The sequence below is a fragment of the Panthera tigris genome, chromosome B2 (genome assembly GCF_018350195.1).
Source record: "Panthera tigris isolate Pti1 chromosome B2, P.tigris_Pti1_mat1.1, whole genome shotgun sequence".
Classification (NCBI taxonomy): domain Eukaryota; kingdom Metazoa; phylum Chordata; class Mammalia; order Carnivora; family Felidae; genus Panthera; species Panthera tigris.
Genome location: NC_056664.1, coordinates 121,232,741 through 121,521,098, shown reverse-complemented (window position 1 = coordinate 121,521,098; position 288,358 = coordinate 121,232,741). Strand labels below are relative to the sequence as shown.

At 37.6% G+C, this 288,358-nt stretch overlaps 2 protein-coding genes and 2 pseudogenes across 9 annotated transcripts; all 4 read left to right on the top strand.

The window, feature by feature from the left end:
* Positions 1–50,067: 50,067 nt before the first annotated feature.
* LOC122238860 lies at positions 50,068–51,885 on the top strand (annotated as a pseudogene).
* A 17,370-nt stretch (positions 51,886–69,255) lies between these two features.
* Positions 69,256–273,365, top strand: AHI1 (Abelson helper integration site 1). Of its 8 annotated transcripts, none has more exons than XM_042987189.1 (27): positions 69,257–69,428; positions 73,793–73,860; positions 75,692–75,816; positions 82,751–83,391; positions 83,861–83,908; positions 86,136–86,317; positions 95,502–95,721; positions 96,880–97,072; positions 98,868–98,963; positions 103,565–103,750; positions 105,112–105,264; positions 110,136–110,268; positions 114,008–114,131; positions 120,792–121,021; positions 123,104–123,210; positions 126,098–126,216; positions 128,985–129,115; positions 131,008–131,148; positions 144,638–144,834; positions 148,552–148,578; positions 163,082–163,199; positions 190,779–190,834; positions 227,496–227,658; positions 231,269–231,369; positions 252,608–252,666; positions 268,439–268,541; positions 273,157–273,365. In XM_042987189.1, the coding sequence occupies exons 2-27, from the start codon at positions 73,851–73,853 to the stop codon at positions 273,160–273,162; spliced, it is 3,669 nt and encodes a 1,222-aa protein (XP_042843123.1). In that variant the 5' UTR covers positions 69,257–69,428; positions 73,793–73,850; the 3' UTR covers positions 273,163–273,365. The 8 variants fall into 8 exon arrangements, 7 of the variants coding, with proteins under 7 accessions (XP_042843126.1, XP_042843123.1, XP_042843124.1 ...); XM_042987190.1 differs by having other exon boundaries at positions 273,152–273,365; XM_042987186.1 differs by having other exon boundaries at positions 273,127–273,365.
* On the top strand, positions 124,051–125,666 carry LOC102968350 (40S ribosomal protein S12-like). Its single transcript, XM_042987193.1, has one exon. The coding sequence runs from the start codon at positions 125,052–125,054 to the stop codon at positions 125,586–125,588; it is 537 nt and encodes a 178-aa protein (XP_042843127.1). The 5' UTR covers positions 124,051–125,051; the 3' UTR covers positions 125,589–125,666.
* LOC122238745 lies at positions 218,299–221,846 on the top strand (annotated as a pseudogene).
* Positions 273,366–288,358: the final 14,993 nt, after the last annotated feature.

The window sequence follows — 288,358 nt, the reverse complement described above, 5'->3', positions numbered from 1 at the left end:
TGCACTCTAACATTTTCTCTACTCAGCCATACTCCCAAAACTCTGAGGACTACGCTGTAGATTATGATGGGTTTCCAGTTGCTCTTCACAGAATATTTGATGATCACCTTTGGTGAGTTTGAAAAGACAGTCTACACAGTGATTAAGAATGCAGACTCTGGGGCGCCTGGGTGGCTCAGTTGGTTAAGCATCTGACTTAGTCTCAGGCCATGATCTCACAGTTTGTGAGTTCAAGCCCCGTGTTGGGCTCTGTGCTGACAGCTCAGAACCTGGAACCTGCTTCGGATTCTGTGTCTGCCCCTCTCTATGCCCACTCATGCTCTGTCTCTCTCAAAACTAAATGCACACTAAAGATTAAAAAAAAAAAGAATGCAGACTCTGGAGTCAGACATCTGGAGTCTGAATCCAGCCCTGCTAACAGTTTGCTGCAGGACTGTAAGTTTTCTGTGCTTCTGAACATCAGGTATCCAAATAAGGGAAATAACAGTACCTACCTCAAAGTGTTGTGAGAATCATACATACCAAGGCCTGTAAACTCTTCAGCACAATACCAGGCACATGCTCGAAAGAAAGAAATAATAACTGCTTTGTGGCCAATATTTTCCCAATTTGCAGCTTATCTTTTTAATCATATTGATTATATTGGTAATATACTGTAATCTTCATTTTGTGTCTTCCAAATCTGTACATATACTTCACAATTTCTCAGTCGTACTGGCCTCTAGATAACTATTAGTGCCAGCTGAGGGTTTAGTACTCATGTCATTTGGGTCCTTTCTGTGCATCCTACCCCTTGTTATTCTTGTCCCACTCTAATGCACTGTCTTGGGGTCTTTGTGCTCTTTCTCTCCATTTTAGTCTTTGAATGCTCACTTTCTGAATCATTAGATGGTGGGTCTGCATTAGCTGATTACAGGAGAAGGTTCTGAGTCCTGCCTATATGCTCTGCACCCAATAGCAGCACTAGCACTTCTCCATGATCAATCTGTCCTCTCACAGGGGACAGGCCCCTCTGCTTCATCCACTGCATGAACCTGGCTTTCCACATAACTGTGGAAATGGAAAGGGGGATTGGTAGAATGACACTTCTTTTGGTAGAAAGAGACATTTCCTGGTTGAAGTTAGAACTGACAATAGATTCTCCCTGCCCCCACTGCCCACAAAAGTGAATGTCATAACATTTCCTGCTCGACCTATTTAAGTATCTATCTGCCCACGATAACTTAGGATATTGCCATTGAACTGTCACTTGCTTAATGTCATGTGATCTATGTGATCACAGATTTGTTTACAAATAAGCATGGGCTCCTTCTACAACTACCGATGATATATATGGCCAAGAGGCAGGAATTCTGTTTCTCACTTTCAAGAGTTTGTAAAAAGACCAAGAATTCTCAGTTTCATAGTATGAAAGGGTATTATTTGCTGAGAATATGTCAACAAGACAAATTTAAGTGTTTTCATCAGTTATAATTTCTATTAGGATAAATTTAGTAATAACAATTATAGTGCAAGTTAATGCCATTCATGGATACAAAAGTAATACATATTTGTTGTAGAAAAATTTTACATATGTGAAGAAGTATATATAAGAAAATTTAAATAACCTGGGTTTCCTCTTTCCTCTTTCTTAGATCATGCTTCATCTGGACACTGTCAATACTTCTAATTATAAATTTGAATTGTCAAGCCACAAATTTGGGATTTTCTTCATTTTCTTAATTACTGAACTTATTTTCTGTCTTAAGCTTTTTCAGTGGTAGAAACATAATATTAGCCAAAACATGATACTCTTAGTTTATTCTAACTTTTTCCTTAGTGAAATTAGAATTTCCTTACCTATCTTCTTTTTTCTTTTTCAGGATTATAGTTTCATTCTAGAGGCCTATGTAAGAACAAGGCATCTGGAAGGATGTAGATGTGGTAGGTGTCTGTCACCTACCCAGTCACCATGCCCTGACAGATGCTGCATGCTTTTTACATGGCCATCACAGAAAACCACTACCAGCAATCAACCCTGAACTGCCCCCATCCAAAAGGAGAATAATTCTTAGAATATTTTTTCCCTAAAAAGAGTGTCTTAGTTTGAATTATTATGCCTGGAAAATAATAAGGGTACAGACTAAGATTAAGTGGAGTGAACCAGATTTCCATTTCAAGGGCTACAAGCGAAGAACCTGGAAGAATGAGACAAGGAAAGATAGAAAGCCAATACAGACTGGTGTTATCGAGATTAAGGCTGTGAACAGTGGCTCTTCAGAGAGAGAGAAACAGCCCCCAACAGACAGGATTGGCCTGGAACCATCAGCTAGACTTTGGTGAGACCTGACACTAACAGCTAGGTTCTCCTGTTGGGCAAGAATAATTTTACAGACCATCGACATCAGACAAGGCCAAGGCCACTCTGATTGCAATGGATTAGGACAAAAAAAATCACTTCATAATTATATCTAAAAACAGATAAAAGCATGAAATATTACCCTAACCATTAAAAATAACCAAGTATCTCCCTAACCTTGCTAATATGAGTGACTGCTATTTCTTTACCAGTTACAAATATAACCTCATTTTATTCCTTCCACTTATAGGTAAGATTTAAGATACCCAATCATAGAATTATCTTTGCTTCCAGATCACATCCAAACCAGAGCAAAACACCATTGTCTTCAACTCTCCCCCAAAATACCTAACACGGTTAACAATTTCTTAGTCCTTTCTAACTGCCTCTTACATAAATGTCCCACAGTTCCCTGTGTAGTACATTCTCTCTGTCTGCAACAAGCATTAACTCAACTTGTTCAACATCATATGTGTTCTTGGTGGTCTTTGGTTGTCGAGTATTGAGACACTCTATTATGCTAGTACCTCTTGATGAGTTTATAGAATGTATCATAAACTTGTCCAACAGAAGGAGAAAGGCAGAAGGAGCTGTGCATGAACTCAGACCAAGCAAGCTCCTGACAGCTTCCTTGGTGATGGGGGACCGTTAAGCAGAAAGTGAAGTGAGCCAAATTTCAATCCCAGCTACCTCTCAAATCAAAAGTATGAGTCTCCTCCTCAATTCTCTTATCACTGCCTGCCATAGCATTCTGATCTTCCATAGGCACTTTAAGCAAAATCAGATTCCCTCCTACACAAGAATTGAGAGTTTGAGATGCTTGCACCGCAGTCTGGGTCAAATGGAGCTATTCTCTTGCTCAGATCTTACTCAAAACTACCAGCTTTTTAGGTCACACAGTTAATAAAATGGGCAGTACTCCAAAATGTGGAATAAATTGCCTCTAAAATTTAAACAGGCCCATTAAACATTGAAGAGTTCATTGTTGCAAAGATATCTATCTTTTCACACCCAAGACTCCTGGATTCAAAAAAACTTACTGAGATGTCAGACCCCTCTGTTGTCAGAAGTACATGTAATCTAAAGCACCTACCATACTGATATTATCATCAATGTAACGAATGTGTATGATGTCCTATGAAATGGCCAGAGCTCCCAGGAACTAATTGATTCAGTGGAAAACTAATACTTTTGGTATCTTCTATATTTTAACATAGAAAAAAGAAAACATTTATAAGATACCAATATGAAGACCATATATGGAACAGTTGTTATAAATAGAGTAACTAGTTGATTAATCTGCCATCTTTCTCCAAGACAGCCATCTTTCATTCTGGCCAAACTACAGAATAAAATGGGAATGTGAGAAGAATCTCTATACTCAAAATCACTTATGATGGTACTAAGTCTCCGTGATTGTTTTTCACTTTCTATTTTGAGAAGAAGGGTAAACTTAACAAATTTTGTGTAAGATATGTATACTAAAAATTACAAACATCCTACAGAAAAATTAAATGATATTCATAAGTGGATAAGATATACATGTTTATAAATCCCAAAATTCAAATTGCCTAAATGTCAGCTCTACTCAAATTGATCTATAAATTCAATGCAATCTCAATTGATATTCTAACAAGTGTTTTTGGTATAAACTTTAAAGCTGATTCTAAAGTTTATGTAGAAATGCAAAGGCTCTAGAATAGCCAGAAAAAAAAATTGAAGAACTTACACTAGCTGATCTCAAGACTTACTATAAAGCTATGGTAATCAAGAAAATGTGGTATAAAGAGGGGGGCACCTGGGTGGCTCAGTCGGTTGAGCGTCCGACTTTGGCTTAGGTCGTGATCCCGCAGCTTGCAGGTTCAAGCCCCATGTTGGGCTCTGTGCTGACAGCTTAGAGCCTGGACCCTGTTTCAGATTCTGTGTCTCCCTCTCTCTCTGCTCCTCCCCTGCTTGCACTCTGTCTCCCTCTCTCTCAAAAATAAATAAAGGTTAAAAAAATTTTTTTAAAAAGCAGACACATATAGATTAATGGAATAAAATAGCATCCACAAATAATATCCACATATCTATAGTTAATTGAGTTTCAACAATAGCGTCAAGATAACTCAATAGAGGGAAAAGATAATTTCAATAAATGATGCTAGAACAACTAGTATTTGTATGGAGAAACAAGGGGGCTTTAATCATCGCATCTTTTACAAAATTAACTCAAATAGATCACAGATGTTAACATAATGCTAAAACTACAAAATCCCTAATTATTAGGGAAACGTAAGTTAAAAACACAATGAGATATCACCCCATACGTATTAGAGTGGCTATTCCCAAAAGACAAGAAATAATAGGTGTCAGGGAGGATGTAAAGAAAACCCTCATACACTGTTGATGGGAAGGCAAGTCAGTGCACACTATGGGAAACAATGTAAGATTCCTCAGAAAATTAAGAATAGTTCTGCCATATAATCCAATTATTCCACTTCTGGGTATCTACCCAAAGGATAAGAAAGCACTAATTCGAAAATATACATGTACCCCTATGTTCCTTACAGCATTAGTTACAATAGCCAAGATAGTGAAACAACCTAAGTGCTCACCAACAGATAAATGGATAAAAAGGTTGTGGTGTATATATACATACATACATATATATATATACGTATATATATATACATATATATATATATATATATATATAGTACACACACACACACACACACGCACACACAAATACTGGAGTACTACCCAGCCATAAGAAGAATGAAACCTTGCCATTTGTGACAACATAGATGGACCTTCAGGATATTAGGCTAAGTGAATTAAGTCAGACAGAGAAAGACAAATACTATATGATTTCATTCACATGTGGAATCTAAATAAACAAAACAAATGGACAAGAAACACACAAAATCCCATAGATATAGAGGACAGTTTGATGCTTATCAGAGGGGAAGGGCAAAATGGGTGAAAGAGGTCAATTATATGGTCACAGATGGTAACTAGACTTTTGGTGGTGATTACTATGTAACACAAACAGGATACTGAATTATAATGCTGTATACTTGGAAGTTATATAATATTACATACTAATTTTATTCCAGTTTTTTTAAAAAAAACTTCTACAATGACTAAACTCTTTTTTAACTGGTAATATCAAGTGAATCTTTTTTATACTTAGGGTCGAACTGTAAAATGACAATCACTTTGGCAAATAGTTTGTAGTCTCCTAAAAAATAAATGTAATGAAATAGCAAACATGAGTCTGTTCTCTCTGAGAATAGTAAAATATAGTAAATTACTCACATTACATTCAAAGTAGCAAATTCATTTTTTTGCTCTTGAAATTGAGAAACAGAGAAAAAGAAGAGATTCAAACATATTTTCAAATATGAAAGTGATCACTACTAGAATTAGTGATAAAGCATACAGATGGCATCCAATTCAGGAGGCAATATAAAAAGCAAAGAAAATGTCCACTTAGCAACAGCAGCACACAGGCATGCACATAAACCAATATTCCCTAAAACTTAGAACACAAAAGTACTGGCATAAAAAAATAAAGCTTCATAAAACATAAAACAAAATGATGAAAGACTCAATACATTTGTTATAACAACAAATTAAAATTGCCTGAAAGTCAACTCAGAAAAAGGCGAACACTCCAGAATCATCTACAGAGCAGGATTCAAACTATTGTCCTTGGGAAAAATATGCCTAAATAAATCTATTAGAAATATTAGAAATGAAAAGATGAGAGCAGCTAATTTTGCCAAGAATACAGTAAGTAAAAATGCAATATTGATTTCAGATAATATAAATTTTATGGTAAAATATATCAGATTAAAGGAAGAATGTCAACATTTATAAAGAGGTTTAATCAAAAACATAACAGTTATGAACCTTCTCACTGAAAAATTTAACATTTCTTGTTGTACAGGTCTACTGGTGACAAATTTTCTCAACTGTGTGTGTGTGTGTGTGTGTGTGTGTGTGTGTGTGTGTGTGAGACAGAGAGACAGAGAGACAGAGAGAGAAAAGATTTCATTTGCCTTCTTTTTGAAACAAACTGTCAATATTATAAAATTTGAAGTTTTTTCCTTTCAGAACATTAAGTTTACATTTTAGTTTGCATGGTTTCTGACAAAAAAATTGTGATAATTCTTCTCTTTGTCCCTGTACATTATTAGTCCTTTTTTCCTCTGATTTCCTTTTAAAATTTCTCTTTATATTCAAACTTGGAAACATAATTGGCCCTTTTTTGCTTAATATTTTTCTGTCCTCCCACCCACCTTCATCTAGCACTCCAATTACATGTATGTTAGACAGCTTGGTATCCCACAGGCAACTCTGTTCATTTGTTTCAGTCTTTTCTTCCTCTCTGTGCTCTTCATTTGGGACAGTTTCCGTGGCTGAGAGTTTGCTGATCTTTTCTACGCTAATCAGCCGATGACCCCATTCAACTGTATTTTCCATTTCCCTTATTGTACTTCTCAGCTCTAGAAGTTTCATTTGGGCTGTTTCTCTCTTCATCAGGTTCATGTTTTCCTCTACCTTCTGAACATATGGAGCACATTTATAATCATTGTTCTAACATCCTCATCTGCTAGTTTCATCATCTTTTAATTTCTGGGTCTATTTTCTAGGTCCATCTCTATTTTCATGTGATTATAATCACACTTTCTGCTTCTCTGCATGGCTGGTTAGTTTTGTGTTTGATGCCATTCACTCTGAGTTCTATGTTGTTCTTTGCTGGGTTTTGCTATATTCCTTTGAACAGCATGGGATTTTGTTCTGGCATGCAGTTAGGTTACTTGAAATGGGGTAAATCACTTTGAGGCTTAAAGCTGTTAAGTTTTATTAGGGTATGTTAAGAGCATCCATTAGCATAGAGCCGATTTATGCCCACAACTAAGCTGAAACTCTTTCGGCATCCTACCCAATGCCTTTTGTATAACAAATTATTTCCATTTGGATGGTGGAAACATGAACCAGCTAGTTGGAGCCCCAAAAATTGTTCAGCCTAGTCTCTTTGTACTGTGTTCCCCCTTCCCACATCAGATAGTTTCCTCTCCTGCATTATGGAGATCAGTATTCAACCAAAGACTTGTGGGAGGTCTCTCCATATCACCAGAGTTCTATCTCTGTGCTGCTCATTCCTCACTGGTACACTGTCCTACAAATTCTAGCTTAACTTGGCCTTTGTGGATTCAAACCTTTCTCTTCATCTTGGCAAGCCCCCCGGTCTCTGGTTGTACCCTCCACAAGCTAAGCAGTAAACTGATGCAATTGTAGACCTTACTTTGTTTCTTTTCTTTAGGAGACCACAGTCTTGTGTTCTCTTGTGTCCAATGTCTAAAATCCATTGTTTTATAAATACATTGCTTGGGTTTCTATTTGCTTTAAGCGACAAGTCCCTATTACTCCATCCTGGATGGAAGTAGAAGAAACACATAAAAAGCTTTAAAAATGTGTTCAAAAACATACTTGCGTTAATTTTATTTCAATGGTGAGATGCAGGAATGGTAACAGGTATAGTATTTGAAGGCCTGGGAAGAGAAATATATTGAGAAACAAAAGAATATATTATACTTGGTAAATCATCCCTTCAAACATCCCAGTGTCTAGCAAAAACATACAGGGTATGTTGAATCCAATTTAGTTTGAGAAAATGAGGATATTTCAAATTATTTTTTCCCTTTAGTCAAATGACATTTCCCCAAACTCTGAACACCTACTTATTAGAGAACTTTCTTTTTAAATCAAGAATAGCAACTAATTCAAAGAGACTTCAAATGAGTTATCCGACCTGATTAATTGTTCTCTTCCTAGAAGGAGAAAGACATTTTTAGGAAGTCACTTTTGTTCCATCTTCTTCATGGAATCAATGAACTGTTCCACCATGACAAAATGAAAGTCGTTAACATAATATTGCTATGCCCTGTCCAGTTTCCAGTGTTCCTCTCATATTAAAATTGCTTTCTAAAAGCAATGCATAAGTTCTGCCTTTTTAACTAGACTGCCAATTTCACACTTGTGAATTACCCAAATTTAGACCCCCAGAGACTTATAAGTGACTACATGTTCCCAAAGAGTCATTAAATTCACTAGCATTTTCTCATAGTAACTCATCTTTCTTGCCAAGCCCTTGATGAGTAATTCACTCTACTGCTCCATCTTTATATTTGTTCAAATATAAAAATTGCTTTGAGAGTGCTTAGCCCTATTGGTCTATTTGCCAAAATTGTGCCACAACTGAGGCCATAGCAGTAACCACTATGGGATGGCACTTACCCTCAAGGATGTATTGTTGCTTTTTAGTATGCTTTTAAATGTTCCATAGCATTTCACTTTTCCCACACAAGTCCCACATGTACAAGGTGGCCAATACAATTTGTTCCTCCAACTACAATCAATAGAAAAATATAAACAAAAGAAATCTTATCTCTCAAAAATAAAAGCTAGATGTGAATGTGAACAGAAAAACTGTATGAGTTACAAAAAAAGAAAACCCAGCAGAATGGAAATCTTAAATCATAGTTTTTTTCAAAACAAATTGAATACTGTAAATCTAATAGCATTGTGCAAGTAAATACCACTTGAGTGTGCTTCAATAAATGACTGAAGTTACTAACAAAGAAATAAACCATCAACAAAATAGCGTTTTAAAAAATGAGTTAAATGCAACCACCGTCACTCCTCCTTATAATTTTATGTAAGCTATTGCAATGATTATCACATTATTTCCTCAGAGTAAGTGCCCATGTTAACTTCAACTGAAGTGAAATATCCTAAATTATGAATTAGCAGTAATTTACTGGAAGAGTGTTAAAATCTTTGAAGATGTTGCTTTTTGAATATACAAGAAGGAAATTACATAAAAGGACAAGCTATTAATCCATCTTTCTAATTACAATAGAGAAATTAAGTTGGAGTTCAACTTCCAGACTTATCCTTGACAATTTGAATGGGCTTAAGTAGTTATGAAATAATTTATTTGCCCATGTTGTAAAAGCAGTAGTTCTCTGTCTCATTATAATGGTAAACCCAGTAGAGGCTCATTTGGCAAACATGCTTGCACTGTTGAGCCATTTTACTGACCTAAATTTTTGATTGTAAAGAAACTGGATTCTGAAGTGAGACTGTCCTTGGTTTGCATCACTGACAAATCTACTTACTATGCTGAGAATGATGCTTAGTATGCAATTAGAGTCACTAAATATACATAAAATGAGTAAAGGAATGTACCGGGCAATTAACATACCATCTCTTTCCCATGTAATAGAGAGAATATTAACTAATTGTCAAAGTAAATGTGATAGATTATAAATATTACAAATAATTCTTGAAGAGAGTTTAATACAATGCCTGCCACTATTAGTACTCACAAAATGGTTTCTAAAAACCCACTTATTATTGTTCAAATAACTAGTACCTACTAAATCCCATAGTCAACCTCTTTCTTTTCTCACTACTCTTTTTTACCAAATCCCCTTCACTCTAAGTAGACAGACTCGTTTCAAACTTCAAGTAGAAAATAGAGGCCATCATTAAATAGGAGGTAAGAGACCCAATATGGCTGGCTTGCCACCAAGTGGTTAGGTGGCTTCCTAAAATAATAATACTAGATCAGAAGCTCAGCATTGGTCTTCATTACTGACAAACTGGACATTCAGAGGCAGCAGTAAGTCCACAGGCCTTGGTAAATGGGAGACCTTCCTACTGGGTCCATGTATATCCCCCATCTCTTCCATCACGTTCCAGGGTGTTCATCTCCCTATCCTGTCAGTTCCAGGGTGACTGATCACAGAGACTATATAATATCAAATGGCCAAGTCATTTTGTCTACTTGGTTATTTAGTGCCTCTTCCATGGTATATGCTTTCTGGTAGACATTAACATCTGATAAAATGTCTTCCCTCCTTGTGAGGGACCACTTCCTTCAGCCTTTGTAGTCCTTCCTCTAAAGTCTGCCAATTCCATTCAACTCAAGTGATTGTTTTATCCAGGTTTCTAAGATCCACTCAAAAGTAAGTTGGTTCCATTGCCTCAGGTCCTTGCCAGGGTGTTAAATCCTACATCCCAGGAAAATACTTCCAGGTCAAAAAGGTTTTTTCAAACCAGTCTTACTACTGGGCCCTCTTGATTAAGTCTCATCAAAATCCAATTACAAGTGTATTCCTCTGGTTCCTGTCAGTACATGGTAAATAATTCTTGACACTCCTTTGGTGTGTTCTTTCTTTCCTCTCTTATCAGACTTAGCATAACCCCAGTGGGGATTTAGCTACCAGCTTCACAGCTAGGAGAGAGGGTGGGGAATTCCTGAAAGGGACACTTGTTGTCTCACAGGAGAGAGGCTTTTGCAGCATCTTCCAACAAGAAAAATAAATGGTCCTTGATAGGAAGAAGAGGACAATATCTATAAATTCTGAGAGTTTGGGGGACTTATAGAGCCAAAAATCTCTGGGAACATTCTCCCAGATGTTTCCATCCCATGCACTGGGGTCCCAGGACCTGCTTTGGCTGAGCATTTAAATGTCACTTAAGCAGCTCTGTAACTTTACAAATTCTTGTGTCTGTTCCTTGGCTGGGTATGTCCCTCCACTGAAGAAGATAAGGACTTATTAGTAATCTTCCAGAAAGTCCCTCTGGTGCTTAAAGTTAGCTCTTAACTATTTGTTAACCATCCCTCAGTTTTCTATTATCCCTTGTAGAACATCTATAGAACTTAGCAATTATCAGCCCTCTGGCTACTTGGTTCCCCAAATAATAAGTGAAATCTTAAATAATTAGGCCTCCAGCTATATCAGCACCCACATTCTTTTTAGGATGAGGTTCTCTTCACCATCTGGGCAAAGAGCAAGCCAGTCCCCAAATCCTATCTTAGTGCCTGTTTTCTCAGACCCCTCCCAGCTTCCCTGTGCCAATTTACGTCCTCCAAGAAGCAGGTGCCAAGATGAGATTAGACATGCAAGTATTAATTGGGGTTAATGTCTGTGGAGAATAAAGGGGGATGTAGCAGGATTAAGTAGGGATTAAGACTAGAATGCCAATCTGACACCTGTGAAAGAAGAGGGGGAAGGAAGGATTGTGTAAGAAATTCCCAGACCACAGCTCAGTTGTGAGAAAGTTTCAACCAGGCCAATAGGGTTGGGCAGTCCCAAGCAAAGGCTGCTGCTCATTTGTACTAGGACAGGAATAGGCCTGCCATGCTCAGTTATTGGCTGGGGGAAATCCAGGGGAAGCATGGCCTAAGCCTCCCACAGGACCAGCAACTGGAGGTGATCCCTATCCTCCCCATCGCTGACTCTCTCAAAGGATAGCTGACCAGTGCAGGTCTATGGCCACCACGGTATTTGAAGATAAGGACAGATGAGAGGATATCTGCATATTGAGCAAGGAGAAGGGATCTAGAGTTTGTTAATAAATTAATGATGAGTGTGCATAGACAACTAAACTTGACAAAAGGCAATTAGTAGAGAAAATGAAAAGTTGTACAAGAAAGAAAGATCATAATTCACTATGGTTCAGTGGTGAGTGACACTTTAATGATCATAACAAGCATGTAATTTAACCAAGTAAAACGTACCAAAATGATTTAATCAAAAACTACATGGTAAGGTGGCAAGAGTGTGGACAGAGAAGTGGAGGGGGGGGGGTGTGTGTGGAAGAGACCAGAATTAATAACTTCTATATAGGAAGTCATGGGACAATTTTTAAAAGTAAAGACTCAAGAAATAACAGTGCAAGCAGTTTAATTAAAAATATTAAAGTAAATGATAGAAGTAACAACAAAAATGATTGAAAGTGGTGTCTCTAGGCAGCAGAAATCTGGTGGAAAGAGGTTTAGCAGAGGACTTCTGTTTTTCTTTTTAAGCCTATGGTATTGACTTTTTAAACTCTGTCAATGTTGAACTTTGATTAAAATATTAACATTAAATTTTAAAAGGCAAATAAAGACTGTCCAATAGTTAATTATAAATTCTAATGAATGATTTATGCAATTTTCAGATATGATGCTGTTGAAAAGTACATTAAAACTTCTACTTAGCTCATACTCACTAAAGGGACATACTTTTACTCTCATTTCATATTTCACTAGAAGTGTTTTAGTATGCAAAATTAAAAAGATCATCTACTGTGTCATTAGGAGATTTTAAAAGGAATGTTTTTAAGTCAGTCAGTGGGGAATTTTATGGGGTTTTTAGCTCGTTTTCTGATAATATACACTTGGCTTAAGATCCACTTGTGTCAGCTGTTATCAGCTGCCTATGTGCGTCACTGAGTTCGCTTTGTGGTATTATCTGCAGCCAAAGGAAACACAGAGGAAATCATCACGGCAGCTCCACACATTTTAATCAGTTAAAGAAAAATCTGTTCCCCCACTGGTATTTTCACACATACCATCAGTAGCAAAGCCTACTATGTTATAGCAATAAAAAATGGAAAACAAAAAAATTGTATATGGATTCTGATAGCTGCTAATTCAGCCTCAAAAGCATAATTTATATAAAGTCAATAATTCTGAAAAACCCTCTAGTCCCAAAATTTGTATTGACATTTTCCACAACAGTGTCACTTGCATTTCTGCTTAGAGCTGTTTCCACAATCTTTCCTTCTTTCTCTCACACTTGATTCAGGGAAAGCCTCATCTTCCAGCAGGCAAAGTCAAATCCCCTCCCCCACACACAAAAAACAAGTCTTGTAAAAATCAATTTGGAATGGAAATTGTAAGCAATATCTATAATCATTTGTACCATGTATAAACTGTCCCATAACATGAGATGCTGGAATTGTTTATCTTCCATATCAAATTATTCCCAGATCTGAGCCCACACCCACCTAGGTAGGGAAGCAGCTAATCAAATATCAGTCATTAGTATTTACTTCCACACCCTTCAAGGGACTGTATGGAAGAAATGTGAAATTCTCAGGTTCTTACTTCATTGTGGTTGCCATTTTACTGTTTCTCCTTTGAGCACACATCCCACCATGGCACAATGATCCTTCCGCAACTTGGAGACCTGCTGATAGAATAGCCTACAGAGACTGACAAAGATATACCTTCTCAGTTCCTTCGGTGGGCATCACCTCAATCACAGGAACTCTGATGGCTGCCCACAAGCCTTCTAAGATTTTGCCTTAACAAATGCCTTCATGACAATCCTCCATGGGATCAGCAAGCTTCTATTTATTTTCCATTCTTTTTTCAATTAAGTCTTCTCTACCAGGGCAGAAAAGAAGCGGTGCATGGAGGAAGTTGCTCCACTAAATTATTAATACCTTGTCCTGCCACAGTTATTAAAATGTTTTCAGTTACTTGTCCAATTTTCCTTAAGGTAATGAAGAGTGAGTGTATAAATGCTTATTTTCATGCCTGAAATAATTATAGTAATTCCTTGCCAACCATGCTCTTGAAAAGCTCTGGATCTGGCAATAGTTTGTTGGCAATACTTTTTCATAGAAAATTAAAAGTTGGAAAGGGAAAAAAGAGCTCAAATAGCTATACTATATATACAGCTATATTATATATATTATATATTATATATGATACATAGAAGCAGAATAAATAAATATTATATATAATATATAAGAGTTCTGGAGAAAGAGGATAGTGATGGCTGCACAACAATGCAGATGTACTTAATGCCACTGAACTGTATAATTAAAAATGGTAAATTTTATTATGTGTATTTTACCACAATACCAAAAAGCACAGGGCCATGTATATAAAATTATATTGCATAAAATTAGAGTAATCTCTTGCCAATATTATGATATTTAGGTATTTATGATATGATATATGATATTTATATATATGATATTTAGAAGCAGAATAAATAAAAGTCTGGAAGACCTCTTGTCAAAAAAAAAAATCACACTTATCATTAAAACCTGTTCTCAAAGAAAATATTCCCTGAGCTCTTCTTTCAATTGTTCTACAACTATTGCTGTCTTGTGATCGATTTGTTGAAGCAGATGTACTCATAAGCCTGATTACCCAGTTAAAAGGATTGAAAACCATCACCTACTTGCTTGAAAATTAATGCCTTGCATTTGCATTCTTCCAATATATAAACCCAAAGGCCCTGCCCTACATAGGTATGAAGGCAATTGAAAGAAGAAATAGTTCATATACTATTGTGTATACACATACACATATGTGTATATATATCGTGTATACATATACACATATGTGTATATATATATGTATATACACATATACATATATATATGTATATATATATATATGGCTTCACAACATTGGAGGTGCTGTAACTATAAAACTTATTTATTTTTCTGAATCAAATAATGCCTGACTATGACTTGCCACTTACCAAGGATGGCAATAATTTCTACATTACTTATCATTGGTGCTCCCCTATTCCTTTTTACAAAATGCATTTGCTCTTTAATAAGCTATCAAGATGATTAAGAAGTTTTATTTTCCTATACTAGTCTTCTATGCTTCTCTCCTTGTTGACAGGATAAATTTTAAAGGATAAATTTTCTCTCTGCACACGTGCATAAACCTACCAGGTCTGAAAGAGAAAAGAGAAATCTGAAGATTTAGTATTCTTTTGCTGCATAAGGACCATTGAAGCACTTGTTAAGATACTATTTTTTGGCTGCCATTCCTTGAGATTATGATCTAATGGGTCTGGGGCAGGGCCCAGAAATTTGTATTTCGTGCATTTATGAACTTTAATAAGTGATTTTGATAGAACCAGATTTGGGAACACATGTAAAGAACTGAACTAAACTGGGGTGCCTGGGTGGTTCAGTCAGTTAAGCGTCCGACTCTCGATTTCCACTCAGGTCATGATCTCACAGAGCCAGAAGTGGGGCCACATCTGGCTCTGTGCTGACAGCATGGAGCCTACATGGGATTCCCTCTCTCCCATTCTCTCTGCCCCTCCCCCACTCATGCTGTCTCTCTCAAAATAAATAAATAAACTTAAAAAAAATATTTAAAAAAAAGAACTGAACTAAACTTACATATGTAAAAGATGTCAGACTTTTAAAATGTGTTATAAAATTTTAAATCACTATAAATTAACCCTAGAGTTCCAAAAGCGGTGGTTGGCAAGAGATTACTATAATTTTATGCAATATAATTTTATATATATGGCCCTGTGCTTTTTGGTATTGTGGTAAAATACACATAACAAAATTTACCATTTTTAACTATACAGTTCGGTGGTATTAAGTACATCTGCACTGCTGTGCAGCCATCACCATCCTCTCTCTCCAGATCTCTTCATCTTCTCCAACTGCAACTCTGTACCTTAAACACTAACTCTCTGCCCCTACACACCCCTGCCCTTGGCAACTACCATTTTGCTTTCTGTATCTATGAATTTGACCACTCTCAGTACTTTATATAACTAGAATTATACAGTATTTTTCCTTTTGTGACTGGCGTATTGCACTCAGCATCATGTCCTTAAGCACATGTCTGACGTGTTGTAGCACGTTAGAATTTCCTTCTTTTTTAAGGTAGGATAATATTCCATTGTATGTATATTGCACATTTTGTTTATCCATTCATCCATTGATAGACATTTGTGTTGCTTCCACCTTTTGGCTATTGTGAATAATACTGCTAATGAACATGAGTGTACAAATGTCTGCTCAGATCCTTGCTTTCAATTCTGTTAGATACATAGCCAAAAGTGGAGTTGCTGTAATTCTCGTGATACCTCTAATAAGACAGAGGAATGCCTGCATGTGTTTTAGCCTAAAATTTCTAAGATACCAATTTAATTGTGATTTTCTAAAGTGACAAATATAAGACTGACCTCACATTTATTTCTGAATTTTATCTCTACTTGTTCTCTCCTTTCAGGTCTCCACATCTAAGTATGTTTTCATTGTTTTCCATCTTCAACATGCTCTTTCATGACAAGTTCACTATTCCCAGGACTTCAGTTATTTTCTCTTGCTCTTAGCTTGCAAGTTCACCATCAAGCACTGGACTATCTTCCCCAGTTCCTATTGCCTGCTGAGCTGTATCTTTGTGAATGAATAAGCTATCTACCAGGAGCCTGTTCCATTAGCCATTCTCTCTGTCTCCTGGTCCTCATCCTCTCTGGTTCTACCAGCTCTTTCCACATAGGTTATAACCCTGCTTAAAGCAGAAAGTAAACTCCTTCAATCTCTAGAAACAAAAACACTCAAGCCCATGTCCCTGTTCGTGGTCCACCACACCTATTTCAAATGCTGAACACAGGCATACGCATGCACCCCACACAGAGACTGGGTCTTTGCTCTAATTAATGCAAAGGATGGCATGTTCACCTTATACTTTGCCCCAGTTAGTAGACTCAGTAACCAGGGAAACAGTCCTAGTTTTCAACCAACACAGAAAATAAGAGGTCTTCCAGCTAAAGATTAAAAGCAAAAAGCAGGGCTATATTGTTTGGCCAATATTACTTAGACAACAAATGGGATTCCAAACCCCATTACTTCCCTTGCCACTGTGTACACACACATGCACACCCACTTACACGCACACATACACACACGTACACCCCTTTCATAGGTGGCAGCTGGTCGCAGACTTTCCTTCATGCCCACAGTACGGTAAGTCCCTGGCCAGGCTGCTCTGTCTTCCCCACTGCCAACTGCAGAAGCAGTTGAATCACTTGCTCTAATTGACCAATGGCCAAATGGCCTAAGGCTGTTTGAAGTCTTAGGCCTTCCAAGTACCAAAAATTATAAAAAGTGCTTCAAAAAAAAAAAAAACAAAACCTCCTGGAGTTTCCAAAGCCAGACTTTCAATTCAAAAGTTGCCTCCTTACCAGAGAGTGCTAAGAATCACTTGCCGGGTTTCCCATGCTGGAGAGCTGTGGCTGCCAGAGATCACAGGTAAGTTCAGATTAAGTGCACATGAAACCTAATCTTCCATTACCATGCACAAAACAGTGATTGTGGGGACAAAAGTAATACATTTTTTATTAAAGTGGCAGGTGATAGAGATTGTTTTTTCACTTCCAACAAACCCATAATAAAAAAATCAAACAGGCCAAACTTTAAAACCAAAATCCAAAAAGTCAGAGAAAAACTCTGGGTTTTTTAATAGAAATGTTTTCACACTCCACTCCACACCCAGTTAAAAAACTTTGACCTCACACTTGCCTTGCCTTTTACTGCTAAACACCACCAGGAAAGCCTTGGATCTCTTGCTCCATTGTCTCTAACCACAACTGAATTTCTACAACAGCACTGGACCTACTCTGCAAAGGCCATCAGTTTAAAACAAAACACAGAAAAGTACTATTAAATCCATGGAATTGGTTTCTTTATTTTGGTGGTGGTACAGTGAAACTGGCAAATTCAGACATTGTTAATTGCACTCTAAAAATGCATAATCATTTTTTTGAGCAATTTCGCTATATAAGTCAAGAACCACAGAAAATATTACACATTTTAACTTGGTTACTATGCTTCCTAAAAATATAATTAAAAACGGGTAAAAACCTGATTATTTATATATATATTTATAAATATACATTTATACTAGTGATATTTTAATAGAAAAATGGGGGACTATTCAACAAATGAGCACTATTTAAGCAAGTTACAGTACAAACAGACTGTTGCTATGTCTATCACAAATAATGTCAAAATATAGCAAACGTAAAAATGCACTTGATAGACTACTAAATACAGGTAAATATTGCTATGTAAAAATCTGCATAAGACAAAAGTCCATGAGGATGGATAGTAAAATTTACACAATGGTATGTTAAGGTAGTGGCCCTGCACTCTTCTCTATATCTCAATAGTTTGTAACATTTTGCATTATGTTTATAATAAAAATGTGCCTGGCATTTTGAAATGGTTAGCCTCATGTGGCCACAAAATGATTATTAAAAGTTTTACAATGATTATGAATACATGTCCTCTAATACTTAGTAATTTTAGTTTGTTTTTAATGCATATGGATTTTTTTTTCATTTGGAATTCATCTAAGATGATTCCAAACAACCTAAAAACCCAATGCATTTACTCCATTTAGTCTGCTATACCAGCTACCTTATATTGACCAAATGGTTGTCTCAAACGTGTGCAAATGTTAACAGATTTCCAAGCTCTTTTGATTCCTATCCATATATCCTGAATGAGACCTGAAATTTATATCATTTTATCTCAGATACTAATGAAATTATTTTGACTGTGTAATTTTCAACAAGACCAAATGAGATCTTCACAAATTATATGGCTGTGATGCTTTTATCACTATATACATGCAAGAATAAGAACGAACCAGCAGTAGAAAACATGAAAAACAAAAGGAATCTAGAGCAGAGATGAAAGATTTGTTCCACTGATTATATTCTGGACAAAATAAATGCAAAATTCAAATTGGCTGAGAAGCACTTTTACTTATTTAAAGGTAAAAAGTTAGTACCATATCAGAACAAATGCATGCAATGTGTCATTCCTGTTTGCAGATAATGCTAATGAAAGATGCATCCTGATCATAGTATTGTATAGGACCACATAAATAAAAATAAGAAAAAGTTATGTGTGGTGGCAATTTAGAAAGAAAGAGAAAAAGTTGCAACAGCAGTGAACTCCTCTTTATTGCCCACTCCTTCCCCATCTTTTGCCTGAACTAAAGAGTGAGGAACGTTCCTTGCAGACTGTCAGTGAGTTTCAGAGCTCTCCAGTTACTTCATCTTTTGTAAATGAGTTGTCACTCTCAGAACAAAAAACAAGAAGAAAATGTTTGTGTTCAAAGCACAAACTCCACTACAGGTGGAGTTTTAGTAAGTTCCCATCTGTTTCCTCTTTGTCAGTGAAAAGCTTGGTTGAAACCAGTTTGCATGTCCCGGCCTCTATATGCCCTATCTGCCATTCCCACAATCACTGGATAACTAGACCACAGCCCAAAGGAGGACACGTCTTTTCCTTCCTCAGTGTCTTTTGAGCAGCAGTCAATTTAAATTATTGTATGAGTTTAATCAGCATGTTTTCAGATTTTATAATACTTAGTTTCATGGTTTGAATCTGAAATTTTTGTTGGTGGTGGATTCTAATATTTTTCCAAGAGCCAATTTAAATTTGTTGTCAAAAGCTTCCCATTACATTAAGTTGAAATTGATCAATGCACAGAATTGGAAGGAGCTTAACAGATATCAATTTGTAGATAACAAACCTAAAATCCAAAGCAATCAAGCAACTGGCTTAAATTCTATAACCATAACACTACTTTATGTTACCTGTAATCCATATGTTCTGGACTGCAATCCTGAATTCTTTCATCTGTGCCACCTGCACCCTATTCTTACTCCACAGTGGTTTCTTTTTTTCCTTTTTTTTTTTCTTTTCTTTTTTTTTTTTTTTTTTTTTTTTTTTGAGAGAGAGAGAGGGAGACAGTGGGGGAGGGACAGAGGAAGAGAGAGAGAGAAAGAGAGAGAGACTCCTAAGCAGTCTCCGCGCTGAGTATGGAGCTCAATCCCACAACCCTGGGATATTGACCTGAGCTGAAATCAGAGTTGGACATTTAACCGATTGAGCTACCCAGGCACCCCCACAGTGGTTTCTTTTATAACTTACAATCATAGGATCTGAGAGTTTAAATTATATTTAGATTAATCAATTTGATCACATAAAATTGTTAGATTTCTGTGTAGCAAAGCTTAAAAAAATACAGACAAAATCAAAAGACAAAAGCAATTTAGAGAAATAACCCACAAAATGACAAAAGGTTAATCTCCTTAATTAATTAAGACTTCTTTAAGTCAATATGAAAAGACCAACAGAAAAATGAATAAAAGATTTAATTTAGCAACTTGTCATTATACTGGGAATTCCCTTTGCTGCTTTTCTATGATAAATCCCCTGTTCTCCAGATCCTCTTTCTTGATTTATTCCCTCATTTTCAAGTATCATATCCTCCAGTGGGTTTCTGAGAAAGGGTATAAATATTTTGAGAGGTAAATATTTTGAGACTGTGGAAGTCTGAAATATGCTTATTCTATTACACATTTGATTGATGCATAAATTTCAGTGCTTGAAAAAATATACATACATAAATTGAAATAAATATTTTTATTTCACTCTTAATTACTATTAATGGGATGTGCTTGGTATTGGCAACTGCATACTTCTCAAACCTTAGAATCAGAGTGGACACTGTCACCCACAATTTCCTGTCTCACACTGATTTTCACAGAGTACTACATACTTTTAACTGCATCAACCCAGTTTTGCAAAAAAGATGTCATTACAAGGAATATAGCTCAGTCTAAAGTCAGACTTGTGAACTGCCTCAGTCTAGTACTTCATGATGTATACAGGACATATCATTACCCCTGCGTCCACCTTAAAAATAAAACAGCCAGTTATATTACCAGCAAAATGGGTCTATTCACGCATAGCACAGGAATTGCAATTCATCACATACAAGGTATGACAAACCTGGAGAAAAAAGAAGAATGTTACTTCACAGAAAAAAGGAGGAAATTCAGAGGGACTGCTTTGAATGAAAGTTCATTGGAGAAAAGAGTTCAGACAGTTTCTCATTGGCTGAGTTGTGGTATTTTCTTATTGGCTGACTTTGTTGCCAGAGAAGTAGACAAGGTAAATCTTTTTCTTTTGGGTCTGCAATTGATGGGGAGTGGTAGGGTGTGAGAGCTCCCCTTTCTGGCCTCCCAACTCCATTTTATATGAGTTTTCCTTTATTCGGTTCACAACTGCATTTTCCTTAAGAGTAAAAAAATTCCAGGGATACCCTGTGAGTTTGCTATAGTGTCCTAGAGAACTTTAGTGTATAGTTTGGGAACCTTGGGGCTAACCATTAGGGGAAAATAAAGTTAGATCCCTTTATTATATATTTACAGTATAAGTACACTTTTCTTTCTGTTTGTGTGTATATACACTAAATATACGTATTATGCCCTCACACACATACGTATATACACAAATGGGTACCATTTTTTCTGTGTATGTGTGTATATATGCTATATATAGCAACATATGTATGCTATATAAATTTAAATGCTTTAAAAATTATAAACTGATATACAACAAAATAATGATGATCTCTAAGTGGTGAAATTATAGGTGATTCTTACCTTCTTCTTTATGCTTCCTATGTTGTCTCATACTTCCTATGAGGTTCTATTTTATAACCAGAGAAAAGACTAAAGCTCCGTTCTGAACAAGAGAAATTAAACTAAAAACTAAAAACATAAATACAAGTTCTATCCAACTTCTTTTTCTTCTTTTCCTTTTCTTAAAGATTTAAAAAACAATTTCTTAAATTTATTTTGAGAGAGAGAGAGAGAAAGAGAGAGTGCAAGCGGGGAGCGGGTCAGAGAGATAGAGGGAGAGAGAGGATCCCAAGCAGGCTCCATGCCACCAATGCAGAGCCCAATGTGGGGCTTGATCCCACCAACTGTGAGATCATGACCTGAGCCAAAATCAAGAGTTGGACATTTAACCAACTGAGCCACCCAGGTGCCCCTATCCAGCTTGTTCTTTTAATGAAGAAAGTAAGTTTAGAACTCATTCAATGAAAGGATTTTCCTGTTGAGAATGCATGTAAACCATTGTAAATAATCAGAGAGATACTGGGGTGAAAGTAGTACCACTATTAATTGTTAATTGCTCAGGAGAAGAAACTTCCTCATTCATAAATCAGTCATAATACAAAAAAGGAGGAGAGACATGCATGGGGCTGAAGCAGTAACACTCTAAAAAAGATAAGAAAGATATATGACCCCCCAAAATAGACTTAAACCCACAACACACACCTCAGATATATTGCCACGAAGCTGGTGAAGACTTTGAATAGTCCTCCTGGGTATCAGTGAACTAAAAAGAAGACTATCACAAAAATGAACGACTATCACATTTGGAAGCAACAGAAAGGAGAATGGAGAAAACAAAATCCAGGTCATGAAGGGCAAGCTTGAGAACATGAGCAAAACCCAAAGAGTTTAAAAGGACTAGAGAGAAAATTAAAATGATAGACAACAAAGGAATTCAAATACATACTTATTTGGTGCCTCTGAAGAAGAAAACAGTAAGACACAAAAAAGTTTCAAAATATAATTCAAAAATCATTTTTTCAATACAGATTGGAATTCACCAATTCAAAGATGACATTATATTTCAGGAAATGAACATGCAACTAATCAAACTGGTGAATTCTGTTTCCTGGTAAAGGTATTAAACTTCAAAAATAAAGAATCTATGAGGAGGTGTCTATGAGGAGTATAAATCCAGCAGGCTTCAATTTTCCCACAGCCACAATACAATGCTGAAAGATGATGGAGAAATGTGCTGTCATCAGGAAAAAGATCATGCACTCCAGAGATTTTTATAGTCAGAGTGTTTTGCAGGCACAAAGAGACCAACATCAGACATTGCAAACATGGATGAATTAGGAAATACAGTCCTATAAAAACTTCTTAAAGAAACAAACTTTAGCCAATCAATGAAAGGAAGAAGAAGCTGTGGCAAAAGTTAACAGCCGTGAGCAATGAATGCATTTGAATGTAGAACTGAGATTGAACTACTGTGGCAATGGTGGTCACAGGTCAGCTCATGGACTTTACTGACCATGACAAGGTTCAAAGGGGTATGGCCCATCCAGTAGGAAGGTTGGTGTGAGAGAGCATGAAGGCCCGGGGGGATGAACTGATAAACATTGCTTAACATACACGACTCATTTACAGTCTAAATAATACTCTGTGTATACTATTTTATTGTATAAAAGGACCCACTAATAATCAAAGAATGTACATCCTTTTAAAAAAATAAAAGGAAAGGTAAAAAAAGAATCAGACAGGATCTCATAATAAGACATGCTGTACTGAAAAGCAAAGTTTGAAACAAAGTGAGTAACTCAGTAAAGTTGAAAACAGAAGACTCAACAGACTTATCTGGCAAATATAAATGAAAAGAAAGCAGGGTCATGATAGCAGCATCAGACAATGTTGAATGCAAGTCAGAAGCACCACATGTAGCAAAGAAAGGCAGTACAATACACAATACAGACCTGACAGTCAGGAATATTTATGCACCAAGTAATAACACAATATTCTTAAAACAAGAACAAGAAACACAAATGACCTTATCAGTTAAGTTTCTTTGGCTACAAGCAACAAAAACCAATTGTAGCTAATACAAGATTAAAAAGAATATATTGAATCACATAGCTGAAGATTCCAGAGCTAGAATAGTTTCAGACAAACTTGATTAGGACCTCATCCTTAGGGACTTGCTTGATGGTTCCTCACATCCTCAGAGGCAGCAGAGGGGGTAGCCATCTTCCTCAAAAGCTCAAACTAAGGTCCAGATGTTTAATTCTGGGTTTTATGCTGAAATAGACACTGCAATCATGGGAATAGAATCATACACTGATAGTCTAGGTTAGGGTCAGCAAACTTTTTCTGTAGAGTCAGAGAGTAAATATTTTTGACTTTATAGGACACATTACCTCTGTCACAACCACTCACAACTATTCGGCCATTGTAGCACAAAAGTAGCCACATATAAATGAATGAGTATGGCAGCATTACCATAAAACTTTATTTATGAACACTGAATTTGAAATTTTGTATAATTTTCACATATCATGAAATATTATTCTTCTTTGGATTTCTTGCAACCATTTAATAACGTAAATACCATTCTTAGTGCACATTTTATAAAATGGGCAGCATGTAGGATTTGGCCCATGGGCAACAGTTTGCCAACCTCTGCTGTAGGGTATGCACAAGACTTGAGCACGTGGACTGAGAGTAAGGGAAAAGTCAGTCCCTCAAAGCAAATTAGGGTAGTGAGTGCTGAGCAACAAACACAATAAATGTCCACCCTGGTACCAGGATGCTTTATGATTTTAGACCCCAAGGGCTTAAAGGGGTGCTGCACACTGAACTCAAATAACTCATCCTGATGCTAGAAGCATAACAAATTGCCCACCTCCAACTCCTAACCCCTTTCACCCACCACTAGAGTTGCCAGGAGGCAGTGCCCAAATGACTCTATTTCCTGTGGCATCAACAAGAAAAGCAAGTCACCAGTCAGGGTAGCTCTACACATTTGGAATATGGACCACACAGTCAGTGCCCGGTTCCCAGTGTTACTGACACCAACAAATCATATGGTTTGGGGGTAGCCCATATGTCCTTTCATTTATTCAACAAGGAGCTAGTTATTGTTCACCACCCATTCTTCTAGGCTCTTGGGAAAAAGAACAAAAAGAAGAGGAAAAAATGGGGAAAAAAAAACTTGCTTTCCTAGATCTTATTAATTAATTAAAAATAAATAGAGAAAACAGAAAAATAAAACAGGGAAAAGAGGGAATGTTGGTGGTCGTTTTAAAAAAATTTTTAACGTTTTTTTTTTTTTTCATTTATTTTTGAGACAGGGAGAAACAGAGCATGAACAAGGGAGGGTCAGAGAAAGAGACACACAGAATCCAAAACAGGCTCCAGGCTCTGAGCTGTCAGCACAGAGCCTGACGTGGGGCTCGAACTCACAGACTGCGAGATTACAACCTGAGCAGAATTCAGTCGCTTAACCAACTGAGCCACCCAGGTGCCCCTGTTGGTGGCTGTTTTAAATAGGTGGTCAAGGAAAGTGTACCATAAAGATGACATTCTGGCAAAGATTTGAAAGAGAAAAGGGAGTGAGCTCTCCAAAAATCCAGGGAAATAGCATTTTAAGGAAAAACGCTACCAAGTTCAGGGGCAGGAGTGTGACTAGCCTTTAAGGAGATTAGGTTGCCTGGAGTTGTGTGAATGAGGAGGCAAGTAAGAGGAGATGAAGTCAGAAAATGGTAGGAGAGGGAACAGAAATCACAAAGGGCCTTGGAGGCCCCAACTTTGATTTTTACTCTGAGTAAAGGGTGCCATTGAGGGTTTTGAGTAGAGAAAACATGATTTGACTCACTCTGTTAAGTGATCATTTTGACTATTGTATTGAGAATAGAATCTTGAGGGGCAAAGGCAGAGGCAGAGAGACCAATGAAGAGGCTGCTGTCGTAATCTAGGTGCCTCAGCCTCCACTCTCAAGCAAAGAACATTCCACCAGTTGGACTACAAAACTCTGGTCTTCAAGCAGGCAAGCCCAGCTTGTAACACAGTAAAGCATCACACAGCTTTGCAGAACAAAGGCAAGTACAGTTATAGCTCAGACACTCACTGCCCCAAGCTGGCTCCTGTGTGAGTAGACATTATCGGGGGAGCCCTGGCTGACACCCCCTGGCACTGCACACAAAGAATTGAGAGAACAGTGCTGTCTGAGACCTATTGCATAATGTTACCTTCAACTTCTGCAAACCCACCACTTCTTTTATTCTAGAACATGTTCCTACTACACTTTGGTTCAAATGTCTACTGCCAGCCTTGTGTACATTCACTTAAGCTCCCCATTCAGATGCCTTTCTCACTGCTGGGACTGAGCAAGGTTATTCGCTATGAATCATGTTTGTGTTAAGAGGTAGCAGAGATGCCACCAGTATACTCTCATCACGGATGAGTGTCCGCCTTCTTATCCAGTGTGCATACGCCTTCTTTGAGCTTAAATTCTCTGAACAAATACACGGACACCAACTTTAGGCTATTTTCTTTGACCTTGTAAGAGCCTTACACTCGGTGGAAAGAAAGGAAAAGACAGCACCACTGCCTCCAGCAGCATTTCCAAGGTGAAATATGACTAGCTCAGCAGCACCACCTTAATGGCTGCCCTGAAAAGTACATATCTGGGAGCCTGAAAGGGAAAGCTTTTACACCCCAAACACCCACATAATGCCAGAAAAGAGATCGGTTATCCTAGGGTTCCAAGATGTTCAAAGATGTTTGGTTACTCCTGAGGCTCACAAGATAATGGCAGAAAGTCAGCTTCAATTTCCCCTAAAGGGCAAAGGTTTGAATGATGCTTCACTTCCTTTGCAAACTTACGGTCCCTGAAGTTCATGTATATTGCTGACCAGCTGCTCCTCTAACCCAAACTCACTCTGACCCTAAGCCTGTGGTTTTAAGATAAGCTACCTAATAGTATCAAGGGGGGAGAGGGCAAAAAATGCCAATACTTACGCTCCTTCCCCAGGCAGTTAACTCAGAATTTCAGTGAGTGAGGTTCAGACATCATTGGAGTGATTAAAATATGCAGACAGGATTGAGAACCTCACCTCTAGCCATCAAAACTAATGTTCCATTCCTTAAATTCGGGCCAAACTCATTCAGGAAAATCCAAGGACAAAGCAACCTTTGTCCCTAAACCTAATTCAACGGAAAACTGACCCCAAGCAAGGTCCATTCTCCCTGTGGGAAAAGGAGTTGTAAGCTACCAAAACTACATTTGAAGTTCGGAGGTACTTACCTTTGCCTTTGCTCTGTAACACCGCAGCTAAGGCAAAGCTACAAATCCAGCAATCTCTGTCTGCTTCCCTGCCCCAGATAAAAACCTGGTTCCATTTCTCTATCTGCTTCTTGACAAGCTGCCTTGTTGCCTTGGAACACTCCCCTCTCTTCAGTGCACTTCACTCCATTCTCTTCTTTACCTGCCTAACTTTTGTTCAAGGCAATACACCTTCCTTGCTTATGAGAGAGATATGGTCTCCTGTTTGCTCCAAAGAATTCTCTGTTCCTTGCTATTATAGCACTTAGCACACTGTGTTATATGGCTTTTCATTAAGTCTAAGATACCATCAATTAGGAGATACATTATTTCACGGAACACTAAGGAACAAAACAAGCTGTCAATACAATTATAACAATGCTTTCTTATAACTTAGAATTTTCATTTCATACATATTGAAAGAATTCTTTTGGTGCAATTTTGAGATCAAAGAGCCCAGGGTTTTGTGAGCACTTCTTATTTAACCTACTAATAGTCTCAATTTTTCCTCCATTGACTTGCCACAGAAAGTTAAGCAGTTGCTGTTCAAACCCAGCAAAAGTTTCCGATATTGGTTTTTGACACTTGAATGACAGCCCTGCATGATGAATGGATTGATCACATCAACTCCTTGTTGTTTTAAAACTTCTTTCATCTTTTCAAAGGGATTTGGCAATTTCTCCTGCCTTCAGTTAAGTGCTTATCCTGTGATAGTGGTATTTCTCAGACTTTAATGTGCATATGAATCACCTGAAATTTTTCTTAAAATGCAGATTCTGACTTTGTAAGTCTGGATCGGGCCTGAGATTCTAAATTTCTCACAAGTTCCCAGGTGATGCTGATGGTCTTTGTCTGGAGACCACAAGTGTTATAGCAAAATGACAGACAATCAATCCTTTGCCTATATCTCAGTCACAACACCTTACACAATTTAAAAAACTTGTATTTTCCTTTCTTAGGATCCTTCAAGCATCTTATTAATTGGCAAGACAATAAGAAAGGGGGTCACCCCTCCAATGATAAATATCTTATTTTACTAATACCAAAAAGACACCCCACTGCACTGTTTCTAGCCTTTCTACCAAGGCTAGAACTTTTCAATCTAATGGTGAATTATAGTGTCATCTTTAAAAGCACTATAAAGGGTAATTAGCTCAACTCATGCTGTATCAACAATGTACATATCGGTGAAGGGAAGGCAATATGAACAGCTGTGATCCAGTTTGCACCCATACAAACCAAGACTACTTATGACTATCACCTCGCCAACAGCATTTGTAACATGCAACCTGATTTCAAAGATATAAAACTGTTAAAAAAACAATGCATGCCTTAGCATGGATGCAACTATATAGTGGTCCATATTCTTGTCCCTTTTTCTCAAATGTACTGTTACTTTTGTGTAAGAACTAGGAAAGCCTTTGTCCTAAGCACAGAATCCAATGTCAGGCATGAGGTAAAGTTCATGCAGTGCTGATGCAATCCTAATCCTCTCCTGACTGTGTCATTTCAGCTGGGCCAGGAGTTGGTGACTCACACTTATTTGTAACACACATATTTGAAATGTTCTCTAGCAGTGCCTACCTAGGGCTTACAGCTAGTAAATTGGGGACAACCAGTGCTAATCAGCTAACACTAGCCTAGGATGGAGAAATAGATAGCAGTGATACCAAAATGGCTTACTGTGTGATTCTTTGAGATTCTGATAACTATAATTTGCCTTTTCATATAGTAGGACTGGTTTACTCCTTCATTCCCACTCTCCTGACTAGCCTACATTTCATTTCTCCTTTTTTTGCTGAGTAATGACTCAAATCAAATAGAAATTCAGTGTCCTTATATTATTAGTCACTTGGGCCTTTTAGTTCATGAGCATCTCAGATACAAGAGTCTCCCACCTTCAAAAGAAAATGAACATGTTTAACATGTTAACATATTACAAAAGCATTTAATGAAACAGTATGTTCATTAACATGGAAGTTGAAAATATATATTAAATAAATATTGCTGAGGAAATCATGCAGAATCTCAGTAACTGTAGAAAATTAGATTTTCATGTTCTGATTTTTAGCTCCCAAACTATGAGGCATAAGATCACAATTCAAAAAAGAAAAGCCCTCCACCCAAAACATTCTCATTGGAGTAGAAATGGACATTTTATAGTCCAAAATGTGAGAATTTAAATAAAGTCCATACATTTTCAGACTTGAAAGGACCTTAGAAATCATCTTGTCTAAACCTCTTTATGTTGATAGGGTTGGGATCTTTACAGGTCTTTCCATCCTTACTATTCTAATATTCTTTGTAATTTTAATACTCTTTATTCATATGAAAGCATGAGAATGTGCAAACACTTGATTCATAACAATAAAACTTCTTTTTGTATATGTTTAAATCACAATATTTCAAGTTAAATATTCCCCATTTCAAGAAGAAAAGTGAAAAAATAAGAGAAGGTTCTGTCTGTACCCTCTGCCCCTATGTAATAGAACTCATTAAAAAATGCAACTAGAGGGGCGCCTGGGTGGCTCAGTCAGTTAAGCGTCCGACTTCAGCTCAGGTCACGATCTTGCAGTCCGTGAGTTCGAGCCCCGCATCGGGCTCTGGGCTGATGGCTCAGAGCCTGGAGCCTGCTTCCGATTCTGTGTCTCCCTCTCTCTCTGCCCCTCCCCCGTTCATGCTCTGTCTCTCTCTGTCTCAAAAATAAATAAACGTTAAAAAAATTTTTTTTTAAAAATGCAACTAGTGACCCCAGCTAAGTAGACATACAGCCAATAATTTTACTGCACAAGGCTTCTAAAAGTAACACTATTTATTCTAAGATCTAGGGAGTGGAGAAATCAAATAACACTATTTTTATGTTAAGGTAATGTGTTTATAAGGGTTGGGGGAATGCTTCTAAGAGTGGGGGAAAATATCCTCAAATTTAAAACTAACTTTGGGGCGCCTGGTAGCTCAGTCGGTTAAGTGTCTGACTTGGCTCAGGTCATGATCTCATGGTTTGTGGGTTTGAGCCCCATGTCAGGCTCTGTGCTGACAACTCAGCCTGGAGCATGCTTCGGATTCTGTGTCTCCCTCTCTCTCTGCCCCTCCCTGCTCATTCTCTCTCTCTCTCTCTCTCTCTCTCTCTCTCTCTCTCTCTCAAAAAATAAACATTTAAAAAAATTTTTAAAAACCTAACTTTTTCCTAATCCATAATTTCAAATTTCTTTTAATATTCATGTTTCCTATAGGGATGTCTGGGTGGCTCAGTCGGTTAAGCATCAGACTTTGGCTCAGGTCATGGTCTCACGGTTCATGGGTTCGAGCCCCGCGTCAGGCTCTGTGCTAACAGCTCAGAGCCTGGAGACAGCTTCAGATTCTGTGTCTCCCTCTCTCTCTGACCCTCCCCAACTCACATGTGCTAGTGCTCTCTCTCTCTCTTTCTCTCAAAAATAAATAAACATTAAAAAAATTAATATTCATGTTTGCTATAAAGAAAATTGAAGCTTTTCTTAAAGATTCTTCACAGAAATCTACTTACTTCTAAAAATCTTCCCAACAAGTAGTTAGATCTAGCAATTTTCCATCACTGAGAGTACTTCTAGTATTTCTTAATTCAATATTCCCCAAGCAGTTATTTATTGCAAGCAAGCCTCTTTTATTTTTTTTCTAATATTTATTTACTTTTTTTTGAGAGAGTATGCACACACAATCAAGCAGAGGAGGGGCAAAAAGAGAGACACAGAGAGAATCCCAAGCAGGTTTCACACTCGGCACTGAGTCACATACAGGGTTCGATCTCAGGACTGTGAGATCATGACCTGAGCTGAAATCAAGAGTGGGACACTTGGGGCGCCTGGGTGGCTCAGTCGGTTAAGCGTCCGACTTCGGCTCAGGTCATGATCTCGCAGTCTGTGAGTTCAAGCCCCACATCAGGCTCGGTGCTGACAGCTCAGAGCCTGAAGCCTGTTTCAGATTCTGTGTCTCTCTCTCTCTCTCTGACCCTCCCCTGTTCATGCTCTCTCTCTGTCTCAAAAATAAATAAATATTAAAAAAAAATTAAAAAAAAAAAAAGAGTGGGACACTTAATCGATGGAGCCACCCAGGCACCCTGTGCACAAGCCTCTTTTATATGATCTCTCTTCTATCATTCTGGTGTGTACAAGAATGTGGAATATAAACCAAAGGCCTAAAAGTGCTAATGTGTCTTTACGAGGGTCTAATTTATGGATAAAGGAGCTAAAGGAGTTTAGTTACTGAGGTTAGAAGGTGCCTGTGTTGTCTTTTCCTTTCTTCTCACATATAAATTATGTTAAGGAACCATTTTTCTAAAGTCCAAACTATGGATATCCTTATAATAGTTGGCCCATACAACAGATGGCTACAAATGTCCATAAATTGCTTTGGCCCTAACTAAGCCCTAATTCTGTTACTTACCTTCGTGTCTAGATGGAGTAGACTGACAGATCTGCCTACTGAGTAAGCAGAAAACCAGGGAACAAAATCTTTTTCAATTCTTTTGTGAGGCCAAAAAGTCATAAACTCATACTCCATAAAAAACTGGAGCTTTGGTGACCTCTTGTGGGGTAATTTATTAGTAGTTCATAATAAAGCAGTCCCAGAGTGGAATCTGAGACAAGTTTTCTTTGTAGGTCCTGTTGAGACCCAATAGGACCTGGAAATGCCCTGTCAATAACTGTATTCAGTTATATATTCAAGAGAGCTGATCTATATATAAATCACACACCAGGAGTGATTTAAATAAAGTAGTAAGTATTTTAAGACATCCTAGAATCTTCTATCCATTGGGTAGAAAGGAACCTTTCAACAGCCCATTCATTATTTGATGGTCCTCTACAAGGGATCTGATCACAAGGGAGTTTGAGAAGAGATTATGGATAATTAGAGCTAAACTACCAGGCATGAACTAATAGAAAAAATAAATTAAAGGAATCAACTTCATACTTAATAATTAACATTGATATGATTAGGCTTATTATAAGGTCACATAGCTGGCAACGAAGCATTGTAATTTTTAGCTCTACCCTACATCATTTATGTAGATTTGTATATTGCAATTTGGCGCCTAGTTAAAACTACAAAGAAATCCATAACATGTATTAACTGGTATGAATGAATGATTTTATAGAAAAAAATTTAACTGGATTTGCATTAAAAGAAATTTGTCTAGGGGTGCTTGGGTAGTTCAGTCGGTTAAGTGTCTGACTCTTGATTTCTGCTCATGTCATGGTCTCACAGTTCATGAGATCAAGTCCCATGTGGAGCTCTGCACTGACAGTGCAGACCATGCTTGGGATTCTCTCTGCCTCTCTCTCTCTCTCTCTCTGCCCCTTCTCTCTCTCTCTCAAAATAAATTAAAAAAAATAAATAAATTTTGTCAAAATTGGTCACCTTTGGGGGAATACATGTTCAGTAGGAAAAAATGCATCTTGATTGCTTGGGAATTTGTAGCAACATAAAGAGTGAACAGCAGAATAAGTAAGCTTGCTAAAAACATCAGAAAATAATGACTAAGAAAAACAGCCCCCTGTTTGGTTCTGTAGCATTAAAATAAAACATGCACATTTCATCAGTGCATCCCCTTATCACTTATATGATAAATCACTCCATTCATAGAGATCATTGTAACAAGGAGAAATAGGTTTCTGTGGCTCACTGCAATTAGAGATGCGTAATATTTATTAGTCACCTGGTCCAATGTCTACTAAAGTAAACCAGCATTCCTTCAACATCAAAGGTATGACAACTGGTGTTTGATGATTCCGGATACCTCATGAGTGACAACTGATGGAGAGGATAAACTCATTATCCCACACTTAGGAAAATATTAGAATATTACCCCCCAAAATATAATGCTGCACTTTGTTGTTGAATGAAAAGCAAAACAACTAAAAGTGAATTGAATTAAAACATCAAACAACCAGATCTAGGGTTGTGGTCATTGGAGCATAAGCACTTGGACTTTCAACACTGGCACTTCATCAGAATATATCTATTTTCCACATACTCTGGAATATCACTTTTCAGAATTCCCTCTTAAGAGTATTTCCTCAAGAATCAGATTTGTCTGTAAATTCTTGATTAAGAAATCTGAAATAAAGTTCCTTTTTAGTTTTTCCTTTTTAGTTTTTTTTTTAGTTTTTTCTCCTTGAAATCCAGTCAGATATCAGTCTTCAGACTCTGAATGTACTAAATGGAAATCTGAAATGTGAATATACTAGAAGATAGGTCAATAGAAATAAAGGCTGATGAACACACATTGAAAGACTAAGAACCAGGTTACCTAATATAGCTGTCTAGATGTTAACACGATTTCTTTTGTTTATAGTCAGTTCTAAAGCTGATTGTTTGAGGCGCTGGTGGCTCAGTCAGTTAAGCATCCAACTTCAGCTCAGGTCATGATCTCATAGTCTGTGAGCTTGAGCCCTGTATCTGGCTCTGTGCTGACAACTCAGAGCCTGAAGCCTGCTTCAGATTCTATGTCTCCCTCTCTCCCTGCCCCTCCCCTGCTCGTGCTCTCTCTCTCTCTCTCTCTCTTTCTCTCTCAAAAATAAATAAACATTTAAAAATTTACAAAAAATAAAGCAGATTGTTTGTTTGGGAGAGTGTGCCTTGATTACAAACCATTGGAAACTATACGTAAAATTAAATTTTCTATTTTACAAAAACTGTGTTTCAACCTTGCAAGTCCAGGTCTGTTAATAATTATAGCTAAGTTTTAGAATTAAAGTGTAAGAAAAATGACAACTGATACCACAGAAATTCAAAGAATCATAAGAGACTACTATAAACAACTATGAACAAACAAAATGGACAACTGAGAAGAAATGGAAAAATTCTTACAAACATACAATTTACCAAGACTGAATCAGGAATAAATAAAAAAAAAATCTGAATAGACCAATTACTAGTGAGAAGATTGAATCAGTAATCAAAATATCCCAACTAAGAAAAGCCCAGGACCAGATGGCTTCACTGGTGTATTTCACCAAATCATTTAGAGAAGAATTAATACCAATTCTTCTCAAACTCTTCCAAAAAGTAAAGAAGAGGGAATGCTCCCAAACTTATTTTACTAGGACAACATTATCCTGATACCAAAACCAGAAGAGGACACTAATAGAGAACAAAACAAAACAAAACAAAACAAAACAACAAAAAAAACCACCCACAACTCTAAGCCAATATTCCTGATAAATGTAGAGACAAAAAAAATTCCCAATAAAATACTAGCAAACAGAATTCAGCAGCGCATTAAAAGAATCATTCACTATGATCAAGTGGAATTTATCCCTGAGATGCAAGGCTGGTTCAACATATGCAAATCAATGCGTTATATCATGTTAATAGAATGACAGAAAAGAATATGATCACCTCCGTAAATGCAGAAAAAGTATCTGTAAAATTCAACATCTACTCATGATAAAAACTCTTAACGGATTAGGCATAGAAGGAACACATCTCAACGTGACGAAGTCCATATATGACAAGCCCACAGCTAACATCATATTCAATGGTGAAAGAATGAAAGTTTAGCCTCTAAGATCAGGAACAAGATAAGGGTGCCCACTATTGTTACTCCTATCTATCATAGTACTGGAAGTCTTAGCTAAGCAATTAAGCAAGCAAAAGAAAGAAAAGATACCAGAACTGGATAGGAGGAAGTAAAATTGTCTTTATTTGCAGATTATATGATTTTATGATATGATATAAAGAAAATCTTAAAGACTCAAACAAAAAACTGTTAGATCTAATCAATGATTTAGTAAAGTTGTAGAATACATAATATACAAAATCAGTACCATTTCTGTACACTACAACAAAATTTCTGAAGAAGAAATAAAGAGATTGATCCCATTTGTAATAGCATAAAAAAATAATAAAATTTGAGGGAATAAATTTAACTAAGGAGGTGGAAGATCTGTACACTGCAAAGTACAAGACATTGGTGAAACAAACTGAGAAAGACACAAATGACAAGGTATTTTGTATCTGTGGATTGGAAGAATTAATATTGTTAAAATGTCAACACTGCTAAAAGCTATCTATAGATTCAATTCAATCCTTATCAAGATTCCAATGGCATTTTTTACAAACGTAGAAAAAAAAAACACTTCTAAAATTTATATGGAACCCCAAAAGATCCCCGAAATAGCCAAAGAAATAGTGAAAAAGAAGAACAAAGCAGGAGGTAAGAAACTTCCTAATTTCAAGCTATTGTCATCAAAGCAGTATGGTACTGGCATAAAAACAAACAGACCAGTAGACCAGAACTGAGAGCACAGAAATAAACCCAAGCATACATGGTCAATGAATATTTGACAAGGCCACCAAGAATGCTCAATGAAGACAAGACAGTCTCTTCAATAACTGGATTTGGGATAATTGGATACTCACATGTAAAAGAATGAAACTGGACCCATATCTCACACTACTCACAAAAATTAATTCCAAAATGGACTAAATACAAATAGAAGACCTGAAACCATGAAACTCCCAGAAGAAAACATAAGAACAAAGCTCCTTGACATGGGTCTTCACCCCACCTCAAATACTCTGTTTTGTTTTTTTTTTTTCAAATACTCTGTTTCTGTTCCCACATTTTCTTCATAAGTCTCACTGTAGAGATGAATAATATTTTCTCATGTTAATGTAATCTCATTTGTTAATAATTTGTTTTATGGTTGTATGAGTTGTCTGTAATTTATTTGCTATTGAATGTAATGCTGTGATGCGCAATATAAAAGTTTTTGAAAGGCTTTATTTCCAACAGTTTGTGCTATATCTCTTTTGAAATAGTTCAGGAGCTCTCAGGAGCAAAAAAAAAAAAAAAAAAAAAAGAAGATGGTACATTCCAAAGCGTTTTTACTCCAGTGAGTTTAATGAAAGGGTTGTTTACCAATACGTGGGCAGGATTAAATGTACCAAGAAGGGTAGGTTAAGTACATAGAGGCTGGCAAAAGTGAGACACCATTACCAAGCCTTTAAACCTGAAGTGCAAAGATAGAGAGACTGGTAAGAGGTGCAACTCTAGATACAGATTGACCAGTGATAAGCTGTGGTGGTAAAGGAACACAGCCACTGCTAGAACTATGATGAAATTGGGAAGGGTGGGATAAATACTCCTACCTTTCTCTCCTCCTGCTTTCTTATCTCCTGCCATGTGGCCAATTGGCTGAGCCCAGCTGGAAGCCAGGGAGGGGAAGTGGTGGTGGAGAGGGTCCCTAGTGAAACATTCTACAGGGGTCAGCCTCCTGGGGCACAAGAAATATATCTCCATGGGGAGGTGGGATGGTAGACAGAAAATAGTGTAGAAGGCCTATATTTTATTAATTCAAAAATTGAAGAAATACAATATCCAAATATTTAAAATTCCAGTTGTTTCTAGCACTCTCTGCCCCCTTTCCTGCTTCATTCCACTCCATAGGACTTGTTACCCTTAAGCATATTTTGTAATGTAATACTTTATTTATTTTTCTCTCTCTCACATAAGAAATTAAGCTCCTTGGGGCGCCTGGGTGGCGCAGTCGGTTAAGCGTCCGACTTCAGCCAGGTCACGATCTCGCGGTCCGTGAGTTCGAGCCCCGCGTCAGGCTCTGGGCTGATGGCTCGGAGCCTGGAGCCTGTTTCCGATTCTGTGTCTCCCTCTCTCTCTGCCCCTCCCCCGTTCATGCTCTGTCTCTCTCTGTCCCAAAAATAAATAAAAAAAAAAAAAAAAAAAAAAAGAAATTAAGCTCCTTGAAGGCAATAGTTTTGCCTGTTTTCTCCACTGCTGTGACTTCATAATATATTTGTTGAATGAATGAATATATTAAAGGTACTTAGCAAACCAGAGAAGAAATCTTTATACAGGACTCTTTAAAAATATAAATAACTGGAGATAAGAGATTTACTCTGAATGTTTAATTTTGTAATGTGGTTTTTTTAAAGCAAAGAACTTATACTTAAGCTATTTTCAAATATTCCATAATATTCATAATAAATAAAACAAAGGAACTTACATTTAATACAGCATATAAAAATATCTTTAATAATGCATACTTACTAACGTGCATTAGTAAAATAAATATAGTGCTTTCTTATTTAAAACTAATAACATTAGTATAATGCCATAAAGACTTAATGGCAAAAATAAATGCTTTATGCAAGTTAATTGCCCTTTAAAAAAATTTTTTTAATGTTTATTTATTCTCGGGAGAGAGACAGAGATAGCGTGTGAGTGGGGGAGGGTCAGAGAGAGAGAGGGAGACACAGAATCCGAAGCAGACTCCAGGCTTTGAGCTGTCAGCACAGAGCCTGACGCAGGGCTTGAACTCACTAACTGTGAGGTCATGACCTGAGCTGAAGTCGGACGCTTAACCGACTAAGCCACCCAGGCACCCCAAATTGTCCTTTAAAATGGCATATCTCTGAACTGAAAGTCAGAACACGTAAGCCATATATTTTTTTAATGTTTATTTTTGTTTTTGAAAGAGAAGAGTGAAAGTGAGCAGGGGGAGGGCAGAGAGAGAGGGAGACAGAGGATCAAAACTGGCTCTGCGCTGACAGCAGGGCTTGAACTCATGAACCATCAGATCATGACCTGACCCGAAGTCAGATGCCTAACTGACAGAGCCATCCACGTGCCCCCATGAGCCACATTTTTAATTGGTGCTCTTCTGTGTAAACTTAGAGCTGCTGTTTACTCATGTTCTTCATTAAGGTTAAAATTTTGAGGGACTAATAGTCCCAGCATGAAGCAGATGTGTAATGCATGTCCAGACCCGACTATGTGACAATCACTGTAGTAGAATAACTTATGGCAGATTGACATTAACTGATGTGTTTCTCACTTTACCCCCTATTCACACCCTATCCCAGAAACCAGAATTTAAGCTGTATAAGAATAAAGACCTTGTTTTTCTGGTTCACCACTGTATCTCCAGCTACTGCAATAGAACTTGGCACAAAGTAGATGCTTAATAATAATTTTTGAATGAATGTTTGCACTCCTCAACAGCAAAGCTATATCAAGGAATTTATAAGACATTTTGTTTATAGCATAATAGCAACAGATAGTCTTTCCCTTCAATGGGCTTACAAGGAAGATAAGACATCCTTGTGTAAAAGACACTTACAAAATGTTATTGGAGCAAAGGAAGTTTAGTCCGATTACCCAGCCCAGGATTCCCAACACCCACCTGGTAGCTATCTGTCCTTAGGCACAAACTTTTCTTTGCAATATCAGATTCAGTGACATTAAAATAAAGTATAATGGCACATACTTCATAGGACTCTTGGGAGAATTAAATGAAATAAAGTATATAATGAGCATAGCAAAAGTATCAACATATAGCAAGCACTCACTAAATGCTTATTGTTAGTGCTTACAGCTCCTACTAAAAAATTCTGTGATGTAATTAACTGTTATAAAGTCTGTTTTACATAAAGTTGAAAAAATATTTGCTGGTATCACCTCTGATAATTACAACCCATTCTCATTCAACTAATTAGTTTTCTTGGACAAAGAGTAGCCTGCATCTGAACTTCATGGCACATGCCTCAACAAACAAGAAAATTATTCACAAATTAACATCACTAAATAAAAGTGATTATAGAGGAATGAGCAACTTTCTCAACTAACTTCTTATCCACAAAATCATGGGTAAAGCAGGGCATTTATTAAAAATGGAGAATTGTTAATGAAAGTAGGAACTGCTGCTAATCTGTGGCAGTTATCTTTAACCGTAAGAGTTTTAGTTCACTAATCTGTAAAAAGGTTTGTTGTGTAATACTATTTACCACTACTTGCTTCTGGCACTATTCAAGATATTTGCCTTCCTCCACAAGGTACCTATGTTTTGATCTGTAAAATATTATCTTTAACCACAAATGACGAGGTCAGAAAGTCTTACAGAGCAAAATACTGAAGAGAATATGTTGAAATAGTGAGAATTACATAAAACTTGGATCATTTATTAGTACTTGAGCAACAAGTACTAATTTTTCCTGGACAGTTAGTCCTGCAGGTTTTTAGGTTCACAGATGTATAAAATCAAAATAGTAATGATATTTCTAATTCAAACATGACACAGATATGCAAAATCATTAAAGAGACTTATCTGGAACATCCAACATTTCAATATGTTTTCTACTAATAAGTATTTCAAAACCAAAATCCCAAAGTCTTAATTGTTCAAGCATATAATTAAAATTCAACATTGGAAGCCTTCTGAAGGAAGTTTGTTAGTGACACAATTGGCCAAGCTTATATTTATACATACACAAAAATTCTGTCTCTGCATTTATCTCCTTAATAGTAAGGGTATTAGAAGATGTAAATATGTGTCACAGCTGCTAGAACTCTGGAACATCAATGGAATCTGAAAAGTCAGTGCTGATTTATTCCACACAGCATTTGACAGAAATCGTACATTAAAAAGAAATAAAATATTATGAGATTTTTATTGCAAGTAAGGTTCACATATACTTTCATAGAAAAAGAGTGGGGAAAAGAGAGCATCTTTAAATGTCTTTAAGATTAATGCCAAGACACTCTGAATTGGCCATGTCACAGAATAGCAGAAGAATGTTTAAGTTAACTACCACCTTCACATACATGTGCTATAGTTTTTAGAGGAAGTTTTCACTTGGTCTATTTATTCAGACAGTATTATATGCCCAACAATAATCATGTTTATGTCTTCATCCTGTTTAAATCAGGTTTAAGCACACAGCTGCAATATGTTCAATTTTTAAGAAACAAAGTCAGTCCAGTTTCATGAGTTTGGGCTTTTTAGTCCATATTTGAATTTATTTTTCCTGGAAAGGAAAAATAGTTATAGCAGCACTTGGTGTGGTGCCATGAACATAGTGGAGGTTTAATAAATATTTATCACTGTTGAAGTTAAAAGGAACACCGATCTGCACTCTGCATGATATGTTGGAATAGGACCATACTGCTTGCAAAAGGCATAAACATTTGGTGCAGCATCTGAATCTTAGACAATTTTTGAAAATGATTCTTTTCCAGGTGGCCTAATCTACTACAGAAAGTATAAGATGTTACCTATAACTATGATTAAGAGTCATTAAAGTCTAAAGCACTTTAGAAAAGCAGACTCAACAGAATGCTGAAAAGTCCCACTCTTTGTGTTGTGATCTGATCGGTCTTGGCAGCAGATTCAGAAGAGAACCCCAGCTATAGACCTATAAGAGAGAGGGAGGTAAACCAAGTAGGGACAGGGCCAGCCTGATAATAGGACAATAAAATTCCCCCCAATTTCAGCTTCTAAGGGGACACACAAAACCTGAGTCCAGTCCAGCTTAATGTTGATAGTCATCATCTCAAATATGCCAGGTGAGAGCATGACACCAGAAATTGGTTAAATGGGAAGTGTTATTATCCAATAAATGACAGTTTTATGTTTGGAGTGGGAAGGGTTGTCTCGGTTATAAGAGGGCCTTAGTCAGTGGACTGCAGACAGCAGAACATTGGGATAGGATCCAGATCCCCCAGAGAGAGGGGGCTGGCAAGACCAGTCAGCTTTCCAAGCCCAGACAATTTGGCCAGGGTTCGGGGCTGGAATCCATTACCAGCAGAGAGTGAAGTCCAAACACAGAACAGAGGCAAGAGTCTACGTATACAGTAGGGTTAGAATTGGGACCAAGGAGCTTAACATTGGTGGCCACACAGTCGTTTATACAGGCTCACTCTACAGCAGGCTTGGGGCAATAGATAAGTTCCAGACACTGTTTATTGATAGGAATGAAACTCCTGACAGCCTGCCAAGCTTGAGTCTCATTTGAGTAACAATTTGATGGTGTTGTGTCTATAAGTTTACGTTAAGTCGTATCTGCTTCTTAGGCATGGGTATGCAAGAAATGTCAGTTTGAAGTAGTAGGTTTTTATTTTGGAATAAACTTAAATAAACCCAAACCTCTATTGACCATTCGCTTATATACTAGAATGTCAGTTCCACAAAAAGCATCATTGTTTCTCTGTTCACTGAAGCATGCCATATGCCTAGCTGGAACACAGCTAACATTCAATAGGTATTTGTCAAATTAAAGAATGAATTAGCCAAATATTAAACACCACACAAATGACCTGAAAGCTTCAACGTATGTCCTGAAGGAGACCCTTATCTCCTGTAGCAGCAGGGCTGAAATTGCTGAAAATCAAACACAGAACTTTAGACTGCAATTGACTGAATAACAATGCAAGTTGAACTCCCAGCTTCATGGAGTGTCTAGCATTAAAGTGAGGGTATTGGCTTGGGAAGGGATGGGATCCTGAAAGTTGGAATGTGGGAACACTTTGATGATGCTGGGGCCATTGAGCCCCTAAATTCTGATGAAACTTCTTTGCTGGTGGAAGCAGCCCTTCCACCCATAAAGAATGAGGCCTCTCTACCCCCAATAGAAGAGAACTCTTTACCCCTGAGGGGATTAATCCTGACTGAGAAAACTGTAATGGCCTCTCTTGAGGCAATTGTCATACAAGACAATGTTTAGTCTCCTCAGGACCAACGGCTACAATCTCTCTTTGCTTCTAGACCTATAACTTGACTCAAACCTCAGAAGGCTCCTAAAAGTAAGGTACAAGTACGACTCATAAGAGGTGTGCTACACTTCCCCCTCCCAAATATTTAAACTTTCTAATTTATACAAACAGAAATCTAGAGAACATGTATGGAAATGGACGTTGAGGGTGTGGGATAATAGAGAAAGGAACATAAAACTATATCAGGTTGAATTTATTAATTTCTCAGTAAGCAGAAATTCTGTATTGAATTATGCAGCTTGGGGAGTTAGAAAGGGCTTGAACAGTTTCTTTGGCTGGTTGGCTGAAACATGGACCAAATGGTGGCCCACAGTGAGCAAGTTGGAAATGCTGGACATGCCTAGTTTAATGTAGAAGAAGGGCCTCAAAGACTTATGGAGATTGGAATGGACTTGTCTTTTAAGACATACTCACTCACTCTGGGAGTGTCCAGAATATGTACCTTTCATCAAGACTGTAAGAAATAAATTTGTGAGGGGAGCCCCAGCATCCTTTTTTTTTAAATTTTTAATGTTTATTTATTTTTGAGAGAGAGAGACAGAGTGTGAGTGGGGGAAGGGCAAAGAGAGAGTAAGACACAAAATCCAAAGCAGGCTCCAGGCTCTGAGCTGTCAGCACAGAGCCTGACGCACAGCTTGAACTCACGAACCTTGAAATCATGACTTGAGCCAAAATCGGACGCTTAATCAACTGAGCCACCCAGGCACCCCCCAGCATCCTTGAAGAGCTTCGATCATTATTCTCTGGAGGCCAGACCTTACAGTGGGGACTGCAGTCCTTGAATTGGGAAACCTAAATGTAATGAGAGTAAATGGATCATGGTGTGGCAGGGGTGAAATGAGGGCATTCAACTACCAAAGGCAAGGTGGGCAGGGTTACCATAATAGCAGAGTGAAAGCAACAGTCACAACAGTCCGACTCATACAGACCTATGATACTGGCTAGCTGAACATGGTGTTCCTATAAGTGAAATAAGCAGCACGTCTACTAAATTCTTACATGATCTGTATAAGCAAAAAAGTTCTAAGTTAAATGAAAAGTCTAACCTGAATCATAAAAACAGAGAGCCATGGCCTCTCCCAGACTTGAGCCAGTTTACAGACCCAGAACCCCTTGACTAAAGGGGAGGCCAAATCCCCTTGAGGAAGGGCCCCAGTACACTGCCAAAAATTTATACTATTAATCTTTCTCCCAGTCTTTCCCACAGGGACTTATGGCTCTTTACCAGAGGACCTGTACATTGGAGAAAAGAAAATAATCAGATCTCCCAGGGACTACCGGACACTGGCTCTGAACTGACACTAATTCCGAGAAATCCAAAATATCACTGTGGTCACCAGCTAGAGTAAAGGCTTATAAAAGTCAATGGAGTTTGAGCCCAGGTCCACCTCACTGTAGGCCTATCAGTTCCATCAAACCCAGTGGGTCGACCAAAATGACCCATAGTTATTTTTCAGTTTTGGAACTCATAATTAGATTAGACAGACTTAACAGCTGGCAGAACTCCCACATTAGTTTTCTGACTTGCGGAGTTAGGGTTATTATGGTGAGAAAGCCAAGTGGAAGCCACTAGAACTGCCTTTACCTAGGAAAATAGTAAAGCAAAAGCAATACACATTCCTAGAGGGATGGCAGAGATTAGTGCTACCATCAAAGATTTGAAAAATTGCAGAGATGATGGTTCCCACCACATCCCCATTCAACATGCCTATTTGGCTATACAAAAGACAGATGGATCTTAGAGAATAACAGTGGACTACTGTATGTTTAAGGATGTGGTGACTCCAGTTACAGCTACTATATCAGATGTGGTTTCATTGCTTGAGCAAATTAACACATCTCCTAGTACCTGATATCCAGCTATTGATCTTGCAAAAGCCTTTTTCTCCATCCCTGTCATTTAAAGCCCACTGGAAGCAGTTTGCTTTCAGTGGGCAAAGCCAGCAAGAGACCTTCACTGTTCTACCTCAGGAGTATATCAATTCTCTAGCCATGTCATAATTTAGTTCATAGAGATCTTGATCACCTTTCTCTCCACAAGATATCATACTGGTCTATTACACTGATGGCATTGAACTGATTGGATCTGGCAAGCAAGAAGTATCCTAACCTTGTTGGGAAGACATTTGTGTGTCAGTGGGTGAGAAATAAATAAAAAATTGTGAGGGGTCCAGTGGTGTGGGGCATGTCAAGATATCCCTTCCAACACGAAGGATAAGTTGCTGTATCCAGCACCCCCTCTCCAACCAGAAAAAAGGCACACCACTAAAAGGGCCTCTTTGTATTTTGGAGGTAACATATCCCTCATTTGGGTGTGCTACTCCAGACCATTCACCAAGTAACCTGTAAAGCTGCTAGTTTTGAGTGGGGCCCAGAATTTAAAGAGGCTTTGCAACATGTCCATGCAAGCTGCTCTGCTACTTGGGCCATATGATTTGGCAGGCAGATCCAAAGATGCTTGAAATATCAGTGGCAGACAGAAATCCTATTTAGAGCTTTTGGCGGACTCCTATAGGTAAATCACAGTGTAGGCTCTTGGATTTTGGGAAAAAGTCCTGCCATCTTCCACAGATAACTACTCTCCTTTTGAGACTTATACAGGGTCTTATTAGAAGCTGACTGCTTAATTGTTGGCCCACCAAGTTAGGAAGCAATCCCACTGCCCATCATGAGCTGGGTGCTATCTTACCCATCGAGCCATAGAGTTGGGCATACACAGCAGGACTCCATCATCAAATGGAACTGGTATATACATGGACTTCTATAAGATTGACCTGCCTATGGCCATTACTGAGTGTCCAACCTGTCAGCAGCAGAAACCAACACTGAGTCCCTAACATCACACTATTCCCTGAATTAATCATCCATCTATCTGGTAGCAGGTTGATTCCACTGGATCCCTTCCATTATAGAAGGGACAGAGTTTTATTTTTAGTGGAATAGACACTTACTCTGAATATTGATTTGCCTTCCTTTAATTCAATGCTTCTGCCAAAACTACCACTTAGACATATAGAATATCTTACGCACTGTCATGTATTCCATACAACATTGCTTCTGATAAAGGAATTCACTTCACAGCAAATGAGCTGTGATCATGGGCGTGGGCTCACAGAATTTCCTGGTCTTACTGTGTTACGCATCATCCTTAAGCAACTGACTTGATAGACCAGTAGAATGGTCTTTTGAAGACTCAGCTATAGCACAAGCTAGATGCTAATACCTTGCAGGACTGGAACAAGGTTTTCCAGATGGCTGTGTATGATCTGAATCAATGTTCAATATATGGAATTATTTCTGCAATAACTGGAATTCATGGGTCCAGGAATCAAAGGATGGAAACAGGAGTAGCAGCACTCACTATTACTCTTAATGACTCACTAGCAAAATTTTTGCTTCCTGTTCTTGCAACTTTCTGTCTGCTGGCTTAGAGGTCTTAGTTCCTAAGGAAGGAATGCTTTCACCCGGAGACACAACAATGATTCCATTGAACTAGAAGTTAAGCCTGCCACCTGACCACTTTGGACTCATTGTGTCTGAATCAACAGGCAAAGAAGGGAGTTACTGTGCTGTCTTGGGTGACTGATTCTGACTGCTAATGGGAAATTGGACTGCTACTCTACAATGCAGAGCAGGAAGAGTATGTCTGAAATATATCTCTTAGTATTCCCATACTTTGTGATTAAGGTCACTAGAAGACTAAAAAAAAAAAAAAACAAAAAAACAACAATCCAGGCAGAACTACTAATAGCCCAGACCCTTCAAGAATAAAGGTTTTGGTCACCTCATCAGGTAATCAACCATGACCAGCTAAGGTGCTTGATGAAGGCAGAGTGAATACAAAATGGGTAGTAAAAGAAGGTAGTGATAAATACTAGCTATGACCATGTAACCAGTTACAGAAATAAGCACTTAATTGTCATGAGTTTTTTCTTCTTATTTTTTTGTGAATATACTTACATGTATATTAGCTTATGTATATCTCTGTCTTATTTCCTCTCTTATTCCCCTGTTATGTAACATAAAATGTATTGACTTTGTATCATAATACTTAAGTATTGCTAATTTTACATCATAGTATTTAAGTTATAAGATATCAAGAAGAATAGCAAACATCACTCAAGGACTTTACCTCCTCTTCTAGAGAAGGGGCATTTTCAGTTGTATGCAAGATGGTTGTATGGTCCTAGATAAAATTATGACCTTGTTATTGTCTTCATTTGGAGAGTAATTATGGCTTAAAGAGATGCATATGGCTGACAAGTTGATAAGGGATCAATTGTAATGGTTAAGTTTAAGTGTCAACTTGACTGAGCCATGAGGTGCCCTGATATTTGTTAAAAAATTATTCTGGGTGTTTCTATGAAGTGTTTCTGGGTGTTTTTGGATGAGTTTAACATTTAAATAGAGAGACTGAGTAAAGTAGATTGCCCACTCTAATGTGGGTGGGTCTCATTCAACCCATCAAAGGCCTAAATAGAACTAAAAGGCTCAGTTGAGTAAGAGAGAATTCCTCCTGCCAGACTGCCATTGAGCTGGAACATCAGTGTTCTTCCATCAGACTCAAATTCAAACATCAACTCTTCTGGGTCTTGAGCTTGTCATGCTTCGGACTAGAACTACACCATTACCTCTTATGGTTCTTGGGCATTTAGACTCAAACTGGAACTGGAACTATACCATTAGCTCTCCTAGACCTCCAGCTTACTGACAGCAAATTTTGGAACTTGTTGGCCTCCATAATCACATGAGCTAATTCCTTATAAAAAATCAACAGAACATATATGTACTCAATTTATAATTTCATATATATCCCATCGATTCTGTTTCTCTGTAGCATCCTAATGCATGAAGTTTCAGGGTTGGTTAATTCAGTAGCACAGAAGTATTAAGGACCAGATTCTTGCCATCTTCTCATTCTGCCATCTTAATATCTTGCTTATCAGCTTATGCTGGTTCTTCTCATGGTGCATGTGACTGCAGCAGCTGTAGACTACTTCTTCATCCAGCTACATCCAGAGTCAGAATAATGTTAATGGTTTTTTAAAACATGTTTCTTTCTTAAAACAAGCCTTTCTGAGAAGTAACCAGCAGACATCCCCTCATCCAAAGATGAAATGAAAATTGGCCAGAAAGATGACATGCCTCTTCTTAATCCAGTCTCTGGAGAACAGAATCAAATTACAATGATTGGCTAAGAATAGTCAGATTTATCCTCTTGAAACAAAGGATCGGAGTCACTTTTCCCGAGCCAATGGCTACATAGCAGGTGAACAACTGGATAAGTTTTAACAGCAAGAAAGAAGAGGGAAATAAACTTGAAAGCAAACACCAGGATCTACTATAACTTTCCTACCCTAGGATAGCCCTCCATTTCCATGGAGATGGGAATCTGAATTTTCCTAATGGTTCTGAACCTCAAAATCAGATTTTCCCACTAAGTGACTACGAGCTGTAGGATAATAAGTGTTCACAGTGCAGATTTCTTCACTCACCTCCTCCCACCCCACCCCACGTGTAGATGCCAAGAGCCCTCCTCGATAAACCTCTCATATACAAATCTCAGGGTCCGTTTTCTGGAGAATCCAGCCTTCTCAGGAGTAGACAACAGAGGGGACTGGGCTACAGTTGATGGGATATTCAGGTGTGCTCTACTAGTGGAGACTATGTTCCGATGTCTTCTCCAGAGCAGGAATTGTATCTGTGGTGAAATGCATTACAACTTCTGTAACTTCTGTTTGTCTTAATTCGTATATAAAAGTTCAAATTTAAGATCAAAATTTCTCCTAACCTAGCTACGGAGACAGATACATTAAAAAAAAAAAAATAGTTGTCTAAAAAAGCACACAAGTAGATTTCTAAGGAAAAGCTTTAAGCAAAAGATTTGTAAATGTTATTCTTTTCTTCCTTTGTGCTGATATCTTTCATAAAAAGGGATGGCCACCTTTGCATAAATTGCTTTAAAAACAATGATCAAAGTATATTTGATTCATCTGTTCCCTCCCATCAGAAGGAAACATCATTACTAGGCAGTGTCTAGGATTTCATAACCCATTTGGAGATTTTTCAAAGGATCTCCCATAAACACCTATAAGATGCAAGGCACAGTCTTGGAGATACAGAAAGGAGTAGGATATATCGCCTTAAGGAGCTTATACCCTAGTGGAGTATAAAGAGAAGAGGAAAAATGAAATGTGATAAATGCATGAGGGGTGAGGGTATTATGAGATGACACATCATGTCACCTCATTCAGCCTACAGGATAGGAGAGGCTTATCAGAAGTAAATCAGAAGTGCACCTAGCAGAAAATAGGCTTGTAAGGAGGAAGGGAATTCCTGGAAGAGAGGAAGATATGCATAGAACTACATGTAAGACCAAACAGGAATCATTCTAAAAATTGGAAGTATTACTACTATACTCCCAACACCCAGATCAGCGCCCAACAGATGCTGAATCCTCAATTAGTATTCGCTAAGTAGATGAGCGAATAAATGAAATAGTTGTACTCAGTTGATACATAAGAGTGTAAGGAAGGAAAGGGGTAAACATGATGTTGGAAGAGTACATGAAGAGTCTTCCTAATATGTCAACCTTATTCTGAAAGATATGGAAAACTTAAAAATTCAAGCATGGTGGCTATGAGCAGAGCCATTGACAGCCATGCACAGAATAGATTTAGAGGCACAACTGAGGTGGGGAGTTTAGTAAAGAGACCATCACAGAATCCAGGCAAGAAATAGTGGGGACTTAATAAAAAGCAATAGAAACAGAGAAATTGTAAAAATCTATGAATCGTGGGGATAGTTTCAAAGTAGTATGAACAAGTCTTGGGTAACATTTTGGATGTGGGTCTTTGGTGAGATACAAACACCATTTGCTTTGAAAAACCTTGGGAATTTTATTGGCCATTTAGAGTACACCACATAATGTGAGTTAGTCAGTTGTCCAAACTGAACCTATCTCTGAAAGAGAAACCTTCACAAAGTCATTATAATCCCCAATGGTACCATATCTTCTCTAGTTTTCTCTGTTCTAACCCCTTCCATTTCCATGATAACCCATGTCATAAAGATAAAATAAAGAAATACTTCTGATATCTCTATTTTTCAGGGCTCTTGTTTTTCTTTGATGTTCAAAAAATTGTCCTTGACACCCAATTTTAATTACTCTGAAGAAATAACAAATCAACTAAACATTACCAAAGGGGGAAACATATATTTTGTACTTTTCTCAATCTATATTCTTTTTCCAGGGTAGCTGCAGCTAAGCCCCAAACTAAGATATTTACAGAACTTAATCATGTTCGCAAGAATAATAAGCTGGAACATACAAAAGCAACAGGAAGGCCTTGCTGGCCACTCTGTATTGTGCCACCTTGAAGACATGATCACAGATAGTAAAAACAATGGGGGAGAGAAAAAATTAAAAGTTCTATTCTCCTCCAAGTTCACTCTAGCTGTTCTGTTTCAGCATTAGATCTTTTCATGATTAACACCAGCCTTCTAGAGTCAGTCTCCAAAATCTGCCAACTTAATTTTTTTATATTCCTACATGGTGTAATTCATCAATAAGCTTGAGATGCAGCAGGAGGGTACTAATTTCAAATATGGCATGACATGAGCTAGAATAAAGTATCATCATCATTACGTGAGTCACGTATCACCCACTTTTCTCACAGATAGGTCCACTGTAAGATGAAGAGTAAAGGAGGAAGAATAAAAATTTTTCAACCCTAGTCCCAAGGCTAATATCATATATGTTAACATTTTCATTCCATGTGTTAAAAATTTGTTAAGTGAAAAATTTAACAAGTGAAATTTATGTTAAATGAAATCTGGGGTATCAGGCACCAGGTGGCATTATCAAGCAAAAGTGTGTCACATCCATTCAAAGCAGTGAGATCTGCCCACAGCATAACGTTGAACCACATAGCATGTCTTTCTTGTGGCCTGCTTCCAGTTGCCTTGTCTGTCTTGCTGATTCCTATTATGTGGATCCCATTTGGGGTTTCTAGTGTCTTTTCTATTTGACCCTTGGCATCGCCCCTTCAATAACAGTAATTGTCTCTGAAATCTACCACATTGACACTTTCCCCTTACATTAAGCTTGAGGACACCAGCAGATCTCCAGGTTTGCCCCATGTCTGGTGTTGCTATAGCTTGTACAGTACGTGCTTTTAGGACCCATCAGTGAGCCATGGAAAATATACACGTTAAGACTGGGCATTCAAAATTGGATTGTGATGAGGGTTACCCAACGTATAAATTTGCTAAAAATCATTAAACTGTACACTGGGAATAGGTGAATCTTCTGATCTGTAAATTATACCTCAGAAAAGCATAAAAGAAAAGGTTTGGTCAGATAATGAAAGTAGGTAGCACAAGTTTGGATCGACACTGAACCCAACAACAACAACAAGAGTAAATATAGACGGTGCTATCATCATGACAAGGACTGACCACACAGAAAATCAGCACATTGGGGCAAATCATAGGATCTGTTAGTTACATCAGTTCCCAATTACAGGAAGATTGGAGAACTATTAAAAACCCTATTATTAAAAACCCTTGTTGTTGGTGTTGGTGATTCAGCAGAGTTAACACTGGGATCTCAATGCTTCCCAGTTGCTGGGAAGAGCACTGCAGCAAGGAATTTGCGTTTGTCAATTGGGGCTTTAGTATGTAAACCAACACTGTTCAATGCAAGGACACAAAAAAATGATTTCTTACAAAGGTATGAGGTCATTTACAGAACCGAACAATAAAGCATTGGATAGAATATTGAAAGAAACAGGACAGGGCCAGCAGCCTCAGTTCAATGGTGAGACTGGGCCATGGTGCACATGTAAGGCCTCAGTTCCAGTACCTAAGGAAGCGCTCAGTGACCATGGGGCCCAACTCGTCCCAGGACTCAAAGGACATGAGTTTTGGTCGCTGGCCCCACCCTGCAGCACCACGTCCAGACCTTCATGTCCCCAGGCAGCAGTGGCCAGGGCAGAGCTGCCCGGAGCTGACCTCATAGCCCAGGCCCCAAGCCTGTGGTGATTTCCACCTGCGCTGCGTCCACCAGAAGCGCGCGTTCACGGACAGTGTTTCAGAGGCGTGGGAAGCCGCCGCTGCAGCTGCAGCGCGCGTGCACGTCCGGGTTCCCGAACACAAACATCAAAATCGTGATCGCTGCCTGTCCAGCGAGAAGAGGGAGAGACGGGAGGCGCCGGGTTCCCCGTGAAACCCGAGCAGCCCCACATCTCGCCCCTGGCCATCGACATTCCAGACACCACGGCCCACTTCATCAGCCCCCTCGCCTGCGGCTGCAGGAACCACCAGTGCTGCAAACTGGCCCATCCAGCCCCTGGGGGGTACAAAACCCGCTGTGGAATCCCATCTGACTTCAATTTAATGGCCCACAACTTACAGACAGAAAACGAACAGGAAGCTTCTGGGTAGAGACAGCCTAAAGGCTGATACGAAGCCACCTTATTCCTGCACACAATTAAATCATACAAGTAATTACGATGTTTCCTGATAAACCACTCACCCTAAATGGAATGTATGTGCACATCACTAAAAAATTATCCATACTACAAGGGCAAGCAGAATTCAATACGCCACAATGTCTCTCTGAATTGTTATTGCATCAAAGTACCAGGTTCCCAGGAAGAACCAGGTAAAGGTTCCTTCTGGAGGATAGATCCTGCCTCCGAAAGCAAATTAGTTGAGTAGGTTTTTAGGAAAGGAGGTCTAGGGTCTTGCTTCAGAACCCCTCTGGGACCGCTCTCGGAAGTGCCCGGCCTCTCCCAACCCCGCTGGAGCCTGTCTGCTCACGTCGGTGGCGCTCAGACCACCCCCCACCCCCCAACCCCCACCCCCCACCCCCCACCTCCCAGGGGTCGAGAGAAGATTTCAACATCCCTGGAGCCCAAGCCTGGCGCCTCACAGCCCCTACGGGCCTTCGTCCAGGAGGGCACCAGGCTCGCCTCCGTCTAGTCCACCCATCTTAACGGCCCGTCACCTCCACCGTCGCAGCCCCGGTGACCACCTCCACCTTCCAGCAGCCTGCCATGCAGATGGTTCGCGCCATGCACTGGATGCCTGTGGTGCCAGTCACCAGCGAGGCCCGCCTGGCCCCAGCGAACGCGTACGCTGTCGCCGGGCAGGTGGCCGGTCACTCAGGTGGCCGTGCCGGTCCCTCCTAAGCAAGAGCCTCAAGACGTGTGTGAAGACCAGGAAGAAGGAAAAGTGAAAGTAGAACCTATTCCTGCGGTTAGCCGTGCCACACGAGGCGCCGCTAGCGGGATCATTCAGATGTGACAGGCCACCCCGGTTCAGACGGTCACCTCCAGGTCGGCACCAGCTACCAATAAAAACTGTAAAGCAAAACGGGACTCACGTGGTGCCAATCCGCGCCGCGGGGCACGGCCGGGCGTCCGAGGCAGTGGCGAGTGGTCTGAAGCGGCTGGCGACACACACGTCGGGGTCGGCGTCTCTGCCCACAGAGCGCGGGAACCGTGACCCGTCCGAATGGCTGCCGCAGAAGCGGGTCCCGACCGCAGGCGGCCAGAGCTTCGTCTCGCGGCGAGCATGGGAAAGCTGCCGGCCGCCATGCGGGAGGACGGCGTCCAAGTCTGGCCACTAGGAGAGCTTTTCTTACTTTCCTGTCAACTCTGTGGTGCCAGAAGGGGACGCTGCCTCCCACCCACGTTGCCAGCGCATTCTCTCGGCAGGTAGAGGCCCCTGCGGTCTGACTTCTCCTCAGCGCTGGAAACAAAAATGCAGGCGGCCTTCAGTTAAAGACGGAAGTCACACCTGCACAAAGCCATACGCGGAAGGAAACCTCCTTCCGGCAGCGGGGTCCTTCCGAGAGGGCCCAAGGCTTGGGGCAAGCTGACCTGCCAGGGCGTCGCGGGGGCCACCTCGCCTCGCTCAGGGGACTTGAGGGCAGGGCACTGTGGGTAAGACAGTTTTTTGTTGTTCCCATGTGGAATTAGAATATTTCGACGTGTACTTTCTTTCTTTACCAAATGGGGGTGGGGAGGCGTTGACATTTCAAATCACTCCATTTCTACTCTGGAATCACACAGGACTTTTCGCGTGGATTTCGTTTGGGGAAAAGAAACTGCAGTTTTATTTCCAGCCTACGGATGATTTCCGTTTGTTTGTCCTGTTAAAGTTCAGATGGAACTGCTTGATAACATCTGCAAGTTTTCTGTGTTAGAGCAGGTGCCTCATGCATTTAATCCACCTCCATTTCAGTGTGTAAGGGTGGCCGTACAGACTGGACAGACAGATAACCTCTTGTTACATTGAGAAAAAAAAAAAACTGCTGGACTCACAGGAGCTGCACTTAACTGTTTTCTTTCCTGCTCTTTTTTGTAGTTTCTTTGTGTTGATTTCTCCCCCGCCCCACCCTCCCCCCCCCCCCGACTCCCCCAACACCGCCCAGGCATAATATTCCACTCTAAGTAGAACAAGTCTTCTAAGGAGTATGTAGGTTTCAAACAACAGAACTGTTACTACTTCGACTGGAAAAGAAAAGATTTGACCTTTTACAACACACCCTTTTCAAAATGTCACAGATCTCTCCATGGCTTGTTCGCCATTCAGTGTCATCGGTTCCAGGCATCATCAAGTCCAACCACTTGTCTACCTCATGATGTTGCTGTTCGCCCTGCTCACAGGTAGCTGGAGCTCAGGTGGAACAGAAGCTGCGTGTTGACAGGAGGGTCTTGGAAAAAGTGCCCTGAAGTTAAGCGTTGAAAACATCTAAGTTGTTTTCTCATTTGTAATAGGAAATTCCCCACAGCCTTTCATAACTGATCCAGTCCTAGGACTGACTTCTCTCCTACAAAAATTAAAATCCAGAGCAAAGGAAACAAAGGTAAGAGAGTGAGCACTATGGCCCCTCCCAGCTTCAGTTCAGACTATCCCAGAAGAAAACCCACAGGCCTGCCCAGAGTGTTCCACAGGGTCAGGGCTGAGCAGCCCTGCAAATAGAAGGCTTTGGCCTTATTGTGAATTTCTAAATGCCATCATCATAACATTATTTATTTAAGTATAGTTATTTTGGTATTTAATTTTTTTTAAAGAGAGGGGGAAAAAACCTGTATTTTCCTGGTGGAATGAAAAGATTCAGAATGGTATGTAGTTAAGCAATTTAAAAAGATTTATGATTTACCTACAGACCAAATATGATAAATCTGTTCTATCTATGTATTGTGTGTCAAACAAAAGTATGGAACTGTCATAATGTTATTGCAGATAATGCATATTATAAACTACGACATTACTGCAAAACAGATAATTCCAATAATCCAATAGTCAGGACTAATTTATAGTCTCTTTGGATTTCTGCCATCAGATTAATCATCAATAACTGTGTTACCCCATTCAAGATTTAATTTCCAGAGAGAGAGTTTATTGTCCTTGCTTAGTTCAAGTGTCCCTGTGTCCATGTCTTGGCCTTAGATAAGGCAAAAATAGGGCTTTTTCATTGACATCCCTTCCAAGACCACATATAATGGGAGAAGGATTATTTTCCACATGAAAATCTAAGTATTTTTACCAAAACAAGAAGGAAGAGGTGCTGGGTAGAAAACACACACACATACACACACACACACACTCACTATATTAAGATATACTGTCAATAAAATTTGAAGTTCCTTTTCCAGATAGTCTGCCCATTAAAAAAAGCAGCTGGGTTGAGATTAAGACAGTTTCAATACTTTCTCAGGAAAAGGACTAGAAAGAACATGGTAGAGCCTCAATTCTACAAAAGGACTGGAGTTACTATAAGAAAAACTAGAGACTGGGGATAAACTAGGGTGATAAGGCTCACAGAAAGAAGAATCAAATGCAGGGAACCCAAGAGAAAATAAAGGAATAAGTATGACTCAGAGAGCAAGGCCGGAATGTGGCAATCACTCTTGGGCAGCAAGGGCACTCTTGGTGTATTAGACCAGTGGTCAGCCCCGGTCAACCCCATTCACCCACTTCTGTCTTCCCTTGTTACTCTCTGCCTCCCAACTAAGCCCCACAGTGGGTTTAGGTCGGTTTGATCAGGTCTTTCTTTCATTAGGATTAGCTCAGTAATTAGAGATCAGTATCTATTGTAGAACCAAGTGTGTTTGTTCCAAGAAATTTTCAATTTCCCAAGAAATTTAATTTCTGAGAAGTATAGGTTAAAATAATCTAGTGGGAAAGGGGCTGTGAGTTTTTATGGCTTTGACATTTTCTAAGGAATCTCTACACCCATCATGGGGCTCAAACTCACAATCCCGAGATCAAGAGTTGCATGCTCCACGAACCGAATCAGTCAGGTGCCCCTGGCTTTGACATTTTCTGAGCGATGTTAAGAGAATGAAATTCAGTTAAAATATAGTTAGTGTCTACTATGTGCAGAGCAGTATGATAAATACTGGACAAAAAAAGGTGGACAGCCATCATCATTGCTCTCAAGGTGCTTGCTATAGACTAGAATGCCTTTGTTCCCCCCAAATTCATGTGTTATATCCGATGTGATGGTATTTGGAGGGGGGCCTTTTGAAAGATGACTAGCTCATGAGGATGCAGCTCTCATGAATGGGGTTAGTGCGCTTATCAAAGAGGTTCCAGAGAGCTCTCTTGCCCTGTCTTCCATGTGTAGACACAAAGAGAAGATGTCAGTCTAAAAGGAAGAAGGCTTTCACCAGACACCAAATCTGCCAGCTTCTGAATCTTGGACTTCCCAACCTCTAGACCTGTGAGAAATGAATTTATGTTGTTTATAAATCACTCAGTCTCTGGTATTTTTGTATGGCAGCCAGAACAGACTAAGACAGTACCTATCATACAGGAGGGGTATAGAAATACCAATGTTCATTGTATATATAAATGCAACCAATGTGTTTCAAAGGCATTGGAGCATGAATATCTACTCTACACTGGGGAATTGGGGGCCATGTGAAAGGAGAGGTGTCATTTGCAGGGAAATGGGACTTTGACAGATGGACAGAGTGGATGATAGTGTTCCAGCCAGAGAAAACAATATACAAAATTATGACTGATATGACATGTTTCTACTTTAAATATTGGAGAAACTGACATCTTCAAGAACTACATATAGTGTTTCTGGTCAGGGGATAGGAGAGTAATGGTGGGGCTGATATATGTGGCTCACTCTAGGCCATATATATCGAGTATTTGAGGCAAACCATTGAAAAATTCTGATCAGGGAAGTGAAATGCTAAAGAGCCTTGGAAAACTGTGAGGAGGATGGATTGAAGAAAGATGAGATGTTCTGCCCTAAGGGGCTTCTGTATCATCCAGGTAGAAGTAATGGGAGTAGATATGGAACGAATGGAATGGATCTTTAGTACATAAAATAAATAGCAATTGATATAATAAAGGTTAAGAGTTATAAAGCTCTATTTATCAGGCACTAGCATTGTGTAATGACTAAAAATCCAGATTCTGGAACACAGTCTTCTAAATTCAAACATTGTATTTCCGTCTATTTAGTAGCCATCATGGGCAAAGTGCTCAGCTTTCCTGCACCTTAGTTTCCTTATCTGTAAACTACAACCTACTTAATGGAACTGCGACGATTAATTACTATATGAAAAATACTCCAGTGCCTGAACAGCAAGTATTCACAAATCTTAGGAATTATTATATCATTTTACATATGAGTGAACTGTAATATACTTAGATTAAGGTTAGATAACTAATGTAGGAAATGCGTTTCAAATTCATGTTTGTCTAGTTCTAGAGCATGAGCATATAACTTCTGGCATTACTTCAAGTTGTCTGACCAACAGACTATGCTCAGTGATAGAAGCTTGAAAAGGAAAAAAGGCTTCAGAAAACTAAATGATCTGTGTTTGATTTAAATGTTTTATTTAAACTTTGGATTTCCTATAGTTTCAGGTTTGGGAGTTGCATAATCTTTAGCTCCAACGGTTCACTAGAGGTACTATCCTATTTTCTTTTAAGAGAAGGCTCTTTCTTCACTAATAGTCCTTGATGTTCCCAGTTACCATGATTTAAACTGGGGGTGGACAACAGACCTAGAGGCTGTGCTAAACCAATCAAATTCTCTTTCTTGAACATTTATACTGAGAAAATTGGTCCTGAATGATAACAGATCATGCATGCAACAGACAATTTAGGGGTATCTTGTTTCAGGTTAACGGGATTAAATCATAGGCAGAATATGGAAGAGTTTGAGTTACAGACTAAGAAATTCTGATTTTATCATACTAGCAGGGGAAAAATCACAAAAGATTTTGAGTAGGAGATTGCTTGTGAAAATAAATAAGAATATTGAATTTATAAGGTTATATAAAGTGAACTGAAAGTTAAAAAGGTCAAGTTTATTGGGAACATAGATTCTTAGTCTGCCTCAGACTAGTGACAGCTGTTATACAAAGTAATGGATAATGCAAAGGTTCTTCTGAGGAAGAATTTACAAGGCTTGGTAATGGATAAAATATAAAAGGTAAAGGAAAGAGAAGAATCAAAAGTTAAATAAAAGATTTTGAGATTAGAGTGTAAATTACCAAAAATACAGAATCTAAGAGGCAAAGATGTTTTCAAGGCATTGAATTAAAATTTTTAAAATGTTGAGTTTCAGGTAATGATAGACCATTTAAGTAAAAAATCTCTATATGGGTATTTGATATTAAAAGATTTCAGAGCTAGGAAGTATCTTAGAAATTATCATAGTCCAATTGTTTTATTGCTCAAGTGAGAAAACTGAGATCTATAAGGATAAATAATTTATCTAATATAACACAAGTAATTAATATAGAACTAGAACTCAAGCCTTTTGACCCCCAATCTTTTAATTGATTGGTTATAGCAGAAGATATATCAAAATGATAACATTGGAAGTCTACAGTATGTTGAACTCACGAGATTTTTCAAAATTTATTTTGAGAAAAATAGAATGAGCAGGGCAGGGGTAAAGAGAAAGGGAGAGAGAGAATCCCAAGCAGGTTCTGCACAATTAGCATGGAGCCAGACATAGGGCTCAAACTCACGATACGAGATCAGGACCTGAGTCAAACTCAAGAGTCAGATGCTTAACCAATTGAGTCACCCAGGTGCCTTGAAGTCATGAGATTCTTAAGGTAGAGAGATAGCAAACAATTTACAACATACATGCCAGCACCAATAAATTAGTAATAACTGCATGGATAAGTTGAAAGCAATTCTGGATCTGTGTGCAGGCTTATTGAGAAGGAATGATATGGCCATTAGTGATCCTGGCCAATAGCAAGATTGGAGAAGTGGGAAGCATATATGACACCTGCTGCCATTACTAGTCAGAAAGAATATTGCAGTCATAATCATGAGGAAGAACTGAAAATATTTGAAAAGGTAAAAGACCGGCAAAATTTCTTAATAGCTTTGCATCAAGTAATAACATCTCCTTTCTATTATTTGGTTCCTATCTTAAATACAAAGTGTTAGATAAACTGCTGAAGGCTTATTGGAAATATGAAATGTTTGAATATTTGGGAAGTCATGATGCAAGAAGTTGAAAAAGATTAAGAGGCAGAGAAAAAGAGGGAAACAGAGAGAGAAACAAACTATCAATTGAACTTTTTTAATAACTTGGTTTATTTGGTTTGTATATTCCCAGATTTAGCTTAATTTGTTTTATTCAGATACTACCTAGTAAAACTTCTTCTGAAATAAATTATATATGCTAAAGTCAAGATGTGAATTGACCACACACATATATCTCTTCCTCTTTTCAATAACCTAGAAAATGGTTATAAAGAAAACACACACCACCACACATACATATATGTGTGTATACATACCTATAATATATGTGAGTATATACACAAACTCAATAAAGAGAACAGAAAGTAGACCATCAGCAGAAAAGAAATGCCATCAATTTATTTTTTCTAATTTTTTATATGTTTATTCATTTTTGAGAGAGAGGGACACACAGAATATGAGTGGGGGAGGGACAGAGATAGAGGGAGACACAGAATCCAAAGCAGGCTCCAGGTTCCGAGCTGTCAGCACAGAGCCGGATGCGGGGCTTGAGCCCACAAACTGTGACATCATGACCTGAGCTGAAGTCAGACACTTAACCATCTGAGCCACCCAGGCGCCCCCCCCCCCCCCGCTTTTTTTATTGGTTTTTTTTTTTTTTTTGAACTGCTATCAATTCCTTAAAGAGAATAGCAGTTAGGAGACTAGGATAGTGAGTTGAATGGTGGTCTCCCAAAATATATGTCCATGTCCTAATCCCCAGAACCTGTAAATGTTACTTATTTGGAAAAGGGATCTTTTCATGTAATTAAGGATCTTGTGATAAGGAAATAAGGAGATTCTTGATTTTCTAGCTAAGTCTTAAATCCAATGACAAAAGTCCTTATAAGAGGGAGATTACACAGACAGAAGAGAAAGCCCTGTGAAGATGGAAGCAGAGACTGGAATGATGTGGTTACAAGCCAAGGAGTGCCAACAGCCACCAGAAGCTGGACACCCCAAGCACAGATTCTCCCCAGAGCCTCTGGAGGGAGTGTGGCCCTGCCAACGCTTTAGTTTTGGAGTTCTGGCCTCCAGAGCTGTGAAATAAATTCTCGCTGTTTTAAGCTCCCTAGTGACTGTAAATTTGTTATAATAACTGCTGGAAATTAATGCAAGTGGCTTCTAAAGAAACTGGGAAATTTGGCCTTGCAGAAATAAAGAGAAGCTCAGAAAACACTAATTGGAAGCAAGGGATGGAATGTAGAGTTAAATGGGGGAATTAATTGAAAGTGAGTATAAATTGGGGCGCCTGGGTGGCTCAAACAGTTACCCGTCCAACTTCAGCTCAGGTCACGATTTTGCGTTTCGTGGGTTCGAGCCCCGTGTGGGGCTGTGTGCTGACAGCTCAGAGCCTGGAGCCTGCTTCAGATTCTGTGTCGTCCTCTCTTTCTGCCCTCCCCACCTCTCCTTCAAAAATAAATATACATTAACAAAAAAAAGAAAAAAAAGAAAGTGAGTATAAGTTATAATTGTCCCTCATACTACTTCTCATCCCAATAAGCAGGATGTGCAGAAGCCAGGTATTCACCACTCTAGCAGAAAAGGAAATAAAAGAAAAGGGAGGGATCCTTCTCAATAGAAACTGCACTGTCAAGAGAAGTGGGGCAGCTGACATGGCTGTTCCCCAACCAAACATCCTAAAGCAAGGTTAATCAGCTGGCAAGCCCAGCCTACAACCTTGGAGCTCTCAATCAGCTTTTCATTGTGTTATTTTTAATAAATAAAAAAATAAGGAAGGAACCTCAAAATAAAGAAAGGCCAGAGATAAACAGGGAAATGGGGAGGAGAGAAGTATAGAAAAAGTTGAAATAATTCAAGGAACAGGAGAGAACCAGGAAAGGGAAGGCAGCCTATTTACTGAATAGACTCAGAGAAACATGCCAGTGAGTACTTTAGCGCCTCTCCGCTCCAATCTCATCCCTTTTTTCCATGGTAATACTGAAAGTGTGCTCTGCAGGTAACATTCAGCCTTGGCTCGCTGGCAGGATGCAGCCTCTGCCAATAGAGGGCACTGAGGAGCCACCACATCAGTGGAAGAGGAGGTATTGGCCCCCCTTTCTTTTTCTTTCAGGGTCTAGCAGAGGTCCTGCCTTTGCTAACCTTAGCAGAAGGGTTGGGTGCTCCAGTGCTCCAACCACACCCACTGGTCAGTGTCTGAATCTCCCCCCTTCAGGGCCACTTCTTCGGAGATTCCAAGTTCCTTCCTTATTCTCTTTGCCCTCAACCTTGGGAGTAGTAGCTGTTCTCTGCAGTTACTACCTCTATATACCTTCGAGTTCCCTTTCACCCCTTTTGGTAAATACGTCTTTTACTTAGTTCACAACTGTGGAATCGTATACAGTTTCTGGCCATGAGAGGCTCCATTTTCAAGTTCCATTTTTCCTTCCAACTGATGAACTTTCGAACTGAGCCATAGTGGTTATTGTTATACAAGCTGTTGCTCATAAATCCAACAGAACAACTGCATTTGAGCCATAAAACCATTGATATGAACTTTCTGAGGACAGAAAAATTAATTAATACATATCAGGAATAGTTTTGTTTGATAGCACCAATAAAATAATTAATTAGATAGTAATCAAAAGCGGCTCAACTGGTCAGCACCAAATTAGCAGGTTGTGGGGTTTTTTTCCCCCTCTTCTTTATCAAAATCGTGTAATCATCCCTTCCTTCTCATAAAAACCCCTTACTTCCCCTGTATGAGCTGGACACTTTGGTTACTTCAGAATCTGTGCTCTGCGAACGGCAATTCTGAGACTCTCAAAAGGCCTGTGTTTTCACTTTTGCCTCCTTTTCTCAATGGACACAATGTACTTAGTTCACAGTTATTTGCTCTATTCAAAGTATCGGTGTGGTAATTTTTGTTCCCTGACCGGATCCTGACTAACACAATAGTCAAGACGAGTTTGAATCTTTAAAATCCTGTAAAACTAATGATTAGGTAAAACTCTCAGATTGCTAAAGTAAAATTTTCAGTAGATGCTTAGAGGATCAAACTGAGAAAATCTCCCAGAAAATAGAACTAGTTAAAAGATGGAAAATACTTGGAGGTGAGATGGAGGTGTGGAAAGGGGGGAGAGAGTAAAAGAAGGGTAAGGTTGCCAATATCTTTATCTTAAAAAGTAGAGTGACAAGAGATATGATATGTAGTTGACCAAAAATGAAGGGGTAAGTATATTACTTAAACTTACAAAAATAACCAGGAGAGAAATTAAATATAGTAATATCAACACTTGGTTAGTGCTTTAGGTGTATTTTGACCGGTTTATCCTCATAATAATCCTCTGAGGAAGGACTATTATTATCCCCATTTTACAGATGAGGAAGAGGATTCAGAAGGACGGATTCACTTGCCTAAGTTCACACAGCTTGTAAGGGGCAGAAATGGGATTCCAGAGTGTGCTCTTCTCTACTGTAGTCTGCTTCCTCCTCACATGACTTTATTGGGAAAAGATGGGGAAGGAATATAGAAGGTGATACAAATGAGTTCATTCATCTCCTTTAGCAGTATATTAAGGCAATACTTAAAACTGATGAATTTAGCAATAATGTTAAGAGATACGGAGGTAAACACCAGAAGAAACAAAACCAGAAACTGTTTAAAGGGCTTTAAAAAGATTTTTTTTATGTTTTTATTTATTTTTGAGAGACAGAGCATGAGCGGGGGGGGGGGGGGGGGGGGGGGACAGAGAGAGAGGGAGACACAAAATCTGGAGCAGGCTCCAGGCTGTCAGTGCAGGGCCCAATGTGGAGCTGGAACTCACAAACTGTGAGATCGTGACCTGAGCTGAAGTCTGACAAATCAACCAACTAAATCACCCAGGCGCCCCTGCTTAAGGGGATTTAGTAGTCCTCCTTTATCCAAGGAGAATACGTTCCAAGGCCCTCCTCCCACCCCCCCCCCCAGGGGATGCCTGAAGCTGCAGCCAGTACCAAACCCAATATGTACTGTTTTTTCCTATACATACACACCTATGAAAAAGCTTAGGTTATAACTTAGGCACACTAAGAGATTAACAGCAGTAGAGAACAATAATATAGAACAATTATACTGTAATAAAAGCTATGTGACTGTGATCTCTCCAAATATCTATTGTACTGTACTCACCCTTTTTGTGATAATGTGAGATGATAAAATGCTTATGGGCAGAGATGACAGGAGGCAAATGACATTGTGACATAGAGCTAGGGTACTATTGACCTTCTGCTGATTCTCCTAAGGAGGATCATCTGCCTCCAAACCCTGGGTGCAGCGGGTAAATGAAACCCTGGATAGCGAAACTGCGGAGAAACGGGAATTGCGAATTGTCGTACTCTTCGGACCAGCACTTGGAGAAGGAAGTGGTGAACCACTTCCTTGTCATTTTCCCCTTCTTTCTGTATTATTAATGTCTTCCGTTAATAATAATTTATTCTAAACATTTCAAAAGACATAAAATTATAAATTATCTCAGGTATGGAGAGAAAAAATGGGCTCATGAAGCTAAATTATACACCCAAATTACATATTTTTTAATTTGACATGCTGATTATACAAAGATAACCTTAAATGTGAAAACAAGTAAAGTCCCTTCTCACTCATGGTAGAAATGTCTAACCTGAGTCCCTAGAGAAGAAGGCCTGGTAATTACTCATCATAAAGCTTGGGAAGCCTCTATTTTCACACTTTGTAAGAAACGTGAAGCTAGTTCTCAATCTAATAAACAGATATCATTTGAATGATAAGATGAAAATTTAAGCATTAATAGGCACAAGAGGCTTACAACACAGGAATAGGAATGAGTGTCTGACATGTACCTTTTGTCCAACCACAGGACCTCACATCATAGACAAAAGATGAGCTGTGTAGAGAGTGGTCTTGAGAGAGTGGATTCTTGGAAGTGTTGCTGGACAGACTTCTGATGGTACGGGCACCATTCTGTATACTATATTTATTAATCAAGAAACTACATTTTTCAGTCCAGGTGTCAAATATATCTTACTATTATAAATTCAAATTAGTAGATTAAACATCAGTAAATTAAATGGTTTGGATTACAAATGGATGCATAATAAGATGTAATAAGGCCAGGTCTTTAAACTGGGATCTTTCAGGCCCTGGTAATGACAAATGTTGATTTGCTGCCATCTAGTGTTCATTGCTTGAGAGACCTAAATTGAGCATTTGATGAATTTTTGTTGTTTTCCTTTATCTCTGCTGCAGTTCCTGTTATTCATGAGGCCTTATGAGACCTAAATCAAAACACTTTTCCTAACAAAACAATATTCATATATATAAAATAAATCTATAAATAGCTTTATACATTGTGGGAAGTTCCATGAATTCTGACCTAACCCACATCTACGGGCTCACCAAGTTTTATTAGCAAGTCTCTTCACAGAAAGTTTATAAAGAAAGCTCAATTATTTCAGTAATTAATCTAATCTAATTGCTGAATTTGAATGGCAATCACTATTACAAGGCAATCACTATTAACCCATACATACCCTGTAATATGTATTAAGAGTTGAGAGAGAAAGAATCCTTTTTTACCCAATATGTCAGAGATACTCGACAGAAAAAAAAAATTCTGAAAATCAGCTAGAAATGCCAACCAAATTGCCTCACTGAACTCTCTGAAAAGCAAAGGAAGTTTCTCAGGGGCCCAAAGAGAAAAAAAAGTGAAACAAAATGGTAGGCAGGAACTACTCACAGGTAATCCTACACTAGAGGTATTTGCTGATTCCCTAAATGTAGTCCCACAGTGGATTGGCCTACCAAAACATAGAATATGAGCTCTTGTTCAGTGTGGGCATTAAGACCTTTGACTAAAACTGTGACCCTCAAGAGACTACACCAACAAAGGAAGACCAGGAGGCTGGTCTGGGCTAAAGTTTGAGTAGAAGAAAACTTTCCCTTCCAAATTATAAATATAGCCTCTCTTATGTGGGATTTGGGTTCAAATCAATATTAATCTGATTGGTTGTATATGGGGTATAATAAAATGAGAAAAGTCAAGAGTACTCCAAGGTGTTTGATGTTTAGCGTCAGTAACTAGAAAAAAAAAATGGAGTTACCATTACACAAAATGGAGAAAGCCTCAAGGGAGGCATTGATATTCAAGTGGTGATTAGGAGTTTAGTAAGCGTGACATGTGCATTAGACATCTAAGTGGAGATATTCAGTACGCAGTTGGATGTATGAGTCTGAAGTTCAGGAGAGAGGAATGGGCTAGGGAGACATGTGTGGAAGACTGTATGACCAGGGGACGATAGAGACTGGAAGAGATCCCCAAGTGAGTACATGTGGATAGAGAAAAGGTTCAAGAGGTTAGTTCTGGGATATTCCAATACCAAGAGGTTAAGGAAATAAACAAAAACTAGCAAAAGAGACCTAGAAAAGAGGAAAAGTAGGAAAATGTGCAATCACCAGTTAGCAAATGAAGCGAGAGAAGTTAATGAATTCAAAATAATACCAAACATATATAAAATACTGAGGAATAAATTTAGTGATAATGTGAGACTCTTATATGAAAGCTCTTTTAATTCAAAAAAACCATTATATTTGGCATTCTTATTATAATTGATAAGGAAACACTGGAATAAAACTGATAGAGTATGAAGCCATTAAAATGAATGTATAGATGCATGTTACTGACATTTAAAAAAAGTCTTCTAGGATGGTGATACATGGTAAAGACTAAACAAGGCATCAGGACAAAGTTGATAGTATGAAGTTTTTTGTTTTTTTTTTTTAAACTTAGTATATTTAGTATATACATGAAGGAAAGGAGTAAGGTATAAAAGACTATTACCAGTGATTATCATATGACAGGGTTTCAGTTTCTGCATTATAAATGTCTGGATGATTGTTTGAATTGTTACTATGAGTACACACAAACATTGTTAACAAGCTTAAAAATTTTAATGAAGTTTAGATGGCATATACAATAGTATGGAAATGAAAGTATAACATACTGTTAATTCAAAAAACAGAAATAAGCATATTATATACAATATGACCAAAATTAAAATATGCATGGAAAGCAGACTGAAAACAAAATTGCCTTAAAAAGCTAACTGGGATTCTCTTTAAGTAGTACAGAATATTTTTTCCTTTTTCTCTGTGGTTCTATGTCTTTCAAATTCTCTATGAGTTTTCCTACTTTTGTTTTGACTGCGTATTACAAAAATTTCCAAACACACAAAGAAAAAGTATAATAAAATACCAGGTACCTACCAGCCAGCTTCAATGACCATCAAAATTTAGGTATATATGTGTTATCTTTCCCTTACCTGTTTTTTTTTTTCTGGAATATTTTAAAGCAAATTTTAGACATCTTGTCATTCTATTCTATTGACTTAAGAACAGCTTATTCTTACATAACTACACTGTCATTATTTCCTTTATAAAGACATAAAAATTCCTTAATATCATCTCAAACTCAGCCCATACTGAAAAATCTCTGATTGCCTGAAACATCTTTATCTAGACAGTTTGTTCTGAATGAGAATCCAAACAGGTCCCATCTTTGCATTCCGTTGTACTTCCAGCACAATAACACCCGCAGTGTTACAGGCTGAATTTTTGCCCCCAAAATGCATCCGTTGAAATCCTAAACCCTAGCACTTCAGAATGTCACTATATTTAGACATAGGATTTTTAAAGAAGTAATTACACTGAAATTAGGTCATTAGGGTGGGCCCTAATCCAATATAACTGACATCCTTCTAAGAGAAGATTAGGACTCAGGTACAGAGGGAAGACTATGGGAAGACAAAAGGACGAGGTAGGAGAGAGTCCTCTGAAGAAACTAACCCTGCCTACATCTTGATCTTGGACTTCTAACCTCCAGAATTGTGAGGAAATAAATTTCTGTTGCTTAGGCCAACCAGTCTATGGTACTTTGTATGGTAGACCTAGCAATGCAGCACAGGCAGTAACGCCAACATCTCTTTTGATTGGTTAATGGATATTTTGTAGAGGGGATAAACATTTTGTCTATCAGCCATACTTAGGTCTTATTCAATAAATTTGCTATTTTATATTTATTTAAATGTTTTGAATACCCTAAATCTATTTCATGAATAGTTGGCCAATTTTATTATGAGCGCTACTACTCTTGATTGCTTGCCTCTCCTAGTACCAGTAGGTACTCAGTCTGGTACTCTGAGCTAAGGAGGGAAAGCAACATATCTGCTTTCTCCAGTTTGAATGGGGCTCATTTTTATATTTACTATATATTCAATTGCCTACTGGATATATCCCACTGAAACTATCTTTTCCTTTATACCTGCTCTTCCTGCCTTTCCACTGTTAATTAATTAGCCATTTTCCATCCAGTTACCTAAGCCAGAAATCTCAGTACCTTTACAACATTTTTTATTTTAAGATACTTTCAAACGTACAGAAAATATTGCAGGAATAGTACAAAGAACTTCTATCTTTGCCCAAATCTTCCAATTGTTGACATATTACATTTGCTTTATCCTTCTCTGTCTCTACACATACTCATATTTTACTTATATATACTTTTTTCTGAACCATTTGAGTAAGTTACAGATATGAAGCTTCATTCCTTTTAAATAATTCAGTGTGCATTTTCTAGAAACAAAGTATCTCCTATATTACCAGACTGTAGTCATCAAAATCAGGAAATTAACATTGTTAAAATACTATCTAGTCCACAGATCCCATTCAAATTTTGTCAATTGTCCCAATAATATCCTTACAGAAAAAGGATACAATACAGAATCTTATGTTCCACTTAGTTGTCATGCCTCTTCAGTCTCCTACAACCTGAAAAAGTTCTTTAGTTCTTTTGTCTTTCATGACCTTGACAAACTTTTGGATAGTAAAGACCTATGATTTTGTAAAATGTTCCTCAATTTGTGGTTGTCTGATCTTCCCTCACGATTAGATTCAGGTTGTACATTTTTGGCAGGAATATCACAAAAGTGTGTTCTAAGTGTCTTTACCAGGTGGCTTACAATGCTGATCTGTCCTATTACTGGGGATAGTAACGTTGGTCACCGGTGCCAGATTTCTGTACTGTCAAGTTCCTATTTTTCCCTTTGTAATTAGTATTTGGTCAGAAGATACTTTAAGACTATAATGTTCCTCTTAAAATTCTCACCCTCTGGTATTAGCATACATTGATGATTCTTGGCTGAATCAGTTTTTACTATAATAGTTGCCAAATGATGATATATCTACCTACATCATTCCTTCTACATTTATTAGTTGGCGATCAAAGATAGGAAAGGACGTTTCTTTATGCCCATTTAAAAATATTCATGTACTTATTTCAGTATAGACTCAAGTATTCCTATTTTATTCAGCAGATCATAATCTATTAATATTAAAGTGGTGCTCAGATTGCCCCAGATGTTGCTGATGGGGGGCTCCTTCAAGCTGGTTTCTGAGTCCCTTTCATATGTTCCATTATTCTGTAAAAACTCTTTAATTTCTGGTGTAAAAAAATTTTCCAGGCTCGTGTTATACTTCCCTTGCTCCTGTTCTGAATAAGCCATTTCCCCAAGAGGCTCTAGTTCCTTTAAATAGAGAATGGTGTTTAAAAACCAAGATCTAGGCACTATGTGCTCATTGCTTCTAAGGTATCATTGTTCCTTACGTCTCTTTAGCAGAGGGAGCTAGGGGAAAAAATAGCTAAGTGGATTCAAAGTATGGACAACATTTGGGGTGAGATGTGGGGGAGTAGGAGTTTACAAGAAGAGATTTTTCAGGGAGAGAAGACAATATGTGCAAGAATGGGGACATGAGAGTATGGATTGTTTTGCATGGTACACATGAATTCAATATTGCTGAAACGTAACATTGAAAGAAGGCAATGAGAGAGGAAACTAGTCAGGCAAACAGAGTGTCTTATAGTTTAAGTTAAGCGACTACATTTTATCCTCCAGATAGTCCTTGAAGAATTTTCAGGACAGTGGCATTATCACAATTATAATTTTAGTGAGATCATTCTGGTAGCAGTATGGAGGATGGCGATCTGGAATCAAAACTGGAATCAGGGGACTGGTAAAGACGCCATCCCACAATAATCTCAGTGAGAAGTGATGAAGGCTGGCACAAAGCAGTGGGAGTCAGGATGGATAGGCTATACACTGGGAGTGTTAAAAAAGCAGAGAGGACATAATTTGGTGTAAGAGGCATTTAGGATGCTCTGCAGGTATTTGGAAAACTGGGAGGATAGTGGTGGTTGAAACCAAGATAGAAATCCAGAAAGGGTAATAGATTTTATTTACTTATTTATTTATTGGTGTTTATTTATTTTGAGAGAGACAGAGACGAATACGAGTGGGTGAGGGCAGAGAGAGAGGGAGACAGAATCTGAAGCAGGCTGCAGGCTCCAAGCTGTCAGCACAGAGCCTGATGTGGGCCTTGAACTCAAGAGCTGCGAGATCATGACCTGAGCCATAGTCGGAAGCTCAACCAACTGAGCCACCTAGGCGCCCCGAGGGTAATAGGTTTTCAATAGAAAGTTGAACAGTTCATTTTGAGATGCCTCAGATGGGAATTTTTTTCACTGCCTTCTCACAGCATTTGGGAGAAACAAATATGTGCTTTGTAAAGTGTGGTGGTTCTAATATAAATGGAAAAGCTGGCCTCCAAAGAAATATGCATAACACTCTCACTTTACAAACTAAGCAACAGGTTATAGCATAGAGCATGACTACAAACTGCAAAAAATTCAAGAGCTGGGGAGGGGCCTGACTAGTATTTTTCCATCCCTGGTGACTCGGAGCTAAAAATGGCGCCTCTGGCAGAAATTAGAAAGTGGGAGGGGGCACTTGGCGTGGAAAAAGAGGAGGGTTTTCTTTTTGTTCTGCTTTAAACACATGGCGACATAACACCGCGCCAGACGAATCATGGAAATTTGTTTCCTTAATATCTGGTCTGTAGCACAATTCTATTCTCCACGCTTAAAAGGATGTTTCATTTTGTGGGCGCGATCGCTAGGGCGGTGACGTGCCTGTTGCTTTCCTTCATTCACGCTTCTCGCCTTGGAGGGCTCCACGACTGCCTCCCTGTCTATCCCTGCCCCCTCTCGTTTTGCTCCAGCGATGGCTACGGTTTTGAGGGACAAAACGCTTTTTCAGGCGTGACGACCGAATGGGTTCAGACCCTTCCCTGGGCCCCTTAGGGCTTCTCGGCCGGGCATTTCTTTCTCTTCGAAGGGCCGCGGCCTCGCGCTTTCCGCACGGGCACGAGGAGTCCGGCGCGCGATCACCGGAGCGCGTGCCCGGCCGTAGTCTGAAGGCCCGCGGGCCGGCGCGCGCGCGCACCGCCTCCACAGGCGCCGCATTGCAGCAGCTCGGGGCCCCGGCGTAGGCGGCGCGGGGGCGGGGCCGCGGACCGGAGTCTAAGTTGGGCAGCGGTCCAGTCCCGGAGCTCGGGCCGCATCGGTTGTCGTGGGAACGGCGGCGTAGGCAGGCGCTGACGTCAGCAGGCGGCGCGCGGCCCGCACTGCGGCACCTAGTCGGCTCTCTGAGCCGGAGTGGCTGGCTGGTTGCTGGGTGGCTGCGGGGGCGTCCCGTGACTGCCCCGCCCCGCCCCGCCCGGCGCGGTAGGCAGCTTCGCACCGTCCCAGTGTCCGCCCGGGGGGAACGGGCCGTCGGCCGCTCTGAGCTCAGTTCTCTGTGAGTACGCTGCAGGCCTGCTGGTGGCGGGAGCCCGGGCCGGGCCCTGGGCCTGCCTCGGCCTTCTCCGGGGGCCGCGACTCGGGGGACTGCTTGAGTCCGAGAGCGCGGGGGCGGCACTGCGCCACCGCAGGCTGACCCGCCAAGTGCCGCGGAGCCTCGGGATGTAGTTTCTGATGAATACCTCTAAGTACTTTCCCGTTCCCTTCCCTGGGCTCCCATCCCGGGCCCGCCCAGTGTGGTGTCCTGATCCAGCGTGGAGGGAATACAATCTTTGGCTTTCCTACTCCGGATTCTGGCTTAAAAGCATTTAAGTCAGATGCGCACTAAGGATGTTTATTTCCTTTTAGGGTGTCTGTTTCCTTTTAGGGTGTCAGCTTGGTGCTGAGTCTCAAACCGGTGAAATGCCTTAATTACATCTAGAAAAGGTGATCAGTGTGTTACGTTTATAAGAAAAGGGTCGTTTTGATATATATGCGAAAAGTACACTCTTTAGAATCGCTACCAATGGTTGTGCTGCATTTCAGCATTACTGTGAGAACATCTACTCACTGGGGTATATGGCTTTCACGTTTTGAGAAAAGGATGCTAACAATTTTCTCACCTGTTGCTTTAACTATTGCTGTTACTGATTGGGCTTTCAGGAGGAAGATTGCTCGTTGTGAGAACTCTGGGAAGTTTTTAAAAAATATCTGAAAAATCCAAATACCAAACGTTTTTTAAAACGGTACTTGGTTTATTTGTTTATCTTGTTTATTTATTTAGGCTATCTTCATTTATTAGTTGAATTATGCATACAGGGTTTTTTTTTGGATTCTTTTTTTTTTCCTGTGCTATGAAATTCAGTTAAAGGGTAAATTATTCAAGCCTCTGCTTCTTCTCCCCATGGTTTTTACACATGTATTGGCCAATAATCAGATGTTTAGAGAAAAGGAAATATGAGATGAAATGTACTGCATCTCGTATATAAATAGCAAAATTTAGTATTTCTTAGCAGCTCCTATAAAGGGATTTGTGAGGGAGAAGCTTTAAAATAATGGTATATATGAGGGCCAGAGATACCATTTTAAATTTGTCCCTTAATTTTTTCCAGTGATGTTACTAATCAAATATCAGTCATTCATTCAAACACATTAATGTTTGGAGGTGATTATTTCTGTTATATATATGCTATATTAAGTAATATTAGTGTCTATGCAACTATACATTGTACTACTGATAGTAAATAATGTGAACTTGTAATTCACTTGATGTATTTTATTTATGGCACAATTACTTTTAGTACTATAATAATAGACATAATTTTATTGAGCACCTACAATGTGTCAGCCACTGTGCTGATCACTTTGCTTTTCACTATTTCCTTTTCTCCTTACAATAAAGTAGGTGTCATTTTAATTTCCTGGGTCATAGAACGTTTTACCAAGGTGGAAATAAAGGGATGAGGTAGAGAGGGAGGTATAAAGCTCAAAGCACTGTGGGATCACAGAGAAGTATTTAACTGCCCCTTTAGGTTAGAGAGCTCCCAGAAAAGATACCATTTGCATTTAGTGTTAAAGGATAGTTAGGAAGTTTCCTAGACAAAAGAAGAAGGTCATTTCTTAGGAGAGAGAGGTGTACATGTAATGGTACAAAGGCAAGAAGGAGTTTGGCATGATTGAAGGCTTGTAAGTAGTTGCACATGGCTAGAGTTCAAAATGTGTATGGAAATGTGGCTGGAGAAAGAGAGGTTTAAAAAAAAAAAAAAGGGCAGGGAGTCATCTTATAAGTAGCCTTGAACCCCGGTGGTAAGGACTTACTATTTTTTCCAGTGGGTGATTGGAATCTAGTGAAGAGATTTAAAAAAAAATTTTGTAATGTTTATTTTTTTTTAGAGAGAGACAGCACGAGTGGGGAAGGGGCAGAGAGAGAGGGAGACACAGAATCTGAAGCAGGCTCCAGGCTCTGAACTGTCAGCACAGATGCGGGGCCGAACTCACGAACCACGAGACCATGACCTGAGCTGAAGTTGGAGGCTCAACTGAGTGAGCCACCTAGGTGCCTCAGAATCTAGTGAAGATATTTAAACAGAAATGATGCCATCATATTTGTAGTTTAGAAAATTCCTCTGCTTGCGACGTGGAGGATGACTTATTTATTTATTTTTAAAAGGATAGGGTGATGGAAACATGGAAACAATCTTAAGAAAAAAAAGTAAAAACTTTCCACAGTCTTTTTGTCTCTCAAAGCTACTGCCTCATGTCACTGCCTTTGGGGGTGGGAGAAGACAGTTGGAAGCAGAATTATAGAAATAATTATCCACACGTTTCTATAGGTCTCACCTTCCATTCATCCCTCCACCTATGGCTGCCGGATTTCTGCCCATTCACAAACATTTTTGCAAACACGTGACTTCCAGACTGCAGATCCCGTGGACACTCTTCACAACCTGCTCAAATCTTCAGCCTGGCTCTCCTTGCTGGATTACTATATTCTGTTGCCTACCAAACAATCTGATTATACATACACAAACACAGATTTATATATACAGTGCTAATAGCTGTCATTTTCAAAGGGCTTGCCGTGTTCTAGGCATTGTGCTAAGTATTTTACATGCATATTCTTATTTCATTTTTACAAAAACCTTGTGAGTAATTTACAGTTATGATTCCCTTTCGAACGATTAGGAAGTTGAGGTCCAGAGATTAATTTACTGGCAGGTGGAACTGGGATTTGAATCCAGGGATCTGACAGTGGAGCCAGTGTTTGTAGCTGGTTAGTGCCCCAGCTCAACATGCCCCACCAAGCTCACCTGAGTGTTGTCCCGGTAGGAAATATCTGTTACAATCGTAACAGATGTTTATTAGTGCTTTTTTTTAAGGCATTGTTCTAAATCATCTAACCCTTACAACTACCTTTTGAATGTGCACCTTTAGATTGATTTTACAGATGAGGAAACAAACACCTAAGGTCACAATTAATTGTTTGTAAGACTAATCCCAAGACTTGGGTTTTAAAGTTCTCCGTTATGCTTGTACTGTATTCCAGTTAATAATACTACTAGCCTAATCATTCTACTTGCAGAAGCACGAGAATCATCCTTTACTCTTTGTCCTGCCTCTTCAGTCGTTTTTATTTTATCTTTCTGAAATGTCTAAAATACCATAAATTTTTTAAGGGAAAACAGGTTAAGCTGAATATAAGTAAGCCTTTTCTTAATGACTCAAAGTCATATATATAGTTCAGCTGTTTTCCTACGTATTGAATGACCAGGGAATATATAAATATTAGGTTCTTATTTGCTTTATGTTTCAGTTACTGATGCACTTGCCTTTGCGTCTTCTCTTTTTTCTAACTTAGGGTAGATTGGAAAGTGGATGACCAAACTTACTAGATCTGTATCTACTAGAAAGAGTACATTCGGGCTCCCATCAGTAAAGTGTAAGAGTCTTTACTGTGTGGATTTAGTGACATCTATTTTGTCTGTGTACCAGATAGTTGTTATATTTAAACTGCATAATTAGGTGTATGTGTGTAGTCATTGTTTCCTTTTTAGCGTTTCTTCTCAGACTTTTCTGTCCAGAATACCCTTAATATTAGAGGAACATGAATGTGGATCCCCAGGGATCTGGAGCCTCAACCAATAATTGCTGAGCCAATTCAAATTACATTTTTCTCTCTTTTTTTTTCCTTTAACAGTCTTCCACTTTATTCTTAAAAATGTGTGAATATTGTGCTGTAAGGTGGAAATTAATATGTTTTGGACACATACCTCCATCTTTGGAAATGCAGGAATATGTATACTGAGTTTATCCCTGGTTTTGATATGTAATAATACACACCCAGGTTTTTATTTGAGGAGAATGATATGAATGCTTGTGCTTAACCTTCTCTATTGTTGCAACATTTTCAGTGGCGGGTACAAAAAGGTTTAAATTCATTTTCTGTTAATATGGTACCCACAGTCATACTTTACCAATACAATAGTGTGTGCTCTTGGGAAAGTCCATTCTGGGGTGGAGTTTGGCTTCTTAAAAGTACATTGAAAAGCATATTTTTTACTTACAACACTTTTACTAAAAGTGCATTTATATACAAAGTATATATTTACTGGTTTCAAGATTCTTTTTAAATTTTTTGTTTCAAACATATAAATATTTTACCCAAATACGATCTAGTTTTCTTTACCTTTTTTCAGACCCTAAACTGATTTGAATGTATTTAAGTCATTTGCATAAGATTAAAGTAAGAGAAGAGAACTTAGCCTTATTGGTATAAATCTTATGAGGTAGTAGATAAATCATGACATAATCTTGTATGAAGAATGTTTTGTAATTTTTATTTGCAAATTCCGTATTACAAGTAAATTCTCGTTGTTTTGACAGGATGCTTATCGAGTCAGGGCTTTCCGTTACAACTTGGTGCTCTCCATATAGCTGAGATATGCCCACTGGTAAGACTTTTATGAAATTTATATATGCAATACATGTTATTTATTTATTTATAAGTTGGGATTATTTAAAGCGATTCTTTAACCAATTAATGAATAAAGTCAATGTCATTAACCAATATTATATTTAGATATAGTTTGGTTTTCAATTTCTATCTAATGTTAATACGTTTTAAGGTTAGTATGTATTCAATGGATGGCATTTTGGGACTCCACTGGACAAGGTAGATAATCATTACAACATATGGTTGGTTTTTATTTATTGTCATTAAAATGGGCATTTTACTCTAGAGAGAGTATCAGCAAACTTTTTCCTAAAGGACAAGCTAGTAAATATTTTAGGTTTATTCTCTGCTATAGCTACTCACCTCTGCCACTGAAGCATGAAAGCATCCATAAGAATTCTTGACAGAGTGGCCAGCTGTGTTTCAATAAAACTTTATGTATAAAAATAGGTGACCTACCTGCAAGCCGTAATTTGCGAATACCTGCTCTGGGGCGATCATTCATTCATTCAGCATTTATTCAGCATTAAAACATATTTATTGATTACTCTGTGCTAGATCTCATGCTAGTACTAGGGACGGTAGTTAAAAACTACGTAGTTTAGGGGCCCCTGGGTGACTCAGTCGGTTAAGTATCCGACTCTTGATTTCAGCTCAGGTCATGATCTCACAGTTCATGAGATTGAACCCTGAGTTGGGACCAACATTGGGACCAGTGTCGGGCACAGCACTGGGCTCTGCTGACCATGCAGAGCCTGCTTGGGATTCTCTCTCTCCCTCTCTCTCCCTCTCTCTCCCTCTCTCTCCCTCTCTCTCCCTCTCTCTCCCTCTCTCTCCCTCTCTCTCCCTCTCTCTCCCTCTCTCTCCACCCCTCCTCAGCTCACATGTGCTCTCCCTCTCTTTCTCTCAAAATAAATAAGTATAAAAAAAGTTGCATATTATAGTAAGAAAGAGACAATACATTTACGTGTTTAGATATACAAATAATTATACAATTTCAAGCTGGATTAAGTGCTGTGAAGGAAAAGAACAGTCTGTTCTGTGAGGAACAGTGAAATTTAGATGAGGTCATCAGGAAATGTTCTTCTTTAGAGGGGACATTTAAACAGGCAGCTGCACCAGGTAGCTGAGAAGTTAGAGGAAGCTTGCACCAGGTGGAAGCAGCTTCACAAGGGAAGGCGCTTATTCTGGCGGAGGAATGAGAAGGGCAGTATGGTGAGAACATAGGGATCTAAGGGGCTGTTTCTCTTGATTTGAAGCTATAGAGGTTGACAAGCCAAGAAGTGAGAACCCTGGAGGGCACGCGAACTTACTGTGTCCTGAGTGAAGTGGGGAACTCGCACACAGAGTCCTAAAGCAGAGTCCTAAAGTCCTAAAGTCCTAAACCTTTACATTTTAAAGGAAGAAACAACTTGCAACTTTTAGTGTTTGTCGAATTATTGACTAGGCAAGTGTTAACCATTTTCAGATAAATGATCTTTGACATAGGATTATTCTGATTTTACAGAAAACGAAGATGAAGTTTAGAGTTAAGTAACTTGGTTAAGACCACATAACTAACAGTGGTAGGTGTTACTGTGCATCATAAATAGAAAGTTAACTGAGTAAAGGAAACTTTTAGACGGAGTAACAGGTGAGGGATACAGGTGAGTGTGGTGACACCATAGCCAAAAGAAAAGTTTTTTAAGAAGAAAAGACTGGTCACTTCTTCTAAGGTAGCTAAAGAACTCAAGCAGTTGTCTAAAGACTGTGTTCTTTAACATAATAATAATGCAGATATGTGCTATAGTAATATTGTTCAGAAAATGATGAGTCTTTATCATTTGTAGTGGAGAGTGAAGCCAAACTGAAAACCAGAGTTCGCTTTGAGGAATTGCTTAAGACCCACCATGATGTTATACATGAACGAAAAAAACTGAAGAAAAAAACTGGCATATCTGGAGAAAAAATTGTAGTGAGTAATCAGTTATTTGGTAATGATGACTTATATTCTGCATGAAATTATGACTCTCATATTAAAACTCTGAGGAAATTTGGAAATTAAAAACAGTAAAGCTATGTCATGGTCAATAACGTGTGGTAAAATAAAGTTTACAGTAAAATCCACATCACTCTTGGGGTACTGAGTTCAGTCTTGAGTGCTATCCTATGAGAATAACGTAGACAGAGTGATGAGAGATTGGGCACATCAGGTGCCCACACATATTACACATTTTTAAAGAAAATGAAGATTTTTAACCCAGCATTGTGAAGGACTTAGGGAGTAATTATCTTACTTCAGCTATTCAGTGGCTTATCTAGACTTACCCAGTCTAGATAATTTGATTCTACCCAGCAGAAGCAAGAGGAATCAGTGGAACCTTAAGACCGTAATTATCCTTTTGTACTTGAGGTGCACTTTCAAATGATAGAATTTTTTTGGCAGTACGTTTGAAGAGATTAAAAATGCAGAACTCAAATAGTACTAAACAAATCAACAAATGACTGCAACCTGATTCCAGGGTATTATAAAGTGTCTGTAATAGTATCCACAATTAATGTAATAGTCACTCTTTAAACCTGTCTAGCTACTTCACTCCCACCTTTTATTCCTTTGACCATAATCTGTTTTGTGCACGAGCACACACACACACACACACACACAAATAACTTCATGCATGTTCTGGTAAATTGGTATATAGTGTTTCTTTGGCAGGAGTTTTAGAAGTTATATATATAACCTGTATTTTGTAGCAAATTTTACCCTATTCTGAATTTTGTCATGTGCTCTCTTCATTCTAATATTCTCTTTGGCAGTTATCAGTGTAATAGTATATATTCTCAAGTGAAGCAAAAGTAAGTACTGACATTGGCCAGAATCAGCTGCACACACATACGGGGTTCATAGTACACCTGCGTAGTACTGCACATCAGTTTAGAACTACTGACAGAATGGGGCAGGTTATGTCTCCCGTAGTGGATGCTGCCCTTAGATAGAACGTGCTTCTTCTGGTGGTACCAGTATGTAGTTTGGTAGGGAACAGAGGCATGTGGAGGATGGAACATTGCTTATTGGGATATGCCCTTTCCTTGAGCAAGTTGGTATGTACTCAAAAAAAGCAGAAAGAACCCTGGAAACAACTGAGGATATTTTTATGGACTTAGTCAAAGTGAAACCTCATATTTTCTCTCACTATTAGAACTGGGCTTTGTGAGTATGAACCAAATGCTGTTTAGGCCTGGAATGCTCAGTTAAGTGGACAGCCAGAAAATGGGCAGAAGGTACATCCATTTACCTATGGTCCAGTTTAGATATTGGGAACACACAAGTGTGAGGTGACTAAACATGACCTACCCAGCCTCTTTTAGTTCATAGGAGGCCATTTAAAATCTCTCTCTCTCTCTCTCTCTCTCTCTCTCTCTTTTTTTTTTTTTTTCAGAGATGAGTATACTAGGAAAAAATACTCAGGAAGAGATTGTTCAGCTCAAAAGAAGGGGGGATATTCCTGGAGGACTTAGAGGGAAACAAAATGTTTTTGAAATGATTTTTTTTTAGGAGTAGAGGAAGAATATCTGCTTCTATTTACTAGATAGCAGTGCTTTTCTATCTTTCAAGCACTTCTAAACATTTTATGCATATCCACTCATTTTTTTTTTAATTTTTTTTTTAACGTTTTATTTATTTTTGAGACAGAGAGAGACAGAGCATGAACGGGGGAGGGGCAGGGAGAGAGGGAGACACAGAATCGGAAGCAGGCTCCAGGCTCTGAGCCATCAGCCCAGAGCCCAACGCGGGGCTCGAACTCACGGACCGCGAGATCGTGACCTGAGCTGAAGTCGGACGCTTAACCGACTGAGCCACCCAGGCGCCCCATCCACTCATTTTTAATACAAACAACAAAATGATGTGGTTTATATCCATTTATAAATGAGGAAACTAGATCACAGAGGTTGAATAATTTGCCTAAATTTGCACAGTTAGTGGTAGAACCAGACAGAATTCACAGTCTTAACAGTCTGGCTGTGGAACCTCCTCTCCTAACCACAACCCAGTAGGATCTCTTTCACTAAGGTGCGAAGAGATGGGACCTCTTCACAACAAAAACAAGGAGTCTCGTGTACAGAGCAGGCTGACATGGGAAGGGAAGCTGGCTGAAATAAGAAAATGAAGCAAGGAAAAGGCTGTAATAATTTGTAATAATGGCAGATTCACCTTATTTTTCAGCAATCTATTAGGCCCTGTGATGAGAATTTTCCAAATGCTGTTTCTGATTCTCATGTTAATCATGGAACATAGGTATTGAGGCTCTTACTTTGCACATGAGAGATTTTATAGACATGACAGATTTTATGGACATCTGAACAGAAAAACCACTCAACAAAGGTGTTAAGTGGTTTGCCAGGGCCATATAACCAAAAGTAGAATAAGTGAGACTGAAAACCACCACCTCCCATGTTCTTTCTTTAGTTGTTTTTTTTTTAACTATATCTTAAGCCCAAAATAGTAGAATTGGTACCAATGAAAAATGTAGTTAGTGATGTGGAAGATAAATTTGAAGCATTCTTCCATGAGAAGAAGGGGCTAAAACACTTAAAATGAAAGAAATAAGTAGTGAGGACATATAGAACTATTGGTCCTACAAATAAACGTTCCTGGACATTTAATTTTTAAATTTTTTATTCCAGAGAGAGAGGGAGAGCATGTGTGTGAGCGTGAACAGGAGAGAGAGGCAGAGGGCGAGAGAGAATCTTAAGCAGGCTCCATGCTAAGCATGGAGCCTGATGTGGGACTCAATCCCATGACCCTGGGATCATGACCTGAGCAGAAATCAACAGCCAGATGCTCAACCAACTGAGCCACCCAGGCGACTCTAAACTTCCTATTTTTAAAAGTAGACTCTAAAATAGATGTTTTAAATGACAGGCATTTGACTTACAACATTGACAGATCAAAAACAATGACATAAAGTTTAAAAATAAAAATTTGCAGGGACGCCTGGGTGGCTCAGTCAGTTGAGTGTCTGACTGCATGGCCTCTAACCAGATCGATTAAGAAAAAGGGAAAACACAAGTTACCAATTAGGACTGTAAGAGGGTATTCACTGTAGATGTTACAGACCTGAAAAGAATAACATAATATTTCAAATAATTTTATGACAATAAATTTAGCAGTTTAGATGAAATGCATAAATTACTTCAAGGACACAGACTACCAAAGCTGACTCAAAGAGGCATAGATAACTTGTATATTGAACACCTTTAAAAAATGAAATCTGTGGTTAAAAACCTGCCCATAAAGAAAACTACCTACTTTTCTCAGGTGTCCACATTGGTAAATTTTACCAAACATTTGAGGAGAAGTAATAATGATTCTGTACACACTGTTACAGACTATACAAAATGAGCAACTGTTTCTCTACTCTTTGGGCAGGCAATCATTAATTATCCTGATACACAAAGACATTACAAGAAAACTATACCAGTATCCCTTTTGAACATAGAGCAGACATACTCCATAAAATATCAGAAAACCAATCTTAAGTTATATGGAAAGGATAATACCCCATGACCAGATATAGTTTGTCTCAAGAATACATCATTAACTCAGTATTAGAAAAATCAGTCAGTATAATTCATCACATTAAAAGATTAAATAAAAAACAATATGATTGTATGTATAAATGCAGTAAAAGGATTTGACGGAATTCATCACCCGTTCTGTTAACTCTTAAACAAAAAGAATAGAGAATTTCCTTAACTTAATAAGGGGAATCTATAAAAACCTATAGCTGACATCATACTTAAAAGTAAAACATTGAAGGCTTTTACCCTAAGTTTGAGCTTATGTCACCATGAGTATCCATGATTGTTCTGGTGACCCTGACCAATGCAATAATGCTATTTTAAAAGATGGCATAAAGATTGAAAAGGGAGTAAAAGTGTCTCTGTTTACAGGTGACAAAAACCTACAAAAAGTGCTACTAACTAGAACTATTAAGTGGGTTTATCAGAATATAAGGTCAAAGTTGGGGCGCCTGAGTGGCTTGGTTAAGCATCTGACTTCAGCTCAGATCATGATCTGACAGTTCATGAGTTCGAGCCCCACATCAGGCTCTGTGCTGACAGCTCAGAGCCTGGAGCCTGCTTCCAGTTCTGTGTCTCCCTCTCTCTCTGCCCCTCTCCTACTCACACTCTCTCTGTCTCTCAAAAATAAATACTAAAATAAATTTATCAAAAACTGTACAAGGTGTGTTATATCCTGATAACCCCCAAACTGCTAAAAACAAAGGTCAAATAGATACTCGTGTTCATGCATCAGAAGAATCATTGTTGTCAAATAATAACTGACAGAATATTATTATCCACTCTCTGAAAGTTGATTTATTGATTCAATTCAATTTTATCAAAATGCCAGTAGGTGTTTTTTTTTTTTTTTAAGAATTGAAAAACTAATTTTAAAATTTACTTGTAAATTTAAGCAGTGGACTTAGAATAGCTAAAAACGATTTTTAAAAAGAAGAACAAAGTTGAAAGAATTTGACTGTCTGATTCAAAGCTCATTGTAAAGCTGTAGTAACCAAGACAACCTGTTATTGTCATAAAGATAGACCTATGATTCAGTGCAACAGTATAGAGTCTAGAAGTAGACCCAAATGTGTATGGTTAATTGATTCTTGACAAAATTGCCAAGGTGTGCCAGAATTGCCAAGGAGTGAGAAAGATAACCTTTTCAAAAACTGGTGCTGGAACATATCTCCATATACAGTGTTATAAACTATGATCATATCATGTTCAGAAATTAAATAGAAGTGGAGCAAAGACAGCATAAGAGCTAAAATTACATATGTTATAGAAGAAACAGGATAAAACCATTGTAACCTTGAGTTATGAATAGATTTTCTCAGCATACAAAAGCATGAACATAAAAGAAAAAAATATGAATCGGGTTTGTGAAAATTCAAGACATTGCTAAGAAAATGAAAACATATGCTATAGATGGAGAAAAGTATTTTCAACATACTGATAAATTATGTGTAGAATATTTCAAAACTCTTAGAACTCAATGATTTGAAAATAACCCAATGAAAATGGGCAAAAAAATTTTAACACTTAATCAAAGAAGAGATCACGTGTAAAGATTTTCAATACCATTGCTAATTAGGGAAATACAATTTAAAACAGTAATGATAGGGTACTCTGCTGACAGTGCAGAGCCTGCTTGGGATTCTCTCTTTCCCTCTCTCCTTGCCCCTCCCCTGCTTGCGCACTCTCTGTCAAAAAACAAACAAACAAACAAACAAAAAACTTAAAATGTAAAACAATACTGAAATTCCATTACACACATATTTAAATAGCTAAAAAACAAAAATTGACAACGGTAAATGCTGATAAGGCCATTATGGAAATGGAACTCTTATGCATTTGAAACTACAAAATGTTACAGCCACTTTGGGAAGCAGTTTGGCAAGTTATTTAAGAAGTTAAACATCTAGGGGTGGCTGGGTGGCTCAGTTGGTTAAGCATCTGACTTTGGATCAGGTCATAATCTCACAGTTCATGAGATCAAGCCCCGAGTAGGGCTCTGTGCTTGTCAGAGCCTGGAGACTGCTTCGAATTCTGTGTCTCCCTCTCTCTCTGCCCCTCCCCCCTCAAAAATAAACATTAAAAAAAAAAAGTTAAACATCTACTTACTCTATAGCACAGTAATTCTTGGGTGCTTATACAAGAGAAACAAAAAACATGTAACAGTGCAAAACTGGAAATAACTCAAATGTACATTAATTAGTATATAGAGAAACAAAATATAGTATAGATCCATGCAATGAAATACTGCTGAGCAGTTAAAGGAATAAACTACTACAAATGCAACAACATGAATGAATTGCAAAGCTTTATGCTGAGTGAAGGAAACCAGTCACAAAAAGCTATATACTGTAAGATTCCATGTATGTATGGTGACAATTGTACCTACCTGAAGCATGCTCATGTCCCTCTCTCTGTTCACCTGCTTGTCCTCTGGGTGAAAGTCACCATCTAACACAAATGGAGGTGGGGGACAGAGCTGTCCTTCCCAGCTCCTCAGTTGGTCATCCTCAGGTTTAATCCCCTCCTTCTGCTGATGTTACTTGATTCAGGGCTTATGTGGCTTCTCCAGAATCACCCTTCCACGGAGAAGTCTTTTCCTGCGGGTTGTGGTTTTTGTCCGCTAATTTCCTCAAAGACCTAATCCTTTCTATTTTTTATCCTTGGGAAATTTCTCAGAATATTTATTCTATTACTAGTAACATTTCTTTTTGATTTCTAGCCCTTTTCTAGTAAAAATATCTCTTATTTTAAGTAATTTTAATTAGAAAGATATATAGGCATGTATTTAGTCTGTCATTTGATTTAACTTGATAATATTTAATATTTAGCAGGATTTTCAGTGATGTATTTGAATCAGTTGTAGGGTGATTCTAGAGCTATAGACTTCTGACTTTAGAATGTAATTATGAAGCAAGATAAATGACCTGTGTTTTCTGTAGGGGGAATCTGAATTGCTTTAACTCTGTGCCTCTTTTAGCAATTTCTCAAATACTTTATAATTAAAGTATGCATCATTCTGCCAAAGAGAAAAAAAACATTTGAGGTTTGAGCAATTTATTCACTTCTGAAAAGTCATTAACTACTTTTTCTCCCTGTTAATTACCTCATTTATCTGAAGTTACTCTCAGAAATTACTAATTGAATGCTGAGAGAATAAACTAGGATAGTGCTAATGAGATGGTCTAGAATGGTATCAGTGTGTCCAAGTGAAAAATGAAATAACTTTCCCAAGATTACACATTGAACAACGATCATTGTGCTTTCTCTTTACATTACTGAACTGTGGTCGGCTGAAACTTTGTTATTGTGTCTTCTTTTCCCAGCTTGACGCTGTTAGAAGCAGTCTTCAGAAAAGTAAAGAAACTAAAAGTGATGATGTAAGTGCCAGTAACACTAATAACCCAGAGAAGATCATGCCAGTCCCTAAAAGCAAACTACGGAATCTCCAGTCAGCCCCTGAAAATCCAGATGATGTCAGTGCAGAGGAAGACAAGCAAGGAAAGGCGAGTAAAAAGGTAAAAACAGCACTCCAGGTGACTGCACAAGGAATGGAACCGGCAACTCCCAGGAAGAAGGTGGATTCTGTGCATCGGAAAGCACAAACCAGGTCACAGCCAGGTGTTGCTCGTCAGAAAAGCGAGAAGGCAGGTGAAGAAAGAGAAAATAAGAATTTAGATGAGGAAGAAGAGCTGATGCAAGCATACCAACTTCAAGTAGCTGAAGAAATGGCAAAGGAGATTAAGAAGAAAATAAGAAAGAAACTCAAAGAGCAGCTGACTTACTTTCCTTCAGATACTTCACTGCATGATGGCAAATTGAACAGTGAGAAAAAAGATACTACATTACATGATGGCAAATTGAACAGTGAGAAAAAAGATACCTCATTGCATGATGGCAAATTGAACAGTGAAAAAAAAGTAAAGAAAAAGAAGAAAGTTCCAATCTCATCTAAAGCTGAGTCAAGGTACTTTGCATTGATAAATATGAAAGGTCCTCTTTAAAAAGCACTAGTGTTCTCAGCTTTTGAGTAATATCTGCAGTTATACTAAGGAAATTCTTAACCTTTCATGTGAACCCGTTGCCAGTACAATAATAACAGTTATGCTTTCCATAGCACCTTAGTATATGCTCAGTGCTTTGTAAGAATTAACTCCTTTATTCCTTGTGACAACCCTATGAGGAATAGTAATACTATCATCCTGTTTTCCAGATGAGGAAACTTGAAAGGGTGAAGTCACAGAACCAGTAGGAAGTTTAGCCAAAACCTTACCAGTCTTGTTCTGGAGTCTCTGACCCTTAACTACTTATCTATATCAGCTTATTTAATAACAGAAACCCAACTTCTCCCTCATTTTTGAGTTATGAATGCCTGTTCAGATATATGAATGTAGTGGTTTTTTCGTTATCATACAAGTAACATTTGCTTATTGTAGAGCATACCGACATAAAGAAGAAGCTAAAAGTAGTCCAGCCATCCAGAGGTAATCATTATAAGAAATTTTGTATTCTAGTTTTTTTTCCTGTATATGATACTTACACATATGTGTTTGCATGTACAGTGTGAGTTTCTGTGATCATACTTGTATTCTTATGTCTCTCTTTGGGGAAGACAAGATAAAAAATGTCTTTTAACTAATTACCTTCATTTTCTATAATCCACATTTACATAATCAACTTGAGGTGAGAACATTCTATATTTGATTATTCCCTGGCATTCAGGGACAGTTTGCCTTAGTGTCCTCACCTAAACATAATTCCCCTCTTACCAAAAGCTAGACAACCAGTGGTAACAAAGGGAAGGCAAATAGATTTGCTACATGAACACGTTACTATATGTATTGGTTATCTGTTGCTACATTAAAAAGCTACTCTAGGGGCTCCTGGGTGGCTCAGTCGGTTAAGCGTTTGACTTAGGCTCAGGTCATGATCTCATGGCTCATTAGTTTAAGCCCCGCTTTGGGCTCTGTGTTGACAGCTCAGAGCCTGGAGCCTGCTTTGGATTCTCTCTCTCTCTCTCTCTCTCTCTCTCTCTCTCTCTCTCTCTCTCTCTGCCCCTCCCCCGCTCATGCTTGTGTGTGCTCTCTCTCTCTCCCAAGGATAAACATTTAAAAAATTAAAAGAAAAAGCTACTCTAGAAGTTAGCAAAACAGCACTTACTGTCTCAAGTTTCTTTGGATCAAGAACCTGAGCCTAGCTTGACTGGGTGCCTCTGACTCAGGGTCTCTCATAGGCCACAATTAGGACGTCAGCTGGGGCTGCACTCATCTTAACGCTTGGCTGGGGGAACATGTGCCAGGTGACATCGTTGTTGGAAGGCTTGCGATATCCGTTTTTAAGTTTACTCGTGTGGTGCTTGGCAGGTCTCAGGTCCTGACTGACTTTTGGCCAGAGATATCAGTTCCTTGCCACATGGACCTCTCCATATGAGCTACTTGGAAAGGGAGATGGAGAGAAGTCATAGTCTTTGTGAAACCTGATTATGGTGTGGAAGTGACATCTATTACTTTTGTCCTATTTCGTCTATTAGAAGTGGGTCACTAGATTCAGCCCACAGTCAAGGGAAGGGGATTAGACAAAGATACTAATGGCAAGAGGTGAGGATCGAGAGCCAACTTAGAGCCTACCTGCCACAGTATACCACAAACCTTTCTTACAACTACCATGTCTGTTATGAACTGGTAAGCCATACTCACTATTAAATATTAGTTCATGAATTTTAAATAAAACCATGGGTTACATGACTGGCATGCAAAAGATAGCTCTCTTTAAATAAAAATACATGTATTTGGTGATGTGATAAAATGGCATGGCCTTCTGGAGTGATAGGCAGTTTTGAAATATTTTCCTAATCTTTTTATTTCTCAACGTGTTTTTTAAAAATATGACTATATATATTGCAGTCAGTTTTTTATTACTTAGATGCAGATTTTTTACTTGATAAATTACAAACTTTAATAGGCTGGTTTTTCTCCACAACTCAGTATGCTTTTAGGCTGCTACCCCTTACCATTTATTAGTTCATGTGATGCAGAACTTTAAAATTATTAATTTTAATAATAGCCTTCTGAAAATGTAGTGGCACACCAGCCACTGGAAAACACAAGCAATTAATCATTACCTAGAAGTCAAAAGTTGGGTATTTGAAGCCTCTTGAAAGCAGAACAAACTTAAAACATTTTTTTTTGTTTTTAAATAATTTAAAAATTCCTTCATTAGTCGTTTACTTGGCAACAGGGTGAGGATCCTTTCAACAGTCAGTGGAAAAACAGAGCCCCTTGTCGGGCTCTGTGCTGACAGCTCGGAGCCTGGATCCTGCTTCGGATTCTGTGTCTCCCTCTCTCTCTGCCCCTCCACTACTCCTACTTTGTCTCTCCTTCTCAAAAATAAACATTTTAAAAATTAAAAAAAAAAAAGAAAGATCTATTGCTCATAAGCATACAAATTCATTTTTTTTCTGGGAGTTTACAGCTTAAGTTTAATTTGGCTCATGGGTATGTAACTCATTACCAAATATGAAATATTACCCATTGATACCTAATTTGACAGTTCACCATTTTAGTGCATAATAAAATATATGTATCCCCTTAGCAGGAAATAATACTGATTTTAGGATTATCCTTGACTCTGTTCATTGTTCACTTTGCTGCACCATTAAGAAGAAAGTGAAGAATGCATTTGTAACAGCTTGTACTTGGGTTGTATTTGCAGTACATTAACCATCTCTGATGACACAGTTGAAGGTGAACAAAAGAAGAAATCTCCAGTTAGAACAGTTACTTCAGATTCTCATCAAGATGGTAAAATAAGCTCAATGGAAGAAAATGGAGAAGACAGCATGCAAGAGAACACAAAATCCAAACCAAAAAAAAAGAAAAAGAAGGCCAGATCAGGTTTGTTATCCAAATTAAGTGAAAAAATGTGTGCCTTGATAAAAAGAATTTGATTCTAAAACTTTGAGTCCTTAAAACTAAAGAATATCTGGTTCCAAAGACTATAATTGAAAAAAATCCAATATAACATACAGTCGACCCTTGAACAACATGGGTTTGAACTGTGCAGGCTCATTTAAACAGATTTTTTTCGATAAGTACAGTACTGTAAATGTATTTTCTTTTCCTTGTGATTTCCTTGTAACATTTTCTTTTCTCTGTCTTTATTGTAATAAGAGTATATATATTCTTGCCAAATATGTGCAACATGTGAAATACATGTTAATCGACTATTTATGTTATCATTAAGGCTTCTGGTCACCAATAGGCCATTAGTAAAGTTTTGGGGGGTCAGAGGTTAAACACAGGTTTGCAACTGCACAAGAGGTTGGCACCCCAACCCTGGCATTGTTCAAGAGGTAACTGTATTTGGCACTTGTTCTTGGGTTCATCTATATTAAAACATTGATTTATTTGTAACTGTGGGTCTCTGTGATGAGTTAATATTACTTGAGTCACCTCTAATTCTTAATTTAATTGAACCCTAGAATGACATTAACTTTGTAGTTCACTTTTGTGGCACAGAAGATTTCTTCTTTATACCATTGAGTTTTAGAACCCCTAAATAATCAAGACTCGTAGTTATTAAGAGCTGTAAATGGTCACAGCCAATAAACATTTCAGATGTTAAGGCTGTATCCCTCCGTCAAACACTGTTGTCTTCCCATGTCCTCAGCCTAATTCAGCTTCTGTTCTTTCTTCCCACTTTTCCTTTCCCCCCACTTTCTATTTTTCTCTTTACTCATTTCTTTCCTCTTATTTTTTTTTACTTGTTACTGCCTTTTTCCTACCTCTTATTTTTTTTTTTCCTTTTCAATTTCCATTTTATTGGCCAAAAAATGGGACCAAAATAGGCAATTTTTAAAAAATTTAATGTTTATTTTAGAGAGAGAGAGAGCAGGGGAACAGAGAGGGGACAGGGGATCTGAAGTGGGCTCTGCACTGACAGCAGGGAGCCCAACGTTGGGCTCCCTCTCAAGAACTGTGAGATCATGAAGATCTGAGCCCAAGTTGTATGCTCAACCTACTGAGCCACCCAAGTGCCCTCCAGAATAGGCAACTTTAGAATTTATGGTAGTTATTCATTGGATATGCAATTGATGATGCTTTGTGGTTCCCGTTACTACATTTTTAAAATGTTTGTTGCAGTGTGGTATACATATAGAAAAGTGTGCAGGTGTCGGGGACACTACTTAGTGAATTTTCACCAACTGAATGTGCCTATAAAATCATCATCCAAATCAAGAAACAACATCATTAGCACCCAGAAATCCCTTAAATACTCCTCCCGTTCATTGCCCTTCAGGAGTACACATCATCTTGACATGTAACACAGTTTATTTTTGTCAATTTTTCTACTTTAAATAGAATCAGAAATACCATGCTCTTTGTGTCTGGCTTCTTTCACTCAAAATTATTTTTGTGAGATTTATACTGTTGTTGCCCGTAGTGGAGCTTCTTCATTATCAGTTCTGCTTTTGCACCGTATATGTATCCACTGGGTGAATGTACCACAGTAATTTACCTGTTGTACTGATGGACATTTGAGTTGTTTCTAGTTTTAGGTGAGTACAGATAAAGCTATAATATTCTAGTCACATCTTCTGTCTGGGGAGCATAGATACACATTTTTCTTGGCCATCTTCTTAGGAGAGAGTCACTGTGTCATAGGTTGTGTATATTTTTCACTTTAATAAATATTTGCCATCTTCCAGAGCTGGTTTAGTATTGATGATACTAGCAATATTTGAGAGCTCCCAGTGCTTCACATCTTCACTAACATAGTGTCAGTATTTTAAAATTGTAGGCATTCTTAATATATAGTGATATTTCGTTTTTACTTTAAACTTTTGTAACTAGTGAAGTTGAACAACTTCTTCATGTTTATTGTCTACTTGGATTTCTTTATTTGTGAATTTGTTGAAGTCTTCTATGTGTGTTTTTTAAGAAATGGAATTGTCTGCCTTCTCTAATGTGAGAATATTTCATGTAGCTAGATGACAGTCTTTTCTCAGATAGGAACACGTATGTACATACACACGTGCATAGTGCAGCTATCTTCCCACTCTGACTTTTACTCTTCTATTACCGGTATTTTTTGAAAAGCAGAATTTGAAAATTTGATATAGCCCTATTTATCCACTTTGTTCCTTTGATGGCAAGTGCTTTCTGAGATTTGAGAAATATTTCCCAAGTCCTGAAGATGTTTTTGTATACATTATTTTCTGAAAGTTTTTTGTTTGCTTTTCGCATTTAGCTCTACAGTTCATCTGGAATTAATTTATTCTTGTGTACGGTGAGAGGTAGTGGTTAAGACCCGTTTTTTTCCCGTGTGAATGTATAATTGACCTAGTACCATTTATGGAAGAGAGCATTTTTTCCCCCTGTATTGCAGTGTCACCTTTATCATCAATAACATGACTATGTGAATGGATCAGTTTCCATTCTGTTACATTAGACTGTTTGTACCAATACAACTATGACTTAATTACCGTACCTTTATGATAGATCTTGCTGTTTAGTTGTGTAATTACTCCAGTAGTTTTTCTTCTTCAGCATTACCTGGGCTATTCTTGGCCCTTTGAATCCGGATGAATTTTAGAAGCACCTTCTCAATTCTCCCTCTTTTTTCCCCCACACCCACCATTATTTTGATCCAGAATTGAAAGATGTTTATAGTTTAACAACTTTCTAGATCGATTTGACATCTTTACCAAGTATTAATTCTTGCCACTTATGAAATTGGTATGCCCCTCCATTTATTTACATCTCCAGTTTATCTTGGTAATATTGTAAGTTTCGGGAGAGTCTGTCTTTAGATTTATTCCTAGGTATTTGATGTTTCTTAATGCTGCCATAAATGACATTGTTTTTTAAATTTTTTCTGTTTGCTGCTGGTTGTGTGTGTGTGTGTGTGTGTGTGTGTGTGTGTGTGTGTATACATGCTTCTAAATCTATGTAGATAGAAATAGAATTGATTTTTTAAAAATTAGCATTGTATCCAGTGGTTCTGCTAAATTAATTTAATTACTTCTACGACTGTATCCATAGCTTATTTTGAATTTTCTACATACACAGTCAATATCTTCTGTTAATAATGATTATTTCATTGCACTTTTTTTAGTCCTTGTATCTTACTCCTTTTTCTTGCCTTGATACGCTGGCTAGGACTTCCATTATAGTGTTAAATAGTAAGTGAAAATACCAGGTACCCTTTTCTTGTTTATCAGCCTTGGGGAAAAGCTTCCGTTAATTAATTCACCACTGAGTGTGGTGTTTGCTGTAGGTTTTTTTGTAAATACCCTGTATCAAGTTTATGAGTTATCTTCTATTCTAATTGGCTAATAGTTTTTTAAAATCATGAATAGATAGGGGCGCTTGGGTGGCTCAGTTGGTTAAGCGTCCAACTTCGGCTCAGGTCATGATCTCGCGGTCCGTGAGTTCGAGCCCCGCATTGGGCTCTGCTGACAGCTCAGAGCCTGGAGCCTGTTTTGGATTCTGTGTCTCCCTCTCTCTCTGACCCTCCCCGGTTCATGCTCTGTCTCTGTCTGTCTCAAAAATAAATAAACATTTAAAAAAAATTTAAATCATGAATAGATACTGAATTTTATCAGGTGCTTTTTCTGTATCTCTCAACTTGATCATATAAATTTTCACCATTTTTTTCTATTAATGTGATTAATTGTTATTTGAATATTAAGTCATCTGTGTGTTCCTGGAAGAGGTCCTCTTTCTCTACTTTTTAATCTGTTACTGGATTTGAATAACTGATACTTTGTTTAGGATTTTTGTATCTGGGGTCCTGAGAGAGAATGGTTTGTACTTTTCCTTTCTTGAAATACTGAGAGTTTTTGATACCAAGGTTTTGGTGATCTCAAAAATAGTTGGGAAATGTTTCATCTTTTTCACTTCTCTAGAAATATTTGTATTAATTGGTGTTTTTCCTTCCATAAATGTTTGGAGAATTTACTAATGAAGTCTTTTTGGTCAAGTTTTCTTTGTGGGAAGAATTTTACATCTGATGTAGTTTCTTTAATAAATATCACTCTTCATATTTTCTATTTCTTCTGTCAGGTTTGAGAGACTGTATTTCTTGAGAATTTTGTCTATTTAATCCAAATTTTCAAATTTTCTATGTCTACAGCGTCTGAAAGGGTGTCCCTTGATCTTGGTAATTCATTTTCTCGTGATATCTTAATAAGTCTCAGGATTTTCAAAGAATCACCCTTTAGCTTTGAATTTTATCTGTCGTACATTTGTGTACTATTTTGATTATTTTATTTATATTAGTTTTTTCATTCTGCTTTTATTTGCTATTTATTTCTAGCTTTGTAAGATAGATTTTAATAAGATTTCAGTCTTTGTGTGTATTTAAGACCTTAACTTTTCATCGAAGTATTACTTTAGTTGTATCCCACAAATTTTTGATGTATCTTCATTATCATTCAATAAAGACATTTTCTGATTTCCTTTTTAATTTCTCTTTCGATCGCCAGTTTTAGAAGTATATTGTCTAAGTCTCAGGCAGCAGGTTATCTTCTAGTTATCTTGTTTTCGTTTCTATCTGCCATTGTTTTCAGAGGACAAACTGTGAGTGATTTCAATCTTTTGAACTTATTGAGGCTTTCTTTATGACCAGCTTATAGTCAATTTGATAGATATTCCATGTGCACTTGAAAAGAATGTGAATTCTGATGCCATGGGGCGCAGTGTTCTATGTATGTCAGTTAGATTGGGCTTATTGTGTCCAGCTCATTTTCCTGATTTTTTTTGTCCTGCTTATTCTATCATTTGTTAAGTGTTAAAATTCACACTGTAATTTTGGGTTTTTCTTTTTCTTTTTATTTCTGTTTTTTTCTTTATATTTTTTGAAATTATGTTATTGAATTTATGCATGTTTAGTGTCATTATATCTTCCTGTCAGATTGATACTTGCACGTTGTCTTAATCGTTGAGGCTGCTGTAACGAAATATCATAGACTGGATGGCTTAAACAATGAAGTTATTTGCACATTTCTGGAGGCTGGGAAGTTCAAGATCAAGGCACCCACAAATTTGGTGTCTGGTGAGGACCCACTTCCTGGTTGTAGACTTTCATAAGGGCACTAATCCCATCCATGAGGGCTCCATGCTCATGACCTAATCACCTTCCAAACACTCCAACTCTTAGTACTGTCACATTGGAAGTTAGGATTTCAACATATGAATCTTGTGGGGACAGAACCATTCAGTCTATAAGAGCAATCATTATACAGTATCTTTTTTTATCTCTAATAATTTTTTTCCCTCAAAATCTACTTGTGTTTGAGTTTACATCATACAATTTTGCCCATCATCATTTCTCCATCATTACCCACAATACACTGCCAGGTGGTGCCAACTTGGTGAGGGAGGGGTAGCCTTCAGACCTATGCTTGGCCCATGGTCCCCAGGTCTAGATAAAGCTTGCCATTACTCTACTTCTCCTCCATGCCACCTCCTAGGTGTCCCACCTGTGCCTACTTTGCACCCCACCCCCTTTGCTTGGGCCATAGTGTCTCTTCATTTCCTTTTTGCCTTCACTTCTTTTCTTCCCCCACCCCAGAACATGTGGGGTCACAGCCCCCAGCCTGTGAGCATCTTGGGAACAGACCTTCAATAAAAGTGAAGGTAATTAAAAAAAAAACAAAAAGCCCCTTGTTTGCAATCTTTCTGTGTCTTTATATTTATTATCTCATTGTTTGCTTCTTGTATGATATACCTGTTTTATGTTCCTTTTCCTCCTTGTCTTCTTTTGAATTGTTCAAGTTATTTTAAAAATTTTCTCCTAGGGGCGCCTGGGTGGCTCAGTTGGTTAAGCGTCCAGTTTTGGCTCAGGTCATGATCTCATGGTTCGTGGATTCGAGCCCTGTGTCAGACTCTGTGCTGACAGCTTAGAGCCTGAAGCCTGCTTCAGATTCTGTGTCACCCTCTCTCTCTGCCCATCCCCTGCTCATGCTCTGTCTCTCTCTCAAAAACAAGTAAACATAAAAAAAAATTAGAAAAATTTTTCTTCTTATATTAACTTGTTAATTCTATATTCTCTTACAGTTTGTTACCCTCAAGAACATGAAGTTTATTCTTATTATAGTCTAATACAAATTAATTCCCTAACAAAATATGCTCCCCCAATACTGCTAGATTAGAATAATTTAATTCCATCCTAATTTTGCCAGGTGTTTTTTTTCTGCATCTCTCTCTCCTGCCTCATAGGTTTCTTATCATGTATTTTAGTTCTGCATGTATTTTAAACTTCACAGCTAATATATTGACCATTTTGTACCGCTGATCTTTATATTCACCCCCAAATTTACTTTTTCTTTAATCTCCATTTTTCCATTTTTCATCTGCTTGAGGAGTTCAGTTTAGTATTTCCCTTAGTACAGGCCTCCTAATCCCCTCAAATTTTATTGTGTTAAAATTCCTTTACTTTACCTTCATTTTTTTTTAAGTTTATTTATTTATTTTGAGTGAGTGAGAGAAAGAGAGCATGTGCAAGTAGATAAGGGGCAGAGAGAGAAGGAGAGACAATCTCAAGCAGGCTCTGTGCAATCAGCACAGAGTCCAGTGCAGGGCTCGAACTCACAAACCATGAGATCATGACCTGAGCCGAGGTGAAGAGTCCAATGCCTAACTGACTGAGCCACCCAGGCACCCCACTTTACCTTCATCTTTGAAGCCTATTTGCTAGTATAGAATTTTAGGTTGCAGGTTTTTGGGGTTTTTTTTTTAACACTTTAAAGAAATCATGCAGTTGTCTTCTGACTTCCATCATTTCTGTTTCCAGCAGCAGTCTTATTTACATCCCATTAGTGGGATTATTACTTTTTTTTCCCCTCTGACTCAGCTATAGATTTTCTTTTTCTATTTGATTTGAGTGTTTTATCACATTATACTTAAATATGGGTTTGTTGGAATTCACCCTGCTTAGAGTTTACTGGTAGATATTACTTAACAATTGTGGAAAATTCTTGGTCAGAATTTTTTAGAATATAGCTTCTTCACTATTCCCTCCTCTTTTTCTAGACTATAAATTTATATATATAAATATAAGTGTATCTACATATTTCTTATGTTTTTCCCCATATTCTTTTTAAATTTTTTCCATTATGCTCCAGTTTGAATATTGATATAGCTCTTTCTTCTGTTTCACTAATCATGTCTTTCTTTGTATCCAGTATGCTGTTAAACACATCTGTATATCCAGTTCTTAATTTCAGATGCTTTATTTTTCAGCACCAGAATGCCTGTTGGTTTTCTTAACGCATTCCAGTTCTCTGTAGAAAGTTTCCGTTTTTTAAAAATGTTTTTAATGCTTATTTATTTTTGAGAGAGGGAGAGAGAGAGCATGAGAAGGAGAGGGGCAGAGAGAGAGGGAGACACAGAATCCAAAACAGGCTCTAGGCTCTGAGCTGTCAGCACAGAGCCTTACGTGGGGCTAGAACTCAGGAATCTTGAGATTGTGACCTGAGCTGAAATAGGACACTTAACCAACTGAGCCACCCAGGTGCCCCAGGAAGTTTCCATTTTAACCCATCTTTCCCTTTATTTTCTTGAGCATATTAATCATAGTTATTTAAAGCTTTTGTGTGCTAACTCCAGTCTGGATCATCTGTGGGTCAGCTTCTGTTTTCTGTCTTTTCTCTTGGTTGTTGGTTATGTAGTCTTGCCTCTTTTATGTCTAGTAACTTTTTATTATATGCTGGATATTGTGTGTGGAATACTAGAGGCTCCAGCTGATTTTATCTCCTATTAGAGTTTTCTCTTTACTCTCTTAGGCAGATAGGGTTGAAAACTGATTTTAATCCATCAGAAATTGAGCTAGGTCAACACTGGGTTTTAGTTTTGGTAGACTGTATTTTTGATTTGCCCCATTCCTCGGATGTGGCCTTCCAGGAGTTTTGAACTGAGAATCTGACAAATATTTATCCCCTCAGCCTGAAAGACTGTGGGAGGTTCAGTTTTGCCCTTCTGAGGTTTTCAGCCTAGTCCTTTAGCCTTCCACCCCATGCAGCTTCAAAATTTAGCAGATACCTTGAGGGGGAGACTGGCCATGTGAGGCCCCTCAAGTCTTCAGTTTTGTTACTCCGGCCCCACGTGAATACCAGAATTTCTGCTGGCTTCTCTGTGCCCCCAGTCGGGGCCTTCTTCCAGGGGCCATGCCTGGATTCTCAACCTCTAGCTGCACCCAGAATTGGTAAGTGACCCCAGGTGAAAAGTGGTTATAGGTGGAAAATGACCATTCCCTCTAGGGCTTTATTTTGCCTGTTTTGTTTCAGGCCTCTTCCTCTGGTGGGTCATTGTTTCCTAGTACCACAAGACTGGGGAGATTTCGCTACCTCTTCAGTCTCTCAGTTCAGTTTTGCAGGGAAAAATTAGCCATGTGTTTGAGGCTCTTCAAATCTCCAGTATGATGGCTATAGCCCCATCAACCGCTAAAAGTTTACTGCTACTCTTTCTCCCAGTGGTGACCTTTTGCGGGGCTAAACCCTGATCCTCAGCGTACACCCTGAATCAACAAATGTCCCCAGAGACTAAAAGAGCTGTCAGTCCATCAGCTTATCACTGAATGATTCTCCTTCTCTGGAATTTTAGTCCATCTGCTATACATTGTCTCTGTACTGTTCTGATGCTTTTAAAAATAAGGTTTTTGTAATTCATTTGACTTTTTCAAGTTGCTGATGCCAGAAACATTGACCTGCTACCTCCTACCCAGAAGAAGAAATTACAGTTATAAATTAATTAAGTGATACATATTCTACTTAGAAAATACCTAAATAAAATCACTTTTTTGTCTTTAGTTCTCATTATTTTCTTTTTGTGTTCTTGGTTCTTGTTAGGGAAAAAAAAAAAGAAAGATTCCTCACCCTATTTTAATGCATTCGTAAACATAATATTTTATCTTAGAGTGTAATCTGCTATTGTCTGGCTTTTTCTTTATTTTCCTTTGAAGTTACTTTGTTACAAAGACAAATAATCATGGATTGTAAAGATTAGGTTGCTATATTGTTGCTATATTGTTATGGGAACAATTAATTGTAATGTAGATTTTCTTTCATGTATGTAGTTTCAGATGATGAAGAAGACACAGGTGGTGATGGTGTTCATGAAGTTACAAGCCGAGATAGTCCTGTCTATCCCAAATGTTTGCTTGATGATGATCTTGTCCTGGGAGTTTACATTCACCGAACTGATCGACTTAAATCTGATTTTATGATTTCTCACCCAATGGTAAAAATTCATGTGATTGATGAGCATACTGGTCAATATGTCAAGAAAGATGATAGGTAATGTTTTTAATTGCACAGCCAACCCTTGAATTTGAAACTGTCTGCAGTAGAAGTCCTATTTTCTATCATTGGAGATAAAGATTTGCATTAGAGAAGAGTTTACTAGTTGTCGGTGTTCGTCAACCATTGATACTGATCAGTATGTTTTATAGAAGAAATGGAGAACATATGTTAATTCAGTGATTATTTTTAAAAATTTTTTGTAACATTTATTTTTGGGAGACAGAGCGTGAGCTGGGGAGGGGCAGAGAGAGAGAGACACACACACAGAATCCGAAGTGGGCTCCAGGCTCTGGGGTGTCAGCACAAGAGCCCAGTGTGGGGCTCGAAATCACAAACTGCAAGATCATGACCTGAGTCAAAGTCAGATGCCCAACTGACTGAGCCAGCCAGGTGCCCCCAGGGATTGATTTTAAGTCGAGGGGAGTTGAGAGAGCTTCTCCCAAACTTCATGACTAATTTATGGCATGTAACTTGCAGTGTAAATCATTGCATGTTGCACTATAAGTGCTTTAATTGTCTAACTTCATGTTTTTCTTTTGAAGATAGTATGTTACCTGGGCCTCATATGAGGGAAATGAATCTTGAATTTAATCTTTTTTCTAATATTACTTCTGTAGCTCATACCTGCTTGAAGCTTACAAATGAAAAGCACAGTAAAATAAATGATTATACTAGAATTCAAAAAAAGTCATTTGGTTTGAAAAATGACAGGGATGAGAAACATGAAGATTATCAAAAAAGTCACTTATTCACTTGTCTTAGGGCATACAAAAAAAATATGACATACCTCAAAAGGTTTGCAATCCTGTTGTACTCATTTTCTTATTTAAATGTAGTGTACTATTTTATCATAGACTCATTTAAGATTCTAAAGGAGTTACTTTATTGTAGCTCTGTATGCCGAACTCTTGCTTTATATTTCTGTAATAAAATGATTCACTGAAACCAATCAATAGCATATAAATACAAGATGATAGGAGGATACTACCACTTGTAAGTCTCATAAAATTTGTAATTTTCTCAGTGGACAACCAAAATAATTTTTCATCATATATCACGACTATTTGTTATTTCTTTACCTCAAGCACTATATTTTTTTCTCTTCTCAAAATAATCTTAATTGTGTTATTGGACGTATCTGTTTTTGAACAGTGAACGGCCTGTTTCATCTTACTGTGAAAAAGAGAATGTGGATTACATTCTTCCTATTATGACCCAGCCATTTGATTTCAAACAGTTAAAATCAAGACTTCCAGAATGGGAAGAACAAATTATATTTCATGAAAACTTCCCCTATTTGCTTCGAGATTCTGATGAGAGCCCTAAAGTCATCTTGTTTTTTGAGGTATGATTGAATAGAGTGATTTAAACTATGTTTGGTTATTAATATTTTAATTGCATAAATATAAGCTGTTGTTTTTAGTAGTTTAATAATGCAACAAAGTAGTGTGAGGATTGAATCCCCAGGATTTAGTGTTTGTAATATGCTATGGAGATAACAAGTGAGAAATTCAAGTAATAGCAAGTTTCCTGAGCATTTACTAGTGCAAGTAATTAGCCATTTGATTCACTCTATTATTTAATTCTTACAGCAACACCATGACTGTAAACTGAGGTGATGAATGTAATCTGTATCTATATAGTCCTCTTTCTTAATCCGTTTTATAAAATGTAAACTCATTTAACCATATCGGACTCTCTAAGAGTTTATACACTATCAAGGGCAATAAAGAGGAATAGAGATCGCTTAGCTAAGACAGTGTAATATATAACCAAGAGGAAGTAGAACTTCTTCGATGTGGAGGGTTAGTGCAGAGTCAGAGCAGTCAGGGAAAGTTTTATGGAATAGATGGCCTTTGAGTTGACTTGTTATTCTGATTTTTTTCCAGCAAAGGAAATCAAGGTTCAGAGTGTAAAGGAAATATTTCCCCAAAGTTACTCCAATTTTAGGTGTAGGTAATTTGTTTTTGAAGGTGATTTAAACCTGAAATACACATTTCTCTTCTTCATGTCATCTCTCCATAAGCCCAGGGAAGTGGAGAAACCTCTCTTCCCATTTAAGCAAGATGCAGAATTTTAGCAGTGGAACGGCAAGATGTGACAAGCACCAATGACTGATTTTGTGGAATTACATGTTTTTCTGATCTTTAACTTTCATATGATCTATATATGTTTATTATATAAACACTATTTACATTCTGTGATTATGTTGTGTGATGTACACAAAGTTATGATTTTTTTAAAAAGTGATGTAACTTGTATGTCAAGGAACTTTTTCTTTGCCATAGAAATTTGTCATTTGTTATAATGCTCATTCACATGTATTTTAGTAAGATTAGTAGATTTAAGAAAGATTGTTGGATTATGACACTTTTTGTTGCTTCTTAAGTTTTAACATAATGTTATTGTCAAACAAAACTACTTTTTGACTTCAGCTTTTTAAGGGTTTATTGAGGACAATTTGGTATCTATTAAAAGTCTTTAAAATCATTTTTTAAGCAATCTGTAAAGACTTGTTATCTCAGCTGAGCTCTTGAAAAGTACCAGGTAGTTCTAAGTGATCGTCTCTGACAAGTACCTAGAGCACGGATAGTGTCTGTGGCAGCTTGGGTCCACATCCATGAGTCTGAACATCCAGACAGAATGGAGATATGAAAGAAATCCTCCTGAGAGCCTAATGACAACACGTATCCAAAGAGAAAAATCCCCAACTTCAGGAAAGTGATCCAAGGAAGGACCCAGAGATCAGATCTCAGGTTTTTTAAACAATCTTTTGAAGTTGCTCTCAGACATTAATCAATCAATCAATCAATCAATCAAAGCCTAAGAATTCTGTGCTTGGTGTATTTGTGCCTAGACTATATTTGAGATACTTAATATTTGGTCTTGGATGTGAAATAATTCTTAATAAATGATTTATTAATAAAAGATAAAAGTGGTCAAAAAAATGGACCCTCACTGACAGAATGAGTTAACTTAAAGGTGAATGAAATGAGATAAGAAATGCTTCTCTTCCATGTGAAGAAAACATCTGTGAAGTATACTAATTATTCTTTTAATCTCAATAATATTTTACTAGAAAATACTAAATTTCATGTAGGCTAGTATTCTCTGAAGTAATTTTTTGTACCTGTTTACAGATTCTTGATTTCTTAAGCATGGATGAAATTAAGAATAACTCTGAAATTCAAAGTCAAGAATGTGGCTTTCGGAAAATTGCCTGGGCATTTCTCAAGGTATGTTTTTCACCCATTTTAAATGCTTTAAAAATCATCTTCAAATCTGATTGGCTACATTTCCCCAAGTCACTTTGCTTTCATAAAGGGAGTTGTGATGTGAGGCAAGATTGCAGTGGAGAAGAATTGTTAATTCAAGCTTAGAGCATACTCATTCAGGTTCTTAAATATTCATTGAGCATGTAGTATGTGCCAGATACACTATTTGGTTCTGAGTATGTAGTATTGAAAAAGATACTGTCTGTGTGCCAGCAACTTTTCTAGTCAGTGAAAAAGAAGATAAACTCTTTGACCTTGTAGATTTCATTTTCTAGCAAGAAAAGGAGATATAAAATAATTGATTATACAATTTATCATTCCTTGCAATTTTTGTAAATACTGTGTGGAGGTCACAGAAAGGTTTCCTAAAGAAGAGAGGTTGAACCTGAGTATTAGCTAGATGGTGGCAGTGGGAGAGAGAGTTGTAGGTAGGTAGAAGGTACCATATATGCAGTGACCCTGATGTTGGGAGGAGCGGGATGTACTCAGATAACCAAAAGGCGCTGATTTTGGAGGACAGAGACTGAGGGTGGAAATGGTGTGAAAAGATTGCTGACGTGGACAGAGTCTTGACTATGCAAGGTCTTTGAAGCCATTATAGGAACAGAAAGCCATTGTGGAATTCTAAAGAGCAATGGGAAGCCATTATAGGATTTTAAACAAAGGGGTAAAATAATTTGATTTATGTTTTCGAAAGATTACTTTGCTTGGTGGAGGATGATTTGAGAGGGTGCAGATATATGTACTGGAAGATTAAGGTTAAAAATTGTTAACAGTAATCTAGGTAGGAAATGATGGTGTCTTTTGAGTGTTTCAGCAGACATAAAAGACATGGATAGGTTGGTTTTTACAAAAGGGGAATTTTATAATTTTATATTTTATGTAATTTATATATATTATATATAAATTCATGTAAATTTATATATTATATATAAATCATAATTTATATAATTTATAATTATAAGGTTAAAAATTCTTTTATTCCTGGTATCCTCTATTTCTGACTTCAAATATAAATGAGTTACAAAACATCTTGAAATTAACCTATTTTGTACACTTCATAAAACTTTTCCATTTTTGCATCCATCCATTCAATAAAGCTTTAAGTGTCTGTGAAATGCCAGGCACTCTGCTGAATACAGAGCATTCATAGATAAATCAGACATTGTCCTTACCCTCCAGTTCAGTTTCTGTATACACATATTACTTGGGCACCTGGGTGTCTCAGTTGGTTAAGTGTCCGCCTTCAGCTCAGGTCATGTCACGGTTTGTGGGTTTGAGCCCCACATCAGGCTCCGTGCTGACAGCTCAGAGCTGGAGCCTGCTTGAGATTCTGTGTCTCCCTGTCTCTCTGTCCCTCCCCTGCTTGTGCTCTGTCTCTTGGTCTCTCAGCAATAAATAAATGTTAAAAAAATTTTTTTAAAAACCATATTACTTATGTGATTATGTGCTATAGAGTGGATGGTGTGAAAACCCAGGTAAGGCACTTAATCCTCATTGGGGGTTATAGAGAGTCTTTAGAAGAGGTATAGTCTGACTGCCTGCTATAAGGCAGCCAGATTGGCTGTGGGAGGAAGTTATTCTAAAGTGGACTTAGGAATCAGTTGGTCCAATGCACCTTCTAAAATCACCCTTTTGTAACGTGTTAAAATTTTTTTATATCCCTCCCCACCCCCAAACTGATTTAGAGCGAAAAATAATGCAAAAGCCAGAACAAATAAAAAAAGGTTACTTTCACATAGTAAATACTGTCATTGTGTGGTCTTACTAGAAAGTACTTTCGTTCCTTTTATGCTAATTTTTGTGCAGAACTACAGTATTTACTACAAACTGCACTTGGGAAACAATAATGTCTCATAGCCTTTTCCCTTTAAATGTCACATAGGTTTTTATTTATCCATTTTATGCCATTGGCAGAAATGGCAAATCAGGAATTCTCTCCTCTCCACCCCCTATAAAGGGTAAAGTATTCTATGTATTTCCTGTATTATAACACTTATGTATTCCCTTCATTAGATTGTAAGTTTTTCAAAATCACCAGGAACTTCTTTTTGGCAAATTTGTTGAATATGCTTTAGTCCTTATTTTACCATATCTCTTTGCATTTGACATACTACTCTCTTGAAAATCTCTCTTGCATAATTACCACTAGCTCCCAGCCTATTAGTGGTACACAGAAAGTGTATGGTGAATGTTTATTGAGAAAATGAACAAATGTATGGAAACAGTGACTAGGAAAAATCCATCTTTGAAAGTAGCATGGATTAAGTTAAAATTTAAATGTGTTAATACCTATACCATTGGGTCCAGGAATGTCCTAGGATATTGTAAAGTTATACAGGGGTTCAAATAAACCCAAAGGACCCTTATCCAGATACAGATTCTCAGTTAAGGGTACTTTCAATTCATTTAGCACATATATATTACCATTCTTTTAAATTTAATAAAGCTTTATTTATCCAAGTTCTACTAATAGCAGGATGTTGGCTGGATTGTAGTCATTTACTCATGCTAATCATCATACTAGTGTAAACTAGATTGCCTGGTGGGTATTAAAACAACCTATAGGAAAGTTTGATTTAGAATCTGGGGAATAATATCTCCTTAAAATGTTATTCCCTTATGATAAGCTTAAGACAGGAGTAGGATTTATGAAGGGAGTCTTGAGAGCTTACTATTTAATTACTGACAACTCTATCACTCTATTGAAACTGTTGTTTACCCCTATATATCATAACATCAACTCTCAGCTTACGACCTCCATTGACTTTACATTCTTCCCTAGAAGGCTAGGGATGAGATAGGCTATATTTTTGTCAGCTCTGTTTCTTTATTGATGCTTCATTCCTGAACAGACTACAATCTGGATTTTGTTTCAGCTATGCAAACATCTCCAAATGAATCAGTGACTTCTATTTGCCACTTTATTGAGTGAACACTTTAGGTTTTTTTAATCACACCTATGTGTGTTTGATCCATCACTCTCTCGAACCTCTGTTTTCTTGGTTTCCTTCATTTTCCCTGTACTCATCCTTCAGTTTCTGGCATGCATGGTCTTCCACTTACCTCTTTAATGTCACTCCTACTCATAGTTTCAGCTTTGATCTGCCTTTCTTAGACCCACTTTTCCTGCTTCTGCCTCACATTTCAGACATTTCAACTTGGATGACCCATAAATATCTAGACTCCTATAGTCTGAACATTCTACCTATATTCTTTACCCCTTCTGTATCTGCTACTTCAGTTGATAGTGTTGCCATCAGCCCAGTCTCCCACGTTTACAGCCTTAGAGCCGCACTGTTCATTTTGGTAGCCACAAATCACGTGTGGCTATTAGAATTCAAATTAATTAATTAAAATTAAATATAATTAAAAATTGAGTTCCACAGTTGTGCTAGCCACACTTCAAGTGCTTGATAGCCATAGATGACTAGTGTATGTTGTATTGAGGACCACAAATGTAGAATAGTCCTATCATCACAGAAAGTTCTGTTGGACAGCACTACCTTTGAGTTTTTCTTGAATCTTCCCTTTTTCTCCTTTCCAAGTTGCAGCAGTCAGGAACAGCTACTCAGTATATTCCCTGCACCCAGTCCCTGTTCTCTTAGTTTGTCACCTTCATGTTCTGTCTGAACTGCTGCAAAAGCTCCAAACTGTTTCTACTCCTAATTTGTAGAGGACACAACGGCTAACAAAGACATTTTCTGGGGCGCCTGAGTGGCTCAATTGGTTCAGCGTCTGACTCTTGATTTTGGCTCAGGTCATGATCTCAGGGTTCATGAGATTGAGCCCTGTGTTGGGCTCTGCGCTGGCAGTGTGGAGCCTGCATGGGATTCTCTCCCCTGCTCAGGTTCTCTATCTCTGTCTCTCTCTCTCTCTCAAAATAAACAAACTTAAAAAAAAAAAAAGAAAACAGACATCTTCAACTTAGAGTCATGGTCTGATAAAAGAGGACCTATCTTGAGTTGGTAAGATTTTTATTTTTCTCATAAGCATCTCCATTTACTTAAGTATAAGTTGTTTTAATAAGTTTTTTTATTGAATAAACTTTTTTAAGAAGGTAGATTAAAATATTTTTTAATGTAATGAATGCCTTTATGTTAATTACTCTTTGAAAATGATTTTGACTTTTTGAAAATTAAAACATTAAAATGTTCCCATTAAAAAACTGATACAAACAAATGGAAAATTTGTTTCTGTGTTTAAATAATACACATTTTAATTTTATCATTGTTATTACAAACAAAGGTGTTTTGATCACCTCCTTTGTGCAAAGTAACATCTGGCACAGTAATGTAAGTGCTTTACCAACAGCCTGAATTTGTACATGCCAGATGGCTATCAAGAAAATATGTAAAAAGTTGTTTGGGTTACCTTTTGCTGAGATGATCTGGAATTGTGTTTAACCAATTCAGTATTCTTTGCTTTATATCTCTAAGGAATTTCATCATGCCATATTAATCTTTTTTTTTTCTTCAATGAGTTTTTGACTTGTACTATTGCTTTACTGGATATATTTATTTTCAGTGAAAGTAATATTTTATATGAATTTTTATTTTAAGCTTCTCGGAGCCAATGGAAATGTAAACATCAATTCAAAACTTCGTTTGCAGCTGTATTACCCACCTACTAAGCCTCGATACCAATTAAATGTTGTTGAGGTTTTTGAATGGTGGTCAAAACACCCAAGAAATTGGTACCCATCAACATTGTACGTAACTGTAAGAGGACTGAAAGTTCCAGAATGTGTAAGTTAATAGCACATATAAATATATGTTCTCCATTGTTGAAATTAAATGGTAACATTTTCCATTTCTAGAAAGATAAGGTCTCTAAAATTATTTTAATTGATTTCTGGAATATAAAAGTACTTTCAACAGCTATGTATTAAGCCTATGCTAGCTTATATTTTAAAAGATACTTAAATGGCGGTGCCTGGGTGGCTCAGTCAGTTGAGCATGCAACACTTGATTTTGGCTGAAGTCATGATCTCAGGGTCATAGGATCAAACCCCACATTGGGCTCTGTGTTGGGTATGGAACCTGCTTAAGATCCTCTCTCTTCCTCTAGACCTCTCCCTCTTCCCCCTCCCCAGTTTGTGTGCCCTCTCTTGCTCTCTCTCTCTCTCAAAAAAAAAAAAAAAAAAGACACTTAAACGAATTTTTTAGTACTAAATAAAAGTTTCAGTGTTAGGAGAATTTTTAAAAATAATACTCGTTTTTAAAAATTAAACATAAAAAATGATATGAAGTAGGAGTTGACCAATATTTTCTGTAAAGGACCAAATAGTTAATATTTTAGACTTTGTAGGTCATATAGTTTTTGTTGGAACTACTTTGTCTTTGTAGCGTAAAAGTAGGTACATAACACATATGTAGGCAGTGCTAACAGATGGGTATGGATATGTTCCAGTAAAACTTTATTGACAAAAACAGCAAGCTAGATTTGGTCCAGGCATTTGCAGTACCATGATTTATAGGCACACTTTTCACGATATTATTCAAATAATCAGTAAATGTTTCTGCTGCTGTTTTCCAAAGATTAAAACTATGAATGACTTTAGCAAAGAATTGGCTCTAAAACAAAATTTTTGTTTTTGTCTTATTTGCAATGAGACATTTCAGAACAGTTGGATATTTTGTAATTGATATTGTAAGTTGTGACCACAGGGTTGGTTTGCATTGATTTGAACGGAGTTAAGTCTCTTCTTAAGAAAAGCACAATTTAAAAACTTTAGGTCTTTAGGGTATCAGTTTTGCCATATTAAGGGGAGAGATACCATTGTATATCAGAGCTGTGAAATAACATCTGGTAGGTGTTGGTGAAGAGGCAAAAACAAAGGGATAGAATTATTAAAACCATTTCATGCAACCATCGGAATTGTTTTTTTCCTCCCAACTTCTAGGCTTTTTGGTTTTATAGAACTACAATTTCAAGTTCCCTTCATCTTATTCAGAATAATGTACATAAAAATAGAATGTTTTTCTGAATTACATTTTGAAAACATTTCCATATTGTTTGTTTCAATATTTAAAAAACCCTGTGTGCTAGAAAAGAGAAAAAGATTAAATCAATACTTAACATTTTCTCAACTTCTATACATATTTAGATAAAGCCGTCTTACCATTCTGTGGTGGCTCTTCAGGAGGAAAAAGGTAAACCAGTGCACTATGAACGACATCACGAGGCCAGTTCCTTAGATGCAGAACCTGGACTAGAAGATTCCAAGGAAGTGGTGAAGTGGAAACGACTACCTGGGCAGGTGAAGTGTTGAATTATTCTTGATTCATTTAGAGGTGTCCTTACTTACTTTTTTTTTTTTTTTTAATTTTTTTTTTTAACGTTTATTTATTTTTGAGACAGAGAGAGACAGAGCATGAACGGGGGAGGGTCAGAGAGAGAGGGAGACACAGAATCTGAAACAGGCTCCAGGCTCTGAGCAGTCAGCACAGAGCCCGACGCGGGGCTCAAACCCACAAGCTGTGAGATCATGACCTGAGCCGAAGTCGGACGCTCAACCGACTGAGCCACCCAGGCGCCCCGTCCTTACTTACTTTAAAAGCTCCAACAGTTCTGAGGGTAACTAGCTTGCTACTTAAAACTCTCAGATTATCCCTGTTTTTTTTTACCACAATCTTGTCTTTTCATTAATTCACTTGGCAACTAATAATAGAGAGTGCATATCATGTGCTTTATGAAAGCATTATCTTGGGGCTCCTGGGTGGCTTGGTTAAGCATCCAGCTTCAGCTCAGGTCATGATATTACTATGAGTTCCAGCCCCAGGTCCGGCTCCTTGCTGTCAGCACAGGGCCCGCTTCAGATCTTCTGTTCCCCTTTCTCTCTGTCCTTCCCCCTGCTCCTGCTCATGCCCTCTCTCTCAAAAATAAATAAAAGCATTTTAAAAAAATAAAAATAAAAGCACTATCTTAGGTTCTTTGTTAGGGACCTGGGTTTTTTCTATCAGTTGGCTGGAGCTGTGATAAAGAAATACCACAGACTGCGGGGGGGGTGGGGTGGGGGGCTTAAACAGCATAAGCTTACCTCCTCATAGTTCTGGAGGCTAAAGTCCCAGGGTTAAGGGTTGGTTTACTCTGAGGCCTTTCTCCTTGGCTGGCAAATGGCTGCCATCTTGCTGCCTTTTCATGATCTTTTCTCTGTGTGTGTTCATCCATGGTGTCTTTTCTTCTTGTGAGGACAGTAGTCTTAGTAGTTTAGGACCCCACCCTAAGAAAAACAAACAAAACCTTATTTTAATGTAATCAACTCTTTAGAGATTTTTATCTCCAAATATTATTATTAGAATATAAATATTCTGAGTTACTAGAGTTAGGGTTTCAACTATGAATTTTGGGAGACACAGTTCAACCCATAACAGCAATAAAACAACAGATTTCTGATGTTTATAAGAAGTAAATCTCATAATGGGTTTTCTTAGTAAAATGGATTTTATTAAAAAATGGATTTTTTAATGGGTTCATGAGATTTATTTTTTAATTCCCAGCTTCTTCTTGAATCACATTTTGATGGAGATATGTATACATGCATATTTTTCTACCACAAGTTGAGTAATATTTAAGCTTTTATTAATGTTTTCCTTTCTGGTCAGCATATTTTACAGTAGCAAGAAACATTGTTGATACAGTTTTGCAGATCTCTTACTTATTTCCACAAAGAGTGGAGTGGTTCATTCTGTACATCTGAGACATTGCCAGGTGCAGTTTATCCAAAATCTTAATTTATCCAAACATTCAATATACATATAAGAATAATTACCTTCATAGACTTTTTTACTTTCTGTATTTTGCATCACATTTGACTTTCTTTTTGAGTCCCATTTCACAGATACATCTTAAAGTCATTTTAAAATACTTTGAATATGGAACGAGTGGGTGGTCAGTCAGTTGAGTATCTGTCTCTTGATTTTGGCTCAGGTCATGATCCCAGAGTCATGGGGTTGAGCCCCATATCAGGCTCCACACTGAATGTAGAGCCTGCTTGAGATTCTCTCTCTCTCTCTCTCTCTCTCTCTCTCTCTCTCTCTCTCTCTCCCTCTCTCCCTCTCCCTCTCCCTCTCTCTCCCCCCCCCCTCTCTCTCTCTCTCTCTCTCCCTTCCTCCCTCTCTCCCTCTCTCTCTCTCCCTCTCTCCCTCTCTCTCTCTCTCTCTCTCCCTCCCTCCCTCTCCCTCTCCCTCTCCCTCTCCCTCTCCCTCTCCCTCTCCCTCTCCCTCTCCCTCTCCCTCTCTCTCTCTCTCTCTCTCCCTCCCTCCCTCCCTCTCCCCCTCCCTCCCTCCCTCTCCTCCTCCCTCTGCCCCTCTCCCTGGTTCACACTCTCTCTCTAAAGTAAAAAAAAAAATAAAATACTTTGAACATAATAATAATGATAGAGTAACATTAGACTGTGCTCTTGGAGACCTTCAGCATTCGTTGGGGAAGCAGGAGACAGTTGCCGTGTTGTTCGCTGTCATGTGTACTGCAGACAAGTCTTGAGGAAAGGCAGTTCTGATGATAATTGCAGAGTGCGATTTGGGAACTGCTGGAAGTCCTGAGACCCTTTCAGGGCGTCTACAAAGTCACCTAATTTTCATAATAGAATTGTAATGATTCTGATTACTTCATAATGATTTAGTTTATCTTCTTCACTTTTGTTCTCCCTTAAGTATACACTGGAGTTTTCCAGAGACTAAGTGATACGTGATAGCACAAGAGAGTGACAGCAGAAGCAATTATGAACATTTGGCTGTCTTTTATTAAGCAAGATATTAAAGAGTTTTTCAAAAGTGTGCAACAATTCATTTTATGTAGTTATTTTTCATAAAAGACTAACATCTTTATGTTGACATTTAATAGGTTAGCTATTTGTTATTTTTTTCAATGAATTAAGAAATGTTCTTTAAATTTCTCAATTGTAATTTCTAATATGATAAATATGGTTATATCCACATAGAAGTTTTTTGGGGTCTTCAAAATTCTTTAAAGACTCTGAAGCCATCCTGAAACTAAAACAATTTGAGAATTGCAGGTATGAAGAAGGTGAGCTGGAGTGGTGGAAGAAGGGTTCATTCCACAGGTTGGGGGAGCTTGAAATAGACTTTAAAGGCAGCCAAGTTAGGGGTGGGTGAAGAGGGACAGGGAAGGGTGTTTCAATATGGGGGCAAAGTTGTAAATAAATGGGAATGGACCTCTTGTATTCAGGCACTCAGAAATTTGGCAGGCTGGATTGGGCACCTGGGTTGCTCAGTTGGTTAAGCCTCTGACTCTTGATTTCTGTTCAGGTCATAATCTCGCAGTTCGTGGGTTTGAGCCCCACATCGGGCTCCGTGCTGACCAGAGCCTGCTTGGGCATCTTTCTCTCCCTATCTCTCTGCCCTTCCCCTGTGCTCTCTCTTCCTCTCTCTCTCAAAATAAGTAAATAAACATTTTTTTAAAAATGGCTGGCTGGAAACTAGAGTTTGCATAAGAGATAAAGTGGTATGATTGATTGGGCCCACGATGTAGAGTATCACTAATGGTAGCCCAATACTTGACTGTGTGGGATGTGAGAAGTAATGGAAAGTTTTTGGGTAGGAGACAAGCATAATAGTACTTCATAACCATATTTTAGAACAAATTAATTCTGGCATGGCATGTTGGAGATCTTGAGGTAGGATACATCAGAATGAGAGAGTCCCACTACAAGGCAGTTGTAGTCATTAATGTGTGAGGGGAAAAGGGTCTAACCTTGGGATAATGGTGACAAAAAGGAAAAATATGGGATGAATACAAGAGAAAGATAGAACAAAAACCAGCATAATTTAATGACTGACAGGTAGGAAAGAAGGGAGAAGAGTCAAAGATGTGCAAGACCTTTATTATTAATTGTTCATTGAGTGCCTCTTCTAGTACAGTGCCAAACCCTGGTCATACAAAGAAGATTGTAGTAGCTTCAGTGATTTTACTTTGGTGGTGTGGCAGAGTTTTCCTCAGCCGCATCTACTGCTGGCAGCAAATGCTTATAAAACCTCCTGATTTTTCCTTCAATTTTTATCCTTTTTTATCACCCCTCCTTTTCTAAAATGTGCGGATGGAGAATGGAGGGCAAAGATGGGTAGCGTGGTGTCCACTACCTTGTTGACACCTAAGAAATGTCTGTTGAATATTCCACTTTCCTAGTCGCTGCTTGTAATGTTGCCTGCTAATAATGCTGCTGAATCTTGGTGCTACTTGTGACGTACCTGGTACCTGTCCAGAAGGCAGACTCTTGAGCTAATAGTCTTTGACTGGGCCCGGCAAGTTGCACTTGACCCTCTGAATAATCCTTATTAACTGTATGTAGAAATAATGGTTACTTACAGGTGCTGTGATGAACATATTAAAAGACATTTGTGAGGTAGTACCACGTTCGTAGCATATAGTAAGGGTCCGATATATGTTTAATTGAACTTTCAGAATTAACAAGAACTAAGGCTCACGAAAGTTTGGAAGAAGTAGAACTAGGACAAATAAAAGTAGTATTTTCTACAGTAGATATTATACATGGAAAGTTTTGGGTTCGTCTGGTAATTCATAAAAATTAACGAAGAAATTTTAATAAAATTAATGAAGAAGAAACCAACAAGAGGTGATTGATTACTTTGAAAGTACCTTTCGGAAGGCAGCCACAAATGATGATGATTTTAGGAGAGAAAAAGAGAGAAAATGAGCATTCATACATTCTGGGCTTAAGCTAGACCCTGTAGGGCATTTATGGTCTCAGAATTAGTTGAGGTTCAGCAAATATCACTTATTAGGTGTCATGGAATAAAGATCTGATATGACATTTTTTTGTGCGTGGCTATATCTTTTGTGCAGTAGTGACAACTTTAGAGTACCAGATGATGGCATTAATGCTTCGTAGTTTAGGTGAATTAAGTGCTAGTACGCAATTTATTGAGTATAAATTGACTTTATTTTATGGAGAACTGATTCCCTCTTTAGGAAGTAAAATAATTTACTATAGTTTTCCATCATTCTGTTTACTTGCTTTTCTCTTTCTCTGCATCACAGTAGAGGGACTTAAAAAAATAAATAAATAAAGCTCTACCACTTAGTAATTGAATCAACAACTAGCCTTCATATTTTAATGTTTCTTATTTTTCTTAATATGTGTTTTCTTAGGCTTGCCGTATTCCAAACAAGCACCTCTTCTCACTAAATGCAGGAGAACGAGGATGTTTTTGTCTTGCTTTCTCTCACAACGGAAGAATATTAGCAGCAGCCTGTGCTAGCAGGGACGGATATCCGATTATTTGTGAGTAATAATTCTGCCTGTTTAATCTGATCGAAGTCTATGTGGAAGACATTGTTTAGTTTTTAAAATTCATTGAAATCTTAATTTGAGTAATCCTCCAGTTTTTTAACAATAATTTTACAGCTTTCTATAAAATTTATATTCAGGAGTAGAAAGAGAATGACCAAATGAAGGATGGTAAGTTTACTTTTAAAACATGCAGGAGGATTTTTGTAAGCATTTTCTATTTTAAAATAGAAATTTAGAAATGTGCAGGCATTAATAAATCTCATGAGGAATTCTAGTCCATTATGGTCAGTTGGTAACAGTGATAATTTAAATTATGAAAGCCTTTGAATTTCATATGCATTAGAAGGGTTACATCTGGCTCAGGAGTATCTAGAGAACGACTTCTCATTATGGTAGAGAAGTCAGCAGTGGCCCAAACCCACTCTCAAATTGCTTCTAAAAAAAATATAGAAAACCTTGTTGGGGTGCCTGAATAGCTCCATCAGTCAAGCCTCCAACACTTGATTTTTGCTTAGGTCACGATCTTATGGTTCATGAGTTCGAGCCCTATGTTGGGCTCTGCGCTGACAGTGAAGAGCCTGCTTGGGATTCCCTCTTCCTTTTTTCTGGAGGTGCATGCTTGTGTTCATGCACTGTCTCTATCCCTCAAAAATAAACATTTAAAAAATATAGAGAAAACCATATTAAAATTTTCTGTAACAGTAGAGATCTTTTTTAAGTGAGCATCTCTTCTAGACTTAAAGGCATTAAGTACTTTCCCTTACTTTTTTTTCCTTTTTAAATATTTATTTATTTATTTTTGAGAGAGACAGAGCGAGTGAGGGAGGGGCAGAGAGGGAGAGAGAGAATTCCAAGCAGGCTCCACATATCAGCAGAGACCCAGGTGGGGCTTGAACCCATGGACCACGAGATCATGACCTGAGCCAAAATCAAGAGTTGATGCTTAACCAACTGAGCCACTAGGTGCCCCTACTTTGCCTTATTTCTTGCATAATTATGAAAACCAGCTTCCTCAGCAGGAAGTAACCCACTCCCTATGGGCATCTGCCCAAAGCACTAGGTAGTGTTGAACTTCCCTCAGTCTCACACAGTTTATTTCTTAGCAGATTTATTCTTTCAGCAGGGACTTCTAATTGGCTTGATTAACATTTTTTAAATAAACATTAAATGTTAAATAAATCAAATAAATATTTTTTTCATGAAATGTTAGTTTAAAAAAAAACAGATTTTTTTGTGTAGTTTTATTATAGCCATGCTATTTTAAAAATTCATCAAAACCTATTCATGAAGGAGAAAAGATTCTTAAGAAACATACTCCAGAGTGTTAATAGTGTTAATAGTTAATAATAGTGTTAATAGTTAAAAAAAAATAGTTTATTTCTTTCAGGCAGTGAAGGAATTATTTTCATTCTCATTTATGTTTTCAACATTTCAGTGACAAATGTTACTTTATGCTTAAAAACAACTTGTGCAAAATGCTATATAAATTTAGACGTACTTATTGCTTAAGTCTCAAAAAACAGAAGAAGAATTTGGTCTTTGGTTTTTGATTGTTTGGTTATGATGTGTCTGCTTGAAATTTATTTAGCTTGTTAGATGTGTGGATTAATGTCTTCACAAAATTGGGAAGTTTTCAGTCTTTCTTTCTTCACATTGTTCTATCTGCTCCTTTCTATTTTTTCTCTTCTGAGACTCGTCATCTCTTTGTTGGTACACTTGGTGGTGTCCCACAGGTCCCTGCAGCTTTATTCTTTTATCTTCATTCTTTTTCTCTCTTTTCCTCAGACAGCATAATCTCAAATGACCTATCTTCAAGTTTGTTGATTTTTCTGCCAGTTCAGATTTGTTATTGAGCCCCTCTAGTGAATTGTTTATTTCCATTATTGTATTTTTCAACTCTAGAATTTTTTGGGTTTTTTATATATAATTTCTGTCCCTTTGTTGGTATTTTTTGGTGAAAATTATTCCTAATTTTTAAGGATAGTTTTCTTTATATCTTTGAGTATATTTGTAAAAGTGGGCTTAAAGTCTTTGTCTAGAAATACCAACATCTTGGCTTCCTCTTAGACAGTTTCTGTGGACTGCCTCATTTCTTTGTGTGGCCATAGTTGGCTGCTTGGTTTTTCATGTCTCCCCAATTTTGTGTTGAGAAGTAGATATTATTACAGTGTGGCTGTTCAGGAAATCAGATTCCTTTCCTTCCCCCTCCTATCTACCCACCCACCCAGGATTTGTTGTTGTCTCTGAAGTCTCTGCTCACTTAACTTGGTGGTCAGCCACGGTTAGAGATTTTTAAATGTCTTGACTGAACAGATCACCCAGCCTTTGCCAAGGGGATCTGTGTGTGCATTGGGATGTACTCTTAACATGTTGTGGTAGGCAGTTTGCAACTCTGCCATAGCCTTCACTTTATGTTTGCACAGAGCCTCCTGAGGTCAGCCAGAGTGAGAGAGGGCCTAGAGTCTTCCACTCACATGTACATGTCCTGCTAGATTCCCAGGAGTTTGTTGGGTCTTTTTGAAGTCCCCTATGGACATCTCATTCTCAGTGTTTTCCTTTTAAGTTTTTTGCTCAGCCTCTTCTTAGCCTCAGTTGGCATCACTGCCTCAGACAGCTATGCCACTGATTATTTCAGCGTGTACCCTAGGGTTAGGGCTGTTCTCACAGAGCATGCTCTGAGCCCAGTTAAATAAAGCCAAGCCCTGAGAATGGAGACTTTCAGGGAACTGCTAGACTGTGTTAATAGTAGTAAGTCTTGGGGATGGGGATTTGGGAGAGCTTCATACCTCTTCTGCCCCATCCTGTGGCTGCTATGCTGCTGGCTTTAAGTTGTGAGGCTATTGATTTTTAAAGCTCCTTTGGAGCTTGGGGGAAGAGAATGGGAACACGGCAAGTCAAAACACCACGAAGCTCAGGTTCTTACCAAGATTCAGCTGTTTTTCTTAAATAAATGCTCCTCATATTGTTGCAAACCTTTGTTTAATTTCTAGAGTTCTGAAAAGGTTAATTTGGATAATTTTGGCAGTGTTCTCTTTGTTTTTATCAGGGAGCAAATATTCGGAAGTCCTTCTGTTGCTATTCCGGAAGTAATTCTGTTCTGCTTAGTACTTTAAAGGGGATTTGGTTTTACCACTAGGTGGAAGTAGAGACTTGCACACTTTGTTGTTCTAAATTCAGTCATTGTCTTGGAAGATTTTATTGTGAACCTAACTTACAGGAAAACCACAATGCCTTTTAATCAGATTGGGTCTTTGTTAATTCTCTTACTAAATCATTTTAGTATTAGAAATTTTTTCTGACAATAGCACAGTTCACATTTTTTCTTCAAAGAATTAAAATTCTGTTGGAATTTAATTTTCAGTAAACTAATGCTTTATTCATGAAAGCCCAAATTATAGAATCTTTGGAGTTGCAATTTAAATGTTATTTATTATTTGATTAATAATTGTCAAAGATTATTAGAAAAATTGCTTTGAAGTGATGAGAATAAATGTTAATTGGAGCATATTGTAAAATTTTGTATGTGGAAATTCTTGTGTCTAAAGGAAATGAAAAACTGTTTTTAAGTAGACTTTGAAATTTTTTATGCTAAAATATATTTGGTGATAATATTCTTGGAGGCAGTGCTTACCTTATGTACATACAGATTATCATAAACTATGTATTTATGTATTACTGGATTGAGAGTCTCTGTCCTGGAAACCTACTAATTTTTGAATATTTTCATTAGTATACGAAATTCCTTCTGGACGTTTCATGAGAGAATTGTGTGGCCACCTCAATATTATTTATGATCTTTGCTGGTCACATGACGATCGCTATCTCCTTACTGCCTCATCTGATGGCACCGCCAGGTTAGTATCCTTGAGAAGTACTTCTTCTGTACGTTGCTTGCCGTCAAGGAAAGTAACTAATGCATCAGTTATGTTTGGATGATCAAGCGACTGTCAGAGATGCATCCTACAGACTGATTAGATGAGTCGTAGTGTAAAATTTTTTTCCTGAAGATGTTTTTGTTAAGTGTATTAGGTAATGTATAATACTTTTGGTCTCAGTGTCTTTCAGTGATCATTATATACACTGTTTGATTAATACTTTGACATAAGGTTATTAAACAATTGATCTTTTCCCCAAAATATAAGCTCTTAATGGTAGGGGTCTGTCTCCACTGTTAGCTCTATGCAGGGGCCAGGCCATAGTGCTGCACTATACGTGGTACAGGGCCAGTAAGGTTTCCTCTGCTCTCCAAAAGTATGGCATTTCTATGAAATTTTTCCTAGGACAAAAATGGCATAAAATGAAGAAGTAATTACTGTTAATGTATATGGAAAAGTTTTTGAGTGTTCCCAGACCTAAAAATAGCCTCTTGGACTTTTCTGATACCAAAGGACATGTCTTGCTAATGGATGCACACAATAAACTGGGATAAAGCAGAGATGCTCACAGATACAGTTCAGAGCTAGAGCAGCTCAATGTGGAGATGCTGAGTGTGGTTTCCAGGGAAGAGCTTGACGGTGCTACTCGCTGCTTGGGGTGTGTGCTGCCTCTGTAAGGGCTCACTGCAAAACAGATGCTGAACCCTAGTTTTGCTTTTCTCCTTTTTTCATCAAAGCAAAAATTCTCTTCAGCTGTCTTTGGGTTAGTGAAAACAAACCAAAAAGTACTAACACAGGTCTTAGGCAAAAGCAAAGTGGTATAATGCAGACTTTCGAAAAGCAGGGGAAACTTGTAAGTGAATATGCACCTCATGTTTTAAGAGTTTTCTAGATTGTCAGTATTTGCATTTTTCAGAATGTCAGTCATGAAATAATCTAACCCCTTCCAACCTAATAAGTATCACAGTAGCATTTTTAAAAACTACTTTGTGAAGTGCCATTGACACTGTTTTAGCTGCTTGCTCTACCTTGCGTGTAATAGAAATGTATTATTAGGCAGCTTTTCAGAATGCCTTTATAGATGTCATTTAATTTGATTCCAACAAATGTAGGTGGGTGCACATAAACATTTATTATTTCTTTTTTTTTCTTTTCTTTGGAATTGCAATGCACTTTCCAAACACCCTTCATTTTAATGGGACTCTGGCTGATAATCACTGAGGTTCTTTTTTTTTTTTTTTTTTTTTTTGCTGTTTTTTTTTTAATTTTTTTTATTTTTTAAATTTTACATCCAAATTAGTTAGCATATAGTGCAACAATGATTTCAGGAGTAGATTCCTTAGTGCCCCTTACCCATTTAGCCCATCCCCCCTCCCACAACTCCTCCAGTAACCCTCAGTTTGTTCTCCATATTTATGAGTCTCTTCTATTCTGTCCCCCTCCCTGTTTTTATATTATTTTTGTTTCCTTCCGTTATGTTCATCTGTTTTGTCTCTTAAAGTCCTCATATGAGTGAAGTCATATGATTTTTGTCTTTCTCTGAGTGACTAATTCCACTTAACATAATACCCTCCAGTTCCATCGACATAGTTGCAAATGGCAAGATTTCATTCTTTTTGATTGCCAAGTAATACTCCATTTTGTATATATACCACATCTTCTTTATCCATGCATCCATCGGTGGACATTTGGGCTCTTTCCATACTTTGGCTATTGTTGATAATGCTGCTATAAACATGGGGGTGCATGTGTCCCTTTGAAACAACACACCTGTATCCTGTGGATAAATGCCTAGCAGTGCAATTGCTGGGTCGTAGGGTAGTTCTGTTTTTTGTTTTTTGAGGAACCTCCATACTGTTTTCCAGAATGGCTGCACCAGCTTGCATTCCCAACACTTACTATTTCTATACACTAAGAAGCTGATACTTGGAGCAGTTCGCGATCCCCTCTGACTTCACTCTTCTGCTTCCTGCTTTTCTAACACACTTTGCAGCAGATACTCCTTGCGTCTGGATCCCTTCTTTTACTAGTCTTATCAGCTTCCTTTTTAATATAAGATGTCTAATTGATTAGGATGTTATCATTACCGTTTACTTTATATTTAAACGCAAAAGGTAGTAATTGGTGAGCATTGATTTCCTTCCCTGTGTAGCTGGGAACCTGCTATGCGTCCCTCCTTACGTTATCCTCCACAACCTGTGGTCTGCTTGTTTTCTCGGCATAGCCATTCTGTCTGATGCCAGGTTGTACTAGAGAACAGTTTATAACCCTGCCAAGGCCTGACTGGATTTGTAAGTCTTAAAATCACTTGAGCTCTCATCTCAGCTGCACAATCCTTTTCCTTATCAAAATTCAGCTGTTTCCCCCCATTTCTCATATCCAGGCCTCATGGCACTTCAGGTTCTGTACACTGAGTCACATCTTCCCACTTTCATTAGCTGAATGCCTTCAGCTTACAGTGAAATTAAGCCAGACACGCACTTCCTGTATTTCCCTCTGGTTTTCCACCCAGTGTCTATCATGTACCCATCTTTATCTCTGTCTGCTGCCTTAACAAAAATGTGAATAAAGACACTTTTTCCGGCCACTCTTTGATCTATGCTTTTAATCTCAGTCCTTCAGTCTGCAGCTCTGTTTCCTACCTCTTGTCTCTTCACTATCTTCCTGTTTATTGACTTTGTCCTGTCATCCTAAAAATACGTTCACATCTTCTTATCTTAAGAAATCTTTTTCTCAACTCTTTCTCCTTTCCAGACTACCACATTATTTTTCTTTCTACACCATCAAGGGCATTCTATGCACATTGTCTTTACTTCAACCCAGTTAGTCTGGCTTTCACTCCCATTCTGCTAGATAAACCTTCTTCAAGAGGTCAGCAGTCACTTGCTGATTTTCAGATCCCAGGGCCAGTTTTGGTCCTTATACTGTTTGCTTTCACTGCAGTACTTAATTATTGACCAGTCTTCAAATATTCTCAGTTAATGGTTTCCTTGACAACCTCTTCTGTTTCCTTTTTATTGTGACTCTGGCCAGTTCTCATTCCCTGCCTCCTGTTCCTCCTCCTCTGCCTATCCTCTGTAGATGTTTATTCCTGGAATCCTCTTCTTGTCATCTTCCCTGGTTTGGGGTGCTCGACCTGGTCTCTCTCATCTTTCCCGGTTTGGAGTCTCAGTCATAGGCTGTGACTTCTAGCGCCCACTTTTTTCTGAATTGCACTTTCTGTTACATACTTCTGTCTGGACTGTCCAGTGGCACCTCAGATCCGACTTGCTGATAATCACAAAACTTTGCTTTCCTCTTTTAGTCCTCTTGTGGATTTTTTTAATGGCATCCTTATCCACCTTGTCTCCTGAGCCAGGAACCCAGGGAGCCTCGTTTCTTTTTTTACTTCCCACCATTCCTCCCCGCAAGCAGCGCCACGGTCTGTCGGTTCACCCTTCTAAAAGGCTCACCATTCTGTCACACTCTTTCTGTCCTCACTGGTGTTACCATCATTCAGGCCCTTGCTATCTGCTCTTAAACTGTTGGTGCTGAACTTTCCCACTGTTCAGTCTTTTGTTCCTCCATCTTTCCAAAACCATCTTTCATAATGCCTTGATTTTCAGAAGTCTTTGATTACCACCACCCTTTTGAAAATGTTCCAGTTCCCGGGGCGCCTAGGTGGCTCAGTTGGTTGGACATCCAATTCTTGATTTCAGCTCAGGTCAGGTTGGTGGGATCGAGCCCCATGTCAGTCTCTGTACTGACAGCATGGAACCTGCTTGGGGTTCTCTCTCTCCCTCTCTCTCTGCCCCTCCCCTGCTCACATGAGGACATGCGAACACATTTTAAAAATTGTAAAAGAAAAAGGAAAGAAAGAAAGAAAGAAAGAAAGAAAGAAAGAAAGAGGAAGGAAGGAAGGAAGGAAGGAAGAAAGAAAGAAAGAAAGAAAGAAAGAAAGAAAGAAAAAGAAAATATTCCAGTTAAGAAAGAAAGAAAGAAAGAAAGAAAGAAAGAAAGAAAGAAAGAAAGAAAGAAAGAAAAAGAAAATATTCCAGTTCCTTAGCATGGCATAACAAGCATGTTTCTCATTGACCCTACACCCTTGTCCTGTGCACTTGCTATATGCCCTCGGCCTCACCCACACAGTCTTTTGAAATGCCCTTAGTATCTTACCCTCTTTGAAATCCCTGTGCCCTGTAGCCTTGCCTCCTCTTCCTGTGCTTAAATGCCCTTTTCCTAGCCTTCCTGCCCAACTCAGTGACTCAGCAAACATTTAAGTGCCCTTTATGAGCCACCATGGGCTCATAGTCATCATTTAAAACTCAGCTCAGATTTAACCATTTCTTGAAGACTCTTGGATTTTTCCACACCGCACATAATATGTTGCAGTACAGTATACTTTTTTCTTTTTGTAGCTTTGAAATTTATACTGATTGAGAGCTCTTGGCATCATAAAAATAATGTGTAAGATTAACTGAGTGAAGAGAGAAACATTGTGACTAGAACCAAAAAGAGTGAGGTTTTTGAAAGGGGTAAGGACTACTAAAAATGAATAAGCTAATGTCAAAAGGAAAAGAATTAGAGTTGGTAATGCCAAGAGTGGCAGAGGGATGAGTTTCTCTGGCTGTTTCTTTCATCTTCCTGGGGATCCACACCACATGTTAGTGTCTCCTGAGTACAACTGTTTCCCACTGGATAGCTCTCTGCCATGTAAGTTTAACCAAAATCTTTAGCTGTCATCCAGATAATTTGTATTTTTCTCTAACCGGCAACTCCTAAAATCATCCAGTTTTTCCCATGTGTAATGGCTCCAGTTAGGCACATAGGTCCCTATGCCACCCTTAATCCCACATACTGTTTAACTTCATGTTTTTTCTTACCCAGTTGTAATAATTTTTTTTTGTGCGCTCACCTAGTCATTACAAGTTTGAATATCTCCTTGTTCTTTGTGATTAGCCTATTTTTCCCCCAGACTCATTAATATGTTTCTTTTGTTCTTGGATTCAACCATTGCTTGCTTGATGAAAGCCATCATTCACACCAGTTAGGTCTTCACATAAAAAGCTTCATTTTTATTTTAAAATGCTGTGTCTGGATTTTTTTTTTTAATTTTTTTTAAACATTTATTTATTTTGAGAGACAGAGACAGAGCAGGAGCAGGGAAGGGGCAGGGAGAGAGAGGGAGGCAGAGAATCCAAAGCAGGCTCCAGGGTCTGAGCTGTCAGCACTGAGCCAGATGTAGGTCTCAAACCCTTGAACTGTGAGATCATGACCTAAGCCAAAGTCAGACGCTTAACCGACTGAGCCACCCAAGTGCCCCCAAAAATGCTGTGTCTGTTTTAATTTAGCTGTTTTTAAGGTATGATTGCTTCATTTCTATCTGCTATATAGTATTTCAGATTATACCACTGACATTTTTTAGCAAGCAACTGAAGTTTTCATCTTTTAAACAATCTTCACAATATTAATCACAAATTAATGATTTTGTTCTTTAAGTACTCTATTTCATGCAGCATTCATTCATTGAAAGTATTGCTATGGTAAAAATGTTTATGCAGTGACATACATGCTTTATTTTTACTTGAAAACCTGTTCTTTCACTTCCTTCATCATTAGTTTGGATTCCTAGTAATTGAAGATCATATCCTGTATTTGAAGCAGCTGCTGAAAAAATGCATAGAATGTTATTCTTAAATGGCAACCATATTTTTTCTTTCTCCAATAATTTTGAAAAGGACTTAATTTACTTTAGTTCTTAGGTAGTAATTAAAAGAATGAACTGTAAATCTCATTAAAAAATTAATATATTTTTCTAATTCTAGTAATTTAGTAAAAAAAAAACAGTGTTCTACACTCATTTAGTAGCTGTCTGTTGTTAGATTTTTCCAATTTTTACACATTGACTAGAATTGCAGAGTTTCTGACATAACAATTTTAACGCTTGAGATTTACTCTTTTGTCAAGACTGTAGCAGTGACAGTAACACTGCTTTTTAAAAATTGTCCATTATTTAGAGGAAGAGATAATGACAGTGTTGAACATAAGTTGATTATTTAGTGTAAGGTAGTCTGTTTTCTATCAAAAATCATAATTATTTTAATCTTATGCAAGTATTCATACAGTTATTTCATTATGGCTTTTAAGTCTTTGAGATCATGTTCTTTATCTATGCTATGAAATTACATATATAAGGTTAATGGAGTATCTTGTTCTCTAAACCTCTACAGTGAGCACTTTGCAAAAGCAATATACACAACCTAAGTGGGGAATAATTAAAGCTCTCTCTAGATTTTATTTTTTGTGTGTAATGTACTAAATGCAGTATTTTACCAACTATACAGTGTGTATTTAATCAATGACAAAAGTACGTATGTTTAAGAAAAACAGACCTATCCAAATATAATTTTTCATTTTACAGTATAGTTACAATTAGTAGACAAATTAACGTGGTTCATAATAACTAAGAAATAGCTTTGTCAAACTGTAAAGAACCCCAGCCATCAAATCTTTGATCATATTATTTTTGATTGTTAGGAAATTTAGTTTACCATTGGTTGTTATCATTGCTTACTTGAGTCCCATTGGCTGTGTTTTTAGAGAAAGTTTTAGAAACTTGTGCATTTCAGAAGCAATATATAACTTTTTATCCTTTTCCAGGATATGGAAAAATGAAATAAATAGTACCAGTACTTTCAGAGTTTTGCCTCATCCTTCTTTTGTTTACACGGCTAAATTCCATCCCGCTGTGAAAGAGGTGGTGGTTACAGGGTGCTATGATTCCGTGATACGGATATGGAAAGTTGATATGAGAGAGGATCCTGCCGTATTGATCCGACAGTTTGACACACACAGGAGTTTCATCAACTCTCTCTGTTTTGATGTTGAAGGTATGTCACAATATATTCCAAATGAAAGATAGTTGCATGAAGAATTTTTTTTAATTTTATTTCACCAAGATAATTTTGTAAGTTTGAGAGGGATTTTGTGTACTGATAATTGTACGTATTTGTATATATGTGCATTTTGCAGATCATGTGGTAGATGTAGGCACAGATTTAGCACTGACGGAGTTTTGTTTGTAATTTTAAGTTCATTAAATTCCTAAGCATTTATATTCAACTAATATTTACTGTGAGAACCAGTCATATATCATATCTCATAAATATATTTCATTGGATTGGTGATTATCCCCTCAGTAGGTTTTTTTGTTTTTTTTGTTTTTTTTTTAAGATTTATTTATTTATTTTGAGAGAGAAAAGTGTGAGTGGAAGAGGGGCAGGGAAAGAATCCCAAGCGGGCCCCACACTGTCAGTGCAGAGCCCAATGGGAGCTCAAACCCACAAACTGTGAGATCATGACCCGAGTGGAAGTCGGACACTTAACTGCGACTGAGCCACCAGGTGCCCCCTCAGTAGGTTTTTTTTTTTTTTAAGTGGCTTTTGAGTGAAAGGGTTAAAATGAGGAAGAACGGGAAATACCAAAAGAATATTAGATAGATAGTGGGAGAAACCTGTATTTTACACTGTGTACTGAGCACCACTGCATTCAGCTAACAGTTAATAGGTATATGTTATAGAGTCATCTAAATGTATCTGAAGAAATTTTCAAGAAAAAAACATTTTCTATTATCGGCAATGCTTGAAATGTTTTCAGCTTTCTCGTATCATGAACATGATTTCTATGAATACGAATTTTATTTATATATATGTGTGTGTGTGTGTTTATATATATATATGTATATATATACATATGTTTATATATGTGTATATATATATATAAAGCTTTGTTGCACTATTATTTTCTTAACATAAATTCCTAGATGTGAGGTTACTGAGTCAAACATTTCTAGAGTCCTTGCTATGTGGTTTAATGTTTTAAATACTTTACATGTGTAAACTAGTTTATTCCTCACAAAATCTGTATGATTATGGTATATACCTTCACAATATTTCAGACGCTGGATATACAGACTATAGCTATAATTAATTAGTATGGGATCCAGATCAAAATGACAATACTGCTAATATATTCATTTTAACTATAAGGATGTTAAAAAATTGGAACACATTTAGAAAAGTCAACCAAGGATAGAAAGGTGTCTGTAAACTTTGTCATAGTAGAAGTAACCCAGATTATGAAAAGAGGAAGGAATTTCTTCAAATATTTGACTAAGACCTCTATACATGAAACAAAGAAAGTCAGTCTGTGTTGCTTCCAGTAGGTAGAGATGGGACCAAAGCTGCAGAAGGCAGATATTCTTTGTTCAGAATTAGGAAGAACATTCTAGCGTACAGAGTAGTTCATCAGTTGAATAGCTGCTTTGTAAAATATTAAGTTCACAGTTGCTAGACAATTGTCTGTTCATTATGGTGTGGTAGACATTCCTGAGTGGGTGTGAAGTTGAATTCGATGGTCTCTGAGGTTCCATTCAACTATGAGAGGGTTTGACTCTAAGAATGTATGTTAAACTGAAGCACCTGTTACTTTTTATTTTATTCATTCCCTGATCATTTACTGAGTTTCTACTGGTATCAGGCACTTTGCTAAAAGTATGTATAAAATATAGGTGTTTTTCCAGGAATACAAAACAGATTATATAGGTTAATGAAAGTGAGCAATACAGACATATTGGATAATTCAAATAATTTGTTTATTTGCTTTATAATTTGAACCATATACAAATGCACTAAGATGCTCATTTCTTTTTGTATTCAAGTTCAAGTAAGTGACAAAGGGAAATAAGTCAAAAGTAATTCGGTAGAGTGAAGAATTCATTTAAAGATCATTGGGATTTGACTACAAATTGTGTTTTGGTTTTTGGCCTTTTTTTTTTTTTTTTTCCACTAAAACACCTTTTAATACCCCTCTGCTTCTTTGTTATACTGGGCTGTGTTTTACCCATTTCATATTATTTGTTTCTACCTGTGTGTAGCACTTATAAAAGAGTAATTTTACTTTTTTTTAAATAGGTCATCACATGTATTCAGGAGATTGCACAGGGGTGATTGTTGTTTGGAATACCTATGTCAGAGTTAATGATGTGCCACATTCAGTGCATCACTGGAGTGTAAATAAGGTATAAAATCATACTTCATATTTAGGGTTTAATTAAAGAAATTAGAAAAAATTGAACCACATGAATTTAAAAATATGATGTCAGGACACTCTGTTCTCTCTTCTCAAAAAAAAGTGAAGTTTTTCTCAGTCCCTGCAAGCTATCATTGATTAATTATCAAGTCTTCCTGATGGCTAATTGGTGATATAGCAACTTAGTGAAAATTTTCATTTTGGTCAGACTTCTCTTCCTTATTTTGAACCCTAATTTGTGATATGGCGTTCAGTGATCCACTACTGAAATTATGCTCAAATGAGGCATATGTTAATATTACCATCTCTAAGTCATAACTTCTGTTATCTGCTCTTCATATTCTTTCTTTTGACCCAATAACATCACTCTAAAAACAACATGCTCAACATTTTAACAGTCGTGTCTTTCACAATGATGTAATCAAAATTAAGTAATTATGAGTGGGGTCTACTATTCAATCACTATAATTGCTTTCATTTAAACTTTGCTAAGTAGGCAGAAACAAACGAATAATCTTTCATTTTTGGAGTGTTTTTAAGGTGGCTGGTATATTAAGCAATTTTGTTGGTGTGTATTCGGTACTTTTTAGTTAAAAATACAAAGTGAATTCTTAAACTTGAGTTTTGTATAAGTTGATATAGTTTCTAATATGCTATAATTTATTCTTAAGTTTTTGTTCTTCTATAACAGTTGTCCTCATTTGAAGTAAAGACGCTCTAAGTGAAAAAGAATTTTTATGAACTTTAGTTGAATCTATCAGATCTGTTTAAAAAACTGTCTATTCTATTTTTAGTCATTCTCATCTAGTCTCTCAGATTAATGATTGATGGCTTGGAATTCGTGTTGTAGATTAATTTCACACACTTTGAAAAGAACTTTCTAATTCTTATATACCTGAGGGATTGGCAAAACTCCAAAGTCGCCTATTCCAGTAATTTGCGTGTAGAATGCGAAGTCTATTATTTGTGTTAAATATCGTGTGTTTCTTTACCTCAGTATAGTAGCTAGCTAAAAGGCAAATTTATCTTCAAAATCGACAGCCTGGTAGTTACTTGAGACAGTCCAAAATAAAAAGTCAGGAAATGAACTGGAATGTCTTTCAGTAGCTAATGCCCTAGAACAAACTGTAGACTCTGATTTCTTATGTGGTTCTCTTCAGCCAGCAGTGAGACATGTGAGGTTATACTCAGCTGTCCCTTAAGATGAAGTGTCCGTGTGCTGTTGCACACACTCCTTGTTACAGGACACGGGCTTCAGAACTAGGGCGTTTTTAGTTTGAAGATGAGTACGATAAAGAAAACTATAAAGGAAATCATTAACAGATACTACAAACGCTAGACCTGCTAGCACTTTTGTCAAATTCATGCCTAACATAACTTGTTAGACAGCTCTGTGTTTTTGATTTTGCACCTTTGCATCTGTGTAAATGTTTCTCAGACCCCCAACAGTGCATCCCCGACCCCAAGTTGTTGTAGTTCAATTAGTATAACCCCCATCTGTGCTGTCAGTGTTTGGCTCTTTTCTGTAACTTTTAAAAAGGAGCTAGCGGCGGGTCTCAGTGTCAGACAGCGATAGCGTGGGCTCAGCTGCTGCTCCCGGAACTGTAGCCCTCTGTACTCCAGCTGGTGCCATACCGCCCCTGAAGAGGAGACCCCTCTAGGAACTGGCGACAAAACATAATGTCGGAGCCTCGAAGGACATGAAGGCTAATTCCAAATTCTGCCTGCAGTTAAAGCAGACTTTCTGTTGACTCTGTGGACTTTAGTCTGAGCAGTTTTGCTTTAGTAATTCTTCCTTGTGAGGCTTATCCAGGCAGATTTTCCTTCAGTATGTATGTCTTTCTTGACATCATTAGCCAGGAGTCTTCCATGGCTGCCTTAAATAACTATCAAAAAAAAAAAAAAAAAATCCTGGAGGCTCAGGTGCACTTTAGATTTGGCTCCACCATAACCCACCACCACAGGGAGGAAGGCATTGCTGCTGGAGGTGTAATGGACGTTAATACTGCTTTACAAGAGGTGCTGGAGACCACCCTCATCCACGGTGGCCTAGCACGTGGAATTCGCGAAGCTGTCAAAGCCTTAGACAAGCATCAAGCCCGTCTTTGTCTGCTTGCATCCAGCTGGGATGAGCCTCTCTCTGTATGTCAAGTTGGTGGGGAGGCCCTTTGTGCTGAACACCAAATCAACCTCATTAAGGTTGATGACGACAGGAAACTGGGGGAATGGGTCGGCCTCTGTAAAATTAACAGGGAGGGAAAATCCTATAAAGTGGTTGGTTGCAGTTGTGTAGTGGTTAAGACCATCTGTGGCAGAGAGTCTCAGGCCAAGGATGTCATTGAGGAATACTTCAAATGCAAGAATTGAACAAATAAAAATCTTGGTTCTTGTTCCTTAAAAAAAAAAAAATCCCTAAAACTACAATCTAAATTAAGTGAGCTCAGAATAAGATGCCAGTAACATACCTTTTTCAGGATAAAGTGGAAATAAGTACATGAAAAAATGATCTCATACTGAAATAGAATTTGAAAGTTAACTCCGTACTAACTTTTGAAGTTATAAAAATTAGAATCTTTCTTATATGATGGTAAGCAAGAAAATTCAATGTTAGAAGTTATGTTTTAAGAAGTGCTGTTTATTTGGGAATATACTACAATAATGCTAATTAAGTGTAGCCGTATATAACAGTCAAAAAATACATATTATCAGCTTTATTTTCAACCTTCATTGGGAATTCTTTGGCTAGCAATTTTAAAGGGCGCTTTAAATTATAATTGAAAATGACTTCTTCAAATTAGTTTTGTACTCTAAAAGAGGCTTCATATTCAGTAAACTGTTCAGTGCTAATATTTTATAATCTTTTTTAATCATTTCAGGAAATTAAAGAGAGTGAGTTTAAGGGGATTCCCATAAGTTATTTGGAGGTTCATCCCAATGGAAAACGCTTGTTAATCCATACCAAAGACAGTACTTTGAGAATTATGGATCTCCGAATGTAAGTATATTTCAGTATTGACAGATTAAGCACTCATAGAATAAGAAATGAATTAATTCATATTTATAAAATGCAGCTGTAGTTTTTAAATAGACAGTTTTTCCTCTAGAGGACATCTGACAGTGTCCGGAAGCATTTTTGAATGTTAGTATTTAGTGGATAGAGACCAGATAGTATATAGTGGATAGAGACCAGAAATACTGCTAAGCATCCTACAGTTTGTAAGACAGTGCCCCCACCTCACAACAAAGAGTTTTCTGGCTCAAATGTGAATAGTTCTGAAGTAGAAATATAGTCAGTTGCTCTTTGTTGTCACAATTAAAAAAAAAAAAAGAAGAAACTTCTGCCTTAGATATCTTTTACTTTTATGATACTGGTATAGCGTAGTGCTCTGATATACTACCATAACAGAATGAGATGGCTTTTGATTAACATGTCCTTGTTTTTCTTATTCTGTTTTATTTCTAAATAAGGAAAGGAAATATCCTTAATGTTAAAAGCAGAGAAGCGGGATTCTGGACAAACCAGCATGGTCTTCTGATGGTTCTTATTTGGTGTTAATAGTACTTGTAAAACAAACAAGAGAAGGCTAGTTCTGTTAGTTGTCACTATTGTATTTTGAAAGGAAAATGTGGTAGTCTACACTAGTTTATTCTGCAGTTATCTTTTAGGGCTAACTGTTAAGGCCTTCAGTGTTTATGTGGAGCTGTTCAGGGTACTGACATCAGTGCTATGAGAGAATGATTAGCAGAATTAGTTCATTAGGAGTTTATAATCTAGTTGAACTGCCTCCAAAATAACTCACAAAGCATTTAATGAGGCTAAATTGTGAGATCTTCTAGGATTGGAATCTGCTTATTCTTCTTACATACATAGTACCTATGTTATGCCTGGCTGATAGTAAGCACTTGATATGTATTTTTTTTTAATGAAGATAAATACATAATAAGAGGATTATATCCTTCATGGCAATAGTAAAGGTGATGATAGGTCTACTATAGTCTTCTATTAAAGGCTCTATGGAGAGGCTGGCCTTTGAGCTCGGTCTTGAAGGATGGATGGAATTTAGAGAAGATAGAAGTGTTGTCAGGAGGGTGGAAAACATGAAAAGCCTGGAATAAAATTCAGAGGTAGGTTAATAGAAGTTGTGTTCAAGGCAAGGTGGGTAAATCTGTAGAAGCATAAATTTCTTGATAAGGAGTGCTGAGAGAGAATTTCTTTGGTTTTAAAGGTTACTCATTTATTTTGAGAGAGGGTGCACATGCATGCAGGGGAAGGGCAGAGAGAGAGCGAGAGAGAGAATCATAAACAGGAGAGCATCCTAAACAGAATTGTACAGAGCCCAACGCGGAGCTCGATCCCACAAATTGTGAGATCATGACCTGAGCCGAAACCAAGAGCCGGACACTGAGCCAACTGAGTCACCTAGGAGCCCTGAGAGTTTTAGAAGTAGAGATTAGAGCCAGATTTTTAGAAGGTCAGGCCTTAGAAGTTTGGTTATTCTCTTTTTAAGTAGTATGTAGTATTCAGCATAGAATCATGCTTGAGCTCTAGAGGCAAACTGCTTAGAGTCAAATACTGCCTTTTCCATCCCTGACTAACTGATTAACCATCCTGTGCCTCTCTTTTCCTCCTCATTCAAATAGGGGAAATAATATACCATATTTGTAAGGGTTTTGCGGGGAATAAATTAGTTTACACATGCAAAGTGCTTAAAACATTACACCGTATAGCAAGGACTCTAGAAATGTTTGACCCAGTAACCTCAGGTCTGGGAATTTATGTAAAAATAGTTATAAAGCAGGGAAAAAGTACAATTACACAAGCTTGTTCATAGAAATCATGTTCATGGTAGGAGAAAGCTGGGAATATTCTGTTGTCTCATAGTAGAAGATTTCTTAAGGTACATTTAGACTTGATATAATACATACCTACTAAAATGATAATACCTAATTTATACACTCTGACACAGAGGGCCATTATTCATGAGTCATTGTTAAATCGGGGACAATTGTGTGTCTACCTGGCACACAGTGAGCACTAAGATAATGTTAGTTATTATTCACAAGCGAAAAAGTCTAGAAAGTTGTATACCATATTTAATAGATGATTTAATTATATTTTTATCTAATATTTCTGCAAGTGTCCCAAGTCTGCATTGTGTGATTTTAAAAATTTATCACATGGGGTGGTAAATGGGTGGCTCAGTCAGCTCAGGTCTTGATCTCACAGTTTGATTCATGCTATTGAGCCCTTTGTTGGGCTCTGGATTCTCTCTCTCCCTCTCTCTGCCCTCCCCTACTCGTGCACACTCTCTCTCTCTCAAAGTAAGTAAACTTTTTTTTTTAATTTATTACCTGGAAAAAATATGAGTATAAAAATTTTGTACATTTTTCAGTAACCAACTCAAATGCTACTTCTATAATATAGGCTCTCTCTGCATAGCTAGAAATAATCACTTTTATCCAAATCTGCAAAGTACTCTTTTTGTTCTTTTATGGCACTTTCTGTATCCATTTTCTGTTTTACATGGATGCATTCCTTCTCTGTCCTGCTAAATTAGAAACTCCCTGACCTCCGGGACTATCTCTTTCTTTATTCTACATCCGTCATAAAATGTCTCCCATGTAACAGAGTCTCAAAAATCGTTAAATGCAGGTGAAGTATTTAAGAGAAAAGGGTTTGTTTGTTTGTTTGTTTGTTTTTTAACCACCAGTCTTTTCCATGGTTAAGACAGGTTATATGTGTGAAATCTTTTTTGTTTATAGATTAGCAGCAAGGAAATTTGTAGGTGCAGCAAATTATCGGGAAAAGATTCATAGCACTTTGACACCATGTGGGACTTTTCTCTTTGCTGGAAGTGAGGATGGTATAGTACACGTTTGGAACCCAGAAACAGGTAAGTATTTCATTTATCTTAAAAATATTTTTTGGTTTGTTTTTATTTTGAATAAGGGTGAAAACTACCATTTTCTGGAATAGTTTTCAAGGAAATTCTGATTTCAGGTTCTCAATTATGTTTATCAAAATGGAAAATGGGAAAGCTGATAATGGAACTAAGCTGCAGTCTAAATTTGTATTAACATTCTGTTCTTTACTGTTTTGATATCTTTCACATTATAATTCAGTGTTTATAATGAGATATTATCAATCTGAAGAGAAGTATTTTTTATTGTGGTTGATATACAATATTATATTAGTTTAAGCTGTATGACAAACATAATGATTCAACAGTTACATAATTACAAAATGCTTGCAGTGATCAGTGTAGTTACCATGTGTCATCATACAAAATTATTATATTATTGACTATATTCCCTATCCTATATTAAGAGAAGTATTTAATTAAGATTGTAATGCAAAATACAAAATATTTATAAGCTGAATTTGGAATATAAGTGAGTATACAAATGGCTACATATCTATAATATATTTTGTTGGAAACAAACATATTCCTGTCGAAGTTTTGATGTCTGAAACTTAATAGCAACTTACCCGGGGCGGGGTGCCTGGCTGGCTCTGTTGGTAGAGCATGGAACTCTTGACCTCACGGTTGTAAATTCAAGCCCTACATTGGGTGTAGAGATTACTTAAGAATAAAATCTTTAAAACCGAAAAGAAAAAAAAAACACCATTTACTTCAATTACTGTAATTAATTATTCATTTGTGCCTCACCTTTGCTTTTCAAAAGAAAAGCTAAAACCACATAAACATTTCTTAGCACTAAATTGAGAGATTTTATAAAATTTAAAATATCTTTAATCAGTAGTATTTGGTTCACTGTGCTTATTCTCTTAATTTTTTTTCCAAGTGTTTATTTAAATTCCAGATAGTCAACATGCAGCGTAATATTAGTTTTAGATGTAGAATTTAGTGATTCAGCATTTACACGCAGCACCTGGTTCACATCACAAGTGCCCGTCCTTAATCCACAGTCTCTCCATCTTTTCTTTAACATGTTTGACTAGTCAGTTCACTTAGTGTTGTTTTTTTTTTTCTTACCGTGTTTTGATACTTTAGGATTGGTTTGGAAGTGTTAAATCTCTTTTCTCCTTCAATAAGTAGATCTAGATCCTTTGCTTTGTGAGTTCTGTTTTTCATAGGTTCCTTAGGCCTCTACTGTAGGTCTCTTTTAGCCATTAATAATCAGATATATCTTTAAAGCAGGTGGTATCTCAGTCTCTGGGGAAAAAAAAATAGAAAAATTTATTCCCCACCAGATCTCCCTCAGCCAGACAGTATCTTCAGTTTTAGAGCCTGCAAGTTCCTTATGAGTTCTCCCTGAGTTCTTTGTTAGTTGGCATTTGCTCAGCTCTGTCAGATTTCAGGGTCAGATACTTCTCTACTAGTAAGTTCTTTGTTTTTATTTTGTGCCTGGAAAACCTCATTGAAGAGGTTGAAGAGGCAGAGTAGAAAAGGTCCAACAGGATGAAAAATAGATATAAGAGTTACTTGGGCGATTAAGTGTCCGACTTCAGCTCAGGTCATGATCTCACAGTTCGTGAGTTTGAGCCCTGCATTAGGCTCTGTGCTGATAGCTCAGGGCCTGGAGCCCACTTCAGATTCTGTGTCTCCCTCTGTCTCTGCCCCTCCCCCCCCCTCGCCAAAATAAATAAACATTTTTTTAAAACTTAAGAGTTACTCAACTATTTTTAAGTATTTGAAGTTCTCATGTAAATAATATGAGCTTTATTATTACATACTGTAACTATTTTAGTAAGTTGCAGAATAATCTTCTAATGAGAGATATTTGAGATAGTACAAATGATTGAATGTCTTTTCTTATTTAGGAGAACAAGTTGCGATGTATTCTGACCTGCCATTCAAATCACCCATTCGAGACATTTCTTATCACCCACTTGAAAATATGGTTGCATTTTGTGCGTTTGGGCAGAATGAGCCAATTCTTCTGTATATTTATGATTTCCATGGTAAGTTCACTGCTGATAAGTAAAGAATATTTCGAGGAACGTTTACTTTTAGACTTGGAATCATAGAAAGGTAGTCATCACAAGTCAAATTCACCTAAAAATTATTTGAGAATGTATTAACTAAATTTCAAAGGTAAATAACATTTAGGAAATATGGATCTTTAATGTTTTCAGTTGAATATTTAATTTCTTATTCCATATTTCTGTTTTTCACCAGAGCACATAGTTGTAATAAGTTATAGTTTTAAGAATTTCTTAACCTAAAAGGAAGGCAAAAAAATCAAGTGTCAGTGAAACAAGATCTGGAATTGGAAATGTAATGTCTTTTTTTACTCTAAAATTACACTGCTCCGTCATTCTGAGAAAAAATAAAGAAATAAAGATTCTGGACACATTTTTCGGGAATAATATAGCATTCTTAGAATTACTTGGATTTATGCTGTATTTCATACATTTCCTTAATTTCTTTCCTGAAATTAGGATTTCATTGTTCTACATCACATTGATAGTGCTGTCACTCCCAAAATTACAGTTCCATTTTCTTTATATATTAAATCTTGTTCAAAAATAAATGGTCTTTATTAGTTTCTGATTTGATTAGGATGTCATATATCATCATTCACTGTTTTTGCTAAGCTAGGATGGCTTACATACAATGTCATAAATGCATAAATGTGCAAATACATCCATTATAGGTAACATGAATGTGGGATTTTTTGGCAAAGAGTTTTAAATGTAAATGAAATACAAGTGGTTACGTTTACTGTGTTCACGCAGATCACACAGAAATGTTAGCGTTAATTGGTTATTTGTTAATGGTTGTGATAAGTGCTAAATTATTAAACAGTTAAGTTCTAAGCCTGAAATTGTTGATCACTGAATGGGTATTATTATTATTATTATGCTATTCCAGGCAAATTATATTAGAAAATAATTTGTAAAATTGAAATTTATTTTTAAAAATCTTACCAAGATGTAACCAGTTTCTCTAATGCATATTCAAATCTGGTGACTGGTGCAAACATGTATCCAGAGACAGGTCTTTCTCTGTGCCAACTCTAAATCTTCCTGTGAAAGAGAGTTACACCTAGGCACTTATTCTTAACCTGGGACTGTTGTACAGAAATCAGCAGCGCAGTTATTTCCTCAGAACCTTTAGAGGTTTCACAACAGTCTTCATTTAATTCCTAATGTGCTTTTTTTTAGGCTTTGGAAATTTTCACTACACATGCAAGTGAAAGTCCCACTCTTCTCTTTTTTTATTCAGTAATTTTTGGTCATGGATCAAGGGTTTCCATCAGATTAGCCCAGTGGGTTTGCCAGTTTGGTTTTGAGGCAGTAGGCACATAGACTAAGAAGTCCGTTCTAGAAATGTCAGTAGAAAGAGCAGAGTGCTTTTAGGAATTCAAAAACAGAGGTTTTAGGTTCCTTTCTGTTGCTGTAGTGACCTGGTGCAAGCCTCTTGCCTTCCTGAAGCTCCATTTCCTGATCTGGTAAGTGGCACCACTACTGTTTAATACCTGTGCCACCTAAGAGAGCCATTTGTGGGGAATCTGTGAGTCGGGCACTGGGAAAGTACTTCATATATGGAAAAGGACTATATTAAAACAAGGAAAAAGGTAACATGGGTTGTTACCATGTTCATTTAACCCATATATACTTGACTTTGTGGTACTTTAGGTTTTAATATGCTGGTAAGCACCCCTCTATGAAAGGGAATTGAAAAAAAGGGTTTTTTCCCCTTTCATTCATTCTATTGACAGCCTTTATTAGAGTATGCACCTTTTGGGGTCAGTTGTATTAGAAAATAAATCATGAAGTTAAGAACATCATGTTATACCTATGCTATATTACTGTCAAAAGGAAGGAATTCAAAGTGTTTCAGAAATTAAAAAGTTCAGATAATACACATGGAATTTAAATGATTTTGTACCATGATTTTAGAACACAATTTTCAATATACTGATACATTTACAAACAAAACTCAAAATGTTTCAACACATTTTCCTAACTCTTTGTTGCTTATTTTTAAAATGAGGAAGCTTAGGAAGAAGTTACATAATCCTAGGCAGTCCAAGATTTAGCACAGTTCTTGTGAATGGTATATATTCATAAGAAAACAGAAAGTTGTTTTCGATCCAAAAATAAATTTTACTTATTAAATACAGGCCAGAATCATCAAGTGAAATAGTGTTTAGATTTTTTATTAAAACATATAGTATTTATTATTAATCTTTTACAGGTTTGCCTTATATTTTATTTATTTTTTAATACAGGAATATTTTGCCCAGACTTTCTTGTCTGAAAATAAAGTTTACATGTATCTTTATATAAATGTTTTAATGGTATAAAATTTGAAAGATATAGAATAGTTACATGATTTTAAAATAGTATTTATCAGAGCTGCTCATTCGTTTAGACATTTTTCAAGGAAAATGGAGCAAACTCATTTTTTTTTATAAGTTGAATAAGCTGTGAATGAGACCACAATGGTAGCTAAATGTATCATCTGTCTTTCAGTTCTAGCAAAATCTGTGAAGAGTCAGCAAGCATCTTTCCCTGCTAAGCATATGTTCAGGTTGTGGTCTTTTGGGTCTTTCATTCTACTGACTTTTTGCTGTTTTTGGTAAGGAACACAATTTTTACTTTCAGAAGGCAGTTTTATTTGCCTGGTGTTGAAAGGGTTAATCATCTAGTAATACAAAATTTAGTCACAGAGTACCACAAATAATGTACTTTTAGGATTCCCATAATAACAGAGTACTAGTCAGAAGAAAACAGCTTCCACTGAATTAAATTTATGAACCTAGGCTCTAGCAGTTAATGTTCTGTTATTAATATCTGTCTACCTCCATCTCTAGGATCCTGTTCTACATGTAATGATAATCATAACTAGTACTTACAAAGCACTTTCTTTGTTCCTGGTACCGTTTTAAGCATTTTATATATATTTACTTCATTTTTCACAATAATCTTAAAAGATAGGTACTGTAATTATCCTCATTTTACATGAGCCAGGAGTTGAATCCAAAAAAACTACCCTTGGAGACCATGCTCTTATTTGCTACACTAACTTGCCTCTTTAGGAAATTTCCTGAAGTACTAGCTTTTGATTGTCTAATAAGCAGACTTTTTTTTTTTTTCTGCAGTATCATTTACTTTATGCCTCTTGAGTATGTGATTTTTTTATATTATCTGTACTTCGTAGGAAGCAGAGATGGAGGCTTATTCATCTTTTTATTACCAGTACCTAGCCTGAATACTAACACACAGTGAATATACATGTAGTATTTTAAGCAGGATCAAGTCTTAAATTGGTAAATTGTCAGCATTACTTGATAATCCCAGGTAATGAGCCTGACGTTCCACTAGGTGGCAATCTTTTCTCTGAAACAGATTAACTCTGGAGTACTTTTTAGTCATAGTGGCTTTCTGAGGAAAGACAAATCTTTATTGAGCATCTATTGTGTGCCAAGTTGAATAGGGCTACAAAATCCAGGAACCAGACTGAGATTACCATGCTCCTTTCCAGTCTTTTGTGCTTTCCAAGTTGTCGATTAAACCTCTGGAAGAATTTTAGTTAAACTGAACAACAATCTCTAGCATTGACACTAAATGTGATTTTATTTCTAGGATTCATATTCATTAACAACCACCTACATTGTCATTGTTGATGGCTTTATTTTGCACACTGCAACATACTTTACCAGAGTTCAAGGCAATGTATACCTTTATGTTCCTATAAAAAATTTGTTGTATAAGTTGCTTATTGACCAAAAGTCCATGGTGTTTGCAATGCCTTATGTCTAACATAGTACCTGGTATATTACTGATGTGCAGTAAGTGTGTGAAATGAGAATTACAAATCCTATAGAATAGCATTTTTCCCTTAAATTTTATAAAAAACATAGAATGAGAGGCATGATCGGTGAGTAAATTGGGGGATAATAATAGTGGTAGTAGGAGCTAACATTTATCAAACATTGACTGTGTCCCCTACTCTTTTTTTTTTTTTTAAGTGTATTTATTTATTTATTTTGAGAGAGACAGAGAGTACAAGCAGAGGAGGGGCAGAGAGAGAGGGGGACAGAGGATCTGAAGCGGGCTCCTTGCTGACAGCAAAGAGCCTGATGCAGGGCTTGAACTCATGGATCGTGAGATCATGGCCTGAGCCGAAGTCAGACGCTTAACCAACTGTGTCCCCTACTCTTATGAGCATATTACATACATCTTCCCATATAGTCCTCTCAAAACCCCACAAGGTAGATGCTATTATTATCCTCACTTTGCATATGATGAAACTGAGGCACAGGGAGAATGAAGTAATTTACATCAGGTCACACATTTGATAAATGTTAAGGTTTACCCAGCTAAGTCCAGAGCCCATAGTTTTAAAACGCCAATCTGCTTACTTCAGTCTTGGCATTTCCTGTTTCATGAAGTAACTTAGTTAAGAAGGTAGCCAGATATTCCTGTAATAAAATGTATTGTTTGTTTTTAATTTTAATATTTCGAAAAAGCCCTTAAGACTAAAAGGAACTTTGGTTACTTAGTATTATTAATAGTTCATTCCTTTACAAATGTTGGGGATGATTATAATGCATTAAGCAGTTGTATTCTCAGTATAGTCCAAAATATGAATTATCTTTATTATGTAGCATTAAATTTTAATGTAACTAATTTTGTAATATTTTTGCAACAAGCTAATATGTAGTTGAGGTAAATTTAATATGCATAGTTGTCTGTATAAATTTAATAGTGTTCTTAAAGTACTAATGATGAATGCCTGAAAACAAGCTCGGTTATTACAATTCTCATACTTGGATAAGGTTATGCAGTAACATATATAACTGATGGTAGGTCCAAGTTTAAGTGTCTATTGTTAGCCTAGTAGGAGAATTAAGAGATAGAAATGCCATATTTGAAGATATGCTTAAACTACCTATTTCTTGGCTGTATCCTGAGGTGTCTATTTTAACATTCTGTGCAAAATGGATACTTTGATTTGGTTATGTCATTCATAGATTGAGGACATATGAAAAAGTAGCTTTGAGCATAAACCAGAGCTGTGAATTCCTCATTCAGGCATTTTTTTTATGTTTACATTGGTGCTTTTTAAAGTGCATCAAGAAGGAAGAATGGTACAGTGTGAAATAGCAGTATGGTAGGAAAGGCTGGAGTAGGAGTGAGCTCACTGGAATTCTAGACAAAGTGCCATCACTTTCTGCTTGACCCTGGTCAAGTAATTTAGCATTTTTGTATCTGTTTTTTTTTTTTTCACTGTAAAATTAAAATACCTATCCTGTTTTATCAAATACCTCTCTTAGTGTTTTATCAAAGGCAAAAATGCAACTACAAAGCATGGTATAGAGCATTCGTATATTAAGAATTCATGAACCAGGCTGCAGTAGAGAAATCCTAGCCTTTTTCTGTAGCGATACACACATCACACACTTTAGTTGAATAGCATGACATATGGAAATTGATGGATAATGGAATAGGAAATCAACAGAAAGACAATAGCATGTACTTCAGGGGACCTGGAGATAGTTTATTATATTTTGGTGTTCACCCAACAGATTTGCTGAATGTCGGTAGATGCTCTCCCATTTGGTTGGCTATGAGACATGGATCTACTACATTTTCTTGTATAGCTTTTTGGACAGTTTCTTTTTTTTTTTTTTTTCAACGTTTATCTTTGAGAGACACAAGAGACAGAATGCGAGTGGGTTAGGGGCAGAGAGAGAGGGAGACACAGAATCTGAAGCAGGCTCCAGGCTCCGAGCTGTCAGCACAGAGCCCGATATGGGGCTCGAACTCATGAACTGTGAGATCATGACCTGAGCCGAAGTTGGATGCTCAACTGACTGAGCCACCCAGGCGCCCCTGGACAGTTTCATTAGTAACACTTATAAGTTCTCTTTGACATATTAAATGTTAAATATAAAATTACTAATGGTCCTGAATACACCCAAGCTATTAGAATCAAAGTGTTACTCAATAGAACTTGTCTAGTGCATCCATACAGTTTCTTAAGATTAGCTGAAGCAGGAACAAGTCGGGCCCAGTAAAGTACAATTAAAAAAAAAACCATTATAAGCCCTTAAACATTCTTGTCCTGGCCCATTCAGACTGCTATAACAAAATACCAGAGACTACATGGCTTTGTAAACAACAGAAATTTATTTCTCACAATTCTGAATGCTGGGAAGTCCCAAGATCAAGGCATAGCAGACTCGATGTCTAGTGAGAGCTTACTTTCTGGTTCACAGACAGGATCCTCTAGCTGTAACCTCATGTGATAGAAGGGGTGAGGGAACTCTCTGAGACCTCATTTATAAGGGCACTAATCCCATTCATGAGGGCTCACCTCGCAAAGGCCCCACCTCCAAGTACCAGCACTTTGGGCATTAGAAAGAACTTCAACATGAGAATTCAGGAGGACACAAACACTCAGACCACAGGAATTCCCTACACATTGCAGATGTTAGAGGAAGAGAAGGAGGGTGCTGCCTACCTGCTGAATGCTGGGAAACTAGAAAAGCAGACCTGCCAGCTTACAGTAATACTATATTTAGAAATCGTTCATCTATAAGTAAAGAAATTAGGTATCCTGTAAAATGACTATACCCATTAACAGAGCTGTGTAAAATAATAGGTCTTGAACAAAGGAATTAAGTGTTGAACCAAAAGGAAATCTTAATGTAGTATAAGAGAAAAAATATTTTGTTTTTTTAGGTGCACTTTGTTATAAAGTCAATAACATAAGTAAATATAGGTTTTAATAATAACAAACATGTATTCACTCTGAATGCAAAAGGCTCTGGATTAAAATATCTTATTTCCTCTGTTCTTCCTCCTATAAAGATAAAAATCTCCTGAGAAAACCACGTTATTTTTTATAATTGTTTAAGGTCAGAACGTACACAACAGCACTGAACTTGTATAAATCAAAATTTGATTATCAGTTATGAAAACATTTTATGAATTTAAGTGTGTAAAATTTAAAATCCCCAATTATAGCCAATTGTAGGCAGGTTTAAAAGTAATTTGATGGGTATATCATTCCTTTAAGCAAATGTAGTTGCCACCTCTGTGTTCTTAACACCTTGTGGGTCCCTCTGCTACACGACTGAGCACACAGTAGTACTTACTTGTTGACCTCCAAGAGATTCAAGCCCCAAGACGGGCCTGTGTCTTTGCATTCCCAGAGCCTGCTCTCGTGCACTCCTAAAAAAGTGGTGGAAGGATGGAGATGAGACTTACAGTTTTGAGTTTTCTCAGGTTAAGTTAGTTTTAAATGTACAAAGTTAAATTAGCCAAAGAAGAGAAAATGACTAAGTGAAGAAATACAGGTATTTAATTGCAACATTGTACTCCAATCATGGCCTATGTGAAAATGGTATAGAAACCTTTGAAATGTTAGAAGCATAGAGCTCAAGGGAATTTCAGAAAGCTTCCATTATGACCTATTTTACAGTGAAATAATCTGTACAGCGCTATACAAATAAGTGTATGTATTTGTGGAGGGTGAGGGAGTGGAAGAATGCAAAGACTTGTAAGTAGCTTCTGTTTCTAGTATCTGAGAAACTAGGTCTTTGAATATTTCTGCAGACTTCTGTTTTTATGACTGCCTTCACAGCACTAGAAGTGTTAAATATAAAGTATGATGTCTGTGTGACTCCTGGAAACCCAGTGAAATGTCTTTTGCATAGAAAACTCTCCTTAGACAACAGAAACAAATATTCATAATTGTTTGGGCTTTGTTTTTGTTACCTGCATCTGTGTAGGCCATTGTAACCTTTTTGGAAAGGCATCTTTATACCACCAAAAATAAACAGGCAATGCTTTTTGTTATTTTTACTTGTTAAAAAACTCCTTTTTTAAAGAAAATATGATACATAATACTTAGTGTAGCATAATACTTAGGAAATACAGTTTGGCAAGAAGAATAAGATAAATATCAAAATCCTGCTATCCTGCATAACTGTTGCTTATATCAGCATTTATGTGCTTCTGTGCTCGATCACTCATAGCTTCAAGTTAAATTGTGGTGGGCTTATTAGGTAACTAGCAAGTACAGAAAAACAGAGAAATCAGAAAATGCCATTAAATACTTTAAGTCCAGCTCTACTTTCCACTCAACAACAACAAAAAAAAACAATGAAATGTTAAAAGAACAGTTTTGAAAAGCAAATAAGGCAAAGATGGTGAAACATCATTTTTATCTGTTGATTCATTCATCCCTGGCTCATCTACTAGTGTTAAGCCTTCAGTTTCCAATTCCAAGAGCACTTTTCTTTCACCTCCTCAAAGTTTCTGTTGTTCTTTAAACAATCTGAATATTTGAGAGTAAATTTTCAGTGTTAGGAAGGGAAGTTCAGAACGTGTACAGAAAAGTAGTGGGCAGACCCATGAAAATCTAAGCCTAGAAGCAGCTACGCTTCCATCTGCAAACAGTAGTTGGGTATAGAGGAAGGAGCATCCTCTGGGATGGTAGGTTGTAAGCAGGTCTTCTCCCTCAGTATTGTTCCCTGGTACTTTCATCATTAAGGTCTGCAGAAAGAGAGCACGCGTTAGAGTGTGTGCTGTATTTAGAGTGTGTAAATGAAGTAGGGCATGAATACAGTGGTCAAGGCCCTAAAATTTTTTATATGTGCTATCTCAGATTCATGGTTGATGAAACTCCAAGACCGGTGACAAAACAAAACAAAACAAAACCACGTGATTATTCTTTTGTATATCCATTATATTGCTTTATAAACTATTTTTCCTGCAATTAACATGTTAGTAATATTTCATCATGGCAGCTGTACTTCTGTACATAATTTTAGTTGCTGAATTCCCTTTCATTAAACAAATACACCATAATTTATTTAAAATATTATTGTACAATTCCACCGTTACATAGTTTTTCAATATTTTATTTTATTTTATTTTTTTAAACGTTTATTTATTTTTGAGACAGAGAGAAACAGAGCATGAACAGGGGAGGGTCAGAGAGAGAGGGAGACACAGAATCTGAAACAGGCTCCAGGCTCTGAGCTGTCAGCACAGAGCCCGACGCGGGGCTTGAACTCACGGACCGCGAGATCATGACCTGAGCCGAAGTTGGACGCCCAACCGACTGAGCCACCCAGGCGCCCCAGTTTTTCAATATTTTAAACACGACTTCAGTACTTGCCTGGTTACTCCATTTTGCTTCTTAGGAAAAAGGATCTTGAGGTGCAATGGGTCAGTTAAACAGGCCAAAAACAAACAAACAAACAAACAAAAAACATCATTTTCTAATTTGCCTTTTTTTCCGTTATTCCTTCTTACTGGTGAGGCTGAATATTTCTTTTATTGGCCACATAGTTATTCTTTTGTGAATTTTCTGGGGTGGTCCTTTGCCCATTTTCTGTTAGATTATTCATTTTTAATTCATTTTATGGGGACTCTTTGCATGTTAAGAATATTAACCCCTTTTATCACTAGTTTGTCATTTGCTTTTTTTTGTATGAGCAACATTATTAAGGTACATTGAAATACAGTAAACTGCATATATTTAAAATGTACATTTTGATAAATCTAAACATATTTAAACATGTGTGAAACCATCATCTCAATCAAGATAATGAACATATCCATCATCTCTAAGTTACTTTGTGCTTCTTTGAAATTTCTCCCTACCACATCCTTCCCCATGGCAATCACTATGAGTTAATTTCCATTTTCTAGAATTATGTATAAGTGAGACTGTTTATACCATGTACTCTTTTTTGTCTGACTTCTTTCACCCATAATTACTTTGAGATTTATCTCTATTTAGCTTTTATTAATAGTTTATCGTTCATCCTTACAATGAGTATTGTTTCATTTTATGATATATCACAGTCTGTCTGTTGATGGAAATGGGGGTTGTACCCAGTTTTTAGCTATTAGAAATAAAGCTGCTATGAACATTCATCTACAAGTCTTTGTCTGAACACATGCTTTCATTTCTCCTGAGTAAATTCCTAAGAGTAGGAAGGCTGCATCTAATTGCAGATGTCTGTTTAACTTAAGAAGCTGCCAGACTGTTTTTAAAGTGGTTATGCCATTTAACCTTTCTCCCAGTAGTGTGTGTTTCAGTTATCTCCATACCCTTGCTAAATTTCAAGTGGTCAGTCTTTCTAATTTTAGCCCCCTCTGATACTGGTGTGCAGTGCTATTTCATGCTGGTTTTAATTTGCTTATCTTTAATGACTAATGTTGTTGAGCCACCTTTTCATGTACATATTTGCCATCCATTTATCTTCTTCAGTGAAGTGTCTGTTCATGTCTTTTGCCCGTTTTTTAGTTAGCTTATTTTCTGACTATGAAGTTTTAAGTGTTATGTGTTCTCCGTAAAAGTGGTGCTCTATTAGATACATGATTTGCAAATATTTCTCCCAGTCTTTGTCTTCTAATTCTCTTCTTAACAGCGTTGAAGAACAAATGTTTGCAATTTTGATGAAGTTCTAAATTACCAATTTTTTTTTTATATGGAGTTTTGGTTTTGTGTCTAAGAATCTTTGCCCAATCCAAGCTCACAACAGTATCCTCCTGTGTGTTCTCTAGAGAAGTCTTACGGTTTTCGGTTTTAGATTCGTTTTGAGTTATTTTCTGTACATGGTGTGAAGTATGTATCAAAGTTCATTTGCTCACATACGAATATCCATTTGTTCTAGCACTATTTATTCAAAAGAACCGGCTTTACACCATGTCCGTACATGCTGAGCTCTATTCTGTTCTCTTATCTATTTGTTTATCTTTGTGCCAAAAACAAAGTGTCTTGATTATTACACTTAATTATAATAAGACTTGAAGTCAAGTTGTATAACTCCCCCCTTTTTTTTTCAGCTTGTTTTGACTCTTCTAGATCCTTTGTATTTCCATGTGAAGTTTAGAATTTGACAATTTCCCCAAAAGGGACCTGCTGGATTTTGAGTGAGATTACATTGAATGCACAGATCATTTGGGGAGAATTGGCATTTTGACAGTATTGATTATTCAAATCATGAACATAATCTATCTCTTTATTTAGGTTCTTCTTCAGTTTTATCTCAGCACTGTTTTGTAGTTTTCAGTGTACATGTCTTTCCCATCTTTCATCAGATGCTTCCCAAAATATGTCATGTTTTTTATATCATTCTAAATGATATATATTTTTTAAATTTAAATTTCTGACTCTTTGTTACTTGTCTATAGAAATAATGCTGATCTTGTCTAAAGTTGATTGTTAGTTCTAATGACTTATGTTTTTAGATTCCAGTCAGATTTTTTACACAAATGTGGGGCCAGGACCTGAGAGTGAGAACCTCCATAAATTTCCTTTGTACTGCTTTACTTGCCTTACCATCATCTTAGCTCTGGATAGACGATTCTGTTTATAAAGCCAATTTCATTTCTTCCTTTTATACATTTTATCTACTTTTTGGTAGTTCAAAGCAGGAGGGAAAATCTGGTCCCTTTTACTCTTATTCTGGCCAGAGATGGAATTCTCTTACCTTTCCTATGCTTTTTTATTTTTATTATGATAGCCTTATTTTTTTAATTTTAATAGAGACTCTTTAAATGTTCACATAGAAAAATATGTCCATCTTTTATGTTGACAATTCTTAACATTTTCTGACTCATGCAGTCCTTTGACAAATAATCTGATAAAAGTTATGGATCTGATTTCCATAAATATTTACACATTCATATTTCTATATGTAACTTCAATAGTCCACAGAAACCCTGGAGGCTGGTCTATTGATTGATTCCCTGTTATGAATCTTGATTGTATCACTTTCTTCTCATGTTATGTTTAGAAAGTCCTTCTATTAAAAATTATATAATTAAGGAAATACTTTTTAAGTGATTACTGTATACTTTTCTCCTTTGTGTATACAGACAGGTACTTACAAATTTTTAGATTCCTTTATTTTAAATGATCAAATGAGATAGTGTATATAAACGCATTCTAAACACCATAAAGTACAGTATTCATGCTGTTGTCCTTGTCATCGTCATCATCAAAAAAATTCACTCTTTTGGCCATCTATTCCAGTCTGGGGAGTTAAATCCAAAGAAAGAATTATTTCAAGAAATAATTTGAACTATGAAAAGTACTTGTTCATACATGGTCTGTAATGAGGGAAAACAAAACATTGTAAATATTTAGTAATAGGAGAATGCATAAATAAATAATAGTGCTTCATTGGATGAGATGTTGTAAAGCATTTAAAAGTGGTAATTACATAGTTATAAAAATACGAAAAATGTATTTAAATTGAAGAAAATTAAATTTTATTCACATTATGGTATCTTGTGTAAAGTGTCCATATGTATAAAGATTAAGAGGTGTATAGAAATATGAAAAGAGTTGTTTTGGGGAGATGGGTTTGCAAATAATTATTTTTATTGTTCTCTCCTTTCCTTTAATTCTATTCTTTTTTTTTTAATTTTTTTTTCAACGTTTTTTATTTATTTTTGGGACAGAGAGAGACAGAGCATGAACGGGGGAGAGGCAGAGAGAGAGGGAGACACAGAATCGGAAAGAGGCTCCAGGCTCCGAGCCATCAGCCCAGAGCCTGACGCGGGGCTCGAACTCACGGACCGCGAGATCGTGACCTAGCTGAAGTCGGACGCTTAACCGACTGCGCCACCCAGGCGCCCCTCCTTTAATTCTATTCTATTATACCTTTGATTTTTTTAAATATTTTTTTATGTTTATTTTTGAGAGCAAGAGAGACAATATGAGTGGGAGAGGGGCAGAGAGAAAGGGAGAAACAGAATCTGAAGCAGGCTCCAGGCTCCGAGCTGTCAGCACAGAGCCTGACGTGGAGCTCAAACTCACGGACCGCGAGATCATGGCCTGAAGTTGGCCACTCCACCGACTGAGCCACCCAGGCTCCCTAATGCCTTTGATTTTTTATATTACGTTTTCTGTATACATATATTTAAAGTTAGGTTCCGGGGTGCCTGGGTGGCTCAGTTGGTTAGGTGTCCGACTTCGGCTCAGGTCATGATCTCGCGATTTGTGAGTTTGAGCCCCGCGTCGGGCTCTGTGCTGACAGCTCAGAACCTGGAACCTGCTTCGGATTCTGTGTCTCGCTCTCTCTCTGCCCCTCCCCTGCTCACGCTCTGTCTTTCTCTGTCTCTCTCTGTCTCAAAAATAAATAAAACATAAAAAAATTTAAAGTTAGGTTCCCATTCCAACATGTTTTTTACCACACCAAGAGATGGCCTTCAAGGCTGATTTATAATACTGCCTGACATAAATCATCTGTGAAATTATTATTTTTCCTTTTTCATGCTTTTATATTATTGAATAATTCCACAATTTCACATTTTGCCAGTCATGTTGTCTTATTATCACCCAGTTTTTAAAATGTATTATGTAGTTTCTGATCGTTGGTTTAATGCTACAGTCTCATGGCTTAATTATTTCATTGTGCTTTTGCTATCATAACTTGAACTAATTATGGATGTATTTTTTCAGTTGCCCAGCAAGAGGCTGAAATGTTCAAACGCTACAATGGGACATTTCCATTACCTGGAATACACCAAAGTCAAGATGCTTTATGCACCTGTCCTAAACTGCCTCATCAAGGCTCTTTTCAGATAGATGACTACGTCCACACTGACAATTCTTCAATGAAGATGCAGCAAGTGAAACAGAGACTCGATTCTGTCACAGTATGTCTGATGATTTTATGCAGTTGAGAAGTTGGAAATTTTAAAACCATTTTGATTCCATTTTACATTGCCATGCCTATAAGTATTAATTCAAAAAAGTAAGTAGGTTACTTAAAAATAGGTTTTCTAATGCTTTTTTGGTTGCCTTCTGGTATTTGTTCTAACATCACCCACTGCAGTAAACAGACTGATATGGGATAGATAACCTATCATGCTTTCCCGACTTGATATTTCTGTAAAGACCAGCCCAAGATCTCTTTTGCTATTTAAAAATGGAAGTGCGTATGTGTGTGCATATGTACAACACACACAAACACAAAAGGCACCAACCTGGGAAATTATTCACATAAAATATATTAAAGGTACAACCTCCTTAATATGCCAAAGTTTAAATAATAAAGAAAAATAGACTTGAACAAAGAAATGGATAAAATAAATAAGCAGGAACTTCCAAAAAGAATAGATACAGATGTTCCTGAAGCATATTTAAAAGGACTGTTATCTCACTACAAGAAAAGTGCTGTCAAAATCAGGAATGGCCATAAAACTGGAAAATAGGTCATGAAAATGCAGAGGAGGATGCTTAATTAAAAATAGAGTGCTTTTTATTCTGTTCATTATAAATTATTACATTAACTTTCTCAAAGATAACTAATAAAATGTATTGGGAAGCTTAGATATCCTTAAAAATTCTTAATGCTCTTTGAACATAATAGTTCCTTTAGTTAGAATTAGCCTGGAGCTCCTTGAAGACAGGGACTGTGCAGACTTGTTCCTTGTCGTGTTGTCACCTTTTGGCACAGTGCCTGGCACTTAATAAATATAATCCCTTTCTCTCCTCCATTGATAGGAATCTTCACCAGTTTTAAGCCAAACATATGAGGAACTATATTGAGACACCTTTACTTATGACTATACTTACTTCCTCTCTACTTTTCTTTCTTTAGAAAATTGGAGTTTCAGGTATACCAGAATGCAGGTTTCGTTGGAATATAAGGGAAATATTTTTATTTTTATCAGTATAAATTTTAGAATATGTACTATAAATTAATAAATTTATTTCAAAGTTGTAATTCTGTGTATTTTACAATTTTAATTGAATAATGTATGATGTTCCAGATTTTAAAAGGAAGTATAAATAGATAAATGGAGTTTTAAAAACTAGAGAAAAATGTTTCTTCACTAGGGAAAAAAGTGTCCCTTGTGTAAAATCTTACATGGCAAAATGTCTTCACAGATTTAAGAGCAACTAACTCACTGATCAATAAAAAAACAAGTTTCCTACAATCTGTTGATCTTTACACTATAAAACTTAACGTGCTGGAATTACCTTAGCCTTGTAGCTTTTTTTTTGTCATCTTACATAGCTGTCCTCTTCAGATAAATGAAAGGACATAAGAACAAAAGAAAGTAGATGTAAAGGAAAAATCAGAAAAATATTTTTTGAGATATGAAATCAAAAGCAAGGGGGAAGTAGATTGATAATTTATTATAAGAGAAAAATTTCTTTCTCTTATTTATTTATTTCTTTTAAATTAGAGTATCTGTTTGCATTGGGATTGAGGTAGACCAAGGCTGCCTTTAGAAATGAAAACTTTGTATATAATGGCTGTGGTTTTGGAAAAGCCCTGTTTTTCCCATGTTGAAAGAATGCACCGAACTCTTTCAAATGTCATCTGCAATATATTTTCTTTTGGAATGTAGATAGTATGTTTGGGAATAAAAACAAAATGTCCTCTTTATTCCCTTGGCAGCTCTATTTTTATATTTTGCAAGCATTGACTGGATTGTTACCTTTTGTCACAAATCCTTTTTCTTGTTTCTTGTAATTTATTTTGGTAAAGCCCAATTTTTTGTTGTTAGGTTTTAGTCCATTGAAGACTCTAACAGTGGTCTTCTATAGAGAAGTGTAATAGGGAAGACTTGATTACTTCTATATTATGAGGACTGTATTACTAGAGATACTTCTTTCTTTGTAACCACAGTAGGAATTTTTTTAATAAAATATAGTGCAAGCTTAGGGTATGATGTGTGTGTGTGTGTGTGTGTGTGTGTGTGTGTGTGTGTGTGTGTGTGAATTGCATAACCAATCCAGTTCAGCAGGTGTTTACTCATTAATGAATAAAGGAAACAAAAATAGATAATTCTCTGTTCTCCATAGCCTTACCATTTAGTCATTTAGCTCTTTCCTCTTTCCTTTAACAGAGTTGACTGTATTTGCAGCTACAGCAATACCTGAAAGGCATACTGCAGCCCAGATAGATCTCTTAGGTAGACAGTATGTTAAGAGCATTGCCAAAAGTCACTCTGTTTTTAAAATTTGATCTTATCAGTGCATCCAAACTTGCTCAGAACCTGGGGTACCTACTGGGAGTAATCAGACTTACAAAAAGTTGATTTATTAAGTTAAAAAACTTACTTATAGGGAAAGGTATACCTTTCTAGCTGCCTGAACGCTCAAGACCACTCTCACTTTTAAAAATTAATCTGAAGCCCAGGCTAATGATGACAGAGTTGATTATAAGCAGAGTCATAGGAGTAGGGATTAGATAGATTTAAAAATGTTTTATGCCAGCTTTGCAAAAAGGTTAGTTTTCTCTACCTTTTGGAAGATTTCACCTAATAATGATTGATGATAACTAACATCTATTTAATTATGAATGATGACTAACATCATGAATTCCTGTGCTGAGTGCTTTACTTGTTCATTGTATTTAATCCTCAAAACCATCCTATAGTGTGAGTGCTAGTATTATCCCCATTTTACGGAAAGTGAAGTTGAGGCTTACAGAGCTCAAGCAATATCACCAGTGTCGCACAGTTGGCAAGTGCTGGAACTGGGATTCAGTCCAGACAGAATCTCATGCTCCGGCAGTGTCATTTTCTCCTTTTAGTGATCAAATTACTGATACCCTTCAGACATAGTCTCTGTCCCTTAGAAATTTCCGGATAAAAAACTGATACTCCTCTTTTAGTTCTCTTTTTTCCTAAACTCCACATTCATCGTTAGCATTTTTCTCTGTTTCTCTTGTAGTCTGATGATACATGCTGGCTGACCTTAATTGGACTTGGATATTTTTTGTGTCTCCATAGCAGCACATTTTCAAATCATTTATTATAATGTTGACTTTTACTAGTTTCTTTGTCAGAACTGATCTTCTTCTTCCCTTGTCCCATGAATTGTAGGTGGTTCCTTTCTGTAGCTCCTTCAATACTGATAACATACTTTGCCATTTAGTAGTGTTTGTTACTAGATTTCCTCAGAAGTAACTTATTAATATGGATATTATATTTATGGGCATTGTTATTTGTAGAGATAATTATATACAATAATTAATTATGGGTGCATCTTTGAGACATGTTAGTGCTCTGGTGTAGAATTTTGGCATTTACAAGTTTATTACTAGGTTTGTTTATGAAGTTTATTGAGGCCACATGGTTTTATTGAGGCAGACGTGCGTGGGCTCTCCATGCCTTTTGTTTCAGCAGGTTAGATTTACCAAGAACTCACTGAGTCTCTTTTTTTATTTCACACTCTTTCCAGCTCATTGGAAACAATGCAGAGTGACAGCTACAGGGTGATAGACAAAGAGGCTCTCCCAAATGTTGATTTTGGTTGTTAAAGGATTAATATCAGAATGTGTTGAAAAGAGTTGATAATTTTATTAAAATAAAATTATGAATATTTCCTTACTTGTTGTATTGTATTTCTTTTAGGAGGTGATACGAACCTGTACTGCAAAGGTAAGCAGTTTTTATCAGGAGGAAGATAACTTTAAGATCAGAGCTTTCATTGTGATGTACCAGAGAATTGAAATGTACCATTCGGAGTTTTTACTAGAACTTTTACAAAAGCTAGTCAGATGTGTATTTTCCTTATTTGAGCTCAAACCTATCAAAGAATTATATACGAGAATCTGAGACTTTAACAAATATCTTCATATTTTCGAAGATTTAAGAATATTAAGTAATTGGAATGTACTTTCAGTAAAGGACCAGCAAGATCATTTGATCCTCTGAGAAAAATATTATACGATACTTAATAGGTAAGAGACACCGGTACAGTTCCAGTGGATGTATGCTGAGTAAACTGTATAAGCCGTGAAATGCATGCAAGCTGCGCGTAAATAACAGTGATACACTGTGTGCTTATAATGCTCTTGATCATTTACTTATACCAGTGTCTCACACTTCTTTTTCCATTTAGCTGCATAGCAATCCTGACAGGCAAATTAGATATTATTGTTACTCCAGTTTTAGAAAGGAGGAATCTGAGGCTTATTGAAGTTAAGTGATTTGCTCAAGACCCCAAAGTTAGTGGAAAAATAGTAGCATACCTTTTGATTATTAAACAGTTTCAACTAAATTGTATCTAAGATGCTTCCAACACAGCAGCTTTCTTCTTTTTACAAGCAAAGCTATTTTATATACAATCTCTAACTCCATTGTCAAGAAAATAAATTTTAATTTAAAAGAGTTGGAATGGCACCATATGTTTGTCTTTCCCTCTCCTCTGTCCACTTCCCAAATTCAGTTGAATAATTAGACGTTCATTGATTTATCAAATGTAATTATATCTATCACAGAGTAAAAGGGTGAGACATTCAGAAGGGAATTAGCATGGTGTTGATATGTTCAAAGACTGCTTTGTGTCATATCAGTGCAGTGGAAGTATTTTTTTTATTCAGTAAACATATACTACCATGTGGCAGGCACTTGGAATACAGAAGTAGGTCCTAGGCTATTGCTTCTTTTCACATGAGGCATCTTATAGAGGAAACATGTGAGAAAACACTATACTTACCCCATCACTGAACTGTCCAGTATCAGTGAGGACCCATCACTTTTTTACCTAATTATCGCAAGTCAACAGGATATGGAATATAGACAAGGGGAAGGAAGATGAAGGGAAGAAGAGAACAAGCTATATTCTGACTTGGGCTGCAGATATTCAGGAAACTTGCTCCTGATAGCGGTGATTACTATAATGATTGTAGCTCCAAGATTACTACCTCTTCTTAAGTATACATAGTATATAAAACCAAAGTCGAAAAATAATTTTCTGGCTAGCAATTCACAGCTCTTTCTCTTTAACAAATAAATATATATATGCTTCTTTAGTTTAAAAAAAATTTTTTTAAATATTTTCTTTATTTTTGAGACAGAGAGAGACAGAGCATGAGCAGGGGAGGGTCAGAGAGAGAGGGAGACACAGAATCTGAAGCAGGCTCCAGGCTCTGAGCTGTCAGCACAGAGCCCGATGCGGGGCTCGAACTCACGGACCGTGAGATCATGACCTGAGCTGAAGTCAGACGCTTAACCGACTGAGCCACCCAGGCGCCCCCCCCCCTTTTTTTTTAATATATGCTTCTTTTGTAAAGCTCTCTGAATGTCCAAAAGTCAGGTGATCTGTACGTATTTGCCAAAGGCTGAGGAAACTGTCATCTGCTAATCTGGAACCTCTCTGCAGATGAAGGATCGTTATATTCATCTTTGTACCCCAAGTATTTCACAAAAGTAAAATAAATGCTCATTGAAAATATGATGATATATTTGGAAATTAAGTATTTGGAAAGATTAACCTTACTATTGTCTCTAGTTATTCTTTTTTGGTAAGTTTTATTGAGAGGTAATTCACATACCATCATAATTTGCCCTTTTGAAGTATATAGTTACTGGGTTTTACCTTACTCACAGGCTGTGCAAGCATCACTATTACCTGATTTTTAAACTTTTTTATTCCCTCCAAAAAGAAATCGTGTTTCTCTTAGCAGTCATTATTTCTATAGGTATATGCACATGCACACACACACACACACCCAAACTCCTGGCAACCACTAATGTACCTTCCGTCTCTATAGGTTTGCCTGTTCTGAACATTTTATATCAATTGAATCAAAGAATATGTGGTCATTTATAACTGGCTTCTTTCACTTAGAATAATGTTTTCACAGTTCCTCCGTTTGTAGCATGTTATCAATACTACTTTTTATCGCCAAATAAAATTCTGTTGTACAGATATATTACATTTTGTTTACCCATTCATCAGTTTATAGACTTTTGGATTGTTTCCATTTGGGGGCTATTATGAATAATGCTACTCCAATCATGTGTGTACCAGTTTTTGTTTAGGCGTATGTTTTCATTTCTTGAGACATATAGGAGTGGAATTGTTGGGTGATATGATAACTCTGCATTTAACATTTTGCACAACTACTAAACTTACCCAAAGTGGCTGCACCATTTTATTTTTTTTTTATTTTTTTTTTACATTTTTTTTTAATATATGAAATTTATTGTCAAATTGGTTTCCATAAAACACCCAGTGCTCATCCCAAAAGGTGCCCTCCTCAATACCCATCACCCACCCTTCCCTCCCTCCCACCCCCCATCAACCCTCAGTTTGTTCTCAGTTTTTAACAGTCTCTTATGCTTTGACTCTCTCCCACTTTAACCTCTTTTTTTTTTTTTTTTTCCTTCCCCTCCCCCATGGGTTTCTGTTAAGTTTCTCAGGATTCACATAAGAGTGAAACCATATGGTATCTGTGTTTCTCTGTATGGCTTATTTCACTTAGCATCACACTCTCCAGTTCCATCCACGTTGCCACAAAAGGCCATATTTCATTCTTTCTCATTGCCACGTAGTACTCCATTGTGTATATAAACCACAATTTCTTTATCCATTCATCAGTTGATGGACATTTAGGCTCTTTCCATAATTTGGCTATTGTTGAGAGTGCTGCTATGAACATTGGGGTACAAGTGCCCCTATGCATCAGTACTCCTGTATCCCTTGGATAAATTCCTAGCAGTGCTATTGCTGGGTCATAGGGTAGGTCTGTTTTTAATTTTCTGAGGAAACTCCACACTGCTTTCCAGAGCAGCTGGCTGCACCATTTTAGAATCCTGTGTGGTAATTCTGTATTTAACATTTTGAGGAAATTGTATATTTAACACTTTTCCAAAGTGGCTGTGCCATTTTATATTCCCACCAGGAATGTGTAAGGGTTCCAGTTTCTCCTCATTCTTACCAACACTTGTTATTTTCTGTCTTTCTTAGGATAGCTATCCTAGTTGGTGAGAAGTGGTATCTCATTGTGGCTTTTGATTTGCATTTCCCTAATGACTAACGACATTGAGCATGTTTGATGTGCCATTTGTATATCTTGCTTAGAGAAGTGTCTGGTCAAATCATTTGCCCATTTAAAAAAAAAATTGTCTTTTTAATATGCACTTTTTAAGAGTTCTGGATACAAGTCTCTTATCAGATAGATGATTTGCAAATGTTTTACCCCACTTTGTGAGTTGTCTTTCCACTTTCTTGATGATGGCCTTTAAAGCAAAAAGGTCTTAATTCTTGTGAAGTTCAGTTTATCTATTTTTTCTTCTGTCACTTTGCTTTTGGTATCATATCTAATAAACCATTGCCTAACCCGACACATCAAAGATGTACTTCTTCTTAAGATTTTAATATTTTTAACTCTAACACTTAGTCTGTGATTATTTTCTTTTTTTATGTGTATAAATGCTATGTGGAGGTATAACTTTATCCCATTGCATGTGGCCACCTAGTTGTCTCTGCACCAGTTGTTGAAAAGGCTGTTCGTGCCCCATTGAGTGGTCTGGGCGCCATTGTCAAAAGTCCTTAGTCTTAAAAGCAAAGTATATTTCTGCAGTTTCTCATTTGTTGCAACCAGGATAGTAAATTTTGCCAGGTATCTAAGTTTTTTCTTCCTTAAATCCCAGCCGAATTTTTATGTTGTTGAAGATTCATTCCTTTTTTCCATTAACATGCTTTAGTAAGTATTGTGTGTGTGTGTGTGTGTGTGTGTGTGTGTGTGTGTGTGCACGCGCGCACACACACGCACATGTGTGCTTGTGTTAGAACAGTGAATAGGCACATTTTGTCATAGGAAGATAAATGGTAAAAAAAAGGAAACAAGGTAATTTCAGACAATAAGTGACGTAACAATAAAAGTAGATTCCCGAGACAGAGAATGCCGGGGGAGTGGGGGACGGCTGCCCTCAAAGTGTGTTCATAAAAGGCCTCTCTGAGAGAAACATTTGACAAGGAGCTAGTCCTGTCCTGGAAAATCCTCATCTGGAAATATAACTGGCAGAAAGAAGAGCACTGTGTGTAAGTAGTAATCATGAGCAAGTAAGGAGAAACGGTGTTTCGTGACGAGGTTGGAGAGGTGATCAGGAGACCATGCATGCCTTTTAAAATGCCTGTAAGCATGGTAATGCAGGGGAGGAATGATTTCCCTTCTCTCCTAGGTTCTGTCCTTCTAGGTCTGATGGTTAAGTTGACATAAGAAAGATTAATAAAAGAAAAAAATCTAATTATGCACATATGGGAGCCCCACAAAGATATGAGACTACAAGCTGCAGGCAATTGAGGCTTTTATAAACCATCCTTAGTGTAGGAAAGGGAGGGATAGGGATATAGGGCTGCAAAGTGGGAAGGCAGCCGTTCCCAGGAAAGTGAGAGGAGGGACTGTTAGGTGAACAAAGCCTGCCCTGCCACGTAGTTAAGTCCCTCCAGTGAAAAAGGTCTCTCTGGGCATAGCTCTCTTCCTAGTAAAGGCCTCCTTTTTAAAGTACATTTCCTGGGGCACCTGGATGGCTCAGTCGGTTAAGCATCTGACTTTGGCCCAGGTCATGATCTCACGGTTTGTGGGTTTGAGTCCCGCATTGGGCTCTGTGCTGACAGCTCAGAGCCTGGACCCTGCTTTGGATTCTGTTGACTCCCTGTCTCTCTACTCCTCTCCCACTCATGCTCTGTCTCTCTCTCTCTCTCTCTCTCTCTCTCTCTCTCTCTCTCTCAAAAATAAAGAAACATTAAAAAAAATTTTTTAAGTACATTTCCCTCATTGAAGGGTAGCTTCTCTACCTGTTTTCAGAGCTTTTCCAGTGTCTGCAGTTTCTGAAAATAATCCTTATGCCAAAGAGGCGTATTCGAGGGTGACATATTCTGCTAAACCTTCAGTAAAGAGTTAGGTGTTGTTTTAATCAGAGAAGCTGTGATGGAGGTATTAAGCTGGGGAGAATGTGAGAATAGATTTTAAAGGGAGTAAGTCTTCAAGCAGATCAGTTAGCTGACTTTCATGGTTGTCCATGAGGAGATGGTACCTGGACTAAGGATGGTGTTAAAAGATAAACTGACACCTATTAAAATTTTTTTAGAGTTTATTTGAGCAAAAATTTATTTGAATGGCACAGCGTCAAACTGGACATGGTTAGAAGTGCTCCACTGGCAGGAACTGAGGAAAGACTTTTTATAGAGAAAAGGCTGAAGCAAAGCAAGGAAATTAGAGATTGATGATAGTTTAAAGCCCAGTTGGCCATTTGTGATTGGTTGTCCTTAGGTTTCAACTTTGTAACCTGGAGGTATTTACAGGCTTAGGTTGGGCTTTGCTTCCATAGCCTGTAAGGCCAGGCGCCATGGCATTAGAGCTGCTTGAGACTCATCGCCTCCTGTTTAATTAATTTCACAGTGGCAATAATGAATTTGCAGGCAGTGGACAGATTCGCAATATATTTTGGAAGCAGATTCAACACAGCTCAGCGATGGATTGGATGTGGTGTAAGTGAAGGAAAGAGGAAAGATGGCTTCTGTGTTGCTGCTTGCAGCAATTGTACGGATGCTAGTAGAGCTTTGAATGAGGTGAGGAATGCTGGCGTGGAGGGAGCAGATTTTAGGAGCAGAGTTTTGGATGTGGACGTAGTTGTGTGGTAGGTGTTTGGACTTCTGAGTCTTGAGTTCAGGAAAGAAGTTAGGGCTAAAGCTACATTTATGTAAGCTGTGAGATTGGATAAGATCTCCCGGGGAGAGGTAGCTAAAGATCTGAGGCACGGGTCCAGGAGAAGCGTATGTCAGAGAAGCCTAGAGGAGAGTATTCCAAGGAAGAGAGGTGATAAACTATCACGTGTGACTGAGAAAATGAGCAAAATGAGGATAGAACATTGAGGATTGTATTTGGCTGGATGGTGTCCTTTGGTTACCTTGATGGAAACTGTTTGAGTAAGTGGCAGAGACAAACGCACAATTGAAGTGAGTTGAGGACAGAATAGAAGTCCATAAATTTTGATTGGGAAGCAGAGAAACAGGAGCTGAAGAGGAATCGTCCGTGGACAACATTAAAGCATATTTATTTGCTGATTGGAATAATTCAGCAGTGATGGAGAAGTGGGTACTGTACCACAGAAGTGGTCATTGCTGCCCTCAAGTCCTTGAAAAAGTGAGAGGGGATGTAATCCTGAATACTAGTGGAGGAGCTGGCCTTAAGAGAAGGGATTTTTCATCCCGTCTGATAGGCCAGTAGGTGGAAACTGGGTAGATGCTTGGATACAAATTTGATGATGGGAGGTTGTAAGAGTGCTCATCTGATTGCTCCAAGACAGGAAATGGTATTAGAAGTCTTGCATTGCTCTGAATTGTGATAGCCCTAAAATATCGGTGTATGAGTTTACAATTTATGGATTTCCTTGCTCTTTTCCTTGGCTTAGAGTTGGATTGAAGCACATCAGAAATGGTGTTGCCTGGAGTCTGTGTCCATTCAGCTCTGTGTTATTCCTCACAAACGGAACTAAATCTGTTTTTCTCCTGTTTCCGGACATAATTATATCATACCTGGCATGTGTTAGAATTGGGCCTATTCTTCCTTAAATTATAATTCATATTGGCTGTCTTTTCCAGAATGAAATTATGAATTCCCTCAGAGAGAAACAACTCTCTTTCTGCCTTCTCCCGTTCGTTCGTTCCTTCCTTCCTTCCTTCCTTCCTTCCTTCCTTCCTTCCTTCCTTCCTTCCTTCCTTCCTTCTTCCCCCTCCTCCTTGTTCTCCCTCCCTTCTTTCCTTCTTTTTCAGCTTCACATAGTACTGCCTCCACCTCTAATCTTACATTTCTGAATCTCCACACTCCTCTGTGAGCTTCTCAAAGCTATTTGTTTTTTAAATTAGTAATATCACCTGTCCTAGATGAATATAAATGCAGCCAAGCTGAAGTTCATTGAATTATGTTTAGCAGAATAATGCTGTAAAGGTAAGGTCATAATTAAATTATAATCTAATATATCTTAGAACATAGTATTCACTAAATAAAAAGGTTTAAAAAACGGAGAATCCAGAGATGATAATTTTTATAAATCTCCTAAAAAAAAGTTTGGATATTTTCATCATGAAGAGATAAAAATTAAGTTGAGATTTTAATAGAATAGTTGTTTACGCTTATTTGGAGAGTTTCTTTCCCAAAGATTTGTTTTTAATGCTTAAAATTATTCCTTTATGGCATTCCAAAACTCGAGAAAAGCAAATTAAGTGTTGTTATTTTGACAGTATTTGGGAGACTGGCCTGACTGTAGGAGTGGTACAGGCCAAAATAGGCCACTAAAAGAAATTATGTAATTTTATTCCTGAAAGTTTTAGAAAACAAGAAAAACCCCTTGTTTTAGGAAAAGCCAGTTTTCCTCCCATGTGTCTCCTTTACTCTCGCTCTGCCACCAACCTTCACAACACTTCTGGTACCAGATGGGCTGTGGTTTTTTTCCCACACCAAGCAGTTCTCTGCGATACAGGATGTCCCACACTATAACTCAGTTGTAACATTGTCCACCTGAGGATAGCAGCAGATCGGCAGATTCCACAGGTTTAAGGACTCAGTCCCACAAGACTTCACGTGCCACCACACCTCTGACATTTCAGGTGCCAGTGTGGGTCCACATTGTTACCTGTGTTTCTGACCAATCAGCTGTAAATTGGAGGGTCCCAGGCCAATTTTCCTCAGGTTCAGTTAATTCCCTGGAGCAGCTAAGAACAATTTACTCGTTACTGTTTGCCAGTTTATTATAAAAGGATGAAGGATACAGGTGAACATCCAGATGGAAGAGATGCAGAGGGCAAGGTGTGTGGGAAGGAGCTGGAGCTTTCATGATCTCTCAGGCGCAGCACTCCCAGCACGTCCACGTGATCACCAGCCTGGAAGCTATCTGAACCCCATACTCTTGGCGTTTTAATGGAGGTTTCTTCAGGTAGGCATGATCAGTTACAATTCCATTTCTAGCCCCTCTCCCCTCCCTGGAAAATGGAGGGGGTGGGGATGGGCTAAAAATTCCAAGCTTCTAATCATGGCTTGATCTTTCTGGAGACCAGCCCTCATCCCAGAGAACACCAAAAGTGACTTCATTAGAACAAAAGACATTTCTGTCTCCCAGGAAATTCCAGGGTATATAGGAGCTCAGTGTCTGGAACCAGAGTCAAAGACCAAGTATTAGAACAAAAGATCCTCCTAGTACTTTTATCACTTAGGAAATGACAGGAGCTCTGTGCCAGGAACTGCAGCCAGAAACCAATATTTTTTTTCTGTTACTTCACATACCTATTTCTAGATTTAAATTGAGTATTAAACCATGAAATTTAATGTATTTTTTACTTTCAAGGCTTTCATTCTACCAATTTTTATCATTAAAAGGTTACATTTGAGAAGTCTTGAACACAGTTATTACCACCTTAGCTTTGGGTAGGTTTTTAAACATGCACTGCTTTCACATTTATATTACTTCATTTGACTTCTGTGCAATTCTTATTAGTTTTATAGGAGTTATTTATTAAAGAAAGATGAACAAAAACTGGTTCTTACCCTCAGGAAGATTACAGTCAGGTGGATAGTAATTAACCAAATAATTAAGCACACCAAAGTGTTACCACTGCTGTGATAATACAGTATGATAATAAGATATGAGACATGGTGGGGAGACAAAGGAGGGAGAGGTAAGTTCTCCTGGGAGAATCTGAAAGGCTTTTCACACATGATATAATACTCGAGCTAAAGCTTGAAAAAGGAGTTGGCATCCATCAGGAAAGTGGAGGCAAAAGGAAAGCCCCTTCCTGGAAATGGAACGGTATGAGCTAAGTGACAGGGACATGAAACAACTTGGCATGTCTGCAGAGTTATACACAGTTTGTCGTAGCCAACGTAGGAGAAGGAGTGATAAGGTTGAGGAACTAGGTAATTATTAGAATAGAAAGCTTTGTATGCCAGGATGAGAATTATGGACATTATCTAGTGGAACAACTGATGATAGGTTTTAACCAGAAATGTTAGTAAAATTAGCATTTCAGAAAGATTATCTTGTTAGTAGTCTAGAAGAAGAATTAGAGATACAGGAGATAGGGAGACAAAGCAGGAGACTATTGCAGTACTTTGCAAGCAGAGAAAAAGGCCTGAACCAGAGCCCTGACTGGAGACAAAGAGTGGGGTCAGATGTCCAAGCATCTAATTGACCTAGTGACCAACTCTGTGGAGTGCGAGATGGTCGTGTAGGATGATGTCCACCCTTGTGGCTGAGGCAACTAAGTGGATAGCAGTAGCTTTCCCTGAGAAAGTAAATAGTGGAGGGAGTTAGTTTAGCTTTGAACTTAATGTGTTTGGAAGAGTTTTGGATTTCAGAAACGTCGGCATAGAAGGTAGATGAGGTGATGAAAACAAATGTTACCGCCTAGGGTGACCTTGTGGTGTGAGGGAAGAAGAGGGCCCAGTGCGTCTAACAGGCAACGCTGATAAGCAGTGTTGGCAGGATAGCCCACAGAAAACAGTTTTCCAGAAACAGAGGAGAGTGACTGGCAGTGTTAGAGATCTCAGAGGCTTAAGTGAATCTGCTAAATCAGCCCAGTTGAAGTCTTGGGTGACTTTAACTTCAGATTTAGTCTTCTGGTAGAGAAAAGCTTCATTGTGCTTGGTTGAGATTGAATGGTTGAGTTATATGGATAGCAGTTATGTGCTATTTTTCATGGAGTTTGGCTTTCAGTGAAGCTTAAGGAAATTATGGAATCATTGTGAGAATTTTTCATTTTTTGCTATTTGTTTCTAGACTGAAGTAGAAAGATCTATGCTTTTTTTCCTATAGGGAAACAGCCAGTGGAGAATTTGAACGTAGAATTTGGAAGAGCTTGAAGTATCCCCAAGGGAGAGGCACCAGGGTGGTTCAGTCAGTTAAGTGTCGGACTCTTGATTTCAACTCAGGTCATGATCTCGAGGTTCTTAAGATCGAGCCCTGTGTTGGGCTCCACGCTGTTAGGGTGGATTGCGATTCTCTCTCCCTCTCTCTGCTACCACGCACGCACTCTCTCACTCTCTACCAAAATAAATAAACTTTAAAAAAAAAGGTATCCCCAAGGGAACAGATGGAGGGATTAATGTTCAACAGAGGGGCACTAGACGAAAAGAGGTGAAGGTGGATGTAAGAGCTGTATTCTTTGAGAGGTTTGAAAATGAGGGTTTCAGAGACTTGAAGACCAAATTTTCTCTGTGAAGTAAGGAAATACACTGAGAAAGGAGGTAAAGTTTGGAGAAAACCAAAGACATTGAGATAAATTGACTTTGACTAAGACGTGTTGGATAAATGGTTTGAACTAGCACTACATCTTAATTTTTAAGCTTTGCATGGAGGAATCATATCAGTTATCTTTGAACTACCAGTCCTTGGTGTGTGTGTGTGTGTGTATATATATATATATGTATATATATCAGAAGTTCAAAAAATCTTGATTAAATACTGCAAAATAAAACTTCGTTATGACTGATTCAAATTTGAATTCTGGTTTTAGTTCATGTAGCAGTGATGAACTGATTTGGGGGGAGACTTCCTGGCACCTTACCCTACTGTAGAAATTTCTCTTCTGCACGAACAGTGTTTCTTCCTGATCCCTCACTTTACTGTGGTAGCTTATATGGAAAATACCTAGGAACCTAGAGCTCATGTTTGAATTTCTCTTTATGACACCACAGGCTACTCATTTGTTAGGTTTTACTACCCTAGAAATCACAGGAACTTAAGCTGCTTTAGTTTATCATATGAGAATGTTAAGATACCGGACTGACTTCAGTTGCCTCGAGTCTCATTGTGGCTCAGGTTTTCTCTTTCACTTGTTCTTTAATACTGGGATTCTAATATTTATAACAGACATTCAGTTTGCAACAGAACATTTCCTGGGTATTGGGCGCTTTTTTTTTTTGCAACCAGAACTGTCTTCAAATGAAAGTATTATCTGCATTGTTGTTCCAGTGTAATGGAAAAAAATAGCCTTTTTAGAGGAAGGAGGGGACACATTTGCAAACATAAATGTATAGACCATATTATCATCTTTCAAGTTATAATTTAAAAGCAATTTGAAGTATCTCCACAACTTGAAATTTTAAAAACAATTCTACTTCATGTGTATGTACCATATAATCTAAAATCAGCTAAAATGATGAGGTCTGTAAATACATGTGAAAATGAGTGTTATGTATCTCCCAAAGGTTTCATAGTTTAGCTAATCACTAAACAAGAAACTAATTGTTAGCTTGTTCAGTGTTGTGCACTCAATTTGAGGTCAGGATAATGACTTTTTTAATATGAAAATTAACCTCCTCTAGCTAGAGAATTAGTATTTGCATATTTTGCCCAAAGCTGCTTACGTTCAGAAAGAGTTAAGCAAAAGCATTTTTGTGATTAACTTGGCCGAAGTTCAGGTGATATGTTTTCCTTTTTACTATTAAGAATTTCATTTAAGTTTTTATGTTTTTTAGTTCTCCCCAATTTGGAGGTATTAAACTGACTTTGGCAGACTGTGGTTTTTGCATGAAGCAAGCAGAAAAGTGTGTTGTGAAAAGAGGGTAGATTTGTGTAGGGTAGACTATCTTAGCCAACCTTTCTGTTGTTGTAAAACTATTAAGCAACTCTTTTCCACAGCATATATTTCAAAAATAGATATTGCTTCACTCTAGTTAATGGTTATTATTATTTTTCTCCCCTTAAGTAAAGTAGTGAATATGTATAGGCTAGCTTTGAAAATACTTGGAGTGCGAATTTCAAGTCACTATAATAATTAACACCTATCCAAAGCCTTGAAATCTGCTGTATGTTGCTACTTACCACCTCATAGGTATTAGATAGTCCCTAAAGAAATGTGTTGAGAAAGAACAGAATTTTTAAAATGCCTAGGAAGAATATGTGAAGTCTCTGTTTAGCAGAGACATTGAAGTATCCTATTCTAGCTTCCCCGGTGTTCTTTTTGGTTTTAGCACAAGTAAATATTTGAAGAGGAAGACTAAAGAAGCCTGTAGTGTGCGCGTGTGTGTGTGTGTGTGTGTGTGTGTGTGTGTGTGTGTGTCTGTTTGCGTGCGTGCGTGCGTGCGCGCGTGTGTGTGTGTCCCCAGCATACACTTGTTCCTTTGGACCAGATTTCAAAATGCATTGTTTGACATGTAGGAAAAAACTTTATAAGAACACAGAAGTAAAACTGAAAATGATTCTAAAAAGAGAAGTGGATTAAATAGTTAAGTGATAAATATATATCATTGTGTATAATATTTCCATTTAAAAGCATAGCACTATGAAAAATTTACTGTATCATTATAATAAATTACATATTCCTAATTACTCTTACTTCTAGTGATGTTAATAATAATAACTAATATTTCTATAGCACTTTATATTTGTATAGCACTTTATGGCTTCCTTTTGCCAACATACTCTATTTCATATATTTTTTATTTACTATGTTATCCAGTGCTTTATGTTTTGCATACATAAATAGCACTTTATAATACCAATTCATCTTTATTGTTCCTCCAGCACATTCCCAATGAAGCATGCATACTATTTTTATCATCTTCACTTAAAGATGGAAATAAAACTCAAAAATGTGAGATGATTTCGTTGACACTTTAGGTATTGTATTGATGTAAATAGTCACCATTAATGTTGCTCAACGTTTCATCATGGCTCCTGATAGAATTTTTAAAGCTGGATAATTTTTAGCACTGATGCAGTATTTGACCCTATTTTGAAAAATATTTTTGTTTTTTATAAAATGACATCATGACAGTTTACAAACTTTAGAGCTATACTATTATATGGTATAATATATAATTTTTTTTGCCAAATACGTAAAAGCCCTTTACTTTAGGAGAAAAGTTTGATACACCATTTACTATCACTATTTGAAAGAGAAGCATTTACAAACATTATATGAATGATGAGTCAGATAAAGGACATGCAGGAACCACAATCTACTGCTATGTAGAAAATCAAAAGGGAATTTTTTAATATTAGTACAATAGTTGTCCTCTGATTATTTTTTAAAAAGAGCAAGGGAAGGCAACTATTTTCATATATTAGTATTTATATGCCATAAACTATCATTTAACAGTTTGGCAATTCACAGATTATATTTTACAATAAATTAGAAATTCAAACTTTAAAATTTTTCAGAATTAGATCACATTTTATCATGATTTCTGAAAATGAAGTCATTTCAAAAATAATAAAGGTATAATGATTTATTAATAACCAACAAGAGACTAGATCATTGCTGAAATTAATTATAAGTTGCAAGATAAATTTACTAATATACATTTAACACATTTGGTGACCTGTTCTTTATTTTCCTGCATAAGCTGCTATTATCATGTACTTGTTACAGGTTTCATTTCTAGAAGACCATTGTATTCAGACAGTGGAAACTATTCCACTTGGCAGGTTAGGTTACAGCTGTGTTACCTGTGTCACCGTGATGTATGAAAACGTGAATATTAGAGGTGTTTTCTGTACAGTCTCTGAAAAGGAAGTACCTGCTATTTCACAGAATGTTAAAGAAGTGTGGCTGTGAAACATTCTCACTTTCTTAATTGAAAATTAAGGGGGCAGGTCATTTTTAATTTTTGCATGTCTTTGCATAACTTTTAAGACCACTCTGTTATTGGGGCACCTGGGTGGCTCAGTCAGTTGAGCATCCGACTTCGGCTCAGGTCATGATCTCACAGTCTGTGAATTCGAGCCCCACGTTGGGCTCTGTGCTGACAGCTTGGAGCCTGGAGCCTGCTTCAGATTCTGTGTCTCCCTCTCTCTCTGCCCCTGACCCACTTGCGTTCTGTCTCTGTCTGTCTCAAAAATAAGTAAACATTAAAAAAATTTTTTTAAATAAAAAAAAGACCACTCTGTTATTAATAATGTCAATTCCATGATAAGCACATTTGTTTTAGTAAGGCAGATTTACTTTATAGTTCTGCTTTCATTACCACTGTATTCCTTTCTTGATAAAAATTACTCTATAAACTTTAAAAACTAAGCATATAAATCGTTACCACTTGTTTTGACCAACATGTGTCCTGGTTTGCATTGTAAGCAAACATTTCTCATCCAGTTTTTGCATCAGCAACCCAGGAAATTACACTTTGGTTCTGATTTGCCTTTCCTATTACAGGTCAACAAAAATCTCTCATTTACTTCAATGCCAGCCTCCTCACAGCCGTCTAAGGTAAAGCAGTCAGACATGCTGGCCGCTCATCAGATTCTTCATCAGTTTGGTTTCACTCAGACCGGTGAGCCCCTTTTCTTATTTTGAGTACTCTTTTAAATGTTCAGATACTGTTTTTTTAGAAGATGCCATTTATTTCACTTGAGAACTGTAGCTCATAGCATTGTAATGGTCAGTTCTCATATTTGAGTTATGTTCTGGCATTTTTTTTTCTTTAAAATCACTGAAGTTATTTCAAAAGCAAATTTGAACCTGGTAAATTTAATAGTAGATAGCTCTCAAAGCTCTATTTTGTTGAACAGAAAATAATTTTAAAGTAGCAAAACATGCATTTTAAATGTGTGATATTAAATCTGATTCAGTTTCCCTTGGATAAAAGAACCATAGTTGATGGATAATCCCATTTTATAATTTCAAGGAAAGCCAAGGTAGAATACATTTGGGAAGAAACAGGATATAGAAATCTACATAAGTCACTGAGTTGAAACGAACTGTACAGTTGCAAATTTTTAGGTGAATGTTTTAAATTTATTTGAATAATATTTTCAAAGGATGTCAACGAAAAAGCATCAAGGTGAGAAATGTGTATTTTGGGTAATTAAAGAAGACTATTTCTGTTTGTTGAGCTGTATGTTTTGACAGTGTATTTTCTATTGAATTCTTTTAGAAAGATGAGACAGCTGGGAATAACAAAATGATTATCTTTGACAAAGAGATTATAATAAGAAACTTGAGCTTGAAAAGATTAACATTATTTACAAATCCAGGGACAATACTACTTTTCTACTTTAAAAGTATTCGGAGTTTACATATACAAGCTGTTTTAATATAGTTGCATTTTAATATTGCTGTATAAGTTACGCATTACAGTGTGAACATACTTAAATTAACAGTTCTTATATTCAGTCCTGGCTGTGCCTTTTATTACTCTTATTATATGAGAACTTTAAATCTTCATTTGAAAAGTGGAAGTGATGTTTACATTAGATATTGGTGAACTTCAAATCACATAGCACATATGAAAACACTTTGTAAGCATAGGTACCATATGAATATAACATACTTATTAACATGATGAATGTATATACACTAGCTGTGAAAATACTTTCAATTCTCATTGCAAATCACTATAATAATTAAGTTATCTCAAACCTTAGAAATTTTAAATTTCTAGTGTTTTAGATGTGTGCCAGAAGTTGGAACAATGGCATTAGTAATTTTTAGGCACAATAAAGGGCACACTATGTGCCACCCCTTTAGACTCTTAATCCCTACACCCTAAGTAGATACTTAGTTTGCCCTCAAATCAGGTCATTTTAATGACTAGGAAAGAAAGAACCTATCTCTACCACTTGATTCCTGTCATCCAGATGCTTCAGGATCAAATCTGGTTAAGTTAATGTATTGATTAAAACTCATTCAAGTAGTGTCAGCCAACAAAGTGAAGATGATAGATGAAGAATTCTTCCCTTTTCTATAAAGGGAAAAATAGGGATAGATAGGAAGCCTTTTGAAATGGGAAGAGGGATTGCCACTGAGACAAATAAAGGAAAAAGGAAAGCCAGATATGATAAAGGCCAGTCTTTCAGACTTCACCATTATACATAGGATTTGGTCCATTTACCTTCAGCTTTCCATGGCCTTGAGTGTAGCATTTGTATCCTGCATCTCTCTGTGTATACACTATCTTAGAAGCATTACCATTAAACCATATGATAGATGGTAACACTGCTTCACTTGATTGTTTCAGTTATTAATATGCCTGACCTCATTTTAAGGCATAGCCTTCCTATAAAATTTGTTGAGGTATCAATGTATGGAAAAATTATAAAAGCAGAATATGGAATCCATTGCAAAATGGCCAAATTAATCCATTTCATTCATTCAGAAGTGTATCTTTGTGGGAAAAAAACTATGCAGTAGGAAACAGGTGAACTAGTTTCTACATCTGGCTCCATTTCTAAATAACTGTAGAATCCCAAGAAATTTTTTCAGGCCTCAGTTTTCTCATCCCTACAGATAAATGAGGGCTCTGAATTTAAAGAGTTTCTGTCTTAAAAATTCTATGATGCTGTTCTGTATTCAAATGAGCCTTAAAAAGGGATAGTTAAGTGTTCCCCACTGTACAAAAAAACCATTAGAATCTAAAATATAAGACTATAAAAACAAATGTAGATAGAATGTTTAAAAATAAAAATCTTACTTGAAAACCTCTGTAAACATTCAAGTCATATCTGTAGACATTTGGCTTTGTACAGTATAAAGAAAAACTCCTTAACACACAGCTAATCAGGATGGACCCTCTAGCCCTCATGCTAGGAGGCTGAAGAGCACAGGTTGGTTTGATTTACGTTCTATAGGAGTTTCTGTGCTGGAAGGCTAGACTCCAAAGCAGGTTTATGGTCTGTAGTAATTTCTGTTAACTCTTATTCAGGGTAAGTTCTATGTAATGGAGACTGCTAGAAAAGTAACTTTTTCTTCTTTGATTTGCATTCCTCGGAGTTTCTAGAACAGTGCCTTTTTTCATTCTACAATCATTGTAAGTGGCTCCATTGTTGAAGATCCTTTCTTAAATGGACTAAATATTATAGTCTCCACTCTCAAGCAGCTTACAGTCTGATTGGAGACAGTAGTGAGTGTGGACCAAATTATGTCAGCATTGGATAGATTATAAAATCACAGTGTAAGCAAAGCAGGACTGGAATAGAGACAGACCGAGCAGCTAAGAGTTTTCTCAGATTTTTCTATGTCCAAATAGAATTTATGCCACAAACCCCGCCTTCCATCTCCACTTTCCCTCCTGCACACACACTGAGGCTTCCCAATCCCAGCGCTCCAGCCACATTCACCTAGTTGTTAGGTGAAACTAGGAGTAAATTTTTAGTCATCTTTTTTCCCACCACTTCCTACACCTCCACTCTTGTTTCTTAGCTTATTCTCCCTAGAGCAATGTGATTCTTTGAAAAATGAATTGGAAAAAAAAATGAATTGGAGCATGTTACTTTCCTGCTTAAAGCTCTTAAATGACTTCCTATCACAATTAGAATGATTCCCAGAGTTCCCACCCTGTCTTATGAAACCTTTCAGAATCATGCCCCTGTCTTCATGTTGGCCTCCTTAACAGCCGGGGGTTAAGGGACCATGCCAAGAGAGCCAAGAAGCGGGTAACCAGATCTTTGCTTTAAAGACAGCTTTGCTTGGCTAGGGGGGTTGACTCTTAGTTAGCTGGAAGAAATGCTCAGGTGAATGTACTTAAGAAGAACTGAGTCTGCGAAGGTAGGTGGGGGTCAATTTGTGTCCTACTGAAGAGTTCATATTTTATTTTCTAGGTAAAATAGAGCTGTCCAAAATGTGTTTTTAAAAAATACGTCTGGTAACTGAGTGAAGAATGGGTTAGACAGGAAAAAAGCTGGATACAACTCTTATGAGATCCTTATTTCAAGAAGTATTCATTAGGCTATTACTCTAGGTTCTTAGTTACAAAGGAATAAATCAGCTAATTCTATTAATCCTGTTAAAATTAAAACTATAAATCCCCCCAAAAAATCTCTTCCCAACTTTTATAAGAATGAAAATTTTATAATTTTGTCAATTACACTTTAATAAAGCTGGAGGGAACAGAACAAAAATGTAATCTTAACATTTTAGGTTAAACTGAAGGTTTATAGCTCATCATGCCTCACCATGTAGAGGACACGTTATACTGCATCTCAAAACTGTCTCCATACTTCTTTAGTATATAATGAAGAAAATCTCTAAAACAATAAGAGTAACTTGTGTTTATAAAAAAAAATTATGAAGTGCTTTCATATACATTCTCATTTGGTCTTCGATAAAACTTTCTTGGAAGTAGGGTAAACATTAAAATCATAGGGCATGAAATCCTTCTAGAGCATCTAGGACGTTAAAACTTTGGCTGCTCAGCCGTTTACAGTGAAAGGGAGAGGCAGAGAGGCTGGCTTGACAGAGTCCATGTAGCTGGTAGTGTCTTAAAACAGTATCTCCTCGCTCCTAGCTCCGTCCCTCTCATACTACCGTACCAAACTGCCTACTCCTAGAGGAAGGCACGAGTGTAGGAGGTGGAGCGGACTGCCTTCTCGATTCTGTCCGTGAGGCTGGCCCTGGAGCCACTCCTTCATTCCTGGTCCGTTGACCTCCCACTCTGCCACATGGTCCCTCTGGCTGCAGGTGTTCTCTTTTGTTACCAGCTTTGGGGGTCTGTAATCTGTAGAATAATAATCTGAACAGTACTAACTCTGTGCTAAAGCTGAGGTGAAATGAAGGTATTTCCTAAGGATTGACGAACTTTTACTTTGCTTTCTTTGACCTTTAAATATAATTCTGTGTTTGCTAGTTGTTAGATTTGTTTTTAAGGTTTAGTTTCAGTGATACTGTGGTATTTAAGTGTGCAGTCAAATCAACAGGTTCTCTGCAGAGAAATTTTGTTCTGTGATAGTTTGTCTCAATCCCAGATCCCATTCAGCCATCTCAAGAGTACTTATTATGGAAGTAAATTTTAAAATGTGGATTATTTAGTAAAAAATAGAATTAATTACTGTTATGGGCAGCAGAAATTAGCAGGAAGTGGCTCATTCTACTGGCAGTGGGATAGGTGGTGTATCATCTTTTCATGTTTATATTTGAAGGGCAGCATGCTTCATTTTTATGTATTTAGTGTTTCTTTTTTTAAGTGTATTTATCTTGAGATAGAGAGAGAATACAAGGTTATGTGGGGGAGGGACAGAGAGAGTGGGAGAGAAAGAATCTCAAGAAGCAGGCTCCACACTGTCAGCACAGAGCCTGATGTGGGGCTCAGACTCACGAACCATGAGATCATGACCCAAGGCAAAATCAAGAGTCGGATGCTCAACCTACTGAGCCACCCAGGCACCCCTTATTAGTGTATCTTTTCACAGCATTGCTTTAAGTTAAATTTATTTCATATTCAATAGGTAAGTTGAGTCATACAAAATAGGACATTTTTTAATGTGTTTATTAATATATCTCTTTTCATTGTAGACTTGGAGTTTGATAGGGAAGACCGTGTGACATGGTTTTTAAAAACAATCAATAATAGCTCTGTCTTGTCCATAATTTGGTTGCACTTTCCAATAGCCCATATAAACATATATTAAACTTTACAAACAACCATTTAATCTAAGTTTTTATCATATCCTAAACAGGCAAAGTATCTGATTTAGACATTATCATAAACTGATTCAGATGGCTTCAGTATTGGTTAAGAGATACCAAGTTAACTTTTGTGCATCTACATGTTTAATATTTGAAGAACTGGATTTTTTCCATTGATTTCGCATGCCTTTGACAAGTAGACACTTATTCCCTTGACCAGCTCTTAAAATTAGGAGCCACTTTCCAGTTAAAATTAATTTTTATTCTTTTCAAGATTTCAGTATTTCCTAAGGTTTTAATTATTTGCAGAAAAATGCAAAACTTATAATACCACTGAAATTTAAAATGAATCCTGGACCCTAGTTTCACCAGAGATTCTGTAATATCATTATATAACCCATCATAGAAGGTAGATTACATCCAAGTTGGAAACGTGACACTTGTATTTCAGAGGAAGGGAAAGAAAACATGTTGGCAAAAATCGAGAGTTACAATGACTCTGCGTAAACACAGCTGATGGTAGAAGGGGGTTTCCATTTTAAGGAAGGTAAAATGAGCTTCAAAGAACTCTCTCATGTTATCAGAATTGGCAGTTTTCTCATAGTATTACTTAATGAACTTTAAAGTGTTAATTGAAAGCATGTTTTATTGAATTCTGATAACAGACTTCCAGAATTCCAAGATTGCGATTTGGGTGGTGGGACAGGTGACAGGAATGAATTTGCCATCACAGATAAAGATGTCTGCAGAATTAACTGATTTTCTATAGACACATGTCCTTAAATGTGCTTTATGGTACTAAAAAGAATCAAAAATATTTTTATTATGCAATGTTTTTTTAAATTTTTTTACGTTTATTTATTTTTGAAAGAGAGAGAGCAAGCACGAGTGGGGTAGGGGTAGAGAGAGGAGAGAGAATTCCAAGCAGGCTCCATACTGTCAGTGAAGAGCCTGATGTGGGGCTCAAGATAACGAACTGTGAGATCATGACCTGAGCCGAAATTAATGAGTTAGCTGCTTAACCGACTGGGCTCTCCAGGCACCCCTATTATGCAGTTTTTAAAAGCAAGAATTTGTTTTCCAAAACAACCAGTTTTCTGAATTCAGTACATGTACCTTATGGTGCAAAAAGCACTGCACTAGACCTAGGGTCAGAAGGCCAGGGGAGCTGGGCCCAAGCCCTAATTGTGCCACTGCCCAGCTGTTTTCTTGGGTAACTGCCTTTATCTCTCCAGGTGTATTGTGTCTGTTTTCTACTTCATTGTGAGGATCAGAAAAATATTATTAATACTTTGAAATCCATAAGAAATTGTAAGAATAAACAATATGAGATTTTATAGGAGAGTCTTCTGATTTTTTTTTGTTTGTTTGTTTGGAATCATATAATCTGTATTGTGGCCAAAGGAATGGAGGAAATCTTATTTCAAGACATGTTTTAATAAAATGTGATAAGTGATGATTATAGAAAAAAAGAACACGTCAGAGAGGCAAATAATGGTTGTAGAATTTTTAGAAGCATGCCAAAAAAGACATTAAGATGAAGTAATTTTAAGAAGAAAGTTTTCAAACGAGCGTCTCAAACTTAAATAATCCACTGGAATCCACTTAACTTTGAAACTTTGGTTTTCCCCATAAGTACGAGTCAACACAAAACCCTGGAGGTGTGGGACTATGTTCATATTTGGATTTTTCTGGACACTGAGCAAATGACCTTGATTTCATGAATATTTTTTCTTTAACAAATCACTATTTTATATTTCCCTACCACAAAGAATGAGATTTTATTTGTTAGATTTTTTTTGTTGTTGCTTGTAATTGGAATATCTAACATTGATGTTTGATTGTTACATTAAAGAATTAAGGTGCCATTTTAGTAACCAATATCATTATTTTTACTAAGTAATTCTCCAGTGACCCAAGTCAAGCCCTTTGTTTTAAATTTTTTTTTTTTAACATTTATTTATTTTTGAGACAGAGACAGACAGAGCATGAACGGGGGAGGGTCAGAGAGAGAGAGGGAGACACAGAATCTGAAACAGGCTCCAGGCTCTGAGCTGTCAGCACAGAGTCCGAAGTGGGGCTCGAACTCATGGACCGCGAGATCATGACCTGAGCTGAAGTCGGCCGCTTAACTGACTGAGCCACCCAGGCGCCCCAAGCCCTTTGTTAAAAGAATAAAACTTATCCTTACTTGTAACAGAAGCCCTTATACTTCCTCAGTAATAAATATCATTTGAATTAGTAAAGTGTTTCTAATTGTGTTGATAACAAAGTATAATCTATATATTTATCATTTCCTAATTTAAAAATCATTTTATCAACTCTAGTAAATACTAATATACTTAATGAATGGTTCTTCGTTCACATGGATATGCATTTCGTATTAATGTCCCCATTGAGTTACTAAATTTTTCCTAATACCCTCTGAAGAGAGAATATGAATGCAAACATTTCTCCTCATTTAAATCTGTTGATTTGAATGAGCTTAAATTTGTCCATTAGATGCTAGCCAATTATTTTCTAAGAAGCTACTTTATATGGTATTTATATTGTGTATATGGTTCCAACCTTATAATTTTCAACCTTTCCCCCCATGTGTTAAAAATAAAAAAACTTTAAGCTTTCCTTTTATTTTTTTAACTCACATTTGTGTGTGTGCGCGCATGCGCATGTGTTTTGTTTAAGAGCCTATTAAATTTAGTTGTTGAAGTATATTGTAGTACTTACCCAGTGGATTCACTTTAAAGGTGAAATAATTATATTAACATTCACTGAAAAATAAAAAGAAAGCCACTAACTATAAGAAATTAAAATGAGATTCTACTGATTTAATAAATATGAGAACTACCTAATTTAATCCTAATGCAGCCCAAATACATGCCAGACCTTTGAATTTGCATTTTATAGATATTCTGATGTTTATCTTTTACAAAATTTTCCAATTGATGTATTAAGAACCTTTTTTTTTTATATTTTGAAGATTTATAGAAGATACTTGTGTATAGCATCCTTTTTTAAAAGATCACATGTAAATTTGAGAGCTTAGGCAAAGTTAAACAGCTACTGTAGTATGGATGGCTCTGAAATATGAAATTCAGAAGATACTTAGCCTCAAGCTTGTGTAGCAAGATATATATAAACTAACCACTTTGGTCATATATGTGACACACATGTAATCATTGCTATGCATGAGCTTTCATTTCCTGAAAAAAGCTTCTGTATTTTATTCTCCTGTCTCATTTTGGATGACAGCATTACCATTTTTCCAGTAGAAACTGTGGACCCATCTTTGAGTCCTGTCCTTTGGCTAGTTAGTCTCAGAGCCCTCTCTTGATTCTGAATCTTTCTTAATTCACCAACTGTCCTTCTGATCTTTATGGTCTCTTTCTTGTCCTGTTTGTCCCTTTTTTTCTGGTGTCAGAGTTTTGTGGATGTCATTACGTCTTCCTAATTCTAAATAAAGTTCTTTTCTCTGAATTGATGTTTTTCTCCTGTGCTCAGTTTTTTCATCTGTTTATGTATCCTATGTTTTTGTTTCATGCCAGTGGTTTTTCCTTTGTTTCTGATGATCATTGGTGTTTGTCTTTTTTTTATATGAAGGACTGGGTACAAATATGGTGTCCCTCTTCTGTGGTGTAAATAGCTCTATAATCTTGCTATTTTGTTCACTTTAGCAGAAAGTATTGAGGACTTTGTATATGTGGCTAAGACATATTAACTGGCAGCTTATATTCAGGGTAAGCAAGCAAGATAAATGAGTCCACTTGTCAGGCTGTCACACTCATTGCCAGAATGAGAAGTAGGGCAACAGTATTCACTGTAGAAGTCTTCACTCTTCCCAAGTGGTATGTTCAATAATATTTTTAGGGACAATTCCACTGATTTATTTTTACTTTTTAATCTTTTTTTGTCTATGGTTAATGCTCGGCAGCATCCATTTTATGTGGGATCGATCTGCGGCCTGTTTAGGCTAAATATTTTATATATGAACCTTCAATTATTTCTCCTGAGTTTTGTTTTGCCCCCTACGAAATATGCTTTTTCTGTGTCCACAGGTCCTCAGTTTCACTGTCAGATAATTCTGTATCTAGTGCAGCCCACCATAATGTTTTCAGATATTTCTAATCACTTTTCATCTTCTATAAATTTATTGAACTTTCTAACCTATTTTTTTTCAAGCTCACCAGTGACTTTCATGTTGCTCATACAAGTCGTCAATCCTGTTTATGTTACTTGACCTATAAGCAGCACTTGACACATTCGATCTCTTCTCAATATACTGGTTTCTGGGACACCACATTCTCCTTTTAACTTTTATCTCATTAGCCACTACCCTTCATTCTCTTTTTGCTAATTCTTCCTCTTTTCTTCCATGTCTTATCACATGGTTCCACAGCAATCTGATCCTCTTTTGTTTCCAGTATTTATGTTCATTTCCTTGGTGATCTCTTGACTAAATAAAACTTCTATACCAGTGTCTTATCTTCAGCCCAGACTGCTTTTCCAAACTGTAGATCTGCACAGTCCAGTACAGTAGCCTGTAACCTCATGTGACCATTGAATACTTAAAATGTAGCTAGGGTGATTTGGGAACTGTTTTTTATTCTATTTTATTTCAATTTCAATTTAGATAGGCACATACAGGGGTGCCTAGGTGGCTCAGTCAGTTGGGCATCCACCTCTTGATTTCGGCTCAGGTCCTGATCTCACAGTTTGTGAGTTCAAGCTGAACATTGGGCTTTGTGCTAACAGTGCATGAAGCCTGTTTGGTATTTTGTCTCCCTCTCTCTGTGCCCCTCCCCAGTTTGCTCTCTATATCTCTCTCAAAATAAATAAAAATAAACTTGAAATAAATAAATAAAATAAAATAAAATAAATAGACACATATGGCCAATGGCTGTTACGTCGGACAGTTCAGACTTACGAAATCTACTTCTATGTATATCTTCATTATCTGACACCAGACAAATCAATGTTACGATATAAAAAATAGATTACCACTTTTTAAAATATACATAATTCTTTTAATATTAAGACCTCCTTGAATATAATGTTGAAAATTTTATGGTGTTTTATCATCAGGATTGTAGAAATGTTATAAATAAGCAGCACTGATATTAATTTGAATAGGGGGTCGACAGGTTTCTTACTCTTCATATTTAAATCAATACATGACATTCTGCTTGCACTTAGCCGAGAAGTCACACACCCGAATTTAGATCCAGATTTTGTTAGTTATGCTATGACCTGCAGTAAGTTATTTCATCCTAGTGACTTATCATTTGAAAATAGAGGATGGGAAAGTGTTTACTGCAAGTGAAAGTTTTTAAATACCAACCCATGCTTGACTTAAAATGCACTAGGAGTTATAGATAGTATCTTTATGACTATATTCAGAGCTATTTTAATCAGTGAACTTTTTATTTTAAATTTACCTAACTTCCCACTAAATTTTAGAAAGAGAAATCACTATGTTCTTAGAATTAGACTTAGTGAATGTCGTGTGTTAAAATCCATATTCCTCTAGTACACTATATATTTTTTCAAAATACAATCTCTAGGCATACTGGTTAAAACATTTCCATGACAAAAGTGGTTTTTATCATGTAGTTCTAAAGTAGGAGAGCTGGAAATTTTCATCTTTATCAGAACATAATTTACATCATGATGAAAGTAGTGAATATTTCTGATTTACTGCTGTGCCTCCAGGGAAAAATGAAACTGTCAGTAATCAATTCACTCAAAAGTGAGGATTATTGAAAGAATTACAACTTTATATGGCTGCACCCAGCAAGGGGAAAAGGGCAGATTATAAAACAGATAAATTATTTTTGTCCAGGAGTAACTTTATTTTTTACATAGCTTGAGAATAAGACTACGTTTAATGTTATTTAACATCATAAGATGCATTTTAGTATATTTATAATCTCACACTGAAATTGACAGTTTTTTCCATTTCTGAGGCAGTAAGGCATACAAAATGATATTATTATAGGGTATATTTTCATGTATGTAGGTTTTAAAGTAGATTTTTTCATAACTTTTTTTTCTGATAATAAACTTAAGGCATGGTTTTGAAGGGAAAATGAGTATTCCACAGTTTTGACATCTTTCAATTGCTAGATACTATTTAGTTTTTCAGTATTCTAGTCAATACATGTATTTCAAGATGTTGACCACATCTCTGTTAAGGAAAAATATTTTTAATTCATGTTGAAAATAAAAAGTCAAATAATACTCCATGTTAATCCAGTTTACTCATTCCTTCCATTGATGTACCTGCACATATTTCACATCCCTTCATTTCAATCTTTATGTTCTGTGATTCTGTGAAAAGTGATGAAATTTAAAAATGAGTAATCATTTTTTATTTATGTATTTTGCTGAGGGTGGGCACTGCTTAGAACCAAGGAAGCAGTTCCCATGTTTACTCCCTTGGTCAAGGGGGGGGGAAATGAAATACCATTTAAAGCGTAAAAATAATAATTTTTGTTTCCTTTGTAAATTCCAGCATCCCAGAGTAACTTTTTAAAAAATTAAGTCTATGACAAGACATAATTCAGTTTTTAAATATTTTAGTTTCTGTCTACCAAAGGCTCTAGAAATTTAGAGGAAGACTCTGGAAATTTGGAGGAAGAGGACTATTTAAGTTTTCATTCACTCTTACTCAGTTAGGTTATGCTTTATAAGACTATATTCAGAATAGTCCTAAGGTTTCTCTCAGACTAGCCTAAGTGCATACTTTTGAATTTTGTGGTTTAGTCAGTTTGGTCTGGATAGTGAACATTCTATGATATCATAGAATTTACTGGTAATGTTTTCTGGAAATGAATATCCATCACTTATTGAAAATGTCAACTAACGATGGAAATTAGGTTTAGGAACTGGTCCTTCTGGTAATGATAGAGATGTCTAGATAATGTTGATTTGTATTTTCCAGAATTTTAAATGTGTGTTTTCAGGAAGCTTTTTCCTTGAATGAAAAGTGAATGAAAATGTAAAGAATCACTCTTTGTGTTGTTCTTAGTCAGCAACTTGCCTCCAAGTCTGAGAGCAAGGTTGATGACAAATATGGCAACTTAAGAAATGACTAGATGGAGTGACTGGTCATATTTTAAAAATAATTTAAGAGGCTTTTACATTGTAAACGTTCAGTAAGTAAAAAGTAGAACATTGTCCTAATGTTCTAATTTCAGGCAATTTACTTTTTTTCTCAACTTTCTCCTCTGAAAAATATTCAACTATAATTTCATAAAGAGTAAAAATTGAGAATGTTTTTTGACTAGTATCCATCTTTTTGGTTTTTTTTTTTTTTTAACTTTTATTTATTTCTGAGACAGAGAGAGACAGAGCATGAACGGGGGAGAGTCAGAGAGAGAGGGAGACTCAGAATCTGAAACAGGCCCAAGGCTCCGAGCAGTCAGCACAGAGCCCAATGTGGGGCTCGAACTCACAGACCGCGAGATCATGACCCGAGCCGAAGTCGGACGCTTAACCGACTGAGCCACCCAGGCGCCCCTAGTATCCATCTTTTTGAACAGAACCAGAAATACTGTATTTTAGTAGAAATACCCTAACAGAACCTGTTAGTTTAAAAAAATAAAAAACTTTTGTATACTTTATCAAAAATTAATTCATACAGTTCATCAACAGTTGTTTTTGGAGAACTTACTGTGTGACAGGGACTGTGCCAAACCCTGGGAGAACTGGAAGATAAAGGACTGCCCTCAAAGTCCTCAGAATAATGGGGTTAGGTTCAACAGCAGATAAGCATAAAACACTAAGGGAATACAGACATGAAACAGTCTGCTCAAACACATTATCCTTGTGAAATGCACTTAGTTTCATGGCTCTGCTTAGAATTGTGTGTCTTCTCTTCAATATAAAACAGTATTGTCTATTTAAAACTTCTCACAACAGTAGTTTAGAACTAGGAATTTGAATTTTGATGCTGACCTTTTATAAGGCCAGTGTATCACAAGTCATGTAATAACCTCCATTACTGTACTATATCCTTCAAATCTGCCTCCTAAGGGTGTTCTGGGAATAAATGAGTGAATATTTATAAAACACTCCAGTTTCTTTTCTTTCCTACGAATATGTGTGAGTGACTGTGTGTGTGCGTGTGTGTGTGTGTGTGTGTGTGTGTGTGTGTGGTCTACACCTGACTTCTTTTTGAAAAGAGTCAAGTCACATCTCACAGCTACTAAGCTCTGTCGAAGCAGTGTAGCAGATGTTTTATTTTGGCCAATTCAGAGCCAACCAAATGTGAAGTGTTTTTATTTGGTGCAGGGATAGGGGTCTCTTGTGTTTCTTTTTTTCCTTATTTCCACTTGTGTAGTAACGTTATGAGGCTTGATACTTAATGTCTTCTCAGTCTTTTAATTTGTATATTTTCAAGTGATGATTTAACATTAACAACTAATGTTAAAGGCAGTTATAAATGCACAGTATAACAGGCAAATTAATTTACTTAATATTCATTAAACTTTTATAGGGAAAAAGTTGATATAGCAACATCTTTTTTTTTAATAACATCTCTTTGCCTTGAGTTATGGAAAATGTCTTCTAAATCATCATGCTTGTGTTTGGAATCTTAGCATATTACCTCTCCCTAGTACTTAAATTGTTTGTTTTATAGATAGACCTGAAAATGTGACTTCTCACCTTCCTACATTCTCGATAGCATAACAGTGTAATAGATGAAAATACTTTTTCCATTAATTCTTTTCTCATTGTAACTTTTTTTTTTGGAGTCTTTTGTTCTTAATTCTAAAGGATGTTTAATTCTTTCACATGCAGATACTGGGAATGCAGCATTCATTCGTACATTCAGTAAATACCCCATGGGTACTTACTTTATCCCAGGCACTATTATAGGTGGTATGTGAATGTGTAAGTGAACAAAACAGGTAAAAATCCATATCCTTGTTCAGCTTACCTTCCAGTGAGAGAAGGAGACAGTAAGCAAATAAATACAGAATAAATAACAAGCAAAGGAGGGAAGGGGGCTAAAGTGAACTGGGAAGTGAGGTTATATTGCTGTTTTAAATAGGGTGGTCGAGAAAAAAAATGTCACAAGGAAGCTGACAGTTGAGCAACATTTTGAAGAAAGAAAGCCATGTCGTCTGGGAGAATAGCATCCCTAACCAAGGTCTCAAGTCAGAGATGTGTGTGGTGTGGTTCTTTTGAAGAACAAAGAGACCAGTATGGCTAGAGTAAAGGGAACGAGGGGAAAAGTAGAAGACGGTGAGGCCAGAGAGGTAGCAGGGGGCCATATTGCACAGAATCTTGTAAATGGAGTGCAGAACACTGCCTGTTCCCTGGTGCTGGCAGTATTCACAAGAGACATCTTTTTTTAGTTTCTTTTAATATTTATTTATTTTTGAGAGAGGGAGTGAGCACAGGTGAGGGAGAGAGAGGGACGCGGGACAGAGTATCTGAAGCGGGCTCCATTCTGACAGCAGAGAACCTGATGCAGGGCTCCAACTCACAAAGCAAACCATGAGATCGTGACCTGAGCTGAAGTAGGACGCTTAACCAACTGAGCCACACAGGCACCCGAGATATATTTTTAAATGGGAGAGGTACGTGGAATCTTACAGTTTGATACTCTCTAAATAAGAAAAATGAACAGAATGTACTGGAGTGTATATATGATGTAGTTACAAATCCTTAAGAGAAGGCACTATTTAATTGTTATCAGATGAGAAAACTAATAATCATAAAAGGTGTTAGTGCATTCCAGCTAGGAAAGTCAGTTAAAAGGTGATTTTTAATAATCGAGGTGGGAAAATGGGACTGAAGTAAGAAGATAAAGATGTTTAGGGGTGCCTGGGTGGCTCAGTGAGTTAAGTGTCCAACTTCAGCTCAGGTCTGATCTCACTATTCATGAGTTCGAACGCCACATCGGGCACTGTGCTGATAGGTCGAAGCCTGGAGCCTGCTTCAGATGATTTGCGTCTCCCTCTCTCTCTCTCTGACTCTCTCCCGCTCACACTCTGTGTGTGTGTCTCTCTCAAGAATAAACATTAAAAAAAAAAATTTTTTTTAAGAAAATAGAGATGTTTAAATCATTAAATGTTCGAGATTTGGAATGTGAGTGGTAAGGAATAGAGAATTTGAGGGTAACTATGACTTGTAATTTTGGTGAATAAGTAGATGGCAATCCATTAACAAAAATAGGGAGATCTCTAGAAATACTGGGGAGAAAGGTAATGAATTATGTTTCTGATATATTATTGAGTTTGTGATGCCTGGAAGACATTCAGAGCAAGGTATTAGTAGCTTGCTTATTCATTTGGACCGCATTTATTAAATATCCTTCTATGAGTCAGGCCCTGTCCTAGGAACTAGACTGCATACTTTGAAATGTGGGCTTGGAGGGGCACCTGGCTGGCTCAGTCGGTGGAGCGAGTGACTCTTGAACTCAGGGTTGTGGGTTCGAGTCCCACATTGGGTGTGGAGATTTCTTAAAAATAAAATCTTAAAAAATTTTTGAAATATGGGGTTGGAGCATAAGTAAAAATTAAGGAGTCAGTGGCCTATGTGTAGTCTTGATGTCCACAGGAGTTAATGAGATAAGCTGAAAGAGGCTATTAAATGAAAAGAGACCAAGAGACCAAGAGCCATTAGGATGATTCCGAAATAGATAGCTTGGATGTTCACTAACCAGAAGACAGAAAAGGAAAAAAATGAGGAAAGCAGGCAATTGCATGAAGCTTCTTTTGGTGCTGTATGTTTTTTTTTTTTTAATTCTTCACTGCAATAATAAATTTGAAAGAAAAAAATGCCTGAATTATGATAGTTTACATTTTATCCTTTTTGTTGCTGTACTTGTGGTTTTCAAGATTCTGTAGTATGACTGCTAAAATATTATTAGTCGTAAAGACTTACAGATACTAAATTATATTTAAAGGATTTTACACACACAGAATTGTAGTATTTTGGCTTTGTCTATATAATAAATATGTGACATAATTATATTAGAAATATATCCTTACTATTCTCAGATTGAATATGTAGAAATATGCATGTCACAAAGGGTATGATTTGAACAGACCTTAACCTCCTGTTAAGAGTTTACTGAGGATGTTTGTCAGATACTAAAAATTGTATGCAGTTTTTGGTAGTAAATAACTACTGTAGAATTTTAAGTGTTGGTTAGGACAGTTAAATTATTTGGGCATCAGTTTACACGTTAGAGATATGCTAACATTATATTCTCAGTGGATCAGTGAATTTAATTTTTTATTCGTAGTTGGGAATAAATAGCACAGATTATTAAAGACTGAAGGATCTTCCCAACAGGTGTAAGGCTTAAACTGAAGCACAGAAAGACTATGATGGCAGGGCTGTAACCAAGAGCCGTATTGTCTGGTTGATGCCATCCACACTGTAGAGTTACTCTCTTTTCCCTGCTTGCTTTGTACTTTTCCAGAAGCTTTACCAGTCTCAAATGTTAGGGACCCCTTACCCTCCTTTCCAGTGTTTTACCTACTCATTCGTGTTTACATACCCTTGATCATACCCTTGATGAGTAGGTCACTACCTATTTCCATAACTAACACAGGAAAAAGCCTACTGATTTGTGGTTTTGTGTATTCACTGTGCTTTACCTCTGTGGTCTGTGTAGATATCCAAACTTTGTAGACTCGGGGCCCTCAGCCTTTGACGTTTCTGAGTGTGGGACGGTTTTTTTCCTCTAATGTATGAAAAGTAAATTGTTCAAAGAATGTTCCCTTTCTGTAATCTGAAATATGTATCCAGTAAATAAAGGGCTTCCCATGCCATCCTGAAAAAGTCCAATATAAAAAATAAATGTTAACATTTTACTAGGCTAGATGAGGAAAAGTCATTTTAGGATTTGCATTTATTAAAAATTTATTTTAGATGAATATTTAGAAAAATATGGGATGACTGTACCAATGGAGAATCTGCAGCCTGTTTTGCTGCAAGATGTTTTTAACTCTCATTTTCTGTATATGTGTTTTCAGTCATTCAACAGGCATTTATTAAATATGAACTGTGTGACACATGGAACTAAGCAAGTTTTCATAAACATAGCGAGTTTATGTTATGATAGAGGATTGTACAGGCATGCTAAGGGAGGGAAGAGCTGGAGGGAGGTATATGAATCAGAGTGCGGTCTGAAGAAGAATATCACAGACCATTTCCTAGAGAACACAGTGTTTGACCTGAGCTTTAAAGGATGTCTAGGAAATAATTCAGCTTAGAAGGAGGTGTCAGAAATGGAGAAAGCTTAGGTACATTCTGCTTAAAGAGCAGCTGGGGGAATGGCAAGGGTGAATGACGGGGGATGGTTAGTGAGCCAGGCAGTAGCTACGTCCTGAATAGCCTTGTGTGCCATTTTTAGTTAAGCGGTTGAGTTAAACACTCGAGAAGCGTGATTTTTATCCTAAAGACTATGCTATAGAAGAAGAGGATAACAATTTTTCCTTAGTATAGCCACTCTGGCAGTGTGGGATGTCATTGGAAAGCCCAAGTCAGGGGGGTTGGTTAGGAATCTATTCCAGTTATCCAAATGAGGAGAAACAGTCCAAGTTAAGTAATGGGATAGAGAGGAGGGGGCAGGGTTTATATATATGTACATGGGTATGTATGCCATCTGAACCCACACACATGTATATGTATGTATGGGCATAGTTTTTAATAAAAATATTTTTATGGTATGATAAATTTAATTATTTTTTACCTCAGGTTATATGAAGCAAGCCATTAAGTTTTCTAAAGCAGAACTCATTATTAGACTATCTGACCCTTCATACAAATATTTAATTATAATGCTTACTTTAGTTCTACATGTATTTGAGGGCTATTGAAAAAATATACAAATATACGCTATTTTAAACATCAAAATAAACATTCTGATACTGTGTGTGTATGTGTGTGTGTGTGTGTGTATATATGTATGTGTGTATATATATATATATATATATTTCAAACATACATAGTATGCCAGATGCAATTTGAAGTATTTTTTCCTATAGTTAACTAATTCTCCCATCAACCTATGAGATACATATTGTTTTCCCTGTACTGAATGAGGAAATGGAGACACAGAGTGGAGAAATAATTTGCCCAAGGTCACATAGCTAATCACTGCCAGAGCTGGTCTTCCGAAACATACAGAGTAGTTCCAGAGTCAGGATTATTATGGATAAATATTATTATTTAAATTGTCCTTTGAAATGTTTTTTTTCTAATTGTAAAGGAGCAAAAACTAATAATAGAGAATTATAGATAACTGATACCTCTGATTTGGGACAGGGATTTGCCATGAAAATTATTTCTCAATAAACAGATTTATTGAGTGAAGCTACCAATATGTAAACTATAAATACATATTGTAGTAGCTTTTTATTCATTTGTGCATTCATTTTGGAGCTTTTTCTTATTTTTAGGAAGACACTCCATTAAATTCAGAGTTGGGAGAAGTGTTTTCATTGACTGTTTTTAAATAATGCTGAGAAATTTTTTCAGTGAGAACCTTAGCCCTGTTTACTTTGCTTACGTGGAAGATTTAGCAATATTCAAAACCATTGACTATTTGCTTGCCTGCTGTATGATCATTACATGTCTAATAAGGGTCTATAGTCCTTTCCCCAAGTGTATTTTGAAGTTGTTTAATACCACAAAAAAGTTGGAAACAAGATAAAATAAAACCAAATTTGCACCATTTGCATCTTCCCTTCAAAACCTTCATTCAAATATCTGTTAAGAATAAGGATATTCTCTATATAATCATGGTACCATTATCACAAGGAAAATTAACAATGATTCTATAATATCAAATAAACAGTTCATATTCACATTTTCTTAATTATATCTAAAGTATCTTAAGCAGTTTTTTGTTTGCATGCTTATTTGTCCAGCATCCAATCCAGAGTCACACTTATATTGGTTGCTATGTCATTTTAGTCTCATTTAATCTCTGTTAATCTACTCCTTTGTTGTTGTTGTTTTTCATGACATGGACTTTTTTGAAGAGTCTGACTGAGCCAGTTGTCCGGTAGAATATCCAGTGTTTTGTTTTTATCTATTTCACTGTGATTAGATTCAGGTTAAACTGTTTTGGCAAGAACACTATAATGTGTATTTTTCTGCATCACGTCAGAAGACATGGAATGTCAGGGTGTTCCATGACTTGTGTTGCTAAATTTAATCCTTGATTAACTTGGTGAACACTAGATCTCTCTGTTGTAAAGGTAAACTTTTCCCTTTGTAATTGCTGAGTGGGTATTCTGTGGGCTGATACTTTGAGACCATGTGAATACCCTGTTCCCCAACAGCCTTACTCAGCGGTTTCAGCAGCCACTGATGATCCTTACTTGAAATAACTATTAACAGTGGTTGGTTTCTAACATTATTATTGCTTCTACATTTATTGGCTGGTGTTCAGTCCAGAGGCGCATTTCCTTTTCTTCTTGCCTGTCTCTTTTGAGTATTGTGAATTTTTTTCATTCACTTTGTTATACTTCTTCACTGTCATTTTCTTTGTGTTGCTGAAACTGTTCCCTAATTTGGGAAAGAGGAGCCCCTTCATGTCCACTCCTGTGTCCTTTGATACGAACCAGGTAGCTCAGAGTACGTGCTGCTTGCAGTGTCCTAGGTTCATCCTGTATTTGCCCTGCCCCAAAGCTGGAATCAGCCAATTCTCCAAGGAGTCCTGGTACTAGTTTGTGGATAATGGAATTTAGAAACTAAAATTTGGGGCTGAGTACACTCATTGCTGTTGGGATATCATTGCTTCTAAGACTTTTTTTCACTGGACCTATCTAGGAAATCAAGTCTTAAAAGCTCAATGGATTCATACTGTGACTTCCAATTTAAATTTTAAATCACCTGTATTATATATTTGTATATTTTTGCTTTCCATAATAGGGAAACTTGTAATCTGTCAGTAATGTAGGTTGCAAATATTTTCTCCAAGTTTTATATTTGGCTTTTGATTTTGTAGCACAAAATTTGAAGAAAGCTTTTCTCACTGGGTTTGTAAAGAAATTCACTATGTTTTTTCTTCTGATATTGGTATAGCTTCATTTTTAGCATTTAAATATGACCCATTAAGAATTTCTTTTCCTGGTGTATGGTGTGAGGTATGGATCAGTTCTTTTTCAAAACGTACATTGCATCCCAACACCATGTATTAAAAAGTATCTCTTCCTCTTCACATGTAATTTCCATATGTAATTGGATCCTTTTCTGAACATTTTAATATATTCTACTGGTCTACAGGTCTATTCATGTGTCATTACCACATTGTTTTAATTGCAGAGACTTTTTATAATATATATTGATCTTTAGTAGTGTTTATTTCCCCTCGTTGCTCTTTTTATTCCCCAGGATTTTTCTAGGTGTTCTTGCATATACTTCTGTATGAATTTTAGAGTCAACTTGTACTGGGGCAAAAAACTTTTTTTATTGAAATCACACTAAATTCATATATTATGTTGGAGGGAATTGGCCTTTATATAATGTTACATGTTCTTGTTGCAGAATAAGGGGTGTCTGTTTGTTCAGGGCTACTTTTATGTCTTTTAGAAGTATTTTAACATTCATATTGTTTTGTACATTTCTTGTATTTATTCAGGTATTTTATCTTTTATTTTGCTCTTATAAATGAGGTATTCTTTGTCATATATCTTCTAACTAGTTTGAATATGTAAAGGATATTGATATATTGTGCTAACTTTCTGATGTATTGTTATTGATTATGTTACTTTTAGCAGTGATTCTTTTGAATTTTCTAGTTATAAAATTATATTATCTGAAAAACAGTTTTACTTCTTTTCTAGTTCTTAAGAATGTTTGCAAGCTCTGCACAACTTTTACGTTAAATTTGCCTTGAAAGAACACTACCTTCTAAAACTATTTTACTGGAATGTAATACATTTTATTTCATTTTTTCCTAGTCAAAAGTAATCAAAGCATAATTCTTTCTGCCTTATATAGAGATTCATGATTTCCAAAACTCAAAAAGGATGCATAGTTATATTGTTACATGAAGTGAATGGCTCCTAAAAAGGGGTCATGAAAGGGAGAATCAGGGTTCTCTTGTCCCTAGCACAGTGCCTTGTGCTTAGTGGGTAGCCCATAAACATTTGGTGATGATACATAATATTGCTGTATATATATTCTGACTTTAGAATTTGGCACATATTCCTGCCTTTTTTGCTTTTGCAAGAAATTTCATTATCTTGTTTTTTTTTTTTCCTTTGATCGTGGTCTTGAGTTGAAGGTGTGTGGACTTTAGGGAAACTATAAAATATATAATTCCGCTGTTTGAGTCAGTCAAGTACAGTGGGGTAAATGTCATGCTCTAGTTTTCTACAAAATAAAATACCTAACCATCTCCCAAAAAGCGTAAAATGTTTTCCATTATCTTCTCTAGAATGTGTAATATCTGGAAAATTAGGAAAATTTTAAAGTAACACACTTTAGTTTTATAGTAAGTTTAGATACATTACCAAAGAAAGTAGTAAATTAATATTTTTGAAAGCAGTCCTAGAAGATTAACTCAAACATTCTGATAACTAATGCACACAGGTAAATATGTATTATAGCACATGAACTCAGTGGATATGGCATAGTTTCCATTTATTCATTTCAAGAGTTGAGGGTCTTCTGGGTTTTAAGCATTTGGACTAGGCACTGTAGATGCAAAGATGAATAAACTCAGGGCCTTGCCACAGGAGTCAAACACGCCAATGGGTCTGAAGGGTTTGTGACTCATACACATAGGTTTCAGTCATGGTACTGCTGCTCATTGGTTGTGTGACTTTGGGAATGCTACCCATCTTCCGATTTACTTTCTAGAAGCCACTACTGTTCCCTTCCTTTAAAATAGAGTTATCTTTGTTGCTTGTTAATTAATATCTTAAAATTCTTAATAGTTGAGTTTTGTTTGTTTCGTTACGTTTTAATTTAAATTTTTTTTTTTTAACGTTTATTTATTTTTGAGACAGAGAGAGACAGAGCATGAATGGGGGAGGGTCAGAGAGAGAGGGAGACACAGAATCCGTAACAGGCTCCAGGCTCTGAGCGGTCAGCACAGAGCCCGACGTTACATTTTAATTTAAAAGACCCTCTCATTCTTCCTTTGTCATCAGTGGCACTACCAGTTCTAGAAAGTTATTTGGTCATGTTCAGGTTACTGAAACTCCTTATGAGAGTTGATAGTTTTCTTTGCATGCTCATGGTTTGTGGTCCCAACTATACTGATAGAGGTCTGAGCTATGGCAAAACACGAAAACACCCACCTGCTGAGGCACAGGGGTGAGCTCCTCCTCTCAAGTCTCATCAGTTGCAAGTTACAGCCCTCTCCCAGTGGCTGGGCCTGGAACCAGACTCCTCCAGCTGTGTAGGTCCCTTTGCATGTAGGCCCTTTTAGATCCACTGTGGTGCATAGGCTCTGCCAAGCTCTTGATACACTAAAAACATTAAACTGACAAATATAGCCAGTTACCCAGAGCATTTATTATAACTTCTGCAGGCTGAGAGACCTCAGTGAACTCTTTAAAAAAAACACTTTTTGCCTATACCTTTGGAAGAGACCGGCTTTCCCTGCACATGTCCTTGCTTAGTACCAAGGAGAACAGAGCCCTCCCGCACCTGCCCCTACCCCCATTCCTGACACATTGGCATTGAGATACCAGGAAAAAAACTTGATCTTCTGATATACTCTGTAGGGTTTGCCATCCTGTTTGCTTTCATCCTTTAGGCCTCTAGAAAGAAACTAAGCTAAACTGTATGATTTCAAGTTTTAAAAGCATTAGACAAAGTGAAAAGAAGATGCTTCCTTAGAAGATTAAGTACATTAGTTATCATAAAGATAAAAATTTTGAAGGTAAAATAAAGTGAACTGCTAAATTTACAGAAGTAACAAAATTTCTCTGAGCAGTTGATAAAACTCTGCCCATTAAAGGGCTTATCAAGTCCCAAGAAAGGTTAATTATAGCCAAGACACAATTTGTTATACCCTAGTGAAATTTCTGATTTTCCAGATACAGGGAAAATTTCACAAGCCTGTACATAAAGGAACAGGTTCTTTACCTTAGGAAGAGAGTTGAATGTAAAAGTCTCGAAATCTGGCTGATAGTGGAATAACCTGTTCAGACAACTAAGATAAAGGATTTCTTATCCAAAAATCCATTACTCAGATTTAGAGGGAGGAACTGATCTTATTTTTAGATATTTAATAAGTAGATGTACTGAGATTAAAGCAACAGCCCAAGTCCAACCCAGGCTAACTCCTGATTTGAATACAAAGATCCACCCTTCACCATAGCTTTCAAGAAGAAGAAAGAGTGAGCCCTTTCTGGGGAAGCATGCTTTCTGTCTCATTCTCTACCAATTAATATCTAATAGGTCTAACCTTCAGTCAGAAATATGAAGCATGTGAATAAGCAGGAATAGGTGACCCATAATCAAGAAAAAGAACAATCAGTAGAAGGATTGGAATTTGTAGACAAGAACTTTGAAATAACTTTTATACATATGTTAAATAATTTTTGAAGAAACATGGGTATGATGAATAATTTCAGCAGAGAAATGGAAACCATAAAAAAAGAAATAAGTGGAAATTCTACATCTAAAGAGTATAATAGATAAAATGAAAAGTTCATTAAGTGAGCCTAATTGCTGATAGTATACATTGAAAGAAAGGATCCTTGAACTCAAGGACATAACAATAAAAATCACCCAAATCGAAGCACGGGGTAGGGGAGGGAAATACAGAGCATCAGACCTGTGTGACTACATCAAATCATCTAAACATGTATAAATGGAATTCCAGAAGGAAAATAGAGAAATAGGGTGAAGAACTAATAGGCCAAGAATTTTCCACCTCTAATAAAAGAAAATAACGTAGAAGATATAAAAAGCTTAGCAAACCCCAAGAATATATATAAATGAAACCTCACCTAGGTACATTTTAAATAAACTGAAGAAAATGAAACCTAAAGAAAAGATCACAAAAGCAGCCAAAGGAAAAAATGCATGACATTCAGAGAATAATAGTAAGAATTGATGGCTTTGTTCTCGTAAGAAACAATGGTATAAAATCAGTAAAGTGCTAAAAGACAATGGCTATCAACCTAGATTTCAATATCCAGCAAAATTAGCCTTCGTACATGAATGCCTGCTAAAGTCTTTACAGAAAAAAAAAAAACAAAAAACAGTCATCCACAGATTTACACCATGAGAGATTCAACAAAGAGTTCATCAGTCTAAAGGGAAATGATCTCAGATGAAAACTTGGATCTGCAGGAAGGAATGAAAACACTGGAAAGGATCAGTGTATGTGTAAATATAAAAAGCTGATTTTTCGTTCTTAAATACTACTGACTGTTTAAAACAGTATCCAGACAAAATGTTGTGGGGTTTATAACATGTGGAGGTAAAATATAACAATAGCATAAAGGGTGGAAGGGTAGATGGAGTAATACTGCTTTGAGATATTTATATTGTTAGTAAAGTGTAAAATCATAATTCAGGGTACACTGTAATAAATTAGAGATATATATTGCAATCTCTAGCCACTAAAAAAAAAATAAAGATGTGTAGCCATTGGGGATATAAAATGGAATAGTCAAAGTATTTGATTATTTCAAAAGAGTATGGAGAAAAGAGAAAGGAACATAACTAGATGCAACAAAATAGCAAGATGGCAGACTTAAACACAGCCATATCAGTAATTGCATTAAATGTGAATAAACATCAAGAAGCAGAGATTGTCAGACTGGATAATCTAGTGGTAAATATCTGTTGACATACTGAGTTTTTTATTTGGTAGATTAATTTATTCAACAGATGTAATATTAAGTTCATTGTGAGGTATTTGGATTTTTAAAACCATAATAAGTTGGACCTTTTAACCGTATTACTGCATGATTAATATATTTAGTGAACAAAAATTTAATTTAGAATAAGTACAAACAAGTGTAGTTTCATTTTTTTAAATTGTTTCCCCAAAAGTTAAGTGCATTAGTTAGCCTCCAGAGAAACAGAACCAGTAGAATGTGTACATAGAGCGATTTATTTTGAGGAATTGGTTTACACGATTATGCAGGCCGGCTGGTACAAAACCTCCAAGGTCAGTTGATAGCCTGGAGACCCAGGGAAGAGTTATAGTTCAAGTCCAAAAGCAGTCTGTTGGCAAAATTTTTTCTCTTTCAGGGGAAGTCATTCTTTTTCTTAAGACCTTCGACCAACTGGATGAAACCCTCTCACATTATGGAGAGCAATCTCCTTTACTCAGAGCCTGTTGATTTAAGTGTTCATCTTATCTGAAACATACCTTCACAGAAACATCTGGAATGTTTGACCAGATATGCAGGACTGTGGCCTAGCCAAGCTGACACTCAAAAATAACCAGCACAGCAATCTATTTATTAGGAGCTTTCACTTATTATCATACCTTAATGAAAGTGAAATAACATACAAATGGAGACTTTTTTGGTAAAATGTACTTAAAATAGTAAGCTGTTTGGGAACATTTTTTCTTAAGCTTATTTTGTGTATATTCATTACTGAAAGCTTGAACAAACGTGTATTAATTGTATTTCCAAATCGTATTATTTCAATTGGCAATCTAAATTTAAAACTAAGGTTATATCTTTGGATAACCCACTTTAAAAATTTTTAGTTTCCACCACCTACTTATCCTGAAATTGAAACTGTAAAATACGTAGCTGTTGTTTCTTTGTAATTGTATAAGCTGAAGATGTAGATTTAGTTTTTATTTTCAACATCTTGAAGTTACTTTCTTATTGGATAAGAACTTTAAAATTAGTAATCAGCCTCGGTCAGTTTTATAGCTGTCAGGTTACAATAGTGAGACCACACATGTAAGATTTTGCTAACTCTTGATTAAAAGCCTGTGTCATGCCAGACAGTTCTCAGTGGATGCAGCCAGAGAGGGTTGTGGGGAGTGTGGGCGCTGGGGAAGTGGGGATTTCACCATTTGTTCTATATACTTCAGTATTACTAAAATCTACCAGTAAGAGTCAGCATTATCTGAACATTTTCTAATATGTTTACTTGGGGTTTTTAAAAATTTTTTATTCAAGACCAGTGTTACTCTATGAATAAAAAATGTCTTTGCATAAAAATTACTTTAAAGATTTTGTTATTATTCTTAAGACAAAACTGTTAATTTGCTCTGTAGTATTTTTTCAAATACAGAGTATTTGTATTTCAAATTTGTATTTCAAATACTCTGTATATGAAAAAATACTCTAGTATTTCTATATACTAGATAGAGTATTTTTTTAAATGCTCTGTTTTACTCGAGTCTTGAGGTCAGAAATTATAATTTAGCCTTTATAATTCATCTTTTATCCCTGATACCAAATAGCCACTCAGTAAATATTAGTTGATTGTATAAAGTAGTATACTGCTTTATACTTCATTGGCTAATTATAGCTGAATTTTTTAAATGAAACCAAAAAAAATTTTTAATCGTGTTTCATGGTACTTTGTTCATTTTTAAATATTATTTCACAGTGATAAAAAGTGATTGTTTTATGATGCTCTCACATAATCCCTTATCACACTTGAAGAAGAATGAGTTAAATGACTGTAAATGGGAGGAGCTATTGTTTCGATCAGAAATTGTGCTAATTGCTCCTAACAATACTTGTAGTTCTTACTTCTAAGCAGCCTTGCATGTGAAAGCCTGTATCATTATTTGAAGGAACTAGAACTATTCTAATGTCCTAACTCACCTGTTGGTTTGCTGATGGACAGAGATTATAAAGTAAATGAGACCCACACCTGTGTTCATTTTTAACCTGAGCTAGACTTTGAACCAGTATCTTTATAGATGAGATGCAATGTGTTATATCCTTAAAAGCTGTTTATTACAAAGAAATGCAGGAGAGGACATTCGGAACAAAAAGATAAATCCACACATGATAAAAGGATTTTTCTCAAGTTTAGCAGTCAATATTATCATTTTAAAGGAGAGAATCAGGGGGAACTTTTTTTTTCAGACACTCCATGGTGATTGAATAAATAGAATATGACATAGTAGGAAGTCAAGTGATCAAAGAGAAATTCAAGTACATTTATTTATTCTTTATGAGAAAATAAGGAAGTGATTCCTTTTATAGCCTTTGTGATATTTCTTTATGCAAACTTGATGACCTCAAGTCAGAAATAAAAATGTAATGGAAGAACTGCAGCAGAGTGGAGATAATGGTATAATTTTTGAGCCAAGAGCAGGATATGGACACATCTTAGACTATTGCTAAACACCTCTTGAATGGGAAAATTGGCTCAGCTCACTTTGAGTTGGGTCTCTTAGTTAGCTAAACTCTCCAACTGTTTCTGACCAAAGAATTCATGATAGAACTTTAAAGGATCCTGCCATTCAAATGAGACTTTTTTCCTTATGAGCTATAGGAGTCACCTCTTACTGAGATAAATGTTTTCACAATAAAATGGGTAGGTATAATCAAATATCTACCATCTTTTCTTTGCACAGGAATTATCAACATAGAAAGAAAGCCTTGTAACCATCATGTAGATACAGCACCAACGGTAAGACGGTCTATTTCTGCATTGTTAACACTGATAAGCTACAGAATGGTCCTGGTTATAGGACACAAAATGCCATTGTAGAAAAGTCTTGTGACCTCCCTTTTGCCAAAAATTACATCCCTTCAAGAAAATTAACCTCATGTTTTCTAACTTAATGAGGAAAACATACTAACTTTTGCCAATATTTGGGAAACTAAGATATGGTATCATTTTTGCAGATACTTGTTTATGTTACTATTATAAATAGAATGATTTTTAATTTAAAAATATTTTAGATTTTTAATAAGTTAATATAAATCTTCACACATTTATTTACACTTTTTAAAATGAGTTTTATTTCGTGCACTAGCATCATTATTTAGAGTGAATATTTTTTAATAGTAAAAGCAGGCCATCGTGTTTCGTTTCTCTTATGAATCACTATGCTTTATTATTAGAGAAGTGAAAACTTTTATCCCTCTTCCATTACTACCAGACAACAAAAGGCATTTAACAATTATAATACCTATTTACTATGTTAAAGATAACCGTATAAGATAATGTAGAAGGAAAACAATTAAATTTCCCTTCTATTCTCTAAATATAATATTTGAATGAAATATGTATCAGTGGCCAATTCCCACTTGAAAGATTCATAAAATAATACAGCCTAAAATATATCTTATTCTTCACTGAGCATAATCTTGTTTCTCTTATCGTTCCTGTGTATTAAGTCTTTTAGATACTCCATACAGTTCATCATTTCCTGTTAGAAAGATTTGGTAATGCCTTTTTTATGAAAATAAAGGCAATATTAAACTATGTTTGAATTTTATTGATAATATTTTCCTCACTGGCAGGTTGCCTCCATTTTCCATTTGTAATAAATTCATATGATTGAGCCAGCCTGTTTGATAACTTACTGTGTGGGGCTCTGGAAAAGTGGTGTTTGAGGAATTAAGCACCACTGTAATCCTAAAAGTACTAGGCTATTGTGTGTGTTGCAGTTAAACTTCAGTAAGTAGTCATAACATGTACACTGTGTTCTTTAATATTTAAAAAATGCAGACTAGCAATTATGGAAAATAATTTATTTTCTCTCAGGTGTAGGTCTTAAAAGTTGAGGTGTCTGAGGTGGGGTTTGAACCCTTTACTCCTTGAGGAGAAACTCCAGTTTTACTTTTTCTCCCGGTTGTGGGTCACTTCACTGGGGTGGGGGTTTATGGCAAGGTTGTATCTTAGGCTCTCCTACATGCTTCGATGTGGTTTTCTTCTTGTTTGCCTGTGGGGTAGTCCTCATTCAGCCAGCCTTTTGGTTTTTTAAGAGGAAATTATTACACATGTAGCTACAGACTTAGTGTGTCAGTGGGAGGAGGTAAGTTGAGGATCTTCCTGTGTTACCATCTTGAACTGGAACCCCTTAATGTATTTGAAAAAGATACTTACTGGATTATTTTACATACTTTTGAAATTCAGTTTATTCCTATAGGCTTTCCTACAGCACCTGTGTTTCCATTTCTGGTTTTGTTGGGGGGTTTTTTGGTACATTCTAGAACTCAGAAAAGTGTAACCTAACAGTTTTTTTGTTTTACTCTGTAGGCTGATTGTATATTTCCATCTTAACTAAATGATGAAATAATAGAACTGACTTCTCATGAAATCATGAGAAATAATGGCATTAATGTTTACAGTAATGCCCTAACAGTCTCAGAATGACTCCAAAGAACCAAACAAAATCTAATACATAAGGGTTTAGGTATTGTTGGTCTTTTTTTATGTTTTTTTCAGTTGGGTTATTAAATTATAGCTCCTAATATATTAATAACATTTCTGATCTATAAAGCTGTAAGTTTTAATATATTTGGTTTATACAGGCACACCCCAAACATGCATTGGTTCTCCAAGCCCTCACTTGAGCCAGGCTGCATTTTGGTATGTTTTTCTGAGCTCCTTCAGTCTCTTTACTACAAACTCCGTAGTTTACTAGTTTACTTAGTTTACTACTGCCCCCTCATTCCCAAAAAGTCCTCTACCTTGCTGACAGTTAACTTTGGCCTTTTGCCCATAACCTCTAAATAGAATCACAAGTCTGTTCATTACCCAGTGTCTTCTGGTCCCCAGGAGAGGGGACCATCCTTTGTATGTGTGTGCCCTTGTTTTCCTTAAAGGGTTTAAGAGAAGAAAATATTTAGAGATAAAAGAAATAGGAAAAAGTCTGTCTGAAAACTTTAAGAAAGTAGAGTATTTGTAAGTTCAAACCTGGTACTACTCTAGCCCAAAAAGGAGAGATACTCTGGGGTCCTGAGAAAAGATAAGAAGGCGGTGGACCAGGGTTTTAGAATGGCTGAGGCCAGGTCCCTTGAGTGACTTCCTGGACCTCATTCCTAACCACCAGCCTCCAGGTCACCTCTCTGTATGTTATCACCTCCACTTTCCTGTTGCTCCGAGAACCACCACAGATGGTTTGGGTCCCAGAGAGTGCTAGATGCTAATTACAGCAGTTCAGCAGGTGAGGGAAATGAGACTTTTTCAGGCCTCTATCAAAAACTGTGTTTCTTGACATTCCAAATCGGAATGAACTTTTCAGTAAATCTGTGGTTATGGAGGAGAGTTTGATCCTATAGTGTTCTAATGCGATGCGGTGTTCTTTAAGTATAGGTTAGCCTGAAAACAAAACCACCTCTTTGTTGTGTTCTCTCCCACTCTCTTTTGAACTGTCTTGTTTCTTTTTGTTGTTGTTGTTCATTTAACACATGAGCTTTAATTTTTTTGTTTGGAATTTTTTTCTTTCTGACATTAAATAACACCCTGTGTGTTTTTGAGATGCCTTCAATAGAAGTAAAACAGAATATCCCCACATGGCATGATCTCCTCCTTCAAAGAGAATCAAACCTCACTACTCACTTTTTTTTTTGCATTTTGAGCTCTTAATTTTGTTCGTATCCAACAGTATATTTTCAAGCTATTTTTTTCCAGAAATATAATGTGAGAGGTATATTATCTGAGTATCTGAGTCTGTGTATTTTAAAATATCTCAGTTGTCTTTGAATAAGAGTTTGCTAGGGTTTTTAATTATTTGGACATAAACTTTTCCCCTCAGAACATTATGGAAATTGATCCTCTTTTGCTTTCTGGTATTTAGTGTTTTGGGTGAGACATTGGACATCAGCCTAACAGTTCTTTTGTGAAGGTAGCCTGTTTTACCTACTCATGTATTCCAGATTTTCTTTTATTTTCTTTATACCTGATGTCCTAGTTCAGATTTGATGGTTAAATGTGTGGCTTTCTTTTTGTCCTGAATGGTAGTCACTCAAACACTTTACTATTATAGGAAAAGCAAATAAGACATTAGACAGTCATGATATTAGATTACATGAAGATAATTAGATCATGCCACTTTAAGAACGAGTTGCTGTTAAGGATAATATCAGACTCAGATTAATCAGAGGTCATTGTCTGAACCCTGAAAGGCAGGTGTAAAAGTTAGTTAATAGTTAAGTAAGCACAGGCTTGAGTCTCATATTCACTTTAAATGAAGGACTCATTTGTAAATCAGAGAAAAATCACAACTAGCATAAGGAAGTCTCTGTAAATCTTTGGTCTTATTGAGATTATTACAAACCTGCCCATAACCTGCCATATGCATAGAACTTCCCATAGCTTTGTATGTTTTCTTTTGGAATTAAAACACGATAAGCCATGCTGAATATGTACAGAATTTTTAGTGATTTGAGAAGAATTGTTTTTGAATCTCTTCTAGCGAAAACTGGTATGTTAAAAATTCAGACATCAGCATGGCCTATTGAATTGATTGCTGATTTTTATAAAGCTCCTGCATTCCAAACCTGTAACACTAGTTAATACTACTCCTTTCTTCCTCTTTTATTCAGTGATCCCACAATCCGCATTAATGAGAACAAATTTTCTTTTAACAAATGGATTTTCTGGCAGTGTATATAATTACAGCTTGCATCAGCCACAACGGGTTGAAACAAAATCCAGGCTATCTCATTAAGATTATACCAGTTATGGGATACTTTTGCCATCCATCTAAATATTTCATTAATTATTAGAAATTAAAATATCCTAGTCTGATTAGAAATTTATTCATTCATTATTCTTCATTTTGTAAGTTGAATTTAACAAACTTTTAATTTATCCATTCTGCAGTTATACCTCTAGGTTTTCTCAGGGCTTGATTGACAAGTTTTTGTCATGTAATGTTTCATCAGTAGTAAATTTTAATGTTTTACAGTATTTTACTATTCTGGAAAAATATCTGAGATGTTCATGATGTTGCTTGCCGTTTGCACTAAACTTATTCGTAAAGGTGTTGATGTGAATCCTACAAATTAAAATTTATTCTGAGACTCTTTTGGATTCTATGATAATCTGTCTTTATTCTACAACATTTTTTTTTAAGTTTATTCTGACAGAAGGAAAGAGAGCATGAGTGGGGGAGGGGCACAGAGAGAGGGAGAGAGAGACTTCCAAGGCTCCACACTGTCAGTGCAGAACCTGAGGCAGGGCTCAGTCTCATAAGCTATGAGATCATGACCTGAGCTGAAACCAGGAGTTGGATGCTCAACGAACTGAGCCACCCGGGTGCCCCTCTGTGACACTTTAAGTTGTCTTTGTTGTTAGGTTTGTGTCATTGTTTAGCCCACTGTGTAAGTTCACAAGATTGCTATCTATTCTATTATTACACACAAGTATACTATGCCTTATACATATATTTATGTAAAATTTGTCTTTCACATTTTAACATAGTATTTGGGGCTGTGTATTTATGGATAAATACAGAAGTTCAAGTGAAGTGCTTCTTTTGATCTGAAGAAAGCACTTTCTTTTTTTCCAATCTGTAGAATTTTCCAGGAATTCATAGTATGCAAACTGGGGTGAATGTGCCCCTATAAAACTCATAAAATAAAACCATGGCCAATCTCTTCCTGTAGGTAATTGCAGGGTGGAGAGGGAACCGATAAACTATAAGCATTTATAACTTGTCATAAAAGAATCTGTTTCACTTATCAATAAAGTAGCAATTCAGAGTAGTCCTGTTGAAGTTCGAATACAAATGCAAAATAGGTTTTCCTTTAAGATCACTTGTGAGTTGTCCATAATATAACAATTTTATTAAGTATTGTAGATGTTGTTTTTCCACATGTTGTAAATTATGATGCTTCGTGTAGTTTTTCCCATTAGCATACTCTTCTGACATTTACGTTTTTCTTAGACTTTTTTCCCTAATTCTCTTCTGACTTGATGATTTTTAGAGAATGTTAAATTTCAGGTAGCCAGAGGCCATGAACAAGTAGAAATGTTCAAAGAACTGAGAATATAGGCTTAGAACTCAGAAGAGAGGATGAGTTGGAAGGTCTAACTTTGCTGTGCTTCATAGAGCCAGACTCTACAGCTCTGAAGTCCAGACGGGAGAAGCAGTAGTCAGAAGGCCCGGGCAGAGGTTGTGGGAAGTCCTTCTGTCATCATGGGCAGGGAGCAAGCAGATTCTTGACAACAGTCATTCAAAAACCCCATGCAGGAAGGAGGCACATATCCAGTCTCTATAACAAGCTGAGTCAGAAACCAGTCTCCTCTTACTCACCTTCGAAATCCATTCTCCACAGAACTATTTATCCAAAAGATAAGAATGGCCATGCATTTAGGATCCTGTGGTGCACCCCATATCCTACCAGTTGAAAACTAAGCTATTTAGCATGCCATTTGATGTCCTATTACTACTTTTCTAAACTTATTTCCAGCTTTTCCCCAATACCCTGCACTACTTGCAGTTCCCTAAATGTGTCTGGGCCTCTCACATTAAGTAACAGTATCAGAAGAGCGGGATGAAGGGGCGCCTGGGTGGCTCAGTCGGTCTGACTTCGGCTTAGGTCATGATCTCGCAGTTTGTGAGTTCGAGCCCTGCTTCGGGCTCTGTGCTGACAACTCGGGATGAAGAACGCTTGAGTTCGGAACCATATTACCTGGCTTCATGTCCCATTTGGCTACTTTGCTGTACATGACTTTAGGCAAGCTTCTTTTGCTCTTTGTTCTTCAGTTTTCTCATCTGTAAGTAGGGACAATACCTACGTCAAGGATTATTATGAGGAATAAATGAGTTAAGATGCATTGCACCCCACTCAATATATTTTTGTATACCAGATACTGAATATTATTTCATCACAAGAGATGGCCAGATATTGAGGACAAGAACATAGCACAATCCTGAGAAGTAAAGCTAGGTCAGTAATCAAAGGGAGGACACCAGGGTCCCACCTAGGTCAGGGGCATCAGGGACAAGGGAATCTGATGAAGGTTGCCACAAAGCCTGCCTGTGTCTTGACCAACCTTCTTTGTTTTTCTGTGTTCATTTTTTAAAGTTTGCTTTAGTATGTATGTATTTACTACATATTCTGACTCAAAAGGAGTTGGTATAGAAGTCCAGTTACACCAGGACAATGGGCCTAAACTGGGACTATGTTGGGCAGCCCTCCATGTGTTGGTATTCATCAGTCTGAAAGTCATGACAGCCAGAGTGATCTTTTTAAAATCTAAGTCATAATGGCTTACCCTCTGGCTTAACACTCTTCAGTAACTTCTCCTTATGTTTAGAATAAAACCCAGGGCCTGTAGGGCCTTGCATGATCTGGTCTCTATCTACGTCTCCAGCATTACCCTATGATACTCTCTGCTCCGAGTTCCTCAAACACAGCCAAGCTCTCTCCCACTCACCTGTAGACCTTTGAGCATTTGGTCTCTCTGCCAGGAATATACACACCTTTTGCGTAACAGCCTTTTTCTTTAGATCCCAGTAAATGTCAACTTTTCAAAGGACTTTCCTTTACCGCTCTATCTGAAGTAGATACTGCCCGATTAGTCTTTATTATTGTACCTTGTTTTTTCCTTCTTAATACTTATCCCCATTTTTAATTTTTTATTTAGTTGTTTTCTTGTTTATCACCAGTCTTCCTCAATAGGATGTAAGTTCTATGAAAGCAGGGACCGTGTCTGTCATACCATTGCTTATAGACTGTCATTAGATAATGCTTAGCTGAATACATGAAAGTATGATGAAACTATAGGAATAAATAAGAGCAAAGAGACAGGCCGGACCTGAGGGATGTCCATATTCTAAAGGTTGGAAGAAGAACCTTCACAGAAGACGGATGAAATGAGAAGAATGTCAGAAGAGATCAGGAATAGTGTAGCATGTTGGAAGTCTGGGGAGGGTGGAAATGGAGGGAGTTTTGTTCTGTCATTCGTAGCCAGAAGCTTTGGGAGAGATGGGAACAGGGCCCTAGAAAGGAAGCTAGATGGTCACACTAGGAGGCATGAAGAACTGGATGAATTCAGGAAGCCTGTTACAAGAGGAGGATGGAAAATAGAATAGCAGTTGACTCAGCCTTCTGTGTTTGTCACTGACTTACTTCACAAAAGAAAGTAGCATTTAGCAAAAAGAGCTGTCATGAGATTAATCTATATAGAGTGCAAAGTAAATGTTCTTCCATGTTCTTCAAAAGTGAAAAATGAAATTTAGGTATTTACAATAGTATTACATTCAAAATGAATATTTCTCAGAAGAAAAGGTCTAGCAATATAAATGGGGCAGGAGAAAGATGCAGACCAGATTTTAGCATTTGGCAGAGGAGTAGGGTAGGGCATTTGTAGCAAGGTCCATTGCCAAGGGACTTACTTATCTAGTTGGTAAAATTAGGTTGAAGAAGTTGATCTTTCAAGTCCATTTCTGGATCTAAAGTTCTGTGTATCTTTTTCAGCTGCCCTTACTGTTAGGAAAGAACATACTAAAGCATAAAAATTAAGCAAATCTCTGATAGTCATCTCTTGAGTGCACAATCATCATTTCTCTCCTTCAGCTCGTCCTCAGGATTCAGTTAGAATTCACTTCCTTATGTTATAGACATGGCATTTATGTTCACCACGTCGTGTAACAAATGCCCATCACCATCATTGCTATTGGAAATTTTGTGCCACTTATGTGGTGGACACAGGCTAGCTGCCTTCAGTAGATCAAAAACTAAGTCCCTTCCTATAGGACTGAATCTCTCCACCTTCGTAAGCCCAGTACGTGGTGAAATGATGCCAAGCAATAGAATATGGTGTTCAGATATCTGTGCAAGTGAGCCAACAGATGGTTTAGACAGCATGTGTAGTAGAGTGGGGAAAAGGCACTGGCCAGGCTGCCTGATATTCTATTGAAGGAATGTCCCGCAATCTTTTTTTGTCCATTTTAAACTCTTTCACTATTTTTCCTAACACAGGAAATGGCACATCCGGTTACACAAATTGGTAGAACTTGAGGAATAGGCTAATCAAAACCATGACTCAAGAAGTCAAAAGAGCCTAAATATTTTTAAATAGCATATCTTAAGCATTTGAAAACAAAAATTAAAATCATTTTAGTTTCGACTCTAGGTGAGGTACTTTCTTAGGGAAGCCAACGAGATACCTACAAGTATGAACACATGGTTCCCATAGGTCCTTACTCCCGAGGAATCATTTTGGTCCTTTTCCCCCTGCAAGCAGCAAAAAGAACAAGTGCTAGAGGGTGTCTGCTCCCTTACAGACTTAAACTGGGAAGACAGGAGCCAGAAGGCGGGAGCCCCGTTTAATGCCATACAGGGGAAGTGCTGGTATGCCCTGCCCAAATCACCTGCTTAACCCCCTAACCTGTTTTCTTTGTAGTACTTACTGTTGTCATAAGTAAGTACAGTCTGTATTTCTGTGTGTTTCTATGGTTTCAGTTAGCTTGTGTGCATTAATAAATAAATGGATAATGTCAGTATGAAAGCAGAGGAATTTTTTCTGCATATTTTAACTGTGAAAGCAGTCAGAGGCCAGCTTTCTCAGTCTAATGGAAAGACCAAGCAATTTTTCTCTGTTTATTTTGAAAGAGAGAATCCCAAGCAGGCTCTGTGTTGTCAGCGTGGAGCCGAACGTGGGGCTCAATTTCATGAACCACGCGATCATGACTTGAGCCTAAATCAGGAGTCAGACTCTTAACCGACTGAGCCACTCAGGCACCCAAGACCGAGCAGTTTTTAAAAGCTAAAGTACCTTTTTGAGTGGCCATTTTAGTAGCTTTAGTAACTGCTAATACAAATGAAGAGGCAGCTAAGACATTTCTCCTAATTTCAAAAAAATTGGCATTTGATTGATGAAGTCTAAAACCTGAGTTGGCTTTTTAATTTTGATGAACTGGTCTCTATTGACAGTAAATCCTTTCAAGGACCTGCATTTCAGAAGAGGTCTCATGGATGCTGCTTACGGGCTGCAGTCTCAGGACGGACTGACAATAATGTTGAGTTCAAAGATTTAACACCAGCCAAGATTTAACGCCACATTAGTACATAGTTTAAGATTGTTACTGTGTCTGTCAGTGCCCTAGTTACAAAGCTCCATAGATTTTAAGTAGTCTGCAACAACCACATCTTTTCCACAAACCCTGTTATATTTAATTCACAAGTTTTACCCATTGTGAGGTCTTATAGCAGAAAAACATATAAAAAATAAAGGAATTTATCTCCATAGTAAAGTATGTAACACATCAAGAGAAGGAGTTTGGGTTTTATTTTTGTTTTTTGTTTTAACAACTCTACAATTTGGCATTTTATTTTATTTTTATTGAAGTGTAGTTAACACACAATGGTACACTAGTTTCAGGTGTACAGTATTGTGATTCAACAACTCTGTAGTTAATGCTGTGCTCACAAGTGTGCCTACCATCTGTCACCATACATCACTATCACAATACCATTGACTGTATTCCCTGTGCTGTACCTTTTGTCCCCGTGATTTATTCAGTACATAACTGGAAATCCATACCCCCCCCTTTCATCCATTTTGCCTGTCTGCCCCTCTGACAAGCACCAGTTTGTCAAAAGAGTGATTTTGCATGTTCTTGTTCAGCACTACAATCTGAGTGCAGTACACTGCACACATTATTACTACCTATTATTATATTACCGATACTCTTAATGATCCTGAAGCTCCAAGAATTTTATCAAATTACTATCATTGGGAGCTTCAGTGGCTCAGTCAGTTGAGCATCTCTCTTGATTTTGGCTTAAGTCATAATCTCACGGTTTGTGAGATTGAACTGATACACTTGATCTTAGCCAAAAGGCCGAGAAGCGATCACGGTTTGTGAGATTGAGCTCCACATGAGGCTCTGCGCTGACCACGTGGAGCCTGCTGGGGATTCTCTCTCTCCCTCTCTGGCAGCCCCTCTGCTCATGCGCACATGTGCACGCAGTCTCGCTCAAAACAAACATTTTTTTTTTTTTTTTTTTTTTTGGCCAGGATCTACAAGAGGTTTATTTTTTTAATTTACTTTTTTATTTTTTAAAATTTTCATCCAAATTAGCTGCAACAGTGATTGCAGGAGTAGATTCCTTTACCCATTTAGCCCATCTCCCCTCCCACAACCCCTCCAGTAACCCTCAGTTTGTTCTCCATATTTATGAGTCTCTTCTGTTTTGTCCCCCTCCCTGTTTTTATATTATTTTTGTTTCCCTTCCCTTCTGTTCATCTGTTTTGTCTCTTAAAGTCCTCATATGAGTGAAGTCATATGATTTTTGTCTTTCTGTGACTAATTTCACTTAGCATAATACCCTCCAGTTCCAGCCACGTGGTTGCAAATGGCAAGATTTCATTCTTTTTGATTGCTGAGTAATACTCCATTGTATATATATACCACATCTTCTTTATCCATGCATCCATTGATGGACATTTGGGCTCTTTCCATACTTTGGCTATTGTTGATGGTGCTGCTATAAACATGGGCGTGCATGTGTCCCTTCGAAACAGTACACCTGTATCCCGTGGATAAATGCTTAGTAATGCCATTGCTGGGTCATAGGGTAGTTCTATTTTTAGTTTTTTGAGGAACCTCCGTACTGTTTTCCAGAGTGGCTGCACCAGCTTGCATTGCCACCAACAATGCAAAAGAGATCCTCTTTCTCCGCATCCTCGCCGACATCTGTCGTTGCCTGAGTTGTTCATGTTAGCCATTCTGACAGGTGTAAGGTGGTATCTCATTGTGGTTTTGATTTGTATTTCCCTGGTGATGACCGATGTTGAGCATTTTTTCATGTGTCTGTTGGCCATCTGGATGTCTTCTTTGGAGAAGTGTCTATTCATGTCTTTTGCCCATTTCTTCACTGGATTATTTGTTTTTTGGGTGTTGAGTTTGATAAGTTCTTTATAGATTTTGGATACTAACCTTTTATCTGATATGTCATTTGCAAATATCTTGTCCCATTCTGTCGGTTGCCTTTTAGTTTTGCCGATTGTTTCCTTCACTGTGCAGAAGCTTTTTATTTATTTTGTGAGGTCACAATAGTTCATTTTTGCTTTTGTTTCCCTTGCCTCTGGAGACGTGTTGAGTAAGAAGTTGCTGCAGCCAAGATCAAAGACGTTTTTGCCTGCTTTCTCCTCGAGGATTTTGATGGCTTTTTGTCTTACATTGAGGTCTTTCATCCATTTTGAGTTTATTTTTGTGTATGATATGAGAAAGTGGTCCAGGTTCATTCTTCTGCATGTCACTGTCCAGTTTTCCCAGCACCACTTGCTGAAGAGACTGTCTTTATTCCATTGGATATTCTTTCCTGCTTTGTCAAAGATTAGTTGGCCATATGTTTATGGGACCATTTCTGGGTTCTCTATTCTGTTCCATTGATCTGAGTGTCTGTTCTTGTGCCAGTACCATACTGTCTTGATGATTACAGCTTTGTAGTATAGCTTGAAGCCTGGGAAAAACAAACTTTTTAAAAAATTATTTATTAATGTTTATTGTGAACATTAATGATATACATATATTGAATACTTACTGTGTTACCAGTGTTTCTTTATATCTACTCTCTCCATCTGTATAATTCTCAGGTAGGTATCATTATTCCAACTTTATAAATTAGGAAACTGAGGCACTGAAAAGTGAAGAGGTTCACCCAGCATCACAGATAGTAAATACAGAGCCAGGAAAGTCTTTTCCTTGTTAACATGTTACCGAGAAGCCTCAGAGTTTTTGCACCAAGACTTTTCAATAGACTACGTTATTTCTTAATAATGGGATATTGTGATAACAAGTGTTGAGGCATTTCTAGTCTCTACACATTTGTAGTTATTTAGCATCAACATATGAGAAAGATGTGTCACTGAGAAAGACAAAATCTTTTTACTTGTGGATACATTGTTTCCTGATAAGCAAAAACTGGTTCTACCTTGTAAGCATTGTGTTTTCATTAATTACCCAAGTTTGTGCTTTACTACAAGTAGTATCTTGGCTTCTAGACCATGGTAGACTAAATCAGGTTCTCTTTCTTTTTTTTTTTTTTTTTTTAAGTTTATTTACTTATTTATTTTGAGAGAGAGAAAGTGCACGGGAGGGGCAGAGAGAGAGGAAGAGAGAAAGAATCCCAAGCAGGGTCCACAGGTCAGTAAGGAGCCCAGGGTGGGGCTCAGACTCACAAAACGCGAGATTATGATCTGAGCCAAAATCGAGAGATGGACGCTTATCTGACTGAGCCACCCAGAGGCCCCAGATTCCTCTTCTGTAAATGCAGCTCTTAAGATGCTTGGAGCATCTATTTTATCTTGACCTTCTCTTTTTTAGGTTAAGTATACCCATTTTCTTCTATTCATCTTACTCTATGCTGATTCCATTCCAGTTTGTTTACATTCTTTGGAAAACTGATATCCAGCAGTGAACTTAATATTCCAATTGCAGTGAAAAATATAGTGATTACCATTGGTTTCTGTAATCTGGATATTGTGTTTGATATTGAATTGTGACCTACCATAACTCCTTAAAGTTTTAAGCTTGTGCTGTCAAAACGTATTTCCCATTATTTACAGATCTGTGCCTCAGCATCCTCTTATCTAGAATGGAGTTAATAATAGTACCTTCCTCATTAGTGTTGTTCTGTTGTTTTAAGTACTGAGTACAGTGTCCAGCACACAATGATCTTTCAGATATTAGCTTAATGCCATTTAACCCTAAGTGTATAGTTATTCATCCTTGTTGAATTTCATCAATTCATTTTGGGCTCAGTATCCAGCCTGTCAAAATTCTTTTGAATTCTGAATTTTTTTCTCAGGTATGATAATAGCTCTTCCCCAAACTCTTTAACACTGACAGATTTAATAATACCACTTACTAATTGTGTTTATGCAAAACATTAGAAAAATATTGAACAGTGAACAAAATAAAAATAACAATTTATTTATATATGGGCAATTTTGTTAGGGGGATGTTATTATTTCAAAGAAATTTCAGTCTTAATTGCATTATGTGCTTTAGCAAAGCATTTACTTGCCTGTCATTTAAAATAAGACTTGGTAAAAATAAATTGAATGAATGAATGAATGAATGAATAAATAAATAAAACAAGATTTGGTGATTACTTGAAATTTTCCTTACAATCGGTATAAAATTTGATTCTTTAAGGAAGTGTTAATATAGTCCATTGCAGAAACTAAAACTTTACTCGATCGTGCCATCAAATGAAGGAAGCAATCATTTAGAAAAGAAAAAACTCAACGTTCATCATCCCGGAATATTAGTTTCCATTTTGGGAGAAATGTAATCAAAAGTCCTCCAGCTAGTGCTCTGTTTCTCCTGCCCAGATGGACATGTGGCATCTGGCACTGTTAATGTTCCACAGATCCTTTTTTTTGTCTTGGTAAAAACATGCATGTTCCTCTTCCTGGATGCTCTTTACGCTGCCATTATCTCAGGATCCCCAGAGATCCGTCTTTGGCAGAAATAGCACAGCATTCAGTAATGCAGACACCTCCTGGTATAACCGCATAATTGGGTCACAGATTGGTTTGATGCATAAAGATTAAGTGAGATAAATCCCTGGAGGAAATGAAACTTCTTGTTCTGTGTTTTGAATGAAACTTCATGAAGTTTTCTTGTCACCATAGCTCTGCCTGGTGTGATATTTTATGGCACCATTAGCCGACTTCTCTGAGGGCCTTTTCTGGATTCAGAGCTTATTTGCCAAGCCTAGAAATAAATTTTTGTTTCTTGGAAATGGGGTTGGTGTTAGTAGATCTGTTTGGTTTAGAAAATATGGCCATGTTCATAGGTGTGGGTATTCTACAGAAATATTTTGCTATAAAACACCATTGCTCCATGATACCTTGAATAACTTTAGGGGTTATATAGTCATTATACCTAACATTTATTAGGCACTTACTGTTTGTCAAGCACTGTGCCAAGTGTTATTTCATTTGAATAAGTTGTTTCATTTGAATATCATAACAGTTGTATAAAATAAAAATGTCACTATTATCATCGTTTGCCAGTGGGGGAACTGAGACACAAAAGGTCTTTAAGCTTCTTCTAGAAATATTTAAATTGAATATGTTAATGAATTATGGTAGATGAACCAAAAATATTAACTCCCTTAAAAGCAGAATCAGCCAATGTGAATAAACCATTACATTCTAATGTTACTCAGTGGCACAAGGCAGATTCTGTGGAAATTGGGAACAGTTCTGGTAATGTTGACAGCAGTTAGCACTTATAAAAACAATTTGTGGTTTTAAGAGCCTGGCTTTATACTGTATATTGTCTCCTCTGATCTTTGTGTCATCACTGTAACTTGTAACAAGATTGGGCAGAGGTGGTCCTGAAGGGCAGCTAAGCACTACAGGAAAGGCTGACCACAGTAACAGCTAAAAAGGGTCATGAGGCCCTGGATTTGGGGGGGGGGGTGTACCACCAAATACAATTCTTCCCTCCTAATAAATCTAACATGGAAGTTATCTAAGAAAGCCAATTTCAAAAAATATTTTGGAAAATATCCCATCTACCCACCAAGAAGTTTTAATCAGATATGATTTGAGGTTAGTGGATAGAGTCTTAGTAGATTTCCTGGAAATAATTCAATTTTAATAGCAGTGGGTGAGTTAAAGTCATATAAGTGGCAGAGAGTAATCTGGATGTGAGAAGGGGATCTTGGGGTTTAGTGGGAAGAAAGGGGCCCAGAAGCTGTGGTTTATCGAGTGCACTGGCATAGTCACCTGTGACCTTGAGAAAGGAAATTACAAACACCTGCTGCACTTCAAACTATGCTACCCACATGCCACAGACAGCTGTTTGAAGAAGTGGAGTGAAGGAATGAGAAGGTAATTGTGACTATTACCCAAGAATGAGGTGATTGGGCTTATCCCTTCTTCCCTGGGACTTACTTGCAAAGCTCACTGTGTACACACAAGTTTCAGTTGATATGGAATGATTCCTCAGTGGATATTTCTGGTCTTACTCTTTCCTTTCTCCATTCTAATAGAAAAATCTTTATAATACGTACTTAGGCTGTTAACAGTTGTTAACTCAAAGAACCTAATTATTTTATTGAGTACAGCTCAATAAAATTCCTGTCTTCCCCAGGACTTTCATTGGGACTTTAATCTACTTTTTTTTTTTTTTTTGACGTTTATTTTTTTTTTTGAGACAGAGAGAGACAGAGCATGAACAGGGGAGGAGCAGAGAGAGAGGGAGACACAGAATTTGAAACAGGCTCCAGGCTCTGAGCTGTCAGCACAGAGCCCGACGTGGGGCTTGAACTCACGGACCGTGAGATCATGACCTGAGCTGAAGTCGGACGCTTAACCGACCAAGCCACCCAGGCGCCTCATTGGGACTTTAATTTTCTGTCCCCGGTGCTACCAGCTGTTTAGTTTTTACCAAAAATCCTTGGTAATATACATATTAAGCTTACTTATCTCTCTTAGGTCTCACGTGCATTTTTTTCTCTTCTATTATATTTCCACAGTCTAACCTCTCTTGTTCATTTCCAAAGCCAGAATCAAGCCTCTCCCCTCTGTCATGAAGAACTGTGGTTTCCATCTCTATATTTTTGCTTGCATCTGTTGTTTTATTCATCATAACCAGCTTCACCTCCCATAACCACAATTTCTATGCTCTCTTTTTATTTTTATTTATTTTTAATTTTTTTAATGTTTACTTGTTTTTGAGAGGGAGAGAGAGAGATAGAGCACAGAGGGGCAGAGGGGAAAAGAATCACAGAATGTGAAGCATGTCCAGGCTCTGAGCTGTCAGCACTGAGCCCAATGCGGGGCTCCAACTCACAGACCGCGAGATCATTACCTGAGCCGAAGTCAGACACTTAACTGACTGAGCCACCCAGGCGCCCCTAAGATCACAGATTTATTTGGGTATAATTCACATAGCATAAAATTTACCCTGTTAAAGTCTATAATTCAGTGGGGTTTAGTATGTTCACAGGGTTTTACAACCATCACCACTCTCCAATTTTAAAATGTATCTGTTACCTCAAAAAGAAATCCTATGCTCATTAGTAACCACCCCCCTTGCTTCCTTCTCTCTCTAGCCTCTGGCAAATACTAATCTACTTTCTGTCTCTATGTATTTGCCTATTCTTGACATTTTATATAAATATATAAATTTTATATATATATAAGTCATATCACTTATGACTTATTGTGTCTGACTTCTTTCACTTAGCATGATTGCAGAGTTCATCCATGTTGTAGCATGCGTTAGAATTTCATTCCTTTTTATGGCTGAATAATATTCTATTATATGGATATACCACTCTTTATCCATTAATCTATCGACCGTTTTGGGGTTGCTTCCATTTTTAGCTATTATAAACATTCAAGTGCAGGTCTTTGTATGAGCATGTTTTCAGTTCTCTCGGACATATATTTACCAGTGGAATTGCTGTGTCATATGGTAACTCTATGTTTAACATTTTTGGGGAACTGCCCAAATGTTCTCCAAAGTGTCTAAACCTTTAAAATCCCACCAGCCATGTACAAGGGTTTAAATTTCCCCACATCCTCACTAACACTTGTTATTGTCCTTTTTATTATATCCATTGTAGTCGTTGAGTAGTATCTTCTGACTTTGATTTGTGTTTCCTTAGTGACTAATGATAGAGCATCTTTTGAATTGATGTAAGTGTATCGTCTCTGGAAAAGTCTATTCACATCCTTTGCCTATTTCCTAATTGGCAAATTGCAATTATATTTTACTATATTACAAATTAGAAGTATTTTTAAGTGAATATATGTTATGCATATGTATATGTATATATTGGATTAAAAGCTTATTGTGCCAAATGTAGAAATGAATTGTTTTTAGAAATCGAGTTAAAGTTAGCAACTCTATATTTAATTTGAAAAATAGGACCACATTTATACCCTTGGGCATCCTACAGAAGTACTTTCTTACAAAATCCCTCTGTGATAACTCAAAGAACTTTAGGAGTTAAATAATAATAGTTCTACCTAACACTTACTGAGTACTTACCACGAGCCAGGCATATGATGTATAAATGTAAACATATTATATAAACATCAATTACATATTATATAAATTATATATAAATATAAACATGATGTAAATATATTTGTATTACTTATGTCTAATTAGGTTTATTTTTTTATTATTGACTTTAAGAGTTTTTTTATATATTCTGGATACAAGTCTTTTACCAAATATATGATTTTAGATATTTCTTGCATTCTTTAGGTTGTCTTTCTCTTGTGTCCTCTGAATCACAATATTTTTTTAAAAATTTTTATGAAGTCCATTTATCTACTCTCTGCTTTAGTCACTTGTGCTTTTGATGTCATATCTAAGAAACCACTGTCTGATCCAGGGTCACAAAGAATGACTCCAGTTTTCTTATTCATCTAGTTCTACCTTTAGTTCTGGAATCTATTTTGAGTTAATTTTTACGTATGGTGTGATTTAGGAATGCAACTTTATTTTTTTGGCATGTGGGTTATCCAGTTTTAGCAGCACCATTTATTGAAAAGACTAGTCCTTTGGCATGCCAGGGTGGCTCGGTCGGTTAAGCCTCTGACTTTGGTTCAGGTCATGAGCTAATGGTTTGTGAGGTCAGGCGCCATATCAGGCTCACTGCTGTCAGCGTGGAGCCCACTTCGGATCCTCTGTCCCCTTCTCTCTCTCAACAAATAAAATAAACATTTAAAAAAAAGAAAGAAAAGACTATTCCTGGGCACCTGGGTGGTTCAGTAGGTTAAACTTCAGACTCTTGATTTCGTCTCAGGTCTTGATCTCACAATCGTGAGACTGGGCTCCAGGCTGGGCATGGAACCTGCTTAAGATTCTCTTTCTCTGGCCTTCCCTCGCTCACACAGTATCTCTCAGAAAAACTTAAAAAGAGAAGAAGAAAAGAAAAAAAAAAGAATATTCCTCTCCCATTTAATGGTCTTGGCACCCTCGTCAAAAATCTCTTGACCATGAATGCAAGGACTTATATCTCTGCTCTTTGATTGTATTGTTTTGTTCCATATGCCTGTCTTAAATCAGTAATCTACTGTTTTAATTACTATAACTTTGTAGTAAGTTTTAAAATCAGGGCATGTCCTCCGACTTTATTCTTCTTCTAGATTGTTTTGGCAATACTAGGTTTATTGTGTACAGTCACCTTCTCAGTTTCTACAAATTTTTTGATAGGGATTTTATTGAATCTGTAGATCAAAATTGAAGAGTATTTTAATCTTACTAGTGTTAAGTCTTCCAATCTAGTAACATGGATCTTTCAGTTTATTTAAATACTCTTTAATTTCTTAATGGTTATTTTTGAGGGAGACAGAGCATGGGCAGGGGAGAGGCAGAAAGAGAGGAGGACAGAGGATCCAAAGTGGGCTCTGCTCTGACTGCAGGGAGCCCAATGTGGGTCTCAAACTCACAAACCCACAAACCGTGAGATCATGACCTGAGCCAAAGTTGGACGCTTAACCAACTGAGTCACGCAGGTGCCCCAGATAGTCTTTAACTTCTTTCAGTGGTATTTTGTGGCTTTCAGTGTAAAACTCTTAGACTTCTACTTGAAGTACTTCATTCTTTTTGGTGCTGTTGCAAATGGAATTGGTTTTGTATTCAGATTATTCATTCCTCGGCTTATATCATAGCAATATACTTGATTTTTTTATATTGATCTTGTATTCTGCAACCTTGCTGAATTTATTGTTCTAAAAGATGTTGGGGGGAGCGGATTATAGATTCCTTGAGATTATCTATATGAGATCATGTCATCTGCTAATACAGAAAGTTTTATTTCTTCCTTTCCATCTGAATGCCTTTTTATTCCTTGCCTAATTATTCTAGCTAGCATCTCTGGTGCAGTGTTGAAGTGGCAAGAGTGGATATCTTTGTCTTATTCCTAATCTTTGGGGGGAAGCTTTCAGTCTTTGACCATTAAGTGTGTTGTAAGTAGTGTGTTTTTTGCACATAGCCTTTATCAGGTTGAGGAAGTTTTCTTGTGTTCTTAATTTGTTGAGTGTTTTATCAGGGAAGGCTGTTGGACTTTGTTAAATGCTTTTCCAGTATCTATTGAGATAATTGTGTGGGTTTTGTCCTTAACACTATTAATAAGGTCTTTTACATTGACTGATTTTCATGTTAAACAGACCTGTCATTCCTAGGATAAATTTCATTTGGTCATGGTATATAATACTTTTTACGTGTGGATTCTGTTCACTGGTATTTTATTCATGCTTTTACATAAATATTCATAAGAGATCTTAGTCTGTAGTTTTCTTGTCTAGTTTTGGGATCACAGTAATACTGTCTCTATGGAATGAGTTGGAAAGTGTTGATTTCTCTTTTATTTTTTTGTGAAAGTTTGCAAAAGTTTGATGTTATTTTGTTTTTAAACATTTGGTACAATTCACCAATGATACATACTGTTTGGGGGCTTTTCTTTGTGGGAAGTTTTTTGATCGCTACTTCAGTCTCTTTACCCTTACAGGTCTATTCAGATTTTCTTTTTCTTCTTCAGTCAATGTTGTGTCTTTATAGGAATTTATTCCTTTCATCTAGGCTATTTAATTTGTTAGCATACAGTTGATAATAGCACTCCCTTAGGATCCTTTTTATTTATCTAAGGCTAGTACTGCTATTTCTCTTTCATATTTGATTTTATTTTTGAATGTTACCTCCAACCCATGGTGAACCTAGTTAAAGTTTTGTTAATTTTCGTGGTCTTTCAAAGAACTAATTTTAGTTTTATTAATTTTCTTTTTTCTTTTTTCCATTTGTTATTTCATTTACTTCCATGCTAGTGTTTATAGTATTCCCTTCCTTCTATTTATTCTGCGTTTAGTTTTATTTTTTTAAATATAAGATTAGCTGTTGATTTAATATCTCTCTTCTCAACAAAAGCATTTATAGCTACAAAATTTCCTCAGATCACTGCTTTTGCTGCATTCATAGATTTTTGGCACATTATGTTTACCTTTTCATGTATCTTTTCCTAATTTCTTTGGTGATGTCTTTTTGACCCATTGATTATTAAGAAGTGTGTTGTTTGATTTCCACACATCTATGAATTTCCCAAATTGTTCCTGTAACTGATTTCTATTTTCATTTCATTGTGGTTATAGAACATACTTTCTATTATTTCAGGGTTTTTTGTAAAGGCTAGGGGTGCCTGGGTGGCTTGGCCGGTTAAGCATCCAACTTCAGCTCAGGTCATGATCTCACTGTTTGTGAGTTCAAGCCCTGCATTGGGCTCTGTGCTGACAGCTCAAAGCCTGGAGCCTGCTTTGGGTTCGTATCTCCCTCTCTCTCTGCTCCTCCCCCGCTCGTGCTCTGTCTCTCTCTCTCTCTCAAAAATAGACATGAAAAAAATTAAAAACTTAAAAAAAAATAATAAAGGCTTATTTTGGGGTGTAGCATATTGTCTATCCTAGAGAATGTTCTGTGTGCTCATAAGAAAAATAAGTACTCTGCTTTTGTTGGGTGCAGCATTCTATAAATGTCTGTTAGATCTAATTGATTTGTAGTTTTGATCAAGTCATGTGTTTCTGGGTTGACACTGGGCCTAATTCTATTCACTATTAAAAGTGGGGTGTTGAAGTCTCCAGCTTCAGTTGTTGTTGAACTATTTCATCTTTTAGTTCTATCAGTTTGGCGTCATGTACTTAGAGGCTATATGAGGTGCATACATACTTATACTTACTTATGTCTTTCTGATTCACTTTTTATCGTTAAAATATTCTTGTCTCTACTGACAGTTTTTGTTTTAAATTCTATTTTGTCTGATATCAGAGATCTGATATGCAGCTCTCTTTTGTTTGTGTGGTGTATTTTTTTTCATACCCTTTTTTTTTTTTGTCTTTAAACCTAAAATATTTCTCTGATAGCATACAGTTGAATCATTTCTTTCCATTCTGGTAATCTCTATTTTCTGTTTGGAGCATTTAATTTATTTACCTTTAAAGTAATTATTGATGAGGGTAGAATTAAATCTACGATGTGGTTTTCTTTATGTCTGACATATCTTTTTGTTCCTTTATTCCTTTATTGCTCACTGTTTTGGGTTAAATTAATATTCTTTACTATACAATTTTAATTCCCTTTTTCTTTTTATATATATATTCTGTGAGTTGTTTTCTTAGTGGTTACACTGAGAAGTACAGTTAACATTTTGACTTAAAACAATGTAGTTTGGATTAGCTTCATTTAAGTAGTATGTAAAAACTTTAATACAGCTCTTTATCTTTTTGTCTCCTTTGTGCTACTATTATATAGATTCCATCTTTATACACTGTAAACCCATCAACACATTTTTGTAATTATTTCCTTAAGAAGTTGTCTTTCAAATCAAATGGAGAAGTTACAAAAAAACAGTCTTTTTATATTTGCCTATGTAGTTACTTTTTCTGCTGCTCTTTATTTCTTCATGTAGATTTGCGTTACTGTCAAATGACTTTTTGTTTCAACCTGAAGAACCTCCATTAGTTTTTCTTGAAGAGTGGATCTGCTAGTAATGATCTCTATTATCATTTATTTGGGAATATGTTAATTGCTGCATATTGAATAGTTTTGCTGCATATTGAATGATAGGTAGAGTCTTTCAACACAAAATGTTGAAAACATATTCCTACTAACTTTTGACCTCCAAGTTTTCTGATGAGAAGTCTGTTGTTAGTCTTATTGAGAATCCTTTCTACGTGATGTGTTTTTCTGTTGCTATTTTCAAGATTCTTGTCTTTGGTTTCAGCGATTTGATGATGTTATTCCTAGATCTGGAGCTTTTTGAGTTTATCCTGTTGGGGTTTGTTTAGCTTCTTGGATGTACAGATTAATGTTTTTCATCAAAATTGGGGACGTTAGGGCCATTATGTATTCAAATATTTTTTCTCCCTTTTCTCTCCTTCTGTGACTCCTATTATGCATATGATAGTACAGTTGGTGGCATCCCGTAGATCTCTGAGGCTCTGACATTTTTCTTCTTTTTTCTTTCTGTTCCTCAAACTAGATAATTCCAAAATACTTATCTTAGAAGTTCACTGACTCTTTCCCCTACTAGTTCAAATTTCTTGAGCACCTCTAGTTAATATTGTGCTTTTCAACTCCAGAATTTTTATTTTATTAATAATTTCTATTTTTCAATGACATTTTATTTTCTTATTTTTTAAATTTTTAAATGTTTATTTATTTATTTTTAAGAGAGAGACAGAGACAGAGTACAAGCATGGGAAGGGAAGAGAGAGAGGGAGACACAGAATCTGAGGCAGTCTCCAGGCTCTGAGCTGTCGGCACAGAGCCCAATGCAGGGCTCGAACTCAGACCAGGAAATCATGACCTGAGCCGAAGTCAGACACTTAACCAACTGAGCCACCCAGGTGCCCCCATTGACATTTTCTGTTTGCTGTAATTCTTACACTTTCTTTCTCTCTCTCTACATATATATATATATATATGTGTGTGTGTGTGTGTAATATATATATGTAATATATTTATTTTATATGTGTATATGTATGTAATGTGTATATGTATATGTAATATATATGTATGTATATGTGTATATGTATGTTATATATACATATATTTATTTTATATATGTATATGTATGTCTTTATTATATATATATCTTTATAAACATATGTATATGTATATATATATCTTTATAAACATATGTATATGTATATATATATCTTTATAAACATATATGTATGTGTGTATATATATATTAAATCTAATGTCTATTCCTCAGGGATAGTTTCTCTTAACTTCGATTCCTGTGTAGAGTGATACTTTACTGTCTCCTTATATTTATCATAATTTTTGGTTGATAACTGGACATTTGAAATGACATAATGTGGCAGACCTGGAAATTAGATTCTCTATACCCACTCCGCATGATTTGTCATTTTTTGTTATTGTTACTATTTTAGTTGGTGACTTTCCTGAAGTAATTATATAAAGTCTATATTTTTTTGGTTTTTTGATCACTGAAATGTCTGTTTGGTTAGCTTAGTAGTCAACTAATGGTTGGACAGAAATTTCCTTAAATGCCCGGAACCAAGTTCTGCACCCTTTTCCAAGGGGCTCTGTGTGTGTTGGGACTTGTTTTCATTGCTTCAATATGCTTTTTATAACTCTGTCTTAGTTAGATTCTACTTTCTGTTTGCACAGAGGTCAACCAGAGATGAAAATTAGAGCCTTCTCTGGTCTTTCTTAGGCATACACACAGTCCTGCACATGTGCATGGCCTTCTAGATTTCCAGGAATATGTGGGAGCTTTTCAGAGTATCCTGTAGACATATCATTTCCCAGTGTTGCCTTTTAATTTTTGGCCAGCCCCTTAACTTTTCCTAACTCATATCATCATCTGAGTTGCCACTGATGGTTTTAGATAAATATCCTCAGGATACAGCTATTCACTTCTGGCTCTGAGTCACATCAAATAAAGATGAGCCCAGAGAATGAAACTTTACAGACTTTTCAGGGGCTGCTATATAGGTCATATAATGACCCTTCTCTGGATATAGGGCTTTGGAGGCACTCTGAACCCATTTTGCCCTATCTGGTGACTGCTAGCCTCATGGTTTTCAGTTACCATTGTTGTGAGTCTGTTTTTTTTTTTTTTTTTTTTTTTTTTTTTTTTTTTAATTTTTTTTTTTTTCAACTTTTTTTTTTTTTTTTTTTTTTAATTTTTGGGACAGAGAGAGACAGAGCATGAACGGGGGAGGGGCAGAGAGAGAGGGAGACACAGAATCGGAAACAGGTTCCAGGCTCCGAGCCATCAGCCCAGAGCCTGACGCGGGGCTCGAACTCACGGACTGCGAGATCGTGACCTGGCTGAAGTCGGACGCTTAACCGACTGCGCCACCCAGGCGCCCCGTGAGTCTGTTTTTGAGGCTGCCATAGAGCTGGTAAGAGAGTGATGGGAACAGGACAGGTTAAAATTCCTCAAAGTTTGCAGTTTTTGCCAAAATTCAACTCTGTGTGTGTGTGTGTGTGTGTGTGTGTGTGTGTGCGCGCGCGCGCGCGCGTGAGAGAAAGAGGGAGAGAGAATACATGCTTTTTGAATTGTTGCAACCCTTTGGCTAATTTTCATACTTATTAAAAAGTTGGTTTTGACCATTTTTGCCAGTGTGCTTGCCTTTATGGAAGAGCCGGTTTTCATTACTCCCCTGTTCCAAAAGTGCTTCCACTTTACTCATTTGTTCTAAAGTTAAAATTTTCCATTTCCATCTTAAAAATTCCATTTGCTGATTCATGTTTTTCTATTTGAAATGGTAAGTTTCATATTCCTTAAGTGTGTACATCTCCATACATAACACAGTTAGAATTATATACTAACATAGGGACATTTTCCATTAAGCTTTTTCATCATCTTTCTGTTATTCTTCTTCCCCACCAAACCACATGTTCACATGAATGTACATGAGCTTTTTCTGGCATATTTGGATTGACATTAGAATTGGAAATAGGGAAGCATCGTGTTTAAGTAAGATGAGCAGTGAATTATTGATGTGTAGCTATCAGCAACCTAAAAAACTTTTCTTTGCATTTAAACTTATTACCCAAGATCCTTTTGCAAAGTTTTTCCTAATTAACTCTGCCTGTAGCATTTCAGTAATTCCCTCCACCCTTAAATATAAAGTGCCCTATATATATATATTAAGGGTCACACCCTTAAATATAAAGATCAGATGGGCACATATGTTAATATACATAAAAAGCTGTGACCTTGGCCCAGTGATGGTTTCCCTCATAACTTCCCAGTTTGGTGTCATCCATTAATTGTGAATAAGAAGCTAATATGAAGAAAATGCTTTGATGATCTTCTTTAGGTGCCTTCTTTAATAGAAATGCCAAGTGTTTAATACCCTCCTTTCAGCATATTCTTAAGGAAAGTCACAGTCAGTGAACCAAGCAGCTTCATATTTACTTGGTTCCATGACAGCCTCTAACTTCAAAATTAAATCTGTAAATTTAGTGACTAAAAGCATAGGCTTAGGAGAAAAGCAGACCTGTATGCACAGATACACACACACACACACATACACACACACACAGAATATGCTTGTATACTCTTTGTGCTTAGCACATGCCTGGCATATAGTAAACATTAAATAAATGGTAGATACATATATTTCTAGATATAACTACATGAATACACACATACCTATAGCATCACAAATTATTAAATACCAGTAGATGTATATTGATTCTGAGAAAAGACTCAAACAGATTCATACACTTGTTTTAGAATTAGTAAATGTAAAACCTTGGTTGATTAAAACTAAAACATCTAAATGAGATGTGTTTATATCAAATATCTCATAAAACAGATTATTGTAAATTTATTAACTTCTTCTAAACTTTAAAAATAAAGATTTTTTAGTGTACAGTATTTGAAACTATATTTTTCTTAATTTCATGCTAAGCATTTTCAGGTCAAGAACTGTAGGCTGCATTTCTCTGTATTTCCTATACTGTGTATATGGCCTTCTATATAGCACACACTTGAGATATTTATTACATGAATGAGATCTTAATTAATTCATCTTTTTAGAAATTGTTTATAATCTGTTAATAAATTTAACACGTTTTTAGAAGTGCTTTTTTTTTAATTTTTTTTTACGTTTATTTATTTTTGAGACAGAGAGACAGAGCATGAACAGGGGAGGGGCAGAGAGAGAGGGAGACACAGAATCTGAAACAGGCTCCAGGCTCTGAGCTGTCAGCACAGAGCCCGACGCGGGGCTCGAACTTACGGAGCGTGAGATCAAGGAGTGCTTTTAAGTAGATCTCAAAAGTTTCTGTAATAGATTGTCTTGAAATATTAGGGACTACAACTGTTTGCACTTAGAATTGGTGCTCAGGAAATCCTGAAGATGTCATTAAGCACCAAAAAGAGATTTAAATTTCATTCTCAAAAGACTTGTCTTCAGACCTTATGTTATTTTTAAGTAACAGGTGTTTTATGACTATTATGCATACTTAAGCAGAGAGGCATAAACCTGTACCTCACTCTAAAAGAAAACAATGGAAATTATTGCTTATTTCGACATTGGAGTCCCTACTAAGTGCCTTTTCAAGTTTCGAGAGGGTTTTTCCAAAGTAGTTTTACAGCAATACAGGTCTGTCTGTTTGAAGACCCTTTTATAACTTATTTATCTATTTATGTTTATTTTTAAGTTCTTTAACATTTATGTAGTTATGTACTTTTGAAATTTTTTTACTACCTCTCACAACCCTATGGCTATGGAAAGACCTGGCTAGGTAAGTATCATCTACAGGTAGGTAAAACCAGGTAATAAATACAATACAGTTAAAAAGAATATTCATTTATCATAAGGGATATATTTCTATATATAATCTCTATGAATTTCTGCTTTAAACTATAGAGTTTAAAATTTATAACTGCTAAAACTGTGTTTATAAATTGTGAGTAATATGTTATTTGCAAATACTTGAATTTATTCTTGTTTAAATATATTGTTTGCATCTAGCTCTTAATAATTTTTTATTTACTCATAGCTTATGGTTTATTATAAGAATTTAAAGAAATTTATTATACTTTCAGGAGTAATTCATAACTTAGGGAACCTGGGTGGCTCAGTTAAGCATCCAACTCTTGATTTCAGCTCAGGTCATGATCTCACAGTTTGTGGGTTCCAGCCCCACATCAGGCTCTGTGCTGACAGCATGGAGCCTGCTTCAGATTCTCTCTCTCCCTCTCTCTCTCTGCCCCCTCCCTGCTCATGCACATGTGCGCACTCTCTCTCTCTCAAAAGAAATTTAAAAAAAAAAAGAAATTCATAAATAATTATTTTAGAATTTAATATGAGCACACACCCTGGTACTGTGTATTAGCAACTTAAAAATAGATAAACAGAAGAGTAACTTGTACAAGTATTAAAAGTAGCCCTTTTTCTGAAAAGGCCTACCAGACCAAAAACAATAAAATATCCAGTAAAACAGAAGCTCTCTGGGGCGCCTGGGTGGCTCAGTCGGTTAAGTATCAGACTTTAGCTCAGGTCATGATCTCTTGGCTTGTGGGTTCAAGCCCCGCATCAGATCCTGTGCTGACAGCTCAGAACCTGGAGCCTGTTTCAGATTCTGTGTCTCCACCTCTCTCTGCCTCTGGTCCACTTGCGCGCTCTGTCTCAAAAATAAACAAGCATTTAAAAAAAATTAAAAAACAAAACAAAACAAAAACAGAAGCTCTCTTAGAGCAGGGATTGTTGTCTGTATTGTTCACTGCTATCTCCCCAGCCTGTCAGAATAGCTCAGGCACGGTAGGTACCTCATAATTGTTGCTCAATGAACAGATTCTATTTTTCAGTTCTGCTTGTTTTCCTGTTTTAAAGATCTCACTAATCCTTAAGAGGTTGTAGGGAAACTGAAGGAATGTTTGCCCTGACTCCTGGTTGCAGTTTGATCATGTGCTTATTGATAAAATGATGGAGTAGATGTTAAATTACTCAGATCTAGAGCTAGTCAGCATTTCAGTGAGACAAGAGGAAAACTAAGCAAGATAAGTAAAACTAATAGGAAAGGAAGAACAGATTTACTTTTTCTTTTTTTAAAGTTTTGCCAGTAACACTTTGTTTCAAGATTTGGCTTTATGTTTTATGCTTCTTACCCATTCAGTTGCATACTTTATATGTGCAAAAAAGAAGTGTGCATGTTTTATAAAGTAGATCATTGAAATAAAATACTAACTAAACTTTTAAGTATGTTAGAGTCACCTGGAAGGCTTGTTAAAACACAGATTGTTGGGCCCATCCCCAGAATAAATGATTTTAGTTGCTCTGGAATGGGGTCTAAGAATTTGCATTTTTAACAAATTTCCAGGTAATGTTGCTGCTGCTGGTCTGGAGAGCACACCATAAAAACCCTAATTTAAATCAATGATTCATAATTCTCTTTTTGCTATCCCTTCCAAGAAAGAAAAATTACACTGCCATTTTTCTTCACTAACAACAACAACAACAAAATCTGTACTCCAGTCTATAAAATAGCCTGCATCATTCACTTGATTTTTTTAGGAGATAACCAATAAAAGGTTACATTTGAGCTCCTTCTCAAATGAAGCACTAATGAGTCAGTGTAACAAAATGTGTGAATTACGATTTCTAACAGGAAAAGTTTTAAGTGATACCAATCATCAAATAAAATGAGTGGCTTTATGTGTGAAGTCCAAAGGTCAAGTCATTCCTATTTGTCAAAGAAGTAGTAATTTCTAAATGGTAATTCAGAAGAAATGCTGTATTGTTGTTGTTCTTTATTCAGTACCAGGAGGCTTTTCTGGTGTAGTGTTGTAGCAGTTAAACAAGCTTTTCCAATTTATGGATGATCACAAATAATATAACTACACTATTATCCAACAAATTACTATTTTGAATTTACCTTGAAATTTGTGAATGTTATTTTTTTGGAATAGTTAACTGAGTACATGTTATGATAGAATTTTGAAAGCTCAAGGGTATACCACATAGCATCTGGTCCAGACCTGTTCATTTACAGCCATCCAATCTGAGTGTTTTATGGTACATTTCAGCCTTGGAGGCCCAAACAGGACTGGTAACTAAACATGTTAATTCCTAGTTTGGTATTCTTTCCATTACCCTAGTTACTTTACCAGAAGATATTTGGAATTTAGTATTTTCAAATATTTGTTTGATAAAGTGTTTAAGGTTCACATATACTAACATTATATAGCAGGATAGGAACAGATAGTTTGTCTGGCACAGAGACAATAAACTTTGTGCAATTATTTACTTTTTTTAATCTCTGTTTTCTTAATTTATTATTATCCAGATAAGATCAGTTAAAAATAATAGGACCTTGGTTTCTTTTTTTATAAACCTCTGTGGGGTATCTTACATAGTACTTACGAAAATAATCATAAGAGACCATATATCTTCCTACCACATGATGCTTGAAATGGGCTGTATGCTTTTTATTCCTCTCATGAAATAAAATACAGTCCCAGTGTCACTTAGTAAAGTAGTCATTGGAATATTCAGTAATGTATTTCTGTGCGATTTAGAATTTTTTGTTAAATTTGGTTTTCTACTAGCATTTTTTAATCTGTTCTTTTTTTCTATTTTAGTAATAAAGACCAAATATTCTGTAATTGACATCATTGAGGAGTGAGACTTTCTTAAATCTTATTTTACTTGTTAAATGGTTGCTGGGGGCAGTGGGTGGGCATAGCCATGGCAGGAAAGGGGGGCCCACCCAGAGGCTGATGCTCAAGGGCATGGCGGTTGGCAAGACATACCTACTCATGAGCTGTGCCACCGACGCCTTCCTGGAGGAGTTGTGCCCACCATCTGCAGTGCAGTCAGCTACAGGGCGGAGGGCAAGCACCCCATCCTGAGACTCTGTGATACAGCAGAACAGGAAGATAGTCATCAGACAGGAACACTATGGTCATCTGAGGCCTGTATCTTATGCAGTGCCTGATGTCTTCCTTATATGCCCCTCTGTGACCTTATTTCGAAATGTGAAAGAGGAGTGGGCATCAGAACTTAGGGAACACACACTAAATGTGCCTCGTTTAGTAGGAACTCAGACTGATCTTCAAGGTGAGTCCCAAAACTTTAACAAAACTGAATAATATGAAAGAAAATCTTGTTTATATATAGAACAAGGACAGAAACTAGCAAGAGACAGGGGCCACCATGTGGAAAGTTCAACTTTAACCCAGAAGGGATTGAAGACAGTGTTTGATGAGGCTGGTGTAGCCATTATAATTCCAGAGAAAAACACTGTGCGAAAAAAAAAAAAAAAAAAAGGATCAGGATATATAAACTGCTGTTTGATTACATGAGAAGTTTCTTCATTGGCCAAGGAAACAGTTTCTTTCTCTCAGAAAGCATTTGAAATACTACAGCTGTACCCAGACTTCTTATAACTTCTTGTAAAAAAAAAAAAAAAAAAAAAAAAAAAAAAGCATTTACAGCTTGAGAGAAGAGGGTGGGGGAACCCTGTTGCCAATTCTACAAAATTAAGAATGTTTCCTCAATGTCCAAGAAGCAGAAAACAGCATTTGAAACACAAACTATTATAAATATTTCAGCTGGAAGGCACAGTCTCTCAGGGGTTTGCTAGTTTAAAAAGCTACAGACCCATCATGTTGTAACTACATAAAACCCAGTACATTTACACGTAAATGGAACTGCCTGGCTGAGACATACTCATTTCTGCACAGTCCTTATGGAGTCTGCAGAAAGAAGTATCTTCTCCCTTTGCTCCAGTTAATTGTTCTTGCATGTAAGTTGCTGTACCAGTATACCCAGAGTGATAAATCCAAGGCCAGCCACGTAGCCAGGGCTCACTTTAAGCATCTCCTGTATACGTGAGGAGAAAATATGTAAAATCAAAAAAGAACAATGTTTTATCATTTGAAACACAAGTGTAACCTGAATATATCTATATTAAAGCTTAATGCACTTTCTTAAAGAATGCCAAATGTGTAATAAAGTCATAAGTGCATTTACCTTGAGCACTAAAACTGTACACATTTTAGTTGATGTGCCTTAAATTGTAACAAGGCTTCTGGCAAAAAAAATAATAAACCTGAGATGTTACTTTTCGTTTCACTTTATGTTAATTGGTCATAATCCTGCCAATAACCATAAGGAGGACTTTTAATACGTCTTTGGCTGAGGGGCGCCTGGGTGGCTCATTTGGTTAAGCATCTGACTTTGGTTCAGGCCATGATCTCATGGTTTGTAAGTTCAAGCCCTGCATTGGACTCTGCACTGACAGTACGGAGCCTGTTTGGGATTCTCTTTCTCTCCTTCTCTCTACCTTTCCCCAACTCGCTCTCACTCTCTCTCTCAAAATAAATAAATGAACTTTTTAAAATAAGTCTTTGGCTGAGTACTAATGTGTCTGTGCTTGGGGTAAAACTCCATAAGGAAAGGACCATCAGAAATTAGCTACACAACAGAATGGGAACAATTCGCATTCCTGACAGCCATAATGGCAAAACCTCCTGAAGTGTGGGGCATCGAGGAAAATTAGCAGGAAGCAGTGGGGGTTATTGAGCCCTAGACTAAAATCCTCATGAATCTGTTCTAACAAAACTTAAAATCAAACCTGAAAAGGGTCAAACTAATCTCAATGACTACACACCAGTAAAAGATCCAATTCTCTTTAAGGGAATACAAGAAAATCCAGCATTCACCAAAGTAAAATTCACATGTATTAGTTCCCTAGGGCTGTAGTAACAAATTACCACAAACACAGTGTGGCTTAAAACAACGAAAGTTTATTCTTTTACTATTTCTAGAGGCCAGGAGTCTGAAATCAAGTTAAGCAAGGAGAAAGCGGAGGGAATGTGGTAGGATTCAGGTCCACGTTGTCTGCAGCCTGGCACAAAGAAGTTCCCGATGATTGTAGACCCAGCTGAAGCGGTCCTAAAGGAGAAAGTACTCAAGTTTATGAGTTTATTCAGCATAACTTTGCTTGTGGAATGACTTGGGACCATTATTAATATTGATTTTTAGATTATATTATAATTGAAGTTGCAAGAAACATCTGCTGCTCAGCAATACTGGTTAATGTTCCCTCCGTACACTGGTTTTGAGAGCCACTGAGAACTCTTCAGAGACAACTACAATAAAAATTTCTCAGAAGATAATACAAAGAGGAATTCACCTCAGTGTCTTACAACAGCCTGGCATACCCTGCTTACCAAGAAATAGTCTCTGACGAGCACTGCTTTGAAGACTAAAAAAGGAATGTCAGGAAAAAAAATAAATAAAAGCTTACCCTGGCACTCCCATCATGACTGCACCCAAGTAGTTTGGCCAGTTTGAAAAGAAGGAACTCTGTTTCAAGTATGTGAATTACGGACAAAATGTGATCGAGTGAATTTTGTTTAAAAAAAAAATCTCATTTCCCAGACCTGCCATTACCAACATGGGCACATGAACGAATTTTTTTTTTTTTAATAATTTTTTGAAGTTTATTTATTTATTTTGAGAGAGAGAGTGAGAGTGAGAGTGGTGGAGGGGCAGAAAGAGAAGGAAGGAGAGAAAAAGGAAATGAGAGAGAATCCCGAGCAGGCTAGCTGCTGTCAGTGCAGAGCCAGATGTGGGGCTCGATCTCAGGAACCGTGAGATCATGACCTGAGCCGAAACAAGAGTCGAACACTTAACCGACTGAGCCACCCAGGCGCCCCGTGAACGAATTTTTTAAACTTCTTTTGCAGAAATATTTCATAACTGCTCTGTCAGCTCAAAGATACTGCTGAGGGTGTTGTGTCGTTCCTGCATGCTCCAGCACTGTGTGCAAAGCAGTGGTGCCTTATAGAAGACACTCGTCACAAGAATGGTCGAGAAAATTTCCTGTGACAAGACCTACCAAAATAAAGAGGAAAGTAGACACGGTGTTAAGTTAAAAGAAACCTCCTGATGGGATTGCGTCTCTCAACTTTTTTATGGAGCTTTACGCTACCCTAAAATAGCGAGATAATAACAAAATGTAATTGGAGATGGGGGAGACAATTGACGCAGAATCCACTGCAAATTTTAAAAAGCAGAGAAGTTTATTGTGTATACGAAGATGCTCAGAAGAGAGTAAGTGATCCTCAGATGAGAAGATGACATACTGGATAAAAACACACACTGTAGCGTAAGCAGACTATATAGATTAGATAGCAGAATATAAGCCATGTGGCTTTAGTCCTGTACCTTCAGTACGATGAAGGAATGGCCGTAACTCCACTGCCAGGTTGTGGACTGTTGGCATGTGCAGCACACGGATTCCTCACTGTACAGCAGTTTTTCGCTTAAATGTCAGTAATGGTATGATGGTGACATGCTCCAAAGACGGTTTCTTTGCTTTGAGGGATGTAGCCTCCCTAATGATGTTGGTGATGGAGTTTGGTGATGAGGCCATCGTTTCTACACCAGGAGATATAATAATAGTGTTGAACACCGTACTGTAAGCTGGTAAGGCTCTAAAATGGGTAGAATTAAGTTGTCCATTTGCGGTGCCATGGCAGGTAGTAGTGAGTGATTCATCTGAATCAGGTTGTAGAACTGGGTCAATCTGCCAGGACTGCTGTAACAAAGTACCAGTAAACTAAGGGCTTAAAAATTTTTTGCTCACAGTTCTAGAAATTGGAAGTCCAGAATCAAGTAGCCAGCTGGGTTGGTTTCTCCTGAGACCTCCCTCCTTGACTTGCAGACAGCTGCTTTCTCACTGTGTCCTCATATGTCCTTTTTCTCTGTGCATGCATGTTCCTGCTGTTTCTTCCTCTTTTTTATAAGGACAGCAGTCCTGTTGGATTAGGGCCCCACCCATATGACTTTATTTAACCTAAATTACCTCCATAAGGCCTTATCTCCAAATACAGTCACATGGTAGTTAGGGCTCCAACCTATGAATTTGGGGGGCATACAGTTCAGTCCATAACAGGGTCAAAGAGGGTGGAACATAACTTACAAAGACTGGAGGGCCGTGTAACACTAGTGTTCTATAGGGGCACCTGAGTGGCTCAGCCAGTTGGGCATCAGACTCTTAATTTAGGCTCAGGTCATGATTTCACAGTCATGGGATCAAGCCCCACATTGGACTCTGCACGGACAGCCAGAACCTGCGTGGAATTCTCTCTTTCTCACCCTCTCCCTCTCTGTCTCTCTCTCTCTCTCTCTCTCAAGATAAATAAACATTAAAAAAAAAAAGTGCAATATTTGTGTAAGGAGGATAATCAGTGGATACTTTAACAGGCAAGTTGAAATGTAGGATCTTAGAGGTCTTTTGGACCCCTGTACCTCTAAAGAGACTCTTATCAAATACCATAGTGGAGAATTCAGGAAAGGTTTTCTGGCTCTAGGTTGATGGATTCCAGATTGTCAGTAATCCACCCAAGGACCCATGCCTGATACGGGACTTTATAAATGATTCTCTTGGCTGAGCCAAATCGCTCCTGCCCTTCTTCCGAGCAGCCAGCTCTGGCTCCTGATAAATAAGCACACACCAACCTCATCCTTCCATAAGATTCACCCACGTTGTGCCGTGTCGGTGCACCAGTGCCAGGGTGAGGAGCCCACTGTTTTCTGCGGCTGGAAATCAGGTGTCGTGAAAGAGCTGGCCTGCAGGCGGCCCAGGTCTTGATTCTCTCTGCAGAGCCAGCCACTTACATGGTGCCACCCAGAACTGCGTCTGCTCTTTCCTGAGGTTTGGGGAACTCCGTCCCTCGTCCCTTCTTCTCTCTGCTGCTTCCTCGTGTGTTTGATTCCAGACAAAGACGTCCTATAAATGTATTTAGTTTTGGAGGAAAAAAAAAAAAAGTAACCCCTTATAGTTTACTTTAGACAAGCTACTAAAGTTCTCGGTACATAAAATCCCTCAGTTATAAAACTGAAATGAGAATTCATACCATCACAGGATTGTCTAAGAACGTACATAAGCAGCTAGAATTGTACCTAGACCGTGGCAGGCATTCAGAACATTTTTATTAGCTTTCTTCTTCTGTGACAGTGCCAGGTAGAAGAATAAAGGAGAAAAGGTTTGGAGAAGACAGAAGGAAGGAAGAGTTAAAAGTTCCACTTTTACAGGACGCCTGGGTGGCTCAGTCGGTTAAGCGTCTGGCCTCGGCTCAGGTCATGATCTCACGGTCTGTGAGTTCAAGCCCTGCATGGGGCTCTGTGCTGACAGCTCGGAGCCTAGAGCTTGCTTTGGATTCTGTGTCTCCCTCTCTGTCTGCCCCTCCCCTGCTCTCTTTCTCTCTCTCTCTCTCAAAAATAAATAAACATTAAAAAAAATTTTTTTAAGTTCCACTTTTACATAAATAGTTTGGCATCAGTACACTAAAAGTTATAAAAGATTTGTAAACTTGAAACCACATCCTGTGTAGCATATTATTTATTACAGACTGTGCTAAGCAGTACAATAGGAATGGCATTTGTACCATTTGAATTAAATTATTTTTACTGCCCTTATACCATATAGTGACAGCAGGTAAGTCCACATTTATCCATTAAAATATCCTGGTTAATGTGTTAATAAATATTGTAAACTAAAAGGCACCACAAAGAGATTTGTAAACTGTTACGGAATCTCCTGCTTAAAACCCTTCTCTCTTCCCATGGCCTCTATTATGAGCATGAGCTCCTACAATGTGCATGATCTAGCCCCTACTTGTCCGTGTACCCTCTTTCCCCCACCTGGCTAGTTAGGCTCTTGCCGCTAATTCAGGCTCCCACCATATTGAATATTTTGGGTTTCTCTTCCCTGGACTCACACAAGCAATACAGTCTGCCCAAGACATGCTTTCTGTCTCTTCACCTGGTTAATTCCTGATTATCCTTTATTCTCCTGGAGAGCCAAAATGAGGTAGCCCTTCTAGAAAGGGTCCTATTTATTATTGTATATTTAGCCCCTAGCCTAGTAGCAGGTGCATTAGGATTTCAGTAAACACTTGTTAAGTGAATGAATCAGTATGTAACCTAAATGCACAAAGGATTGTAATGATAATTTTCCATTACTTATATAGTTGTATAACCTGTTAATTTTCAGATGCCATTTAAGTAGGAAAAGGAGTAGTTTCTTCTTTAGTGTACATATTATGTTCTGTGTTACACAATGCATGACATATAACATGGATTGAGATCTGCCTCATCCCTATAACTGCTCTAAGGGATTTGTTAAGTTTCTGTGCAAGTCATTCATTTTTATTGGGTTTTTTAAAAATAAAAAGATCGAATACAGTGACTACCGTACAGTATAGGAAAGAGTATTCTTGTAGAAAGACTTTTCTTCTTAAATTTGTATCTGGTGAAAATAACTTTATTAAGAGTATTTTTAAAGTAATCAAAAGACTTAGGTTGATATAAAATACCAAAAAAGCATGTGTTCACGGGAAAATATATTTTTAAAAGAGACATTAACAGTGATCAAGTGATCACAATGAAGTTATGTAATCAGGCTGTTTCATTACGTTTTGTTGTTTGTAAAATTGTTGACGTTCTGAGGAATTTTTTTTCAGTTACATCTGCTTAGCACAGAGCATGGGATCCAAAGGGAGTATAAGACAATTCTAAGAGAGTGAATGGTGTGTGAGCCTTCTTTTTATTTGCTTCACAAGTAATTCACTTAAAAAAAAATTAACATCTGCTATTTTGAAGCTAATCTTAGTGTATTGAATGCTCTTAACCATTTCTCAATCCCGCAGTCTTTTATCTTGCTTCTCCTGCTGTGTTCCCACCACCCCTGATCCCATTAGCAAACCTTGAGACAGCCTCAGACTTACCAAAGTACTGCTTTGGTTTCAGCTGCTCTTCTGCAAGAGGAAGTGAATGTTGGGGGTTTTCTCTGTGGTACAGTTGTGATAAAGCTGTGGTGGTCTTATCTCTCTCGTAGGTAGTGGCTCTTTATGACTACACAGCAAATCGATCAGATGAACTAAGCATCCATCGCGGAGACATTATCCGAGTGTTTTTCAAAGATAATGAGGACTGGTGGTATGGCAGCAGAGGAAAGGGACAGGAGGGTTATTTCCCAGCTAATCATGTGGCTAGTGAAAGTAAGTTTTATGCTCCCTTCCTGGCTTACTAATATGGTATAACTGATAGTCCAAGATTTTATCATCTGCTACCCTTTACTCTCTCTGTAACTTTTGCATACGTTTACCAATGGGTATTGCTTTTCATTCTCTTGATGCAAAAAATAAAAATAAAAAGGTGGCACTGATGCACTAGAAAGCTACTACATTCCGAGATTGGAATATTTCCTTCATGGACTTAGCCCAGGGGACCTGCCTCTCTAGCTACCAACATTCTTCAGCCCTACGTGCCGGCCACCTGCTTCATACACTCGTGTCGGCTCATCTCTTGCCGCAGCGACTTCTCAGTTGACAGGCCCTGTGAGAACCAGTCTCTTTTTCACTCTGTATACCTCAGTCCTGGCTGGTACCTGCTAGAACAGAACCACATCAGGTTGTTTCATTCTCGGGTGAATTAAATCCCCATTTGTGAGAGGCAAAGGAAATGAGCTGGAGAAGAAGTTCTAAATAGGAGTTTGTGAGAGCTGTAGATGTCCTAGCAGGCATTGGAGAGGTACAAATAGAACTAATAGAGAGAGCCTGAAGATAAAACAGTTTAAAGACTGAAGAAAGGAGAGAAGTGGGAGCAGTGCTTCTTGAGAAGAATGCTTCTTATCAGCAGTTCACTGGATGGGTTGGTGCAAAAGCACAATACTCAGGGGTCAGGAAAACTGACTTTCAATCCTTGCTTGACAGCTAATATCAATATGCCTCAGTTTCCTCCTATAAAATGAGGAAGTTCAGCTCCGTCACCTGTAAGCTTCCTTCCAGAAACACTAAAATTGTATAGTTCTGGTTTAAAATGTAGTACAGGCAGCCTTGAGAGCACACTTTTTTGAATCATTACTGTTAAGTCCTTTGTTTCTGCAAAAAAGAAAATATTATAAGTAACAGTTTGACTTTCAGGCTAGTCTGCAAAACCCCATTTAACCCAAACTGGCTGAACAAAATACTATTGATTCCTAATGTAAGTTCTGAATTTTGAGAGCAAAAGAGACGAAGGAAAAGAGGAAGAATCGTTTCTTCCATGAGAACTGGGTGCTAGGCTAGGCGCAGATGAATTTACTTCTCTTTCACCCCCTCTCATTACCGTGTCTGCACCCTGGTACTTCCCAGGGCCCCCTTCCCCAGTCTCCAGAGCTCCTGGTCTCTGCAGCTCTTTCCCTCAGCTAATCTGCTGCTTTCAGCAAAGTCCTCCCCTCAAAAGTGCGAAGTGTCTCAAAAATTACCCACTTCTCTCCCTCATAACAAATTCTTAATTTCCTCCATGCCACTGTTGTAATTCTTCTCTGAGCAATAAATGATTGATAGGTCTTAAAACTGCTTTTAATATTCAAAAGAGGATGCACAGTGGAGAAAAATTAAGAGTGTGGAAAGAAGAAATTTTGGGACAGGTTAATTCCCAGTCACTTTCATAAGCTCAGTACTTGTAACTTGCAGATCAGTTCAGATGTCCCAGTGATGGCTTTCCCTCTAGATCAACAGCCCCAGTTTGGCAGGAGTAACTCCCATTTTCAAGTCAAGAGAGCTGCCGGCCCAATGACAGTCACTCTGCAGTATGTCTGTAATTTTAACGAGGTATTATAATCCACTGTTTCTTCTAGACAAAGTGGAAACATTCAAACTATTTTTTTTTTTACTTGACAGTATAAAAAGATGATGTATTTATTTCCATGCAGGATGGTATTAAATGTTTTAACTTTAGAGTAGTTATTTTGTTTAGAACAGTTAGTTTGTAGAAATAACCTCTTAGGCTTATGAATCTTGAGAGGCTATAGGTATGTGATCTACAGTGGGTTAAAAATCCATGAAAATTGGTTTCTGTTCCATAATAACCAAAGTGAGACTTCTGAAGCATACTGCAGTGGTGGTTGATGGCTGCATGCAGAAATTAATTCCATGTTCCAAGGAGTGACCATCCTTCGACTGCCATAATTCCTTATTGTATCCCAGGGTAATTGGTATTTGCTTTTGGCCTCAGTCACTGCTTCTTGAAAAAGCCTTTTATCCAGAACACACAAAAAATTCTCAGAAAACCCGAGAATATAATGATTGAATTCTCCATCAGGGGTTATCTTCTTTTCCCCTTTATCCTACTTTATACCTGAATTTAACAAAAACGCACCTGCTCAGTTTTAACACTAGAGAATAAAGACCATCAGCGGCATATCCCACTCTAAAAATAGTAGGAGAAATTGTCCTTTATCTTCATCTGAAGCCCAATATGCAAAGCAAATGCTCTAAGGGAGTGTGTATATGTGAACAGACTCTGTACCAACCGTTCAGTTGAAAGCCATGTCCTCTAGGAGAACACAATAGAAGTACCCCATTATTATAAAGAACTTACTCCTTTTGTATCTTAAGCCACTGGAAAGAAAAACATGAACAGCTTCACTTAATGACATCTAACATCCTTTCCAATGAGAGATAAAGAAGCCTAATAATAAAATCAACCCATACACAAAGCCAATTAATATATCTTATAATTTAAGGATTTCAATCAGGTATATTTTACCAACGTCTCTCAATTCAGAGTTGCCCCGGATTTTCATTTAACTGAAACATGTTTTCTGTTTAGTCCTTTAAAATTCCCACATTGATCCTGAGAAACTTAACAGAAGACCGTGAGGGGAGGGGAAGGAAAAAAAAGAGAGAGGGAGGGAGCTAAACCATAAGAGACTCTTAAAAACTGAGAACAAACTGAAGGTTGATGGGGGATAGGAGAGAGGGGAGGGTGGGTGATAGGTATTGAAGAGGGCACCTGTTGGGATGAGCACTGGGTATTGTATAGAAAACAACTTGACAATAAATTTCATAATAAATTAAATAAATAAATAAATAAATAAATAAAAATAATAAATAATAAAATTCCCACATAAGCTTTTCAGAGTCAACACTGTATGTAAATAGATTATATAAATTATAATCTTAGACTATCAGAACCTTAGACTCAGACTGTGAACAGATTCAATATTGTATATAGCCCTAGCCCCATGCTCATTTATTTCATACCGTCTTCCCAAATTATTCTTTCTCCTTACCTCTGCCTGCAAAATCCTACCTATTCTTCAGAGTCTGACATACCTACCACTTCTTGCGTTGAGCATTTGCCATCCACATCAGAACTTGTCTTTATTGTCTCTCTTTTGAATAATGATATATTCTGTTTTATGTTACAATGGTGAACACATCTGTCCCTGACCAGATTGTAGGCTCCTTGAGAGCAAAGGCTGTCTTTTGATCCTCTTCCAACTCCTCTACCAGTACCTAGCGGGTAACCTTGCCTGTAGCAGGTTCCTGGTAAATGTGAGTTGAGAGAAAATGAGATAAGCATCTGCATGACCACATAAGAAGTGAAAATGACACCTTCTATGTTTTTCAAATCCTGCTGATCAAAACTTTCCAATCATTGATAACTACTGTGTGCAACTATGAATTGACTATAATATTAAGTGCCAGGTAGCTTATTGTTACACCAAGGAAGTGACTATCAATACCTTTAGTTTCATATCTGCCCCCCCCCTCACTGTTTCCCCCACCCCTGGCGTCAGTGCTCCTCAATTTGTGACGTGAATTCCTCATTCAATTCCAGCACTGTATCAAGAGCTGCCTCCAGAGATAAAGGAGCGATCCCCTCCTTTAACCACAAAGGAGAAAACCAAACTGGAAAAACCTTCTTCAGCTCTTCAAAAGGTAAATGTTTTCAAGAATATGGATTGCATATGAACTGTAATTTTTGCTCTCTGGATAAAATACAGCTTTATTTTTCATGCTTATATACTTCATTGCTTTCATTATGGTTTCTTTTAATATTGGCACCTATGTTATGAAATATATAAGGCAAATATTATTATCATTATTATCATAATATTAGTAGCCATAATAGCCATTTTCCAGATAAGGAAACTGAGGAGGCTCAGAGGGATGAAAATAGACCCCAGGTCACAGCCCAGGTGGTGGGGCAAGGACCCCAAGTGGAACCTGTGACTTTAAGTGTGATGCTGTTTCTGTGTTGATGCTGTGCTGACCCTGTCACCCACCTGCCTGAGGGTACACAGTTAGGCTAGAGGTCTTAGAGCCCACAGAATAAACATGTTCTATTTTCCTGGAGCACTCCTTTGACTTGCTAGGAATTCAGAATGTTTTAAGCTAAAAAGAAAATGGATAGGGGCGCCTGGGTGGCTCAGTTGGTTGAGTGACCGACTTCGGCTCAGGTCATGATCTCACGGTTTGTGAGTTCGAGCCCCGCGTTGGGCTCTGTGCTGACAGCTCAGAGCCTGGAACCCGCTTCGGATTCTGTGTCTCCCTCTCTCTCTGTCCCTCCCCTGTTCATGCTCTGTCTCTGTCTCAGAAACTAATAAATATTAAAAAAAAATTAAAAAATTTTAAAAAAGGAAGAAAAAAAGAAAATGGATATATTAGAGAAATGTCATGTTTTTTAGCCTGTGCCATCTGATCCCCCGGGGATATCAGTCTGTTCTTTTGATGTTAGTATTACTTCGATAGAAAAGTTTAATAAGCAGTGTACCATCATATATATTACTTATTAAACCTAAAACTTTATTTCTTGACTCCTTAAACTGACATGTATATTTTTTGTACAAATACCATGTCATGATAGGGTTGTTGTTGTTTTTTCCTGATAGAGTTTTTTGACAGTTGAACCTGTCCATGTGTCATTTAGTCATTCAGCCTGTGTTTATTGAGTGCTTATTTCCATTCTGGGCATTCTTTTCGTCCTCATGGAAACAGGATTGAGTAGGCAAAGCATATGCCCGTCAGGAGCCTGCAGGCTGGTGGGTGAGACACCAGCGGACTAGGGCAATTCCAGCGGACAATGGTGGGAACTATCATGAAGCTATGTGCACAGTGCCTTGGGAACACACAGGAAGAAACCCTCTGAATGTGCCCTGGGAGTCCAGGAAGAGTTCTCAGACAGGATCATTCTTGAGCTGAGGCTTATACGATGAAAAAGTATATGCTAGTTAGATGATCTTAGAAAAAAACATCTAGCAGAGGGAACAACTTGAGAAAACTGTGGTACGGTATGGTTATGTTTGAGGAACATGGGGTCTGATGGGGAGAAGGAGAGGAGAAATGCAAGAGCCAGGCCACGGAGAGCTTAGTGTGCCTGCTAAGATGCTTACATTGTAAATGCATCAGACAGAGGGGATCCCCTTAGAGGAGGTAATCCAGGGAGTGACATGGACAGATTTGTCTGTTAAAAATACATTCTAGTGGCAACACAGTGGTTGGATCAGAGATACCTAAGACCTGGGTCAGGGAAATTCATTAGGAAACCACTGAAACAAAATATAAAAGCCTGAACTAGTGGGGAAACAAGGGAGGATGGATGTAAGGTATCATTGATAGGATTTTTTGATTGATTGAATATGATTAGGGAAGTTGGAAATCTAGGATTGTGCTAAGGCCCTGGCTTATTATACAACTGATTGGAGGGTAGTACCACGGAAATAATAAAAGAATGAGGAATAGTTGGGGGCGTAGAGACTGACAGTGGTAAAGAGGAGCCTGTGATGAGTTCAGTTTTAGAGATCTTGATTTGTTAGTGGTGTCTGTAGTGCTCCCAGGTGGAAATAGTCCCTAGGAAGTCAGACATGCAGGATTGGAATTTGAGAGAAGGTAGGGGTTCAGATCACGTGGGGAGGAGTTAGTGTATGCATTGTATTCTATCAGAAGAGTTGAAGCTTGTAATGAAGGAGAAAGCCTGGGGGGGGGGGGGGGGATGTTGTAGAGTTTTGAGAGAAAAGCCAGGGACAGAATCCCAAGTGAACACTGGTATTTAAGGGAGAATCTGAGAAAGAGGAGACATTAAGAAAGAATAATCGAGTGGAAGGAAGGAACCAGAAAAAAAGAAGTGCCCTGGAAACCAGGAGAGAAGAAAGGTTCAAGGAGGGTATGGTCAGCAATGTCAGAAACAGCCAGTCAGTTCGGCAGTGGAAGCATTTGGTAATCCGGAAGCCCTGGCACCTGTGCAGAAGTATCAGTGATTGACAACTAGTATGGCCGGGATTGAAGAGTAGAATGGGGCCTCAGCAAGGGAACTCATAGAGGTCATTCCCAGAGCTTCACCTGAAAGGAAAAAAAGATTCCCACTGTGTCTGGAGGGCGACACGCTTCCACAAGTGACTGTGTAAATACTGGAGTGACGTGTCAAACTATATACTAAGGAGACAAAAGCAATGGGCAGGTTTAGGTTGCAAATAGATAAAGAAAGCACACATAGATCTTGGAGGAAGCAGGAGGTTTTTATCAGAAAGACAGGTTGATAGATTAGCCTTGGCTTAGAGCAGTGGTTCTCAACCTAAGGTGATTTGGCCTCCCGGGAGGCATTTGGCAGGCGTTTGGTCTGGAAATATTTTTACAAATACATGCATAGAGGGGGATACTGTTGTCATAGATACTGCTAAACATCTAGAATGTACAGGACAACTCCCCCACCACCAAAGGATCATCTGGCCAAAAATATCAGCAAGGCTGAACTTAGAGCAGTGCCCCTCTGAGACAGGTAAATGTCAGTGAAGATACAAATAAGTTGGTAGGGTGGAAGTCCAGAAATTAAGGTTGGCATTATGTTCTCCACCACAGAAAAGAGGTCCACTTCAAAAGTGAGGGCCAAAGGAGTTAGGAAGAATAGTGACCCTTAGAATGCCTGTAAAGAGAGCAGGCACGAGAGCTCATCTGAGACATCTAGAGAGGTTCCTGAGTGGTGCTGAGAGCTGCTGTTTGTGTCCTCTGAAAATGTAGGTGGCCTAATTCTGTGTAGTTGGATTTTTTCCTTCAGTTGTGTTCAGCATGCGGGCCATAGCAGTGGAGGAGGCATATTTGGTTCGATACGTAACCAGGGCAGTTGTGATAAAGCATGAGAGGATAAGAGACTTGATAGTGTTGTTAAGAGAGTCACCAGAGTGACAGACACACCGTGGGGGATCTGCCAGATTGAAAAGGATGTGGAATCAGGAGAAGACTGGCCCACTTAGGAAGCAGGGTTCCCTGCAAGGTTGCGGTAAGCCATGCCTGCCCACGTGGAGGCAGAGTGTCAGACCCTAAAGGAGGTGACAAGCTGGGGACGCCTGGCTGGCTCATTTGGTGGAGGATGCCACTCTTGACTTGGGTTTATGAGTTTGAGCCCCACATTGGGTATAGAGATTACTTAAAAATAAAGTCTTTAAGGGGCACCTGGATGGCTCAGTCAGTTAAGCATCCAACTTTGGCTCAGGTCATGATCTCGCAGTCCGGGAGTTCGAGCCCCACGTCAGGCTCTGTGCTGACAGCCTGGAGCCTGCTTCGGATACGGTGTCTCCCTCTCTCTCTGCTCCTCCGCAGCGTGCTCGTGCTCGCTCTCTCTCTCTCTCTCTCTCTCAAAAATAAACATTAAAAATATATAGTAATAAAATAAAATAAAATCTTAAAAAAAAAAAAAAAGTTGGAACTATGCCCTGTAAGCCCACGGACTCTTTTGCTTACTTGATATTTCAGATGTCAGGCAACTGAGGTTATAATAAATTCACAGAGCACGTATAAGAGCTGAAGTGAATAGAAGGACACATTGTAAAAATTGAGTTGGTCAAGGAACTGGACCCGGAGTGGTGAATAGGTTGTTCTCTTGGACTTTAAAATTCTATAATGGTTACAAGAGTTGGGATAAAGGGGACACTGGTGACCCAAGAGCTGATGTCCTTGATTCTTACATTAGAACAGATGTCTCACTCTTGGCTTCACATTGAAATCACCTAAGAAATTAAAAAAAAATAAACATCGATACCTGTCCCCACACCCAGAATGTGATTTAATTGCTCTGGAGTGGGATCTCAGCATGGGTAGATTTCAGAAGCTTTCCAGATTATTTCGATGTGCAGCCAACATTGAGAACCATTGTGTTAGAGTAACCACAGGTCTGAGGCAACAACTACAAAGACAAATAGGGAGTGGTGTAGTCAGGTGTCAAGGCATCCAAGGAAGAGTGTTTTGAAGGTATAAGCCTTTGGGGCACATGGCTGCCTCAGTTGGTAAAGCATGAAACTCTTATCCTGTGAGTTCGAGCCCCAAATTGAGTGTAGAGATTACTTTAAAAAAAAAAGTATTGGGGCGCCTGGATGGCTCAGTCGGTTGAGCGACCGACTTCGGCTCAGGTCATGATCTCACAGTCTGTGAGTTCGAGCCCCGTGTCGGGCTCTGTGCTGACAGCTCGGAGCCTGTGGAGCCTGCTTCCGATTCTGTGTCTCCCTCTCTCTCTGACCCTCCCCCGTTCATGCTCTGTCTCAAAAATAAATAAACGTTAAAAAAAATTCAAAAAAAAAAGTATTAATAGCCTAAAATTAACAACAGAGAGTTAAGAGGGGGCATGTGTTAACTCCAGGCCCCTGGGATTCATGGTTGGGTTATATAAGAATGAACAGCCTGTGCTACAAAGAACTGAAAAAAAAATGTTTCTAGGTAAAGTACCAGTTTCAAATACAGCAAGGACATATGACAGTGGTCACCTGTGACAGTATGGGGACAACAGGGGATACAGTTCAAAGGGTCGGTAAGGTATTTGAGCAAATGCTACATGTGCAATATTATCCATTGTTTGTAAATGAGCACCAGGGTTAAGAATTTAGGAAGATACTAATGTACATTTACAACCTAAAGACATTTAATGCAAAAAAGCATTTATAACATCAGCACAGGGAGTCATTGTAATAGCTCACAATATTCATAGTCTGTCAAGAACTGTTAGAGATGCTATGAAAGGCATAACCTTTACTTCTAGTGACTTCCTGGTATCCCTGATTCCACATCATGCTGACCTTTGAAATTGGGGTTACTCAACCCCCACGTCTGTGTGCAGTAGCCTTGAACTAATTCTGCTCTTACTGGCTGCCTGGGATGTTGGTATTGCCCTTACCTCTTCCTGATGCACCTGTGTTCCTATGGATACAGACCTCTTAACCTGCTTCTCAGAGTCCCCAGTTCTCACCTCTGCCCCTACTTCTCCACTTAGAATAACTCACTTCATCAAAAAATATTGTGTGCTTTTTCCTTTCACAGACTGATGTCCATGATTCATGTATATCTTTATATTTATAATCCAGCAGAGTAATTCTTCAGATATCCGTCTTGACCCTTGAGGTCTGCCTCAGGCTAATCCCACTACCGCCCAAAGTCTAGTTCTAACAGACCTCAAGGACCTTGCAGACATGCAAAGTAAAACATTTAAAAACATAAAAATAGGTAAAGCAAGGAAGTTGCAGAGGATAAGACTCCATGTGGGCAAGAGAGTAGAAGAGTCTTCATGTTGAGAGGGAACTCAAATGGCCTTTAACGTTTAAGATGCATAGATTTCTTTGGTTGAAGAACATCATTTTACTGCTCAGACTGGATTCTTGTGTTAGAATAGAGTCCTACATGTTTTTTCTCCTAGGAATATAACAGGTATATAGGTAGATAATGTTTTACTTTCCCTCTCTGAGAAGGTATCAGGAATGATATACGCTTATGTAAAAGAAGAAACAGTAATGTTGTCCCAGGTAATCAAAATGCTTTGGGTACACTTTGAGTCATGATGCAGACGGCCAGCCCTTGAGAAATGTGTAACCAGGCTTCCTTAGCACCTGGCATAGTTGCCTTTCTTCAGTTGAGTCCTTTATCAGAATATATATGGTTTGATTTTATCAAGATCCTGCCACAAATTCTATCAGATGTTTAATTTCATGTGCAAGTTTTATATTTATTATCATATAGAAGATATGTTTAAAAAGAAGAACATGAAAAGTAGTTCTGAGAAGTGCTTAGAATTGGGGAGGGGAGGGTCCTAAGTTCATAGAATTACAGAATTGATGACATGGAAGGAACCTTAGAGATCATCCATGGTGATTCTAGTCAATTCCTCCATTTTACAGATAAGGAAATCAAGATCCAGAAAGGTTGTAAGAGTTTTGTTCAGAATGACTCCTAATTAGGAGTTCGGACTTCATGTTCTCAGGCTAGTGCCCCTTTGTCCCCACCACCTAGTCAACAGCACAGACAGCTGTTACCTACACAGCTAGCCACGTTTCGTGTCACATTGGTTTTTACATTCCTGTTTTATGTTTGCTTCATGGGGCCCATCTCCATGTGGAAGTTTTTAGAATTGTATTCTCTGTACTTTTTAAGGAAAAAAGGAAACCACCTCAGTAGTTTTCTTTCTTCTTGAACTTATCTCTATTCAAACTATGGAATAAGAAGTAAAATTATACCTTTTAATAGCTTGGCAGCTGCTGAATCCTGTAAGTCCTTCCAAGTGGAGCACACCTGTTCTGTTGCTGAAAGCCCCGGGTACATTCCAGCATTTCATCTGGTTCACTGCAGTGTCAGTGGGTGATGGCAGCATTTGGCTCTCCCAGGGCAGGAGGCGGGCACAGGGCTTGAGGTGGTGACTCTCCATGATAGGCCAGAGAGTCCCAGACAGATCAGCCATTACCTATACCACAGGAGAGCGAGAGGAGGAGAATGTTTTCCTCAGGCTCACTCCAGAACATTTTTATCAGGATGTGCTGTGAATGTGCATCTAATAGAAGGAAGAATATTGGTGCTATCAGGGAGGAAAAAACTGAGAAGCTTGGGGAAAAAAATAGTGCTGACAACCTTGGTTTATTTTTGTTTGTATTTTAGACCTTATTGTTTTCTTAGGCTTTCTGTTTTTACTAGCCTAATTATTAACCTATGTCATCCATTTATTTGGGGAGAAAAGTTGCTGTTAAAATTCCTGTTTTAAAATTTTTTTAATAACTTTAAGTTGTCTGACTGTAAAAGTAGTATATGCTCATAGTTTTAAAAATTTAACCAATAAAGAATAGTGTAAGTGAAAAATAAAACCCCTCTGTCTGGCTAATATTTGTGTTCATTCCAACAGTTTCCTCCATATCCTGTTAAAAATGTTGTCTGCACATATGAGCATGCATATCTTTATTCATGTCTGTTCTTCTTTTCAATGAAACTAGGATCATACTTAATATTCTGATTTTTTTTCCCATCAGTATATCCTGGACATCTTTCCTTGTTAGCACAGATACTTCTGATTCTTTTTTAAGTTTCAAGGTACTGAAATGCCCAGTTTTCTTTTTTTTTTTTTAGTTCCTAAAATGCCCCCTTTTTTTAGATTTCAGAAAATGCTTATTTTTTTGCTAAGAATGAAACCCAAAGCAGAGAAGCATCTTCTACTTTATGAATGTTTCAACATTGATACAACCAAGTATGTTTTTGTGCAAATTCCAGGTGTATAGTAATAATTATGTATAGGAATGTCAGATTATTTTTGTGAGTATAAAGAAATTACTGTGATGTTTTTGTCTTTCTCTAAAAACTCATTAAAAGAATAATATTAGTTTTGCTATTTCAAGGTAATTCTAAAAATATCCGTTATAGCTCAGCTTCTCCCATGAGGAGAAGAGTGTTTTAATTCTGTTCAGTATTTTACTGAGCATCTGGAATTAGTGAGAGTAGGCTGGGTTTATTCAAAAGTGCTGACCCCTAAACCAAAGTGCATGATACTCCAGTTTTATTCAGGAACAACTCTCTTCTTGTCTAGTCCAAAGCAAAACAGAAAACCCAAAAGCATCAGGTAACTCCATAGTAGTACCTCTTCCAGCCAAGCATACAATGCACACAAAATCTTAAATTGATAATTCTGTCAACCTCTTAGAAAAACAGTAGGCAGTATATTAGCTGCCTTCAGTGTACATGTGTCTGTCTTCATCTACGGAATCTCTAATTTTCATTTACCCTCTTCATCCCAAAAGAAGACAGTTCATTAAGCCGGAATTAACTGGGCTATATGTCACTATTTTCAAAAATCACTTCCTATAGAAAAGAAAAATTTCCATTTACTGGTCCTTGTACCAGGAGTGCATCTGAATTATTTTTAACCACAGAAATAATATGATTTTATTATGTTTAATCCAACAACATGTTTATAATAGGCACTGGTTATTTTTGGTATGTTGAAGCAGATTTTTCAGATATCCAGAAGTTAATTAATGTATGCTAAATCATTGAAAATACAATCATAATATTGCCTCCTTCCTATTGCTAAAGAATAGTATCAATTTATGTCTTTTTTTAACTTTAGTAATTTGGTTTATCAAACAAAATACAGTTGATTTGTCCCTAATTTGTTATTTTAAGTAGGTAGAAAATTAATTTGTGTTTGGATCTGTTTTAAAATTTCAGGAATGTTTAGTTTTCTTCCTTCATCTGAAGAGCATGAAATCAAAATCTTAACTTACAAGTAAATCTAAAACCAAAGTACTTATCTGTGTCCTGTGAAGAATCTCAGTGCAGACGATACAGATGTGTATTTTTCTTTATAATTTGTTTCAATACCTTATAACTATTTTGAGAAAAATATTAACTTCAAAAACCATTGTCTACAACTGAAAATTTTCTGTTAGCCTAGAGAGAGAGCATGTTCTGCAAAGAAAGTAAGTGGACCCTGATGATGTGACAGCAAAGCGAGTATGAGTCACCTCACGCCCACAGACTCTGCTTTTTCAAAAGTAATGTTCCTAAATGTTCTACACGGAGAAACTCTAAAAGCCTCCGAGATCTCTCTTACCCTGAAAGGAAACCGTATGGCCTTGACCTTCTTAAAGATCTGGTGACCAGTTTCTCTACTCACTCTCCTTTTTACACCTTTGCCTCAGCCAGCGTGTTTGACACGCTTTGCCTTGTCTCTTCCCCTCAGCCCCTCAGCTGTGTTGCTTGCTATTGGGGCAGAGTCCCCCTCTGTGTTTCCAGGAGTCTCTTAACCCCGGCAGAGTGAGACACCGCTGACAGCCTGTCTTCTCAGCTTATCTAGCCTGGGTCCAGGACCTCCATCATTGCCAGTGGTTCCAAAATTAAAGGGGCTGTGAGAGAATCCCCCTGTAGCCTCCACCCCAAAACTTAGTTTGGGGAATGTGTCATATCCTTGATGTCTTCTTAACTCCCGTTACTTAAAATTTACACAAAATTACATAAGGGCAAGTTTGTTTTCCAGTTTAGCAACCCACTGATGATTCACCTGACTTGAGTCTCTGAGCCCATCCTCTATCACGTTTCGGTTTCTTATGTAGAGCTTCCATTGAAAACCCAGTTTAGAGAATAATATAAATTCAAGAAAGATTTCATAATTGTTCCAAGAAGCCATTGGTAAGAATTTGTAGGACATTCCCTCATGACTCTGAGAAGGCAGATGTAGCATTCAATCTTTGAATGGATGAGTATACATTAAAAATATAAAATAAGTGATATTGTACTCGGTCAAACCAATGTTTTGCTTGGCCCATTACTCACTCTTACTATGACAGTAAGTGTTGTTTGATAGAATAGTATGGTATTTCCTTTTGCTTTTCATGATGGTATCAGTAACATCCATCTAATAATATGTCACCGATCTAAAATGTGTAAGTTGTTGGGGTGCCTGGGTGGCTCAGTCAGTTAAGCATCAGAGTCTTGATTTCAGCTCAGGATATGATCTCACAGTTTGTGAGTTCGATCCCCACGTCAGGCTCTGCACTGACAGTGTGGAGCCTGCTTGGGATTCTCTCTCTGTCCATCTCTCTCTCTCTCTCTCTCTCTCTCTCTCTCTCTCTCTGCCCCTCCCCCCTCGCTCTCTCAAAATAAATAAATAAATACTTATTTTAATAAAATTAATAAAATTTGTAAGATCTTGTTGGGAGAACTTGCCACCAGTCATTCCAGGTTGTAAATTGTCCTTTAGATACTGGCAGAATTGATTAATATCAGTCACCTTGTCTTCTGACTCAACAACAGCATGTCCTTTTTTTCTGAAGTTCTCTGATACTCTGACTTTGCTGTCCTCTTGTGTTTTGTCAAGTACTCCATGGTTTCTCAAACTTGGCACACTGGCATTTGGGGCCAGATAATTCTTTGTTTGAGGGAATGTGTATTGTAGGATGTTTAGCGGCATCCCTGGCCTCTGTCCACCCATTCACTAGATGCCATAAACACTAATCTCTCCAGTTGTGACAATCAAAAATGCCTCCCAGACATTGCCAAATTTCCGCTGAGACACAAAATTATCCCCTCCAGTTGAGAACTACTCTATTGTAATAAAAATATACATATATAATATATAATATTGTGACATACATATGTGTGTTTTTCCTTCAATTACAATTCTTCTTATTGTAAGTTCCTGTTAAGGAAATTTTGCCTCCATTTTTCCATTCTTGGCAAGCTATATGCATATACACTATATGGAGTTATAGACTATCCTACTTACTTATAAATAATAGCTTCACATAAAGATGTATCCAGCTATGGTGAGGCTCAACATGAAAAGTATATATAAAATGTCTCACTTAAATTTAGATAGCTCTTGACTACCATTTATTTCCTTTGCCTTAGAAATTAACTATATGCTCATGTTCTTGTTATTACGCAGCAGCCCCAATAATCCCATGATGATCTCTAATTTTAACACGGTTCTCCTTTAGTTGGCAGACAAAGGAAAGAAACTTTTTTTATTTAAAAGTCTCTTTTATCTGCACAAACCCTGCATATAATACAATACACTGAAACGGTTTTTCTTTTATCACTCTTTTACAGAACTTTTTTGTGCTAAATGAGCCTTGTTTGTTTGTTTACCCCTATTTATGCTTCCCCATTACCGTGGATGTGTTGAAGTAGCGACCTCAGTTACACACTTCTGTGTCTTACAAAGAACATAGAATGCTTGATAGACCTCCCAAAGGTTGACGTCTCCTTTGTAAGAAAGTGTTCTCTGCCCAAGTGATGCCATCTTGGAGCAACTGACTAAAAGCAGTATCATTCCCAAGATGACAGTAGAAAACATGCCTAGGCCGAGATCATGAGGCTATATATTGTCCTGTCCTGAAACTCACTGGCAGGTATAAGTGTAAATTACATTTCATATTGCACTTCCCCATTTGAGCAGTCTTGTAGTATGGTCATAATTTTTTATTTTTTTTTAAGTTTTTATTTGTTTATTTTGAGAGAATGTGCATGTGTGCACGCGTGCACGCACAAGTCAGGGAGGGGCAGAGAGAGAATTCCAGACAGGCCCCGTGCTGTCAGTGTGGAACCTAATACTGGGCTTGATCTCACAAACCATGAGATGGTGACCTGATCCAAAACCAAGAGCCAGACGCTTAACCAGTTGAGCCATTCAGGCTTCCCTGGGTCACATTGTTTATCACAACTTTTGTAATTAACCACAAATGCCATGTATAATTATTTCATTTGTTATAGCTAATAAATTTTACATTATAAATATTGTTAAAACAAAAGCATGATTTGTGCTCGGGTATAATGGATATAAACCTACTAAAATGATGTAAAGAGCAAAGTTAAAAGGAACATCACTGAACAATTTTGTTCAAACTAATATAGATACATACGTATCCATATGCATATGTACACATACTGAAATGAAGAAGAATAAGGAATCATTCATTTAGATTGGAGTGCAGACAGACTGGCCAGAACCTCCACTTGGTCAGAGAAGTCTTTTTCCCCCATAATCTCATGGCATATTGTTGGTCTCTTACTACATTTGTCACCTGCTACCTCAGTGCCAAATTATTTGTACATACGTTTTCCCTTACTAAATTATGAGACACAGCCTCGCCGTTTCTGTTTAATATTGTTTATCAGGAGGGCAATTGAAATTCTTGATGGGTAGGGCTGGTAAGAATCGAGATTCAAGCCGGAAGAAGGGAAAAAAACAAGGGAGGAGATCACATAATCCATGCTTATTGGTTACTAAGCTATATTCACTAAGCTTCAGACACCAAATCAAAAATTAGTCCTTAGCTCTCCTACCCCAACAAATTGCCATTTTGATTTATGCCAGATTAATAGTTATCAAAGTGCGAGGCCTCAGAATCACCTGGGGCACTTGTGTAAAAATCCTGGTGCCAGATCCTACCCTAAACATGCTAATCTTTGGGAGATACTCCTTTATATTTCTGAAAGCCTCCCTGGGAGACACAAGAGTTACGGAATTTTGCTAGCAAATGTTCTTCCAGCCTTATTGGAGGAATAACATATGTGCTTCAGATCCCTTGATCTCTGGATATATAAACTTCAAGTTGACCTGACGCATTACAGCAGCCTGTAAAGCATTACACATAGCTGTGTGAAACCAATGGAAATCAACTTCCCAGTTGTTCCTTTCAAAGCCCCGCATCTTAGTACTTTACATAGAGAATATTCTCAATGAATTATTATGATTTGACTGGGACAGAGCTCCCAAAAACTTCATAGATATGTCAGGAGTAAGAGAAGGTAGAAACAAAGAACAGTAAAATAGTAATTTTGTAGATACACAGAAGCCATACCGAAAAATATAGAGCGGATTCTCATTGTTCATAGTAGTCATGGTCTCTGAATTCACCATGAACACTGAAATGGTGAATGAATACTGAACCAGTGTTCCAGGGAAAATACCGGATTAGGGTCCTGTGAGCCTCTGGCCACCACATTTTCATCAGCCAACCAATACATAACCTAGTTTTATGTGTGTTTCTGTGTAAAGACACCTTATTTAATATATATATTGTTGATTCATTAAAATTGGACTCCTATCCAACAGTACTATAGCTTGTGCCTGAGCACAGATCATCTGACATATGTATTTCATCTAAGGCACATCAGCCTTCTTGCATTTAGTCATACTAGACAACATTTCAACATGCTGCTTAGGGATCATTTTAAACAGCAGAATCACCAAGCCAAACACAAAAATGTGGAAAACATAGCAGTAAATAGACCACAAAAAGGATGCTCGTTTACAGTATGAGAGCTGAAATAAGGCAGAACATTTGAAACATGCCAAAGCTTTAGAAGTTTCTAGTGTTTCAGCCCCAAGTGGGATTGTGTGCATCAGGCAGCTCAAATTTTTCACCACCCTGCACGTGCACACGTATTCAAATGACTATAAAAACACTGCAGGTATTGATCTGGGATTACAAGTGAACTGTAGTGAGGAGGTAAATTCGCAAATAGGCAATCCATAAATAATGATCAGTTGTATGTTGAAACTCTCCTAAAAGTACATAGTTGTTCCATAAAACCCATTAAGTCTTTATAATAAAGATGAAGAAGAAGGTCAGGCAAAGGAAGCTGGTTTAAAAGAAAAAAAAATACAACCTGCAACTTCTAGCATGACTCATGTGTCTGACTTTTTTCTTCTATTTCTTTCTTCCTCTCTGGATGGAAATAAAAAGTCCAAATGTTCCTTGAAGGCAGGGACTATGTTCAGAATTGAATCCCCAGCATCTAATACAAAGCAGGTATCCAGTGAATGTTTACTGAGTGATGGAAAGGTCAGACAGACAAATAGGAGCACCTGTGCTGAGATGTTTGTGAATCTTCCACGTCAGACCTGACCCCCGTCGGAGACCGCAGTGATGGTGCTCATGCTCACACAGCAGATGTTCAGCAGTGGATAGAGGGCTGGGTGTGATGGACTTCATAAAACAGGTCTCCATGAGTCTCTCCAATTTCCTTCCTTAATCTCCCATCTCTAGCGAATAGTTCAGTCCCAGATGAGGAGGGGGATGACCCAAATGATTCGTTAGTTTGCAGGAATTTAAAAAGAGAGAGAGAGGGTGGCATTCTGATGTTTCCTGCCTCCCCGGTCATCTGCAGTCGTTTTTCATTCTCCCCAAATCAGGTTACTCTAGAGCAGCCAGGAATAAAGTCCTGGAAGGTGCAATTATTTAGCAGTTGAATGCCAGATACATACAGTATTTGGAGTGTGTGACTTAGCATTACTACTCTTACCGGTCCCTAGGTCTGGGGGTAAACTAACTGTTCATTTTAGCATTGCTGAGGAAAGTCATGTAATTGTCTTGCTTGTCTCTGCGTCATGGTTGTGATTCCCAGCCTCAGTGAGGCCCATGGTCTCGATCATCTTTTTCATTCTTCCTGACTGACTCCCTGCCCCGTTCTGTCTGTGCTGTGTCACAGAGATGTTCACATCCCTCCAGCCCCATCCTCTTACTCCAAGCTGACTTTGAAGAGAAGTCCCCCAACGTGAATTTTTCTACTTCTCATCTCTACGGTCTCTGTATTTCTGTAATTTCACCTTCCCTCTCCAGCTACTTTCAGATAAAAAAGGAAGCCCCCTTCTTTCTACAGCTGACGCCTCCACTGGTGGTTCTGGTCATTTCCCTTCCACGTTCTTCTAGCTCCTACTGCATCCGTGACCCCCATCCTTGCTCCACCACTCCTGTGGCATCTTACTATTACTCATTTAACGCATGCATATTGAATGCCTGCTGTTTTTCCAGCCACTGCAGTGGGATGTTGTCTGGATAGCATAATGGCAAATTAGACAGAAATTGCCCTTCCAGCTTTTATAGGAGTTATAGTCTAGGGGCACCTGGGTGGCTCAGTCGGTTAAGCATCTGACTTCAGCTCAGGTCATGATCTCAAGGTTCGTGGGTACAGACCCCACATCGGGCTCTGTGCTGACAGCTCAGGGCCTGGAGCCTGCTTCTGATTCTGTGTCTCCCTCTCTCTGTCTCTGCCCCTCTCCTCACATGCTCTGTCTCTCTCCCTCAAAAATAAATATTTTAAAAAAATTTTTTTTAACATTTATTTATTTTTGAGACAGAGCATGAACGGGGGAGGGGCAGAGAGAGAGGGAGACACAGAACCGGAAGCAGGCTCCAGGCTCTGAACTGTCAGCACGGAGCCTGACACGGGGCTCGAACTCACAGACCGTGAGATCGTGACCTGAGCTGAAGTCGGATGCTTAACCAACTGAGCCACCCAGGCGCCCCTCAAAAATAAATATTAAAAAAAAAAAAAAAAAAAGAGGGCCAGGTAGGCGGGAGGATACATTTGAGGCACTGGCAACCACATGTGCAAAAGCCCTGAAGTGGCTAGAAATACTCAACAGAAAAATTTTAAAGCCAGCTAGCTGGTCACAGGGGGAAAGGACAAGGAATGAAACGCAGAGTAGAAGGAAGGACCAAACCCAGCAAATAACAGACCATGTAAAGAAATACTCCATACCCGCAATGTCCTGGGTCATTAACACTACCATCTCTCTGCTGTTTCTCTCTTTCCTTTCAGCGCTGAACTTACTACTACTTTTTCATCTGGCTTCACCAGCCACTATATTTCAAGCCTTCTCTGAGACGTACACTGCTGCATCTTTTTTGTTGTTGTTTTTTATTTTTCTCTCACATATTTTTGTCTGGGTTATCACTTCTAGCCCCATAGTTTTGGATATTACTTTGGTATTCTCAGATGTATCAAACTCTATGTATCTAACTCTACATCTGTAACCCTGGCTCCTATCCTGAATCCCCCAGGTGTATTTCTAACTGCCTCCTAGAAGTTTTTATATAGATATCATTCTGGAATCTCTGGTCATGCCCATCATCTGCCCTCACCTTCAGGGAGTTCCCTCTTGAAAGAGCTGGCAGATGTCAGACATTTGGGAGTTTTGCTGCACAAGAGTTCAGTAGACTGCTGTACAAAATGCAAGAAGAACAAATAGAAATGGTTCCTGACCTAAGCTTCGTGAGGTCAGGAAAAGCTTTCCAGAGGAATTGATTTCTAAATTGAGTTTTATGGAAGGAAGGCATTCCTGGCAGACTGAACAGATACATACTAAGGCCTGGTACACTTGGGCCACACAAGTATTTCATCAGGTCTAGAGGTTGGGATGCAAAGTTAAAAACAGAAAGAGCTGGGGCACCTAGGTGGCTCAGTTGGTCAAGTGTCCGACTTTGGCTCAGGTCATGATCTCGCAGTTCGTGGGTTTGAGCCCCACACGGTTCTGTGCTGACAGTTCAGAGCTTGGTGCCTGCTTCAGATTCTGTGTCTCCCTCTTTCTCCCTCTGCCCTTCCCCCACTCACGCTCGCTTGCGCTCTCTCTCTCTCTCTCTGTCTCTCTCTCTCTGTCTCTCAAAAATAAACATCAAAAAATCCTTTTAAATATATTTTAAAAAAAGAGCTGAATCTGAACAAGGAGACAGGATTTAAGAAGGTCCCTATGGCATGTTAAGAAGCTGCATTTTAGGGATGCCCAGGTGGCTCAGTCCGTTAAGCGCCTGACTCTTGATTTTGGCTCAGGCCATGATCTCATGGTTCATGAGTTCGAGCCCCGCATCGGGTTCTCACTGACAGTGTGTAGCCTACTTGGGATTCTCTCTCTCTGCCTCTTTTTCTGCCCATCCCCCCGCTCATGCTGTCTCTTTCAAAATAAATAAATAAACTTAAAAAAAAAAAGAAAAAAAGCTGCATCTTATCCTGGAGGTAGTAGGGAGTCACCAAAGGATTATGTAATTGTTTGTTTCAAAAGTGCATTCTAGAAGCTCTGAAAAAAATGGAAAAAAAGCAATACTGAAGGAACTATGACCAGGAGAAGCTGTTGTAATAATCCACGCCAAATACAATGAGAAACTAGGATTTGGTGAACTAAATCCATGTGAAGGTTAAGGAGAAACCTGGGTTTCTAGTTTGAACACCCCAGTGTATAAGAGTAGAAGAACTTCAATCTGAGACTCCATGAAATTGGCGGCATCTATGCAACAGTCACTTACAGATATCTTGCAGACATCTATGGAACTCAGGAGAGATTTGCTGAAAACTCAGACTTGCAGGTAGTTCTGATGAAAATTTACAGATCCAAGTGTGTTTTTGGAAAAAACTGCTGTGTTTACAAAATTTGCTGAAAACTAGCTATTGCCAAGTCATTTTGGAGAAAACTTAAGATCTGGATCTGGTTTAATGGTATTGATTTGGAAGTCATTTGCTAAACATACTGGTTAAGTCCATGAGATCAGAGATTTTGTAAAGAATGGAAAGGACAAAGGGTAGAAGGTTAAGGGATGCCAGTTTTGGTCAAGAGTGAACTTAAGAAAGAGCATGGGAAGGATGTTGCTGTGAAATAGCGGACCTCCTGAGATCTCTTAAGGTCTAGCTAAATGCTCCTTCCTCTGTGAATCCCTCTCAAAAACTTCCAGTCACGATTCAAGGCTTCTGTTCCTTTATTTCTGCACATTTCCTTTTTATCGTCATCGTAATGTTTATTCCTCTCTGCCTTGTTGGTTGTATGTAAAGCTTTCCCCATTAGGTCATGAATTCCTATAGCCTCCTCAGCTTTGTACCCCCAGGACATCTAGCACAGTGCCTGGCTCAGAGTGGGGTTTCATAAATACCTGTTGTTGTTTCTAACTGGCACAGTTAGTACCCAAAACTACAAATCACGAACCAAAACGAAAACCTTCACTTTGTGTTTTTATATACTTCCAGAAACCGCATCTTAATGCACGGGACTATTTTGTCCTCAAGGAAAAGCATTATAATTCAGCATCAAATACAATTCACATAACTAATAATAAATTCTAAAATCAAAGAATCAAGGGAATATATAAAATCGTAAAATTGTGCTCCTGGAAACAGAATTTTAGCAACAGAGGAAATCTGGAAGAACTTGTTTAGTCCTGTGGTCTATAAACTCTCCTCTGTAGAACCCTGTTCTTTAGGGCTCTGGAGAGTAGAGCTGGGAAGACAGGGTTTGCCAGGCCACCAAACCTAACTTCACCTAGACTAATTCCACGTTTAAGTGTCTCTATATGAGGCATCCAAGCAAAACTGTCTTTGAAAAATAGTTTTGTTGTTAAATCAGTTTGAAAAACCAGAATTGTAGCCTTTGGGCGACTTCTGTAGCCTTGGCGAGTCTGGGCCTCCATTTCCTCATCTGTAAAATACGCGAATGGTGCTGTGATAGATCACGCTTTTATTCGGAGCCCCTTCTGTTCATTTTCAAGTAAAAAACAGACCCCAAGAGAAGGGAGATGGCTTGTACTCAGGCCACATGGAAAGCTAATGACAGAGCCACGACTACAATTTAGCCACCAGCTCTAGTTGTTGTTTTCCTCTCTCTTTTTAAAAAATTTCTACCAAGTGGGTATAAATAAACAGTAGATATTAATTATATGAGAAAGAAGATATCAGAAGGTATTATAAACACATAAATATAGAGCTGTACGATACCATAAATTTACCTTATTTAAAGCTCACCTGTGTGCTACCTACAACAGACCTTGATTAAACATTTACCTAATTTTACATTCATTCTTCAAGTTTACAGAAATACTTGGATGAGTTGTTTGCATGGCCCATTTCTCTTACAAAGCTATTTATGAGTTGTTTTCTTCTTGGTAAATCTCCCGTTTGATCGGTGGAGGCACTTAGACATTCCTTTCATGTTTAAGTCTCACTGCATCTAATTTTAAAAGCCTCACTAAGAAGCTGTGAGGGTTTGGGAAGCAGGAGCCCCTGGATTCTGGTCTTTTCGTTCATCTCCTTTGCTTTGCTCATCTTCCTCTCCTCATCCCCTCCTCTCCAAATCAAGGGTACCGTGAAGAGGAGATGAAGTCACAAAACAACTTGAGAGGTGTGTGTGAACAGGAGGGAAAGAAGGGCAGTCGTGCTCCCTGGCCTTGTGGATGATGGGGGGTGCTGTGGGCTGGTGGTATCACAGCCGTGGGGGCTTTTTTGTTAAACAAGGAAATGAAACAAAACAGCTCACAGAGATACCTTCTTCCTCCTCCTTCTTGCCTCCATGAGTAACTACCCATATGGCGTGCTGCTGCTGAGACCAAGGAATGAGTGAGTAAAGGTGTTTAGAAGTGGAATATTGGTCCTAATTAAATAAGTGTCCTTTAGTAAGTGTTAAAACTTTGTAATGTGGATACTCTATTAACTTGGGATTCATAAGATTTGAACACAATTTAAGCCACCTTTGCAACATGAAGAAGGGCTTAAATGTGCCAGTTACTGTAATACAGTAATACAGCAGGAAAGATGGCAGGGACAGTGTTAAATCTACTTAAGACAAACCTTCTGCATCCATTTCACATGATGAACAGACTATTAAAAGCAGGTTTGGTAAGACCTACACATGACAATATGTTGTTACTCATATGTCAGGGTCATGATAAATAACTAAAAATAACATTGACTTAACAGTGGTATACAATTCAGTCTTATTTCTCTTCCCTCAACCTCTGAAGTAGGTTCAAATTCTGATCAGAGCTGTTACATCGAGGGGTTTTTTTAATCCAGACTTTTACAAAGTTGCATACATTATGTATATAGAATACATACACACATTATATACATATACATACATACGTATACATATGGTAAGATGCTGGGCTTGCCATGAGCAAAGAGATAGAAGTAATACTTAGACCAAGTAAAAAATAAAATCAATTTGATTGCTGTCTTTGGAATTTATTTCATAAGACTGGGAGAAAAACTAAATATATTCCGTTATAATTGACACTTTCTGAGTTTAGATTTTGGTGGTTTTCTTTGCTTCTTGCGCTATTGGGTTCAGGGCAGGTAGACTGTTCTGCAATCTGAATTAGTCCGTGAATTTGAGTTTTTCATGTGATTGTACTTTTTGTCCCAAACACATTTTAAGTAAGTCAGATCATCTTCACTAGTAGGGAAAAATCAGGATGTTCTTGGTGCTTTGGTTGTTCTGTGAAATTGAGTCACTTGCTACAAGATCCACCTTTCACCACTAAGTCTTCTTGTTCTTTTATGTTTTTATTATATGCTTGATTTAAAGCTATGCAGATAGCAATAATACTACATAATACAATATCGTCTTGAAATCTTTATGATTAATAATACTTGTTTTAAAATATCCAATGACTTCACTCATATGAGGACTTTAGGATACAAAACAGATGAACATTAGGGAAGGGAGGCAAAAATAATCTAAAAACAGGGAGGGGGACAAAACATAAGAGACTCTTAAATATAGAGAACAAACAGAGGGTTACTGGAGGAGTTGTGGGGGGGGTGCTAAATGGGTAAGGGGCACTAAGAAATCTACTCCTGAAATCACTGTTGCACTATATGCTAACTAATTTGGATGTAAATTAAAAAATAAACATTATTAATTAAAAATAAAAAAAGAATACTTGTTTTAAGATACTCAAGTGCCAAATCTTGCTAAAGAATGATCTTGCAGAATCTGATTGTGAGGGACAAAATCTAAAAAGCAAAACAATCTTCAGGAAAGATAAGACTGGGAAAACAGTAGTTACTCAAACAACTTAAGACTGAAACAACTTAAGGACTGTGCTCCTTTTCTTTGATTTCATCTTGGTTTTTGTTTTCTGCAGTTTTTTTTTTAATTAAATAATTAGGTGGCTATAGTATATCTTTGATTTGTATATGGCTCAAAACTTAGTAACTGTATATTTTCTATGTGAATTTTAAATGGATTCTTTCCGTAACATGTAATTACCTCTTTAAAAAAAATATTTGTAGTCAATTTTATAGCAACGTTGGGTAGATTTATAAAATACTGTCTCATATCAAACTCCATTTTCCCACAGTATACTTTCATTTGGACTTAATGCTGGAATTCTGGAGGAACCATCAAACATAACAATATAATCTGGCACCACTGAAAGTACTTTTAATTTGCTTTCTTCACAAAGGTGCCATTAATAAAATATGTAACGAACAAATTTTGTAGAAGGTTGGGTTTTCAGATCCAAAATTTTAGATAGAATTCCATGAGTGTCATCACTATGAAAATATAAAGTATGCTAAAAGGATGAGGAACGAAGGATGTGATGTTGAAAGATACATTTAGAACCTAAGTGATACGCCATATGGTGTTTCTAGATTAGTTTACACTGATTCGTATCTGACGTTTTTTTTTGCCACATACCTGAAAACTGACATGCGTACAGAGTGCTCAGATGATCTGGAGAACTTTCTCCTTGGTTGTCCGTAGGAGTGAAAACATTATGCTGATAGACATTTATGTTCAGAACAAACATGCTCTCTCCTCATTCAGCAAGTTGCTACTATTACCTGCGTTGTGCTGAGTTTGTACTTACTGTTTGTTGTTCTTCTTTTGCAGCGGTCAGTCATTAAGGACAAGTCCCAAGATTTCAGGCTGGGCTCAGAGTCTGTGACACAGTAAGCAACTTTTTCCTTCTAAATACTTGCAGTGCTAAACAAGTATTGTTTGTTTTTTTAAGGACAGTTTCTCCATTTCTCTTTTTATGACATTACACCAAAAGTTAAATTTCAGGGGCACCTGGGTGGCTCAGTCGGTTGAACATCCAACTCTTGATTTTGGTTCCAGTCATGATCCCAGGTTTGTGGGATGGAACGCCGTGTTGGGCTCTGCGCTGAATGTGGAGCCTGCTTAAGATTCTCTCTCTCCCTGGGGTGCCTGGGTGGCTAAGTCAATTAAGAGTCCCGTTCTTGGTTTCAGCTTGGGTCATGATCTATCTCATGGTTTGTGGGTTCAAATTCCACATCGGGCTCCACACTGAAAATGCAGAGCCTGTCTGGAAATCTCTCTCTCCCTCTCTCTTTCAAACTCTCTCTGCACCCCCTCTCAAAATAAATAAATAAACAAAAAAAAAAGGAAAAGATTCTCTCTCTCTTCTCCCTCCCTCTCTTCGTCTCTCTCAAAAAAAAAAAAATCTCAAACTTTAAAAAAAGAAAGTTAAATTTCAGATAATTGATTTTTTAAGAGTTGAGCTGGCTTGAGAATATTTTATTTTGATTTTTTTAGTGTTTATTTACTTTTGAGAGAGAGAGAGAGAGAGCAGGGGAGGGACAGAGAGAGAGGGAGACACAGAATCCAAAGCAGGCTCCAGGCTCTGAGCTGTCAGCACAGAGCCTGACGTGGGGCTTGAACTCATGCAAGATCATGACCTGAGCCGAAGTCGGACACTAAACCGACTGAGCCACCCAGGCGCCCGTAAGAATATCTTAATGGTTGGACTTTGAGAATGTATTATAACTAAGTTATAAGAAATAATATTAAATAAAATTAAAATATCATACTAAATTTTTGTTTTTTGGAACCATTTTGTCATTTATTTTTGTTTGAGTAACATTTTAAAATAACATTAACTGAAAACACGTAGATGATGTGTGGTTTAAAAAAATTATGAAATACCTATTTGAGACATTAAAGAAACAAAGTAATACCCATAACATTATCATTGTATATTTTCTTCAAATGCGTAATATATTTAAGCAATTCGTTTTGAGGTGTTTGTTATAAAAGATCACTAGGAAGTTTCTGTAGTTTCATTTGGTACTTGCTGCATCATTTAATACATAAATGAAAATCCCTTTTACCTCAAAAAACTTATATCAAAAATCTTCCTATTTCTCATTTTTTTTATCACTGCAGATCATTTTGTACCTGACTTTCAGCCCAAACTTCATATTCACACAATCACTAGCAAACTATCCCAAGAGGGTAACAGCCTCGAACAGCCTAGATAATCTGTCGTGCCCTCCTGTTCATCCACCACCAACCATACCCACATACGCATAGGAGTACATGCTTACACACACACGCACCCGGATGATCCTAGCTGAATTTCCTTCAGGAAGATGTTTGTTCAGGTTAACCCTGCTACTGATGTTGACATTTTGGAGAATAATATGTCTGTTTCACTTCAAAAATTCTGAAGGAGATGACAGTCTAATTTATAGGAATTATCAAATAAAACCATGCATTATTTCACAAGATAATGTTTTATTCTACAGATGAAAGACAAACATAATTTAAATGGTGTTTTAAAGAGTCACAGAATCATGACCTAGAAGATTCCTTAGAAATTCTCTATCCCCTCTGTTTTCTAGTCAAGAAAACTAAGGGGAGAGGCCTTGCATAAATTTCCCAGGGCACTTCTGGGTCAGTGCACAGACCAGGAGCCAAGATCCCCAGACTGCTGGGCTGTTTGTTTGTCTGTTTGTTTTAAATTATATTTAGTGTTGTCAGGCTTCCCGGTAAAATGCCATTTTGTTGGAAGCTTTAAAATCTTTTAAAGAGAAAATCTGATGATGATATAACTATATATAACCCTGTATCACTTCAGAGCACAGCCACTCACATGGATCACATTTGGTTCTCACTATCTCCCTGCAGACCAGTATCCTGACCCCTGCCTTAGATCTTAGAGGCTGTGACTTGTCTCAAGTCACTGTGGTTACTAAATGTCAGACCCAGGACCAGAACACAGGTGCTCTGTTTCCTAATCTGCTTTTCTTTCCAGGCTTTCCCGCTGCCTCCTGTATGAAACACACATCCCAGGTCTTTCTGATCTTCATTCTGGTTACATCTGCCAGGAAAGTTTTCAGTTCCATTCTCTAAAACACTGGAATTTTATATAATAGTTGATGATACAGTCATTGACCCTAAAGAGTTTATACTCAATGACAGATCACACATATAAAAAATACACGAACAGTAAGGACAAACTGTTTCAACAACCAAAAAATATCATAATATTTAGGGGCGCCTGCGTGGCCCAGTCAGTTAAGCATCCAGCTTCGGCTCAGGTCATGATCTAGCGGTTCTTGAGTTTGAGCCCCACATCAGGCTCTGGGCTGACAGAGCCTGAACCTGCTTCAGATTCTGTGTGTGTGTCTCTCTCTGCTTCTCCCCTGCTCATGCTCTGTCTCTCTCTCTCTCTCTGTCTCTCTCAAAAATAAAAATAAAAAATTTTTTAAAATACCATATTTAATACATTATGGCAACAGTGCTCTTGGTGTTTTTGAACATGTTTTATAAAAAATTTTCAAACTTGGGGCGCCTGGGTGGCGCAGTCGGTTAAGCATCCGACTTCAGCCAGGTCACGATCTCGCGGTCCGTGAGTTCGAGTCCCGCGTCAGGCTCTGGGCTGATGGCTCGGAGCCTGGAGCCTGTTTCCGATTCTGTGTCTCCCTCTCTCTCTGCCCCTCCCCCGTTCATGCTCTGTCTCTCTCTGTCCCAAAAATAAATAAAAAATGTTGAAAAAAAAATTTTTTTAAATTTTCAAACTTGTATCTAATATGCAAATGAGAGTCTGTGGTCACTGACTGCATTGGATGCCTATTCTCCGGTGATACACAGATCCACACCATGCTCTCCAGGTTAGAATTTTTTAAAAACCTCGCAAAACATCCCAGCTCCTAAAGACTGTCAGGGTAGCTTGACTTCTCCTTTTGAGCATAGAACACTTACAAAGCTTCTGAAAATAAATTTTCATGAGAAGTTCAGATATGTCTAAATGCTCAAGTTCATCTGCAGCTTTTTGGGCTTTCCCTATACTAGTAGTTTCTTAGAAGTAGGGATGAATTAAGATACATTTCTAATGACCTGAAAACTGTAGGCAAGTGGAAGGTGGAAATATTATAGCCCCGTATGTACAAAGTCATTTCTTTATTTCTTTCATTTACCTAAATGAGTCCATTGTACCCAAGTAAATGGACGGACACTAATTTTTTTTATTATTATTTTAGAGAGAGAGAGCACAAGTTGGGGAGGGAAGCAGAGAGAGAGAATCTTAAGCAGGCTCCATGCTTAGCATGGAGCCTGACACAGGACTTGATCTCACACGATCTCGTGATCATGACCTGAGCCAGAATCAAGAGTTGGACATTTAATCGACTGAGCCACTCAGGCGCCCCTGAAGGCTAATTGTTTTGTTTCTTTCAGTCTTGCCATTCAGTTTGCAACTTATTTAGTTGGTTGACCAGAATATATAAATAAGCCACATAGGACTACCTCTTACTACTTCCACTTGAATTTCTTATCTTCTTTATTCTTTCTTATTTTTATTTTTTTTAGAAATGTCAATCACTTCTGTGCAAGTAATGTTTACACATTTTAGTAAAGCTGTACTCCCTTCTTAAGGTATCAAGAAGAAACCCCAATAGGTTAATTTAACCAAAGCATTTTCTTAAAAGTCTGAAACTTACACCTTTTGTACCTCATGCCCCTATGATGTTATTATCTACTGCCTGAGAGTTGGTAATGAAGTTTCTATTAATATGTGAAAATTCTTAATAAGTAGTATCCGGTATTCCCTAGTCATTAATCTGTTTTAACTTGAGTTTGTTGGGTTTTTTTTTTAAAGATAGAGTGTTTTATTTCATTAACAGCTTTGATCAGAGAAAAGTTAATTCAGATAGTAATATTAAAGTCCTTTATTTATGAACACTCAGATGGGAACTGAATGAATGAAATCTCTTCTTAATATAATGAAGGCTTTAAGAGTTAATTCTAAGTATCCTGTCACTCTTCCACTATATATTTATTCCAGTTTTATAATAGTCCTATTCCAGACTCGTTTCCTTTTCACGAGAAGGAAGTGGTTTACCTTTTTTCCTTAAAATACCTGTTGCTTGCAACCTTTTGTTTTTTTTAGTTCTTGCTTTGTCCATTTTTCAGCCTTTTTTTTTTACCACCACCCCCCACCCGACCTCCACTTTGTGAAATCAGACCCAGCCATTGTGAGGTGTGTGATGTCACAATGTTCTTTATATATTTTAAATATGTTCTTCTGCAGATACATAATTTGCAGATATTCTCTCCCAGCCTCTGTTTTCCCTTTTCATTCTCTTTTAACAGTGGCTTTCAAAGAACAAGCTTTATTTTGATGACGTTTATCAGTTTTTTCTTTTATGAATCATGCTTTATACTGTCTAAGCATCCTTTGCCTAAAGTCACAGAAGTTTTCTCCTACGTCTTCATGTGAAAGTTTTATATTTTCAGGTTTTGTATTTAAGTGTATGATCTGTTTTGTGTTAATTTTTATATATGGCATGAGGTTTGGATCAGATAATCTATTTTGGTTTGTTTGCATTTGCATATTCTAGTTGTTCCAGCCCCATTTGTTGAAAAAACAATCCTGCCTCAGATGAATGGCCTTTTTGCATTTTTGTGAAAATCAGTTGTCAGTATCTTTGTGCATTTGTTCCTGGACTCAGTTCTGATCCATTGATCTGGTTTTCTGTCTTTAATCAGTAATACACTGTCTTGATTACTAGATATTTATAATAAAACTGGAAGTCTTGGAAGTAGGTATTATTGGTCCTCCAACTTTGTCCTTTTTCAATGTCAATTTAGTTATTCAAGGTCTTTTTTATGTGCACATGATTTTTAAAATAAGCTTCTTCTACAGTAGAGCCTACTGGATTCCAGTCAGCATTGCCTTGAATCCACAGACCAGTTTGGAGAGAATTGACAGGTTAACAATATTCAGTAATCTGACTCATTAACATATTTCTTCATTTGTTTAGGTCTTTGTTAATTTCTCTCAGCACTGTTTTTTAGTTTTCAGGGTGTAAGTCCTACAGATGTTTGACCCATTTATTCCTGAGTATTTCGTATGTAAATGATATTTATAATTGTTTGTTGCTCATTTATAGAAATACTACTGACTGTCGGATATTGAACTTGCATTATGCCATCTTACTAAAATGTCTTTTGAGTTTTAGTAGCTTTTTAGTATATTTTACTAGATTCTCTACATAGACAATCAAGCAAATAAAAACCAGTTTAATTCCTTCCTTTCCAAACCAGATGCCTTTTTTTTTTTTTTTTGCCTTATTGCAAAGGCTAAACCTCCAGTATAATGTTACAAGGTTGAATAGAAATGATGAGAGTAGATAGCGTTATCTTCTTCATGATTTTATGGGTAATGAGTGGGAAAGCATTCAGTCTTTCACCATTAAATATGATATTATCATAGGTTTTTTTTTATAAATGTCCTTTATCAGGTAGATTCCTTCATTTCCTGGTTTGCTGAGAGTTTGTGTCAGTAATGGATGTTGGATTTTTGTCAAATGCTCTTTCTGTGTCTATTCAGATAATCATGATTTTTCTTTATTAATGTGTTCATATGGTAGATTATATTGATTTTCAAATATTGAACTAACGATTCATTCTTAGGCTAAACCCTATTTAGTCATGGTATGTTATCATTTTTATAAATTGGTGAACTTGATTTTCTAAAATTTAATTTAGAATTTTTCACATTTGGTTCATGAAAAATATGGGTCTTTGGTTTTCTTGTAATGTTTTAGTCTGGTTTGGTATTAGGGTAAGCTGGCTTCATGGAATGAGTTAAGAAGAATTTCTAGTTCTTCTGTTCTCTGGAAGAGTCTGTAGATTTGGTATTTTTTCTTTTGTAATTTTCATTTCTTCATTGATACTCTCTGTGTAGTGACATAATTTCCTTTAGTTCTTTGAACATATTTACAATAATAGATTTCAAGTCTTTGTCTAGAAAGTTCAATGTATAGACTCCTAAGGGACAGTTTCTGGTGATTATTTTTTTCCCTTTGTATGGACCATCCTTTCTTGGTTTTTTTGTATGTCTTTGTAATCTTTTGTTGAAAACTGGACATTTTAAAGACTATAATGTGACAACTCTTAAGAATTGGATTCTTCCCTTCCCTGGGGTTTGTTGTTGATGCTACTTATTATAGTTGTTATTTGTTAAATAACTTCTCTGAACAAATTTCTACAACTCTATAATTACAATGTTTGGCCACTGAAGTCTCTGCTTGGTTAGACTAGTGATCAGCTAATTGGACAAAGATTTTCTTGAACACCTGGAACCAGTAAGTCTCTCAGTCTTGCTAAGGGGTCTCTTGGGGTATTGAGCACACCTTCGATATTTAGCCAAGTAGTTGACAACTCTGTGTTAGCTTTTGCTTCCTATTAGCACAGAGCATTAAGATCAGCCAGAAGTGAAGGCGTAAAGCCTTCTTAGGTCTCTGCTGTGCATGCTCACAACCCTACATGTGTGAGACCTTCTAGACTCTCCGAATAGTGTCAGGACTTGGGAAAACTCATGTGGACATCTTACTTCCCCAACTTTTCCTTTTCACCTTTTTTAGTTAGTCTGTTGTTTGGCTTCTATTATCCATCACTCAGGCAGCCATGAAGCTAACTGTAATTGTTTTAACAAGTGCCTCCAAGGGAAAAGGCCAGCTCTGAGATAAGTCAAGTACTAACAGCCTTATAAGTGGTATCTTCCAAGGAACCACCAGACAGATCAAGTAAAATAGTTCTTTAGCAATGAGGCTTTGAAAGAGCTCCATCCCTGTTCTGTTCCTTCCAGTAGCTGCCGGGCTGCTGGCTTTCGCCATAAATTGCAGGCTATTCTTCAAGGCACCACAGAGCTACAGTGGGGGATGGGACTAGGTCAAGTTAAAATGCCACAGAGCTCTCTGCTTTTACCAAGGTTCAACCATTTTTCTTGAATAAACATTCTCCAGTTGCCACAAGCTTTTGACTAATTTCTAGAAATCTGAAAATGCTGATTCTGACCATTTTTGCCAGTTTTCTCTTAGCTTATTTGGAGAAGAGAATATTCAGAAGTTCTTAGCTCCACCACTTTCATGGCCATCATTTTATTTCTTCTTCAAATGTTGGATAAATTCACAGGTAAAGCTGTCTGGCCCTGGAATGTTCTTTTTTGGAAGATTTTTAACTACAAATTCTATTTATTCAGTAGAATTAGAGCTCTCAAGGTTATCTGTTTCTTCTTATGTAAACCTTGATAGTTTGTTTCTTTCAAGGAATTTGTCCATTTCACTCAAGTGATTTAATTGGTTGATATAATGTTGTTCATAATATTCCCTCATCTTTTCAGTAGTAATAGGATCTGTAGTAATAGGCTCAGTAGTAATAGGATCTGTAGTTGCAGCCCCCTAATCCCTGCTGTTGGTAATTTATTTTTTTAAGGCAGCGAGCAATCTCAGCCTAAATAGTTCTTTTTTTTCAATCAGCCTTGCTAATAATGGTTTATCAGTTTTGATCTCAAAGAATCAAATTTTTGTTTCATTGATTTCTCCTTATTGTTTCTCTATTTTCTCCTTCATTGGTATCTACTCTGGTTTTTATTTGGCTTATTTGGGGTTTAATTTGTCCTTTTTCAAAATTTTTAAAGTGGAAACTGTGGACGATTTAATACCTTTCTTCTCTCCTAATATAAACATTTAGTGCCATAAATTTCCCACTAAGCACTGCTTGAATGGCATTCCACAAATTTTGATATATTGTGGTTTCATTTTCATTTCTTTCAAAAACACTTTTTTAATTTTTCTTCAGATTTATTCTTTGATCCTGGGTTACTTGGAAATGGGTCATTTCATTCCCAATATTTAGGGAGTTTCCCAGATATCATTCTGTTACTGATTTCTAATTCCATTGTGGTCAAAGAACATATTCTGAATGATCCAAATCTTTTTAAATTTATTGAGAATTATTTTGTGATTCTTAATATGGTCTCTCTTGGTAAAAGTTTTTAGTGCCCTTGAAAAGAATGTGTAGTCAATAGATGTAGAAGAAGCACTTGACAAAATACAGCATCCTTTCTTAATAAAAACCCTCAAGAAAGTCCGGATAGAAGGAACATACCTTAACATCATAAAAGCCAAATATGTAAAACCCATGACTAATATCATCCTAAATGGGGAAAAACTGAGATCTTCCCCCTGAAATCAGGAACATGACAAGAATGCCCACTCTCACCACTGTTTTTGAATGTAGTGTTGGATGTCCTAGCCTCAGCAATCAGACAGCAAAATGAAATAAAAGGCATCCAAATTAGCAAAGAAGAAGTCAAAATTTCACTTTTCACAGATGACATGATACTATACATGGAAAACCTGAAAGACTCCACCAAAGATCTGCTAGAACTAACGCATGAATTCAGCAAAGTCACAGGATACAAAATCAGTGTACAGAAATCGGTTGCATTTCTGTACACCAGTAATGAAGCAGCAGAAAGAGAAATCAAGAAATCGATCCCATTTACAATTGCACCAAAAACCATAAAATACCTAGGAGTAAACCTAACCAAAGCTGTAAAAGATCTGTATGCTGAAAACTATAGAAAACTTACAAAGGAAATTGAAGACACAAAGAAATGGAAAAATATTCCATGCTCATGGATTGGAAGAACAAATACTGTTAAAATGTCAGTACTACCCAAAGCAATCTACACATTCAGTGAAATCTGTACCAAAATTGCACCAGCATTCTTCTCAAAGCTGGAACAAACAATCCTAAAATTTATATGGAACCATAAAAGACCCTGAATAGCCAAAGTAATGTTGAAAAAGAAAGCCAAAGCAGGAGGCATCAGAATCCCAGACTTTAGCCTCTACTCCAAAGTTGTAATCATCAAGACAGTATGGTATGGGCACAAAAACAGACACATAGACCAATGGAATAGAATAGAGAACCCAGAATTGGACCCACAAATGTTATGGCCATCTAATCTTTGTCAAAGCAGGCAAGAGTATCCAATGGAAAAAAGACAGTCTCTTTAGCAAATGATGCTGGGAGAACTGGACAGCAACATGCAGAAGAATGAAACTGGACCACTTTCTTACACCATACATGAAAATAAACTCAAAATGGATGAAAGACCTAAATGTGAGACAGGAAACCATCAAAACCTAGAGGAGAATACAGGCAACAACCTCTTTGACCTCTGCCACAGCAATTTCTTGCTTGACACGTCTCCGAAGGCAAGGGAAATAAAAGCAAAAATGAACTATTGGGACCTCATCAAGATAAAAAGCTTCTGCATGGTGAGGAAACAATCAACAAAACTGAAAGGCAACGGACGGAATGGGAAAAGATATTTGCAAATGAGATATCAGATAAAGGGTTAGTATCCAAAATCTATAAAGAACTTACCAAACTCAACACCTAGAAAACAAATAATCCAGTGAAGAAAGGGGCAGAAGACATGAGTAGACACTTTTCCAAAGAAGACATCCAGATGGCCAACAGACACATGGGAAGATGCTCAACATCACTCATCATCAGGGAAATACAAGTCAAAACCACGTTAAGATACCACCTCACACCAGTCAGAGTGACTAAAATTAACTCAGGAAACAACAGAAGCTAGCGAGGATGTGGAGAAATGGGAACCCTCTTGCACTGTTGGTGGGAATGCAAACTGGTGCAGCCGCTCTGGAAAACAGTGTGGAGGTTCCTCAAAAAATTAAAAATAGAACTACCCTATGACCCAGCAACAGCACTACTGGCATTTATCCAAAGGATACAGAGTACTGATTCATAGGGGTACATGTACTCCAATGTTTATAGCAACGCTTTCAACAATAGCCAAATTATGGAAAGAGCCTAAATGTCCATCAACTGATGAATGGTTAAAGGACATGTGGTTTATATATACAATGGAATACTACTTAGCAATGAAAAAGAATGAAATCTGCCATTTGCAGCAATGTGGATGGAACTGGAGGGTATTATGCTAAGTGAAATAAGACAGAGAAAGACAGATATCATGTTTTCACTCATGGAACTTGAGAAACTTAACAGAAACCCATGGGGGAAGGGAAGGGGAAAAAAATAGTTACAGAGAGGGAGGGAGGCAAACCATAAGAGATTCTTAAATACAGAGAACAAACTAAGGGCTGATGGGGCGGGGGTGGGTGAGGGAGAGGGGAAAATGGGTGCTGGGCATTGAGGAGGGCACTTGTTGGGATGAGCACTGGGTGTTGTATAAAAGCGATGAGTCACCCCCAAAACCAAGAGCACACTGTATACATTGTATGTTAGCCAACTTGACAATAAATTATACTAAAAAAAAAGAAAAGAAAAAAAGAAAAGACTGAGTATCATGCACTTGTCTACCTGAAGTGTTCTTTTATAAATAAGTTCGATCACATGGGCTAATAAGTGTTGTTTATGTCTGGGATAGCCTTACTGATTTTCTATCTATTCTATTAATTATTGAGAGTTGGGTATTGGAAGTCTTCAACTAATATCGTGGGCTTGTTTTTTAATTCTTGTAGCTCTGTTAGGTTTTGTGTCATGTATTTTGAAGCTCTGTATTAGGTGCCCATATGTTTAGGATTGTTATGTTTTTTTGGAGGTAAGTGACTTTATTTCTGGTCCTATTCTTTGTTCTGAAATCTACTTCAATTAATATTAGAAAAGTCACTCCAGCCTTCTCTTAATAAGTGTTGGAATGATATATGTGTTTTTATACTTTAAATATAAAAATGCAAATAGGTTGAAAATTAAAGTATGCTTCTTATAGGCAGCATACAGCTGAGTTCATGCTCTTTTTACCCAATATGACCATTTCTGCCTATTAATTAGGATAATTAAGCAAACATTTATATTTAATATGATTATTAACATGGAGAAGTTTTAGTCTATTATGCTGTTTTTTGTTTTCTATTTGTCTCAATTCTTCTCTCGTTTTTCAACTTTTTCAGCTTTCTTTTAAATTATGTTTTATCTATTTTATCTTTCTTTGTTAGCTTATTACCCATAATGCTGTGCTTTCCTCTTTTAGTGATTTTTTTTAGGGTTTAGCGCTTTAAAATGGTGTTTTTCCATTTCTTCCTTCCTGACCTTCATGCTTCTGTAGTCACACACTTTATTTATATTACTTATAACCCCTTCATTATGTTATTAATTTTGTGAACTGTCATCTTTAGAAGAGATTGAATAAGAAAACCTTAATATTTGCCTATTTTGTTTTCATTTTTCAGTATTTTTTAATTCCTTTGTGTAGATCCGTATTTTCACCTGGTATTGTGTAGATCCGTATTTTCCTTTACACCCAGAGGACTCCCTTCAACATCTCTTGTAATGTTGGTTAGCTAAAAATGAGTGCCTTTACTTTTCACATGTCTGAAAAGGACTAGTTCATCTTTTATTTTGAAAGCTGTTTTCATTTGGCATACAATTCTGTGTTGAAAGATCGGCACTTTTTTTCTGGTACTTTAAAAATACTGCTCCATTGGACCCAAACCATAAGCGACTCTTAAAAACTGAGAATAAACTGAGGGTTGATGGTGGGTGGGATGGAGGGGAAAGTGGGTGATGGGCATTGAGGAGGGCACCTGTTGGGATGAGCACTGGGTGTTGTATGGAAAACAATTTGACAATAAATTTCATATCAAAAGAAAAAAAATTCAGCTCCATTGCCTTCTCACCTGGCAGTTTTTTCCAACAGGAAATAGACTCATGCTTCTCTGTGTTCCTCCGTACAGAGCATGGTTTCCCCTATGTTGGCTACTTGTGAGATTTCTCTCTATCACTGGTTTTGAGCAATTTGATTATGATGTGCCTTGTAATTTTCTTTACGTTTCTTGTGCTGGAGGTTAGTTGGATCTTTTAGGTTTATGTTTTCATCAAATTTGGAACATTTGGGCCATTTTTTCTTCTTAGTTTTGTTTTTGTTGTTTCCTGCCTCCATCTGTTTCTCTCATCTTTGAGGATTCCAATTACACATACATTAGGCCACATGAAGGTGTCCCATGCTCCCTGATGCCTTTTTTTTTAGTTGTTTTTTTTTTTTCAATGTGTTTCACCTTTTCTATTGCTGTGGCTTCTATTTAATTTCTATTAATAGTTTCTGTTGCTGCACCTTCAAGTTATCTGATCTTTTCTCTGCCGTGTCTCATCTGACTTTAATCCCTTCCAGTATATTTCTCACTTCAGGCCTTTTAGTTTTCATCTCTAGAAATTCACAGTGGGTCTTACAGATATCATCCTTGGGTCTACTTAACCTTTTGAGCAAGTGGAATATAGTTATAATAACTGTTTTGATGTTTTTTCTAACATTGTTTTAATGAGAATTCTAACATCTGAGTCAGTTCTAAGTTTCAGTTTTTTGATCGTCATCATGGGTTGTATTTTTCTATTTCTTTGCCCACCCCCCAATACACTTTTATTGGATGCCACACATTGAAATCTTTACCTTTTGGTTACTACATATTTTTGTATTTCTATAAATATTCTTAAGCTCTGTTCTAGAATATAGTTAAGCTACTTCAGAACAGTTTGATCTTCTCGGGTCTTGCTTTTAAGGTTTGTTAGGGGGGACCAGAGCCATTCATTATTCCTCAGTATGGACACAAATCCCTCTGGGTACTCTGTGCCGCCCCTTCTGAGTTGTGAGGTCTTCCAGCCTGGATGGTAGGCACAGGCACTGTTCTGGCCTCAGGAAATGTCCTCAGATGCATGAGTTCACCAGCTCTTCTGGATACTTGAAGGGAACCCTTTGCAGATGTTCACATTCTCTCACTGTGAAGCTTTCTCCTCTCTGACACTCTGTGAACTCTAGCCATCTCCGTCTCCTCAGGCCCTCAGCTGTCAGGGAATCCACCAGGACTCATGCAGGCCTCATCTCCCTGTGCCATAGCCTGGAAACTCAAGGCGGTGAGCTGGGTGACCATAGGGCTCATCTCATTTGTTCTCTGTCTCTTGGGTATCAGTGTCCTTTGTTGCCAGTGATTCATTGTCTTGAAAACTATTGTTTCATATATTTTATCCAGTTTATTGTGGGGGTTTTTGGTGGTGGTGGTTTTAGGCAAGCAGTATATCCAGTCCCTGCCTCCCCATCTTGGCTGCAAACAAAAGTCCAGATGTTGTATCCATTTTCAAGGTAATTTTCTGTTAGATTGTATATAGATTATGAGAGAAAAAGTGAAGAGGATCACACAGTCTGATTTTCCTACAGTGGTCAGTAAAAGCCAAAGATATAAAATAGTATGTAAGTCCTAAAGACCATATTGAGGCAGGGTGAAAAAAAAGAGAAGGACCTAGAAATCAGGACATCGGGAGCTAAAGTGTGAAAGTGCCTGGGGTACCCTGAGGCCAGGAGATACTCTGTGGCCAGAGCAGAGGTCAAAAAGTAGGGCCTGCCAGCAAGATGCAGTCCTAGTATCTTTGGTTGGATCCACTGTGTATGTGTATGTATGTGTGTGTAATTTTCAGTGGGTAACTGCAAAAAAAAAAAAAAATTTTCACATAAATGCAGACTTTGTACTTCTCTTGAAATTAATCTGATGTTCTGGACCACAGTTCCATGAGCTGAGCTGAGGAAGCAAATTGCCTCTCCTGTGTGGGTCATCCACTCTCCAGTTCGCCAGTTTACTGTATTACCCCTAGCTTGCTTCTCTCATTCACCGCATTACCCACCATAGCCTCCACAGACACCTGAGTTTCTACTTTAATGCCCGAGAATAGGTTCTCTGGAGAGAGATTGCAAAAATTATCAGTGCTTACAGACTGGGTCGCTTAAGCAACAAATTTTTTTTCACAGTACTAGAGGCTGGAAGTTCAAAATCAAGGTTGCAGCGGGGTCAATTTTTGGTGAAACCTCTCTTCCCAGCTTGCAGGTGGCCACCTTCTTGCTGTGTCCTTACATGGCCTTTCCTCTATGCATGTGTTGGAAAGAGCTCTGTGGTGTCTCTTCCTCTTCTAATAAGGACTACCAATTCTGGTCTGTAGATTAGAGTCTCACCCTTATGACCTCATTTAATCTTAATTAACCTCCTTAAAGATCCTTGCTTCCATTTTGGAATTAGGACTTCAGCCTGTGATTTTTTTTTAATTTTTCTAATGTTTATTTATATTTGAGACAGAGCGTGAGCAGGGGAGGGGCAGAGAGAAAGGAAGACACAGAATCTGAAGCAGGCTTCAGGCTCTGAACTGTCAGCACAGAGCCCGACATGGGGCTCAAACTCACAAACTGTGAGATCATGACCTGAGCCAGAGTTGGACATTTAACCGACTAAGCCACCCGGGCACCCCTTCAGCCTGTGATTTTGAGAGAACATGGTTTAGTTTGTAGTAATCTGTATTCAATCCTATTTATTTACTTGATTTTGAAATTCTTGCATCTGGATCAAACTCTTCCACCATTCCCAGACATGGTAGAAAGGAGACACTGTCTTCCACTCTTTAAATATCCCTTTTTTCATTGTTTTTGTATTTTCTTTTCTCCTAACACTATTTACTCTGCACTCATTCACAAAGTATTTGTTTTATATTTTACTCTTACTGTTGAACCATTAGAAAAGCTGCATTCCACATCCCACAGATCAGAATATCACAGTGTTGGTTTTTTTCCTTGTTTGTTTGTTTGTTTGTTTGTTTGTTTTTAGTGTAGTTGACACGCAGTGCTTCATTAGTTCCAGGTGTACAACTTAGTGATTCAGGAAGTCTTTTCATTATACTGTGCTTACCACAAGGTAGCTCCCATCTCTCGCCACACAACACTATTATAGTCTCATTGACTGTATTCCCTGTGCTGTACCCTTTATTCTCCCGACTCTTCATTCCGTAACTGGAAACCTGGATCTCCCACTCCCCTTCACCATTTTGCCCATCCCCCACTCCCATCCACTCTGTCAACCATCAGTTCTCTGTATTTGTAGGTCTGATTCAGCTGTTTGTTTGTTTACTCACTTGTTTTTTTATATTCCACATGTAAGTGAAATCATCTGTCTTTGTCTGACTTATTTTAATTAGCATAATACCCTCTAGGTCCATCCATGTTGTCACAAATAAAAATACCATGTTCTTTTTTATTGCTGAATAATGTCCCATTGGGTAGATACACCACATCCTCTTTATCCATTCATCTGTCAGTGGACACTTGGGTGGCTTCAATATCTTGGCTATTGTAAATAATGTAAATAAGAGGTATATATCTCTTCAAATTAATGTTTTCGCTTTCTTTGGGTAAATACCCAGTAGTGGAATTCTTGGATCATATCACAGCTTTCTTATGCAAAAATTTCCTTCACCCCTTTCTTTGTCATTAAGGAATCTCATGTTATTTTTACACATACACACATGTTTTTTCCGTCTAGTTTGATAAGAAAATATTCTGGCTTTTCCTGGGCATCTAATATTTTTCTAAGAGAAGTTAAATTTATTTTATTCTGTCCCTTCATCATAATAGAGAAGGAACCCTACCAGCTAAAGATTCATGTCTCTACATTATTTTGAGCATCTCCCTAATGTTTTTCTCTCAGATCCATCCATTGATCTCCCCTTTCTGTTCCCACTGCTCCTGCCCTAAATCAGAGCCTCATGTGGGCTATGGCAGCAGTCTTCTTACGGGCTCCTGTTTCTCATCTTTCCCTCCCGTAGTTCTGAAGTGGGCAAAGCGCAGAGCCGTGAGGACCGAGGACACACAATGGATATGCAGGGGAAGAAGAATGAGCAAACCAGTCAAAAGGTCACCCTAATAGAGGTAAGAGGAAAGCCAGGAGAAAGTTGTAGCATAGAGTCAGCAGGGAAAGATTTAGGGAAGGCCTGGTCCGCCATCACAAATGCCAAATAAGTCATGGAGATGAAAAGTACAGGATAGGAAATAGAGTCCATAATATTGTGATACCATTTTTGGTAACAGGTGGCGACTACACTTATGATCATTGAATAACGGACAGCGTTGTTGAATCAATGTGTTGTACACCTGAAACTAATATAATATTTTATGTTAATTATACTGCTATTAAAAATAAATAAACAATGACGAATGCCAAAGGGAGGAGAAGTAAAATAAGGACTTAAAAGTGCCCTTTCAGGATTTCCTGTCAAGAGGCCATTTATGACCTTCAAGAAGATAGTTTTGATGAGAGTCCTTGAATCAGACCGTCTCCAGTGCAGAGGGAAAAAATAATCAGAAGAGACTGCTTTTCCCAGAAGCTGTACTTCAAAGGAAAGAAAAGGCTGGGCAATAACCAGTAGAAAACACGGGATTTAGAGATCTTTGTAGAGAGGGGAATGAGGAGAAGAGTTACAAACTGAAAGGAAAGAGCCCCAGGGGAGGAGCCATTCAAGATAAAGGACAGGTGAATAATCCCTGGAGACCAGAGGAAATACACAGATTAGAATTTGAAACAAGGCAGGGTCACTTTTGTACTGAGATAGGCCAGTGAGACAAGTGTGTTTGAATGATGGTGTTTTCTTGTGGGGGATGGAATGTAGGAAGGTCAGGAAGACCTTTCTGAAGAAGAGGCCTCTGTTTTCTCGGTTAGGCAGTGGTGACATTTGTCTGCTAAACGTGAAATGTGTCCACTTTTGTGAAGTTGTCACTTAAAAGAAACCAGATTCAGAATTTTCATAAGTATTTTTAGATTTTAATTATAAAAAACTTAAATCTCCTTATACCAAAAGCATATAGATGAGTAGTTATACAATCATGGGTTAAGAAATGACTTTTTATCCTTGATAACAGAATCAGAAAACATTTTAAAACAAATTTTAATAATAAGAACTTCAAAATGATTTAAAGCAAAATCTAGAAACATATAATAACCCAGGATGAGGAAGAACTTCACGAGATCTGTGACAGATAAAGAATTAATACCTTAACATATTTTTTAAAAACTCTTAAAAATCAACAAAGAAAAGAAAAATTGGCAAAGGGCCTTCAGAGGACATTCTTAAAGAAAATGAATATATGAAAAGTGTCTCCCTTCCAGTGATCAAATAACAAAAATTAGTAACTGATACAGTATTTTTCCCCTCACAAAATGGCAACAAGTTTCAAACTTATAAAACCGATGGGGGCACTGAGTTTCCTTATACACTGCTGGTAATTGTATAAGATTCATCCATTCCCTGTGGGGGATAGCTTGGTGATACTTCTTTTTTTTTTTTAACTTGTCAAACTGTTCATGTCCTTTGATTTGACAGTTTTAGTTCTAGGAATCTATTATAGGAAAATAGTCAAGTATACATGGGCAGAATCAGTTAAAAGGCTGTTCCTTCAAGCAGTGTTTTAAAAATAGGAAGAAAGAATTAAATTTCTATGAATATAGAGTTGATTAAATTATAAAACATTTCTATAAGGGAATACCATGTGATACTATTTGTTACATTATTGAAGTATTTTCATAGACACGGAAAGATGTTTGAGTAGAAGAAAGACGGTTATGAAGTCGTTTGTATACAACATACTCAGTTGACTCTTGAACAACGCAGGGGTTAGGAGCACCAGTCCCTGCTTTATGCAGTCAAAATCCGTGTATAACTTTGGTTCCCCCAAACAATAACAGCCTACTGTTGACCAGAATACTGATAACATAAATAGTAACTTAACACATATTTTGTATGTTACATGTATCACATAGTGTTCTCTTACAATAAAGTAAGCTGGAGAAACAAAAACGTTACTAAGAAAATCATACAGAAGAGAAAATACATTTATATTACTGTACTAATCAGTATCGTAAGTTCACATCGTGTTTACGAGATGAATCATCTGTCTGTACCTACATCATTATTGTCTCATATGATATAAAACACTGTAGGTGTAGTATGTATTACTAATACTGACATCAAAAATGAAAAGGTAATGTAAAAATCCATATTTATTTAAACGTAAAACATTCATGCATTGATAACAGATGCAGCAATATGATTACTTTATGGTAGCCTAGTGTAATCATTGTAATTGCTTCACAGTCACCTGGCCTATACAGTAATGAATGAGTTGTTATGGCCTATAGTACTGTAGTTCTCTTCCTTATACCAATTGGAAACACTGTTACATTTTTTTTAAAAACAACTCGTGTGATGAAAGGCTGATATGCAGTTTCTCTGATTAGGAGAGAGAGAGAGAAGCATGCTGTACTGTAATATAATTGTTTGAAAACGGAGTTTTAAATAGGAATAAAACTAACACATTATTAATTTTATTACATAGCACTGCCTATATAGTCTGTCCACTTCCATACAAGTGTTGCACATAATGTTCTACACAGTGAATACTTAAGCGATGATGATGATGATGATGATGATGACGACGACGACGACGACAGTTAATTAGATTTTCACGCAGGGTTAGTTGGTTAAGCGTCTGACTTCGGCTTAGGTCATGAACTCGCAGTTTGTGAGTTCGAGCCCTGCTTCGGGCTCTGTGCTGACAACTCGGGATGAAGAACGCTTGAGTTCGGAACCATATTACCTGGCTTCATGTCCCATTTGGCTACTTTTGCTGTACATGACTTTAGGCAAGCTTCTTTCGCTCTTTGTTCTTCAGTTCTCTCATCTGTAAGTAGGGACAATACCTACGTCAAGGATTATTATGAGGAATAAATGAGTTAAGATGCATTGCACCCCACTTAGCCTGGTTCACTTCTCTTAAAGACGTTATCTGCACGGCCTGCTTCACTGTGTCTCTGGAGGGTTCCCTCTCCGGAGGGTCCTCTGGCTTCTCTGTTTACTTCTCATTGTGCCATCTCCACCTGATGAATGTCACTTGTCCTACATCCTCTGCACGTGCAGGATGCAGCCCACTCACTTCCAGCTGCTCTTCTCTCCCTTCCCTTTTCTGTTTTTCTTCTTTGTTTTTGTTACCACTTTTATAAACTCCTCCTCTGACTCTGTTTTGCCTCGTTATTCTTCTAAGATGCTTTTACCTTCCTCATGGCCCCTTGCAGATGTTTATAGGGTTTCTCAGGCCCTGGTGCCCAGCATCCATTTGAGCCTTTACTACTTTCTTTTCCATTTTTGTTGGGCCCTGGGCCCTAATTTGGGACAAGTTTTGTGTGCTTCCCATGTATACACACAGGGACAGAATGAATGACACCCTTTTCTGGCCCCAAGTGAGATTGTACCTTGGCACACCACCTCTGTACCCTTTTACACTCTACTTCAGTTGCTTTCGTGAGCCTCACTTGGAACATTTTTGGACTTGTACATTTAATGCCACCTTATCTGTGCTAGCTCTGCTGAACAGATTTGAAGTCCGGAAACGGACTGACAAAGGATTTTCTTTCCCCTCGTGTGTAAATGTCTTTCATCAAAAAAAGATAGCAAAAAAGATAGTTTATTTATTTAAGATTGAGCCTGCCCCTAAAAGCACAGATGTTGCCTAAGCCTCCTGTGCTACCAGGGAAGGGGCTTAGGAAATGGTTACCGTGCCCTTTCGTGCCACAATGACCTAGCCTCTACTTTTCCCAGGAGCGCTTGGTAGAATTGATCGCCACCTTAGCCACATTGCCATCACTCTCAGGCGGCATCTGCCTTCTGAGAGCAATCAAGCATGAAGCACTTTCTGCTCAGAGGAAGGACAGCAACATGTTTATCTACTTTCAAATACTCACCACTGGCACATGAATAATTGCAGTAAAGGGTGTCCGGTTCAACACGACTAGCTTATCTCCCCCTAGTTTTTGTGTCCTTCCTGCATGTTCTCTAAGAAGGTCCTTGTTTCATCCACGTATTGGTTCTTGATTTTCATTAGTGACATAATTTGATTTATTTCAAAGCTGCATCTAAATGCATAATTAACCATCACTACCTTTGTTAAAAATGACCCACACCATTTTTTGGTTTTATGCGAAATAATGTAATAGTTAACCCACTTTGTGAAAATAGACCTAATCATTGACTAAATGAAAGAATGCTATTTAATAAGATGGTCTATATCCTTCCCATTTACTAACCTTGGAGCATCATCCATGACATTTTTTCCTCCAATGAATGAAGAGCTTTCCGAATTCTGATTGCCTGCTCTTAATTTCTGGAAGTTACTCCAGGTTTGGAGTGCTTAGGGTCTGTATTTGAGAAGTGTGCTTCTTTTTCACTTGTCAGTGCTGGAGCAGGCCTTACACAACCACTAACGGTGCCAAAAGTGTTAGCAGTGTGTTCGAGAAGCACATTAGGAGATAGGGGATTAGTACTTTGGTCTTTCTTGGGTGTGTGTGTGTGTGTGTGTGTGTGTGTGTGTGTGTGTGTGTGTTACGCAATGTGCTTATTACCCACGTTGTTGCCAGGGCACACCGAGATTTGGTTGTGGCCAAAAGACATTGTCTAAGTTCATTTAGTACATTTTGTGTACTTTTCTCCTAGTAAAGAGTTGAAGAATGAAGAGACAACCAAATACACAGAAATGAAATGACAAATTAAACCAAATGGAATTTCTCTTCAGAGTGAAGAACTTCCAGATACTAAGGAAGAAAGTAAGGCCCCACTACTCCTTGTCCTTATGAAAGAATCTAGAAAAATCAGAAGCGAGATATGAGTAGAAAAATAAATGGGGCCTTTTGACCTTAATTATTTTAAATCATTGTGACTGTTGTTGATCCGAGTATTGGTCCTTATGTGTGTTAGTTATTGCATCAGAATTACATTACCACCGTTGGAAAACCAATAAAGAAAAAAACATAATTGCCACTCAGCCGAGATGAAGGAAAAGTGTTTGCACTGTCAGGATGTCCATCAAGCAGTCATTTAATATTCTTACATCTGTATTGTGATTGTATGTGTGATGTTATGTTCAGATTATGAAATATATGCTTTTGAAATTTAACTTTATTTAAGAGGGAAGCAGCTTCAGAATGTGTATTCAAAATGGTCCCAGTAAGAAAGACATTAAAAGGGAACAAATTTGTTAGTTTTGAATGACTCATACATGTAACTTGATACATACAAACTAAAAATGGCTTTTGGCAGCAGTGTTTCAAATTACTTTTTAAAAAGAGCATTTCATATTTAAGCATATAAGTAATTTGTAGACTTAACGTTGTTTAATATTTATTTTAGTCTTAACATTTATTCTTAAATTATTACATTGCATTATTTATTTCTTGAGTTCCAGAACAATGGTATCATCACCATGTGACTATATATATATATATATTTTTTGTGTGTGTGTGTGTGTGTGTGTGACTATATAAAGTGTGATGTTATAATAGAAAAGTTCATTTCTTTGGGTTTTTTTCTTGACTCTTCTCCTTTCTCAACTATGTGATTATAAGTCTGTCAGTAAATATGTAATCCCACACAGGTCAAAACTAATAAAACCCAGAAAACTTATTTACCAAATTAGACAATTGATTCCATTAAAGTAAGAAGTGAGAAAAACAGTGTTGAGCATTGAGGTGTAAATTTTGCCCAGATGTATACCCAATATAAAATATCTTCTAGTAAAAATGTATGTGGCTCTTATGCCTGCACATGTTGTTGAGGCATGAAAATTGGTAAACATTCCCCTGCTGTGTAGAACTTAAAAGGGGGGAGCATTTTTGAAGGTGGTGAGTGGCATCAAGGCCAGCCAAAGCCCTCAGCGATCAGCACAGAAGTCTGTTCGGGTGGCACAGAGCCCCCAGTGTCCTGAGTGCACACATCTGTGCCTTCACGTACAGCCCGGCCCAAGCAGCTTGAGTCACCCTTGTAGAAGCTTGTTCTTTCTGACTTGTGAATGCACTTGATAATTAAAAAATAAAAATATGCATCTCTGCAGTTTCAGCGCATTGTTTTGAGATGCGTACTGATTCTCTGATTTCAGTTTTAATCACAAAGAATTTCAACAAGTTGCAGAAAGATTTTAAATCAAGACAAATGAAATATGTCAAGGGAGCTAAACATCTGCTGAGATCTCAATGTTCATATGAAAAATAAAGGGTTATTTTTATATCGCAACTACTGAAGACAAAAATAACAATTGAGGCAAAACCAGGAAAAGTTGGTTTTACTCAAAGCCCAGTCCTTCTCTCTTTTGTGCTGTTGACAAATGAGACTCCAGTTATGTCCACAAATAGATTAATAAAACATCTTTACCATTCTCTCAAACATGAGATGGGGTGGGGGCGATCATAAAAGTGCCCTCCAAATAGAAGTCCAAATTATAGTCAAGTAAAGGAATCGGACACAAGAATCTATTTGAAGATTCTAATACTGCACATTTTCTTAGTAACAAATGAGTTTTCTTTGTTTATCTTCATTCTGAAATCATTGAATTGTGTCCCATTTTATGAAGTCTCTTTTCTCCAAACAAGTAACATTTTGACACTATCTTTCTCTAGATCTAAATAATACTTTTAAGCCGTCCTTACAAATTTATTTCCCAATTGATTCTACTCTATCTTGAACATTAAACTTTCTTCAATATCAAAACTATTGAGTGGATAAGATTTGCAAAGCTAGTACAACAGTCAAGTTTTTAAAGGTTTAAGACATGAAATATTTTACACCATGATGCAAATAAATGTTTAAAATGCACATTTTAAATGAAATCAGTGTTTTTAAGTGACTAATACTTGGTACTTTTAAAACCTTATGTAAGGCTTCTTTCCAGAAAAGCAAATACTTGACCTTAATTTTAGTTTTAAGTTACAGGGAAGTCTTATTGCAAAAAGACGTTTTCACTTTAGGAAGCTCAACAAGAGTATATCTGGGAAATAATTTACCATGTCATAGCTTTATATGACATGTCACTTTAATTGTATATTTAACTCACAAATATTTTTGAGAGTTAGAGTTCTAGGACCTTTGAATTCAAGACCTTCAACTTTTTTTTTACGGATTTTATTTTTAAGCAATCTCTGCATCCAACATGGGGCTCCAACTTACAACTCCAAGATCAAGAGTCACGTGCTCTACCGACTGAGCCAGCCAGGTGCCCCAAGACTTTACACTTTTACATGTATTTAAATGATTTCCATCGAAGAGCCGTATCTGTTAAGTAAATTATGAGAACATTTTTCAACAGTCCGACTTTTTTAAGCTATGTATTTGTTGATTTCTGCTTCATTGAACTCATGAACAGAAAATATTCCCCAAATCTTCACCTTATGTATATGATCTCATTTACTCTTCATATCAAACCAATGAGGTAGGTAGACTATTACCTGCCCTACAAATAAGAAAACCAAGATTTTGAAGGTTAAGTAATTTGTCCAAGTGCACGTGACCAGTGACGTCAGCACTAGTTGTAAATGGAGATTGTCAGACTCCACTGGGAGGTCTCGGAAGGGCTGGATCTCAGTTGCTGTATAGAGTAAATGCCAGTAAATGCTTATTATTGGAGACTCCAGCACAAGCTAGAAGAAAGAAGCAGTTTGGATGTACCCACAACCACACTCAGACTAGAAGCATCTAATATGTCTTTAATGCAACAGACACCCAAAAAAATAAAATAAAATATGTCTGAGTTAACAAAAAATTTTTAGCTGATAACTTTGTTTATCCCATAATTATTTTGATAAATCTTTACTCCATACTACAGTTCTTATATTTTCTTAAGAAAGATTCTGTGGAATCAAACTAATACATGTACAGTAAGATATTATTCAAGAAACAGAAAGGCTCCATTCCAGTCATATAAAAGATAATAAAAACATCAAGAGTCATGTCAATCAAAAGGCTCTGTTGACTGGAGAACTCAATCTATGGATGGACCCAATTATCTGCAGGAGAATTGATGTCAGCATCATTTAGGGTTAACAATGGACCAACTAGGCAGAAGCAGACAGCTACTCTCTGTAGAGACCCAGAAAGCAAACTTCATAATGAGGCGCTTCATTCATCATACCCTTCTGCTCCAATTATTAAAGTGAATAGGAAATACTTTAAGTTAAGGCGGGAACTGGATAGCATAAAAACATTTGTTTTGTAAACACAAAGAATGCTTTTTTTCTAATGATCTTCTTCAAATCTACATCAAGCATATGTTCTCAGCACACTGTTTTCTAAAGTTGCTCTCTGACACCTGAAACTCATTCTGATTATGGACGAATTATTTGTGTTATCTCAACGAGGGAGGCTAAGACTGCTAAGAATCTACAATTTTAATTCCTGTTTTCAATCTAAAAAGTGGAGGGAGGGTCATAAGTGCATATATAACCACAATACACGTCCCACCTCTGTCACCGATGTCAAAATGGCCCAAATATGTATACTGCAGTGTCATTTCTACAAGTATTGAGTGAACAATCTAATTTAACTACTTCCAGTTCAGTTTTCCTTCATTCATCATTTGATCCTTGTCAAGAATTGTGAAAGAATATGGTGGAAGAAAATGTAGGAATGGTTTGCTTGTACAGTGTTTATATAAGTAAACTTCTGTATTGTCAATCATTTAAAATCGCTTGGAATAGAATGGAAATGATTTGCTCAATTGAAGATAAGGAAGAGATAAAGTACAAAAGGAGGAAAGAGCAAGAAGGTGAGGAAAATAACTGCTGCCAGAGCAAAAACTAACTGAAGCTTGAGAAAAGCAGTCATGAGACAAAAGGAAGGTTCCCTGGAGAAAAGTGTGGTAGCTTCAGTTCAGTTTTTAAAGTGTTTTCAACTGACAATCAGTAGTTAACTTTTTTTTTTCTATTAAATTTGCTCACAGGGCCATTTTATATAAATGCCCCATGTAATTTTTTCTGAGCTGCAGTTCTTCAATTTAAAGTAAATGGAAGGTTTGGTTAAGCATAGTAATGTTTTTAACCATCCCTGCCTGTTCTGCTGAAGTTAATGTTCAGAAGTATCCGCAGATGCTACTTTTAGCAACTAAATATTTCCATGGTGGTAAAGAAATGTCAGTAAAATCTATGTACTTTAAGAACATCAAATTCTTATTATACTTATCATGTGTGCAGGCAGAGTACATAATAAACTCGTCTATAGCAGCTGTAAATTTCTGAGGATTTATCTAACCACAAATACATTGAAATGGGGAAATGGGGCTATATTAAACCATGCAAGATGCTGCTGGAGCTTTGCCATTTCTGCAACATCCTGTAATTAATTTATCATGACAGGTCTGGCAAACTGAAACATCCAATACACTTGCGACAGACTGTTATACCATAGTTGTTGGAGATCCTGCAGCCACATAAAGTGAAGGTAGATTTTTCTTTCAAACATGAATATAGTACTATTGTATTTAGGATGCCCTATAGCCAAGGACAGACTTGTCAATTTTGAATTTCAAAATAGAAGAACATCTAGAATATAGAACAGATCCTGGGCTGAGATAATGAGTTTAGTCTGTTCTCTGCATTTTGTGGTCTTTTTCCTGAAGATGAATGGCCCTGGGTAGGAGACTGTACAGTCTGGTCAGCCCTTCCCGTGCATGGGTGCCTGCTGCTGGTTATGATGGGTTTCTCTCCTGGGAGGTTTGAAGGTCACTTCCCTCTTGGTAGTCTCTGGGACACATCCTCTTCCTGAAAAGACACAAGACCACTTCTTCCATCTGGGTGTCCTCCATTTCTGAAAGCCACAATCCCACCATTTTGTAAACTTAGAGCACAGATAAATTCAGACATTATTCCTGCTCCAATCCCCCCTCCAATCCAGAGAAAGAAAATAATGTAATAATGGTTTTGTGGGGGGTTTTGCCAAAATAGATTTTCCTATAAAACAGTGAGTTCTGGGATTGCCTGGCTGGCTCAATCAGTAGAGCATGTGACTCTTGATCTCAGGGTCGTGAGTTCAAGCCCCCCATTGGGTGTAGAGTTTACTTTTTAAAAAGGTAATAAAAATTATGTATAAAATCTTTTAAAAAGCAGTGAGTTGTTTGGCAGTTCCTATCAGTGTGAAAGAACTATCCGTCTTTACTTGATGTGTCATTTGATAAAGGTGTTATAGTGGTTGATGTTAAGAGTGGATCTTAGTAAATAAGGCTCCTCCTTACTGGAGGAGTAGAGAGACACCACGTCTAAAAAATAAATCTACATTGATTCCATGTCCACAACCTTCCTCGTCCATGTTTTTTACAAGGTCAGAGTTCCTCCGATCACAAACAAGAGGTCCCAAGGAGGTCTTCCTTGAATCTGGAAATCTCAGAGGTGATAGGTCCCAGGTGGTAGAAGGTAAAATGGAAGCTGCTCAAGGGAAACAGGTGAGAAGCCAGGCAAAGGTTGTGGTTCCAGCCCAGTCACCAAACATTATGCTCCTTGTATTTTCTCTAGTTCTTGCCTTTCTCTTGGTCCTTACTACTGAAAATGGATCCTATCTCAGAGAGCCTGAGAAGTTTGTTGCTTGGGCTTAAGTTTAAAAACAACAACAAACCATGCATTCCCCCAAACAGAATAATCTGAGGGAAGGTGAACAAGAGGGAATGTAGGAAAGCTTTTGCACCCTTCTGCCCCCCCCCCCAACCCCTGAAAAGCTCCCTTCAGAGCTCTACTATGTAAAATTTTGGAAATGGGATGGACAGTATGTGTCCAAAAAATAAAACAAAGACCTTTCTTTTACACACCCCTGTTAGGTAACTTGTCCAGAATCACAGAAACCAAGGGCAGTACCCTGCCTTCTGCTGATTCCCCTCCTCTTACTGCTGCCTACTTGGTAACATTCTTACTTCACTTAAAGCTGAATGACTAAATCCTAATTCTGAAAGTGCCCTAAATCTTCTCAACCTCATCTGCAGCTGAAAGTGACCATCCCATGTAGAGCATGGTCTACATTCAGATAAATTTCCCTTAAAACTAGGTTATTACAGTGATGAATTAGAATGAGTGAGAGTTGGAAATAGGTAAGAGAGAGTGGAGAAGTGACATTTTTATGCATGTATGAGAGGAGAGGTTTTGTCTGTGTGTGTGTGTGTGTGTGTGTGTGTGTGTGTGTGTGTGTGTGTGTGTGTTTTCTATCTTGACAACTGGATACAGAGAAGAACTAATTCTGTTTATATATATCAAAAGCTGGATGGGATGCCTGGGTGGCTTAATCAGTTGAGCATCTGACTCTTGATTTCAGATCAGGTTGTGATCCCAGGATTCTGGAATCAAGTCCCTGCAACAGGCTCCACACTGCTTGAGATTCTCACTACCCCTTTCTCTTTGCCTCTCTCCCCAGCTCGCGCTCACTCTCTAAAATAAAATTTTAAAAAATTAAAAAGCTGGGATTATTAACTACCTTCCTAAATATATTTTTATAACTCAGGATCATCAATAGTTTTAACACTTTTAATATTTTTTTAAAAGTGTGCGTGTATGTGCGCACACACACACACATTCACTTATTCGACAGCCCGTGATTGAATGTCTGGTTGTCAAGCATTGGACAGGAGCTGGATGGACAGTTGAACCAGGAGCCTCAACTCTTCTCTATGTCTCACCTTGAAAATGTCATGTGTTTATTGCTGTTGTCACCCTACAGTGGTTTTTAGAGGACCTCCACAAACATCACCGAATTTGAGCCTCATTGTGTAACAACCTTCATTACACACAAAAGGCAGGACTCTTCCATTTTTCACACCAATTACAAGGGAGGTAAATGACTTGCCCAACAACTGTTGATGAGAGTCCAGCTCTCCTTCTCCCAATGTTGTGTTCTTCCCAACTAGGAAAACTCCTCACTGACATCTGAAATATGTGGAAATAAATTATGTGGAAAGCCAGGAAATGTTTTCTATAGAAGAGGCACCTATAAATTAATAAGACTCATTTAGATGTGTCTTTTGGAATCGAATGATCTCCTTCTGAAGTCAGCTGTAAGATGTTTGTTTTTGCTGCCATCCAGTATTTATATATTTTAAATGCAAGCACTTAAAAATGAAGTTATAGGGGTGCCTGGGTGGATCATTCAGTTAGGCATCTGGCTCTTGGTTTCAGCTCAGGTCATGGTCTCATGGTTCGGGAGTTCAGGGCCTGCAGTGGCTCTGCCCTGATAGCTGACAGTGTGGAGTCTGCTTGGGATTCTCTCTACTTCTCTCTGCTCCTCCCATGCTCGCTCTCTCTCTCTCTCTCTCTCTGTCTCTCTCAACATAAATAAACATTTTAAAAAATGAAGTTATAACAGTCCAAAACATGTAAAATACTTTTTAATTGTGTTTTATAGTCAAAAGAGGAGGAAAATGTACAGAAAATGCCAGGGTCCTTTTCCAAAACCTTTTCATAAACCAAATAAAATAATCATTTCGTGCATTGGACTTATAAGCCAAATGCTTATTGTTCAAGTTACCAAATACACTTTCTGTTAAAAGACAGTAACTCCCCATTTGATCTAGAACTTCATTAGGTCAACTGAGCAACTTGGAGGCACCACAGAGTATTTTTATAAAATGCAAACCTGGCATGTCACACCCTGCTCAAAACTCCACTGGTGTCCCCATCCGCTGTCACTAAACCCATTCAGCTTTTCCTGTTTGCTCAGAATAATTCCTATAAATCAAGTCCTGTGCTCTGATCACAGCAAACCCAAATGAAAGTCAGTGACTTCCAAAGTTGACAGCAAAAGTGAGAAACTGTTGGTATTCAAAAGACCAAGCAGCTGAGGACAGCAAAGACCTCCATGACCTGTCCCCTGCTGCCTCATCCCATTTTGTGATTTACATGGGTGCCCTCTGTTCACACTACGGCAAGACCCCAGTACTTCCCACAAAGCACGATTGCTGTTTCAAGCCCTTGGGTTGTGCTGTCAACCTGAAAACACTCTTCCACGCCATGCCTTTGCTAAATATTGCCCTTCCGGTTTCATCTCAAATGTATGCACTAAGATCCCTTTCCCAATTAGTAACAATGGGTTAGTGACCTCCTCACTGTGCTCTCATAGCGTCCTAAAAATAATGTCTACCAAGACACTTAACAGCCGACATCGAAACTGACAGTCTATCAATCAAGGTATTATTTAACATTAATATGTAATCTATTGGTCAATGTATTCTCTCCTATTTCTTGTGTGACTGAGATAATTCTTACAAATCTGTGCTTACGCTCAGTATCACAGGATGTCACCAAGTGGAATATAATCTTTGTAATAATTCTAAATACCCAGCAGGGATAGGGAATTTATGGAAGGAATCTACAAAAATGTCATTAGTCTTTCTGTAATACCTTTCTGTGGTCATAGCAGCGTTTCATCTTTTCTCCTTCTCTCTTTGCTTTCTCACACTCTCCCCTTTTCTTCTTCCCTGCCTGACATCAGCCAGTAGCATTCACTGAATTCAACATTAAACATTAAAACCATGACTGATCACATCTAAGTCTGCCTCCAAAGCCATCTGAATCCAAGATGGAGGACCTGTCCAGAAGGTGAGTTCTACTCAAGCCACATGTGCATTCTGAGCAACGCTGTATTTACATAAAAACACAATCTTAAAATGTGGATGGGACCCCTCCCTTTTTTGTCTTTAATTTTTCTTACTGAGGCAAAGTATACAGAAGATTAAAACTGGTTTGCATAATATTTTGCATTCCCATTCATCTGAGGGGGAAAAAAACTTCAAAAGTCTTCTAAAATTTGTGTATCTGAACCTGTTGCCTGTGAATCCAATGCCTCGATCACTCTTTTCTTAAAATTTCAGTAGTTTTCTGAGAGAAATGATTCCTAGACTCATAGACCAAAGTCCACACTATGACTGTTGCTGAGTCTGAGCAACTCCTCGTAAGAACTCCTGGCTTCATGTTATCTATTTTCATGCCTATAAGTGAATCCAGTCATTTTCATCACCCATGTTTTTATCATCTAAAAAAAAAAAAAAAATCCTGAAAGCTTCACAAAGCCTTTGTTCAACAAGTAAGCCCAGTATCCAGCCCGGCAGTGTTTACCTAAAAAGTCTCAGGAGCTGCATGGAGACCCTGAGGCACAGGTGCACAAGTCAAACGCAGACCTGGCTGACTGGGGCAGGGGGCTGGGGCGCCACATCCTTTGGCATGGGTCCAGCTAAGGCAGGTCTGCTTATGGTCATGACACTGTGCACTCATTTCTAGGTGACTGATGTTAAAGATGCTGTTGAACACCTTTAACTTTTAGTCTTGATGTGCTTTTAACTTTTGATCTTCTAATTCTCCTCAGGATTAGTGTAACTGCTCCTGAGTATAAACAAGAGTCTGGTCAGCTTCTTGAGAATGTGGGCCATTGTGGGTAACCTCGCTGTGACACTCGCTCTGTCTACACAGCCAGGGAAATGTGATTTTGACATTTATCCTATTAAATAAATTACTCATCAGCACTACTGGATTATTTCACTGAAAAATTTAACCATTTTAGTAGGCTGTAGCCACTAATTTCACAAAATAATTGTCATTATTCCTATTCACTCTGTCCTATGCACAGTCATAATTTAGCAGGAAAAGGAAAAGTTTATTATAATTATACATTATTACAGACTAATTTTAACTATAGTTACTATTTGTTGAGCACAGGCTAGGCACAGGATTCCTTGTATGCATTATCTCAATTGATTCAAAAAAATAAACTTAAAAGGTAGGTATTATTACTCCCATTTAAAACAGAACAAAAACCCTACAGCTCAGAAAGGTAAAGCTGTGTATCTCAGATCACACAGCTTGTAAACTAGGGTATAAGGATTAGATAAGAAAGTTAAACATTTAATAATTTCCGAATTTCTAATGCCTTTTGCAGAACAATCTTCAACAAAATGGGTTGGTCAAAAAGAGTCTCGGTGTTGCATATTGCCCTGGAAATGCTCACGTCAACTTTTAGCATTTAAGTAAAATGCTGTATTTCCAAATTCCATATGCTACAGACATTATCCCAGTCCAAAAGGAATGACTGATCAAAGACTACCACGAATACATTTCACACCCTTGTGGGAATTATGTCTTTTGGTGAAAGAAGAGGTTTGTGTATGATATCCCTTCTCGATGCGTCCCCTCTCCAGTCTCCCTTCACTATCCTAGGGAGCCACGGATGGCCCATTCCGTTCTCATGGTCCCTGGGACGCCTCTGCCATGCAGCACTCTCACTGTACGTGTGAACTTGCTGTCTGAGTGTAGCATGAACTATCTTTTCATCAGTGATTCCAGGGCTTTACCTCAGGGCCAGGCACATAGTAGACACATTCAGTACTGAGCAAGGCAGATCACAGGTCCAAAGTCTTATTTTCTATACATCGGTAATTTGAGGACAAATTGTAGGTAGGGATATTACCATATCATAGAAAATATGCAGCACTGTCACACCATTACAAATTCCTGTGGATTTTTCTATTTCCTTTAGCAAATTTATTTATTCTCCCTTTCCTCCTCTCTACTCCCCTCTCTCTACCTCCCCCTTCTTTCTCTCTCTCCCTCTTTCTCCCTCTCTTTCTCTTTCTCTATCCCCCCCCCCCCCAGGACGCAGCTCACAGCAATTTCTTTTTAAACTCTTACATTCTCTTTATTTACAGTCAAAATTGTTTGCAATACTCCACACCTTCTGGCTTCCAGCTGGTACTTGTATTCAGGTGCAAACAAAAGCAAGACAAACACATATTGCATCTGTACCTTGAACCAGCCTCCATTCCAGGTGGTTGAAAGGACTCCCTGGGGCACCTGAAAATTCAGGTGGGGTGTCAGCAGTGTTTCAAGTCCAGCCCGCCTGTAATTCCCCTTTCGTCTTTGCTGCGGGGCAGTAAAGAGCTGGGTGCCCAGAACTGATCGCTCGGGTTCTGTCAGGTGTGCAGCAGCGAGGGGCAGGCTGATTTCCCAAAATACGTTCAGCCTTGGCTTCACCGAGGTCACAGCCAGAGGACTTGATGTGTCTAACACCGGTTCCCAAAGGGTATTTTCCTTCGGGACTGAAAGGGAAAATCCAACTTCCTATGGTTTTTCTCGTGAACTGTGCCATGGACAATCCATGGGGCCAGCCCTTTGGGAACCAGGGCACTCATCCACTCTCGGCCAGGTTGGGGGTGCCTGCTCGTTGGGTTCCGATTCTCCCTGCCACTCGCTGCTCATGGCTAGTTACCCTGTAGCCCCCATGGATCTCAGGGCGCGTCAACACTTCCATTACAACTTTCTGGCCACGGGTTCGTAACATTAGCTCCAATAATCACCTGGCAGGAAGAAAAAGATGGCGGATGGCATAGTTCACAAGAAAGTAACGTGTGCAAGTAGTTATGTATTAGCTAATTATTTTCTGACTAGGAGAACCAGACATACCGTGGCAACACTTTTTCTAACCCCACAGCTTTAAGACTTTCCTAAGTGGAAAACGGATGTGAATCAGAAAGGAGGGTCAGGGAACTACCTACAACATGAAGAGGGCTTAAAAAAGAAAGATGTCCACTTTGGGTGTTTTAGTTGAGTTCCTTTCTGCCAAGAAATGAAGAAACTCCATAACACCTTACACAACACTTCCCGTTTTCTTAATTCTTCTAAAATTCTTTTATTTAAAGTTCAGTTTTAAAAATTGGCAAATCAAATAAGAAGGAAGTCCATTTCCTTATGGCACAGCTTAATAAGAGACCCAGGATAAAGACTCGGGCTCTTCATTCCCAGCACGATGGGGGGGAAAACTTTACAAGATTTATGCAAAACTTCAAAGGAAGCCCCTCCCTACACACCCCTCCCCCTTGCGTGGGTGTTTCCTTCATCCCACTACCACCAGTGTTGGTTTTTATGTGAGCATAATTGTGCTTTTGTCTCAGAGTTGGCTCACCTCACCACACTCCAGCCTGAGATCCCCTGGCCCAAAGCCCAGGGTGGGGCTTTGCCCTCAGAACTGTAAATAATGGTAATTACCTTTACAAACTTAAAAAAAAAAAAAATCATTTTCCCAAGGCCAAGAATATCCAAAGTCTAGAGCATTCTATATAACCCCTGGTTCGAAAATCTGTTAGAATGAGTATGGTGATTTAAGAGTATCTCCCTCATGGAGAGACCAAAACCACAAGAAAATCCTGGGCGCTCAGCTGCCCCATGGGTCGATCCGGGCCTGTGAGTTTTCTGCTTCCACTCTCGTGGTGACATAAGTCCAAATACAAGGGGTAAATATTGAAGCAGAATTTAGGATTTGTTCTCACCGCTCCCACAGAAGATTCTGTGAATTGGGCTGAAGGAAAAACATATTCCAGACGCCTGCTAGAAACTCCCAGGGAGAAGAGTTTTGCCGCCGAACTCCAGACCGTGTTATTTCTGAGACATTACTTCCTACAGTATCTCTGTCTGGTTGACAGCACCTATTGTTCTGATTAAGTTGACATACATCCAAGCTTTTGCCTCATTAGATTATCACCATGGAGCTGAGGCTGTAATTTCTGCATAATCTGGGTATTTTATTTCATGCACAATCACTAGCAGCTGCTATCCATGTTTAAGACCAAAACAATTATTGGAAATTCACAATTTTACAATTCAATAGCTTTTGGTCACAGGACCATACCAAGACTCATACAAAAGTTTTGCTATATGAATGAGGGAGATTGGTTTCCAGGCCACAGAGTTCCTTTGATTATTTTACTTCCAGATTAACTGGTTTGAGTGTGGAGACCTGAACATCTGGACAGATGCCCTGAACCTAGCATGGACTCATTTCCAAGCCCATGTCGAGGCCAAAGACCCAGACTAGGAAGCTTCTTGGGCGTGTGTGACAGCTGGAAATTTGCTAAGACTCTTGAAGTGTCAGAGTTATCTGCATGTCATTTTTTCCATTCAGAAGTCAAACCATCTCTCCATGGCTGTGAGGGTTAAGGAAGTCATGCTCTGTGCTCATACCATGGTGCATTCCGGGCATTTAAATTATTTAAAAATGTTCGTCTGTGACGTCTCTGGTGCTGAGAGGAAATGATTTATAATACACCTACCAGAACGTGAAGCCCTCTGACCCACAATACTGTGTCTTCATTAACATCCTTGGCTCAGGACTCTGCTCCCGGGTGGGAGCTCAGGAGAACTTGTAATCAGCAGTAACAAACTTTTCTTCTCACTAGGAGGGCTCACGATTTAGGAGATAATTCCTCCTTTGCACTTGGCCTTGTTCCAAATGTTCAACTCTTGTGGAGGTTCTGAGAGCTATTCATGCCACCCTCACAATGTTTGTTCATGTGTTTGTTAAAAATTGCCCTCGTCCCTCTGTGATCCCTCAGTTCATCCCCCACGAAAGCTCCGAAGACTGCCATTATGCAGATGACCTATCTGTCTGGACTCTACACAAATTCAGCTCCTCCAAGGGGACTCCCCAAATGGCTAACGTCCTTGTGCACAACTATGAAAAGTAACCCCATGTGAGATGCGGTGGGAGCTGTCATGGGGGAAAGAAACAAACCAGCTCAACACCAGCGAGGCAAGGCTGTCCCGTTCGCCATCTTGGGAAGTTTGAAAACTAGGCTGCATGCCCGTGTCTCCTCTCTGCCGCTTACCCTCTAAGACAGCTCGTTTGATGGTGAAGGAAAAAAGTTGAGGGCAAACAGGAATTGGTTCTCTAGGTCAGGTACAAGACATATGACACACCTAGAGAATCCGACGCATGACATCACTCCCATTCCGGAAAAGCATCCACCTCTATCTGGGTGTCTGTCAGCACAAAAGGAGTACCTCAGCCCTGGCAACAAAGCTGGAGAGGCCTAGCGATAATTTTCCAAAACTTTTGTCTAAAAGTGTTTAGTTCCTTCCTTCCCTGAAGGGAACACTGGTTTGAAGTAACGTTGCCATCCATTTCGGTTGGATTTCTTTCGAACGGACGGCAGGGTAGGAGTTATTTTCTAAACCATGGTCCTTGACTCTGGTTCATGTAGGAGAAAAAAGGGTTAAGTCCTCTGAGTAAAACATTGTCAATCACTAGTGACTGCCACCGAGATGAAAAACAAGCTGCACCTGTACATGGGCAATTTAAGAGATTCTGGTCAGCTATTTTTCTCTGGTGCTTTGTTCTGCCAGCTGCCTCTGTGCTTTGGATGCAGGTGGAAGCATGGACTTTGCTATCTATAAAAAAATTTAATGGTGAAGATCAACTTCCGCTTCGCCTCCCCAGGGATCAAAGTTTTGGGGCTTTTTTTTTTTCCTCCCTTGCCCTGAAAGACTAGTCGAGCAAAGCGCAGCTCAGACAATGGGTATGTTGTCGAGATGCCCATTCTCCCCTAGAAAAGTAGCAGGAGATCTCTTCGTGGGTTAGGACTTCTCTTCCCAGTGTGAAGGAAATAACGGAAACTGGGAGATGCATGCCTCCACAGGGTGAGGTCAAGCATCTGTTGAAAGGAGGGCTAGAGTTGACAGACAGCTGGGGAACCTCATTATTGCCACTGCATTTCCCGTCAGCCGCCATCAGGAGCCTGATGGGGAGCCGGTGGAGACGTCGTGGAAGTGACAGGCTCTGTGCCTGGGGGCGGGAAGGATGCTCCGACATACATGCGGCCTAATCTCTGTGGAAGCAGGGTGTCCAAATCTAATATCCTGTCAGATTACTTGCTGTCACACAATCAATGGCAAATAACATGTGTAGGTAGAAAAGCTTAAAAATCACACACTCTGGATGAGCTACCGCAAGAAACTCAGTGGCTTGTCTCACCAATGACGTTATCAAAGTTCTTGTCTTCAGCATTTATTGCGTACCAGGTGCCAGGCACAGAATTAGTTATTGGACAGTGGTTCTTATGGGCTGAACCGTGTCTCCCCAAAATTC

What these genes read in the sequence shown, in the direction of transcription:
- AHI1 (XM_042987186.1), top strand. An exon ending in ATCACTGGAGTGTAAATAAG is followed by an intron (nt 123,211 to 126,097) that starts GTATAAAATCAT and finishes TAATCATTTCAG; the next exon opens with GAAATTAAAGAGAGTGAGTT. An exon ending in GTTTGGTTTCACTCAGACCG is followed by an intron (nt 163,200 to 190,778) that starts GTGAGCCCCTTT and finishes TTCTTTGCACAG; the next exon opens with GAATTATCAACATAGAAAGA.
- LOC102968350 (XM_042987193.1), top strand. Translation starts at nt 125,052, where the DNA reads ATGTATGTCTTTCTTGACATCATTAGCCAGGAGTCTTCCATGGCTGCC.